At 42.5% G+C, this 288,358-nt stretch overlaps 3 protein-coding genes and 1 long non-coding RNA gene across 5 annotated transcripts; 2 read left to right on the forward strand and 2 right to left on the reverse strand.

Moving 5' to 3' along the window:
• Positions 1-24,911: 24,911 nt before the first annotated feature.
• Positions 24,912-237,892, reverse strand: LOC149126448 (uncharacterized). The gene is made up of 3 exons (XR_016233670.1): positions 237,834-237,892; positions 232,252-232,356; positions 24,912-25,023 (listed from the first exon to the last, which is right to left on the reverse strand). It is a non-coding gene; the product is annotated as an uncharacterized LOC149126448 (long non-coding RNA).
• Positions 71,454-74,109, forward strand: CITED2 (Cbp/p300 interacting transactivator with ED-rich tail 2). Its single transcript, XM_017345399.4, has 2 exons — positions 71,454-71,891; positions 72,326-74,109. Exon 2 carries the CDS (start codon positions 72,334-72,336, stop codon positions 73,159-73,161), a length of 828 nt encoding a protein of 275 aa, XP_017200888.1. The 5' UTR covers positions 71,454-71,891; positions 72,326-72,333; the 3' UTR covers positions 73,162-74,109.
• Positions 138,497-188,103, forward strand: TXLNB (taxilin beta). Its single transcript, XM_017345398.4, has 10 exons — positions 138,497-138,818; positions 141,384-141,820; positions 150,724-150,815; positions 158,411-158,581; positions 167,047-167,241; positions 168,977-169,096; positions 172,704-172,778; positions 180,189-180,281; positions 181,797-181,892; positions 184,489-188,103. The coding sequence occupies exons 2-10, from the start codon at positions 141,385-141,387 to the stop codon at positions 185,239-185,241; spliced, it is 2,031 nt and encodes a 676-aa protein (XP_017200887.2). The 5' UTR covers positions 138,497-138,818; position 141,384; the 3' UTR covers positions 185,242-188,103.
• Positions 237,893-240,999: 3,107 nt separating the features above from the next.
• HECA (HECA ribonucleoprotein granule regulator) lies at positions 241,000-286,172 on the reverse strand. 2 transcript variants are annotated; one of them, XM_070073498.1, is made up of 4 exons: positions 285,662-286,172; positions 254,962-256,002; positions 247,918-248,072; positions 241,000-244,617 (listed from the first exon to the last, which is right to left on the reverse strand). In XM_070073498.1, the coding sequence occupies exons 1-4, from the start codon at positions 285,927-285,929 to the stop codon at positions 244,453-244,455; spliced, it is 1,629 nt and encodes a 542-aa protein (XP_069929599.1). In that variant the 5' UTR covers positions 285,930-286,172; the 3' UTR covers positions 241,000-244,452. The 2 variants fall into 2 exon arrangements, with proteins under 2 accessions (XP_069929599.1, XP_089188723.1); XM_089332597.1 differs by lacking the exon at positions 285,662-286,172 and adding an exon at positions 260,258-260,277.
• Between the last annotated feature and the right edge of the window lie 2,186 nt (positions 286,173-288,358).

The following is a 288,358-nucleotide window of genomic DNA, read 5'->3' on the forward strand; positions in this document are numbered from 1 at the left end:
TCTCAGTCTCTCTCTCTCTCCACATTTACTGAACTCGCGTTTTGTGACTAGATAAAAGGGATGAAAAAGTTGAAAATGACATCATCAGGGCCCTCAAGGAGCCAACTGAAGAGCAAAAGATGAAAGCGCCTAAGTGCTTAATTATAGAGCAATTTGGAAAGTTCCAAACAGAGGTAAATAATACAAAGTGTGTTCTGACTTGGCTACTTTGTGGGCTATGCTGTTCTGAGTTATTTAAAATATTCATGCCTCAGTTTCCCTATTCATAAAATAAATACAATGCTTCCACTACTTCTTTACAACATTCTTAGCACTACACGAGATATCACACAGAAAGTCCATATACAAAGTAAGCAAATCACGAAAATGAACTACTCTTACTTAAGGAAACAACTGTAGGGCTATGACTCATCACATGGACTCTGGAGCCCAGGCTGCCAGAGTTTGAGACTTTATTGTGGGACCCTGGGCAAATTATTACGTGGAGTCTTGGGTTCTGTATCCAGAAGTGGTAGATGATAAGAACACTGTGTCAGCAACTACAGTGCAGATTAAATGAGAGCATTCCTGCTGAGGACTTAGATCAGTCACTGATCTAAGTAAGAATTTCATTTATGTAAGTCATTGTCTTTATCAAAATGCTTCAAAAGGGTAAAGGAAATAACAACAAAGAATGGGAGCAGGGAAACTGCTCCTGAGTAACGAGCAGGCATGCTTCCAGTCAGGATGGTGAAGGAGGACGCAGTAAACCAAGAAAACACACGGGCAAACACGGCAAATTTAATAATAACGATCACCATCATGCTAACGATGATAATGACGCCGCCTGTTCAGGGAAAATGAGTGAACTTGTGCTATCGGCTCTGAGAAATACCGACTGGAGTTGCGTTAAGAATTTATGAGGCAGAGAACCTCATCAATGCATACAGGATTCCCAAAGAAATCGGAGTAGAGTTAAAGTGCACAGTGTGAGCAGACCATAAATAGATCTCCTGGAAAAACAACATCAAAGGGCAGGAGGAACCAGCAAAGGAAGCCGGAGAAGAAAGCTTGGAGAGGCAGGAGCCAGTGAAATAAAAGAGGCTGAGAAAGGAAAAGAGTTTCAATCAGGAGGGGCTGGTCAACCGTGTCAAATGTTGCATAAATGTCAAGTAGGATGACAAGGGAAAGTGGAGCCATTGAGCTAGCCAGTTGGGAGGATGCTGGAGAGAGAGTGTTTTTAATTGAGTGGTGTTGGTGGAAGCCAGGCTGTAATGGGTTGAGGAATTAATGAGATGTGAAGACACTAAGTACAGACTCTTTTAAGAAGTTTAGTGACTTTTTAAAAAGTGAAAGAAACCAGTCTCAAAGAAACTAGAAGATGTTAACTTTGAAATGCCTAAATAAGCAAAATTCACATTTGATAAAAGGCTAAGCTTCTCAAGATAATCAAACACTACGGGGAGAAAATAAAGAAGAGGAATAACGAAGTAGTTTGTATAAATGGAATTAGGGGATTAGGATGGGTGGGGGGAGGCAGGCAGAAAGTTGAAACATATCAACTTTAAGTGACTTGTTTTAATACCTTAATACAATTGGAAATCAAGATTCCAAAAGGGAGGAAAGTGGAGAGGGTGAGGACAAGTCCATGGCTTTGTTGAAAGAGCCAGAAGCAAGCTTAGACTTCCAGAGAAGAAAGTGATAAAACCAAAACAGCTCTCCTCTCTGTCAGACTGAGCCAGGCATGCAGTCTTGGTTAGCACTGTGACTTTTGTGCCCAAAAGTCCTTAGCTATACATTATGGGCAAACTGCTAACCTTGAAGGCTATCTTGGCAGCCACAGTGGTTTCTCTCTTGCTTGAAGTATGCTCCCCTTTATCCAGGAGCAGACTGGTTCAAGATCCTCTCTTGAAATAGTTCCCCACCTAAGGTCATTTGCCAAAGAACAGACATGTGCTGAACAAGCCAGCATGAGAAATTATAGAGATATAGGAAAAGACTGTTGAGCAATAAACATGATTGAAGGTGAGAGAATACTGTGTTGTTGTTTTCTGGAGTATCTAGAAAATGGAATGTTTCCATCAACTCTTGGACCACAGGCCAAGTGTTTCTGGGGTATGTGCTAAGTCACTTTGCTCCGCAGGGCTGTCGGTTCCCACATCTGTAGGATATGAAAGATCAGGTTACTCCTTCCAACCTGGAGCCTCATGAAATTTACTGATTCTCCCCTTTGCATCTGCTTCATTTCCGCAGGAATACATGTCCCTTGTTCAGCACTGATGTCCTATCTTCCTAACCACATTGTAGCCTCAATTTTGTCTAGGTTTCCTTCTTTTGTATAAAAGGAGTTAGAAAATGTGTTGGAAGATAAGACAGTTTTAGAACACCCTGGGTGAGGCCAGTTCTTAGCCAACCAGAAGGATTTGATGTTGAAAACACCGCTTAACTAGGCTGAGCCTATTGATTTGAAATAAGCGTTTTGATGAAATATTCTGGGAAGAACTGTTCCTACACGAAGAAATTAATGCCTACACCCAGTGCAATAGTTAGTTCCTTCCTGAAACACTTTCATTGTTAGGTAAACATAACCTAAGTGGGCTTATTAGAGATAATTACCAATATTCTCTTAACCTAGTGACTTGGGAAAGAATAAAAGGAGATGATAATTAATAAGAGGGGATATGCAAGCAATGATGAAGGGGCTACTTTACTGTAACAATCAAATGTATCCCTTGTAGTCCAGAGACTCCTAGAAATTACTTTTATACCTGGTTTCTTGTTCTGTTTCTGTTCTGGTCAGCAAGTGGACAGATGATTTTCTCAGGGCCTCTTTGAGGACGTTCTTCGTCCTTTGTGTGACCATGTGGGTCAGAAAGCCTTTGGCATCTTGAAAGTGAACATGTACACAGATGCATTTCCCAACTGTAACAGCATTTAGATTGTGCATCTATAATTTTTAGAGAAGAGAGCACTTTCCTTTAGTATGTTTTCATCTGCTCTCACCACGTTCTATTTTGCCAATCTATTTCATACACAACCGCCTAAGGATTCTACTCCTGATCAAACTCACAGCACAGAAGTGCAAGGCCTTTTCTAGCAACTCGCAATTGGTCAAGTGGCATCTGATTTCAGTGTCTGTGCGATGGCTCAAGCATGCGTAAACCCCACACTGGGACCTGGAGTTTCAAACCTCAGGAGTACGATGAACTCCCCAGGTTTAAAAGGGTCTTGCAGGAGGACTGCCAGGTTTCTATTGCTCTTTAAATTCTCCAAGACACTCAGCAATCAAGCAATCCATGGGCAAAGTTCGATTGGAGTTCTACCAGGCAGCTCTCTTTGAAAGGAAAGGTGGCAAGGTGTGAGATGGGGCCTTTCTTTGCAAGGCTAGCCCTTTCCAAACATGTGGGCCACTCAGCTTTTCGCTGCCCCTTCAGAAAAATTTGTAATTATTAAAACACACACACACACACACACAAAGAAATCAACCTAAAAGAGGACAGTATTCTAACAAAGCCACAGAATTTTTAATTCTGGCCAAGATTCTATTGTTTATGTTGCCTCTGACTTGCTAGAGGACCTGAAGCCACCAGCACAACAGCTTGGTGACTTAGTTTACCTCTTCATGAAAAAGCATTGGCCTCCTCCTCAGGTTGAGGAATAAAACGTCCTCAGTGTGTTATGAACGTCCACATTTGCATATTTTCCCTAGCATTTAAAATTTGTTGAGCTAATCCAGATGGGGACAGGGAACAAAATCAGAATTCAAATGAACCAGGTGGAAACAAGTTAACCATCACCGCTTTATGAATAGGCCTGCCCCGAACTAAGTTGTATTAGCAAAGAACAGCAGCCTGCAGCACCTTTGTGAGATGCTACAGTTTCTGGTGGGAGCTTTTGTTTGTTATTCTTACTGAGTGAATCCTTAACACAATACATTCAAGAGGCCAGTGTGAGACAAAGCAGGTTTCGGTTTTAATTTTTCTTATAATCTGATGGGGGGAGGGGGGGACAGTTTGAATCCAAAAGGATGTCATTGAGTGCAGACAGGATCCTGGAGGAGGGCCCGCTGGGCGTGCGTCTCAGGGGCTATTAATCTACAACCTTCAATTTGTAAATATGCAGGAGACTGAGTCAGTAGAAAAAATAATTTTAAACATCTGTGGTATTCTTTCTGTTCCAGATTAATTACACTACTTGTTTGTTGATGCTGACCAGAATTTTCAATCCTCTGATGCTACACTTGGAACGTCGTTAAGTATTTTTCTATGTGTTTATCACTTATGTCCCAAGAAATTTAACTGCTATCACAGTCTGTCTTTCATATTGTATTTTAGGTCCCAGTTTGGTTCTTTCGCTCACCTGCCGTAGCATTCTTTTTCTGCCCCTCATATTGAGCAATGTGCAACTCTTTTTTTCTTGAGTATTTATTATTACTTTTGAGAGATACCTTGTTAATACACACTCCCATGCACACACACATCATTCAATCAAAATGATGATATGAATGAAAATCCAAACATGCTGTTTAATCATCTGGAGAGGCTGATAATTATTTTCAATCAGCTATGATTGCTCTGCTAGCTCAAGGAATTATTAAGGAAAGCCAAATTTGTTAATAACTCATGAGCAGCCTTCTTTTGGGAGTGTGGGTGGGTATCAGGGATATCATTCCAGAAGTTACTGTCCAGCCTTCATATCACACCCTAAAGAAGCCCATACTCTCCATCTGAAAAAGCCAGAGCCTGACTCCTAAAATCTCCATCCTAAAATCCATGAGGATACTGTGGCTTGAGCTGAATCCGTGTAGCTCTAGATAGGAAGAATCAGAAAAGTACTTTTTTTTTTCTAAAGAAGCCCAATTTGGAAATGAGAAATGGGCAGCTCTTTGTAACCTGCAATGCAGCCACAATCCCTGCCTGTCATCCTCCCTTCTCTTGGTCCTCCACCCCCACTTCTCACCAGTGATCCACCCTCTGTGGCCCCATGTGGACCAAAGAGCTCTTATTTGGGGACCCAAGCTCCCTTCTCTCACTCTCGGCCCCAAGAGCTTCCCCTCAAACACAGATACTTCCATGGTCTTCTTTTCCTCTTTGCCAAATGCTCAACAGCTCAGCCAGCTTGGATTTCTTTTTGACCTTGTACACTCCATGCCAGGGAGCTTTCTCTCAGCAGGCTGGCAGGGTGAAGCCCAGGCTACAGAGCAGTTCAGCTCCTTCCTCCTTCTCACGATGAGCTCACATGCCCTTTCTGTTCTGTGGGCTTTCCAGAGAATCACAAGAGGAAAAGAAAAACACCAACATAATTCACATGGAAGAGCTGTGACTGGACACACTTGAAATTGCCTCATTCAGCAACGAGCAGTTACTGATCATTTCTGTATGCCCATCACTACTCTTTTGGAGGCAAAAGTTATTTCTTCTGGGCTACACTTCTTGGATGATCTTAGAAAGCCACGCTGGCCACCGCTGCCTTTGTGGTAATCTCTTTGTTCCAGATTCTGGAAGAAAGTCACTCACCACTCCTCCTCTCAGCAATGAGGGCAAAGTAAAAATGGTCAGGGCTCTTTCTTGGGTTATTTGTATTTCTCTACAGGCTCCACACAGGAGGATAGCATACATTGATCCTTCAAAAATTATCTACAGAAAATGGAATTAAGAGATACATATACTTTGGTGCAAAAAAATTTTAAGAGTTATTTATTTGAGAGGTAAAGAGAGAGACAGAGAGAAAGGTCTTCCATCTGCTGGCTCACTCCCCCAAATGGCTGCAACAGCTGAAGCTGGGCTGAGCCAAAGCCAGGAGCAAGGAGCTCCTTCCAGGTTTTCCATGCAGATGCAGGGGCCCAAGCACTTGGGCCATATTCTACTGCTTTCCCAGGCCAAAGCAGAGAGCCATTTGGGAAGAGGAACAGCCAGGACATGAACTGGTGTCCATATGGGATGCCAGTGCTACAGGCAGAGGCTTAGCCTACTTCACCATAGCACCACACCCCAGGTGGAAAAAATTTGAGAGCCATGTACAGTTTTTTCATAATACATATTTTTCCATGAACTTTTTTGACAATACCTCATATATGTCAAAATTCTCCTACCTATAAATGTTAAGATAGTAACTTAAACTAAAATACACATACATACACACACACACAATCAAACTCTTATAATAGTAATGGAATTAGGTGAGTTTGAGATTAGTTTAAAAACTTCAGAATCTGCTAGGTTCCTCACACTCACTGTGCCTGAGCGTCTCCCACTATTGTGCTTTAACCAACAAGGGCGCTCTGGGGCATCCAATAATTTAACATCTATCTAGTGATGTGCTCCTAAGCCAGCTTCCTGAAAAGGACAAACAAACAAACAAAGCCCTGCTTCACAGCTTTTGCTGATTTCCAGAATGTAAATGGTTCCACCATGGTCAGTTTCATTCAGGATTATTTCGCAACCGGCTGGCAAGAGTTCTTGCAAGTCCTTCAGAGGTAGTTCTAGAACATCCCATTCCCTTCCATCTTTTGCCCCTTTCAAAACTCATTCTGTGCCTCCTCCCCAAAGGACTGCTTTAGAATTGGCTTTCATTTGGAAAAGTGGTACATAAGCAAATTCCAGCAGTGTTATTGACTGAATGAAAAACGCCTGATGTGTTAACCCTACCAAGGGCATCTGCCTGGAGGAGGCCTCCCACCCACGGATGAAATCCACTATCATAACGAGAGGGGAGCACTGAAGCTAAGGGTTCACCTCTCAGCCACAGCATAAACAGGGACAGGGAAAGCACAGGTCAAAGGTCAAAGGTCAAATGCCAGGAGGACACATTATTTGTTTGTAAAATAGAAATATTAATATTGCATTTCCAGGAATCCCAGCTATCCTCTATTGTACAATATACCATTATTTTATGATCCACTAAGAAATCTTAAAAGGCTGCCAATGAAACTATGACACATCATCAAAAGTTAGAGACATTCCAATTCCACAAATACTAAAATATGAGAGAAAAATATGTCTTTGAATTAATAAATTATGTTAGCAATCTCTGCATAGGGTTGTTGGAAAGATCTAATCAGTTGCTGTATACAAAGCACTTTAGAAGGGAGCCTGGCACATTGGGAGAGTGATGGAAAATTCTGCTATTATAGTATCATTATTACCCAAAGATTAATGAAAACAAGAAAGAAGTGCAAAATATCTGACTCACCAACTAAAGCTTCAAATTTCCTCATAAGACCTACATGTGATCGCAAGTAGTTCTAGACTCACATTGTGCAAGCTATTTTTCTGATAACAGCACAGGCTTTGGGAACCGCAGTAGTAAGTGAGTGAGGAGGAACTGAGAGGTGAAGGCCACGCCCATGACATTCTGTCACCTTATCCAAAATTCAACCAAAGCAGCTCCACTTTTATCAACTGTATGCACTAGAGTTCAACAGAAGGTCTCATTTTAATTGTGTTCTTGTGTTTAAAACATATGTAGAGTAGGTTGCACCCAGTCTGTTGTTCCAAAACACTTAGGACCACGTACCAAGGCAGCCACACAGGAGTGTTTTTTTGTTTTGTTTTGTTTTGTTTTTGTTTTTGTTTTTGACAGGCAGAGTGGACAGTGAGAGAGAGAGAGACAGAGAGAAAGGTCTTCCTTTGCTGTTGGTTCACCCTCCAATGGCTGCCGCGACGGGCACGCTGCGGCCGGCGCACCACGCTGATCCAATGGCAAGAGCCAGGTACTTATCCTGGTCTCCCATGGGGTGCAGGGCCCAAGCACTTGGGCCATCCTCCACTGCACTCCTTGGCCACAGCAGAGAGCTGGCCTGGAAGAGGGGCAACCTGGACAGAATCCGGTGCCCCGATCGGGACTAGAACCCGGTGTGCCGGCACTGCAAGGCGGAGGATTAGCCTAGTGAGCCACAGCACCGGCCAGGAGTGTTCTTTCACAAAAGTAAACCCATCCTCAGTCAAGTTCACAGATCCCCAGATGTGCTCCAACTGGTCAGCAGGCACGAGGAGCCCCTGCCCTTCCCTCCAGCCACCTGCACCGCCTTTTCAGACAATGCCTCCTGCCAGAATATGTCCATCAGCCCAAGACATTTCTGTCTTGACTGAGCCTCTTTAAATTTTCAAGGCCAAGAAGCAAGGACCACAGCAAGAAATTTAAATATGATAGCAAAGTTTTCACCCTAAACATTTCTCTAGTGGTTCCCTTAACCACAGCCTGACTTTTCATGATTCACTTGGGCTGCACCCAGGTTTAGCAATCGTTTGTCAGACTGACTTCCCAAACAGGTCAGATCTCACTCAGAACCCAACATTCTAGCAGGAGCTGAGGTCAAAAACAATACATTTTTAAACAGAAGTTTAAAATATTTTTAAAAGTAGTCACCACCTCTCTTGAGATTCAGGCCAATGGGGGGGAAAAACATGAAAATTAAGTGTGGCAAGACAGAAAATATAAAAGGCTACATGTAGCACTTTGCTTCCATCTAGATAACAAATGAATATGGATATGCAAGATAACATCTGAAAATCAAATCATTGTATTGGGGTATTAGGAAAGTGAGAGATTAAAATGTTTTATATTCTTGTTTGCTATCACTATACTTATGTTTATTAAAAACATCAAAATAATTTTCATACATTCATCCAAAAACATGGATTGCACACATGACTTGTGTGCACCTTCATTTCCTCTACCATGTCCTCATTTTCCTCATCCCTCTTATTCCCATATGCATTTGACCAGTCCTTTCATATCTGATATAGGTGCCCTCTCCAGTAGAGCTTTTTTGTAAAGATTTATTTATTTATTTTGAATGCAGAGGGACAAAGAAAGAGAGAAAAAGAAATAAAGAGGTCTGCCATCTTCTGATTCACTCCCCAAATGGCAACAACAGCCAGAGTTGAGCCAGGCCAAAAACCAAGAGTCTGGAACCCCATCCATGTCTCCCACATGGGCGGCAGGGACCTGAGTGTTTGGGCCATCATCCAGTGCCTTCCCAGACGCATTAGCAAGAAGCTGAATCAGAAGCAAAGTGGTCAGGACTCAAACTCTCACTCGGATGGGAGGTGCAGGCATCCCAAGCAGCAGCTTAACCTGCTGCACCACAATGCCTACTACCCCAGTAGAGCTCCTCGATGGCAAAGATCGCCTGGTTTTCCCCTATAAACCTTAATCACTCCCTTCCTGTGGAAAACATCCTTGAATTACAAAACACAAGGTCAAGTTTACAAGTTCAGCTAACCTACCAGACAAGTTACTGAAGAGATCCTTCTCACCTTCCTTTTCTAGGCTTGGTACCCCCAAACCAGTTTCAAGTACATCTGAACTGTAGGGCTACTGTTTGAAAAAGGGGTACTTGTATCTATTTAGGATAAGAATATGTGTATTGATCAAGGCTCAAATAGAGAAGCTGAAGCTTCATAAGTGATGTAAAGGAGGAACTGAACATGGAACTAGACCCTCCACACATGTGGGAGCCAGTGGAAAACTCTGTGAAGGACTGTAGCTTCTCTGCCCAGTGAAGGGCATGAAGTTGCTTTAGGCCTGGGCCAGCAGTCAGGAAGGAGAGTTGGACATGAAATGGGCAAGAATGGGGACAAATTGGAAACCATGCCTGCTGGTCATCACCTTCACCCTCAACGATGAGGTGAGCTGCATGGTACAGTTACCGCAGAGTTCCAAAGTGGGACCCAGTGCTTTCATTAGAAACTACGGCCTGGGTGATCCACAAGGTGCGTTGGCAGGTGAGCACTAATGTGCACGGTCCACCACTGTGCCCACTGCCCCACACTGGCCCTCGGTAGGCAAAACATAGCAGATGCTTTACTTTCACCTTCCAGATCTTGTCCAAATCTCTCTTGTGCCCAGCTACAACCCAGAGCCATACAGTGAAAGGGCTGACAAGGAAGGCAGTTCCAGTAGAGCTAAAGTAACATAGTGCAAAGCCACAGAGCAGACCTCTGCATGTCTCTCCATGGAATGGGTTCGTAGGAACAGTAGCTACAGTCATCCTAAAACCAATTTAATACTGGGTTTGCCACCAGTGCTCAAGGTTCTGAACTTCTAGGACACTTGCTTAAAAGCTTCATTATCATGCTTAAATTCAGGAAAGCAGCAGCCAGCTTAATAGCAGATCCTTGTTTAAAAAAAGAGAGAGAAAAATAAGAAACTGGAACTGGGAAATATTTGAAATTATACTAATAATCATGCTTTCTATTGAATTAAAACCAATACCAGTTATGTACTAAGAAATTTTCAAAATTCTTCAATCTACTGTGTCTCCCTTTAAAAATAAAAAAATAAATAAATAAATAAAATGAGAAGCAGAAAGGGGAAAGGAGTGGATTGCTCTTTGCATGAAGACGCCATTTGTGTATTCATTAACAAAAAGCAGCAGCCCAATATTTACAGAGTACCTAACCAGCTTCTCTCGCGAGCCAGGCACTGTGCTAATACAGTGTCCTACATGGGACTGTCTTGAGAGAGGATTCGGGGCAAGGGTCACAATCAGTTCTCAGTGTGTTTGAACAGAGTTGCTAGGCAACAACCTCACACCTAAGTAACATGCTGGCCACTGGCCCTGAGCCTAACTATGGTCAAGGACAGGTGGAGGCAACTGGAAAAGAACTATTTTCTCAGAGATAAGACAGCCCCTGGAAGCTCCACTACACAAGAGTAACTGAGAGACTTAGATTAAAAACCATGTACCAAATAACCCATCAAAAATCAGAGAGCATCCAAGTGAAAGTATTGTCGTCATCATCATCGTCACCACTAAGAGGATCGCCATCCTTGCCAGGCACCTTGCTACCTGTACAGTCTACAGACAGCAGGGCTTTTGTGTTTATTTGCACATGGAGTCCAGCCAGACAGCCTTGTGGGCTACAGCAAATGCAGATAGTGGAACTAGTCAACAGAGGTTGGTGACTGCATGACAGCCAGAAAATCCTCGTTTATTTCTTCCACTCAGTGGAATACAAACACCATGCTGCACTGGTAAAAATCACTCCTGTGTTTCCTCCCCTTCCAAAAGGCAGGCTGAACAGCATTATTTTGGAAACATGGCATTTTTTACATTCATGAGTTGGGTTGGGTTTTGTTTTGCTGGTGGTGTTCCCTGTGTAATGATTATTCACCCACACCTGACTAACCACCTGTCAAATTAAAAGTCAAAGTCCACCCATCAGGAATTTTGAGGATTTATTTTCTGTACTATAGCAGCCTCATCAGGAGTGACCTGTTAGAACCAGCCAGATAGCCACAGCCGATCGAATGCTCACAACTGCCCCCATAGACCTTTCTACCACTTCTAAGAGTCCACGGGGCTCCCTGCGAAATCTGAATCCACTGTGGAATAGTCAGTTAAAGTAAGTCGAGAAAATTGTTGTTATCTATCTCTGTCTCCCAACTGGGTGCAGAGCATCTCAATAATATCCATCCTATTAGTTGCAATAAGATTTATTTGACTGTACCTGCTTGTATTCTTTTTTTTTATTTTATTATTATTTTTTTTTTTGGACAGGCAGAATGGACAGTGAGAGAGAGAGAGAAAGGTTTTTCTTTGCCGTTGGTTCACCCTCCAATGGCCACCGTGGCCGGCGCACTGCGGCCGGCACACTGCGTTGATCCGATGGCAGGAGCCAGGTACTTATCCTGGTTTCCCATGGGGTGCAGGGCCCAAGGACTTGGGCCATCCTCCACTGCACTCCCTGGCCACAGCAGAGAGCTGGCCTGGAAGAGGGGCAACTGGGACAGAATCCGGCGCCCCGACCAGGACTAGAACCCGGTGTGCTGGCGCCGAAAGGCGGAGGATTAGCCTAGTGAGCCACGGCGCCGGCCCCTGCTTGTATTCTAACATAGCTAGAAAGAGGCTTGCCCTGCTGTGGATTGCAGACTTTCCTGTGCACATTAATTGGTAAAGATAACAATGTACCTTAGAATGGATTTTTATGAGGAACTAGAGAAATATAACCAAGTAAGAACAGCTATATTGAAACGTTCATATAAACTCTAGTCAAAGCATTGATTTTTCCGTGATCCCTTCAGAGTGACCCAACAGGTATTAAATGTGTGTGTGACAAGTTGTGACAATTCTTCAATTAAGTGAAAACTATAGTTATTTCAATATTTCACTACCCTACAAGCAGTTGATTTTCAAATTCATCTAATTTTCATTAATGATTACAATATAAAACACTATACCATCTGTACAGAATAGATTCACTTAGCTCATTAGTATTTCATACATTAATAAATTTTATAAAATATGAGTATCCACTTCACAGGATTTTCTGCCTACGGCTTACTACAGAATAAAAATTCTATTTAAAAAATTATATTTGGTTATTCTCTTCTCTCATAATTCTATGACCAAAAAACCCTCAAAATGAAGCATAAATATTCCAAATTTGAAAAACATACTCCAATGAAGTATTGATCCCATCTACATTTATTTACTATAATAAAAATTTATTATATGCCAGGCGCTATGCTAAGCACATTATGTGAGATATCTATTTTAATCTTCATAACCCTCCCATGTAAGTACTATTAGTATAAGACTAACTTCATTTGTAAATACCATAAGGTGCAGAGGGATAAAGTAAATATGCAAGACTACCCAGCTACTAACTGTCACAGTCACAGTTCTCTATGAACTCTAGAGTCTGGGCTCTTGCCTCACAAACTTGAGCTTGATCTTTAACTTGAGGGTGGAAGAAGCAGTTTATAGAACACCGGAGAATTTGGTTAAAATTGAGGAGTCTCTCCGCAGGAGAATGCCACCCACCACACACATACACTTCTGCTATGCAGTTTCACAGGGTTTCTAGATTCCCCTGAAGGCCACCTATGGTTTCCTTGGGGTCCATCAGCGCTAAATTATGGAACTCAAATTTAAATATTTCCTGAAGTATCAATGTTTGGGATCTGATTGTTGACTGCTGAAGGAGCTTTGCTATGCACAGGAAAACATTACATGAATGCGGACAAAGAGTGACCTAGGTACTGGGACACTTGAATATCCTACCAATGGCCAGAACCAGTGAGGAGATAGGGACCCTGCCCTTGGATATCTGTGTTAGGCTCTTCCAATTACTACAAGAAACAAGAAAGAAGTAGCTGTTGCGAGAATACTCACTGGAGAAGGAACCCACAGAAATAAATGAGAACAGGCACTGAGGTAGGGCCAGACCTCCCTGGGGTAGGAAATTGGGCCGGAAACTCTGCAGGTGCCAGGACCACTCTCCAGATGTGGCAGTGGGACTTAGTGGGTGTGACGCTTGCCACCCCTCAGCCCCACTGTGTCTCTGTTCCTCCTCGATGCTCTTTCTGATCCGCTACTTCTGTACTGCAGGTTGTGTATCTCAGACCTGGGACACTCCCACATGTAGGCGCAACCTCTGAATTGTTACAAACTCCAGTTCCTTCTTTGTAACTTCAGGTGACCACAACACCTCACGGTCTACGCTTACCTCAGAGCTTCTCTCTGGTGTCTTTTCAGCGACTGTTTCCACCAAGGAAATTATGGCATGAACTGCTCCACTGGCTCAGCTTTGGGGGGTGGGGGTCAAAAGGCTGGAGGAAAATGCACATTATCTGTTAATTCCACTCGTCCGCCAGCCTTTTGAAGACCCTTCATATTTCCTAGAGTCTGATTACTACAGATGTTTTGTGTGCAAGATCAGGCTGCAAGTTTTTAACCAGCCTTTAGTTTGGCCGTGCCTGAAACAGATGCTAGCCCTAACCCAATCAGTACCAGCTGGTTGACAGAGGGGGTGGGGACTCCTCTGCGGAACTGAATATGCTCCCGTGCTAGGCCAGCCTGGGTTGCTTTCCTCATTAGCAGGTATGGGTCTGGGGATTTGCTGTGGACAGGTACGGTGATAAAAGACCTAGTTCAGTTGCTCAGGATCCGCTGGCTGTAGGAGCTACCAGAGCCACCTTCTATACTTCAAAATAGTCTCATCTCCTGGTGAGTCCTCCACACCAGATGCATACTAGATAGGCATCAAATGACAATAGGAATTCTCACCACTGATGAAAGGCCAAGGCTTGGGGAAAATATCTGGAACTGAGCCCAGCCAGGTGTGTCTCTCAGTTGCATGGTGTCCGGGCCATCTGTGCAACGGGAGACACCATACTTCTCAGTACATCTCACCGGTTGCTCACTGAGCCTTTTAAGGAAGAAATAGCTTAAAGAGCCCTGTGACACATACAGTATAATATAAATTCAGAATTATATGGAACTTCAACCAGCATCTAATCTGCCCATATATATTATGGAGAGGGAGACAGGCCCTGAGAGGAACTAAGAGTTAAAAGAGAAGCTTGTGGAGAGTTAGCTTTGGGCTCCACCCATTTCTTCCTTTATCAGCCACATTTTCTCTATATTCTCTTGCCGCACTGAGTACTACCATTCTATAGTGAACTAGAAAACGGGGGCAAGGAGTAGGCATGTGGCAAAGTAGTTTAAACTGCTGTTCGAGATACCTGCATCCCCTATCAGAGTGCCTTGGATAGAGTCCCTCTTCTGCTTCTGATCCAGCTTCCTGCTAATGTGCCTTGGAGGAGCAGATGACGGCCCAAGAATTTGGGTTCCTGTCACACATGCAAGAAACCAAAATGGAGTCCCTGCTTCCTGACTTCAGCCTGGTCCAGCCCCAGCTGTTGCATGAATCTGGGGAGTGAACCGAAAGATGGAAAATCCCTGCCTCCTCTCTGTCACTCTGCCTTTCAAATGAATAACACTCAAGAAAGAAAAATGAAAAGCCTGTAAAAACATCTCATCCTATAAAGGCTCAATTCCAAAGTGCATACATCTACTGGGTCTAACTATAGATAAATGATTTATGGGTTCTAGTCCCGGTTGGGGTGCCGGTTCTGTCCTGGTTGCTCCTCTTCCAGTTCAGCTCTCTGCTGTGGCCCGGGAGTTCAGTGGAGGATGGCCCAAGTCCTCGGGCCCTGCACCCACATGGGAGAGCAGGAGAAAGCAACCTGGCTCCTGGCTTTGGATCGGCTGCGCCAGCTGCAGCAGCCATTTGGGGGGTGAACCAACAGAAAAGGAAGACCTTTCTCTCTCTCTCTCACTGTCTAACTCTGCCTGTCAAAAGAAAAAAGAAAAAAAGAAAGAAAGAAAGAAACAACCCTAGATTAGAAGACTTAAAGTGTCCCTCTTGGATACAAGAGTTAACCTCTATTTCTTCCTCTACAAAATGGAATAATTATGCACTTATCATTTATCTAACAAACATTAACTGAACACCTGCTGTGTTCTCAACTCTGTGTGTAAATTGATGTATATCAACTGTCTTGTCCCTCAGAGAGCTTTCATTCCCTGGCAGGGGGTAAGATACTGTCCCTGCTGCTTTGTGGATGTTATGGTGGCAATAAAATAGACACAAGTGACTGGGTCTGGCTGGAAAGGGTCAGGAAAGTCTTCCAGATGGATATGTGGCAGTGTGATGTGAACGTATAGGTGCAGCAAGAGTTATCCAAGCATGGACAAAGCTAGGCAGGCAGATGAGGGGGAAGAAGCGCAGCCTGACTGAGCGCAGCCTGACTGAGGCCCAGAAGTCAAAGGGAACACAGAGTGGGATTAGAGAGAGCTGAAGCTGGCAAGCAGGGGGCCTGGTAGCACAGTGAGCAACCGAGGCAGATTTTAATCTTAGTACTGTTATTCCAATGGCAACATGGAGAACATGCAGATCTTGCCAGTAGGAGAACAAAGACAAAATGAGGTGTCTGCTGCAGTGGTAGTGGGACCAGAGAGAAGTGGGCACATCCAAAGATGTTACACAGTTATCATTGTAAGGGCTTGGAGACTGGTTGGGAGCCCTGGGGAGTGAGGGATGTGGGAGGTGAGGGAGGAGTCAAGTATGCATCCATGTTCCTGGAGAGAGAGAGAGAGTGCACGAGCGAGCGAGTGAGAGAGGTGGGGGGTGGCAGGTGGAGAACTAATAAGCTTGGTTTAGGACAGCTGAGTGCACTGTAGTGGGACAGACAAGCCATGAGTTCCTGTAGAACGCTGGAGCAGTAGGGCCAGAGCTCAACAAAGAGAGTGGCTGGCAGTATAACCACCGTCACTGATGGTAAGTGGATCTCAAAAGGGAGAGGAGAGGGGGCCGCAAGAACCTCCTGGGGAGCTTCCTCCAACTACAATGCCACTCCTTAGAAACCCCCTGGTGCCTTTCCTCCCCACCCCTAACTGCACATCCCCGACCTTGTCAGCCCTCAGGAGGTGCCACATGTGCACATGGTGACAGAGTGAAGGGGAGGCGAACGGTAGGCCGTTCCTGAGGGACACTGATGTTCAAGGAGAGAGCAGAGAGGAGTGTCAACGGGTCCTGAAGAACATCTAGGAAGGTGGTGAAGTGCTGCAGTCCCCACGGGCACCTTGTAAACAACACAGAGCTGGTTCTCACAGTTCTGGGAGCTGGGAAGTCCATGATCAAAGCAGACTCAGTGTCTGGTGGTGAGCACCCACTTCCTCAAAGACAGTCATCTTCTCACCCTAACCTCACACAGAGGAAGGAGCATGCGGTCTCTCCACGGCCTCTTATAACAGCACCAATTCCATACACCAGGGCACGGCCCGCTGGCCTAGTGAGCCTCCCACCCCCACAAACCTCACCTTCTCCTGCCGTTGCCTTAGGCTCTGAGGATTTCAACACATGAATCTGGGGACACACAAACATTCAGACCACAGCAGTAAGTGAACTATTAACCTAAAGTCTCACAGAAGAGGATGTCAGACAGGAGGGGAACCCAGCACGCCAACGAGGACAGAGCAATGATGCCAAGTACACCGAGCAGGATTAGTGCTGTCCACCCCACCCCACACAGCTCCGACATGGACCATGGGAGACACCTTACCTGAAGGTGCTCCTAAAAATACAACGCAGGATACAACATGAGCAGTTACCATCACTGAAGACTCAATCCAGGGCCCACCTACTTTGCAAGATATCTGCTCCTTGTCCCCTCTGGGTCAAGTGGCACCCAAGGGCAGAGGCTTGTTTACGTGGCCTGGGCACTGCACCAAGACAGTGCCCGGCCTCTGGGAGGCAGTGACACGTGCTCGGGCAGTGAGTGGATGACGGATGACAGGGATTGTGTCACCGCACTCCACGGTTCTCTTCAACACAGAAAATACCCAGACTCAGACGGCTGCTGTTAGCTGAATCTGGTGTGCTTAGTTCCTTTTCTTGGTATACCCTTGATCCTGTTTTATTTTATGCCATCGCAGTTTAGGAAAAATTAATCGGCTCCTATAGTTATCAAATCAAGATTCATTTTTTTTTTAAAAAAAAAGGTACTTCCCATGGACAGCCTTGTCCTTCTCCTCTCTCCCTTTCAATGCCGGGCACCTTGTAGCACACCAGAGTCCATGTTTGTTGTCTGATTTCCAGCACGTTCATATCCAAATCAATCTGACCTAATTTTGCAAGTAAAATGTTTTGAGAGCTCACCCTAACAGCTTTCCCCAAATCTAAACATTTAACATCTGCTTGGCTGGACTCAGTTCCTCGTCTTGTGAATCTACTTCCATCCACCAATTTGGCTTGTCATGATTTATCATTTCAAAATCTATATTATGTATTGCCTTTGATTATATTATCACAGGTGTTCCATACTATCGACGCTTCCCTCAGTTTTTCTCAGTCTCTTGTGAAATCATCCTATCTAATTTATGAGCAGGTCATTTCTACTCACTCTCTTCCCAGCTTTTACAAACATATTCCTGAATCTCCCCCTAGCTCTGGAGTGCATTTTTAAAGATGATAAATAAATTCAGGAAGTTTACCTTACAGACTTGCAGATATTGCAGGGCATTCACATTTCAAGGACCTACTTTTATGAGCAGGCATGTTCACAAGGTGTTCCCACTAATGAGCCGCTCTTTATTCTCAGGTGCTTATGCAGTTTTGCCAGGGCTGAGATGAGCTTTTCAGCGCCCAGTATGCACTCTTTGTACACACACTCACTCCTTCACAGTACTCTGGCCTTCCTCTTCCTCCTTTCATACCCAGCAGGGAGCCAGGAGGAGAACAGCCAGCCCCACCCTGCAACCTTTGGTCCTCCTGCTTTCGGCCTCACTGCAGCTACCCACCCCTTTCAGCCCCAGGCCTGGCAGCAGCAGCAGACAGGAAGGGCTCCAGCAGTTGCTGAACAAGTGTCACAGCAACACGGACAGATGCAGAAGACCTTTCTGAACCCCTGGGCTCAGCCCACACACAGCCCTCAAAGACGGAATGGATTCCGGCCTCTTCCTGGAGACAAGGGTGTTCAAGGCAGAGGAGAGGTCAATACAGCAGAGCTGTAAGGACTCCTGCAAGGATGCCTGTTAGTGAACTCCTGGCCCAGCTAAGGATTTGGGAAATAGCAGAAGCACCAGACATCCACACAGAGAGACAGACACGTCTCAGAAGTCCCAGGAACAGCCAGTCTGGGTCCAGTCCTCTTCTGTGCTGTGAGTTCACCTGGTACCCAGGACTTCCTATTTTGTGTCTCTCAGTGCTACACTCACAGGAAAAAGAAACTCCTTTATAGGCTTGAGTCAAGAATTTCTGAATCGGTCAGCTAATAGTCCACAGCAAAGGATTAATACAGATTTGGACACTGGACAAAATTACTGTGACCGATGGAGCCATTGTGATGTGGACCTATTGCTTTCTAAAATATCAGATCTTTTTCAGAGAAAATATTTGTTGCTCACACTCCCACATCTCTGCCAAAAGGTCTGGGTCCTCCCAACTAGTAGATTTTTCTCTAGAAAAAAACTCTTAAATGCTCCTTTCCTTGGTCAAAAATAAAAAGGAAAACCATTGATCAGCTTCATCTCTTCCAATCTTTAGAAAATGAAAGGAAAAAGAACATTTTTGGAAAACAATGTTATACTTTGGTATATAACTAAGATAAGCTATGTAACTTATTTTTCATAAATTAAGGGAAATAAATTTTATTTTTAAAAAAGCATCATTTGGAGGGGCAGGCATTTGGTGCAGTGGTTAAAATGCTGCTTGGGACGTTCACAGCTCATCCCACAATGCTTGGGTTCAAGTCTCCACTCCACTTTTGATACAGATTCCAGCTTACGCACACAGTGGGAAGCAGAACAGGTTAGCTCAAGTATTTGTCTACCTGTCACCATGTAGAATTGAGTTTTGGGCTCTCCAAATGGCTGCAAGAAGTGGCACAGGACCAGCGTGAATCCAGGAGACTGGAACTCCGTCGGGGCCTCCCACATGGGAGAACTAGAGCCATCATCCACTACTCTCCCAGGTGCATTTGCAGCGAACTAGATAGGAAGAATAGCAGCTGGGACTTGAACGGGCACTCTGACAGGGGATGTAAGCATCACACGTGGTTTTCTTTTTCTGAGTGTTTATTTTTGCTTTGTTTTTATCTTGGGAATTTGCATTTTTTTTTAACAACTTCTTTAAACCTCACCGTGGTTATCTATAAAGTGGAGATAATTCCATCAATCTGTTCGGATTGCTGGAAGATGGAATGACACATTAAAACATAGGACATCTCACCTAGAGAAAGCGCAGCAAACACAGCCATAATTATTTATATATGTAAACGTCATCTTCTTTAAAGACTTACTGCTTTACTAGCAAGTACACAGCAAGGTCACCCTAACATCAGCAGATACACAGGTGGGTTAGTTTTCAGGGAAGCTACTATTTCATGTTCGGAGTTAGGTCATTTCTATTTGTAGCAACCATAAGCCCTTGTATGTTGTTGAAGTGTGTGTCTTATTGGTTGTCCTTGGCTCTCCACAGTACCCTGGGTCCCCTCTCCTCATCTGTTGCTGGTATCCAAATGTCCATAATAGATAAGCAACTTATTTGCTCTTGAGTCTTATCAGAAGGCATTCTACCAACCTGAGGGAAATTGCCCACCTGGCAGAGGTACTCCGACTGTGGAAAATTACCGATCCACACTGAACTGCATAAAAATCCATTCGTAAAAAGTCCTGAGAAGAGCAAACACTTCCCCTGGCAAGTGCTCCAGCAGGGTCTTTGGCTGGGAGGAGCAACCACCCTCACTAGGCACCAACCAGAAGCCTGGTCCTGAGCGGTGACAAATCTGGAATCCTCTGGCAGACGCCCGTCCACGGCCTCCTGCACAAAGGCAGCCCTTCTTACAAACTCAGCATTGGGTCTGAACACATTTAGAATTAGTTTTGGCTGTGAGGAAAAAGCCAATGTGGAAAATATAATCTGATGAATAGAATTTGAAATGAAGGACACAATATGGCCCAAGCTACCAGAACCTGAACTCTCGCTGGGCAAAAGCATAAACTCTTTTAGGAGCCAAGTCCAGAGCACAGTGTGATATCACAGCAAACACTCAGCAGAAGCAAGGGGTTTTGACATTAAAGGACTCACTCCAGTTTTCAAACTGCGAATCACCAGAATCTTAAGTAGAGGAAAAGGTGCATCAGCCAGCATTTACCTGGCCTCCCTGTGCTGAAAACTCTCCCAGCACCCGCAGTGTGCTCTTACAAAGATGAATAAGACAACTCCTGGCCCTGGAGGAGTTTGTACCTAGGTGGGGGAGGTTGGCCGGTAGGAAAGACAAGCCTCAGTTCAGGAAAGACCAAGTGCTGAACCAAAGCCACGGCGGTGGGAGCTGGTAGAGGAGGTTCCCAGAGGAAGGCCATCCTGTCTGAGTCTTGGAAAGACTTGGGATTTTGAGAGGAGGCTCTCAATCAGAGGGAGCAGCTCAGAGAGGCAAAGACAGAGGGTGGCAAGAAATTGGGCTCAGCTTGCCTGTGACAGCAGTTCAGCCCACAGAGACAGGGCTTGGGGAGGCCTTGAAAGTCCAAGAAGGTCGGCCTTGTCTCTCTGGGACTTTCTAATGTTTCAGATCCACTTTTCAAATGACAGGTGAGGTAAGCGTTTGGCAAGCAGTTAAGACATCACTTGGAATGCCCGCATTCCATATCAGAGTGACTGAGTGCAAGTCCCAGCTCCATTTCCAATCTACTTTCCTGTCAATGCACACCCTGAGAGGCAGCATGTGGTGGCTCAAGTACTTGAGCCACCATGACCCATGTGGGAGACTTAGATTGAAATCCAGGCCCCTGATTTCAGCCTGGCTCCGTCCCAGCTGTTGTAGGCATTTGGAGAGTGAACCACCAGATAAAAGATCTTTCTGTTAGTATGTATTTGTGTCTGTGTATGTCTGCCTTTCCAATAAAAGGCAAATAAGTAAATAAAAAATGAAAGTAAATAACTAAATAAAATGAGAGGTGACTCTGCTATGCATGTCAAGAAAGAGTTAGAATCATGGAGAGAACTGAAAGCTGTATCTTTGCATATTTTTTTTTCCTTTCTGGTACTTAAAAAATATTGATCACATATGCAGATCAACATTGGTCCTTCACTACCACAGCAAGTACTTCTTGCTGAGCACACATTGACTTTCCACAGCAGGGATGCTCAACTGTAATGAGTCCCTCCTCCCCTGCTTTGTGGGACCCTATCAGACCAGGTCAGCTTGGGTCTTAAGAGATCTTCCTGCCCATACTGGTGGTACCTTGAAGGCTAACCTGCAGTGCAATTGGGTCTTTATCAATATTGCAGGCACACATGCCTTTCAAATTATCTCGGACTTTGTCTCTGCTTGATTTTCTTTCATTTACTTGGTTTCCACAGTATATTCTTGATGCAAATAAAATTTATGAAATAATTCTAAAGGGATGTTATTAATAACACAAAAACTGACGTCTTTCTGCTAAAATCAAAACTATGTTGATGACAATTTAAACATAAAATACTCAGCAATGAGAGTCCATAATTATTTATGAAAGCCTCTATCCAGAAATGTCTGTCTTCTTCGCACAGTCCCACTGGCTTGTGAGTGAAGTCCTCAGAGTGCCTATTCACACAAAAGTAATGGGACTTCCCATGCTTCTGACAGTCCAGCAGACGAACCTGACTCCCATCCTCCTTTCTCTAATTATTTGTAGGCTTTCCTCACCTGGGCTTTATTTCTTTTGCAGAGTTGCTTTGCTTAGTTTTGTTTTGTTTTTTAAAGATTGATTTATTTATTTGAAATGCAGAGTTAGAGAGAGAGAGAATCTTCCATCTGCTGGTTTACTTTCCAATGGTTCCAACAGCCAGAGCTGAACCAGGCCAAAGCCAGAAGCCTGGAACTTTGTCTGGGTCTCCCACATGGATGGCAGGGGCCCAAGCACTTAAGCCATCTTCCGTTGCTTTTCCCAGGCCAGAGCAGGGAGCTACATGGGAAGTAGAAGAGCCAGAATTTGAACTGAAGCCCACGTGGGCTGCCGGCATCACAGGAGGCAGCTGAACCTGCTATGCCACAATGCAGGCCCCTGCAGACCCATTCTTGATTTCAGAAGGAAGGCAACATTCGAAGTGTCAGAGGTGGACTGGGAATGTTCTGACACTTGACCCCTTTTCTGGACCAGGTGCTGAGCATTCACAGAACCAGAACCAGGTGAGTAATCTGAACTCGCCACCTGGAGAAGCTCTCCTCCAGACACATCAGTGTTATCCATGTGCCCCGACGAAGAGCAAAGAGGTAAGTTCTTGCTGAGACCACGCTTCTCCTCCAAGTGGCTCCCAGTCTTCCACCCTGTGGCTTTGGCTCCTCAGTGCTGAAATCGTTGTTCCTTTCTCAGGTGTTAAGTTAGGACAGAAGCAGTTGACTATAGGTCATTTGGGGCTGGTGTGGTGGGTTAAGCTGCCACCTGCAGCGCCAACATCCCATAAGGGCACTGGTTTGAGTCCTGGTTGCTCCATTTCCAACCCTGCTTCCTGCTAATGGCATGGGAAAAGCGGTGGAAGATGGCCCAAGTGCTTGGCTTCCTGCCACCCATGTGGGAGACCTGGATGAAGCTTGTGGCTCCTGGCTTCAGCCTGGCCCGGCCATGGTTGTTGCAGCCATTTGGGGAGTGAACCAGCAAATGGAAGATTCTCTCTCTCTCTCTCTCTCTCTCTCTCTTTCTCTCACTTGTTCTCTCTTTCTCTCCCTTTCTGTGGCTCCCTCTCTCTGTAATTCTGCCTTTCAATAAATAAATCTTAAAAAAAAAAAAAAAAAAAGAACCAGTTGTTGATGGGGGACACATGCCTGTGGTGCCAGTGATGAGAAAAGTTCTGGCACTGGTGTTCCAGGTTGGAGGAGGGGTTTACGAGGGGCTAAGCCAGAAGAGTAACATTTATTTCTCCAGCACATTTGCAAATTAGATGGGCATCCCTGCCCCTCATTTCCAAGCCAATAGGTTAGAGAGGGCAAACAGTCACACAGCAGCCCGACAGAGAGCGGGCCGCAGGCCAGCCTCGGTGGTTCTCAGCTGTGGGTCTCAGTGTGTGTGTCCTGGAGTCCACACAGTGGTAAAGAGGATACATTTCAACCACAGCACACGAGGGGAGCCGACACCTCCAGGGCATACGGCAAATAGCGCAGGCTATACGAGGTTCTAATGGAGAAATAAACCTGTCCCATGAAAACTTCATTCCCAAGCAAGTTTTATTGTCAAACTAAGGGGAGACAGAGGGAGAGTGAGACAGAGGGATGGAAATGTTTTCTAGGTCAGTATATTCTATCTAAATTGCAGCCACTTACTCTGTTATCCCCTTTAAGTCACTAAAAATATTGTAAGAAAGGCACTTTTTCTTTTGTTTTACATGAAAAGAAACCAAGTTCCAGAGGAGTAACTCAACAGAATAAAGTATGTCAATGAATAAAATGTCATAGCAGGTTCCGAATCCAAGACTCCTTCTTCCCCTCAAGGAACCACACTGGCTAATTTTAACTGCTGTCATCCAGCATTAGATGTGTGTCATAAGAAAGTTAAGAGGGTGGGAAAATACCGAGAAATTCCCAGTTTTCCATGTTATTAGTAAGCATAGCATTCTAGATGATCTGGCAGAGAGTGTAAATAAAAACCCATTGGGCGTTAGAACATGTGACGTAATCCTATTTTGCAATAACAGCAGAAGTAAATTTACCTTCCTTTATAGGTCCTGGTAGTACTGGTACTGAAATTGGGCTATAGGTGCCCAGCAGAGAACAACTGATAACAAAGGTACCAAGAGCTTACATAGGCCGGCACCACGGCTCACTAGGCTAATCCTCCGCCTGCGGCACCAGCACACCGGGTTCTAGTCCCAGCTGGGGCGCTGGATTCTGTCCCGGTTGCTCCTCTTCCAGTCCAGCTCTCTGCTGTGGCCCGGGAAGGCAGTGGAGGATGGCCCAAGCGCTTGGGCCCCTGCACCCGCATGGGAGACCAGGAGGAAGCACCTGGCTCCTGGCTTCAGATCAGTGCAGCGCTGGCGATAGCGGCCGCTGGGGGGTGAACCAACGGAAGAAAGACCTTTGTCTCTGTCTCTCTCTCTCACTAACTCTGCCCCTCAAAAAAAAGAGCTAATAGAGAGAGAACACACTGATGCCTACCATAGAATAAAAGGCTCCAGCAGGCAGAGGCGTGGGACAAAGGAACTGGGAGATCAAACTTCCACCTTTATATCTGGCCAAGTAACGTCCAGTTGCCCCTCCTTGTCCTTGTGGGACAAAACCCCAGTGGATACCTGAATCCATGAATAATATCAGACCTTGGACTTATATACTATATTTTTCTGATATTTATATAACTATGGTAGTTTAATGTATCAGTTAGGCACAGCACATGCTTAGCAATAATCACTAATAATAAGATAGAGTAAGCCTAACAATATATTATAATAAAAATGACGTGAATGTGGTCTCTCTTTTCTAAAATATCTCATTGTTTCATACTCACCCTGTTTGGGGCCACAAGTGACCATGGGTAACTGAAACCTCAGAGTCGGGAGATGGTTGTACTCTGAATGTACATAGGTGACTTGCCCAGGGACTACAGGAAGCGCACGCGTGTGTGTGTGTGTGTGTGTGCATGTGTGTCACTTGTCCTCTATGGAAGCCCTACCCCGAAGCATTCAAGGATGTGGTCCGTTTCCAGAGGACGCTGATGCTGTCGGCTCCCAGAAGTAAGCAACGAGAGAATGAAGCAGCACTAATAGTCGCCAGGATCATTAGACTCTGGAGAAGAATGAAAAAAAAGATTTTCTACTTCACCAACTTTATACTTTGGGAAAAAAAATAATTCCCCCACCACTCAGAATGAGGCAGGTTGCCAGCTCTTTAAGGAAATCTTGTGGCCTCTGAGGACAGCCTGGTATCAGGAGCCACAGTGGTGACAACTGAGTGTACAGGTTGGTAAATTTCTTTTTAACCATCATCTTCCCAGAATAGAAATATATCCAGTGGTGTTTACCTACTTAAAGTAGTCACCGTATTAGAAGCCGCCAAAGAATACCAGGGTTGTTCCAAACAATTGAAGTTGATTTTTGGAATGCCTAACACTGTTCCCACAAAGAAAACGCCAAACCTATTTCCTAAGTAAGTCTGAAAAAGCATATTGAGAAGCAGTCAAGACATCCAGCTTCTCAAAGACTTTAAAGCACAGGCTCTTCATCTGTGAAATGGGTTAACGACACCCTCTCTGCCCACCTCCAAGAAGTATGAAGAAAAATTTAGAAAATGTGGGGCTGGTGCTGTGGCGTAGTGGGTAAAGCCACTGCCTGCAGTGCGGCATCCCATATGGGCGCCGGTTCTAGTCTCAGCTGTTCCTCCTCCCATCCAGCTCTCTGCTGTGGCCTGGGAAAGCAGTACAAGATGGTCCAAGTCCTTGGGTCCCTGCACCCGCATGGGAGACCCGGAAGAAGCTCCTGGCTCCTGGCTTCAGATTGGCGCAGCTCCGGCTGTTGCAGCCAATTGGGGCGTGAACCAGTGGATGGAAGACCCACTCCCCTCTCTGTGTAACTCCGACTTTCAGATAAATAAATAAATCTTAAAAAAAAAAAAACTTAGAAAATGTGCCATGGAATGGACACAAGGCATTTCAACATGACACAATTCTTTACATTGTTACCATAGAGAATGAAATTAGTCTGAAGCAATACACTAGCCTTTCCAATAATGAAAAGAAAAAACATGAAGAACAAGAAATTCTAATGAGAAAAATCCTCGGGGGTGTTCTGAATGCTAGAGCTGGAGGAAAAGTCAAGGATGACGACGCAGCAAGCGGTGGCTCTTCCTTCCCGTCTTCCCTTGGTTCCCTCGTTTCGTCACTTGCCTTCCATTTCCTGACTATCTCTCCTGTGCGCCTGTCTCCCCTGTGAGCCTGCACACCCCTCAGGGCAGAGATCGTGGTCGGTCTGTTCCCCGATATCTCCCAAGCGGTCAGCACGGTGCCTGGCACACAGTAATCAGTCAGGAACCACTTCCAGCAAGTTTATGGTGTGCTGCTGATGCAAGGCACTCGCAGCTTCTGGAAAGACCAGTGCGACCAATCTTGGGGCCGTTTCCTGAGCCAAACATTCCTAGGCGACCTGGGAGCTGCTGCCCTTCAGCTGGGATTTATAATCACAGAGGAGCTGGGGATTGCTCTGGAGATGGCTGATCTGATGACAGAGTGAGTGCATCATTGACTCTGCAACATCCGCTCTGGGCTCCACTGGTCGGGAGAATTTACAGCTCTCCCTGAGGTCTTCCTTTTTAGCCTGCTCCATCCCCCAGGCCTGTTGATACGTTTTCCTTAGCAGGGACCCACTCATTTTCCTAGAATTTGTATCAACAGACATGGAAGCTACAGGGGCAGGGAGCAGGTGGGGTGTGCAGCCCCCAGACTCCTTGGTGGAAGGTTAGGAACTCCGGCCCATCCAGTCCTCCTTTCTCTCTGGGCTGGGGACGAGAGCCAAGAGACCTGCATTTGTCCCACTCGGGGAGCCAGTTCTGCTGGTACACCAATGCCTCAGCCCCAACAAAGAAGTTTGTGTTCCAAAGCTCTATTCCTGACCAGCATTTCTGATTTAACTCACAGCACTTTCGAGCTATCAGAGACCCCAGAGAGCCAATTTCCTTTTTAGAAATAAGGAAGCTAAAGTCCAGAGAGGGGAAACTGACTTCCCCAAGGCCACAGGTCATACAACCAGCAGGTTGGAGGCAGAGAGGCCTTCGCTACCTTGGTCATACCTGTCCCTGCAACACCGGCAATGTCTGAGGAAAGCCAGACTCAGGTTCCACAGGTGGAAACACCAGAAGCAAATGAGAAGAACAGCAAAAGACGGCATGCATTTATTAGGGATGAATCAAACTACATAACTTTTGAAACGCTACATCCATATAAATCTACAATAGTTACTTGATGTATTTTTAGGTACTCTTCTTTTGCCCAAAAGATTTTCCCAGCAGGTTACTTTAAGTGACCTATTCTCTCTAATGTGTTTGAAATGCAGTTTCAGTCACACAATTAGATGCTTTATTTCAATGGATAATGTAGTCTTCTAAGGTGTGAGGACTTCAAAATTTCTTGATGCAATCGTATGACAAATGACTTGTCTTTTTCAAGGCATGCGGCTAAGTTTTCCAAATTTTCATTTATGACTTAATAAAGTTATGGTGTAGGGGAAGTGGCAGGAGGGGAGACAGAGATGAAATAAGGAAAATAAATCTACTGTAGACATTTTTACAAAAACAGGTTATAGGTCGGTGCCATTGTGGGGAGTGGAAGTTTACTTCTAAAGTCTGAATTGACAGATTAAAGAAGCCAAGAAAAATAAGAACATTCAGACCATAATATTCTAGAGCTGAAAGGAGTCATGAAGATGTATTATCTGGTCCAACTATGGCACAGTGTAGATAAGAAAACAAAAGCCCAAAGCAGAGCCTGACTCAGTCAAGGTCAGTGAAGTGCGCTGCTTCCCAGTTGGATTCTCTTTTTATCACAGCTCTTACATCGGACAGAGGGGAGGAGTGATTGGGAGAGACCAGAGAGGAGCATGGAATTTTCCGGAAATGTCATGGGCTCCTCCCAAACAACAGTGAAGCTCTCAAAGTATTCTTGTCAGCTCTAGCTCCGTCTAGCCAAAGAGAATAAGTCGATCTTTCAGAATCACCTGGCGTAACACATAAGCAAAGGCTGGTCAGCAAGCAGGCCTCTTTGGGGTCAAATTTATTTCTAAGGATCAAGACCAGTACTGTAGTGAACAGGGAAAGATTATCCATGGGATGGATTGGGGGAGGGGGAGATCTGTCAGAGCCCCTCCCAGCATCCAGTAGTATGTTCCCAACGACCTCTCCTCTAAGTCAGTGATTCCAAACCTGGAAACTTAAGAGCAATGTCTGAAGATATTTTTGTTCCTCACACCTGGGGAGGGGATGCTACTCATTTCCAGTATATTAGAAGCCAGGGATACTGCAAGACCGTCACAGCCCTCCGCTCCACCAAAAAGTTTCCCACCCCAACTGTCATTACCAAGACTGAGAAGCCTTGCTCTACTTACCTACCCACCGAGCAACACTCTGCTCGGATTCAATCTTAATTCACCTAATGCTCCCCCTGAACTCATGAACTTAGCAACAAGGCTAAGCCTTCACTTCTTTTGAGGTCTTCAGATTCTGACATTCTTCCCCTACCCACTCCCACCCCCCAAATCTAGATGAAGAGGAGGTAAGCAGGAGAACAGAAAGCAGCAATTTCAATAAAAAATACTTAGTCCTGGAAATATATGCGTAGGAGAGACTATTTTCCATGTACTTATATTTTTCTTGCTCTTTGTTGTCATTCCACCATTCTTGGTAAATTTGTTTTCATTTTAAGTGTTACAAGCAGTTATTATGTATTCCAGGCAGGGCTCCCAAGCTGTGACAATTTAAATGAGGGAGACTTTTTTGTAGGGAAAAAAATGATAAAAGTATAAATGGTTTGTTGAAACACTGAAGAAAAGCTTGCCTCAGAGAGTAAAATGCTTTTTCATGTAGTCTTAATATTAATCCAAAATGAAAATGTCCTTCACTTCAAAAGAGTAAGACTTGGCAGGTGTAAGATATGAGAGGGCAAGGATATGTACCCTTCACACTCAGAACTGCACATTTCCTGAAAAGACTTTGAAATAAAGAGTATATAAGAGGCTACGAGTAATTTTTTAAATGGCTTAAATATTTTACACATTCAACTCAAAAGAATAGAAGAGCTCACAATGGCAGCATGGATGAAGAGAAGGATTGTGGATGAAGGAACTGAAAACTTGAGTCTAGTCCAGGGTCATTAAGGCGCTCCATGACCTTGGGCAAATGATGCACCTCTCAGGTGTTTATTAGCTCTGTAATTAAATAATGTTCATAAGACTTACGGACTTCATAGAGTTGTTGTAAGTCTCAAAAGGAATGTCAACATAAACCAATACGTAGTCTCCTGTGTTAGTCAGTTCTCTGTTACCGTAAGAAAATACCTGAGGCCGGGTACCTTATAAAGAAAAGAGTTGTATTTAGCTCAGCTTTTGAAGGCTGAATGTCCAAACAGTATGGTGCCAGTTCTGGTAAGGGCCCTCCTGACTCCATCACATCATGGCCCCTGGCATCACAGCAGTGAGATCACATTAAGAGGGAGAGGGCATGTGGTGAGACAGGAAGCCAAATGAAGATTCAGGGGCCACTCCTGCTCCTCATAACGACTCACTCTGGACTAAGCAGGGTCTCACGAGAACTATCTTAGCTTTTTTCAAGACCTAACCACCTCCCACTAAACCTCACCTCCTGAACATTCTACCAGTTCGGCACCATCACAAAAAGAGCAAACCTCTAACACCTGCACCCTTGGGGATAAATCACATCCAACCACAGTAGCTATCCACTGCCTTTCTGTATATCTGCCACCCAGAGCCAACATGCTGGAAGCTCTCATCAAGATGGTGATCAGCCACTGCTGATAAACAATGTCCGTATCAAACCTGGAGCTATGACACAGGAGACCTTTTGCTACATTACTGTACACTTTAAGTTTGCTTTACTTAATTCTAACTTTACTCTTTACTTAAGGTAAAGAACCACTGGAATAGGGTGAATATGATCCAGATAATTATCTTTACATCAAAGAGTCATGTGAAGGTATCAAGTCCCCGAAACCAAAATATTGGAATGTTGATTACCAAGGAGAAAATCTGCTTCCTTGAAATTTCTGACAGGCTAGTTAATGACTAAAAGAATTAAGAGTACTTGTTCTATGGGGCACCAGTGTTGTGGCATGGCAGGTAAAGCTTCCAACTGCAATGATGGCATCCCATACAAGCACTGGTTGGCTTCACGGCTGCTCCACTTCCGATCCAGCTCCCTGCTAATGGCCTGGGAAAAGCAGCAGACGACAGCCCAAGTGTTTGGGCCCCTGCCACCTGTGTGGGAGATCTGTCTCCTGGCTTGGCCACTGCAGCCATCTGGGGAGACAATCAGCATATGGAAGATCAATCAATCTCTCTCTCTCCCCCCACCTCCTTCCTTCTCTCCTTCAATCTTGTCTCTCCCTCTTTCTCTATAACTCTGACTTTCAAATAAACAGATAAATCTTTAAGAGAATAAGAAGATAGACAACCACCTGCTCTTAAAACGCAGAAGGGATCAACCCAGCAGAATTTATTCAACTATTTAAAAAGCTCAAAATCATATTAGGCTTGTTGCTACATTTCTATGAGGCAGGAAATGTCTTTGGCTTGCAGTGGTTCAGTGACAGGCTGGGGATGACTCAAAGACAAAATTAATATGAGGGAGTGGGGCACCAAAAAGAAGGGAAGAATATTTAGAAGTTGCTATTTTCTTTATGTGCCTTTGGTACTGTCAATGAAGAATTGTATAGAGGCAACAAAATAGTGGATTAAGGAAAACAAAGGGATATATTTATTTAGACTCTCCAAGGGTTTTTGATCAAGCTCTACACAAGAGACTATTTAAAAGCTTGGTAACCACTGGGTAAGAGGTAAAGGGCTGTCAGTCATGGGTTAACAGAGGGTTGAGAGATAGAGAAGGAATGAAAGGAAAAAATGACCAGCTCTCAGCACGAAAAGGAGCTAATAGTGGGGTGTCAGCGATCAATAAAAGAGGACTGTCTTCTGTGATATTTATTAACACCCTTGAAAATCAACTAAATAATGAAGTGCTGAAATTTGCTGACTACATGAAGCTATTTTGGTTCCCTAAGTCTACACAGATGGACGTGAGAAGTACAGACTCTAAACTCAGTAATTGGGCAAAATAGTGGCAAATGAAGCTCAGAGCAGAGAAGAGCAACGTACTGCCCACTGGAAGCAACAACTTCAATTACTCATCCACTTGGGTGAGCTCTGAATTGGTGCTAACCTTACAGGGAGGAGATTGAGGCCCACGGAAGACATCTTAATGAAAATGTATGCATGAGGCTGAGGCTGAGCAGAGTCTTAAAAAAAAAAAAAAAAAAAAAAAAAAAAAAAGCAAAGCAAATACACATTCAAATTGCAATAAGAAAGACAGTACATTGCAGTGCCATTAGAGAAGTCACTTGGATCAGCCTTCTCCTATATTCCATTAAAATCACCTTTACTTCTAAAGAAGGATGATAAAAGTAGAAAAAAAAAAAAGAGCAATAACATCCAGAAAAATACTTAGAAGTAGTGGGAAGGGACAGGCAAAATTTCACTTGGGAAGTGGTTTTTTTTTTTTTCCTTGTGACTTTTAAATTTATTTTTTAAAACATTACAAAAAGTTTTGTTGACAATATTGTACACATTTATGGGGCAGAGTGTAGCATTTCAGTACATGTTTACTGTGTGTATTGATCAAATCAGGTGATTCACATTTCCCCCACTTCATCCTTACTTTACGATTGGAGTTGTGAAGCCCTTCTCTTCTCTTGCTCAGAAAATATGTAATAGATCACTGCGAAGGAAAGCCTCTTAAGTCAGCAATTAGCTAATGATTTGAACAAAGAAATGAGAAATGTAAAGGGACATCTAGATTTTCTGCCAAAGCAAAAAGCTACATTAATATTTTTGCAATTCAGATTATAGGTAGGCTAGACATCTGACTATAAATGGTATTAAAGATGAACTGGATTTTCCTCTGATACGAGAGGGGACAGGTGTCTTGGTTCTGCCTCGTGATACCTACTCTAGCTATTCCTCCATGGTGGCCATTTCTCATTTGTTCTAAAATAATAAGTAATAAAATATGCACATTATTCAGTTTCAAATATATTACTTCTGGCTGATGCCGCAGCTCACTAGGCTAATCCTTTGCCTGCGGCGCCCGCACCCTGGGTTCTGGTCCCAGTTGGGGTGCCAGTTCTGTCCCGGTTGCTCCTCTTCCAGTCCAGGCAGTGGAGGATGGCCCAAGTCCTTGGGCCCTGCACCGGCATGGGAGACCAGGAGGAAGCACCTGGCTCCTGGCGCCAGATTGGCACAGCGCGCCGGCCGCAACGCGACAGCCGTAGCGGCCACTTGGGGGGTGAACCAACGGAAAAAGGAAGACCTTTCTCTCTGTCTCTCTTTCTCACTGTCTAACTCTGCCTGTCAAAAAAAATAAAAAATAAAAAAATAAAATATATTACTTCTAACAGCATTTGCTATTTTATTATTTCTTCTTCCAAGCCCAAGAAGATACACCAAGATTTCATCTTGACGTTATGTGCCAACTCCAAAGAAACAAAGACAAACATCAGGGAAACCCAACAGGTAAGTCAATGCATGCATCTGACCCTGTGAGTTCCACAAATCATCGCACACTCTTCTTTTTCATTCTTCCACAGGAGGCAATTCATCAATGGACCTGACCACCAGGAGCAGTAAGCTCTCCCCACCTTTCTGCCCTTTCTTTCTGCCCAAATGTTTAGCTGAGATTGGCAACTGTGGTTACTGAAGTCAGGAGGTAATCAATCTCCAGGCTTCCAGAGATCAAGCATCTGCTGATGGAGGTCAAAAAGAAATGTTCTCCCACAATGCCAGAGTACTTTATAATTGACCCAGTGCTTGTTAAGAAAATGACATCCTAACACTCAAGCTGAGGGCTGCACAACTGGGCAAATACATGGATCTCGGGGGAGGATGCTAGGGGGAGAACATGGAGAGGACGCTATTGGATAATTTCCTGCCTGCAGCATTTAGACCTCACCAGAAGCTTGGAGCTGAGCTTTTAGAGTCTTGGGTGTTCCTGAGCCTGTGTTTACTTATTTACAAAGTTCAGGCAATTGTGTGGTATGGAACTTCAGAGGTACTTTTCCTTGTTTGTTTTTCTTCCTGGAATCTAATCCTTGAGCACTGTGGCAAACAAAAATAAACTAAGGATGAATAACAATAAAACCTAGGCAAGAGCAAACCAAATATTAATGTAAAAAATAGCATTAATAAAAGCTAAAAATTAAATTTCATCGCCTCAGAGTCACAGCATAGCATTAAAAAAAGCTTGCAAATGATATGTAAGTATTCTGTAAAGGATCTACTTACCCTTAAGAAATGATATATTTTTAAGACAGGTGTTTGAATGCTTAATAAAGCATTTCAAGTGATATATTTTCCTCTCCAATTATAGAGATTCTTTCTAAAAGAGGGCATCAGGTAACACTTTTATTTCAATTCACAGAAAGTATGAAAGGCAGAATATTTTGCTAGGTACAGACATCATGCAAAACTTTGTATCAAGTGGAAAGTTACTGGTATGGGTCAGTGTTTATGCAAGTATCTTCAACTCTCCACTCTGCACCAAAATATCGTACAAGCTTCTTTTCAAAATAACACACACACACACACACACACACACACACAGAGCTGTTAAAAAATTTGCTATTTTTAGACTACCTCTACTCATCATTTATCTTCAGTTCTACCAATGATGAATTGTAGATACCGAAATTGACATCTCAGCTCTTCATCCTCCCCAAGACTCAACAGAGATTGAGATTTAAGTATGTCTTGCCAACAGCAATATCACCACCGGTGTAATCCCAAATTTAAAATTTGCATGTACTCAGTCTCCTCACTATTGGTCACCAAAGGGAGAGAGGGAGAGGGAGAGGGATACAGGGAGAGAAGGGGGGAGGGAGAGGGAAAGACAGGGGGAAAGATCTTCCATCTACTGGTTCACTCCCCAAATAGCTGCAACAGCCAGGGCTGGGCTGATTCAAAGCCTGGAAGTTCTTCTGGGTCTCCCACATGGGTGCAGGGACCCAAGGGCTTGGGCCATCTTCCACTGCTTTCCCAGAAGCATTAGCAGGGAGCTGGATCAGAAGTGGAGCAACCAGGACTTGAATTGGTGCCTATATGGGAACTGGCACTGCAGGCAGAGGCTTAACCTTCTATGCCACAGCACCAGCCTGTCTTAGGTTTAGACCATGCTTGCAGTCTATGAATTAAACTAAACCTTATTTCATGATAATGTAGTATTTTAATGTCTAACAGTTTGAGATATAATTCACATAGCATATAATCTATTCATTGAAGTGCTCACTCATCACATAACATTTCATCATCTTTAAAAAAAAAAAAAAAATCCTAGGGCAGGCATTGTGGTGCAGCAGGTTAAGCTGCTGCTTGGGATGCCAGCACTTGGGAGTGCCTGGTTAGTTACAGCTACTTTTCTGACCCAGCTTCCTGCTACTGCACCTGGGAGGCAGCAGAGATGATCCAAGCACTTGGGTTCCTGCCACCTACATAGGAGACCTGGATGAAGTTCCTGGTTCCTGGCTTCAGCCTGGCCAAGCCCTGACTGTTGAATGCATTTGGTGAGTGAAGCAGTGGATGGAAGATCTCTCTTTCTCACTTCCTCTTTCTCTCATCACTCTTTCAAATAAATAAATCTTTTTTGAAAAAATAAACCCCATAATCTTAAGCTATTACTCCAGGATCTCACTATCCTCATATCTACCTCAGACCTAGGCAGTCACTAATTTACTTTCTGTCTCTAATGATTTCCTGGTTCTGAACTTTCATGTGAATGCAATCAAAGAATACACGGTCTATTTTGACTTCTTTTTTCTTTTTTAATTAATTTATCTATTTGAAAGCCAGAGTTAGAAGAGGCAGAGGCAAAGAGAGAGAAAGGTCTTCCACCTGCTGGTTCACTCCCCAAATGGCCACAACAGCCGGAGCTGGGCCAATCTAAAGCCAGGAGCCTGCAGCTTCTTCCAGGTCTCCCACACAGGTGCGGGGGCCCAAGGATTTGGGCCATCTTCTACTGCTTTCCCAGGCCACAGCAGAGAGCTGGATGGGAAGTGGAACAGCTGGGACTCGAACTGGCACCCTTATGGGATGCCAGCACTGCAGGCGGCAACTTTACCCACTATGCCACAGCAACAGCCCCCTGACTTCTTGAACTTAGAATAATGTGCTTAAGGTTTCCCATGTTGTAGCATATACTATACTTCACTCTTTTTTATGGCCATGGTATATGTGGTCCATGGTTGATGTAAGCATCATAGTGAGGTGCACGACTGTATCCCATTTTTAACTTTCCATTTGTCAGCTTATGGATGCTCAGGTTGTTTCCACTTTTTGGCTATGATGAATAATGCTGTGAATAAACAGTGTGTAGATGTAGATGTTCTGTGTGGACACAGACTTTCAGTTTTCTTGGATAGTTACTTGAGAGTAGAATTCCTGAGTCAGATATTGACTTTGTTGTTTGCTTGTTTGACTAACTGACAAGACTATTTTACAAAGGGGCTATATAGCATTTTACAGTTCCACCAACAGTGATGAAGGTTTCAATTCCTCCACCTCTTGGTCAACATTGTTATTCTTGTATTTTTTGATTGTAGCCGTGCTGGTGAGTATGAAGTAGTAGCTGACTGTAGTTTTAATTTGTATTTCCTTGATGTCAATTATCTTTCCATGTGCTGACTAGCAATTTGTTTATCTTCCTTGGAGAATTATCTACTCAGATCCTTTATCCATTTTTAAATTGAGAGACAATTACTTACATTTTACACATGACTTTAGCAAACTGATTTTTCAGCTAACACGTGATGGGAAATGACAAATAATAATTGGAGAGGCTCTGTTAGAGACATGCACACAAGTAAACGTGATATAATAAGAGAAGGAAAAAAATCATAAAAAGTAGACATAAAACTTCCAAAAGTGTTGCTTTCTCCAGTCCTATAGGATGGTGACAAGAGTTTCAATGGGCCCTGACAGTTTCTCTGTGTTACAATACAATATGGAAAGTGATTATTTTACAAGGCTAGGAAGTTTATAATATAATTTGAAGCTTAGTAAGGAAGAATAGTATTTGTTATCAGTGGTATGCTCCTAAATGTTTAACAACCAACTCTCCAAGGGGAAGCTAAGGTTTGATTGTACTCCCATCATAACTGACTTCTTTCTTTTTAAATTTCATTTACTAATTGGAGAAGCAGAGTGACAGAGACAGAAAGATAGAGAGACATCTCCTGTCCAGTGGTTCATTCCACAAATGCCCTTGATAGCCAGGACTGGCCCAGGCCAAAGCCAAGAGGTAGGAACTCAATCAAGGTCCCACATGGGTGGCAGAGACCCAACTATTTGAGCCATCACCTGTTGTCTCCAAGGGTATGCATTAGCAGTAAGCTGGAATTGAGAGCAGAGCTAGGACTAGAACTCGGGCACTCCGATATGAGATGTAGATAGTTATCTCAAGCAGTGTTGACTACTTTGCCAAACACCAGCACCCATAACTAATTTTAAGGTACCAAACTCATGTTACCCCACACAAAAACTTCCTGAAAATTTAATAATCAACTCTCAAGCTAGTAGAAGCTTGTTTGAATTTACCATAGCTCAGATGTGAGAGTGCTACAAGCTAGGTACTACATTAGTCTCTACACACACAGCTATGGTTTGAATGTTTTTTTCCCTCCTAAATTCACATTGAAACTTAATCCTCAAAGCAACAGAATTAAGAGATGCAGCCCTTGGAAGGTGATCTGGCCATGAAAGCTCTCCTCTTGCTATCGTCTGGATATCTTTGTCTCCAATAGTTCATGTATCGGCAATGTGGTTCCAAATATGCCAGCATTTGGAGGTGATGGAACCTTTAATAGGTGTGATATAGTGTAAGACAACCAGGGCCAGCGCCGCGGCTCACTAGGCTAATCCTCCGCCTTGCAGCGCCGGCACACCGGGTTCTAGTCCCGGTCGGGGCGCCGGATTCTGTCCCGGTTGCCCCTCTTCCAGGCCAGCTCTCTGCTGTGGCCCGGGAAGGCAGTGGAGGATGGCCCAAGTGCTTGGGCCCTGCACCCCATGGGAGACCAGGATAAGTACCTGGCTCCTGCCATCGGATCAGCGCGGTGCGCCGGCCACAGCGTGCCGGCCACGGCGGCCATTGGAGGGTGAACCAACGGCAAAGGAAGACCTTTCTCTCTGTCTCTCTCTCTCTCACTGTCCACTCTGCCTGTCAAAAAATAAAAAAATAAAAAGACAACCAGATCATTAGAGAAATGGACCACAGAAGGGATTAAGTAGCTCCTCTGGGACTATTGTTAGTTTCTGGAGAAGAACTTTTTATATAAGAATGAGCCACGCCTCCCTCAATTTTCTTTTCCTGCCCAACCATGAGCTCCCTCTTTCTCTTCCTCTCTCTCTCATGTGATCCCAGTATGATGCCATCTGCTGTGATACAATGCAGCTGGAGGGCCCTCATTAGAGTCAGCACCATGCTACTTGGACTTTTAACCTCAAAAAACTATAAACTTATTAAGCTTCCTTTCTTTACAAAGTACCCAGCCTTATAACCACTATGAAAGATAGTGTGATCCCTCAGAAAACTAAAAATGGGTCTACCATACGACCCAGCTATTCACTCCTGGGAATATATCCTAAAGAAATGAAAGCAACATTTTTTTAAAGATTTTATTTATTTTATTTGAGAGGTAGAATTGCAGACAGTGAGAGGGAGAGACAGAAAGAAAGGTCTACCTTCCTTTGGTTCACTCTCCAAATGGCCACAATGGCTGGAATCTGAAGCCAGGAACCAGGCACTTCCTCCCACTCTCCAATGTGGGTGCAGGGGCCCAAGGACCTGGGCCACCCTCTACCATTCTCCTAGGCCACAGTAGAGAGCCAGATTGGAAGTGGAGCAACCAGGACTAGAACCAGCGCCCATTTGGGATGCCACCGCCACAGGCAGAGGATTAACCCACTATGCCACGGCGCCAGTGCCTGAAAGCAGCCTTTGAAAGAGCTACCTTCACCCCTATGTTTATAGCAGCTCTGTTCACAATAGCTAATATATGGATTTAATTTAGATGTCCATCAAATGCTGACTAGATACAGAAATACGGTGTATATATACACAATGGAATATTACTCAGCCATACGAAAACAACAAAATCTTGACATTTGCAGCAAAATGGATGCAACTAGTCACAATTATGCTCAGTGAAATAAGCCAGACCCAAAAGAGAAAAATGTCACATGTTCTCTCTCATTTGCAATAGTTAATATACAGAAAGAAGATAAAAACTGTGTAAATGTCAAGTCATTTGGTACAATTCTTAATATTGTTTCACTGAATCATAATGTATAAATGACAATATACTTCCATTCACAAGTTAAAAAAAGAAATGGAAAGGGAGACAGTGAGGACTTCTGGGTACTAGTAATGCTTTGCTATTAATTTGCATGTTGGTTATGAGTATGTTCCAATGACAAAAAACTCACAGATCTGGACATACGTAACGATATGTGTATTTCTTGGTATGTATGCTGTATTTTAATATAACGTTTTTAAAAGTAATCAAAAGGTTTAGTTTTCTTTAAAAAAGAAAAAAAGGACTTAGCCTTAGGTATTTCACGATAGTAATGACAACAAAGTAACACAGCCCTGGTAAATGGATTCAATGGCCAGGCCTTTTTAGCTCCTTTATTCCTTCCACAGCAGTCAAGGTGCCACCCTGCAAGCCAAGAGCAGCCCTCAGAAGACACCAAATCTGCCAGTGTTTTGGTCTTGGACTTCTCAGCCTCCAGGACTGTGAGAAAATAAATTAAATTTCTGGGGCTGGCATTGTGGAGTAACACATAAAGCCATTGCCGCCAATGCCAGCATCTCATATGGGCACCGGTTTGTGTCCTGGCTGCTCTGCTTCTGATCCAGCTCCCTGCTAATGGCCTGGGAAAAGCAGCAGAAGATAGTCCGAGTGCTTGGGCCCCTGCAACCCATGTGGGAGACCCGGATAAAGCTCCAGGCTCCTGGTGCTGGCTTGGCTCAGTCCTGTGTTCAACACTTGTGGAGTTGAACCAGTGGATGGAGGATTTCTCTCTCTCTCTCTCTCTCTCTCTCCCTCTCCCTCTCCCTCTCCCTCTTCCTCTCCCTCCCTCTTTCTCTTTCTCCCTCTCTCTCCCTCCCCAACCCCCAACTCTGGCTTTCAAATAAATGAATGAATCTTTAAAAAGCAATTTTTAAATTAATGGATTAAGTTTCTGTTCATTATAAATTACTCAGTCTTGGGGATGCTGTTATTGCAGCAGGAATGGACTAAACACAACAACCTCAAACAATAAATAAGTGTATTCATCCTTTTTTTAATGTAGAAGTAAACTGAGGCACAGAAAGTTTTGTATAAACTCACTCAGGGACACAAGGCTTGGAAATGCTATGCTGATCTCTCTAAGACTATGTTCTAGTACTACATCAATTCCTCATTTTCAAAAGCATATCAAAAAATTCTTGGCCGGCACCACGGCTCACTTGGCTAATCCTCCACCTGCGGCGCCGGCATCCCGGTTCTAGTCCCAGTCGGGGTGCCGGATTCTGTCCCGGTTGTTCCTCTTCCAGTCCAGCTCTCTACTGTGGCCTGAGAAGGCAGTGGAGGATGGCCCAAGTCCTTGGGCCCTGCACCCCATGGGAGACCAGGAGGAAGCACCTGGCTCCTGGCTTCGGATCAGCGCAGTGTCGGCTGTAGCGGCCATTTGGGGGGTGAACCAACGGAAAAAGGAAGACCTTTCTCTCTGTCTTTCTCACTGTCTAACTCTGCCTGTCAAAAAAAAAAAAAAATTTCTTCTATTGGGTTAAACTTACTCCTGAAGGCATGTCATTCGTTATTCTGAGATCAGACACATTTAGAACATTACATGCCTGGGCCGGCACCGCAGCTCACTGGGCTAATCCTCCACCTGCGGCGCTGGCACACCGGGTTCTAGTCCCGGTTGGGGCGCCGGATTCTGTCCCGGTTGCCCCTCTTCCAGGCCAGCTCTCTGCTATGGCCAGGGAGTGCAGTGGAGGATGGCCCAGGTGCTTGGGCCCTGCACCCCATGGGAGACCAGGAAAAGCACCTGGATCCTGGCTCCTGCCATCGGATCAGTGCGGTGCGCCGGCTGCAGCGGCGGCCATTGGAGGGTGAACCAACGGCAAAGGAAGACCTTTCTCTCTCTGTCTCTCTCTCTCACTGTCCACTCTGCCTGTCAAAAATAAAATAAAAAAAAAAAAAAAAAAAAAAAAAAAAAGAACATTACATGCCTGGACATCGACAGGCAGGTGAGGTGTCAATAAAAACAGCTGACGCTTTACCGGACCAAAATGGTCAGAGGCCATCTCTTCTCTGTAATGAGGCCTAAAGTCAGGTGGGCATTTGCAAACAGAGTTTCCCAGAACACACACGCAGTGTAGAAAGTGACTCCAAGTAATCTAGAGATCGCTCCTTCCAGCTTTGCATTGAGCTGTGACCCCTACCAAGACCAGCCCCTGCCAGGGCTAGGAATGGGACTCTCACCACATCAATCCCAGTGCAACAAATCATACATTCACACTTGCAAAGTCAACACATTTACGACCCTTAACAAACAAACTTATGGCAAAATTTAAGAGATTTCATTTCAGCCTACAGTATGTGACAATTTCCTCTCTATTTGCATCATGCATTTAAGAAAAAGAGATAAAGCATCTAACCCCACTTTTGGAAGCAGAGTAAGTATATCTTTGGACAGAACATTACCAAGATTCTGTTCAAATAAAGCACAAATTCTTCACCCAGAAGCTAATGATCCCTATACTTAAAAAATTGTAATTAGACAAATTGTATGGAAGGAATCGCTTACGCAATCAGTGGCAAGTTTCAACTTCTGTTACCAGCCAGTATCAAAGAGGTGGGCTGATCTGCCACAGGATAACACGTTCCCCTTGCCCTCCCTGGCACCCACTGTGGAATATATTACTCCAATAGGGAAACTGCTATTGTGTGCTTGTTAGGTAAGTAGGATTTGTAATTCAGCAACCAAGCTTTGGTAATTATCCCTATCCCAGCCGAGGCTCAAACCTCAACACACACTAAAGTCCACAGTGTTTCAACACTCCACAAAGCCTAAGCTTGAAGAGGGGGGTCATGGCTTTGGAAGTCCTACTTTTAACTTAGGTCAAGTACACAGAATTATATTATCTCAATATCTTCAAGAAGCTAGGCCCTCTAGTATACAATACTCTTCATTGTGTTTTGCTCTGCTCTATATTAAAACCTGAATGAACTAGATTTTATAAAAACACTTTTTTTTAACCTTTCACCCAACAAAGAATACAATAAACAGTAGCTTCATTCAGAGATCTCTGATACAAAGCAGAATGCTTTGACATTCAATATTGCCCTCATTATAGGCTTAGAGTAGACAGCAGGAGAATAAGAGAAGAGATAAGAAGCAGGCATGGATGAGCAAACCTTGGGTACCTCTGGTCCCCCTTTCCATAGTTCACGCCCTTGGCATCCATGTCTGCCTGCTATGAATGGCCATGAATGCTACGGCTGCTCTCCTGGGCATCCCAGCATTAAAACTCAACCATTCTCATTCTCATGCATTAAAACCCAAGCCTTCATCCTGCCCCTCCTCCTCTTAGGCTCCACTCTACATGTTAGACATCTGGAACCACGTGTTCTCAGGGCCATGCCTGGTAGAAAATACAATAAAGTAGGACTACGAGCTAATGAGAAAGAGTAAAGTAGAGACCACCACTCATTCCACTGCCTCCTGAAGGTACAGCCAGGGTACGGCCAGGGGCCTCCTAGAGGTGATGGCCACTCTCTTATGGACTCACCCCAACAGTGATTCCAGGCTTCATCCTGGGCCCCCTGGGATGGAGATGGCTGAAAGGGGAATGGGTGAGGGGAGATGGCAAAGCTAGGGTAGCCTCACCCATTTGCGTGTTCCTTACCAGTTTTCAGGTGGCTACCAGAAATCTAGCCAGCCCTCCTGGAGGTGATCATTTCTCCTACTACCTCTGCAAAGTTTAACCACAATCAGCATTCGAGTCCCAACACCCAGCAAACATGGACTGCTTCTAGACAACAACCTTGCAGAGTCCCAGCCCCAGAGACAGCGGGTCTCTTGCAACAGCTCTTCTCACATCCAACATGTTGTGAGTTGTGCAACCAACTTGTCATGTCCAGAAGGTCCTTTTGTCTGGCAGCCAGGTAAAAGAGGGCGGACTCCTTCAATCTCCCTTCCCCTACATACCCTTCATACACAGAATTCCTTTGGAAGTCACTGAAAATCCTTTTCGCAGAACAGAGACACAAGAACAATCCGTTTGTTTTTGTGTGGATCTAGGCTCTCCCTCCAACTACTCCAGCTAGTTCCCTTTTCTTTTTCAGTCCCCTTCTCAAAACTCCCACATTGCACATTCCCAGGAAGGCTTCTTCTACAATGGGTCGCCTCTAAATCAAAATGGCTGTGGTCCAAAGGTTGTGCCAAAGAAAAATCCCGCCGGCTGCCAGCGGAGGCTGAGCAGCAGCCCAGCAGCACAAGTGACCTTTCCTTCCTCCGTGTTTTTTATTTCTTAATAGTCATGTCTACCCGAGTTAAGTGACAAACATGAGGGAGGCATTGCTTTTATCCTCGTGTTTTCACGGGGCTTCAGAGATGACTCCACTCAATAAATTGAAAATCATTATTATATACAAATGCATATGCTAATGCATGACCTGTAAGCTCAGATGGCAGAATGAATAAACAATTACTGGCAAACACCAGGGTATGGCATTTCAATGAAGTCATCACAGAATCACTAGCAATTATCTCTGCACACTTAAGGTGAGGTGTCTGGGAACTCAAAGGGAAAAGCACAGTTGTGTTTTAAAAGAGAAAAAGGAAAACTCAGGAAATTAGATTCAACTCTTTAGCATTCAGATCCAGATATATATTGTAATCTTATAAACACTCACTCTCTCACACACATATACACACACACAGCAACATGCTGGGAAAAAAAATCAAGAAAGTTTTGTTTAAGAAATAAATCCTATCACATTAGTCAAATGCTATTCCTCAGAAGCGTGACAAGTTGGATAAAAACAAGGAGAAGGCAAAGATATAAAACAGTTTCCACTGTTGTTCAGTTTTAAGCTTTGTCCTGCTTGCCGTTGGGCAATTAAAGATTTGCATCCTGAAGTCTTCCTCTCATCAGGTAGATACTTAAGTGATTAGAAGGCCTTTACTAGGAAGTAATTTTTAATGGCCCAGTGTCAGCCCAGAGATGCATACCTCATGGGATTCCAAAGAGGTTGGTCTTAACCTAATGCTATTTTTAGTAGTGACTTAGATGATGGGAGAGAATGTGGTTATTAAGTACAGTGATGACATCAAACCGGGTGTGGTGCATTCCACTTTGGAAAACTGGATAGAAGTGCAAATGATCCTGATAAGTTCGAGAAGTAGGTGGACATAAACAGATTGAGGTTCTGTAGTGCAATTCACATGGGAAGAAAAACAAACCATACAATTGCAGGATTCATTCAGTGATGTCATAAAGAAAACGATCTGGAAGTCACAGTCAACACAAACTATCGGTGTCCTTGTTTTAGCTTCACATGCATGCTCGATTTAGTAAAAGGAAAATAAGTGGTCTTTCCTTGATGCTCAGTATGGCTAAAGGCTATTCTAGAATATGCCATTTTTAAGCTCACATTTTAAAGTGGAATTTAGAGAACATTGGATATTTAAGAAAAAAAATTTTTTTAATGAATTACATGTTTGAGAAACAGCCCTTAGAGAAACAACTAAATTCATAAAACTATTTGTCCTAGAAAGAGTACAGGGAAGGACTTAACCATTATAAAGCCTAGAAATGAAAGACGGAAGGCACTGGATTGAATGATATTTTAAAAGCTTCCTAACAAACAAAGCTGTAGAAAACCACAGTGCATTACAACTGGAGTCAGATACACTTCACAGAAAACATCAAAACATGGGTTGGATTTGGGAGAAGTTTTTATTTATAGGCAGAAGAGCAGACTATACATGTGAGAGTAAAATCAAAAGCAAAATCTCAGTGCTTCCTGTTTATCTGGTTTTTCCCGTTTTTATCCAAAAAGGAAAGCAGTGGCAAGGATGGAAGAGGGAGAAGTGTCCTCAATGTTTCAGGACCTTCGCTACCCTAACGTGACCCAGTCACCACTGAAGCCCAGTGCCTACGCAACCTTCCTACTTTCCTGAGGCTGCAATGATAGCTTGGATTCTTTACTCTGCTGTTTCAGGAACGTCCTGTGCAGGAACACTGAGTTCTGAAGAAACGACAAAGCCCACACTTTGCCGCCTCTAAGGTGGGATGCAGTCCGGTTCGCTAAAATTTCACTTTGCTTGTTCCCATCCCTGGGCTTTTGCTCAAACCCCATGACCAGGTCTGGAACGCACAATATGTCCTTTCATCAGCCTCCTAAGAACCTCCCACCTTTCGAGGCCTGATGCAGGGCCACCTCTCTGGAGCCTGTCAAACCTCTCCTGCTCACAGCAAGTTCTCCTTCTTAGGAACTGAGAGCATTTGTTTACTATCAATGGCATTCCCTTGATGCATAGTCACAACCGCCTTGTGACAGCTCAGGTCCTGTTGAGTCACCAATTAACATGCACTGTGCATCTGCACTTAGACTCCCACCTAGGCCAGAAGCTCTTCGTGGGTGAGGATTATGTGTTAACCATTTTGTATCCTACAGTGCCTGGTTCAACATTGTAGGGACTAAGTTAATATTTGTTGAATGAATGAATGAGAATATTTAAAGTAAATTCAATCTCCTCCTAGAAAAGTTGCTTTTTTCTTTGGAAAATTCTTTCTTTTTGAAGATTCATTTGAAAGGCTAAGTTACAGAGAGAGAATCTTCCATCCACGGGCTCCCTCCCCCGAATGACCACAACAGCCAGGGCAGGGACAGGCCAAAGCCAGGAGGCAGGAGTTTCATCCAGGTTTCCCACATGGGTGGAGGAACCCAAGCACTTGGACCATCTTCTGCTGCTTTCCCAGGCACATTAGCAGGGAGCTGGATCGGCCGGGACCTGAACCAGCGCTCATGTTGGAAGTCAGCATTTTAGGCGATAGCTTAAGCCATTATGCCACAATGCTAGTCCTGGAAAATTATTTCTTATAAGAAAGTAGAAATTAATTAGGGTGGAAATGTAGTATTTTATAAATTCTTAGAGGGAAAAGTAGATGTGAATATTATAAAGCCCAGTAAAACAACCACAATACCTCTTTACATACAAAAATATGAAACTATAGAGTCCCAAAAGTGGTAGATTAAAAAATTATGCAATTGTTGATTTTAAAAATCCTTTTTCTCTGCCTCTCAAGCAAATAAAAATTTTTAAAAGGAATATTTCATATCAGCGCATGCAATTATAAAAGAAATCACCATGTGAGTATTTAATTTAAGATGATTTGGCCTAATGAAATTTGAACACTTTTAGTATTTTAAGGTTACTATTTCATGTTCATTCTGCCTTCAGCTCACTATGACTGGTCTTTCTGCTAATACTATCGATAAAATGTCAGTGGAAGTGGCCATATTTAAATATTGCCTAGGGACCCGGCGTTGTTGAAGCCTCCTCCTCTCCCATTTCAAATCTGGAGTGCCTGAGACCCAATCTCACCTGTGCTTCTGTTCAAGCTTCCTGCTAATGCGCACTCCAGAAGGCAGCAGATGGTAACTCCAGACCTCGGGCCCCTGCACCCGTGCAGAAGACCAAGATGGAGTTCCTGGCTTCTGGCTTTGGCCTGGCCCAACCTGGCTGTTGCAGTAATTAGGGGAATGAACCAGTAGACAGTAGATTGCTCCCTCTCTCTCTCTCTCAATTCCCACCCCATGTGAGTGAGTGAGTGTGTGTGTGTGTGTGTGTGTGTCTGCTCTCCCTGTTACTTTGCCTTTCAAATAAATAAATGAATGAAACTTTAAAAAATAAAGTCTATCTATATTTTATCTTAGATTTTGAGTAAGAACATTGGTTCAGGGGCCGGTGCTACAGCACAGCAGGTTAAAGCCCTGGCCTGAGGTGTCAGCATCCCATATGGGCACTAGTCTCGGCTGCTCCTCTTCTGATGAAGCTCTCTGCTATGGCCTGGGATAGCAGCGGAGGATGGTCCAAGTCCTTGGGCCGCTGCACCCACGTGGGAGACGTGGAAGAAGCTCCTGGCTCTTGGCTTTGGATCGGCACAGCTCCGGCCGTTGCAGCCATCTGGGGAGTGAACTAGTGGATGGAAGACCTCTCTCTGTGTCTCTGCCTCTCTCTGTAACTGTCTTTCAAATAAATAAAATAAACCTTAAAAAAAAAGAACGTTGGTTCAGTATACAGAGAAAAATATCCCATCATAAACAGTAGTCTGGGAAGCATTTGAGCCTATGACCTGGACCTAAAAGCGCCTTTTCAAAAATCTCCAAGTATGGCGCTGCTGTTGTAAACACCATTGAGTCATTTCTTATCTAAATGCTGTAGGTAGATGTTCAGATCTTTGACAAACACTAAGGAGACACCATGATGTGAATTTCTTGAGGAGGGCTTCTGCCATCCTAAGAAAACTTGTTCCTTGCTTAAACTATAACTGGAGTAATTTCCCAGGAACTTGTCTCCCACTAGTAACACAAAACATCCTCCAAATTTCTAAAACAATTCAGAATGTCCCAAGTTTTTGTTAAAGCAACTGGAGTAGGTTAGGGGTTGGGAAATGAATTTTGGCATTAACTGTGGATTTTAGTATCTGTCAAAAAAATTTTCCTGCAAAAATCGATATTACCTCGTTTTGGTCTTTAAAATCTCTGACTATATAATAGAAATCTATATACAAAATTTTAGGTGATTTCCTTTGAAGGTGGCTACCACCACCCACAGTGCACTGACACCTTTGTTCAGATACCATGAGTGGCGGGAGGCACGTTTTTATCTCTATTTAGGATAAGGAGCAGGGCGGTTTAGTGCTGTAATGAAACATCTGCGTCAAGACAGGCATAAGCTGGACAGCAGGAAGAAGTACATAGGGGTCCCAAAAAAGAGGCCTATGGCTACAGCCATTCTCAAAGCCTTTTGCTTACTGGCACATCACCTACTTGGAATGCTCAGAAAACAAGTCTTAATTTTCATGAATCTTTATCTGAGATTTTAAATAAGGGACAGGTTTTAAGTTTAGAAGTGGGGTAGAATGCCGAAGTTTTTGAAATATTTGCTATCATGCAGAGGCAAGTGAAGAGACTGGGATAGAGTAATGACCATGAACCCGGCTTCAAATCCCAGCTCTGATATCAGCCCCTTTAGAGTGTAATTGTCTGGGGGCCAGCATTGTGGTGCAGCGAGTTAAGCTGCTGCTTGCAGTGCAGGCATCCAATATGGGCACCGATTTGAGTCCCAGCTGCTCCGTTTCCAATCTGGGAGAGCAACAGAAGATGGCCCAAGTGGCCCTGCACCCACGTGGGAGATCTGGAAGAAGCTTCTAGCTCCTGGCTTCTGCCTGGCCCAGACAGTGCCATTGCAGCCATTTGGGGAAGTGAAAGAGCAGGTGGAAAATCTACCTCACCACTTGATCTCTAACACTGCCTTTCAATTATACAAATAAATCTTTAAATTAAAAAAATTAAATTAAAAAAAAGAATGTGAGCCTCTCTCACAGTTTTCATTTCTTCATCTAAAATTAACCTTTCCCTTAGGGTGGCATGAAGATGAAATGAAAGAGTACTTGTACAGTGTTTGACAGAGCTCCCAGGACACACTAACTTCTCAGGTGACTGGGCCTGTGAGTTGATCATTCCTGTTTGGGATAAAGGAGCCCAGGGAGCATCCAGGGCAGCCAGGACTAAGTGCGCTGGAACCATCTGCACAGAAGCAAGGTGTGCCATGGAGAATGTCACTAACCAGGGGGCTGGATAGACAGAACACGAGTCTGTCCATCTGTCTTCTTGGTGCCTCTGGCAAGGGCCAAACACAGTGAGTGCTTCCCAAATACTGACTGAATCACCGAACAACAGAATAAGGCGAGGAGTGCATTGGTCTAGGAATTCAGACACTGGTTGAGATGCCCACATCCCATATCAGAGTGTCCGGGTTTGATACCTGCCTCCGGCTCCTGACTCTAGCTTTCTGCTAATGTGTACCTCCCGGCAGGCAGCAGCAATGCCTTAAGTGCTTGGGTCTCTGCCACCCACGTGAGATATCTGGATTGAGTTCCCTGCACCCAGCTTCAACACGGCCTAGCCCCAACCTTTGCACGTATTTGGGGAGTGAACCAGTGGATGGGAGTGCACATACTCTCTCTCTCTCCGTTTCTCTCTTTCCCTCTCCCCTTAACCCAGTAATATTTTAAAACAATATTTTATAAGAAATAATATTTTAAAAGGACTAAGGCAGTTAGTTCATGGGGCAGGAGCAGAGACAAACTCTTAAAGAATCTAAGGCATTGTCATTAAATCACTTATAAAGTTCTGGAATTTTCTTTGAAAGCCAAATTCATTTTCTATGAGCACATAATCCTGACATGTTTTGTTTTTGTTTTTGTTTTTCCTCCTTCTTCTACTCTCTTCATCTGTTGGCCAAGGTCTGTGAATGCGAGAGACCGAAACCAGATGTCACTCATTACAAAAACTGCTAAATACTCTTTTAGTCTTTCTTCATCCAGCATTTGTGAGCGGGCTGGAGTTGGCACCCATAGTGCTAGGTGCTCACAGTTGGAGCTGGGTCTCAGGAGTTCTCCTACCTCATCCTATGGGAATGGAAAAGAAAAACCACAGGTCTAGGGAAGCACGGGGCCACACCAGTACTGCTCTCTAGATTCCCTTCCTCTAGGTCTGGCACACATCAGACTTGTTTCTCTTTCTCTGTGCCAAGAGTGTCATTTCCTGGATGTAGGTTGAAGTGAGAGAAGAGGAGGAAGTGGATGATGAGGGTGTATTTTCCTGAAAAAAAAATCAGCGAATGAATGTGATTCATGATTTCTCATTTGACTTCCATGGTGGTAAAAAAAGATTATAGAGTATTCCGTGCCCTTTTGATGGGAAACAAGTCACTCCTCGTTTCAGTCCTTCCAAGTTCTCTTTCTCAAGTGCTCAGGATTAGGAAGGCTAGTTGAAAGTAAGCCAAGAGGAAATTCAGGACAATTATGATGTAGGAAGAAATTTCATTTTGTTTTTAATTGGATCACACACACATAGAATTGACACCCCCAAAAAAACATTTGGTCCTAGACATCTCCTTGAAATTGTTTCAAAGCCAGAACACTAGTGGGAGAATTATAAGAAGTCCAGGGACTAAAAAATTATGTCAGAGTCCTAAACACCAGTTATATTTCAAGTAAAATCAGACTTGGATATTTAGCATGAGATGTATTTATTTTAATAAACAGCAATTTACTAGTTGTTAAAATCTAAAAACAGTCCTACTCTCAGAAATTTGTTAAATAATAAAGGAGAGTGTTGCCACCACCAGAAGGAATGAATTGCCACGTATAAGCTATGGCAGAGTGGGCAACAGGCAACAGTGGGTTGCCTGCATCCCATAGCAGAGTGCCTGGTCTGAGTCCTGGTTCTTCTGCTTCTGATCCAGCTTCCAGCTCATGCATACCCTGGGAGGCAGCTGTAATGGTTCAAGTACATGGGTCCTGCTGCTCATGTGGCAGACTCAAATGGGATTCCTAGCTCCTGGCTTCAGCCTGGCCCAGTCCTGCCTGTTATAGGAATTGGGGAGTAAACCCACAGACACAAGATTTCTCTGTGTCTGTCTCTCTCTCTCAAATATAATGATAATAAAAAAATTTTTTTTAAATTTAAAGCTATGACAATTCCAAAGCTATACTTAATTCAGTTGGTATTTATTAAAGTAGTACAAGGTAATGAATGCAAAATCAGAGACGAATAGGAAGCCACTGCCCCACAGAGCTCCAGCCTGCTGCAGCTGAGCTAGGCAGAGAAGGCAGTAGATGGGTGTGATGGGAAGTACTGCTGGTACTCCAGAAAGAGCCTAATCCAACCTTGGAAGAATCGGGAATGAGGCACAGGAGAATCCTGAGAGGGGAGGTGGGACAGTCTTAGGGAAGACTAGGTGAAGCTTCCAGTTTGCACAAGTGTCCCACATGGACTGAGACATTCATGGTCTTCCTGTCATTGGACATCATTGGCCTAAGGGATATAAATATAATGTAAACCTCACCCCTGATCTCAAAAAGCTCATTAGAATGGAAGAGGCAACACTGAAATAGCCCATGATAACACAGATCAAAAGATGATATATGCTATAAGAACGAGTAAACGTTCCCAGAGGTGATGATGCCGAAGGACCCTGCAGAACAGGTGAGAACTGAACAGGGACGCAGAACCAGGCCAGGCGTGAAGGCCACACCATCTTGGAGAAAGTGAGTGTCCAAGGTGGTGGGACGGGTTCTGGTGCAGTTGAGGGTAAAAAGTTACTTCTGAAGACAAACTGCCAAGGACCTTGAATGTTGCATCAAGGAATTGGCAGTTGCTAATGCCAGCACTGTGGATGCCCTCAAAGACTTCTGATCAGGGGACCCACTTCGGTTTTTGGCTTCTCTGTGGAGGATGAACTAGAGCAAGCAGATAATAGCTAATACTTCAGAAGGAATGGAATTCCACACTGCAGCTCTCAGGGCCTGATTGCTATCTTCTCTGAAGCTGGTGACTAGGACATTGCAGACTCTGAAAGTAGAGAAAAGAGCCGTCTTATCTATGAATGGCGACAAGCAAGAAATGGACAGATGTTTACGATCCTAGGAAGACGTGTCAGCCAAACAGCCCTGGGACTCAGGAGGTATTACAAAAGGTTTGATGAGTTTACTACCCCAAAGGTTATGACAATGTTTACACACTATAAATTTTATAATAAATCATGAGAGCAAATGAACCCAAGGAAAGGTTTGTGGCAGAACAAGAACTGCTAACGAAGGACCTTTTGTTTTCACTGATGGGGATGAAATCATTTATGCTAGTGGTAGATACCAAACCAAGTCTGTGAGAGATCTGACAAATTGAGACTTTGGAATTTATTTCAATAAAGTAGCCTGCTGGCAGTTTTCATAATCAAAATATGCAACATGCTGGCCAGAAGCCAGGAGAAGAACAGAGAAAAAAAATCACTTGTCTCCTTTGCTCTCTTTTTTCTTTCCTTATTTCTTTCCTTTTCTCTCTCTCTCTCTTTCCCTTCCTTCCTTCCTTGTCTCCTTCCTTCCTTTCTTTTTTTTAAAGATTTATGTATTTATCTAAAAGAATTACAGAGAAAGAGGGAGAGACAGAGAAATCTTCCATCCACTGGTCCACTTCCCAAATTGCCACAGTGGCTGAGCTTCACCCCGGCCCTACCTCTTGAGCCACCCTCTGCTGCCATCTCAGGCACGTCAGCAGAGATGCTGTGCCAGAAGTGGAGCAGCCAGGAACTGAACCAGCTCTCATGCAAGATGCCAGGGTCGCAGGCAGCAGCTTAATCCACTGCACTACAATGCCGTCCTCCCTCCGTCCCTCCCTCCCTCCCTCCCTCTCTTTCTCTCCCCCCCCCCCCCTTCTCTCCTTCTCTCCTTCTCCTTCTCTTTCTCTCCATTGTGGGGGAAGAAAAGAAAGTAACTGGTATTCTTTTTTTTTTTTCCTATTTATTTATTTATTTTTTGACAGGCAGAGTGGACAGTGAGAGAGAGAGAGACAGAGAGAAAGGTCTTTCTTTTGCCGTTGGTTCACCCTCCAATGGCTGCCGCAGCCAGCGCACTGTGCTAATCCGAAGGCAGGAGCCAGGTACTTCTCCTGGTCTCCCAAAGGGTGCAGGGCCCAAGCACTTGGGCCATCCTCCACTGCGCTCCCGGGCCACAGCAGAGAGCTGGCCTGGAAGAGGGGCAACCAGGACAGAATCCGACGCCCCAACCAGGACTAGAACCCGGTGTGCTGTGCTGGCGCCGCAAGGCGGAGGATTAGCCTATTGAGCCAAGGTGCCGGCTGTAACTGATATTCTTAAGAAAACCATTGATTCAATTCAACATAAATTTGACAGTCAATGGATAACAGATAAAGAAAACAGATCACACTCACCCCTAATTGTCAATGGAGAGATTTTGTTTAAAAATAATAATTTAAAAAACCCTATTTGTCCAATGATAAGATAATTTCCTCAGCTTTCTAGAAGGGGAACCCATGCAGATGGGAAGGCTGAGGGCTGCAGGATTCATTAGGGAACAGACTTTCCCTTATCTGTACATGACAGATCACTTCTGTGAGGAGTTTTTTTCCCCTATTATTTCAATCATTGCGAAATTTCTTCCACTAAACAATAGCATATAAGTAACAGATCATTTATTTTCTTACTGCTTTATTAATCACAGAAAGCCCATCCTGCCAGTCAGCATTTCTTGATCCTTAGAAGAGAATCTCTTTTACCACACCAAACTGATATGATTTTAGCCAAAAGCAAAGAAACTTGACATTTTATTTAGCCTGTGGGGACTTATCTCAGATAAATTTAATGGTTTCTGTTAGCTGTTTTGAAATATTGAAAATAGCTCAAGGAGTCCATTACAATCTTCAAGGACCCCAAGGGATGTAGAAACCTTACACAGGGAACTTTTGCACTAGAGAATAAACAGGATACTATTAAGAACAGCAAACCCTGTGCACGTCACACTCCCCCAACTCCTGCTCAGTCGTGTTTACATTCATCCCCATTGATGAGCTCACCTAGCACCAACTAATAATGTGTTTAGCACTGAAACTGACATGGGGAACACAAACACGAGATGTTTTAACCTCAAAAAGCCCAGTCTAGTCAGGGAAACAGAGATACACAACATACCCAGCACAGTCCAATCAGGACTTGATTGTATACACGAATTTAGCTGCAAGGAGCAGAGGCGCTATTTCCTAACTCTGCCATGGGAACCTAGGGAAGTTTCTGGAAAAATTAACGACTGAAGTAAAAGGATATTAGGGTCGGCAAGGAGCCAGTCCAGTTGAACAAATGGGATAGACCTTTCCAGGAAATGAGGACAGTATGTTAGCAAGGCCTAAGTCATGCGAGACAACGGGCTGTTCAGAAACAAGGGACCCCTCAGCAGGAGCGCTTGGGAGAAGGGCTAAACACAGACCAGGTGGGAGGGTCTCATCTCGCAAGTCAGCCAGTGGAGCAAAGCACACTGTGGACGCAGCACTTGGTACTTGGTAACCAGTGCATATAAATGGTGGTCCTCTGCTGCTCCTAGGAGATGTACTCACTGTGGGAGAGAAAAGCTGGACAGGTTGGCAGCGGCCAGGGCACGAGGGATTTCTCCTCGGTGCTCACAGTGCCACTGCCTTCTGTGGATCCTTGAAGAGCCCGCATCTGGGGAGTGGGGAGGCCATGATGTCTTGGCTGTAACGTGTAGGTGGAGTGGAGGCACAGGACTAGCGAGCAAACTATCAGCACGGCACCAGACAAGCTTAGTGTCACTCAATGATACGAGTTAAAGTGATGACGGCCAATCCACTAAGGGAAGAAAAATACTAGTTTCAACCACACACACCAGGCTGAGAGTATCCTGGGAAAATGTGCCTGCTTGAAGGGTTTGTTGTTCTGCTCAGAACAACAAAGCACCTTTTGAATTAGCACAGCAGCCAGTGCGGGACTCTGTGGTCAGCTCCACACAGCAGAACATATGGAAAAGGCTTTGTAAAGAGTTCCACACCTGTACAAAGCCTCTTTGCCCTAAACATGCTGACTTCACTAATGGGATAAATAAACCTGCTCTGAAATGCAGAAACGGCTTAAAAGGAGCCTCCTGCTTGATATGCACACGCATCCTGAAAAGTAGTTTCCTTTTCCCAGCGGCCCCCTGGGCAGCAGTGGAAGACAATTCCCTCCCCCACCAACCGAGTGGTGCCTGCCCAGCTCCTCTCCACCCCTAGCGGCTGGGGCTTTCAAAAGAGTCACCTTTTGTCAGAATTCTTCCATGCAGGGGCTAACACCAGGCTGCCAAGGGCGGTGGGGAGCCCAAGGGCTGTTAAGTCCTCCTACCCTTGCCAAAAAAAAAATTTTTTTTAAGAGAGAGACCCGAAAGGTCAGGAAATGTGGAAGAAGTGATAAATATATATATATATATTATATAATTTTACTAGGAAGATGATTTTACCTAAGTCCTCCACCACCTCTAAAAGGAAGGACTATTAAGAACTAATTGTCCTGGATAGACCCTTAAAGAAAGCCCAACAGCTCTGCACAAAAGTTCTGAGCAAGGGGCTGGAGAAGTGAGAGTGTATTTAGAGAGGAGAGGTCCCTTATTTCAAGGGAGTACGCTTTGCCCAAATGGTTTCTCCATGGCCTGTTAGCAGCTGGGGTCTTTCCCATGCTGAAGACCACCCAGATGTGATCACTTGGTGCTAGACTCATCTTACTGGCATTTTTGCAGCCAGCTGCCTGCAGCCTGGGGAGGTAGAAGCAACCTCAGAGCAATTCTAACCAAATTCAAGTTCAAGGTACATGACTTTGCAAGCAATGCTGCTGTAGGGAATTACATATTTCACACCCCCACCCCACTGCCACCCCCTACACCATCTTTCAAGTCCTCCTGGGGTCCTTGGAAAGTCCTCCTGAAAAATACTGTAAGGAAAAAATTGCCAAATCTAAGAAAACTGGTAAGTTTTTGTTTTCTTTTTAAAATATCTTTTTGTATTTTCCATTAAAGTTAGTTTTCTATAAAGGACCAAATCTCAGTCCTCTATCATGTGTCTGCATCAGTTACTTTCATCACAACTACACAAAATTTATTAGAAATCAGCTGTAAACTTATTTGTCTTGGAAACGTTAGTAAAATTTACTGTACATGCAAAAAAAAAAAAAAAGTTACACATCTGTATAATGCTAGAGCTATACAAAATCGATAGATGCGGGATCTCCCTTAAAGAAACCATGCATAGAAAAGCAACTGAAGAACTTCTATAACTGGGAGAAATTTGGGAAAACAACCAAAACTAGTTTTATGACTCTAACAAGTGTGGGAAGGCAGAAATGGAACATTCAAGTTGCAAAGAAAGTCCTCTGCAGCACGCTTTGATTTCTGACGCTGCAGCAGGAAACAAAGGGCAAGCGAAACCCTCATGAGTGATTCAGTCTGGGAGTATAAACAGGCGCCTTAGCAGGGAGAGAAACAAACACCTCCCTGGATCGGAGGTCAGATGTGCGAGATGTTTCAGGGGAGGACACTAAGATCACCTGCATGATTGCTGTTTCCCAACGGACACTTTCAGTGGAAAACAGTACGAAGAACCCAACTGGAAGAACCTGGATGTGCTCCGTGTGGTGCATATGTGTGCCGTGCGAGTGTGTATTTTACACGAAGCGTGAGGAGCCAGCATGTAACCTCTTCCCATCTAAAATGTGGCAGGACCAGAATAAACAGACAACACTAAAAAATATAGCCTGAGTTACAGTACGGAAAGAGGCGACTGAAGTCTTTCAAGGAAATACTTTCTTTGATCAGCATATCAAAAGTTACTGTGTCACATTAGATAAGCAACTAAAATGTAAAAATTCACCTCTCTGACAGAGTTGTCTGTCAACGAGGCATCTAGAATTGAGCCCCCAAAACAATCTTTTTCTTTAACATTCAATTTTTTTCTAGTATTTTTTTCACTTATGTCACTCAATACCCTTTTAGGATAACTCATGTTCTCTCAGAGCTAAGGGTATATCTTTCCTAATGCTTTCCTTATTTGACAATGAAAGTCAGGTTACACAACATATTTCTCCCTTTGCCTTGGCTACCAGGAAGCTCTGAAAAAATCTGCATCCCCCAGGGTTTTTCTGAAAACATTATCCCTTGTTCCTCCTCTTTTGTGGTTTATCTTTTGCTGTTTTATTGTGTCTTTTGAAAAGCTGGTTGCTCCATTCAAAGTTGGAAGGCAGAGAGAGAGCAGGGGGAAGGAGGGGAATGGGTGTTTTCCTCCTTTCTGGCTAGGAGAATGCTGGTTACTATGCCCTTTCCTTAAAACAGAAGGGAAAAAAGGGAGGACAGGCTAAACAATTAGGGAGCAGATTTTCTGGATTTGAAAAAAAACAATAAAACACAACCCTTGCTTTGCAAAACGTAACAAAATTTAACAAAACTTAGCTTTCGCAGTCTACCCATCCCCCCCTATCTTTTAAAGGCATAGTAATAGAAAGCCTTTCAACTTTGAGGTCAAATATCATCCGAAACCCCAGTTCTGCCACTTGGCAGCTGAGTGAGTTCAGTCAACTCACTCAACCTCTCTGGGCCTCTGATAGTAAAACTTGTCCAATTTAAGAGCTGGTGTTGAGATTCTCTAAAGCAGAGTGTCTGAAAGCCAGTGGCATGCTACACAGCATGTGACAGAAAGACAGACATTCAGGAAACAGAGACTCTCCTGTTTCTCTCTTTCACACCCCTAAGAATACACTGGTTTCTACTTCTAAATCATCAGACACAGCATCGTCCAAGTAGAAGAATTAAACGTGATAGCTGATGACTACCAAAAGCCATCACTGAAGTCCTCCTATTTTTTTTCCTATGTTGAGGAATTCCTATGTTGGGGAGGATAGGGGGAATCCCTAGCCAATTGAGTTAATTAATAATTAACTTTGCTTTTCTTATTACATAAAATAATATAGAATTGTCAATCTGAGTTCCTAATCAACTTGAGGTTGCCATTCTTAACAAAAATCAGTTGAACTAATTTGAGTTAAAAGAAAAACAACTTAACATTGGAAAAGCCCAGACAGCCTTAGGGCCTATGGGCTTAGCAAGTATCCAAAGGATCTAAAAAGTTTTGCTGATGTCTTGAACTCAGAGAAATCTGGGAGTTTACACTGGGGCACTGCTAGTATTGTAGCTGAGGTGGAGGCCATTTCTAATGAATTAATCTACCTAGCTTGAGGTAAACTAATACTGATGGCATCAGAGGCAAAGTGTATAGTTTCCACCAAGAATGAGCCCTAGAGAGAACCCCACTGGTCATCAGACGGCCAACACATTGCAGAAGATGATTCTCAGCACTCAGGACCAGAGACTGAATTGTGAAAGGGCTTGGCTGACTTTATAGCCTGATGCACACTAACCAAAATTAAGACAAAACATACAGGGGTTGGCACTATGGCGTAGCAGGTAAAGACGCCACCTGCAGTGCCAGCATCCCATGTGGGTGCCGGTTCGACACCCAGCTGCTCCACTTCCGATGTAGCTCTCTGCTGTGGCCTGAGAGGGCAGTGGAAGATGGCCCAAGTCCTTGGGACCCTGTACCTGCGTGGGTGACCCAGGGGAGGCTCCTGGTTCCTGGCTTCAGATCAGCTCAGCTCTGGTCACTGCGGTCGATTGGGGAGTGAACCAGCGGATGGAAGACCTTTCTCTCTGCCTCTCCCTCTCTGTCTGTATAACTCTTTCTGGTAAATGGATAAATCTGAAAAAAAGATAAGACATATATTCATTTCTAGCTTTATTAATTTTTGTCAGCAAGGGGACATGATGTTTCAGTGACTGAAATACTGGTCATTCAAGTTGATCAGGAACTGAAATTGGCAATTACATGCTATTTTACTTAGTAAGAACAGGAACGTTAATGGAATGTCTCTTTGCTTTTCTCACCATATTCTGATTCCTACAAGTAGAATTATTTAACAGAAACTTCCTAGGTGGACAAGGAATCAGAGAAGAATGGTAGTGGAATGGAATTGACAGAGGCCAAGGAGAAGCATTGAATAATGCTCCCACACAGAGAAGACACTTCTCAAGGGACCCATACTGAGGTCTTTTGTGGCCAGAGCAAACAAACACATTCTTGCCCTTTAGATTCCATTTCATCTAGATTCTGGGCTGATCACCTGCCTTAGGTTAACACATTTTTCTTCAGACAACTCATTGGATTTCAACTCACATAGTTAAGATTCTAATCATTTACTGTTGCTTTGTGGCTTTTCAAAAGTAGTTGCACTGCCCTGTTGCCATGAGGCTACCTCTTTGAAGTTCCCAGCCTGGTCACCTTGATTAGATGTGTGTGCTCCTATTCTCCCAGCCACATGTGTGGAGATAGTCTCTTGAGTTCTTTTGCTAGATTACTAAACTCTTGTTTAGTGTGTGTGTTCTTCCCAAGTTTCACTCACTTTCAGAGGGTGAACCCTATGTCTATTTACACTTCAAAATTCCAGTGATGCCTTGCCTCACCTGTGTGTTCAGAAAATTACAAGAATCTTGTAAATAGGGGAGTTTGAAATGAAAGGGATCAAGTGATCTCTCTAGCACTGATAAAGGAACACAATTAGGTTCAGAGAAATGCCTGGTTGATTGGTCATTATAATCCATATTAGCCACTTTCCTTTTTTGGACGGTGTTGGTCCACTGAGCAGTTTTCCGGCAGAAGTCATTATAACAGGGCCTCCCGGCATTCCAGGCTCCTGCCTGAGGACTGGGATCTCTACCTGCTAGAGTGCTTTCGCGATAGACCACGCCCCTGGATTCGTCAAGCTGATGCTTCTGTTTATCATAAATGGTCTCCATGAAAACATCTGAAAGCAACACATCAACACCTTGGTAATGAATGGGGTCTTGGCTGGGCAAGGGTCCCTGACCTTACATCTGGCCTCAGAGTGCACTGACATGCACCAGCTTGACCTACACACAGAGCCCAGTTCAAGTTCTGATGTAGAGTCGGCTGTCTACAGAGTCCAGAGAGCTAAGAACAACACTGGCCATTGTCCTAACCACAAGCCCTCCTCGTGACGACAACCGTGGTCTGCACTGTGAGCGAAGTCTTTGGCTCCATGTAGATTTTCTCCAGTGGCAGCTGGTGGACGGTTGATCCCCCAGGCTTGTCAGCAAGACATAAACAACAGGGCATGAACTCTGCACACGGTCATATAATCTTCTGCAGCTCTTTCAGGCTTGGCTCTTGATTCCCTCTGTGTCCTTTTGGCCAAGTCACTTCACCTCCCTTAGCCTGCATTCCTATAAACTCCAAATGAAGGGGGTTGGGCTAGCTGATTTTTGTGGGCTTTCCCATCTGATGCTTGACCTATCACTGATTCTCATGAATGTACCTCAAAAATTCTATCATCAGCATTCAAGGTATAGCCAGTACATTCTTGCATGTGCTTGTGAAATCTTTTTCACAAGCTCTTGGTTGATAAAATTCTTTTAAAGTCACTCTTTGTGAATTGCGAGATGAACTCCTCAAAGAGTTCTGATGGTGTTTGTGACTTGATGAGTTTAAAGAAAATGGAAAACATTCTAGCTCTAGCGCCCTAGGCCTTTCGCTTTGAGCAGCACAACAACATCAAACAGCCTGAATCACTACCATTGTCCTGCACTCTTAGAGGTAAGGAAGGGGTCCAATGTTCAGAATCACAGAATAAGAGATCAGGGCACAGGTGAATATCTGAGCACACTTAGGAACCACAAGAGTCTACACACACACACACCCCTACTAAGCGTTTATGAAAATCAGTTTGTTGCTTGCCAAATGGATATACATCAGAACATAATTTCTGTCTTGTATTTAATTATAAGCCTATATTTAGAGACTTAAAATGATTTCTATTATTAAACTGTTATTTATTTCTGGGGGATAATTTTATTTATCTAAAATCTGTTCTTCCTGAATTAATGTCCCATTATCAACCAAGAGCAGTGAAAAGAGAGTGGGCTGGAGGTTCACACAGACTGTTACTAATTCACGCTGTGCTAGCCATGAGGACGCAAGGAATAGTAAGTTACAGTCCGCAGCCCGGAGGGGCTTGTGGTGGTGGCAGTTTTGGGCAAGGGGTGATGCGGACCTGTAGGAAAATTACTCTGCTTGAGTGAGCTGAATGCGCTAGGCTCCACGGGTTTTGATCCTGTGCCTTTTATCTAATCGCCTGAGATCTCAGATAGCAGGGCTCATCCAACCTCATGAACTCTGGACTTTCCTCTTTATGCGTGAGTTTATTCTACCGCCTTTTCAAGGAGTTCTCCCTGGTAAGCAACAAGGACTATGAAAAGATCTGCCTGTTGGTGTAATGATGCTCTAGCACTTGTATTTAGATTTATATTTCATAAAAAGTGTTTTATGCTCCACTGTGGCACCAAATGATTTGGGAACACATGAACACACTGGGATCAAGAGTGCTCTCCTGCCGGGCCAGTTTCTATGATATTCTCTTAAATGTGCAAAGAGATGCTGGGAGTCCCCCTTTACCTCCAAGCCAAGAACTGATTCTTTTTCAGAATTCTCTTCCTTCTGATGCTGCATTAGGAAAGCTCCACAAAGCTAGGGGAAACTACAAGGAGCAGAGGCCTAGATGGGAGCCCAAACTACTGGGGAGAACTTGGGAGTCTCGAGAAAGTGGTGAAGGAAAGAAAACTAAAAAAAGACAGAGACAAATATAAATAAAAGTTAATGTTATAAAAGGTCCTCCTAAATTATTTAGCACAGGTTAGTACTTATGGAGAAAACCTGGAGACTTTGCAAAGTGGCAACCGAGAAGGCTAGAATACATATTTTTTTTTAAAAGAGAGGCTTACAATTATCTCTCAACTGCTTAACCACAGGGCTTAAAAAATCAAAATTTTTAGCTGCACGATCACCTACTCTGAGTCAGGTACGCTTCTGCACTGGGATATGATGCTGTGACACGCTAGTGAGAAGACAGAAGCCTGGTGCTTGCCAGCAGGGGGACAGTAATCAAGCAGTCCCAATAAATACATAACCCAACGTGTGAGAGAGACCATGCAGAAAAGTCACAAGGCACTATTTGGAGAATATTTCAAAAAGTTCATGGAGCATAGAGTTAAAAGATAACTTTTATTTTGGTGCATTTTTTTTAAATCCATGCATAGTTTTTTTCATAAAGTACATTTTCCTCAAAATTTTGAAAATCCCTCCTATAATAGGGGACCGTATTGGAGGACCTGACCTGTCTGGAGCAAAATCACAGTAACTTCTCACAGCATGACAAAGCACGGTGAAAGATCAGCACATAGGATTCTACTAATTCAGAAGTTCAAAGTATCCAGCAGATCTACGGGTGGGGCACAGCGATAACGGGAAGGGAGGCCCAAGGACCAGTCACTGTCCCCTTGCCTTCCCTTAGGATGCCACTGCAGACCAAGGCCCAGCCTTCAGCTCAGAAGGCCCACCCACCAAGAGCTCTCCCACCTATCAGATTCATGAAAGACTGACAAAGAGCAGTTAATCCATTCCAAATAGGAGCCATGCTCTTCTCCGGGAATTCCGGTGGCTACTAAGCCCCAGGGAATCCAGGAGACCAGGAAGCTGGGACTTTCCTGCTGTGGATGCTGAGTTTATCACATACATGTTCATGCCCTTTTAATTCATTCACAGAGAATGATCTTATCTCAAGGTTCCAAGGTGTTTCCCTAGTACTCCCACATACTGGTTCCAGCATTGACATTAGCCTACAATACTTTCCTCACCTCAAATTAATGTGAATGTAAACAAAACTGCTTGGAATATTTTAAAGTGGGGGCCAATGTTGTAGTACAGGGGATACCAGCATCCTGTATGGGAGTGCCAGTTTGAGTCCCAGCTGCTCTGCTTCTGATCCACCTCCATGCTAATGTGCCTGGGAAGGGAGCAGAAGATGTCCCAAGTGCTTGGGCCCTTGCCACCCCACCATGGGAGGCCAGGATGGAGATCTTGGCTCCCGGCTTTGGGCTGGCTCAGCCCTGGCTGTTGCTGTCATTTAGTGAGTGAATCAGCTGATGGAAGATTCTCACCCCCCCCTTCTCTGTCTCTCTCTCTCTGCCTTTCAAATAAACATATAAATATTAAAAAAAATACTTAAAAGAACTGAAGTACCAACAAGCACTCTAGAAAAATACCATTTAAAAGGCAAATAGTTGGCAAACAAATGCAAACCACTCTTATCCAGTTATTACCTAGGTCTCCTAAGCATTTCTATATAACTGGTATTTGAGTCATTGGAAAGAACCAAGGAACAAATGTCTAAAAACAGACTGAATTCACAAACAACTTTGGGGTCATATTTTTTTGATATAGAAAAAAAAAACCTTCATTTTAAAAAGGAATTGGCTAACATTCAGACTTTCCAATAGTTTCTATTTCCTGCCCTGTATCAGCCTTTGATCAAATTATTTATTGTAATATGTAGCTATATGATCCAAAATACTTTTAATAATAAAAAATGGTTATCATCATCCAAACCACTGTTTATTTAATTGGAGCTCGTGGACCCTTTACAGTCCTTAAAGTATTCTTTTCAGTTCTCTTTTTCCTTCAAGAATTCTTTATAAATACAAAATCCGTGTTTTCATTATTGGTAGCATATTATGTGTTATCCAAAATGACCACCTTGCAATGTTTGGATTTGTGATTGTCATTGTGATGGTGCCAAGTGACCTTACTTTAAATACCAATCAAGAATAAAAGGACAGAGATAGCTTTAACACATGTGGTGGGTCACACCATGTGGAAACCAAATAAAGTTCTGGTCCACTGTATACAAATTTTCACAGTGGTACACATAAAAATCTCACTGCATGGCAGGTTATGTCTTAGCAGGCCAAACTTAACAGAAAAACATATATGCTGTAGTTCTTGTTACTAATATATATTGCAAGAGTAAATATTGATTTCAATTTTTATTTGTTCTGCAGTCTTACTTTTATTCAACATATAAATGCATTCTAGCATTATATAAGGGATTTTAAGGATGTCACATGTTTCCTGTTTTTAAGAAAAGTAGGGCTCTCCAAAAAAGTTGATGGAAAACAAATATCACAAAAACTATGCATTTCTTATCAAAATAACTTACTTTATTTCATTTTTCCATAACTTTTGAAAGTATTTTCAAATAATAAAAATAATTTAAGTAAAAATTTGACATATTAAAGTTTTTTTTTCCTTTGAAAGGGATTTATATATTATTCCTGAGAAACAGTAACTTAAGTCATCATTTTTAAAAATTCTGGGCCGGCGCCGCGGCTCACTAGGCTAATCCTCCGCCTAGCGGCGCCGGCACACCGGGTTCTAGTCCCGGTCGGGGCGCCGGATTCTGTCCCGGTTGCCCCTCTTCCAGGCCAGCTCTCTGCTGTGGCCAGGGAGTGCAGTGGAGGATGGCCCAGGTGCTTGGGCCCTGCACCCCATGGGAGACCAGGAAAAAGCACCTGGCTCCTGGCTCCTGCCATCGGATCAGCGCGGTGCGCTGGCCGCAGCGCGCCAGCCGCGGCAGCCATTGGAGGGTGAACCAACGGCAAAAGGAAGACCTTTCTCTCTGTCTCTCTCTCTCACTATCCACTCTGCCTGTCAAAAAAAATAATAATAATAAAAAAAAAATAAAAATTCTGTCCTCCATGGCCAGGTAAAGCCACAGCCTGCAGTACCAGCATCCCTTATGGGTGATGGTTCTAGTCCCAGCTGTTCCACTTCTGATCCAGCTCTCTGCTATGGCCTGGGAAAGCAGTAGAAGATGATCCAAGTCCTTGGGCCTCTGCACCCATGTGAGAGACTCGGAAGAAGCTCTTGGCTTCTGGCTTCTGTTAGATCCAGCTCTACCCATTGTGGCCATTTGGGGAGTGAACCAGAGGACGGAAGACCTGTCTTTCTGCCTCTGCCTCTCTGTAACTCTGCCTTTCAAATAAATAAATAAATCTTTTAAAAAAATTTTGTCCTCCAAGTCCTCTCTATTATTATCTTAGGAATCACTTAAGTCATTCTTTGAATTTTTGTATGGCACATAAAAAGAACAGTGTTCACATAAAATATTATATATGAGATGAACAGATTATTGAAGCTTGTTTTCTGATTTTCTCTAATCCAATTTTAGTCATTTTATTATAAAAAACATTTTAAAAATTATTTTTGTCATATAGAAGACTTGTACGATTTACTTGTAGTTAACCAAAGTATAGTATAACACTGAAAAAAATACTCTCATTGGATTTTGGACAAAATATACATTTAAATATTTTGAAATACAGCTACCTATTATGATATCAGAGATCCATACAAAAAAATTTCATTTCCTGATGTTTTTAGTTCTTGAATTTTGTGCTTAAAAATCAACTTGTTTTTTAAATTAACATTTTGCTTGGTTTGTAAATAAAATAATAAGATTAGATACCTACAGAATTATTACACATAGCAGTCAGGGATTTAGTTCTAATTGAAGAAACCAAATTGGGCATAATCAACTCTAAGTTTTCTCTAATAGCACGATTTGTGAGTTGCAGAGTTAGGTATTTGTGCTGTACAAGGACTTTCATTCTAGAAAAGCAACCTCTGGATGGGGTAAGCAACGTCATAAGTCATTTGCAAAATAATTATCATCACTACATTTCTCACTGATTTATTTTATTCAGGACCACTAATCTTCTATCTTAAGAAATCCATGTGAGAAAAATAATTAAAAACAATTTAAAGATAGAAAATGAGGAAAACCCATCACTTTGACAAGAGCATTTAGCAAAGAAAACTAAGTCAGGTGCCTGCTCACCCAGGGTCTGCAACCAGCTGGCAGGCCCACCCAGCACACTCAAACTTCCATTTTGAACTGAAAAGAAAAAAAAATCTTACTTTCCACTGTTTTAAAAGTAGAAATTGATATAGATTCTGTTACTCTCTCTACCATCTGCCTACCTGTGATATAGAACACCGGTTGGGAACTGTTGGTCCAAACCCTTCAACACATCTCCATCACATTTCACTGAACTCTTCATAAAGACTTGCTCTCCTCTGATAATCTGCACTGGTGTTTTAAAACCCTGATGTTTAGGAAGTCCTTTATGAGCAAGTCACTTAACCTCTCAGGACCCCAGATTCCTCATCTACAGAATGAAGCCATTTGGATAAGATGATTTTCACAAAGTCCCACCCAGAGCTAGAATTCTATCATCTTTATGTATTACCCAAAGCATTCGTTTTCACAACTGTTTAACATCAGAACAGTGTTTTAAAACAAAATTAAACAGAAACCCTTAATATATGAAGCATGTAAAAGTGAAGCTGAGAATACTCAAGATCTGCAGAAACACAGCGTGGAAACCACTGATGTAAAGCTCTCGTTTTAAAAATGCTTTCCTTTTTTCTTTGTCTCAGCGGAAAAGGAAAACATCTGGAAAGGATCCACCATATTAGTTTCCCTATGTGTACACCAGAACATATGTATTAAGTCACCTGTCAGCCTTTTCTTTTCCAGATTAAATAGCCATTATAAGTCCCATTTCCCATCCCTTTAAAATATATTTCCCTTCTTTTTTTTTTTAATAAACCTTCTTTGGTTTCTGTAACTCTTTATTAAAATGTAAAGTTACAAAACAACCGTGATCTCTAAGAAGAGCCAAGTGTAGCAAAAGGATTACTTCCAGTCCTATCATGTGATATTCTCACTCTTAATACACTCCAAGTTGTTTCCTTTTTAATAACAACATTCCATTACTTCTCCTGATTCAACCAATAACTCAGGATTATCTGTAATTTTTTTTTTTGGTGAGGGGAGGTTGTAGCGGGGTGAAGAGGCTGAGTTTGCTACATCTACTGAATAACTTCTCATCCAATACCCACGTAATTTTTTACTGTCCTAGTGAGGTGCCTGTATTTTACTCTTATTGAATATAATCTGATTTTTGATGAAGCATTTCTCTCATTATTTAAGGTCATTGAATTTTTTTTTTACCTTCCAACATTTCTCATCCAATTTCAAAACCAATGTGACTTTCCCTAGGTCATTAAAGCTGTAGACTCACAACAGGTCAATTTCTAAAAAAGAGCTACACATAATGTGTTATTGACCATATTATGTCCCCCTTCAAGTTTCTGTATTGAAGTGCTAGCACCCAATACTTCCAAATATAATACTTCGAAACAAGGTCACTCGGGGGCCTTTGCTGTGGCATAGTGGGTAAAGCCGCTGCCTGCAGCACTGGCATCCCATATGGATGCTGGTTCAAGTCCCAACTGCTCCACTTCTGATCCAGCTCTCTGCTATGGCCTGGGAAAGCAGTATAAGATGGTCCAAGTCCTTGGGTCCCTGTACCCACATGGGAGACCCGGAAGAAGCTCCTGGCTTCCGATTGGCCCAACTCAGGCTGTTGCGTCCATCTGAGGAGTGAACCAGTGAATGGAAGACTTCTATCTCTCTCTCTCTCTCTGCCTCTCTGTAACTCTGTCTTTCAAATAAATAAATAAATATTATAAATAAATAAATAAATAAATAAAATTTAAAAATAGAAACAAGGTCATTCAAAAGATGATTAAACTAAAATTAAGCCAATTGGGTGCATGCACATCCAATCTGACTGATGTTCTTGTAAGAGGAGGAAACTGGGGCCGGCATTGTGGTGTAGTGGGCTAAGCCACCACCTGCAATACTGGCATCTCACATGGGCGCCAGTCCTTGTCCTGGCTGCTCCACTTCTGCTCCAGCTCTCTGCTATGCCCTGGGAAAGCAGTGGAAGATGGCCCAGGTGCTTGGACCCCTGCACCTGTGTGGGAGACCCAGAAAAAACTCCTGGCTCCTGGCTTCCGATTGGCCCAGCTCTGGCTGTTGCGACCATTTAGAGAGGGAACCAGAGGATGGAAGACCTTTCTCTCTGTAGCTCTACCTCTCAAATAAATAAATAAAATCTTTGGGGGAAAAAAATAGGAGGAAATTGGGACACACAGGAGAGACACTAGAGTTTCACAGACACAGAGAAAAGTCCACATGAGGACACAGCAAGGAGACAGCCATGAACAAGCCGAGTAGAGAGGCCTCAGAAGCCACCAGACCTGCCAACACCTTAACCTTGGATTTCCAGCTCCCAGAACTGTGAACAACTTAATTTTTATTGTTTAGCACCAGCAAACGATTACAAGGTTGACTTCATTCTGTGCATGACGCTGCACAGCCACTGGAGACTCACTAGGGAACCTCTGCCATGACATAGAAGGCCACAAGAAACCACAAATACCCGTAACTCCAGCCAGAGTAGGTCATAAAGGAAGATCAGAGCAAAATGCCTTGGGAGAAGCAAGAGAGCCAGAACGCTTTCCACCTGGAGGATGGGGGAAGACGTGACAAAGGAGATGTCATTTGATCCAGACCTTCAAAAACGGGTAAAATTCACATTACTGACAGCAGGAGGTGGTGGGGGATGGGCAACAAGACATTAAGAGCATAAACTAGGTACCCACAATCCCTATGAGGATGACCCCCAGCAGTCATCCACCTGAAGACAAGGTTGGAGCTTTGCAAGCCTAACTAAACATCTAACCAACATTAGAAAGTTTTATAGATAGACAGATGGTAGATGTCCTTAGGCCTCATGCTCAACCTGCCGAGTCAGGACCTGCTGGGATGGGGTCCTGGAATCTTTATTTTGACCAACTTCTCCCGTGAAACAATATCAACTTCATCAGTTTAAAAATCTCTTTTTATTACCAACATACGAATGAGTTGCATTTTATTAGGTAGAAACAAACCCATGGTTTAGAAGTGATATCTGTAGTATCACTTTGACATATGCACAGACCAGCCTTATCCAAGTTATCCAACCTGCAGGAAACATGGCGGAGAACAGAGGGCTTCTGCCCACAATGACCGCAAATTAACAGACTCTGCCTTCTTTCTCCTTGTTCTGAGAACGTGGCCACATATTTTTCTTTTTATATTGAAGGGCTTTCCTGTTCTTAAAACTCTGTGAGGCTTGAAGTCCTCCTTATTAAAGTGATGAAAGTAACCCCTGCTTGAGATAATGTACTAAAAGTATCGAACACAATGGTAAATGCCACCCTTCCTCCTCACCCCCAACTCCCAATTCCACCACTCCAGTTTTCTTATGTATCTCTTGAAGCTGGGCCCTTCAGTGAGGCTTTGTGTCAGCTCAGATTTTGGCTAAAGGTGGAGGCCCACCTCTGGAAGCTCTGTTTCAGTCCAAAGGTCTCCCTAGGAGCCAGTGATTGATGGCCATGTGAGCCATCTTCCCAAACAGATCAACAGTTTCCTCCCAGTGAATGACAGGCCACAGTGCAGTCAGTGGTAAGGTGTATTTCTCTTCACCCACTGGGTTTTTCTACCTCAAACCTTGAGTGTAGCCTTCTCCAAAAAATCCTTGGCACCTGTGCTATTTTTTTTTTTCATTCATGCGTCCATTCACTCACTCGTTAATCTAATCAATACACATCGTATACATGCCAAGGATTGTATCCCCTTATCCTCTCTGGACTGAACAAAGAGGCTAGGCTTCTACTCTGGTGGAGTTGCCACTCCAGGGGAGAAGGAAGTAAATTTTTCTGTGCAATATGTCAAGTGGGGATGAAGAAAATTTAAGCCACGGACAGGAATCACAAGGGCTGTTGCTACTTGGGTAGAGTAGTCAGAAAGCCCTTGGTGAGGGGGCCTTTGAGCACAGACATGGAGAATGGACAGCCTGAGCCAGCAAGACATTTGGGAAGAGTTTCAGGAAGTACCTTCCTCAGTTGCAAGGAACTTGTGTTCCTCAGGTTCTTCCGCCTACCCCCCAGGGATATTATTTGGTTATAGGATAATCGAGTTTAAATGAGGTCATTAAGACAGTTTCCAATCCAAAGGAACTAGTCTCTTTTTAGAAAGGGGGAATTTGGACAGAGAGACACACATAGGGGAAATACCAAGTAAAGAGGAAGGCAGAGATCACAGCAATGCTGCGCTGACAAGCAAGGGATGCCACAGCTTGCCAGGAAACCAAAGGCTAGAACAGGGCCTCAGAACCAACCTGCCAAAACCTTGAACTTGGACTTCTGGCCTCCAGAACTGCAAGACAATAACTTTTTGCTGAGTAAGCTTGATCAGCTTAAACAAAGTCTGTGCTACTGTGTTACAACAGTGCTGGGAAACAAACAGCACCAACTAGCACTCTTAGGGGCAGAGCCAAACCATACCATTCCCTCCCCTCCCCAAGGGTGGGGGGGGGGAAGTGGGGGTTCACAGCACAAACCTCTGCAGACAGGGGTAACTGCCCCCTACCGGGACTGTTTACCACCTGACATTCTCAAACCATTTCAGATAATAATACTGGCCTGATCTCTCTGAAACCAAAATGTGATCACATCTCAGTTTCACAAGCTTTCACCTGCCTCCCACAGTGTCCAGACAGAATCCAAATTTCTCAGGGCACAAAGGCTTTTAGGATCCAGCCTCTTTAATCTGTTTTCTCTCATCTTTGCATTAATTCCTGGGCCATGAGTTCCCCATGCACCTGCACCTCCCAGTTTGGTCAAACTTCTATTCTCCCTCAGGCTTTCCCAATGCATTCCCAAGCATTGGGATGCTTTCCCAATACCCCTGAGATGGTGTTAGGTGTCCCTCCTGTGCGATCTCCAAAGTCCTTGTGTTTAATGCTGTTGTGGTGTTTATCACACAGTGTCCAAGGCCTGTTTGTCTCCTCCTTTTGACCATGAGTTCCTATCTTGTATCTCCAGGCACCAAGAAAGTGCTTGGGGAGGATTCATTGGGTGGAGGAGAATCAATGAACAAAGCATGCCATGTTCCAACCAGCTGATCCCAGAACTACTTTTTTTTTTTCTTTCCGCCTTTAAGGGGTGGGGGGATGGGAGCATGACCTTTCCAGGGATTTCTCAATAGCATGTAAAACCACTGCAGCTGGATGGACTGTACCTTTCCTTAAAGCTTGCAAGAGGAATTTAGATTAGACACTCAAAAGCTGTTCCTTGTGTCGCAAGATACTGCAGTATAAGGAAGAGAAGTAAACAATCAGCCCAGCAATTTTTTTTTTCTGAGCTTGACCAATAGTTTGGAATCTATTTTGTGATAGGAAGTGGCACCATTAGGTCTGTTCCAAGCCTCTGGTTCTGTTACTGCATGTTCATGACCCACAGGTAAAGGTGTTGGGAGCAGGGTGGAACGAAATGAGGAGTGTTGCAACTAGCGATACAACAAGTCTTGTGTCCTTGTCCCCAAACAATAAATATTTTTTTAGTTTTAAAAAATATTTGCATGCACGGTTATAAACGCTGGGGACCCTGGAAGAGGAAAAAGAGGAAGACAGAAAGTAACAACTTTTTTTTTTCAATGACTAGAGAAAGACAGAGGAAGTTAATAGATGCAAATAATCAGGACTGGGTCTCACAAATGCCTGAACAGGGAAATGTTTCCGAATTTCAAGACCTCAAGAAATAGGGCCTTAAAAAAGTCTAGTGAGAAGGGAGGGGAGGCGAGGAGAGGGGGAGGGGGCTGGCTTTCGCAGCAGGAAGTCTTCGATGGCTATTGACTTGTGGAGAAACAACTCGTACTCCAGTCCTTATTCGGAGCGCTAAACTCGATTTCACAGCGTAAAGAGCAGCACCGGCGCTGGGAGCGGCCTCACTCCGGTGCCGGGGAGACGGCTCGTCCTCCCCGTCGGGAAAGCGAGAGCGCCTGCGGCTGGGCAGGCGCCCCGACCGGCCGCGGGGGTTTTATTTGCAAGTCAGCGAGCCCAGTGGGCGATGGGGCGCGCGGTGCCGCGTTCTGGAAGCTGGGTTGTTATTCTCGCTTATTGCCCCACTGCACAATTCCGAGGGAAAGCAGGCGCGCCGGCGGTGTGCGCGCGCAGGGGGCCGTACGGGACGTGCCGCTACGCGTCCACCCCAGAACCACTTGATGTGCAAAGCCATGGCCGTAGTGGTATCTCTTCGTTTGCCTCTTCCAGCAACAGCAGTCTTACTCGGCCCTCGAATTTCTTAATTACAAACCAGTCTTCTCCTAAATCAACCCTAAACCGTCAGGCAGAGCCCGGAGGGAAGCTTGTGCGAGTTTGCACACACACACACACACACACACACCCCACCTCCCGGATCAAGGGCAACAGCAGAAGCGAGGAACTGTGTATGTGCAAAAAGGTGGATCTGGGGACTAGGATCGCTGAGTTTGTTTACAGAGCAGAGACGCCTCAGCTCGGATGCCAAAGCTACCAAGAGCTGCAAACGCAAACTTAGCAGAAGCACACGTATCCCAGGAGCGGAGAGCAGGCTCCAAAGCGCGGCCCGGACTCCCGGCGCGGGAGCTGGGACTGCCAAGCCCGCGAGCGCGCTCGCTCCACCTGCAGCCTCTGCGGCTCCCCGCCCGCGGGCCGCTCGCCCTTGAAAGGAGTTGGGGGGTGGGGAGGCGGGGGTCGTCGGGGTGGGGGATTTACCTACACGCAGATTAAAACTAACTGCCCTCTCTGAAAACAGAAAGGCGCGGCCCGGGAAAGCGCGCGCTCGGACAGGGCATTATCTGCCGGGGGCTTTAAAAGCCAAGTCGGGGAAGCACGGCCATTCTTGGGAACCCTTGGAGAAGGGCCGCTTGGGGCAGGGCGGGGGGCAGAGCAGGGGCGCGGAGCGAGCCCCCCTTCCCGTGCAGGATAGGCCGGGTCGCTTCGGTGAGCGGGGTGGGAGGCCCGGGGATGGGCAGATCCGCCCCGAGAAGGGCGATGTGTTCTCCGAGGAGGCGCTGCCTCCACTAGGGCCCGGGGAGCTAGGGAGGCTTTTTTTTTTTTTTTTTTTTTTTTCCCCTCCCCGGCCGGCGGGGCGGCGCCTGGGCCGGTAGCCTCTGCGCACGTGCGGCCGGACCCGGTCCAGGGTGCCCGGGAATCCAGCGCCCGCGTCTTCCCGCTGCCCCCCGGAGGCTCTCGCTCCGCCCTTCCTGAATCCCTTATATTAACTGTGGCCAAAGCCCGAAGAAACACAGCTCATTGTTGGCAGCTGCCGGGCGGTCCTGCCGAGCTGTGAGGGCAGCGCAGGGGGAAATAAAAGGGAAAGGCTCCGAGTCTGCCCCAGCGGCCGCGGCGGAACCTCGGCGCCCCACTCCGCGAGCAGCGAGCGCCCCGCACGCCCGGGAGCTCCCCTCTATGTGCTGCTGAGCCGGTCCTGGACCGCGCGATCCCGCCCTCGGTGTTCGGAGCAGAAATCGCAGAGACGGAAGGTGAGCGCGGCGGGCGGAGCGGGCTGGGGCTCCTGCCAGCGCCGGCCTCCGAGGGCAGGGTTTGCCCGGAGGAAGAGCGCGAGGCGGAGCTGGGGAATAACAACAGGATGTGCAACAACAGGACGGCGAGGACTGCTTTCGAGCCCGAAGTTGGCGGCAGGGCTGCGGGGCACTTCCTTTATTCGGCCACTTCGGGGGGCAGAGGGCGGTGGGGGCTCGGGGGGCCCCCCGGCCCGGCCGCAGCGGGAGGAGCCGTTTGCGCAGCGCCGGGCTCTGCCGAGGGTGGCAGGTCCGCAGAGGGCGCCGGAGCCCGGGTGCACCGATCGGCTACTCGTGGGGGCCCCGGGGGCGGCGGCTCGCAGGCGAAGCGGGGCGCGCCGTGGTGGGCGACACGTGTGGCGCAGGTCTCACCCGCCGGCCCTTTTCCCTTTCAGGACTGGACATGGCAGACCATATGATGGCCATGAACCACGGGCGCTTCCCCGACGGCACCAACGGGCTGCACCACCACCCTGCCCATCGCATGGGCATGGGGCAGTTCCCGAGCCCCCATCACCACCAGCAGCAGCAGCAGCCCCAGCACGCCTTCAACGCCCTCATGGGCGAGCACATACACTACGGCGCGGGCACCATGAACGCCACGAGCGGCATCAGGCACGCCATGGGGCCAGGGACTGTGAACGGAGGGCACCCCCCGAGCGCGCTGGCCCCGGCGGCCAGGTTTAACAACTCCCAGTTCATGGGCCCCCCGGTGGCCAGCCAGGGAGGCTCCCTGCCGGCCAGCATGCAGCTGCAGAAGCTCAACAACCAGTATTTCAACCATCACCCCTACCCGCACAACCACTACATGCCGGACTTGCACCCTGCTGCAGGCCACCAGATGAACGGGACGAACCAGCACTTCCGAGATTGCAACCCCAAGCACAGCGGCGGCAGCGCGGGCGCGGGCGGCGCGGGCGGCAGCGGCAGCGCCGGCGGCTCGGGCGGCACCTCGGGCGGCGGCGCGGGCGGCAGCGGCAGCGGCGGCAGCAGCGGCGGCGGCGGCGGCGGCAGCAACATGCCCGCCTCCGTGGCCCACGTCCCCGCGGCAATGCTGCCGCCCAATGTCATAGACACTGATTTCATCGACGAGGAAGTGCTTATGTCCTTAGTGATAGAAATGGGTTTGGACCGCATCAAGGAGCTGCCCGAACTCTGGCTGGGGCAGAACGAGTTTGATTTCATGACGGACTTCGTGTGCAAACAGCAGCCCAGCAGAGTAAGCTGTTGACTCGAGCGGGAGGGGGGGGGGCGGGGGACACCATCCCCACACACACCCCTGCGAAAGAAATCAACCCCCCAACTATCGGTGTGAATTAAAAGAAAACAAACAAAAAAAAGCAAAACAAAACAAAAAACAAACAAAAAAAACCCCATTCCCTTAGACACAGTATCTCACTTTTCAGATCTTGAAAGGTTTGAGAACCTGGAAACAAAGTAAACTATAAACTTGTACAAATTGGTTTTTTTAAAAAAAATTGCTGCCACTTTTTTTTTTCTGTTTTTGTTTCGTTTTTGTAGCCTTGACATTCAGCCTCCCTTATGTAGTTGAAATCCCTAGCTAACTTGGTCTTTTTCGTTGTTTGTTTTTACTCCTTATTTCTTCACTTTCTCCAGTGCTCAACTGTTTAGATATTAATCTTGGCAAACTGCTTAATCTTGTGGATTTTGTAGATGGTTTCAAATGACTGAACTGCATTCAGATTTCGAGTGAAAGGAAAAATTGCATTAGTTGGTTGCATGAACTTTGAAGGGCAGATGTTACTGCACAAACTCTGCCATCTCGCTTCATTTTTTTAACTATGCATTTGAGTACAGACTAATTTTTAAAATATGCTAAACTGGAAGATTAAACAGATGTGGGCCAAACCGTTCTGGATCAGGAAAAGTCATACTGTTCACTTTCAAGTTGGCTGTCCCCTCTCCCCTGTATGTACAGAAAATAATAGGGTGTGGAATGTCGTCAGTGGCAAACATTTCACAGATTTTTATTTTGTTTCTGTCTTCAACATTTTTGACACTGTGCTAATAGTTATATTCAGTACATGAAAAGATACTACTGTGTTGAAAGCTTTTTAGGAAATTTTGACAGTATTTTTGTACAAAACATTTTTTTGAAAAAATACTTGTTAATTTATTCTATTTTAATTTGCCAATGTCAATAAAAAGTTAAGAAATACTTGTTTGCTAGAAGTCATTTCGGGGGAGGGGGAGTAGTTCCCTTTGGTGGCTTTTTTTTTTTTTTTTCCTTCTTTCCTGTCTTTAAGTTGAACACTGTATTGATGAGAGTAAGCATTCCAAAGGATAAATTACAGGACACTGAAACAGGTCATGATGAGCTTAAGCGGAGAGCAGGATTTAACATAATTGGCATAATGCTTCATTGTTATCATTGAAACATGCCTCTTGGTGTGGTTTAATCAAAAGCTGCAAAGTTGTCAAAGTGCTTTTTTCCCCCTTAATTGCCATCACATCCAAGTGTACTCCAGAGTTGGAAAGGTTTGCAATACTAAACAGTCTCTCTTTCACTGGGTGGGAGGGGGAGGGGCAATCAAGTGTTTCTAGTTACACCTGATTCAACTGGAATAATACACTGAGTGATGGATGGGGGTGGCATTAAATATAAATCCACCTTTATCTCCAGTGACGAATTTTATTTCTCAGCAAAAGTGCTAAGGATAGGCACACATTTTCTAGCTTAATCTCTGAAATAGCTTCTGACTGGTTTTCAGTTCTAAGGCAAAGAGGGGGTGGAGTTCCACCTGGAGGCGGTCTATTTTGTTTTCCTATAATATTTAAAATTTGCTTAGCCAAGCTGAGGTTGATTTAAAGGTCAAATTACAATCTTCACAAGATGTTCCCTGCAAGGCATGCCCTGTTTTCCAGAATTCTGAGATTCTTGGGTTGCATGGGCTGGGTGCAAAGCACATAAGGATAAGATCATTTTAATTTTATATAGAAGAGTTCATCAAGGCGAGCAGAACCACCGTTAAGTGGGTGTCAGGTTTTGCCTTATATAATTAAGGAAAAAGTAATATTGTTAAAAATCTCAAGTTATCCCAGGTGGAAAGAGAAGGAATTTTAGTTTGTTTTCCCTTTCATGTTTCATGACAGGTTTGTAAGAGCAACACACCTACATTCAAGAAAAATACAGACTTCTGTATTTAACCTACTCAAGGGGTAAAGAAGCGTAGGGTGAGGACATAGCTACAAATAACGCTTTAAGAGAGCCTTTCATTTAGACTCAGATTCCCATCTTCAGTCCCCTTTTCATAATAAATCAGGAGAAGTGGGTATACACAAGTGTTAATTGCAGGGAGTCTGGTTAAAAGCTGATTAAGTATAATTCAGATCACCTACATTCCCTGATTCTATTTCCAAGGCAGGCCATGTGACATTAAGATGTGCACTCTACTGGGTTTTTTATATTTCTATAATTGACCCTTTCTTATTAAAAATTATGGCCTAAATAAATAACTTCTCTGAGAATGCACTCCATCATCCAAAACTCTTTCGCCCCAATATAAAAGCTGATCCAGATTTCCACATTAATAGTTAAAGCTCAAGTTTTCCTCAGCTAAGACATGTCAATACTAAATCTGCAATCAGCAGTAAATCTTCCCTGCTAAGCATTTTCACAGTAAGTTTTTCTTTCCTTTTTTCTTGCCCTTTCTTCCCTCCCCCCACCTCCTCTCTTGCAGAGGCTCAAGTGGAAAAGTATGTTTGCATACATATTAATACAGCAACTCCAGTTCTTTTTCACTTGTGCCAGGAAAAAAAAGGAAAGCTATTGGAGGCATTGTTTTTCTGTATAAAGAAAGAAACCTAAGAATCGTCTTGCCACCAATCCTTTACCATTTATTCGGCCAGGAAATAAGCCATGACACCTGCTCTGTCACCAAATTCCTCCTGCTGCGCAAACGCAGGGACACGTATGTGGAGATGCAGAGCCCAGGGAGCTATTATTAGATCTGGGGCCCATCCCTGCCAGAACAGAGGGCTCAGAGGAGCTGGACGAAAAGCACAATTTGCCTTCAGTACAAATACAAATACCACCCCCCTTTCCCATTCACTTGAATCATCTCTATTTCAGTAAAACTCTTCTCTTGATCAACAACCAAGTAGATTCTATGTGATATCTGCAGGTCTCTCAAGCAGAGAAAAATAACTCCTTGTTTGAACAACCTGATTAATGAAACCTGTACAGTGACCTAGATCACCCGGCTACTGGCAGACATTTGCAAAACCTTTTGTGATCTTGCTTCCTACTAAGTTGCTTATAGCATATGGGGAAATTTGACCTCTGTACCTTGGCTGTTTGTCAAAAAGTTCTAATATGGCACAAGAGCGCGTCTGTTCTTTAAGCTTTGCCCACAAATAGACACTCCATGCTTGATTTTCCAGAAGAGATCAATGATAAGCGACAGACAGCACAATCTCATAGATACATGTCAGAAAAAATAAGTCCACATTCATAAAAACGTGTCCCTCTGCCTTGTGCCTGATAAAATCTTGGTGGCAGAGTGGTATCTTTGCTGGAGCTGATAAAGACGTTAGTGCTATGGATGGGGCTTTGAAGAACAGTTACCTAATCACCGCTGTTTATGGGGTGCTAGGCTAGAGCACTCGTAGCAGAAGGCTGACATCTATTGTGAAGTTTATGGTCTCCGTGACTTTTACTACTGTAAACGCCCGGGATGGCTATAAATTGATGTCAACATTAAAGGCCAGATCCTTTAGAGCAAAATATTAATCCACTAATCTATTATGGGTGGCTGGCTTTGAAATATAAACTTTGCACTTCTGGACCATTAGGTGTTTTCGCCCCCTTGTGGAATATATTTAGAAGGTCAAAGGAAAGCAGTTTCCTCAAGAGGTTTTTGTTGTTGTATTGTTTGTTTTTTCCCATTTCTGAAGATTTCCATTTTTTCCCCCTTGAAGTAAACAACATATACTTCAGCAAAAAAGTATTTTATCAAAGATTCCAGAATAAACACCCTTTGTGAAAATAAGAGTTATTTTACTTACCAAAGATCTTAGCCTATGATTAAGCATGCATAATTGAGATTTGCCTCATATTTGAAAATATGCATTGGCTAAGGGGTTTTCTTTTTGAAAGTATAACCAGCAGTGGTTTGGGCCAATGCTTTAGCCTGTCAACCACATGGGGCTCGCCAACACTTGTACCCCACAACAGGACTGCTGATTTGTAGTAAGTCTGAATAACAATGCACGTGGTGATATGAGGTTGGAAAGGTGAGGAAAATATCCAGGAATGCAGAACGTAATTATCCACGTTGGAATGTGACCAAGCCACCAGCTCTAATCTTGGGAAAAGGACCACAGGATGTTTAATGAGCAGGAGTGCTCTGCTGTCTAATGAAGTCAGTAAAATCGACTTTAAAATAAACCTGGCAGATAACATCGCCCCCAACCCCACAATAAATACATTTAGATTTCAAGGAATTTAGGACCCAAGCCATTGGCTAGTCTTCCCCTTTCCAATGGTATTGTTTTGCTGGCACAAAGGAGGTGTGTGGCAGAGCTTGAGGGATGGTGTTTGTCATCTTGGGCTGCATCACTATCACCAGAATCAGAGCGCCCAGGCAGGTGGAGGCTAAGCCTTTGCCAGAGAACAATAGGAACACATCAAATGCCTCAGCCAATGAACCCCTGGTACCACGGGCTCTCTTGTCATTTCCCCCCAGAACAGAGGGAACAATGGCGATGTCAGAATTATAATTGCAATGGACTGGCTTAAATTACTTGACCTATTTCTATGCAGCAAAGAGAGAAATGATTCTTTTTCCCCCCAGCAGCAATATTTATAATTTAAACTGCAAAAAAAGAAAAGGGGGGGGATATAAGGATATTTTCTATCAAATTACACTTGATAGTTTTCGTTTGCCTTGTATTTAATAAGACCCACCTATATTTTTGAAAAAATATTAAGACATCAGAAATGAAGAACTTTTTCTGGTCATAGGAGTGAAGTGAATTTGTAAGTCACACTAAGTAATGAATTTAAAATAGTCCAAGAACTGCTGGTGCAAATTTCTATCACGTTTTGCCATTTATAAACACAACAAAAGAAAAGCTAAGAGAAATAGGAGTCTGCTGTGTTGAGGAACTGAATCCATGGTACTCGGAAGGGAAAATATCAGACCAACTCTTTCCATACTTTCTATGAGCAAATAAAGGCTTCTTAGTGACTAGATCTTTATCAATTACTTCCTTCCGCAAGAGGAGCATTAAAAGTTGGAAGTGGCCGCAGGAGGCAGCTGCTGGTGCTTTCTGAGAATTCTGCTGGGTTACACCAGGACTTGCAGAGTGAACGAAAGCTGATGAGAGATGGACGATGAGTATCAGTTTTGCTTTATATGTTGTTGGCTTTCATTAGGCTGAACCAATCTGAAAGATTAGTGCAATGGGGGCACAAGTCGGGGTGAGGGCTGCCAAGGCTCACAGGGTTCCTGGAATTTTCCCATGGCATCACCATTGTGCTCTGTCCTGAAATCCTTCCCTTTCTTCCCTCTACAGTAGAGTGGTTACTTGATTACACTTGGGGTTGCTGAACAAAGCAGACAAGGGATTCTGTCTCCTAAGGAGCCTGCAGCAAAGCAAGGTTATAGTGGGGAGCATTGCAGGAGATATGCAAATAGGTCAGTCGCTTTTGAAAAGTTCATAGTGCTCAAAGAATCCTGCCAGTCCATTCTTGAAAGCTGGGTGGGGAGCAAAATTGAGGCTTGAGTAAAAGTCAAACTAGCATAAAATGAGAAAAAGTCTGCCAACTCCAGGTCGTCAATATTGCTTTACAAACAGTTGAAGGGGACAGCATGCTAGAGTGAAGGAAATGTGATGAGAGGTTCTTAGAGTCCTTTCTCTTTATGCTTCCCTAGGGACTGGTAGAAAATTTGTCCTTTTGATTTCCTCTAGTGACTTGGCCACAGAGCTTTTTTTAAAAATTATTATTTCTTGCAACCCACTGTTTTTGCCTTCAAGATAGTTGATATCCCCATGCTGACAAACACATAGTTCTTAGACTATGCAGACAAATCCTTAGATCACTTTGTAAATAATGTCCCATTACATTTACTTGGGCTCACTGTTTGGAGGAAGATAAGCAAGATGATGGCCATGGATGGAGCCACCCTTCTAAGAGGCACAACAGAATAGGGAGAAAGGAAAAGAAAAGTAGTAACTTGAAAAATATATTCCATGTTACATTTGGAAAAAGTGTTTAAATACATATTATCTTACTACAACAAAAGGTAGAAAAGTTTTTTTTTTTTTTCAAAATTTGCAGGACTGAGGGGGCATGGATTTTAAGATGGTGAAAAATTCTATTTATAATACATAATAACAAATCAGAGAAATTAATCCATTGGTCAATTTTTTTTATTTTTAAAGATTTATTTATTTGAGAGGTAGAGTTACAGACAGAAAGTGAGAGAGACAGAAAATGGTCTTTCAACTGCTGGTTCACTCCTCAAGTGGCCATAATAGCTGGAGATGGGCCAACCCAAAGCCAGAAACCAGGAGCTTCATCCAGGTCTTCCACAGGTGCACAGGGGCCCAAGTGCCATCTTCCACTGCTTTCCCAGGCCATAGCAGAGAGATGAATCAGAAGAGGAGCAGCCAGGGACTCAAACCGGTGCCAATATTGGATGATGGCACCACAGGCAGAAAGTTTAGCTTACTAAGCCACAGCGCCAGCCCCAGTTAACATTTCTTAACAAATCACTTTTATGGAGCCTAAGTTTCTTGTGGCTGACTTGGTTAAGCACCTCCTACATGGCAGGTATTATGATATACATACATAATCTTATCTAATGCTCACAGTATTCCTGCAACATACATAACCAATTGTAGAGAAGGTAACTGATACCTAGAGAAGAAGTGCATTGCTCAATGGCAGCCCCACTAGTTGGAAGGAAAAGAGGAGTGTGACTTCCCAGCCCACCACCCAAGGGGGCAGTGTTCTGATGCACAATTCTGTGCCTCTAAGCCAAAGGATTCCAGGTCTTGACACCACTGATTGTAAAGTGATAAACTTAATGAGAGTGCTTTATAAAAAACTCACTACATTACGTGTACATAAACTATAAAATATGCCAGCCCAGTGGTGACACACACCTCTTCCTTTTGGTGTTCCCAAGATGTGGGTCTAAGCTTTTTTAAACCCCGTCTACATACTCTGTTCCAATTAAGTTTGGCCCCTGGTAGCACCTGAGTGGCACTATGGGGAGTTATCCTTGTTTAACATCTTGATCTCTTTAGCACTTTAAGTCAAAAGAATGACTATCAGTGACTGAAATTGTAATTTTGTTGTTTTTCCTTAATAGAATTCCATATTGCTAGAGAGTAAATAGTTTCTTTCAGAAATTAAGCCAATGCCTTTGCTCTGCCAATTCTATAATCGACTAAATGAGAATGTCAATGACTAAGATCTCACATGGAAAGATGATCACTTCACAGCTTGCCCACTGCCAGCCAGCAATTACGTTTTAACATTGATTATAAAATCCAGGCTGATTTCAGAGTGTTAATAGGTGAAACAAAACCCACATCTTGACATAAAGGAAATATAGTGTTTAGTTACTTTACACTTCAATAATCTTCCTCAGTCTAACTAAACGTTCTTGATGCAGGTGTGAGGCTGCTTCCTCTTGCTTTGATCTTCTGTGGAAACACAGGGCTCCTCCATTAATCATTGTGCTGAACAGAATAGTAGATCAGGAATAAAAAACATGGGTTGTTGTCTTAGCTCTGCAACCAAATAGCTGTGTAATTTAACCACTGTTAGCTCAAGTTTCTCCATCAGTAAAATGAAGATGTTTAATTAATACATTGTGTATTCAAATTGCCATGAAGGAAACATAAACTCATTCCTATCATTTCTCTTCCTCTGCAAAGATGGAGTACAACATTCTAAGATCCTTCAAAACCTGTTCCATCATTTTTTGCCATTCCTTATCCAAGCTAATTGTGAGCCTGTCAATGTGCCACAGATCTGACCCAGCAGGGCCAACCTCCAAGGGCTGGAATCCTCTCTGTTAGGATTCCACGTTACTGCCATATTGACCACAAGTGCTGGCTCCTCAGGTGCAGCAACCAGAAAGCTACCACCCATGAAATACTTCTAGTACATGACACCTGAAAGGACAGGCAGAACTGATGTGGACAGTCCTGCTGATAACAGTAGTTTAAATTATTGCCATTTTTCTTACTGACAATAATTTGGTCAATTCCTTGTTTCATGTTCTGTCATATTTCATTACAGATTATTTTCATCTTTCCAATCATGGAAATACACACTCAATAAATACGTGAGCTCTCTTTCCTTCAAACGACTCTTCCTGGGCTGCCATCACGATCACCATGATGACCATTTCGAGTTACTTCCTCAGGGGACAGTTCAGTATGCCATGCTAATGTCGCCACCAGACACTACACGCTGCTTCTTACAAGTTTTCAAGCAGTCAAGAGGCACACTTCGTGTCCCCTTACCTATTTCCTTTCCTCAACTTCCCAATACCACATTCCTCCAGTGTGGGAAATCAACTATTTAGCTAGATTAAAAACTTACAGGTTAGTTTAAAATAGGTATACAAAGGTGATCGTGTGTCATAATTCATAACTACTCAAGAAATGATTCTTGACCGACCTGTAAAAGCAAAGTAGCTAAGAACCTTGATGAAATATTACTAGTGCATTTCACTGATTGGCCACTAGGTGGAGCTGAAGGCCTGTAAGTTCATACTGGCACTTTTCTCCAACACTAGACTGTCACTTGCCTAAAGAACTGTCCCCCCACCTTCTGTTTGTTCTATTGAAACATGAAATGCCCCATATGACCTATTATAACACTAAAAATCAAAGGTATGTCAAGGTGCCCAAAACCATGCTGCCCAGGCACCAATTCTCACTGCGGTCTAATGAAAACTAGAACTTGACAAAGGGTATCTTCAAGCAGCCATCCACTTCTCTCCCCCTCTCTCCCCTTCCTTTGTTGAAGAGCACTCCTCCCACCACCTTCCACACACTCAGGTGCCAATAGCTCAATTTTCTGCCCTTGAGGAACTTTCAAAAAAGAACATTTAAACCAAGGGGAAAAGTTTTCAATGTAGGATTTTATCAATCAGGAAGACTTCTTTTTAATTGTTTATTTTCATTTTTATTTGACAGGCAGAGAGACAGTAGAGATCTTCCATCTGCTCGTTCATTCCCCCAGATACCTACTATAGGTATGGCTGGGCCAGGCCGAAGCCAGGAGCCTGGAACTCCATCCAGGTCTCCCATGTGGGTGGTCCACTTGAGCCATCATCTGCTGCCTTCAGGATTCACATCAGTAGGAAGCTGGGTTGGAAGCAGAATAGCCAGGACTGAAACCAGGCACTTCTACATGGGATGTAGGAGTCCCAAGTAGTGACTCCAGCCTCTGTGCCAAAAGCCAAGCACAGTCAGGAAACCATATGAAGATCTGTATGTTTTTCTTTACCTTTGTCTGACCCTGAAATCATTCCCAATCTCATTTCTCTTCCCACCTCTCAAACCAGGCCTATTTGACATCTTACACTAGGCCCTTGGTCCTACCTTAAAGATTAGTGTTCACTTGACTCCTTAATCTTTCCTCATTGGCCAATTCCGTTCCTTCCTGAAGGAATCAGATACCATCAAGTCACTGAGGATTTCAAGATCCTGATCTCCAGTCCCACTCTTCCTCCACAGACAGGCCCGCTACTGAATGAACACACACACACACACACACACACACACACACACACAGTTTATCCAAGATCGTACTCAGTCCTCTCTCATCTGCCTCCTATGTTCCCATTCCTAGTTATCAGAACTACTATCCATCCAGATACTCAAGCCAGAAATCTGGAAATTTCCTCAATTTTTTCACTACCAGCCCCCACCAAGCTAACTGGCCATTGCACTCATTCTTTGCATTTGCCATCTCTCAACCTAAACTGTGTCCTCCTTGGTAAACCTCCCTTAGGTTGCTGTCAGAATTTGCTTCATAAACAGCCATGCCAATTAACATAGGAAGCCAGATCTCTAGCTTGTCTGCATGGTGCTCCCTCTCCCTTTAATCTTGCTCAATTTTCTCCAGAGTACTCATGTTCTTTTTTAAAGCATGTAAATTCTTTGACATTCTTCTCATCAAAGGAGTCTCCTCCAAACCTGGGGTTCACTTTCTGACTCACTTGTTATTGAACTTCTGAGTCAAAAAAGATCACATGGCTTCCTCCTGGTTTACTTGGGACACAATTTTGGAGCACTGCGCCACAAAATAAGAAGTCCACCCTGAAGCCGCCATGCTGAGAGGAATCCAGGTCACCTGGGCGTTGACCACACAGGCTGAGGTTTTAAGATGAGAGCAGTATCAACATCCAGTTTGATAGAACATGTCAAAACTTATGGAATACAGCAAAAGCAGTGTTAAGAGGAAAGTTTATGGGGCCAGTGCTGTGGCAAAGCAAGTAAAGCCGCCAGCTGTGGTGTCGGCATCCCATATAGCCGCTGGTTCAAGTCCTGGTTGCTCCACTTCCAATCCAGCTTTTTGTTGTGGCCTGGGAAAGCAGTAGAAGACAGCCCAAGTCCTTGAACCACTGCACCCATGTGAGAAGACCTGCAGGAAGCTCCTGGCTCCTGGCTTCGGATCTGCACAGCTCTGACCGTTGCAGCTAGCTGGGGCGTGAAACAGCAGATGGAAGACTTCTCTCTCTGTGTGTAACTCTGAATTTCAAATAAATAAATAATTTTTTTTAAAAAAGAGGAACATTTATAGCAATTGGTGCCTATATCTAGAAATTGGAAAGGCACCAATTAAATGAGCTATCGATGCATCTCAAGGATCTAAAAAACAACAGCAAACCAAACCCAAAACTAGTAGGGGAAAAGAAATAATTAAAATTATAGAGGAAATTAAAAAATTGAAACCAAAAAAATACAAAAGCTCAGCAAAATGAAAAGCTAATTTTTTGAAAAAATAAACAAAATTGACACACCAGGCCCAAGCAACAAAAAATAAATAAATTAATTAAAAGAGGGAGAAGACCCAAATCAATAAAATTAGAGATGAAAAAGGAAATTTAACAACAGACACCACAGAAATAAAAAGAATCATCAGAAATTACTACAAAGAGCTGTATGACAACAAACTGGGAAACCTAGAAGAAATGGATAGATTCCTGGACACATGCAACCTACCCAAATTGAGCCATGAAGACACAGAAAACCTAAACAGACCCATTATCAAGATAGAAATTGAATCAGTAATAAAGACCTTCCCAACAAAGAAAAGCCCAGGACCAGATGGCTTCACTATTCAGCAGAACTAACTCCATTTCTTCTCAAATTATTCAAAATAATTGAAAGAGAGGGAATCCTCCCAAATTCTTTGTATGACGCCAGCATCACCTTAATTCCTAAACCTGGAAAAGACGCAAAAGAGCAGGAGAACTACAGACCAATTAACCTGATGAACATAGATGCAAAAATCCTCAACAAAATTCTGGCCAATCAAATCCACAGCACATCAGAAAGATCATTCACCCAGACCAAGTGGGATTTATCCCTGTTATGCAGGGATGGTTCAACATTCACAAATCAATCAATGTGATACATCACATTAACAAACTGAAGAACAAAAACCAAAGGATTATCTCAATAGATGCAGAGAAAGTATCTGATAAAATACAACACCCTTTCATAATGAAAACTCTAAAAACTGGGTACAGAAGGAACATTAATTAACACAATCAAGGCAATTTATGACAAACCCATGAATGGGGAGAAATTGGAAGCATTTCCACTGAGATCTGGAACCAGACAAGGATGCCCACTCTCACCACTGCTATTCAATAAAGTCCTGAAAGTTTTAGCTAGAGCCATTAGGCAAGAAAAAGAAATCAAAGGGATACAAATTGGGAAACAGAGAGTCAAACTATCCCTCTTTGCAGATAACATGATTCTACCTATAGGGGATCCAAAAGACTCCACTAAGAGACTATTAGAACTCATTGAAGAGTTTGGTAAAATAGCAGGATATAAAATCAATACACAAAAATCAACAGCTTTTTTTTACACAGATAATGCCATGGCTGAGAAAGAACTTCAAAGATCAATCCCATTCACAATACAAAACAACATCAAATACCTTGGAATAAATTTAACCAAGGATGTCAAAGACCTCTACAATGAGAATTACAAAACATTAAAGAAATAGAACAAGACACAAAGAAAGGGAAAAATCTTCCCTGTTCTTAGATTGAAGGATCAACATCTCCATTCTTCCAAAAGCAATTTGCAGATTCAATGGGATACCAACCAAAATACCAAAGACATTCTTCTCAGATATAGAAAAAATGATGCTGAAATTCACATGGAAATGCAGAAGACCTTGAATAGCTGAATAGCTAAAGCAATCTTATACAACAAAAACAAAGCCAGAGACACCACAATATTAGATTTTAAGGCATACTACAAGGTAGTTATAATCACAACAGCCTTGCACTTGTACAAAACCAGATCAATAGATCAATGGAACAGAACAGAATTGCCAGAAATCAATCCAAGCATCTACAACCAACTTATATTTGACCAAGGAGCTAAAATCAATTCCTGGAGCAAGGGCAGTCTCTTCAATAAATGGTGCTAGAAAAATTGGATTTCCACATGCAGAAGTATGAAGCAGGGCCCCTACTTTCCACCTTACATAAAAATCCACTCAAAATGGATAAAGACCTAAATCTATAACCTGATATCATCAAATTATTAGAGAACACTGGGGAAACCACGCAAGACATTGGCAACAGGCAAAGAGTTCTTGGAAAAGATCCCAAAGGCACAGGTAATCAAAGCAAAATTAATGAACAGGATCACATCAAATTGAGAAGCTTCTGTATGGCAAAAGAAACACTCAGGAAAGTGAAGACGCAACTGACAGAATGGGAGAAAGTATTTGCAAACTATGGAACTGATAAAAGATTAATAACCATAAATATAAAGAAATCAAGAAAATCCACAACAAAACAAACAACCCAGTTAAGAAATGGGCAAAGGACTTAAACAGACATTTTTCAAAACAGGAAATCAAAATGGGCAACAGACACATGAAAAAATGCTCAGGATCACTAGCCATCAGGGAAATGCAAATCAAAACCACAGTGAGGTTTCACCTCACCCCAGTTAGAACGGCTTTCATACAAAATCAACAAACAACAAATGCTGGTGAGGATGTGGGGAAAAAGGTTCTCTAATCCATTGTTGCTGGGAATGTAAACTGGTAAAACCACTATGGAAAACAGTTTGGAGGTACCTCAGAAATCTCAATATAGACCTACCATATGATCCTGGGAATTTACCCAAGGGAAGTGAAATCAGCAAATAAGAGTTATCTGCACCCCCATGTTTATTGCAGCTCAATTCACAATAGCTAAGACATGTAATCAACTTAAATGCCCATCAACTGAAGACTGGATAAAGAAATTATGGGATATGTACTCTATGGAGTACTACACAATGGTTAAAAAAATGAAATCCGGTCATTTGCAACAAAATGTATAAATCTGAAAAACATCATACTTAATGAAATAAGCCAGTCCCAAAGGGACAAATACCATATGTTCTCCTTGATCTTTGAGAACTAATAGAGCACCTAAAAGGAAATCTATAAATGTGAAATTGACACTTCGAGAAGCAGAGACTTGAACAGCCCTTGTCTGACTGTTGAACAGATTTTTTTTCTTTCTTCTTCATACTACTTGTTGAACTGTTTACTTAACATACTGTTCATCATATGTGTATAAAGTCAACTGAAAATAATCTCAGTAAAAAATAAGAGTGAGAATAAAAAAAGAAACAAAAAGTAGTAGAGTAGCCAAGACTCAATCAGGCACTCTGATATGTGATGTGGCAGTCCCGAGCAGTGGCTTAACCTGCTGCATCACAAAACCCGCCTCTATATACTCACATGATAGAGCAGACAGACTAACTTGTAGAAGTCAGGAGGAGACTGGACCACTTGATCTGAACGAAGCAAGACTAAGGGACCATCTAACCCCAAATAAAGACAGAGGGAGACAGAAAACATGTGTGTCTTCGGTAACTTTCTACTTTTCCTGATTCAGTACCCATAGACCTGTCATTCTTCTGAGACCTTTCTTAATTTGCTGACTTGAGTGATTTTGAGAACAACTATACAATTCCTCTCTGCATTTACATTTGTTGTTCTGTCCACCTGAAAGTCTCTCCTCATCCTCATACCCTTGTTGAAGTGCCCTTCAATACCTACCCCAAAGGGCTGGCATTGTAGTAAACCACTGCTTGCAACACAGGCATCCCATATCCGAGTGCCTGTTCGAGTCCCAGCTATTCTGCTTCCAATCCAGCTCCCTGTTAATATGCCTGACAAAGCAGCAGAAGATGGTCCAAGCACTTGTGTCTTGCCACACATGTAGGAAACTCAGATGGTGTCCCAGGCTCCTGGCTTTGACCTGGTCCAGTCCTAACTATTCTGGACATTTAGGGAATGGATGGAAGATCAAGCTCATTCATGTTCTCTCTCTCTCTCCTTCTTTTATTCTGTCTTTTGAATAAAATCTTTTTAAAAATATCTACTTCAAGTATCATCTTTCAGAAATCTTCTCATTTTGTCTCCTTACTTTATGGCACCCTGGTGACACTACAAATACCTTTATTTATATTGATTACATAGTACTGCAGCTACTTGGTAATAAACTTCTCTCTACTACTTTGCAATTATGTCTACAAAGAAATTTTCAGATGTGAGTACCAGATCCCGATTCTGGCTTAAGCCATGAGGAGATATCTTGTCAGTTATAAGGCAATGGAAGGCAGGTGCCAAGGTTAATTCACTGACTCAATGTGACAACAGGGACTCAAGCTCTTTTCACCTCATTCTCAGTGATAGCCACACCATGGACTGAAGACAGATGCCATTGGCAGAGCTCACGCAACATGTAGGGAAAACTATAGACGCATCCCTTTCTTTATAATCATGGTATACACCAATTCTGAACCAACCATGCACTGGGGTTGATTTTTACCAAGGGAAGGAATTACAACAACTGACTTAAACTGATCACCTGGGGGTGGAGTGCATAAGAGAATGGCAACCTCATCACAAAAAAATTAACAGCCTAGGTAAACCCTTTCTGAAATTTTTGCCTCAAAGAATATATTTTTAGCTGGAGCTAAAAGGGATTATTTTTAAAGTTCTTATATTTTCATCTCTTCTTCACATAATAAAGATGTATAGCCTACAATATTATATTATCAATCACTAAAAATGGGTTTATCTGATAAAAGTTGAAAAGTCTTCTACAACATGACATTTGTTAATATAAATGAATGTCCTCTTAAAGAGAAGTATACAGTCATTATGTCTTCATTTCTATCCCTTCGAAAATTCCCTTGTTAATATGATTAATAAATAATTTCTCTGAACCAAGAAAATCAAGCACATGTTGGCAGGTGATTAATCTCAGTGCAAAATGAACAGAACCTAATACTTATGAACAAATTCCTGATAGCTGCATGGTCTATTTCCACGATAAAATGTACTGGTCCATGTGCCAAGGCCAAAAGGAATAAAAAATCAGTCTGGCAATATTCAAACAAAGGAGATAAGAGAAACCTAATACATTGCATTGGGCATCTTTTGTTCTGTCCACAAACTGCTTGCCACATTTTCCTACAAGATCTCCCCCTTTTGCTACTTCTATGATGTTGGTCCATGTGACCACCCCCACAATTTTACATGACCCTGTTTCCCAAGCTACAGTGATAAATGAGGGGTGCCCAGACAGACCTCATTGAGGCAACTGTCACAGTTTCTCTTCATGGCTGCAGCTGAGTGGTCCTTGGATAACACCTGACCCAATAAAAACCTTTCTCTAGGAATTTCTAACTTAACAACAGAGAGACCAACTTCTAGTCCCTCTGTGATGTTTCCAGCTGTGTGGAAGAAGCTAGTGTGGGAGGAAAAAGACAATACAAAACAGAAGCAGAGACAACCAAGTTATCCGTTACGATCTGAGTCCCTGAGGTCCAGTAGCAACCTGACCTTTCCCCAGGTTTGGTCACGTGAAACAATAAAATCTGTTCCCAGACTAATTTGAGTTGGGCTCAATCAGATGAAACAAAACCATTTTGGCTAATGCAAGCACATACTAAAACTAACACTAATGCAAGCACATACTAAAACTAACACAAATTTCTTCTGCACAGTTCTTTGCTTGATAATTTTTCACTATTCTACCAAAATATTAGTTTAGGGAAAATTTATACTTACACTTATAAACAACTTTAAAAATGACCTTTTCAGTAAACAATATAATGTGTCAGTATTACAATTCACAGTTTTCCGCCTAAGAGAAGGCTCCTGGCATCCTCTCACTCAGGTATTAGCACATAACAAATGTCTAGGCACCCCTTCAGGACTGAAGAACCTGCTCCCTCCCTGCTGGGAATTCTACCCCCTGAAGGCCTTCAGCTGATGCTTTCCTCATCCCTGTGCGGAAAACACACCCTTTCCCAAGTCAGCCTGCCTCCAGGGGCTGGTCAGGGTCTGCATTAAGGTGCGGCTCCCTTGGAAAGGCAACCCAGCCTCAGAACTCCCCAAGAGGTGGTCCGAGGACTTCATTGAGACTGTGTTGCAGTCCATCTTCTTCTGCCCGGTCTTTTCCCACCCTCTTGATTCCACAGACATTGCTGCCAAGACCCTGTTCCAGTCAACTCCCAGTGTTCTAATCTCCATATCTGGAGCCGCTCCCACAGGAATCTGACCCGCAATAGAATTGTTTTTTCAAATCATGCTATGGTTTGGATGTGATTTGGCTCCTCAGTTTGTGCAGGACTTTAAAACCAAAAGTCACAAGTTAGTAGTGTGAAGAGCGTAGAAACTTAATTCAATTACGGTGTTTAGGGGGTGGGCCTAATGGGAGGTGTTTAGATCACTAGGGGCCTGCCCTAGGAAAGTCATTCTTGGGAGTTACAAAAGCCAAGCTAGGCCAAGCCACGTTCTCTGCTACCAAGCTTGTGGTGGGATCTATCCCTAGCATACATTCTGCCATCACCATCACTGCCCTTATCAGAGGCCAAACCAAGGGGGCTGCCTGTTCTCAGACTTGAATTTCCAAAACTCTAGGCTAAATTAACTTTTTATAAAGTTAATTCAAACACATAAAAACTAACACAAATTTCATCTCCATTGTTTTTTACTGTTCTACCAAAATTTAGTTGCTATTTCTTTGTAGTAATGAAAAACTGACTAATATAAATCATTAAGCTGTAAAAATACAGTATGGTTCTTAAAGAAAAACTCAGTAAATACTTAATGACCCCTCAAATTTTTCTAGCTCTCTGTTAAACATAACAGAGGGCAGAAAAGAATAAAATAGATCTAATTCCAGGTGTGGGAATTTGGTGCAGTGGTTAAAATGTCACTTGGGATGCCTGCATCCCATATCAGAGGGCCTGGGTTCAAGTCCTGGCTCTGCTCCTTATTCCAGATTCCCACTAATGCACACCCAGGGAGGCAGGCAGCAGGTGATGACTTCAGTAGTTGGGGCTCTGCCACCATGTAGAAGACCCAGATGGAGTTCTGGATCCTGGCTTCACCCCGGCCCAAGCTGGCTGTTGTGGACATTTGAGGACTGAACCAGCAAAAAGGAAATCCCTCTGTCTGCTTTTCTTTTTTTTCTTTTTCTTTTTTCTTTTTTTTTTCTTTCTTTTTTCTTTTTTTTTTTTTTTGAGAGGCAGAGTGGACAGTGAGAGAGAAAGAGAGACAGGGAGAAAGGTCTTCCTTTTCCGTTGGTTCACCCCCCAATGGCTGCTGCAGCCAGCGCGCTGCGGCCAGCGTACTGCACTGATCCGAAGCCAGGAGCCAGGTACTTATCCTGGTCTCCCATGAGGGTGGGTGCAGGGCTCAAGCACTTGGGCCATCCTCCACTGCACTCCCGGGCTACAGCAGAGAGCTGGCCTGGAAGAGGAGCAACCGGGACAGAATCCAGCGCCCTGACCGGGACTAGAACCCGGTGTGCCAGCACTGCAGGCGGAGGATTAGCCTAGAGAGCCGCGGCGCCGGCCTCTGTCTGCCTTTCAAATAAACTGAATAAATAATTAATTTTCAGTTATATCTCTAGCTCTAAGGAATGCACAACCTCACTGGAGACAAACAACAACAACAACAAAAGGCATCCTCATACAGCTCAGCAGTGCTGTCGGACAAGGAAGACTGAAAGGAAAGCAAAACTGGTACACAGTAGGTGTTAATAAATATTGAATGAATGAATGAATACATCCGTTAACTAACAGGAAGAGGTGCATGTGAGTTGAGAGAGATGATAACATTTATTTGAGGCCAAGTCATATTTCCTACGTCCACCTTTCTTTTATTCATTAATTTATGGCAGGTCAGTCCTCTCAGGGGCCCTGCATCAACCCCGCTGTCTCTACTCTCTCACATTCGATTCTCAAAAACAACTAGAGTGCACTTGGAGTGCACCATGAAGTAGGAATTGGCTGAACTAACAAGCCAGGCTCTCTTCCCTCTCCCCTCCTTGAAACGGGCTGCTCTTCAATGTGCTGGCCCAGCAAATCAGGCACCCTGAGATATAATTCTCAAGGCAGGCTGCTTTCCCAGGTTCCTCAGCTGTAGCGCAAGTGGGATACATGCAGAGAAGTCCCATCCACCCTGGACAGCCTTCCTGAACCTTGAGGGGCTGGCATGCCCTGAATCCTAGGCTGCTGTTGTCTGCTCCAGACTCTGTAAGGAATGTACTTATTGCATGTAATTTGTATGTGTGGCTGTTCTGTTTCCCCAGACTCAGCCCAGTGGTAAAGCATTCTTCAAGACACAGTGAGGAGGGAGTGTTGTGATGCAGTGTGTTAAGTCGCCTTTTGAGACACCTGCATTCCATATAACAAAGTGCCGGTTTGCATCCCAGCGACTCTGCTTTTGATCCAGCTTCCTGCTAAAGTGCATCCTGGAAGGCAGCAGATGATGGCCTGAGTGCTTGGGCCCCTGCCACCCACATGGGAGACCTGAATGGAGTTCCTGGATCCTGGCTTCAGCCTGGCCCAGCGTTGGCCACTGTGGGCATTTAAGAAGTGAAACCACATGTGGAACATTCCTTTTTTTCTGTCTTCCCTCCACCCCTGACCCCACTCAGCCAATCTGCGTTTCAAAAATAAAATAATAGGGGGTCTCTCTACAAAGAAAATTACAAAACAGTAAAGAAAGAAATAGAACAAGACACAAGATATGGAAAAATCTTTCATGTTCATGGATTGGAAGAATCAATATTATAAAAATGTCCATACTACAGAAAGCAATTTACAGATTCAATGTGATCCCAATCAAAATACCAAGGACATTCCTCTCAGATCTAGAAATGCTGCAATTCATATGGAAACACAAGAGATCTGGAATAGTTAAAGCAATCTTATACAACAAAAACAAAGCTGGAGGCATCACAATACCAGATTTCAAGACATACTACAAGGTAATTATAATTACAACAGCCTGGTACTAGTAAATAGATGTATAGACAATGGAACAGAATACAAACTCCAGAAATCAATCCACATATCTACAACCAATGCTCTTTGACAAGGGAGCTAAAATCAATTCCTGAATTAAGGACAGTTTCTTTTACAAATAGTGTTGGGAAAACTCGATCTTCACAGCAAAAGTATGAAAAAAGACCCTTACATTACACCTTACACAAAAATCCACTCAAAATGGATCAAAGACTAAAATCTACGAACCAATACCATCAAATTACTAGAGAACACTGGGGAAACCCTACAAGACATGTGCATAGGCAAAGATTTCTTAGAAAATCCAGAAGCATAGACAATCAAAGCCAAAACTGACAAATGGAATCACATCAAGCTGAGAAGCTTCTGTATGGTAAAAGAAACACTCAGCAAAGTGAAGAGGCAACTGACAGAATGGGAGAAAATATTTGCAAACTATACAACTGATAAAGGATTAATATCCAAAATCTATAAAAAGCTCAAGAAACTCAACAACAACAAAACAAACAATCTGGTTAAGAAATGGGCAAAGTATTTGAATAGACATTTTTCAAGAGAGGATATTCAAACAGGCAACAGATACATGACAAAAAGCTTAAGATCACTAGCAATCAGGGAAATGTAAATCAAAACCACAATGAGGTTTCACCCTACCCATTAGAATGGCTTTCACACAGCAATCAACAAACAACAAATGCTGGTGAGGATGTGGGGAAAAAGGTACCCTAATCCACTGTTGGTGGGAATGTAAACTGGTGCAGCCACTGTGGAAGATAGTATGGAAATACCTCAGATATCTGAGTATAGACCTACCAATGTGACCCAGCCATCCCACTCCTGGGACTTTACCAAACAACAAGAAATCAGCATCTGAAATAGTGACCTGTACCCCCATGTTTATTGCAGCTCTATTCACAATAGCTAACATATGAAATCAACCCAGATGTCCATCAACTGAAGACTGGATAAAGAAATTATGGTATATGTACACTATGGAATACTACACAGTGGTAAAATAAATGAAATTCTGACATTTGCAACAACTATACTTAGTGAAATAAGCCAGTAACCAAAAGACAAAGAATATATGTTCTCCCTGATCTGTGGTGATTAACAGTGTACCTAAAAGATAATCAATTGAAGCAAAATTGACACTTTGAGATGTAATGATTTTGAACAGCCCTTGTCTTGACTACTGAGGAACAGCAGTCTTTTTCTTTTCTTCATACTATTTGTTGAACTCTTTACTTGGTGTAGGGTTAATCTTATCAGTATAAAGTTAACTGAAAATAGATCTTTGTAAAAAATAAAAATAGGAATAGGAGAGAGAAGAGGAAGAGTAGGAGTGTGGATGTGAGGGAGGGTAAGGTGGGAAGAATCACTATGGTCCTAAATTTGTACGTATGAAATGCATGAAGTTTGTATATCTTAAATAAAAGTTTCTAAGTAAAATAAAATAATAAAAAATAATAACGGGATCTGCGTTGTGATGTAGCAATACCAGAGTCCCATATGGGTGCCTGTTCATGTCTTTGCTGCTCCACTTCCAGTCAAGCTCCCTGTTCATGGCCTGGGAAAAGCAGCAAAGGATGACCCAAATGTTTGGGAGACTGCCACCCATATGGGAAACCCAGATGAAGCTTCTGGCTACTGACTTCAGCCTGGCCCTGCCCTGGCCATATCAGCCATCTGAGGAGTTTATCAGAAAATGGAAGATCTCTCTTTGTTTCTCCTTCTCTCTGTAACTCTGACTTTCAAATAAATAAATAAATAAATCTTTAAAATAAATAAATAGTGATTATATCTTGAAAAATAAAGTCATTAGGAATTCTGGCTTGCTTTGGGGCAGTTCTCAGGAAAAGAGTCTACCCTTTTTCCCTGCGCCAGAATCTAACCATTCATACATTCTCTTAATGGTCAAAGTAGACTAAACACATTCTTATGCCTCAAGCAGACTGAAGAGAAAGAGGGCTATCCTATAGCCATTAATAACTGGGACAATATTTGTACAGTATCTCACATCCGTATTCCCTGAACATTACCTTACTCGATCTTCATATCATTCTAGAGAAAGGAACAAAAGATTTCATTGTATACCCCTTTCACAGATGGAGAAACAGAGGTTCAGAGGCTCATTGTTGGAGAGAAAGGATTAAAATTAAAGTCTTCTTACTCCAAATTTAATCCTACAAACTCTTAGTTTTTAGAAAGACTCCTCATGGGATGCTATTTCATATACCTAAAAATTAAAAGTTTTGGTTAATGTAATGTCAGTAATAAAGGAATTCATATTTTAGGTCTAGGAACACAATTAGTTTTGGGCTCAAGAATCAAACTGAATAGAACAAAATTTGCATTACTGTATATATCACTCAGAAGTCATGCATTTGAGGGGCTGGCACTTAGCACATACTTGCAGTCGCAGCATCCCATCAGGGTACTGGTTCAGGTTCTAGATGCTCTACTTCAGATCCAGCTCCCTGCTAAAGCAAATAGGAAGGCAGCAGACGGTGGCCCATGTCCTTGGCGCCCTGTCACGAATGTGGGAAACCAAGATGGGGCTCATGGCTCCTGGCTTTGGCCAGGTCCATCCCTGGTTGTTGTTGCATTTGAAGCAAGAGCCAGCAGATGGACGATCTCAATATTTCTCTCACTCTCTGTCCCCAACTTTACCTTCTAAATAAATAAAAACTTTTAAAAACAGAAAAGATGCATTTGAATATAAACCTTGAATTAGAAAATGCAGAAGTTTGTCTAATTATAACATTCATATTTGATCAGACATATGTGTATTACATTCTAAACAATAAATATCTTTAACTCCTACCTGGCATACTATTTACAATTTTACAATTCTACAAGTGATAGAAACTAGATTCTAGCAGAAACCTCTTTCCTTGGGACCAGCTCAGTGGTATAGTGGGTAAAGTTGCCACCTACCATGCCGGCATCCCATATGGGTGCCAGTTCAATACATGACTGCTCCATTTCCAATCCAGCTCTCTGCAGTGGCCTGGGAAAGCAGTAGAAGATGGCCCAAGTGCTTGGGCCCCTGCACCTGTGTGGGAGACCAGGAAGAAGCTCTTGGCTTCAGATCGGCCCAGCTCTGGCTGTTGGGCCATACAAGGAGTGACCCAGCAAATGAAAGATCTTTCTCCTTCTCTCTCTGCCTCTGCTTCTCTGTAACTCTGCATTTCAAATAAATAAATAAATCTTAAAAAAATAAAGAAATCTCTTTCCCTTTGTACACCACTGTTGAGTGTAATATTCTGTTGTTAACTATGACAGACATATTTAAGCTATCTACATACCATGTCCCTTGTACAGAGGAGGTGAGGGCAGGAGTGAGAATTGATGGGGACATAAATTGTGCTGTCAGTTCCTGCAACACATTTGCAACTTGAACTGGCTCACTATTTCCTCCATGTGTCTTCAGGCCAGCATACGGCAAAAATTTTCTCTCTCTTCATGAGCGAATTGAGGTCATCTCTTGTGCAGTCATTATTCTGTAAGGATTGTTCTGTATGATAATTTTATTTTCTATTCTCTTGTCTACTCTTGTTTCCACCTATATTTACATCTCATTGTCTCAGAAATAATGTCTTACCCAGCTCCATTCCATCTGCTCATGTATGTAATGAAGATTCTGTTTGTAATGTGTTCTATTCTTGAATCTGAAACTCATTGCAGCAGCACGACATATGGAAAATATGACCTTGGCCAAGGCACTCACCTACTTACCGGCTTTCTCTTCCTTCTCTAAACAAAAGAGATAATTACAGCTGTCCCGCTTATCAATGTGCTTTGAAAAAAATCACAGCAGGTCCTTGGAATGTGTAGACTTAATGTTCATGGTTACACATTTACACATAATCACTGGAAGTCCTTGACATGTACAGTAGATTGTCATTTTGGATTAGTAACTATTTGAGGATGGTCCCTGAGACAGTCATTCAGCTGGTGTCTGATCTCTTGTCCAATAGTTACATCTTGTACAGGATTTCTGGTTCCTTTCTCATCAGTGAAAATTCACATTGAGTAAAAAGAAAACAAAAAACAAAAAATTTTGCTTATTTATTGAACATGGATCCCCAAAGCAAGCCAGCTACAAGTGTTGTTGGAAAAAGTGAAAAAAAAAAAAAAAACAAAGTGATCATTAAAGCTATCAATAAAGTAAGAAGGTGATCATTATTAGAAAAAAAGTTGTGAATAAATGAAAGAGTGGAATGTTTAATTGAACAGTGACTAGATACATATAGATACAGAGATATTATTTGAGTTATTAGGCAAGAAAGAGTGATAAAAAAAAAAAAGGCTTCAGTAAGTGTTTTATTCCAATGCAAATAAGGGAACTTATGGCGGAGACTGTATGTTAAAGTTGCTTTGCAACTTGAAGGATTCCAGATGGGTTCGGATCTTTCTCTCTTGAATGGTAAGAATCTGCTGTACAGGACAGCGGAAATGCTGAGCATATTATTACTGTCCCATCTGATAAGATACTACTGATCATATAGGAATTACTTTTTAATATTTTTTGATGTTACAGAAAAAGATCAAGAATTGAATGCCCCTCAAACTCACACACCATAATTCTGACTGCGAAGACAGCAAGCAGATTGGATGATTCCTAAGCTTTTGTTTCAAACTTTTGACTAATTAAGTGTCCCTCTGACCACATGAAGGTACTTCAAAAAGTTAGTGAAGACAGAATGAAAAGGTAAGTTTATTTTGGTGAAAAATAGTTAGAAATCTGGAGTTTGGCAATGTTACATTAAGACACCACTTGAGATACCCATATCCCAAACTGGGTGCCTGGGGTTCAAGTCCCAGCTCTACTTAAAATGCCAGCTTCTTGCTAATACACACCCTGGAAGGCAGGTGATAATGCCTCTAGTACTTGGGTACCTGCCACCTATGTAGAAGACTCTTGACTTCAGCCTGGCCTTGCTCTGGCTGTTACAGATGTTTGGGGAGTGAACCAGCAGATGGAGGAACCATGTGCATGTGTGTGTTTCTGCCTTTAACATCCAGTGAAAATAAATAAACTATCTTACAAAAATTTTTGAAACCTATTCATAATGTACATTTCCATGAAATTTTTGAAGATCCCTTATGGAAATGCTCAAACATACTGATTATGTTTTCCTTCTATGAGTCTATCCTAAGAAAATAGTCCAAAATACAGAAAAATATTTATGCATAACAGTATTTTAGCAACTTTTTAGATAGTCAAAGCTTTTGGAAATAGTCTAAAAGTCCACTATTAAAGACTTATGGTTTAAACATAGAAAGGAGGAGCCGGTATTGTGGTGTAGTGGGTTAAGCTGCCGCCTACAAGGCTGGTATCCCATACGGGCACTGGTTTGAGTCCCAGATGCTCCATTTCCAATCCAGCTCCTGGCTAATACACCTAGGAAAGCAGTGGAAGATGGCCCAAGTGCTTGGGCCCCTGCATCCACATGGGAGACCTGGATAAAGCTTCTGACTCCTGGCTTTGGCCTGGCTCAGCACTGGCCATTATAGCTATCTGGGAAGTGAACCAGCAGATGTAAGATCTCTCTCACTCTCTCTGTACCTTCCTCTCTCTGTTTAACTCTGCCTTTCAAATAACTGAATAAATCTTTAATAAATAAATATAGAAAGGAAAGTTATGTACCATTTAAAATGCTATTTTAAAAAACTTTCATGAAAAGTGAAATTGGAAAATACTGAGAAATGAAAGCTAATACTCTGTTTTGCTCTTTGAGTTCCACTATTTAACGATATGTCTCTTGATACAAGTTTGACCACAAATCCAGAAGAAGATATGCCAAAAGGTTACATAATAGTTTTTGAACATTGGCATTAATACTTCTGCATATTTAATGTGTTTTCTTAATTTTTATGATATATACATATTACATTCAGAGTCAGGAAGAAGCTGAAGAAAATTTTAAATAATTTTTTCACATTTATATTTTTAATGTTTTAAGTAAACTTTTTAATTCCAGAAGTTTCAAATTTACAAAACTTGTGAACAAAGAGTTCCCATATACTTCATTCAGCTTCCTCTATTAACATTTCATACTAGTGTGAGATGTCACAATTAATCATCATAGCCAGTTTCTCCTATTTTTCTTTATATCCAAACTCCCTTCACCCCACCCTCACCCCCACCCTGCTTCAGTTTCCAGTAATCACCATTCAGTGTTCAGATTCAGGTTGGTTGGTTGGTTGGTTTTTGCTCCCACATATGAGGGAGAACGTGCAGCATTTGTTTTTCTGTCTGGCTTATCTCACTTAACAAGATGTCTTTCAGTTCTGTCTACTTTACTCAAATGGCAGGATATCATTCTTTTTTATGGCTGAATACTCTAATAATTAACAATATTATTGGGTGGAATGATACGCCATGAACAAATGATACAATAACCAAATCCCAGACACTGGAATAGCTGCTGGCATGCAATAGCACTGAGCTCTATAGACATGCACATATCTTCCAGCTTATTTGCCACCTGTGAAAGCAGGCTGTGCATAACTTTTGAATGCTCCTCAGCCAGCAAGATAGAAATCATTGACAAGATGGAAAAGGAAAATTTCTAGAAGCTTTTTGTTATTATCCAAAAGAACTGTTTATTACTCATATCTGCCCAATTAGATACCAGGCTCTCTATGTGTTAGGGACACAAGAAAGAAAAAGTAACATAGATTTTATAGTTTAATGAAAGAGGTAAACATGAAGTAAATAATTATTTAATCTGAAACCAAAAAGGTCACTGGGTGTTAGCCAGGTCAATCTGAGGGTGAGGCAGGCATGGGACTGTTTGTGTAACAACTCTGAAGGAAGCAGTCAGCTCCCAGTGCTCTCCAACAGCAAGTTCCCCTTCCCTTGTCTGCTCACAGAGGATGCTACTTCTTAGCTCCCTTGCAGCTGGGCAGTGATGTAACTATTCCTGTCCACTAAAATGTGAGCAGGGGCTAACAAGCAGCACTTCCAGGCTAAGGCAGTCTCTGAAGGGGTCCATGTATTCCGGAACACACAGATCTGTGCCTTGGTCACTTAGTCACCATGTGGTTAGAAGTTCCCCAGGACAATCAGTGTGTACCTTCCATAAGCACTCAAGAAATAAATCTTCATTATGTTCAACTGCAGAGAATTTGGGGTAATTTATTTCTACTGTAATCCAGACTTTTTTTTTTTTTGGACAGGCAGAATTAGTGAGAGAGAGAGAGACAGACAGAAAGGTCTTCCTTTTCCGTTGGTTCACCCCCCAAGTGTCCACTTCAGCCGGTGCATTGCGGCCAGCGTACTGCACTGATCCGAAGCCAGGAGCCAGGTGCTTCCTCCTGGTCTCCTATGTGGGTGCAGGGCCCAAGGACCTGGGCCATCCTCCACTGCACTCCTGGGCCACAGCAGAGAGCTGGACTGGAAGAGGAGTGACCGGGACAGAATCTGGCGCCCCGACCGGGACTAGAACCCGAGGTGCCAGCGCCGCAGGTGGAGGATTAGCCTAGTGAGCCACAGCACTGGCCAGCCATTTTTGTCTTAAGCAGGAGTTTAGGGATCAAAATAACTGATTGAATCACATGGGTATGTCGGTTTCATAGACAGTCTATGCATTTAGAAATGCCAGTGTTAACTGTATTAGCTATGGCCAGCATCAGTGAAACAGTCTCTGTCGAGACGCATCCTCAGTATTGTAAGTTGGTACTCCCTCTCTTTTTCTCAAATAACCACATGACATGACTAAGGAACATGTTTTTCCCAGCCCCATTTGTTAAATTTCCAGTCATTCTCCCCAGGCTGCAGTTGTGAGTAGAGTGTACTTCAAAGTAGATGGCCACCAGTCCCCAACTGCCTCTTTTTACAACTCTTTCTTTGAAGACTCCCCTAGTTAATATAAAAATCGCATTTTAATGCCCAGCATGAGATTTCTTTACTTCTCCTGAACCCTGTCATCAAATCTATTTGCCAAGCAGAAAATAAACAACATAAAGAAAAGCTTCTGAAAAGAAAAGTACCATGTTGCAACACGTAGTCAACGAAACTCAGAATAGTACAGTAAGGAACATTTGGGGCAAGCTACAAAAAATGTACATTGCCATGAGTGCACAGATTACAGTCTAGTGAACTAGTTTTTGCTGTCTGTGTATATAATGATAGCTGACATTACGTAAGCCTTACCACATATTAACCAGTTAGGACCAGAGCAACCACCTCCATCAATCACACAAAACTGAAAGCTAGAAGAACAACTTCCAGCTTCAACCGAGAATGTCACAGGACTCATATCATACTTTCTTCTTCATTCAGAAACTCACAGCACTTGTATCCCCACCCCACCCCCCCACTTTAAGAAACCAACAAATCCAAAGGCTATTCCCACTTCTGATATCTTAAGAACAACCGATGAATAATAAAAATCGTGCAATCATTTTGCCTAAGGAGATGCTATTTAAGAATTGAAATATTTTCTCTTGCCTCTGTATGCTTCTAAAGTTGGCTTGCTTTTATCTTAGAAGTTCCCTTATATAAGGAGGAAGGTTTCCACAGGTTGGAGAATCCAGATCATCAGGATTCTGCTGTGATCCTCCTGCAATGGGGCAGGACCCTGGAACCAGACACCTTCTGTATAGACTCCTCAAGGCCCTCTGTGTGACTCTTCCTTGTTTTTTTTTAAGACTTATTTATTTATTTGAAAGTCAGAGTTACACACAGAGAGAAGGAGAGGCAGAGAGAGAGAGAGAGGTCTTCCATCTGCTGGTTTACTCCCCCTGTTGGCCGCAACAGTCAAGCTGAGCCAATCTGAAGCCAAGAGCCAGGAGCTTCTTCTGGGACTCCCACATGGGTGCAGGGCCAAAGAATTTGAGCCATCTGCTACTGCTTTCCCAGGCCATAGCAGAGAGCTAAATCGGAAGTGGAGCAGCTGAGTCTCAAGCCGGCACCCGTATGGGATGCCGGCACTGCAGGTGGCAGCTTTACCTGCTATGCCACAGTGCTGGCCCCTGTGTGTCTCTTCTGCTACAGGTTCCTGGCCTGTGGTTATACCGTTGGGCTGACATAGGATATCATTGAAGCCCAAGTCCTGAATTTGCTTTGCGTCCTGAGAAAACTGTATTTTGCTCATTTATATCTTGTATTTCTTCATTTAACTTTTGTCACCAGAAATTCTTGGTGATATTCTCCACATTTGACCTCAATGTTACACCATTACAACTGTTTTCTTCTCATAGATACCATTTATAAGAACACAATACACAATACAGGGCTGGCGCCGCGGCTCACTAAGCTAATCCTCCACCTTGCGGCGCCGGCACACCAGGTTCTAGTTCCGGTTGGGGCGCCGGATTCTGTCCCGGTTGCCCCTCTTCCAGGCCAGCTCTCTGCTGTGGCCAGGGAGTGCAGTGGAGGGTGACCCAAGTGCTTGGGCCCTGCACCCCATGGGAGACCAGGGTAAGTACCTGGCTCCTGCCATCGGATCAGCGCGGTACGCCGGCCACAGCATGCAGGCCACGGCGGCCATTGGAGGGAGGGTGAACCAACGGCAAAGGAAGACCTTTCTCTCTATCTCTTTCTCGGTCCACTCTGCCTGTCAAAAAAAAAAAAAATACACAATACAGTGTCCCAACAACTCTAAGCTCATAACAAAAACTCCTGCTTATGGTCAAAAACTCCTGCTTACGGTCAAGATGGAGTAACAGGCACAAATTTACTCTTGCCTGAAATAATCAAAACAATTGAACAAAATAATGAAATAACAGATTTCAAATTTCCGAGTATCAGGCAATAAAGAACACTGAACACAGAAAGATAGTTACCAAACGAGGTGAGCCCTATGAGTACCTCAGTCACAGCCTTTTACACAGAGAGTTTCCAGGCCACAGGATAGCAAAAAGGAAACAAGGATAGTGTGGGGCACCTCCTGAGGAGAGCAAGCAAAATTAGGACTCCGGGGAAAGCAACAAGGCTTGAGTTCACAGGACAGCATACTTAAGATTGCTGCTGGGAAAGACCCACCCAGTTGATGCTCACACGGACTAAGAATACTGGGTGTTCCCAGTGCGACTGGAAAACCTAATTCATAAAGCATTTGGTAGAGTGTCTTGTCTCAGCAGTGAGAAATACTTAATCCTAGCCTAAAAAATGCTCTAGGATGGCTGAACACTTTTGAAAAATAAAACATGAAAGAATAAAACTATTTCCAAGTAACTTAACAACATTTCAGAAGGACGTTCAAGAATATTTTTAGAAATAGAAATACATTCAGCACCAAACAAGAACATTTATAATACCCACATCCAATCAAAGATTACCAAACACGTAAAAAGGCAAATACGCTTAATGAAGCAGAAAGTCAATCAACTGGAAAGAACCTCGAAGTTAAGAATTAGCAGCCATAAATATTAAAAACACTTATTATAACTGTTCTCTATACCATGAAGACACAGATGATATGAATAAAAATGTAAATCAAGCTTCTAGTGATGAAAACTTTAATGATGAGATGAAAAATACACTGAATTAAAAGTAGTTTCACAACAATATGAATATACTTAACTCCACTGAACTATACAATTAAAATGATTAAGTTGATACAAACTGTATATGTTTTTATACCACAATAAAAAGATTTTATGGTAGATTAGAAATTGCAGAAGATGAGTATATTTGAAGACAGCAATGGAAATCATCCAAAATAAAGCAGAGAAAAAGAAAAGAATAAAAATAAAAGCATAGTATATCAGAGAGCTGTGACAACTTCAAGCCACTTCCTCTACATATAAGCCACTGAAAGAGAGGAAGAGAGTGAAAGATATAGATTTGAAGAGATAATGGCATATAATTTTCCAATGATTTTGCACAAGGGTCCACCAGTGTATATATACATATCTAAACTTATCATCAAATTTTATACTTTAATTTTATGCATTCCATTATGGAAGTTAACCTCAATAACAAGAATAATTACTACTCATTTTGTCAAGGGGTGAGCGTTTGTCCTACCAGTTAAGCCACTCCTTGGAATGCCCACATCCCATACTGGAGTGCCTACATTCAAGTCCCAGCTCTGTCCCTGATTCTAGCTTCCTGCTAGTATACACCCTAGGAAATATCAGGTGATAGGTCAGGTACTTGGGTCCCTGCCCCCCAGATAAGAGACTGGGATTGCATTACCAGCTCCTGGCTTCAGCCTCACCCAGCCCAAGTTATTGTAGGCATTTGAGGAGTTAGCCAGCAGATGGGAGGTCTAGCTTTCTGGCTCTTTGTATCTTTTCTCTGCCTTTCAAAAAAAAAAAAAAAAAAAAAAAAAACTACCATATTTCTAACAAGCTGATATTGCCCATTCTGAAATTTACTTTGATTCATCAACCAAAAGCCTTTCCAGGTCTATTTTTTTGTTCTGTCCTTTGTTTATCAGCCTGAGAATTAAATATGGTAGACAGAACACCCAAAAATTCTATCTGCTAAGGACCAAAAGTGATCAAATCTACTGTCAAAGATAGTTGACAATAAAGTCACAAAACATAAGATGTAGAAATAACACAGTATACTGACAATAATTCTCTCTCTAGAGATAGGCTCAGTTTAAGTTTGCACTCCTGCCACTCTACACACCTGCTTTAATATTACTCAAATTGCTGCAAAGATCTCACAAAATGGCAAATTTCATCAAAAAAAATTTAGTTACAGTGGAAACTTTGGTAAAACTCTAGATACTTCTCAAAGTGTCCAAGTCATAGAGCAGAGAAGCAGTAAACTCTTAATCTACTAACTTTGTAAATTGCCATAAAAAGCTTCCAAACAAAATTCATGTTCTATAATAGCTTTAGTTACGGAGAAAATACCAATAATTCATAGCTTATTACAGTCTCTCTTTTGATCTAATGGCAAAGACCTACTGTGCATCAAGACTATAGCAGCCACTGACAACATGGCAGTTTCTGGCAGCACAGTTTTTAGGGTCTTCCGTGGAGCTACTTCTTTAGAATTTTGGCATTTAATTGAAAATACACATTCCCAGAAAACTGGCTTACATCCTGCAAAGTAGTCTTTCTTATACTTTTACAAATTACTCACTATTGTTGTAATGCTATATACCTCATCAAATACCTATAATTTGGGGTAACCTAGTCTATGACACCTTCCTAAAGCTAGATGCCACTTGGGCAAAACCTGAAATTCAAGAGAAGAAACTAAAATTGAATTAATTCACTCTGAAATAATGTTACTTTTTTTAAATACTAATTTGACTAGGTTTATTCTGATTTGGAAAAATTAAATTTTCCCTTACCAGATAGAAATTAACAATTACAATTGAAATTAAATATGGTTATAGAAAGAAATCTTAAAGCTCCATTTCATGTACAGTTATGTCACGGACTGATACATTCATTTTCACTCAAAAAGCATGACTTTTTTTTTTTTTTTTTTTTGACAGGCAGAATGGACAGTGAGAGAGAGAGAGAGAGAAAGGTTTTCCTTTGCCATTGGTTCACCCTCCAGTGGCCACCCTGGCCGGTGCACCGCACCACACTGATCCAAAGCCAGAAGCCAGGTGCTTCTCCTGGTCTCCCATGGGGTGCAGGGCCCAAGGACTTGGGCTATCCTCCACTGCACTCCCTGGCCACAGCAGAGAGCTGGCCTGGAAGAGGGGCAACCGGGACAGAATCCAGCACCCCGACGGGGACTAGAACCCGGTGTGCTGGCGCCGCAACGCGGAGGATAAGCCTAGTGAGCCGCGGTGCCAGCCCAAAATGCATGAATTTCTACTAGAAGGAGGAATTGGGCTCTCGGATTTTCTGATGGATAATGATGAAATTAATCACACACACTCCCAGAGAAGGGTACAAAATCAGAATTTAAAATATTTCTACACAAGGATAAAGAAGGTCATGGGATAGACTTGGCAAAGGGTCCTGGGCAGAAACAGAAAATCTAAACCAGAATTCAGACTCAACTTTATTTGGACCTAAACTCATGTTCTCCTATTCTGATGAGCTATCTCAGAGTTTGAATTCCAGTTCAATACTTGGGTGTCTGGGCATCACTGCCATTTATGTAAAAGAGGGATTATGATCTTGAAGCATGAAAAAGCATCTGTAAATGCTTAACACATTTTATTTAAAATTATAACTATTTTATAGCAGAATGCCAAGTGATATGTAGAGAACGTGTGAAATCAACAACAACAAAGAGAGGCTTCTATACTGAATGCTCCGTTTTCTGGCCAAGGAGAATTTGTATTCAAACTGGCAAGAAAGAGGTAGCAGGATTCCTGAACTGCCTGGACATGATGAGGTGCAGGTGAGAGGGAGCCAGATGGACAGAACTGCTTTCTCAGCTTCTCCCCACAGAAAGCTGGGAGGGGCTTCGTTCAGACCAGTTCTGACTGCCTGCAGAGGTAACACACGCCTTTTGGAGACTATTACTTCATCTACCTCCATTGGGAGACAAGCTAACAGAACTTCCCATTAAGAGCTCTTCTGGATACAAAATTTACTCATTTCCTTCTCTAGTCTGATATCACTTCTTTTTATAGTCACCAGTGTTCCATGATTTTCATTTGGATTCAACTTTGCTTTTTATCTTGAAGCAATTCTTTTCACCATTCTATTCACCAACCAGCTTTCCCATGCCCTTCCTCTCACCCCCCACCCCCAATAGATTTTTTGAGGATCATGTTTCTAAGTAAGAGCCTTACCTGCATGCTACAGCCTCTAAGATTATAAAATCAATACAAATATTTTTTTTTTGAGACAGATTTCATCATTGCAGCAGTGAAAGAAATAAGATGATTTTTGGTGCTGAGTTTTTTGAAGCTGAAGATGCCTAGAGAGAGGTCTGTTTGATGGAAGATGAGTCACATTTGGCAAAGGTTTAAATGAAACACTGAGTTTGATAAATCTGTCTGAGGTGTAAGAATATTCAGACACCTTTTCTTCCTAAGAAAATCCCTATGGATCTCTTCAGGAACAAAGGCTTCTCTACAATGGCTCCAAATGATTCAGACATAACTTCCTCCACATGCACCAAAGGGATATCTTTACTTCTAGTAAGAACATTAGCCGGCTTGCCAAATTCTTCAGCATAACAAAATTATAGGCCGTTTCTCTCTTGGGCCTGCTGAAATGGTGAAAATTGCCTTGAGAAAATTGAAACCCTGATAATTGATTTTCTTGCTGTTTTCAAAAGACCCAAGCCTTTCTCTAACTAAATTGAAACTTTCAGGACTAACACAATCAAAACCATGGGGAATTCCTCCACATTCTTAGAACAGTTTCCCAGCTAAAACTCATATATGACATTTCTTCAGACACAGATTTAAATTATTCTTCTGAAACAGAACTCTTCCCTTCGAGCTTATGCAGCGTCAGCTCATTTGACTGCGTAACTCACTCTGTCTTGTTACCTGGGGTCCAAGATGGGAAAAACAAAACAGAGAAATACTGGCTGTGAAACAAATGCTTGTGTCATGAACTTGATACTAAAAAATCAATCTCTCTCCTCATTAGTAAATAGCTTGAGATTTTGTTGACATAATAGATAGAATATAGGACCTCTAACTTCCTTAGAAAATACATTTCTCAATGATCGGTTAACATTTTTAATGTGGAAATCAGACGTATATATTTCCAAATCAAGATGCTTTGTGCTTGCCCATAAGATACAGATGAGATTGTATATTAAGTACCATTGCTAGATAGATACGTGAGAAAGCATATTAAACAGTTATAGGAAACTTTACATATGAGAGTTCTTTCCACAGTGACTTTTTAAAGAATAATTCCCCAATAATATTTAGGAAATTGAGACTAATACTTTGGATTAATTTCCTGAATATGATTATATTGGCCTGTTCAAATTGCTATAATAAAAAACTACAGGCTGGGTGGTTTAAATGGCAGATGTTCATTTCTCACAGTTCTGGAAGTTGGGAAATCCAAGACCAGGGTGATGGTGGATTTGGTGTCTGTTGAGGGTCCACTTCCTGGCTTGTGGTCAGCTCCCTGATCCCGGTGTTCTGAGGGACCTGGAGAGTACTCTTCTTCTTATAGGATGCTCTCAAGAACCCATCCAACTCTAATTACCTCCCCAAATCTCCATCCCCAAATTCTATCATACTAGAATACTGAAGATGTATACATATTAATTTGGGGTCAGAGGTACAATTTAGTCTACAACAATGACATAATATATTAACATCTTAACTAATAATATGTCATTCATTTGGAAAGTTAAAAATCAAAAGGAAGGATTTCATGAAGAGGCCTACAAAGTCGTTGATCTCAAGCTCTTAGCCAAATCTGCCACTATAATACCTCTGTTCTTAGAGTACATAGTTTTACTTTTTGTCAAGAGAATCCACTTCCCCTTATGATAGTAAAAGTACCCCAGTTTTGCTTTGGGCGAACAAACTCACCCCTACTCCATGTGTTCAGGGAAAAGTGACCCACTTTGTTTTGGGGTGGAACCTAATCCAAGGAGCTCATTTCCATCCTTATCCCCTAATCTCCCAGCCACAGTGATTGGTTTAAAGATGGGACTGGCACACATACAGGCCAGAGGAGAGAATGTGTGTGTGAATTCCCAGAATTATACAGGCACTTGCAGAAAGTGATTTTTTTCCCTCTGTAGAACTTGAAAGTACAATAATATAAATCTGAGCCTGTGTGGGTCAGAGTGCAGAGCTTAGAAACAGGCCCTGGTGACACTGAGCACAGAATCAAGCAGTGCCTAAAATTAGCTCTATTCCTGGATGACTTCACTTCATCAAAAGAAACACCAAGTGCGGGTTCAGCTTCCAAAGTTATTTGCAATAAATAATTCCCTAATTTGCACTTGAGCTTCTCCACTATTCAAGAAACAGCAAGTTCATTTTATATCTTAATTATATCATTATTAGTAACAAATGTTCAAAAGAAACTGATATTAATCTAAGTGGAAAAAAGTAAAAACATAGATGGCTATGTTTGTGATTTATATACATGGCTATCAATTTTACAGTTAAATTGAAATGCATTAAATTTAAATATTTAATCCTTAGAATGAATGTCTTGGCTTTTATACAGTCAATAAGATAAAAAAATAAGTACAGATTTAGGAACATAGTTGCTCAAGCTATGGCTTTGACAAGAATACCATAAAAGTACAAATTCCAAGTCTTCATGGGCTTATACAATCTCTCTTTACTTTATAGCTCCAAAGCTCCTCCCATTCAATAATGAATTTAATCCAATGTTTCAATCTGAATGATAGTATCTATTCAGTCATCTATGGAGCAGTAGAGACCTCAAGACAGAATCTTTAGCTTACACAATCCTTTAGCAATTATCCTGAGTGGTAGGTCTCAGTCTTGTCAACAGTTTACTTTCAAAACTTTAGGTAGTTTCTTCTAGTTGGACTCTGTGGGGCATCAATCTTCTATGTAAAAGGTAACTCCGTTCTCATTCCAAGGTACAAAGACATTAGTCTGTTCTCTCTTCTTTTGAAACTGTAGAATAGATTTCAGACTTTAAGCCTTCATTTTGCAGTCTTTTGCAAGGAGAAAACCCACAAAATACAATCATCTGACCATTGACCACTGTTTTATTTTCCTTTCAATACTGTGAAAATTATAAAGCCACCACCTGCAACATCAGCATTCCATAAGGGTGCCAGTTCAAGTCTCAATGGCTACATTTCTCATCCAGCTCCCTGTAAATGACCTGGGAAAACTAGTGGAAGATGGCCCAAGCATTTGGGCCCCTTCTACCCACATGGGAGACCTGGATGGAGCTCCTGGCTCCTGGCTTCAGCCTGGTCCAGTGCTGCCTGTTGTTGTCTATCTCTTCCTCTCTCTCTGTAACTCTGGCTTTCAGAATCAGTAAATAAATATTTTTAAAAAGGAAAAGAAAAATATATATTAGAATTACATTGTCATTCATTAAATAATTTTACTATTTTTCTTTCCATGTATATTATCTTGGTATAGAAAACTCTGAATTCTTTTCTGGCCAATAACTACCATTTTGGAGGGTGAAAATCAATAAAGTGACATGCTGACACAGAGTTTTAATTTTAATATTTCAGAAGTTGAGTACATATTAGTCCTTCTTTGAGTGTGTATATATAAAAGATATTATTTAGTTCTTAAATATAAGTATCACCAAATGGAAGATGCTTATAGTTACATATTTTCTGTCAAATACAATAGAAAAATTATTCCAAATCAACCTAAACAAATAGGATATTTCTCCAAACCTCATTAGATTCAAGGCTCAAAAGCTGTCATCAAGCTATCTTCTACTCAACTTTACACTGTGTAGCTGATCGTCTTTGGCTCTTCATAGTAGCAAGATAAGGGCAATAACTCTGTGACTTCCATCCCATGGGGCTTCTTGTCCAGCTGGGAGGAAGATCCTCTTTCCCAGAAACCAGCAAATGTCAATATAAGCCCTAGGCTCAGCCTGGGAGACTGAACATCTCTGAACCGATCAGGGAACACAATGTGTACAAAGTCATGTTATCAAAATGGTGAACAGACAAAAGGTAGCCGAATAGCAATTACCTTTGATGAAAAAATCCACTACTGAAGATCAGAATGATCTTTCATCTTTAAAATATTTGCATAAAAATATATGAGGACCATAGGAAAGCAGCTGAACTCACTATCAGATTATGATCAGAAGAGTCAGCTTAGTATAAATTATATTAGAGTGGAACATATTGCTTTTTTTAAGATTATATTTATCTATTTGAGAGTCAGAGTTACAAACAGAGAGAGGGAGAGACAGAGAGAAAGACCTTCCATCCACTGGTTTACTCTCCAAATGGCTGCAAGGGCCAAAACTGGGCGGGTGGGAAGCCAGGAGTCTCTTCTGGGTCTCCCATGTGGGTGCAGGGGCCCAAGGACTTGGACCATCTTCTACTGCTTTCCCAGGCCATAGCAGAGAGCTGGATCGGAAGAGGAGCAGCTGCGACATGAACTGGCACTCACATGGGATGCTGGTGCTGCAGACAGAGGGTTAGCCTACTTCGCCATGGCACCAGTCCCAAGAATAGAACATATTTCAAATCTACAAGAACAACTTTAAAAGATTATACTTAACAGTTTAGTTTATCTCATAGGTAATTGCAAATAATCTTCCTGTATGTATTATAATCAAAATTAGATTTAGAATAATGCCCTACTTAACCAAGGAGCTCAGGGTGGAAACTTATGTAGGAAATATGGAAGGAAATAATATTTTCTGATTTATTTTGGAGTTCTTTCATTACACATGATATACGAGAAGAACATGTTGACCTCTATTTGTCTCTTTTCTTAACAAATTTTGCCTTTCTCTTATACTGGTTCATCTAAAAGTAACACACATAAAATATTTTAGCTGCTCAAGGAAATGCCTTAACAAAAGTTAAATACTATCCTCTCAGAGTCTATCCAAGGATAACTTAAGGAATGGTCATTTCTAGACCTTTTCATTTCTTCAGACTATTCACTGCTTTATCAACTGCTCCTCTATATGAGTCTATGCAAGGAAATCCTACAGGAATCTTCTTTCTGCTCAGAATATAATGTTAGGAACAATGATTTTTTTTTTCTGACTGATACATATGTTTATTTTATAATATCTTAAGAGACCATCTGGGCCATTTTTTTACTTTTGGTATTATATACCAAAAAGTTTAAAAACATATATTATATATGCATAATTATTATCTATGGCATATATCATATATAATATGTAAAAATTATATATAGCTAAATTTATATTAAGATAGATGATATATTAAGTCACATTAATCATACATTAGATTTATATAGCAACCAATTTTCTTCCAGGAAAAATTTATTTCATATTTATATTAACTATTTTAGTAGTATGAAAATAGTCTTACATTTTATTTGGAAATAAAGATATAATCATCAATTTTTGAATTATTTTTGAATTTTTATTTGAAAGGCAGGGCCACAGAGAGGTAGAGGCAGAGAAATGGCCACAAGGGCCAGGGCTGGGCCAGGCCAAAGCCAGGAGTCAGGAACTTCTGGGTCTCCTACCTGGGTGCAAGAGCCCAAGCACTAGAGCCATCCTCTGCTGCTTTCCCAGGCACGTTATCAGGGAGCTGGACTGAAGTGCAGCAGCTGGAATTCAAACCCCTACCCAGATGGGATACCAGCACTGCAGGTGGTGGCTTTACCCACTAAGCCACAGCACTGGCCCCAAATTTTAAATGTACGTCAAATTCCTAAGTTATATATAGTTAAATTAAAATGGAAAGAATTACTTACAAGAATTCCTTAATAGCAAAGCTGAAAGCATTGGGCAAGTGGAGAGAACTTGTGAGGTTCACAAACAAAGAACTGGTTTAAGCTTTTTCCTAAAAACAGATAAGGGGCCGGCGCCACGGCTCAATAGACTAATCCTCCACCTAGCAGCGCCGGCACACCGGGTTCTAGTCCCGGTCGGGGCACCAGATTCTGTCCCAGTTGCCCCTCTTCCAGGCCAGCTCTCTGCTGTGGCCAGGGAGTGCAGTGGAGGATGGCCCAAGTGCTTGGGCCCTGCACCCCATGGGAGACCAGGAGAAGCACCTGGCTCCTGCCTTAGGATCAGCGTGGTGCGCAGGCCGCGGTGCGCCAGCCGCGGCGGCCATTGGAGGGTAAACCAACGGCAAAAGGAAGACCTTTCTCTCTGTCTCTCTCTCTCTCACTATCCACTCTGCCTGTCAAAAAAAAAAAAAAAAAAAAAAAGATAAGGAACACCACTTCCAGTTAAGTGGTGATTAATAACCTGAAATGCTGCATTCTCTCTTAATACTGGTGTTTTAAGTTTTGCTCTAATCTATTCATTACTTGATTTCTATTGTATGCATACTGCCATCTGGGGGAAAAAATGGTTTCTTTCTCTCAGAGAAGTTCCACCCTTTAATACATATGGCATTATGAGGGAAGAAGGGCTACTCTGCTCATTCAAGCCACTTATCCATTCTTTCAGCAAATATTTACTGAGCACCCACTAACTAGGTACTCAGCACTAAGTTAGCCTCACTCATCCTTACAGAACTAACAGCTGAATGCAGGAGACAGGCATTAAATAGACAAAACCAAAAAGGCAGACAAACATATCATAATGAAATGCTAGGCTCTATGAAAAAGCAAAACACAGTGTTAAGAACATATGGGCACTGTGCACTTGCTCCCCATTTAGGACCTCCATCCCTAGTGAGTTTACTATGAGAATCGACTGCAAATTTTGTTCCCAAACTGTGCTCTATATGTTGTATGTGTGCATGCACGCAAATTGTTGAAGTCTGCTTAGCATGGAGTTGGTCCTCTGTATATAAAGTCAAACTAAAAATGAACCATAATGAAGAAGGAGATGGGAGAGGGAGAGGGAGGTGGGATGGGAATTGGAGGGGCGGGAGGGTGGGTATGGGGAAAGAACCAGTGTATTCCTAAAGTTGTATCTATGAAAAAATGCATTCATTAAATTAAAAAAAAAACTGGAAAAAAAAAAAAAAGAACATATGGGAGGGGCCCACTGTGGTGTGGCGGGTAAAGCCGCCGCCAGCAGTGCCAGCATCCCATATGGGCACCAGTTCAAGTTCCGGCTGCTCCACTTTCAATCCAGCTCTCTGCTATGGCCTGGGTGCTTGGGCCCCTGCATCTGTGTGGGAGACCGAGAAGAGGCTCCCGAATCCTGGCTTCGGATTGGTGCAGCTTGGGCCATTGTGGCCAACTGGGGAGTGAACCAGGGAGACCCAGAAGTAGTTCCTGGATCCTGGCTTCGGATCGGCATAGTTGGGGAATGAACCAGCAGATGGAAGACCTCTCTCTCTCCCTGACTCACCTTCTCTCTCTATGTAACTCTGACTTTCAAATAAATAAATAAATCTAAAAAATAAAAAAGAATAGCATATGGGAGACCGTTTATACGAGGGGAATCACAGAAGGGAACCTTGAGGAAATGATATTTGTACTGACTCAGAAAAGATGGCCTAAGTTAGCCATGTCCAGGAGAGCAAGAGAGGAGACCATGCTAAGATATGGAAAACAGAGCCAGAAAGATCAGAGGCAAGCAGCAGTCTGAACTGAAAAACTAGGATGGCTGCAATGAGAGGAGTGAGGGGAAAATGACAGGACAGGGGAGAAAGGTGATTCATGAGTGAACACCTATTTAAACCACCAGATCAGGCAAATAAAGTTAGCAGTGTGCAGAGAGCAATGGACATGTTGGCTGGATTTCTCTTAGGCTCTCATTGTTGCGCTACTGATTTAAATTAATATATGTGTTTATGGCACTGATTTTTAATCAAGTGAAATTTTTCCCCAAACAGGGACATACATAGCTTCTGGTAGCTGACTGATATGGAGTTACACTCTCAATCAGTCAACAAATATTTGTTGTGCCTGCATTGTGCTAGGGCTGGGTATATACAAAAGAAGACAGAGGTCCCTCCTGCCTTCATACAACCTGCATGCCACGGGAAGATAAAGACAAACAAGCAAGCAAACACCTGGGCCTGATTCACAGCTCAGCAGTGCTGGAGGTGGTCATTCTGTGCAGGAAGGGGAACAGAAAGCAATGGTGGACCATGGCCACAAGTGTGGGGAAAGCAGCTATGAAGGTAAGGCAGGGCCCACAAGTCTGCTGGCAAAGGAAATATTCTCCAGCCAAAAACTTCTCTGTATGGGCCAGGAGCAGGGGAGATGCTGGCCGGGTGCCACCATTTCTGCATGGCCCAGAGCAATCTGTCCTAGTCCCTAACCATCCGGGGAGTTTTTATTTCCCTCACAGGATGAAGGCATGGCTGACTTGGAGACTCATGCAATTTAGAGTTGGATGTTTGGTTTTCCTTTTGTTTATTTAAGAAAACAATTTGTGTCTTATAAGTATAATGTAAAATATGACAATTAAATGTGAAATTATTTGCCTCCATGTGCTTGAGGGAAACTGTGGTTATAAGCAAGCACAAAATAAGCACCTCTTGAAGAATGAGGAAGTAACCCTTGCAGTTAGTGAATTGTTTTTCTCTCTGACCACAAAAGCAGAGGCTAGCAACAAATTTGCTTTACAAAGTAAATATAATTTCTACAGTTGGGCTCAGCCTGCTGCTTTCTTAAAGGAAATGTATTTTTGTTTTCACTGTGAAAAACAAGAGATTAGCATTTTTCAGAACATTAGGTATCAAACACAGTATCACAATAGCATAGAAAAAAGGAACTAATTTTATCTCCTAGTCACAGATGATTTTCAGAATCAAAATGGCATATGAGTAATATTCATAGATCAAATTCAAAGGACTTTTCTTTTTTCCACATATCAATCCATATCTGTTTCTTTATGGTAGTGGAAGACAAGACTCCAGTGTAGGGAATGAAAGGGGTGACATATTTCTTCATTCATGATAAGGGTCATCTCCAGCACCCCATTACAAAAGACAGAGCAAGGGGTAACATTTATTTAATCAAAATTTTATGTGACACAAGAGGTGAAGACCCCAAAGACACAGGGAAAACTCTTTTTTTTTTTTTTTTCTGACAGGCAGAGTAGACAGTGAGAGAAAGAGGCAGAGAGAAAGGTCTTCCTTTGCCTTTGGTTCACCCTCCAATGGCCGCCGCGGCTGGCGCACTGCGCCCGGCGCACCACGCTGATCCGATGGCAGGAGCCAGGTACTTATCCTGGTCTCCCATGGGGTGCAGGGCCCAAGCACTTGGGCCATCCTCCACTGCACTCCCTGGCCACAGCAGAGAGCTGGCCTGGAAGAGGGGTAACTGGGACAGAATCCGGTGCCCCGACCAGGACTAGAACCCGGCGTGCAGGCGCCACTAGGCGGAGGATTAGCCTATTGAGCCGCAGCGCCGGCCTCTCCATTCTTATAATAGACAATCATGTAGGAAGCGAATGGACAGAAAGACTATAACCTAGTGTGGCACACTGAAGCAGGGGAATTTGGCAAGGCCTCTTTGGATACTTCTTGGCCTGTGTGGCTTTCCCTCCTCCCAGGTATACGTCAGATCCCTCTGGAACAAGGGTCTTGTGAGCTGCTATTAGGCAAGGTGGGACAGAGATGTCTTTAGAGCCAGCTCCTACACTGAAATACAGGGACGGTTAGGCAGACATTGAGGAAATGGAGTTCTAGTTTCTACGACCAGCACTGGGGAACAGGAATTCTCATGTCTACTTTGCAACTCAGAGAAGAATAAGGAATGAGACACGGAAAAGCAGAAGGGCAGAGATTTTGGATCTGGGGAAGCTTCTGAGGCCTTCTAATGTCCTTTCACACAAAGCACTCACATGCCAAAGGGCCACACTCTGAGGTATCAATTTCTGAGCTCCAACCCAGTAATGGCTCAGCTGTGCCATGGAATTTTCACTATGCCATCTAATAAAAAAAATACCAGTCTCTTACTATTACCCGATTCTGGAAATATTGGCATACATCTGAACTAAGGAGTTCTTCAAAATAAACTCTAATCTTTACAAAAAAAATCTACATTCAAATTAAAACTTTTTAAATAACACTTTTCAGAAATAACACACAAAGTAAGATATTTTCTAAAATATGGCCCTGCACTATTAAAAAATAAATACACACTGAATATGCTTCTCAAGCTACTGGCTACTCTCTGTCCCTCCAGCTTGGAAGGAAGCTGGAAGACAACTTGCTTGAAACTTCAGGCAGGGACATCCAACTCCAAAGCTAAGCTCAAGTGTCAGGCTGCATCTGATGTAGGATAAGGCAATCAATGATAGGAATCATAATTAATGTCCAAGTCTTAAAGCAGGCTTGCAAGTCAAAAGTGTAGTCACAAGAGTTAAACAATAGTAATCTGAATAAACAGGAAGTCATCTGTAGGGAGAGGACAATGGGTGTAGGTAGGGTGGTAGTGACTCCCATATCCCTTCCCTGTTCAAAACTTCTGGGGACATCTTTTGGTTGATCAGACCCCTTCCATACCCTAACCAAACCAGATCTCAATCAATGGGCTGTACTCTATTGGAAATCAGAGCTGGTCCAAATTCGGGAACCAGTCAGAAGTGGGAGTTGACTCAAACAGAAGCTCTGAGAGAGACTACAGCCCCTGCAAACTGAAGAGGAAGCAGAAATTATGAGTAAGCAGCGGAAGTTGACAAGTAAGCCCGAGAGGAAAATGGAACAGATGTGCAGAGAGAAGATGCTGAGGAGCAAACTAGGTGCCTCATGATTGTCGGTGGCTCCTGCTCATCCCCAGCTAAGTCCACAAGGGCCCTTGTGATTAGATGAGTATGCATGGATTTCAATTTTTTTTTTGCACCAAAATAAACTTGTCTCTTAATTTGATTTTCCACATTTTGAAGTATTCTCACATAAGTAAATAAAAAAGTAAATAACACTTTTTCTTCAGCTCACTATAATAAATCTCCAGGGATTTTTTTTTTTTTTTTTTAACAAACAAAGGGGCCTTAACCACTCACCGACCAACATTCCTACTCTATCTTGTCCATATCTGGACCAGATACCTCACCAGTGAGAAAAGGATTTTCTGTGTCTTAGTCACTGGTCCAAAATGAAGCTTCTTACTAAACAGACGAGCAATTATTCCTAGTCTCTCACAGAAATCTTGGTTTAGCACTTGAAAATGAGGGAGTTCCCTGAGGAGACAGATAAAGAAAGTCAAGAATTTGTAGAAATGGACAATAAAAAAGTGGTTACCCCAAGGGCCCTGTCCTTTGATGGTCACTAGTCAGTAAATGTTTATGGAGAATTCAGTAGGAGAAAAATTGATAAATACTCCTGTTCTCATTGAAAATAATAACTTGATGAAAAGAGAGTAGACAAAGCAAGTAACTATAATGTGCAATAAGTTTACAGTATGTTTTTTTCTAAGGAGAAAAGCCAAACAAGCAATGGGGACATCCAACGAGGCTGGAGAGCATTAATATTTCAGAGGGTAGCCAAGGAAGCAATTGCTTCTAAGGTAACTTTTATGTGGAGAACTGAGGAAAGTGAGAGAACTCTCCTCACACTCATCTGAGAAAAGAACTTTCAAGACAGAGCACACAGCACATGCAAAAGCCCTGAGGCAGAACTCCACTTGCAGCCTTGGTGGAAAAGCGAAGAGTGGAGTATGGCTGCAACAGAGTGAACTAGGGCAAGAATAGAGCACGGTCAGAAGGCCCAGTTATGGGGAGACTTACAGGTCACTGTAGGAGCTTTTACTGTAAGTAGATAGGAAGACACAGGTTGGTTTTCAGCATAGGAGTGATGTGAACAGGGGTACTATCTTTTAAAAAGACATACTGCTCCGTTAAAAGTACAGGAATAACTCTGGTGGACATAATGGCAGTAGACAAAGATGGTATGAAGATAATAAAAAAGTGGTGAATTCTGCACATGTATCAAAGACAGAACAAAGGGGACTCTGAGTTGGATCAGATGGGAAAGAAACAGAGGAGTCAGGAGTGAGATTTGGGTTTCTAAAAGATGAGGTGCCCTTTTTCAGAATAAATAAGACCAGAAGAGGAACTTCCTTGGAAGGGAATATATTATAGGCACACATTTTGGACATTTTACATTTTTTTTATGCACAGAGATGTCAATAGGCAGTTTGACTATATGAATTGGAAGTTCAAGTGAACAGTCTAAAGACATACATGGAGTCTATGCAGCTGAAAAAGGAAAGAGGTCTGCTTCAGTACACTTGGGCTTCTGTAATAAGACACCATAGACTGAGTAAACAGAAATTTACTCCTCTCAGATCTGCACATCAGGGAGGCCATGATTGAGGTGCTGGCAGACTCTGGTAAGGGCCTATTTCCTGATTTATAAATTACACTTCTCACTGTGACCTCTCATGGTAGAAGATACAAGGCCGCTTTCTTGGCCTCTTACATGTGCACTAACCCCATTCATAAGGATTCTGCCTTCATGACGCAATCGCTTCCCCAAATGCCTCATCTCCTAATGCCATCACCTTGGTGGTGAGCATTTGAATATATGAATTTGAGGGTGAGAGACACAAACATTCAGACCATACAAATACCCAACACCAACCCTGAGACACCAACAGTTTGTGTGTCAGGTAGGATTCAACTCACTGGATAAGACAGAATACCCAAATAACAGTGTCTTCTATAACATAAAAAGTCTGGAAGTAAACATTCAGGGATAGCAGGCAGGCACATGACACCAACAGGGAATTAGGTTCCTTTACGGTTCTGCCATCCTGAGCCCATAGCTTCTGCTTTCAAAGTTAGCCAACAGGTAAAAATGGCCACTACAGCTTCAATCAATACATAGACTTCAGGTAGGAAGATAAAGAAAGTGGGAAAGAACTGAAGAGCTTTCCTGGAAGTGCCACCAAATCACTTCTGCTAACACAGCATGGAGAAGAGAGATAGAGACTCTGAAGCTGAATTGCCGGGTGAGAATCATGCCTCTACCAACTAATAGCTATGTGACCTCATGGAACTTGCCTGTGCCACAGACCTGCCTTCTGGAAATGAGAACACTACTACATATGTCCAGATTGATATAAAAACAAATGGCATAATAAACTTAGATTTTTTTGTCTATGCCCAATAGAGATGTCAACAGGCAGTTTGAATATATTAATTGGAAGTTCAAGTGAATAAAAAATGGAGTTGTAAGAGTTATATAAACAATAACCTGAATGAATCGGAATCCATTTGATTCATTTTCAACCCAATTCCAAGAATTTGGATTTTAGGTGACAGTAGCATTTTAGGAAAGGAAACTGAGTTTACTCAACTTTTCTAGGATGAAAACTGGCAGGTTACAACCAGCCAGCAATGAAGTGATTATTTCATTCATGGCACAGTCTTTGTGCAGAAATTATTTGGGAACCAAAATCTAAAAAAAGAAGATTAGTGCTAAAAGTTCATGATATTAACAAGTATATGATCTAAAGCTACACTCCCAAAGTGATGAAATTACACAATACTTTAGAAAAACAAATAGACTTAATCATCAGTTAAAAATGTGTTACTTAGATAACTTTGAACCAGCAGATGAAAGATTCTCATTCTCATTCTCATTCTTTCTTTCTCTCTCTCCTTCTCTTTCTCTGTAACTCTTTCAAATAAATAAATAAATCCTAAAAAATACTTTCACTGGTAACAGACTTTTAAATTGGTGGGTTTTTTCTTACACTGCTAAAAATATCATTCCATTGTCAGCTAGCTTTCAGCGCTTTGTTTGTTTCTCTGTGGAAATAATGTGTTTTGTTGCCTAGATACTTAAGATTTTCTCTTTGTCTTTGAATACAAGCAATTTTACTATGATGTGACGTGACCATACATGCTTGCATTTTAGAGAGGTTCTTGAAACTTTCCTTGCTGTTATGCATCAATTTTGGAAACTTCCAAGCCAGTATTTCTCCGATTATTGCTTATCCTCTATTCTCTCCTTCTTCTCCTTTTGGAGCTCCAAATAAACATATGCAAGAACTTTTACCATCTGTCATATATCTCTTGTTCTCTTTTAGTTTTCATCTTTCTTATTTCATACTTCCTACTCAGCAGTTCAACAATCTTCTTTTCTGTCTAATGTGGTCAAACATATCTGATGAGATCTTAATTTTGCTTATTTGTATCTATCAACTATAATTTCTGTTGGATTGTTTTTATAGAGTTTAGTTTTCTGGTATAATTCTGTATTTTAATACCTATTTTCTTAAACACTGTTATTTAAAAGCCTCTGTATGTTAACTATAATATATAGATCATCTATTGTTTTTTCTTTTGTTTTTGATCATTTCCCTGTCTCCTGGGTAAGTTTTTATTCCATGTCAGTCACCATGCATACTAACTTATAAGAGCCCTGGATGATAATTCCTTTAGAGAGGTTTTTGTTTTGTTTCATTTTGTTTTCTGAAAGAGAAGCTGCAATCATTTTTATCCAATCAGGTGTTGCAATCATTAAAATCCAAGAGGTGCAAAAGTTGTCAAAATCAAGATGGAGTCATATGTCAATTTTAGCAAAAATAAACAGGAGCTTCGAGATAGCCAAAATGAAGTGTCCAGTATTCATCCCTCTACCACAGAACAGAAACTTTAATATCAGACTCACAGAAAGGGAGACTGATAACATGCCTGAGAATTATTTCAGGAGAATTACTATAAGGATACACAAAGAAATAGAAGAGAATACAGACAGAAATCAATGTATGATATGCATGAGAAATTTAGCATTGAGATAGAGATCCTGTAAAAGAATTAAAGAGAGATGCTGGCACTGTGGCATAGCTGATTAAGCCTACTATGACAGCTCTTTCTCTTTCTCTTCCTCTTCCTCTTTTTCTTTCTCTTTTTCTCTGCTTCTCCAACTTAAAAAATGGGTTTATTTTTATGAAGAAACTGCACGTATTTCAACAATTTTTCTGTACTTGGGCTAGTACTATAGCAAACCGGGTAAAGCCTCTGCCTGTGGCCCTGGCATCACATATGGGTGCCAGCTGAGTCCCGGCTGCTCCACTTCTGATCTAACTCCCTGACAATATGCCTGGGAAACCAATGGGAAAACACATGGGCCCCTGCACCCATATGGAAGACTCAGAAGAAGTTCCTCACTCCTGGCTTTGGATAGGCCCAGCTCCATCCATTGTGGCCATCTGAGGAGAGAACTAGCAGATGGAAGATCTCTCTAATTCTGCCTTTCCAATAAATTAAAATTTTTTCTGTACCTAAAAAAACCTCATACTTTTTTTTAACTTTTATTTAATAAATATAAATTTCCAAAGTACAGCTTATGGATTACAATGGCTTTTCCCCCCCATAACTTCCTTCCTACCCGCAACCCTCCTATCTCCCGCTCCCTCTCCAATTCCATTCACATCAAGATTCATTTTCAATTCTCTTTATATACAAAAGATCAATTTAGTATTCTATTCCAGTTTTTCATGAAGTACTCTCATGTTTTAATGTTCTCTTTGTGAAAGCATCTACCTTTAAAAATAAGATTGTCTTTGCCCTGCTGTGGAATTTGGAAGAAAAGTTAAGTTTCACCTCAAGGCTCTACTTCATTACATCTCCAGAATTACTTTCCATAGTTATTTTGTATGTCTGACTAGCAAGTGCACCCTTTGGCCTTGATAAATCAAGTTAAAAGTTTCCAATTGCTGCCTCATTGAGGTTTTGTTATTTAAGTCTTTTATGTCTACCTTATGGGGGTGGTGGTTTAAAGACAAAGTAATTATATTTTAAATTATTTCAATAAAATTTAATTCTATATAAGAAAAGAACTCTTTGAAACAAATGAACATGGAAACACAACATACCAAAGCTTAAGGGATATACAAAAAGAAGTATTTTTTTCAAGATTTATTTATTTATTTGAAAGAGTTACAGAGAGGAGGAGAGCCAGAGAGAGAGAGAGAGAGAGAGAGAGAGAGAGAGAAGGGGGGAGGGAGGGAGGGGTCTTCCATCCAATGGTTCACTCCCCAGTTGACTACAATGCCAGAGCTGGGCCGATCCAAAGCCAGGAGCCAGGAGGTTCCTCCAGGTCTCCCCCATGGGTGCAGGGGCCCAAGGACTTAGGCCATATTCTACTGCTTTCCCAGGCCATAGCAGAGAGCTGGATTGGAGGTGGAGCAGCTGGGTCTTGAACCGGCGCCCATATGGGATGCCAGTGCTTCAGGCCAGGGCATTAACCCGCTGCACCACAGCACTGGCCCCCAAAAAGCAGTATTAAGAGGAAAGTTTATAATAAGTGTCAACATCAGAAAAATAGAAATATAGCAAACAAAGACTTAATCATGCATCTCAAGGACCTACAAAAACAAGAACAAACCAAACCCCAAATCAGCAGAAAAAAATACTTAGGATCAAAGCAGAAATGATGAAATAGAAACCAAAAATAAAATAAAATGAAAAAAATCAATGAGATGAAAAGCTAACTCTGAAAAATAAGGTTGACAAGCCTTTAGTTATACTAAGACAAAGAGAAGACTCAATAAATAAAGTCAGAGATGAAAAGGGGGATATTACAATTGATATCACAGAAATACAAAGGATCATTAGTAACTACTACAAACAACTACACATCAACAAATTGGGAAACCTAGAAGAAATGTATACATTTCTGAATACATATAATTTCCCAAGTTTGAAACATGAAGACACAGAAAACCAGAACAGACCAATAATGAGTAATAAGATTTAATCAATAATAAAAAGTCTCCTAGCAAAGAAAAGTTCAGGACCAGATGGCTTCCCTCATAAATTCTACCAAACTTTAAGGAACAAGTAATACCACTTTTTAATGCCTTTCAAGAAACTGAATGGAAAAGAACACTTCTAAACCCATTCTACAAGGCCAGCATTATTTTTATTCCAAAACAAAAAACACAATGAAAAATAAAAACTACTCACAAATCTTTCTGCTGAATATTGATGTAAAATACTCAAAAAGATACTAGTATATCAAATCTAACAACACATCAGAAAGATTATACATCATCATCAAGTGGGATTTTCTCCCATGGATTTAAGGATGGTGAGACATTTGAGAATCAATAAACATAATAAATCACTTCAACAGAATGAAGGATAAAAATCACACAATCATCTCAATCGTTGCATTAAAAGCATTCAGTAAAATCCAACATCTATTCATGATAAAAATCTTGAATGAAACAGGTATAGAAGAACAGCCAACCTCATACTGAATGGTACAAAGTTAAAAGCATTTCTTCTAAGATTTGGAACCAGACAATGATGTCCACTCTTACTTAACATACTACTGGCAGTTTTAGCCAGAGCCATTAGGCAGGAAAAAGAAATAAAAGGCAAACAAACAGGAAAGGAGGCAGTCAAATTATCTGATCTGTGGATGACACCTAAAGCTTCCACCAAGAGACTACTAGAACTGACAAATTTATTCAGTATAGTTGTAGGAACAAAATCAACACACAAAATGTTAGTGTAGGCAATGGGTATAGCAGTGGGGACACTGTTTGAGACACTACACATCCCATGTCGAAGTGCCTGGGTTAGAGTCCTGCTCTATTACTAATTCCATCTTCCTGTTGGTGTGCACCCTGGGCGGCAGCTGATGATGGCCCATGTACTTAGGTCCCTGCCACCCATGTGGGAAATGTGTCCTGAGATCCCGGCTCCTGGCTTTGGCCAGGCCCAGCCCCAGCTGTTTGGGTTGTAAACCATTGAACCAGCAAATGGGAGATCTTTCTCTGTCTTTCTGCTTTTCAAATAGTAAAAATAATTAAACACTCTAAGAGTAGCAAAGCAGATTAATTTTTAAAATAGTTATTGGTTAAACCCTCTACTCTACAGTACGTTGTCACCACCACACCAACTGAGACAGGATACACACAGTCCAGTACAGGTGGACCTTCAAAAAATAACATGTAATTCAATACATATATAATATATAATGATAAATATATATAATTCAATACATATATAATTCAATTATATATTATAATTCAATACATATATAAATATATAATGATAAAATCAGGGTAATTAGCATTTCCACCCTCTTCAAATATTATCATTTCTGTGTTGGAAGCCTTCAAATTCTTCTCCTCTGGTTATGTTAAAACATATAATTAATTGCTGTAGACTATAGTTACCCCAACTGTGGTTTAGAACAATAGAAATACTTCCCCTCCAATAGTATTTTAGTACCAATTATCCACCCACTATCCATTTTTTTAAATAATGACTCCAAATTCCTAATTCTACGCACACACACACATACCCAGAAGAAAAATTCACAAAGGAAAGTTTCAGAGACAGGGCTTGGGCTTGAGGACACATCACAGTTTGCATCACCAAACAGAGCATTCTGCATCAGTGTCTTACAGGCAGATCCACCCACAGATTCTTGATTTACATTTGTATAACTACAGCAACAATTCAAGAGGTTTTGCACAAAATAAGAAGAATGGTATGGCCCAGAGATCAGCGGAAGTCCCTGTTTTAGCAAGCAGAATTGCTTGCCACTTTGAAAGTTCCTCCAGTGTCTATTAATCAGGATTTCAAGGATGTGGTCCTGAGACTGGCTTTGCGAAATGGGACATCAGCAAAAGACTTGATTTGTGCTTGCACATAGGTTTTCTCCTACTGAAACATGGCCACTGCTATGTAAAAATTCCCAAATTAGCCTACTGGAAGATGAAACTACATGGAAAAGGACACCCAGCATCCAAGTTGTCCTAGCTGGGCCCAGCACCCGAATAACCCGTCAGCTGCATAAAAGCATGAGTGAGACCAGCAGAACTGACTAGCATACCATCTGAATCATGATAAACGGTCACTGTGTTAAGACTCCTAGATTTCAGGGTGGTTACCTACACAGCATTAGATATCTGGTATCACTAATATATAGATATTAGAGTATATTATAAAATCCTGTGTTACTAATTTGAATATTGTTGCACAAGAATGAATGGAAGAGAAAAATGAATAGGAACAATAATGTTGTCCTGGAAACCTCTAGAAAGGCAAAAAAAACTATCCCTTGAAGAAAAAATGTTACACTGTCTTATGAGGATAATTGAAAGAGCGCAAGTTCACCTGCGTATAGTATTAACAAATATTATCATCTACTCCTTTTCTGTGAAATAAAAGATTTAATTAATAAATAATTGTTGAGTACTAATGGTGTGCTTCAGACTCTCCCTAAACTTTCTTGGTTGGCCCGGCACTGTGGTATAGCAGATGAAGATGCTGCCTGCGGCACCAGCATCCCTTATGGGTGCCAGTTCAAGTCCCAGATGCTCCTCTTCTGATCCAGCTCTCTGCTATGGCCTGTGAAAGCAGTAGAAGATGGCCCCAAGTGCTTGGGCCCCTGCACCTGCATGGGAGACCTGGAATAAGCTCCTGGCTCCTAGCTTTGGATGGGTCCAACTCCAGCCATTGTGGCCATCTGGGAAGTGAACCAGTGGATGGAAGACCGTTCTCTATTTCTTCCGCTGTCTGTAACTCTACCTCTCAAATAAATGAATATTTTACAAAACTTTCTTGGTCAGTAGTTCATTTTTTTTTTTTAATTAATTTATTTGAGAGAGAAAGATATACACAAAGAAAGTTCCCATCTATTGGTTCACTTCCCAAATGCCTGCAACAGCTATGGCTGAACCTGCGGCTGGGTACTCCATCCAGGCCGGCCACGTGGGTGACAAGACTCCATGTATTTGAAGCGCTGCTTTGCTGCTTCCCAGGGTCTGCAATAGCAGGAAAGTGAAATAAAGAGCCAGAACTGGGGATCAAATCGAGGTATTCCCATGTGGGACACAAGAATAATAACTAGAGGCCAGCACCGCAGCTCACTAGGCTAATTCTCCACCTTGCGGTGCCGGCACACGGGGTTCTAGTCCCAGTCGGGGCACCAGATTCTGTCCCGGTTGCCCCTCTTCCAGGCCAGCTCTCTGCTATGGCCAGGGAGTGCAGTGGAGGATGGCCCAAGTCCTTGGGCCCTGCATGCGCATGGGAGACCAGGAGAAGCACCTGGCTCCTGGCTTCGGATCAGCGCGGCGTACCGGCTGCAGCGGCCATTGGAGGGTGAACCAACGGAAAAGGAAGACCTTTCTCTCTGTCTCTCTCTCTCACTGTCTACTCTGCCTGTCAAAAAAAAAAAAAGAATAATAGCTAGAGTCTTAACCACTAGGCAATGCCTGCCTTTTCATCAATACTTTTATCAGTGACTTAGATGAAAATGTGGAAGTAGGCTGATCAGACATATGGATGACAACAGCTTGGGATTTAAGAGATTTACTGGTAGAATCATGGTTCCAAGATGTCATAATAAGTTGGAATAATAAACCAAAACCATCAGTCTATAGAGATACAAGTTAGATCCTTGTTAAGGAATCAGTCTTGTGGGGACATAGGCAAATAGAACATTGAAACAAAACTTGAAGAAATCCTACCATCAGGGCTAACTTCCTAGGCAGATCTTAACAGTTCCCTTCTTGTCACAAATACCAATACATTGTTTTTTATTCTTTTTAAATGTTTCTATGCTTAATTCCAAATATTTGACGGATTAAAATATGCATATTTGGAGCTGGCACTGTGGTGCAGTGGGTAAAGTCACTGCCTATGATGCTGGCATCCCATATGGGTGTGGTTCAAGCCCCAGCTGCTCCATTTCTGATCCAGCTCCCTGCTAATGCACCTGGGAAAAGCAGAAGATGGTCCAAGTGGTTGGGCCCCCACACCCACATTGGAGACCGGGATGAAGCTGCTGGATCCTGGCTTCAGCCTGGCTGAGCATTGGCCATTGTGGCCATCTGGGAAGTAAACTAACATAGTGAAGACCTATCTCTCTGTCTCTCATTTGCTCTCTGACTTCCAAATAAATACATACATTTTTTAAAAAGATGCATACTTATTAAGGAAGATGAAACTGTTTCTGGTTAATTGAGATTATATGCCATCTGGATCTTTTCCCAAGACCTGATGATACATGCAAACCTCTACTCAGAGTAATTCTGTTAATTCCATGAGATGCTACCATTCAGACTACTTTCTGGTATTTACTTTATGAATAATGACTAAATCTTCCTTTTCCCACAGAAATCTACAACCTCTGTCCAGGATGATTCATTCCATGTGTTTGGAATTCTTGAGATATGTAAATTATCTTTTTTGACTCTAAAGATTTATAAACTGGCAATATCATTGAGTATATTATATAGCTACCCTCCCATTTAATTATTGTTTATAATTGAGATTTTTTATGATTAGTCTATAGGTAGTATACAATTATATAAAAAATTTTTGACGCAAAAAATTTTACATTAAAAATTTGTAAATGCATGTAGTTATAATCCTTAAACTTTGTAGGCAAACTGTGCTTGAACAGAGGGCTGCAAACAGCAATAATTTTAAATATTGGTCAACTATTAGATCAAACTTTATAGGGAGAATCATTCTATTTAATAGTAAGAGGAAAAGGTAATAAGCAATTTAAAATAGATGAATCATATTAAATACATGATGATTTCAGATTGCCATTCAGTTATACTTAACATTGTTGTAGGCTATTAAAACTATCCTGCAGCCTATGGAATGTCAAGTTGACAAAGGGAAATCATTCATCTCTTTTAAAAACAAATTAAAGTATTTGTAATAAAAAAAAAGAGAAGCACCCATTTAAATGTGATTAAGAAAAAAGAAATGAGGTGAATTTTTTCTTCTTTAAACTCTCTAGAGCTGCCAAAAATTTACACTTTTAAAAGCACGGATACAAATACCTCTGGATTAACAGGGAGAGACAAACGAGGACCTCTGGTGAGACGTGGTGTATGATGCTAACTGGACTCGGCTTTCTTTTTACTGCCACTGGTTTCTGCAGAGAAGCCTTATTACTTTCTTAGGTAGCCACATCTGCCTGTTTTTCTTTTGTTTCCCTCTGCTTTTGTCTGCCCTTTTGTCTAAGATTTGTCCTGTCCTGCTGGCTTTTGTGACCATTTCAGATCAACAGCCATGCTGTCCTCACCTCTTGAACTCTTCTTTTACTGCTCTTTCATTTGAAAGGGCCTTTCTTGTGTAAGGCGGTGGTGTTTGCCTTTTCCATTTACCTTTACAGAGGCTTGTATGGGATACATTCTTTCCCATTCTTTGCATCACTGAAAAATGACACAATTGAATTCTGAGTACTTCCCATGGCTTTTGTGTGACTTACAGTCAGGAGTTTTGCAGTCTTTCTACTAAAATTCCCACCTGGTGTCAGAGACCCTTCCAAGGAATATATTTAGCATTACCTAATTTCCGTATTCTTCATAGGTAGAATAAATGAGCCAATAATGCCAAACAAATAACAAGACTCAGCAGTAATACATTTTAGATCCTTCACCTTCTTTTCAAAACACTTCATGTATTTCCTTCTTTTCCTTCATTGTTACATAATCATCATTTTTAATAGAGCAAAAAACATCTCAGTTGACTGGAGGATTTATTATAATTTTTAATGTTACAGCTTTAGCTAGTGATGGTTATTTTAAACATGTTCCTGTGTCTTTTTGATACAAGTTTGTAAATTTTTGAAAAGTTTCTTGCTTTCTGACACAAAGTGATCCAAGTTATCTTGTATATTTTTTGTACATTCTGAGAAGCTTCTCCTAAGTTCCTTAGTCTTTTTTAGTGGAAAAAAAAGGAAAGAGAAACCAAGAATCAGGTGCAACACAGGGTAATACAATAGGCTATTCCAGTGTAAACTTACGAATTTTTAAATCTTTTAAATTTTATATTGATACTTCTCACTTTGTTCTAAAATTACAATTTGCTTCTTAATTTAAGGAATTACATAATTGTAGAACATTTTCCCTTTACAAGTAAGAATAAGTAATTATTTTCTTTGACTAAGAGTTCCAAATACCCACACCAATATCAATACGAATAATAAAGTACTGAATGAAGCCCAGCATTTTCTGGGAGGTCACTTTTGGCTTTAGATGGAATCCCAGAACACATGAATTCTAACCACTTGATTCTGGAGTTCATTCTTCAGCCTTCTGTGTGGCTATGCACAGGCAAAGCACACCATCTGGAAATGGTTTGTTTCACTTGTTTCAATAGGTTTTGAGTCTGCGATCTTTGGCAGCCTCACAGCTCCCAGTTTTGCAATCTCACAAAGTAGAGGCATTGAGCTACCATCACCCCCTTGCTTAGGCGAGAAGTCAGCTATCGGAGGTAACTGCAAGAGAATGCAAAGAGTTTGCTTGTGGTCCACAATGACCTACTGCATAATAAAAGTACAAACTCATTTATACAAGGTGATGGTGGGCAAACTGATTCTTCCCATTTCTCTTTAATTTCTAGTAATTTCTAATCCACACATTCAATTAAATGACACTTTTCCTAAATTTTGCCCTAACTTAAAAAAAATTTTAAATATATCTAGCACCCTTTCCTGAGCCATAAACACTTTCTTTATGTATACCATGCAACACTTCTTCACTCCCTTAGCAATGTAATACGTCATGGAATATTTTGTTTTCATTGTAGGAAGCCAAGTGATTTTTCTGATTAACTCACTCTACTTCCATCCAGGGCTTGGTCAGTTCAGAGTATTTATTTTCTGTAGGAAGATCAATGAAAGACTTTATATGCAAATAACATTACATATAAACTCATGTAATCAAGAGATTTAAACTGGAAGTCTCTTCTTTTATCCATGATCCAAAATTCATATATCTTGAATATTTCATCTGATGAATATTCACTCATAAAAACATATATATTACTAATTTAATTACAGATGCCATGAGTATTGAACTCGAATTTCTAAGAAGCCTTTGGATAAATAAAAATATCTACTACTTTAATATTTTATGAATTCAGATTCCCCAAACCCACTTTAGAATATCAGAAAATAAGCAGAATATATCATACTAAGACAACTTAATAGAAATATTATGTACATTTATACAAGGTAATTGCACATTTCCACATCAGTTTTTATACTGCAATCTAAATTTATGTCACTTATACTTATTGAGGAAAAATGCAAAATCACATTAAATTTTTCAGTTTTATGTAATATGGATGTGGTTGCCCTCTGAAATTTAACACATTTTTAATATAAAATCAGCCAATTTTGGAATGAATATTATTGAATATTATTGAAAACTCACTAGATTAAATTTTGTTGTTCAGCCCGTTTCTCCAGAACTTGGGCTTTGGCTGCTGGCACAGTTTGAATACAACCACAACCACATTTTCCCCAGCTGGGCCTCAAACCGGCGCCCATATGGGATGCCGGAACTGCAGGCGGTGGCTTTACCGCTACACTGCAGCACCAGCCCCATCACACTCCGGTTTTCTACACATCAAAATATCAGATTCCCCTTTCACCTCAGAACCTTAGACCTCCTCTGAGAATCGATTTGTGATCTGCAGGGGAAGAGTGACTTCATGACACTCAGGTGAGGGAGAGAAGGAGTCATGATGCTTAAAGAGGAAAATCAAAAGGACAGACAACAGTAAACAGAAAACAGAATGATGAACATTGAAATCCTTAGTTAGAAAATCTGAAAAAGGCTTTTTGAAAGGGACACCTTTACCACTCCTTTGAAAAGCATCATAGTGCTTTTCCCACTTTTCCCATGGATCTGTCGTTATGGAGTCTACATTTTTTCTTTATTATCAAGTAATGATGTCTTAGTAGGAAGAGTGGAGTTCTTTCATTAAATGTCAGGGTGGCTCTGAACAGGACCTCTGAACCTGACAGCCATGGGAAAGATGGACTCTGAAGTGCCTTACCGTGACAAGACTCCACAGACCCACAGTATCCATCAAACCCCAGGACCAGGAGGAATGAAAAGCAGGGGAGGAGGAGAAGTATCCTTGACACAAGGTCCTGGTTCAAAACCATGACTGACGTCGCAGTCTCAAAATTGGGCCCATCAGCAGTTGGCATTTCAGTCTGCATCATTACTTTCTTCCTGTCCTGTTAATGAACTAGGTTCATTTTCGTGTTTTGAGGCCAGAGTTCCTTCCAGTGGACATACTTCCAATCTTATAGGGAATAAGAGCTGGAGAAGCAGGGTCGCACAGAGAAGCTGATTGTGCTCCCTGTCCTCAGCAACGGCTCCCTTCATGGCTGTGTTAAAAGTTCTCAAAGATCAGCAGGATTTCTCTGCCCATCTGTAGGCACAAGCAGATCCCTGTCCAAAGAGGAAGCCTAGAACATGGCTGGGCCACCTACTGATGATATGCTCTGAACAGGATTCAAAGAGAAACATTTCCACGTTCCCTCCACGCGGCCTTCCGGCCCTCTCGCTGCCATGCTGTTGCTGGAATGCAGCATCCTGTTCCATGGGACGTCATCGCAACCCACAACAGCCAAGAAAATCCAGGTCTAGAAGCCAGTGTTTGGTCAGGTGATTAAGAGGCCCACATCCCATATCAGAGTACTTGTATTTGATGCATAGGCACAGCTTCCTGATAATATGGACCCTTGGAGACAGCAGGTGATGGCTGACATAGCCGAGTTCCTGATACCCACGTAGGACACCTGGATTGAGTTCCTGGCTCCCTGCTTTGGCATGGCCCAGCCCTGGCTGTTGCGGCATTTGGGGAGTGAACCAGTAGTTAAGAACTCTCTGGGGCCTGCACTGTGGTGTAGTAGGTAAAGCCGATGCCTGTAGTGCCAGCACCCCATATGGGCACCAGTTCGAGTCCCAGCTGCTGCTCCACTTCTGATCCAGCTCTCTGCTATGGCCTGGGAAAGCAGTAAAAGATAGCCCAAGTCCTTGGGCCCCTGCACCAGCGTGGGAGACCGAGAAGAAGCTCTAGCTCCTGGCTTTAGATCAGTGCAGCTCCAGCCGCTGCAGCCAGTTGGGGAGTGAATCAGTAGATGGAAGGCCTCTCTCTCTCTGCCTCTCCTTCTCTCTAACTCTTTCAAATAAATAAATAAATCTAAAAAAAAAAAAAACTATCTGCATCTCCCCACGTTCCAGTCTCCCTTCCTCCCGAATAACATATAAATAATTAAACAACACATAATTAAATAAATAAATCACAGCTCAGGCTTCAATGGACACACTCTGGATGACAAGTTAACACAGAGTCCTGTGCTCCTGAATCTCAATTATACCCTCTATTACATGGAGTAAGATTGGTCCCTCCAAAAACAGGGAGGTGCATTATTAATCAGTGTGACAGGCTTTATTCTGATCTTCCTTGGAGAAAATACTGGCATGAGCCAAATCTCCCCTGTAGAATGCATGCAGCAGAATCTTCTTAATGCAGAGTAAACAGATATACAGTATAAAGGATCTTAGCTTAAAATGTATCTGCATTATTTATAAGAAGTTAATGATTAAATTGCTAATGGAAAAAATTAAGTGTAATTTAATTAGGTTACTTAAGAAGTAGAGTTCTTTCCAAGTATGTACATGTATAGCACCTAATATTTATGTAAATCCCAAACTATGAAAGCTAGCCCACTATACCCTTTATTAGGAACAACTTTGCCCAATTCTTGCTTTAAAGTGATAAAATAAATTCTTTTTACTGAGTATGAATCATACTTTTCACTTCAGGAAATCAACTATCTACTACTAGAACAAATTAGACAGTTGCCTCCATAAGAATCAAATATTGAAATTTATTGCATGGATTTTGTATTTAGACTGATAAAAATAATCTGTTTCACCATAAGCCAACTTTTACCACATTTTAGAAAGATGGAAATGATGTCTGTGGAGTAAGAATAGAGTGTACAAAAATTTGCCCACTGGCTGGCGCCGCTGGCGCCGCGGCTCACTTGGCTAACCCTCCGCCTGCGGCACCGGCACCCCAGGTACTAGTCCCGGTTAGGGCGCCGGATTCTGTCCTAGTTGCTCCTCTTCCAGTCCAGCTCTCTGCTGTGGCCCGGGAAGGCAGTGGAGGATGGCCCAAGTGCTTGGGCCCTGCACCCGCATAGGAGACCAGGGGGAAGCACCTGGCTCCTGGCTTTGGATCAGCGCAGCCATAGCAGCCATAGCAGCCATAGCAGCCATTTGGGGGGTGAACCAATGGAAAAGGAAGACCTTTCTCTCTCTCTCTCTCTCTCTCTCTCTCTCACTGTCTAACTCTGCCTGTCAAAAAAAAAAAAAATTTTTGCCCACTGACTCCAAGTCAGATCTAACCTAGATCAAATATACATGCACACACACACACACACAGCATGACAAAGAAATGACACAATAGGTCACCACACTTCAACCTGGTTCTAGGCAACACCAATCTTTAAAAGCCTTTTTGGAATTAATTACAATAGATCATGTGTTTATATTAGACCATATTTATTGTGTTAGACTTCTATCATCTATATAAAATAGGTATTTCCCATTTTACACAGCAGGAAATTAAAGCTGAGTTAACAGATTACAAAGGCATTTTATTTACAAATAAGAACAAAAATTCTGGAAGAAATATCTACAATAGCTTAAGATCATTATCTCTACATGACAAAGTTGGCAGAAGGTTGAAAGAAAAGGGATTAATTATAATTAAAAATTATAAACTATATATATTTTTTTTATTTGACAGAAAGAATTAGACAGTGAGAGAGAGAGAGAGAGACAAAGAGAGAGAAAGGTCTTCTTTCCATTGGTTCACCCCTCAAATGGCTGCTATGGGAGGAGTTACGCCAATCTGAAGCCAGAAGCCAGGTGCTTCTCCTGGTCTCCCATGCAGGTGCAGGGCCCAAGCACCTGGGCCATCCTCCACTGCACTCCCGGGCCACAGCAGAGAGCTGGACAGGAAGAGGAGCAACCGGGACTAGAACCCAGGACCCATATGGGATGTCGGGGCCACAGGCAGAGGATTAACCAAGTAAGCCACAGCATCGGCCCCTATAAACTATATATTAAAAGAGACAAACTTAAAAGGTCCTAGAGAAGAAAAAAAAAACAGAACATAAAAAAGGTCAGGCATCAGAATGATCTTGCACTAGTAGTAGGGAGGGTGTGGTAGAAAGTATCACTGTGCTCCTGGGTCTGTATACATGAAATACATGAAGTCTGTTCACCTTATATAAATAAAAAAAATTATTTTAAAAAAAAACAATGACCTTGCACTTTCAATAGAAAAACTGAAAACTAAAAGACAGGGGAATGCCATAAAATTTTTTTGTAGAAAAGATTTTAAACCTAAAAGTTTACACTTAAACTATCAATCAAGTAAGTATATGGTAGCAAAGACATTTCAGACACAGTTTCCCATAAGTTTCAGGAAGCCAGTAGAGGATATGCCGTACTAAAAGAGGAAGTAAACCAAGAAAGAGGAAGGACGGCAACTGGAAACAGGGAATTCCCAGGATGACAACAGGCAGCAGCAGAACCACAGTTATGCAGCAGACCTACAAAGTCACCAGTCCACCCTCAGGAAGGAGTCATGGTTCTGAGGGTGTCTGCCTGTGGGGAATGACATCTCTAAGAAAATTCCAGAACATACAAATTATGTGATATTTATAATCTTGGGGAAAATTCTATTTTGTAGGAATATTTTGCAGATTTCCCGTATACCTTGGAAATGCAGTATTCTCAATATTAGGCAAATGAGAAGGAAAGAAAATGATTAGGAAAACAAAGTTTATAAGACTATAACTAATCACAGTGCTCTACCTGGTTCAGTAGAGAACACTGTTTCAATAATGAAGACATAGAATGTGTATTAAAAATTGAAATGCAATTTTATTAGGAAAATGAGCAAAGTGGGCATAAATAATGAAAATCTTTATCTATCATATAGAAATACAATAGCTGGCCAGCACCATGGCTCACTTGGCTAATCCTCTGCCTTCGGAGCCGGCACCCCGGGTTTTAGTCCCGGTTGGGGTGCCAGGTACTAGTCCCAGTTGCTCCTCTTCCAGTCCAGCTCTCTGCTGTGACCTGGGAGGGCAGTGGAGGATGGCCCAGGTCCTTGGGCCCTGCACCCACATGGGAGACCGGGAGGAAGCACTTGGCTCCTGGCTTCGGCCGGCCGTAGCGGCCATTAGGGGAGTGAACCAACGGAAGGAAGACCTTTCTTTCTGTCTCTCTCTCTCTCACTGTCTAACTCTGCCTGTCAAAAAAAAAAAAAAAATACAATAGCTAATATCTAAAACTGATGAGTTAACAGACAACATAGGCATTTTATTTACAAAGGAAAACAAATTTTAGAAGGAAAATCTACAGTAGTTTAAGGTTAGAACCTCTAGAGAGCATGACAAAGTTGGAGGAAAGCTGGAGGACAACAGATTGTTTCTTGTGATATGCATTTTTGTACTGTTTGATTTTTAAAAATTATTTTCCTATAACGTTGCATAAAAATCTAAACACTACTTTGAAAAAATGAGTTTATTCCTTAACAGCCCAAAGGCTTAAAAGTATAATGTGTAACTTCACAATAAAACATTAAATCTACTAATTTGCCTTCTTTATTAGCCTACCCTAGTTTTGGAGGGTCTGTATCAGACCACACATGGATTCTTAGGAGCCACAATTTTGTGTTTTCATTTCAACTATAATTGCAAATGTAGAATCCTCTTCCAAATCACGCAGACAGCCACGACGTAACTGCCATTGTGGTGTGCTTGCTATCACAACTTAGGGCCAAGAAGTACTACTGTATTTAGTGCCAGAAAATGAAAAAAACAGTGTCTCAGTCTGTTTAGGCTGCAGTAACAAACTAGATGGCTTACAACCAGCAGAAGCTTAGTTCTCACAGTCCTGGAAGTTCAAGAAAAGGTGCAGCCAGATTCTGTTTCTAGCGAGGGCCCATTTCCTCACAGCCATCGTCTCACTATAATCGCATACAGCACAAGGCCAGGGAGTTTCTCCAAGAGCTCTTTTTTTTTTTTTAACTTTTATTTAGTAAATATAAATTTCCAAAGTACAGTTTATGGATTACAATGGCTCCCGCCCCATAACTTCCCTCCAACTCGCACCCCTCCCATCTCCCGCTCCCTCTCCCATTCCATTCACATCAAGATTCATTTTCAATTATCTTTATATACAGAAGATCGATTCAGCATATATTAAGTAAAGATTTCATCAGTTTGCACCCACACAGAAACACAGAGTATAAAAATACTGTTTCAGTACTAGTTATAGCATTACTTCACATTGGACAACACATTAAGGACAGATCCCACATGAGGAATAAGTACACAGTGACTCCTGTTGTTGACTTAACGATTTGACACTCTTGTTTATGGCGTCAGTAATCTCCCTAGGCTCTAGTCTTGAGTTGCCAAGGCTATGGAAGCCTTTTGAGTTCGCTGACTTTGATCTTATTCAGACAGGGTCTTAGTCAAAGTGGAAGTTCCCTCCTCCCTTCAGAGAAAGGTACCTCCTTCTTCCCCAAGAGCTCTTATAAGGGCCATAATCCCATTCATGAGGGCGCTACTCTCATAGCCTAATCATGATCTCTCAAAGACCCGCACTCGCTTCTGTCATCACTGGGGAGTTCGGATGTCAGTGTATGAACTCGGGGGCATACAAACATCCAGCTCATAGCAAGCAATAAAGGATGTGTCAGTATCAAATTAAATCATAGCAGGTGACACAAGTGAAACATCTGTAATAATCTGAATGGGCCAAGTCTTGAAGAAACTGTATCACTTTTTAAAGCTTTATTTTATTTTATTTGAAAGACAGAGTATCAAAAAGAGAGGGAAAGACAGAGAAAGAAAAATCTTCTATATGCTGGTTCACTCCTCAAATGGCTATAACAGTTGTGGCTTGGCCAGGCTAGAGCCAGGAGCCTGGGACTTCATTCAGGTCTTCCACATGGCAGGGGCCCCAGTACTTGGGCCATCTTCTGCTGCTTTCCCAGGCACATTATCAGGGATCTGGGCTCAATATGGCACCACAGGCAGTATTTTAACCAACTGTGCCTCAAGACCAGCACCTTGAGTCACTTCTTATAGAAAAACACCATGAACTCAAAAGGACCAACAGTCAGCACCAATATTCATGTTGCAAGTTGCACCTTGGACTCTGCACAACATTATTGCCAGAAAAAAAGTAATATTGGTAATTTAATTGCATTTATTGGTTTTATACTATATAATTACTGTAAGGATAAGAAACATCTATTTTCATATTAGTATATATTAGTCCAAATAATAATTTAGTTCAATCATAGAATGAATTTTTCCCTTTAAATTAAATTCAACATTATTTAAACTATTCTGTTAAAAAAATGTGCATAAATTTGAGAAGCACTGACTCATTTACTGACAAATCTCATTAGGTCAATTTTCTACAATCAGGTTGTAGCATTCACTAAGTGCTCATTAACGTTAGAAGGAAATACCTTTTTCTTTCATCGATTTTAGTTCACTAACTTTATTACCATGATGCAGTAAACGGCTTCATTGTTGAAATCACCCAGATTTCTTTTCCCTGACCTCTATTTATTAGTTATGCTCACCTATATATAATTTATGCCTCCCCTGACCTCAGAGAAAGGAGTAGGAAAACGCTTGAGAGGGTGCAATGTTTTGGGTTTCCTATTGCTGCCATAACAATTTACTATAAATTTAGCAGCTTAAAAAAAAAACTTACTATCTTATGCTTCTGTAAGAAACCCAAAAGGAGCTAAATGGGGCTAAAATCCACATGCCAGCAGTACTGCATTTTTCTGGAGGCTGCAGAGGAGAATCCATTTCCCTGCCTTTTCCAGTGTCTAGAACCTCCCGCATTCCTTGGTTCACTGCCACACATCACGCTGATCTTTACTGGTCATCAATCTTCTTTTCTAAGTCTGATCCTCTCACCTTCCTCTTACAATTATGAGAACCCTGTGGTTCATAATCCAGAACCATCTCCCCACGCCAAGACCTTAATCTAAGGCAAAATTGTTTTTGCCTTGTCAAGTTACGTGCACAGAACAGGGATTAGGATATGGACATCTTTTGGATGGCATTATTTGGTCTACCACAAGGAGTGCCACTTGGTCCATCCTGTCCCCAAAGCAGAAAGTCTCATAGAAGGATCTGCTTTGGAAAAGTAGGAACACATTCCCTGGGAACTGAAAGAAAAGGGCAGTAAATGTAAGACAGCATTTTACAGTGTGTGGGAATGAGGTTCTTTTTCTGAGGAAGATTGAGGAGCACACAGGGGCTTTGAAAGGGGTGGACACGCTGCTCTGCGAGGTGAGAAAACCCCACTAAGAAGATAAAGCAGACTGCTTTCCTAAGGGCCCGAGATGTGGTAGTCTCCTGGGAAGGACTCTCTGAGGACATGCCAGTCACCATGCACATGAAGATTACTCCCAGCTCCAAAACGCTCACTTCACTGCTATTGCACATTTGCAAACAGCGCAACTGTAGCGTCAGAATTAACGTGGCTCTACCACCTTTTCGGTATGCCCTTGTTTTCTGCTTTGCAGGATTCCTCCAGCATGAAACCTGACACTAATTAGGCTAGCCCCAAGTAGGAAAATAAAGATGATGAACCACAACCCACTCTGGAGATAAACCAAGGAAAACGGATCTCTGCCCAAAAGAACAACAGTGAAAAATCGTATTTGCCAAGGGGCTATCTACTAAGAGTTTAAATTTTTAGAAGAACAAAACGTGGAGAGTCTGATAAGATCTGCCAGCTACTGCTGTTTTCTCAGATATTTGCCAGGGCCACAGCCACTGAAGCTTGGGTGGATTTCTCTCTTGCTGTGTCATAAGATGTTCCTCTCCCCACCCCCACCTCCTCCCTCCTGCTGCCTCCACCAGTGCCTGTGTGTGTGTGTGTGCGCGCGCACGAGTGTGTATTTGGTTTCTCTCTCCCCTGTAAGAACACAGTCCGCCCGCCTTCTCCTGCTGTTGCTGCCGCTCTGACTTGCTCTTTGCTGCTGCTTTCCTCTCTTTCTCTTCCTGCTTAAGCTCCCTGCCTTCTGGTAAGTATGACAAACACTCCCCCAAGCCCTGTGAGATGTAGGGAGTGGTTTGTGGTGCTCGAAACTTGCAACTTTGAGACTGCCAGTGAACTGTTGAAGAACTTTCCATTGTTGCATTTATAATTAAAATGTGTGGCTCAGGAAGGGATGTGTGAGTGCTGGGACTGCCAGCACAAGTGAAATATGCTCTCAGAGGAGGGGAGGAAAGGGCAACACAGTTCACATAGATGAAAGTGAAAATTAAATTCTTTGACATAAAAATAATTTATATAAAAGGGTCCTTTAAAACTAACAATGTTTTTTCCTCTTGTTGATTTGTCTTGAGTCTACTTTTAGAAATTGAGTTGTCCTGTGGTTAATGACTCAGTTATTCTGCCTTAAAGTAAATGTGGAAAAGGAGTTTAAAGAATATTTGTGGAATTAAAGACATCAATGATAATGACATCTGAAGAATGAAGAATAAATCAAATACAAACAAAACATGTGCATGTAGACTAACCACAGTAAAACTCCATACACAGTCGGTTTTAAATTCTTGATTGAAATTCGCTTTCATTTTGATTTGATTTGATTTGATTCTAATATGGGTTCCCAACATTTTAAAACTCACATATGGTCTTAAGTCACTAAATACATACTGTTTTAATTTGATTTAAAAATTATTCTCTTGAATGCCCAAGGATGACGTGCTAAATGCCATGACTCATTTTAGAATAGCTTAAAATAACTTCTGACTGGACAGCAGGTGCCATGTGTCTTTGAGTTTAGAGGAAGCATAAGTTATATATAGATGAGTGTGCCTAACAAGTGGAGATCAAGATCAAGAGATTCCAATGAGGAAAACAAAGAAGCTGTCTACTACATACATTATCTGATCATCAAATTGGTGAATTAAAATTGGTGAAAGAAAAAAAGAACTTCCTTCTAACTTAATGAGTACTTGGTGAGAGCAACAAGTAGGTGGCAATGTCTAAGCTCTGGCTTTTCCTTTCTCGCTGGTGTCCAAACATCTGACACCCACTGCCCTGAGAATGAGGGAAGGGGGCTGTGCCGTTGATACAAGAGTATGTTTTTGTTCTCACTTTCACATGACCATAGCAGCAAAACCTATGAATGATGAGGATCGTGCCATATTTTATGGTCATAAGTAGCATCATCAGCATTAAATATTATTTACAGATAAAATGTTCCATCACTTAATGAACTAACACAAACTGATTGCAAATCTAGAAATGGTAGTAGCCAGACACCCTACAGTAATCTTCCACACAACTTTGTTCCTCACTCCTCATTTCTTAAGAACTTGTGTTATACTTACATTATTTTCCTAGTTCATTCCTTCCCTGCTTTTTTACTTGATATATAATAAAAATGATTGGCCGACGCCATGGCTCACTAGGGTAATCCTACGCCTAGCGGCGCCGGCACACCAGGTTCTAGTCCCGGTCGGGGAGCCGGATTCTGTCCCGGTTGCCCCTCTTCCAGGCCAGCTCTCTGCTGTGGCCAGGGAGTGCAGTGGAGGATGGCCCAAGTGCTTGGGCCCTGCACCCCATGGGAGACCAGGAGAAGTACCTGGCTCCTGCCATCGGATCAGCGCGGTGCGCCGGCCGCAGCGCCAGTCGCAGCGGCCACTGGAGGGTGAACCAAAGGCAAAGGAAGACCTTTCTCTCTGTCTCTCTCTCTCTCTCACTGTCCACGCTGCCTGTAAAAAAAAAAAAAAAAAAAAAAAAAAAAAATTATTAAGTTTCCCTAGAGTTACTTGCCTTGGAATAGAAAGTGATAATCTGCTTTCTTCTAAAAGAAAGCCGATTTTTATAGAGGAATAAAAAGTTATTGTAGAAATTTAAGAAATTGCTATTATTATAAGCATTACCATGTTTCCATATTGGTTGGTTTATTTACACCTTCCCTTATTCCACGTCTTATTACAAAAATGATGCTAGAATGAATTTCAGGAAAAATATTTTTGCTGATTGACAATTAATAACATGTTGCTCATCTGGGAAAAAGAAAATACTAGAAAGGCAAGAATATCTCCTGAATCACTAGAATAATTCATTTACATCCAACCATCTGTACTAATCAACTCTTTACTTACAGGTCAATATAAAGTTAGGGGCATTATTGTTATGAATCATTTAAAGTTAATTGGCTATTGTATTAAGTAATTTAACTTTGAATGAAAACTAATACCACTTAAAATTAAACATATGAAATGTATATACCTGTGTACTTCCAATGATTGTGAATCTACACATATTCATAAAAGAAAATGGTAACATTGGATCTTCTAAGCAAATGACAAATATGTCACGAAAAACAATACTTTGGTAATGTTAATAATAAGGTATACTGAAAACTAAAACCATAAATATGCTAGTAGTATGACTCCATCTGGAAAAATGGCTTCCCACTGTTTCTACCTAACTAATTGTAACAGCAATGATTTGTAAAAGTACATTCACTCTATGTTAGAAACCATAATTAGTTGATGCTCAATTTGCTCACATAACTTAGTGAACTACACAAAACCTAACTATGCTTACCACTTGATACTACACACAGTATGGAGATTAATCACGCTGAACAGCTCTCAGCAGAACAGTCCACACCTCCAGAGGACAGTTCTTCATCACCTAGGCAGAATGGCCTTGAGAAGCAAGATGGTCAGAATTCCCCAACCCTACTCCAAGCACCACAGCAAGAGGCAAGTGTGCACCCTGAAAAGGGGACTCACGACATCTCTGAAGAGTTAAACCGTCAACTGGAAGACATCATCAACACATACGGGTCTGCTGCCAGTACAGTGGGCAAAGAGGGAGCTCCCAAGGCCAAGGAGCAGCCTGCAAATGCAGAAGCAGCCGACCATGAGGATGGAGACTGTGAGGAGAACGCTGGAGAGGCTGACAGAGAACCTGCTGCTTCTGGAGACCCAGCCACAGTTAAAGAGCCAATCAGCAATAAAGAGCAAAAATTGGAAAAGAAAATCCTAAAAGGATTAGGCAAGTAGTTATGTTCTAACATGACTTTTCTTTGAATTATTCCTAAGAGGGGCACTTTCTCCAAACTCCACTAAAACCCACATCTAATATTTGCATCTCCTTCAGATCTTCCCACAGGCTCTCTTGTTCCCAGCCCCTTTCCCACAATAGAGTTTAAGTGAACTTTTTAACATATTACCCATCTTCCCTCTGTCCCAATGGTTTCCCATTGCCTTAGGGTAAAGACTAACATTCTTTTTTTTGGGGGGGGGGCCTCAATTTTTTCTTTTTTTAACTTATTTTTTAAGGAATATAAATTTCATAAGTACAACTTTAGGAACATAGTTATTCTTCCCACCATACCTTCCCTCCCACCCACACTCCCACACCTCCTCTTCCTCCTCCTTCACTTGCCAGTCCCATTCTCCATTAAGATCCATTTTCAATTAACTTTGAACACGAAGACCAACTCTATACTAACTGAAGATTTCAACAATTTGCACACACACACACATACACAAAAAAACTGTTTGAAAACAGTTAACTCTCATAATACAATTCATTGAGGACAGAGGTCCTACGTGGGGAGTTAGTGCGCAGTGACTCCTGTTGTTAATTTAAGAATTAACACTCTTATGTACAACATCAGTGACCACCCAAGGGAAGACTAACATTCTTAATATGTTCTTTAAGGAACTAATGGTCTAATCCTAATCAGTTCCAGATTTATCTCAAATCACTCTACCCCTTCCTAAACACTGTCCCTATTACCACAACCTCTACTACTACCACCTAATAGCTAGTCATCATTATCTTCTCTTTCACTTCTTTGAATATGCCATGCTCCACCCCTCACAAAGCCTGTGTACATCCTAGTGTTTTTAACCTAGAAATCCCTGCTCGTTTCATAATGCCACTCCCAATTCAGCTCTTTGAGTACTTGACTTCTATTCATCATTTAGCTTACAATTCAACTGACATCACAGCCCCAATGTTTTATTGTATCTTACATATTTTCTTTATAGAATTTATCAATGTTTGAAATTATACATATTATGTATACATAGCATATAGTTATTTGGTTAATATACATCTTCTCCACTAGATCTTTTATTTCATGAAAACAAATTGTGTATGTATTCAATGTACTAGATAGATGCCTATTGCCTAGGATAGTTAATGGCATATTCAAGATGCTTAGTGAATATTTATTTTAAGGATGAATGAATAAATCAATGGAAAAGTTATTTGAGGCAATGTAAAGAAGTTTAAATTTAGACAAAATATAAAAGGGAATAATTTGCATATACAAGATTGTCAGTTAGATCAGTTGTTTGTTCTATAACTATATTAAATATTTTTGATCAAGCATATCTCATCAGAAATGTATCAATTATAGAATGTTAATAATCAACTGCTGCAGCCACCTGGGGAGTGAAGTAGTCGATGGATGATTTCTGTCTCTCCATCTCCCTCTCTGTAGTTGTGACCTTCAAATAAATACATAACTCTCTAAAAAAAAAAAAGGAATGTCAATAGTCACATAAAATACATATTTGTTCCATCATTAATTTATTGGTTCAACGAATATGTATTAATGGTAGGTGAACAAGATAAATAAGAAAAGGTCATTTGGCCATGGAGCTTTAGGTATGGAGAGAAAAGTAGATTCCTAAACTAACTGTTAGATAGGATGAGCACAAAAACAGAAACAAGAAAATTTCTCAGGGCATGTGGAGGATTGGTAACACCAGCAATAACTACAAAAGAAGAAAAATAATGTTTCTATTGCTGTGAGTAAAAGCATATTACACATAGAGAAGTCCTTCTGCTTCTCTTTCCTGTTGAATTTCACTGAAACACTCACTACAAAGACCACCTCCAATTTGATACTTTTCCTGGCATGCCCAAGTGGAGTAGCAGCACCTTCCTTGGTTCTCTATTAAATCTTCCACAGCAATCATTTGTTTAAATTGCCTCCATGCTAGAAAGAGACTCTATAAGAGGCAGTGACCATATCTTACTCATTTCTGGGAGGCAGTGAAGTAAAGTAAACGATGATGGAGATTAACTGGGTTCAGACTCCAGCAACAAATTACCTATAAACCCCAAAGCATGTCTGTACCATAGTAGGCTCTCACTGTGATGCCTAAAAGTCATTGCTGCAACACTTTCAGGGACTCAAACGACATACTTTTTTTTTTTTTTTTTAAGATTTACTTATTTGAAAGGTGGAGTTAAAAAAAAAAAACAAAAAAAAGGAAGAAAGAGAGAGAGTGCGCGAGTGAGCTGGTTCCCTCCCCAAATGGCCACAATGGCCAGAGCAGGGCTGACCCAAAGCCAGGAGCTTCTTCCAGGTCTCCCAGATCTGTGTAGAGTCCCATGTACTTGGGCCATCTTCTGTTTTCCCAGGCCATTGCAGGGAGCTGGATCAGAAATGGAGGAACCAGGACTTGAACCGGTGCCCATATGGGATGCCAGCACTGCAGGCGGCGGCTTTTACCTGCTGTGCCACAGCACTGGCCCCTTCAATGACATACTCTAGTAACATCTGATCAATATAAGAAAGGATTAAAATAACCCAGATAATACTTTAAAATATTTTCAAGTTCCACAGTACAAAGGTGAAATCACTCTAGTATTTCTGAAACACTGGGAAACATGATGAAGTTGCTCTGTGTTACAGAGCTGTTCTTTTCCTTCTCTAATGGAAACACCTCAGATGTACCCCCTTTGCATTAGACATTGTTAAGGTTTTCATTAAGACGCTACACAAAATCTCACCCCAGAGGTGAACAGTTTCAAGTGTTCTTAACCAAAAGTTATTTTGCTTTATTACCCTAAAATTTCTACATAGCCATTTGTATTGAGGGGGAAAAATAAAGCAAGCAGAAGTTAACCAATTTGTTTCCACTTGGTCTTCCATAAATTATTTCATAACTCACATTAATATTCCCATTACTAAGGCCGGCGCCGCGGCTCACTAGGCTAATCCTCCGCCTAGCGGCACCGGCACACCGGGTTCTAGTCCCGGTTGGGGCGCCGGATTCTGTCCCGGTTGCCCCTCTTCCAGGCCAGCTCTCTGCTGTGGCCAGGGAGTGCAGTGGAGGATGGCCCAGGTGCTTGGGCCCTGCACCCCATGGGAGACCAGGAAAAGCACCTGGCTCCTGGCTCCTGCCATCGGATCAGCGCAGTGCGCCGGCCGCGGCGGCCATTGGAGGGTGAACCAATGGCAAAGGAAGACCTTTCTCTCTGTCTCTCTCTCTCACTGTCCACTCTGCCTGTCAAAAAAAAAAAAAATATTCCCATTACTAAATAATCCAAATGATTATTTTAGAGTAAGAAAAAAATTCTACTTCTCTAATTCTGCAACTATCTAAGAGTTACCAAACTCCAACTGAATGTATTTGAACAGAATTAATGGTTATGAATCAGAGTGCCTGGTGGGCCCACTCTAATTATGTGTGTGTGGGCTGATGACCTTTCTGTGCCATCCCACTCAACATCATTAGCATATTCTTCTGAACAGGGCACTATTTCAGATACATTATGAGTTAAAACAATATTTTTAGGCTAACATAAACATGTAACCAACTTTATTTCAGTTATCCACAAGGGGCATTATAAGATTTCTTGGCTACGTATCAGTTAAATGGCACTGCACTATTGTGAAGATCAGAGGTTTTCAAAGTTAACTGTGTATTAGAATACAATTCAGAATTTGTCAAAAAAATTCTATTCCCGAGCCCCTGCAGAGATTCAGAATTGGCAGGTCTGGAGTGGGGCCAAGGTACCCCAGGTAATTTTGACGCAGGCAGACTGTAGAAGGAATGGAGCTGAAGCTTCAGAAAGTGTTTCCTCCACCCTCATGGAGAAAAGATAAATTCTGTCTGTGGTCTGCTTTTAGAACCTATATGGGCCCTTAATAGAATTTTAATAAGTCATTCAGCCTATTCCTGAAGATATATCCACAGACTTTACTGAATCAAAGATGAATATTTGATTATTATATTTATCAGATACTATTTGTTGTATTGCTATTTTTGAGATGATGAATTGTTCTGAATCTCTAATGAAAAAGTTTCCTGAGTTTATACCTTTGGGACACTGAAATTTCAGACAAAATTAAACAGTTTCTCTACTGATAGTATTCAATTTTAATATAAATACACCAAAAATCTCAAATATCATGAGCAGAGTTTCTATCATTTCCTAAACTTATTGGACCAGAACATCTTGAATATCTGGGAAATGTCTCTGCAACCCAAGCACACAGGACTTGTTTTTCCTTTAAAGGATGTACGTTCTCCCACAGTCAACGCTCTATCTACCAGACCAGCCAGGGAAGAATTTTCAACTGCAGTTGGCTGAAAAAATCACTTTCCCATTAGCATCTCAACCAAAAAAAAAAAAAAGCAAGTAACAACAACAACAAAAAACCAAATTCTACTTATGCAGTGCCTTGACATGTCTTGGTAACATCTGAAGTAACCCCCGTGTTTCTCCACCCCAATTCTACAGCCTCACAAGTGCCTTATTAACCATTTCTTTGACAAAATTATGTGGGCTGTACAAACACCACATAATAATAAACACAACAAAATAAGTTAAATTATAAAATATAATATACCTTCTGATATTTATGTTGTAACTGATGGAACAGGAAATTATAGGTTTGAAGCGTAAACATACAAGAAAAGCCAAGCTGATCCACAGGTCCATTCTGAGCTCACCATCTATCTAAACAACCCTCTAATTTTATAGACAGGGAAACTAAAGCATAGGGAGTTTAAGAGTCTGCTAAAAAAGGCATGAAGTGTTTGTAAGATTAGTCATAAGGAAAGCTTGGAGCAGACCTGAAGTCACTCATATGAAAGACCAAAGGTTTACAGACCCTATTAGCATATTAGCTGAGGTGCATTTACAACAGCCCAGCTAACGGATTTTGTCTTTCTAGTTACAGGTGACATTTAGCTCCACCTTCAGGGAGGCCCTTGAGTAGGACTTTGGTATTCAAATGTCTTCACACACCCACCTATACTTGGTCTTCCTCTGAACTGCCACCTATTTCCGTTTGATTTCTAGTTATTCTAATAGGATAATAATCTGTTACTTTGATAAAAGGTGCTAACTTTTCTGAAGGAGTTGGTAGGACATCAGAGAACTTCAACAGAAATAGGAATCACAAGAGGCTTAAAGATTCATGGGTAGATTTGCCCAGAAGCTAGAACTTAGGCCAGATTCAGAATAGAATGGAAGGATTAGAGAGGCAAATGGAAGAGGAAATAAAAATGTCTTGGGCAAAAATGATCAGTACTCACTTCTGCTCAGGCTAGGTAATGTGCACATGAATACTGCACTGCCCTTTCTCCTATTTTTTTCCAATCGCTAATAGTTTAAAACCATCATTGGTTGATCAAGTAAGAAGTCCAGGTCCACTCCAAAACTGAATAAGAGGCCAAAGTTCTAATTACAAATATAACAAGGTCACTAAAACACAAGAGGTAAAATGCCAGCCAAATGGAAAACAATACGACTAGAAAACACAGGCAGGGTAGCATTTTCAAAACTGTAGTGACATTAGAACCAAGTGAAAAGAACAAAAGCTGTGACTTAAGAGATGATACTGAGGGGGAAGATATGCTTCATAAACTACAAAGTGGACCAAAAACACACTCCAGACGACAAATTTACCATCCAAATGATGTTGCTTTTGTGTCTCTGTTGCTATCTAAATCAAGCTAAAAATGATTAAAGCTATTTCAGTTATAACATCACCAGATATTAAAGTCTGAACTCAGAATCAATTTAGTCAATTCACTTATTTCATAGACAAGGAAACTGAGGTCAAAGAACTAAAAAGTCTGCAAAACAACATTATTTAACTAGTCAAGGTACATCAGTTCTAGAACCTAGGCCTCCTATCCTTAGTCTAATGTGAATGTAACTACATAATTCTTTTATTCTCCACATACATGAATCTTACTTTCCTTAGACAATATCTATATACGCTCAAGGATCACTTTCCTCACAATCTCTATCTTTAAGTTACATTTCAAAAAAAAGAAATAAAATTAACACTGAAATATTAATCTAGGCCTAACGTCAGAAAAGGGACATTCACAGTCTTTACTGCTTTAGCACCTATTACAGCTCATGGAAATCTATAATGCGGTTGAGAGGCATAAAAGTGTACATTTAAGACCCAATTTTAGCCCTTAAGTCTTAAAAAATAATCTTGGGAGAGTGTAAAAAGCATAGTTTTAAACCTGTAAAATCTGCATAAATTGTTACCCTAAACTTAGAATAAACAATCATTACTATGCTGAAAGTTTAATAAAAATCCTAGTCCACATTTCTATAGCTAGTTTAGTTGTCTTAATTTAAGACTTTTAATTTCATTGATATAAAGATAATTCATTCATATTCCAATATAACTGTGCCAGTGAGCACAGTCATATGTTCTTGCTGCATAGGTGGTTTGATTTTCTAGTAGACTTCCTACCAAACTGAGCATTTTGCAGTGTGGTGACCATATGCCCACAACATGTCTTCCCCAGATTTTAATGGGGAAGAATTGAAGCTTGGAATGACACATTAGGGAAAATGAAAGTGATTTATTCCAACAAAATGTCCCTGGATTAAGTTTGCTTGTTCCTCTTGGGTCTGACATTGTCACCAAATAACCCCATTTCCATGGAGACTTAATCATAGCCTTTTTTAGAAGATGAGCCAGTCTCTTGTCTATACTCCTCTGTGATTATCCCACACAGTCCCCTAGGCGAAGAAAACCAGTGAAATTTAAAAACTCAAGATTCTGATGTCAATTATTTAGAAATTCTGCACATGCTTGACTCTAATTTCTTAGATTTTTTTGTTGAAGGAAGAAACAATTTTTTAAAATACATTGATGCATATGAGTGTTAATCTTCAATACTAAATCACAGAATAGTAGAGTAGAAAGAGATCTCAGAAAACGTGATGATGAAAAAACAAAACCCTTTACTCACAGTTGCAGAAAACAAAAGTGTGAATATTCTTAAGTGGGAAGAAAGCAAGAACCACTGGACTCAATTCAACTGCTTCTATCGCCCCTAAATAAAACAAGCCATGATTTTCTTTTAATGCTGAAAGTGTCCTGCATTACATGTCACAGGTGAGAGTAAGTCTGACTTTCCTCTAGGTGATCATAAACTTGTTTCTAGGTAAGCATTCACTTGATTCACATAATACCAGTTTGTGCCATCTGGCTTTATTTTATTCTATTAGTATGGACATTCACTGAGCACCTGCCACGGGCAAAGCACACTTGCTGAGTCCTGGGCCAAAACCAAACAACAGTATGACTGGTCTCTTGCCTTTAATAGGTGGCACTCTTACTCAGGACAATTGTCTTTACGTGGTCACCTTCCTTGGACAGAAGACAAGAGTTAAAGGATGGCCTGACCAACATAAATCCAACCCTGCTGCTAACGGAATAACCTGAAGCACAAGCCTGGCAGCGCTGGGGCAGCAGTGATTATCAACTGCACAGGGCAGCCCTTCAAGCCACAGGAGATAATGAGTGAACCTGGAGGGTCCCCACCCATACCCATCTTCTCCCATGTCTTAGACCATGTCTCTGCTCTGAACTGACTCACTGCACAAAAACAGACAAAACTAACTGGGGAATGAGGTCTTTTTTTTTTTTTTTTTTTCAAAAAAGTTTCCTTCTATTTCTCTAGATTTCCCTGGCATCAATTAGTGATTTAAAACAAACAGACTAACCTTGGAGTCAAGTCTTGGCTCGGCCAACACTAATTATGTAATTTGAGGTTTTTCCGGGACCTTGGCTAATTAATCTATAAAATCATTCTGTTAGTCTTGATACTCTTTGACAGTTCCTTGATTCCATGTAGTTGCCAAATTTGGCAAATAAAGATAGAGGATGTCTAGTAAAACTCAAATTTCAGGTTAAAAATGAATAATATTTCAGTACAAGTATCTCTCCATGCCCTCTTTCATCCAGCAGCCCTGATTTCATGAAATATCTGCCTCTCCAGTATAAAAGCAAATATTCTGGCCAAGGGGAAATGTCTGTTCTTGGGGAGGGGGGAGTTGTCAAAGTTGGAAGTACTCTGCAGCAGATTTGTATCAGGAAACATGGATGCTGTTGCATGGCTCTTGACCTTCCAAATGTAGTTAGACAGAGTGGTTGTCACAGATAGTTGAGGGTAGGGAAAATGATCTACCTTAATTGAACTGTTTGGAAAGGTATTTAGTGATAAATGTAAGCCTCAGATGTTCTCCTAGGGCTCAACATAAGGGTTGCTGGAGGACTAGACTTCCGGCAACTCAGAAAGGCCAATTGGTCCTTTTGATCTGAAGAAAACAAATGGAAGAAAAATGGGGGGTGGGGGTGGGGGCGGGACTTGAGGCTTCCCATTGAACAGTTATGAACAGATGGGATTTAAGATGTAGCAGAAGAGTGGGCATTTCACTCAGTCATTAAAACGTAAGTTAGGATAACTGCATGTCACATCGGAGTGCCTTGGTTTGATTCCTGGCTCTGGTACCTGACTCCAAGTTCCTTTTAATGCACACTCTGGGAATCAGCAGTACTGACTCAAGCAGTTGAGATCTTGTCACCCACATGGAAGACCTGGATTGAAGTCCAGGCTCCTGGCTTTAGCCTGGCTCAGCCCTAGCCACCATGGACATTCAGAGGCTGAAATAGTGGATCTCAGCTCTCTTTTGCTCATTCCTTCTGTCTGCCAAATAAATATGATTCCAAAAAATCATATCTGAGGCTCAAATCGGTTAGTCTCTTGGCTAAGGCTGGTAGTAGCTAAGAAGTGGTCTAATCTCAGATTCTAGCCCATATCAACTGATTGCAAGTTCAACACTTACTCTTTTTGTAATGTCTTTCTTTTTCTTTTTTTAAGGCAAAGAAGCCAACCTGCTAATGCAACATCTGAACAAGTTGCAAACACCTGAAGAAAAGCTTGAGTTTTTATTTAAGAAGTATGCTGAATTGGTAAGCTCTTTGATTAGCTCTTTTTGTCAGAAAGAACCAGGTTCTGGTCAGAGCTGAAGAAAGGAGGCTGGTAGTTTTTCATGTGCATCATTATGGACCATAGTTGGTTAGTTCAAACAAGCCAAAGCTAGAATTCATGAAAGGAGACATTTTTAAGAAAAATAAAAGCTGGGCTGGTGCCTGTGGTGTAGTAGGATAGGCCTCTGCCTGCAGCACCGGCATCCCATATGGGTGCCAACTCATGTCCTGGCTGCTACTCTTCTAATCCAGCTCCGTGCTAGTGGCCTGGAAAGGTTGTGAAAGACGGCTTGAGTACTTGAGCCCCTGCACCCATGTGGGAGACCCCAAAGAAGCTCCTGGCTCCTCAGGTTTGAATCGGCCCAGCTCCAGCCGTTATAGCCACTGAGAAGTGAACCAGCAGATCAAACACCTCTCTTTCTGTCTCTCCCTCTCTCTGTTTGTAACTCTGCCTCTCAAATAAATAAATCTTAAGGGGAAAAAAAAAAAACAGCAAAAGAAATAAACAGGGTAGAATTGTAGTCTACACCACTTTCAACTATCTGTATAGTTTTGGGAATGGTAGAAAAAGCTATAGATAATGGAAAATTATGGATATTTTTCTTTTCAGCTTTGCAATAAAACAGAAATATGTTGGAAAAAACAAATCTTGAAACTTCCCTTCAGTTCTTGTGTTGTGAAGGGTACACAGAGCAGGCAGCAGGGGAGTGAATTAATGCCACTCCTCAGCTGATGGCCCATTCTCCTCTGGTCTGGCCTATTTCTGTTTTTATTGTCTTTGATCTACAATCTTCTCTCTTCCCAAATGGACTGTGTTGTGCCAGGTTCTAGGTTCTCTGTAGCCCTTTCCTAAGTTAGGTCCATGGGGATCAAGAAAGCTACTCCCAGTCATCAAAGTATTTGAAGGGGATTTTCCCTCCACCAGCACTCTAGAATTGGCCAGTTGCAGAAAGGAGAGGCTATAGTGAGGCCCGTGTCTCACTAACTTTCAATTTACCTTCAAAAACACAGCAAATGATAAGATGAAGTGAAAACAGCAACCTCTAAGGTCTGTGCACTACCTCTACAGATTACGGGACCCACAGCAGAGATGTGGCATCCTCTCTAGTAAAGCTAGACAGTGTGCTTCTCTTTTTATTTCTGCTTCTTTGTGTTTTTTTTTTTTTAATTAAGATTTTATTTATTTATCTGAGAGGCAGAGTAGAGTAACAGAGAGAGGGAGAGACAGAAAGGTCTTCCATCCACTGGTTCACTCCCCAAATTACCGCCAATGATGGTAGCTGGGCCAATCTGAAGCCAGGAGCTTCTTCCAAGTCTCCCACGTGGGTGCAGGGGCCCAAGCACTTGGGCCATCCTGTGCTGCTTTCTCAGGCAGCATTAGAGGAGCTGGATTGGAAGTGGAGCAGCCGGGACATGAACTGGCACCCACTTGGGATGCTGGTGCCACAAGCAGAGGCTTAGCCCACTGTGCCACAGCATTGATCCTTCTGCTTCTTTCTTTTCTTTTTTTAAAAGATTTATTTGTTTGAAGGCAGAGTTACAGAGAGGCAGAGAGAGAGAGAGAGAGAGAGAGAGGGAGGGAGGGAGGGAGGTCGGTCTTCCATCCACTGGTTTACTTCCCAACTGGCCGCAGTGACCAGAGCTGGGCCGATTTGAAGCCAGGAGCCACAAGCTTCTTCCAGGTCTCCCACATGGGTGCAGGCACCCAAGGACTTGGGCCATCATTCACTGCTTTCCCAGGCCACAGCAGAGAGTTGGATCAGAAGTAGAACAGCTGGGACTCGAACCGGCACCCATATGGGATGCCGGCACAGCAGGCGGCTGCTTTACCCACTACACCACAGAGCCAGCCCCTACTTCTTTCTTTAAAAACATTTTTTCTCCAGGTATAGGCATTTAGCCTAGTGCTTAAGATGCCGAGCAGGACACCAGCATCCCACACTGGAGTGACTGAATCCATTCCCAGCTCTGCCTCCTGAGTTTAGCTTCCTGCTAATGCAAACACTGGAAGCAGAAGTGATGTCTACAGTACTTGGGTTCCTGCCATTCACATGACAGACACAGACTGAGTTCCAACCTCCCAACCCTGGACTGGCCCAGCCCTGGTTGTTGCAGGCATTTGGGTAATGAATCAGCAGATGGGAGCTTACTGGCTCTCACTCACTCTTGGTCTCCTCTCTCTCTTCCTTCCTGCCCCTCCTCCCAACAAAAGAAGTAAGTAAATCAATAAACGTATCTTTTAAATTTTCACGTATTTCCTTTGGAGAAGCAGTGACTGAAGAATTAAACTGAATACCATACACAACCGAAGAACACCTCCAGGTAGTAGGTTAAACAGTGCCAGTGCCAGTGCCACCACCACCACAGATTTACCTCTCAGCTAAAGAAGTTTAAACTTCAGGCCTCCCTGAGTCTTTGGACCCAATTCTCTTGACTTTTGAAAAGAGCCTCTACAACCACAAACCCCTCATCCCTACTGAGGGAGTAGAGTTTAGTGAGTGACTTGCTCTCTTTGTTTTTCACTCTGACTTGGTCCTGTAATTCCTTTTTGTTCTTTCCTGCATTCAACCCTGACATCCTGTCATACTGAATGGTCACGCAACAGACACAAATTCAGAAATCCTGACTGGCTGATTGCTTAACCCTTCCAACAATACTTCTTAATCACACAAAACACATCATGATGATACAAGAATGCTGAATGCACAAAACAAACAAAAATATCTCTAACACCAGCATCTAAAACACAAACTTTGTTTTATGGGTGCTCCTTTCCAGTTCTGCTATGCATACAGAGATCTGTTTTACTATAATCACCATCAGAGGGTACTTATAAGTTGATATCTGGTTTTCTTGGCTCATGTGACAGGCACTTTCCCATGTGTTTTATAGTCTTCATGGCTATATTTTGTAAAACTTGTGTCATTTTCCATTAAATGACTCTATTGATTCACTAATTTGAGAACATTTAGATTCTGCCCACTGTTTTGCTTTACTAAATACGCCGCATTGAACATTATCACATGTCAGAATTGTTTCTTCTTGTTTTTCACGATTTTAAGAAAAGGGTTCAGATGTAAGATTACTAAATCAAACAGGATGAGTGCTTTTTGGCTTTTAAACTCTATGGCCATACTGTTTTACAAAAGAATGGTAGAAATGCGGCCGGCGCCGCGGCTCACTAGGCTAATCCTCCGCCTAGCGGCGCCGGCACACTGGGTTCTAGTCCCGGTCGGGGCGCCGGATTCTGTCCCGGTTGCCCCTCTTCCAGGCCAGCCCTCTGCTGTGGCCAGGGAGTGCAGTGGAGGATGGCCCAAGTACTTGGGCCCTGCACCCCATGGGAGACCAGGAAAAGCACCTGGCTCCTGGCTCCTGCCATCGGATCAGCGCGGTGCGCCGGCCGCAACGCGCCGGCCGCGGCGGCCATTGGAGGGTGAACCAATGGCAAAGGAAGACCTTTCTCTCTGTCTCTCTCTCTCACTGTCCACTCTGCCTGTCAAAAAAAAAAAAAAAAAAAAAAAAAAAAAAAAGAAACAAAAGAATGGTAGAAATGCACAAAGCAAATAACCACGTATAAATTTTATTGCAATTTGTTTAGCATTGACTATTAAAAATTCAATACAATAAGTTGGGTGCCAAAAATAATATCTCCCTCCCACTCTAATCTATTCTCACCTATCCATCTTTGCCCTTTTTTGGTGTTTTCCACATCATTTTTCCTTTGACCCTTCAATTTGCCTCCTTATATCAAGGCCATTCATGTTCCATACTTTGCTGTACTAGGCAACATTCTAGGGTAACACAGGAAGTCATGTAGGATACAGCAATAGCACAGCAGCACATTGGAGAAGGAGCTCTTCTCCAGTTTGGCCAAGATTCTCTCCTGGAACCAGGACTGTTTATCTGGTCTCAGGCAACTCCCTGGACCTGCTCACCCCCTAGCCAACCAGTGATCTCACAAAGGGTATTTTTCCAAAAATCCTATCAATTCAAGCCTTCCTTATTATAATTTTAGCATTTGTATCATCTCCTTTAATAAACTTGAAAACACAGATCATTCTAAGGAAAAATGAATAGTAAAAGGACTAGCTACCCCCTCCCCCAGAAAACTGATACATTTCCTTTTCAGAAAGGAAAAATTATGAGGAGTTTCAATGTTTTACTTACAAACCTAAGCCTATTTCTTTGCTTAAATGTATGGATATTAAAATAGGAAATGTCTGAAATATAAGTGTTAACTGGAATAAGTCATCAAATTCAAAGCTGTGAATGAAACTGCCACTCCAGCAGATTCATCCTGTAATATTATCTGCCATTGTATTCATTAATAAATGAAGATAAGTTCATCAATAAATAAGGCTTGTTCATGATTAAATTAAAAATGGCCTAGGAGAGATACTTTTTGAAAATTTGCTCAATTTTTATGTAGTTAAAACAACATCACTAAAGGGATTCTAATTTAATACTTGGTATTACTTTTATTTTTAACTTGGTGGGGGTAGAAGGAACAAAAGAAATAGCAGATAAAAATCCTGTCATGGCTGTATAGAAGAACTTAGCCTAAGTACATTGTTAAGTCACAATCAATTTTTAAAGATTTTTCTCTTTTTTATGTATGTATTTGAGAGACAGACACACACACACACACACTCACAGAGAGAGGGAGAGAGCATGCTTCCATCCACTGGTTCACTTGCCAAATGCCTGCAATGGCTGGAGCTGGACAGAAAGTCTAGAATTATATCCAGGTCTCCTGTTACAGACTGTTACAGTTCAACAACTTGGGCCATCACCACTGACCCCCATGGTGCACATTAGCAGAAAGCTAGAATTGTAAACATAGCTGGGACTTGAACCCAGGCACTCGGTGATGGAATATGAGTGTCTTAACTGCTAAGACAAACACCAGCCCGACAAAAGCCAGAGTTTCACTGAATTTGATTCAGTTGCAATATATTTGCTGTCGTTCATTAAGAAGCCCCATGCATGTGTATTCATATAAGTCTGATATATTTGAGCAAAATTATCCACCCACTCAAAATAAAGGCAGAAAGCTCTTATTTTTTTATTTTAGAGCAAAGCAAGATAAACCTAGCCAAATTTTAAATCTGCATGATCTTGTACTAAATCAACAACACTAAGTGTTCAGTGAGCAAGCAGAAATCAGTTCTTTTCCAACTTTTAAAACACATGTGGGGAATCTCCTTCCTGGCACTCAGATAAGGCCACATGCAGGGGTAGTTTTGCCCACCATGAGACAACAGACATGTCTGCGTGGAGATTCTGTGGATGTTATGATTGAGCAGTATTGCTGGCATATAGTGAGTAGGGGTCAGAAATGGTGCTAAACAGCCTACAATACATAGGACAGCCCCACAAAAAAAAAATGATCCCTCCCAATGTGTCAACAGCAACACAGTTGAGAAAACTTCATAGATGGCTTAATCTTCAAAGGAGAAAATCTAAACCATAATGGCAAAAAGTTTATTTATTTATTTAAAGAAAGGATAATAAGTCATTTAAAACCCAAATAGAAGCATAAAAAATTTCACCCCTACCTAATAAGTATGGTTCAAAATGGAAGGATCACATCTATCCTAAGAACAGAAGTTTTGTTTGAGAAATATATTACAAATGCCATTGCTTTTCCAAGAAACATCAATTTCGGGGAGTACTTTTACTAACATGGGTCTTATTTTTTTCTTATGCTAATTCCCACTAATGAGTAGAAACTTCACATAAATATGATGACAGAATATCACACATACATGACCTTAGCTTAATCTGAGAAGCACTTTTGGTTATTTCCGTGTGGCACAAGGGAGGAAGGAATAAAACAAGAACTGAAGAAAGTCTTCGATCCTGCTCACCTAGCTCAGGGAGAACAAATGCTTTTTGAAAACAGGAAAACTAAGACAGGGGTCATGACTCAGGTGGCCTGTGTATGCACTTGCATCAGGCTCCTGAGGCATCAGGAACACCTGGAGCTCCCCAGGGCTTTTTCTTTCCATTAGGCAACAAGGTAATTATCAGGACTAGTCCCCCCCTGGCTTGGGCATCGTTCAGGCACCAAGGGAGCAGAGGCCAGCCTGGGAAATGGCTCCAGATAAAGCCCTGTCACTTGAATGTGGCCACACTCACGGTTGGCCTGAGATCAGCACTCCCGGGCTTCGCCAGTCCCTCTTGTGGCTCTGCAGGTTGATCTTCACACTGCCCCCATCAGCAAGAATGCCATAATAATGTGGCCAGATTTAGCAACTAAAAATATGCCGTATGTTCAGTTAAATTTACATTTCACATAAAACAACTTTTTTTGTAAAATTATGTCCTATACAGTACTTAAGACTATACTTATACTAAAAAAATTATTCCTTATTTTTCTGAAATCAACATGTACCTAGCTGTCATGTACTTGGCAGGCAAGGCTGTCCCAGAACATTAGCATCCCGAGAAGGAAGGGCAGGGGTGAACGGTCCCGTTTTACACATCCTCCCTGACACTTTAGTTCTGGCTGCTGGAGTGGTGGGGAAACAGCACCACAGAACTCACCCTGTTTAATTCGCCATGAACTCAGAGGGCGTGGGGTGGGTCGTGAGTGGGGAATGTTACAGATATTTGCCATTCACGCTGCTGCGTTGGGCAGTATGTTTCTGATGCCTTGGTGAAAAATGCTTAGGTAATTGAGGAGCACTCTCTTCTCCTTTCCCACACACAACTAATAACCGAAAATACAAAATTTTAAAGAGGACTTCATCTTCTGATTACCAGGACACTGATTTTCCTCTTCAATTTTTCAAATTAGCACAACATGTCTGCTGTGAGAAAGCATTATGAAAACTGTATGTAACCCAAGCAATTGACCACTGCCTCAATCCATGTAGGGCATTATAAATTCCGGCAGTTTGCAAATTCCATGACATGCCTTTTTACACTGGCTGCATATATTTCTAGATAGCCTCAAGAAAAAATATTTCTAGACCACCCCCCAAAAAAAAGATCAAAATAAGAAGAGATTAATAATAACGATGATGAAAAGCCTATAAACGTTACACTTTAAAAACTGTTCATGGGCCAGCACTGTGGCCCAGCAGGTTAAAGTCCTAGCCTGCAGCACCAGCAACCCATGTGGGCACCAGTCCAAGTCCCGGCTGCTCCACTTCTGATCCCACTCCCTGCTAATGCACCTGAGAAAGCATCGGAAGATGGCCCAGGTCCTTGGGCCCCTGAACACACGTGGGAGACCCCGAGGAAGCTCCTGGCTCCTGGCTTCGGATCAGCTTAGCTCCGGCCATTGCAGCCATTTGAGGTGAAAACCTGCAGATAGAGGACTTCTCTCTGTCTCTTACTTGCTCTGTAACTCTTTCAAATAAATAAAATAAATCTTAAAGATAAAAAGAAAAGTGTTCTACACATAGGGCAAAGGTGACATCTGTAAAGTTCATTTGCTTCCAGAGGGGCAGATAATAGCAAAAACCAATACCAAATGACCATAGAGTGATGTTTAGGTTTTGCTCCTTTTCTATCAAACCCGAAGAGATTCCTGACATTTTCTTTCACATTCACACCCTTGTGTGTAGCTGGATGAACATCGCACTGAGCAAAAGAAGTTGAAGCTCCTACAAAAGAAACAGGCACAGATCCAGAAAGAAAAGGACCAGCTACAGAGTGAACACAGCAAAGCTATCCTTGCTCGAAGCAAACTAGAGAGTCTGTGCCGGGAGCTGCAGAGACACAACAAGACACTGAAGGTATGTATCACCATGGCTCAGGGTAACAATTTTTTCGCAGGAAGCGTAGCCACAAGCCTCTGCTACTTGTGGAAAGAATGTGAGTTGCAGAATCAGAGTCAAGTTCACTTACTGGCCCTGCCAACCTGTTTGCTTGTGACCTTCACTAAGTTGTTTTGCCCCCTGGAGCTTGCTTCCTCACCCATAAAATGGGATTTATATCAGCTTCACTGTGTGGTGGAGGAAAATTTCAATGAGGTCCTACATGTAAGGTGCTCCCCTGACCTTTTAATTATGTTGGGTTTTCTTAAAGGTAAGTCTTGGTTCTACCCTTTTGTAAAATACTTGCAAAACGTCAGTGTTTTCCTGTTACGAAGTGTGCTGCATGAGATGAGATACACACAAAGCTAATTGACATGATAAAGTGAGATTGAGGGCCAAAATGTCAATAGTCATTTGAAAAAAGAAGCCACTTGAAAAAACACTGAAGCTCTTCAGACTTAATTATTTAATCTAAAAATAATAGACTGATCACTTCATTTAGTCTGCATGAGTTTCATTAATTACAGCCTAGGCCCCTAGCAGTGTGGCTGATTCGATTACACAGAGACACTAGCTCCATTCAATAACACAAGAAGCAAGGATTTCCAAGATAATAATATACACATCCTTGGTTTCCTTTCCAAGTTAATATTCTAAAGGTTTTGACACCAATATTCCTGTGAAGTAGCTATTTATTACATGTGTTTAAAAGGAGATATTGCAGGAAACAGAGGAATTAAAAGCATAGTGTTATGAACACTAACTCTCACAAATTTCAGAAGAAGGGGATCTACATCTTCCCAACTATTGCACCGGGGGCCGGCACTATGGCATAGGTTAAGCCACTGCCTGCAGTGCAGGCCTCCCATATGGACACTAGTTCAAGTCCTGGCTGCTCCACTTCTGATCCAGCTCCCTGGTAATGTGCCTGAGAAAGCAGTGGAGGATCGCCCAAGTGTTTGGGCCCCTGCACCCATGAGGGAGATCCGGATGAAGCTCCTGGCTCCTGGCTCCAGCATGGCCCAGCCCCAGCCTTTGCAACCATTTGGAGCATGAGCCAGTGGATGGAAGACCCTCTCTCTCTATCTCTGTAACTCTGACTTTCAAATAAATAAAATAAATTTTTTTTAGAAAAAGAAAAAAATAATTGCACAAAAGACCATCAAAAACCCAGGAGAGTTGTGCCTGGAGATGGAGACATTATTTTTATTTCAAGATCCATATTCTAGTGATAATTTTGGTATGAACATACACCTCACAGTTTTCAGTAATGTTTCAGAGAGAAGAGAAGAAAGTAGAATTAAACAGGGTAAGAAAATGCAGCAACGAGATTTAAACGGAATGACATGAGTTGGTCTCTGAGCAACAGTCAAAGACAGAATGATAGAAGTGGCAATAAACCCTGTAGGTACACCCATGCACCCTCATTGTGGCCTACAGCTGGGGACAATGAAATTAAGTATTATTATTAGGCCAGGAGTTCAGTGCTTTGGTTATTATGCCAGGAAATAAATGCTAAGTGCTTTACATGTTATTTCATTTCATCTTAAAAAATAACCTTATAAGGCTGATATCCCCACTTAATTGGTGAAGAAACAGAAACCGGGCAATCCAAATCAATTTCCATGGTCAGGCATATTTTAAATATCAAACTCAGGATTCAAATTCAAAATATTTACTAATTTCCCTTTGGAAATTTTCTTTGACCCATAGATTAAAGTGTTATTTCACTTTTTATAGCCCATTTTATATGGTCTATTTTGATAAACAGACTAAGTTTACTTGTGAAAAATTTGTTCAGATGTTGCGTGTACTGTACTATAAGTAACAATTACCTTTCGATCATTTATGTCTTTCCTGAATTACTGTCTGTCAATTGGTGAGGAATGTGTGTCTAAAACCTCCTAGTATAACTGCAGAATCATCTACTTTTAATTCTATCAATTTTTGCTTCATGTATTTTGTTGCATTGATATTATATGTATACACATCTAGTATTGCTGTTTCCTTGATGAATCAACAATTTCATCATTATAAAACGGTTTTCATTTTTTTTTGTGATGTCAACATGATCTAATACATGTCCACTCCAGTTTTCTCATTGTTAGTTTGTACAGCATAATATTCAATCTGAGTCTTTAAATTACCATTTTTTAAATTAATTTATCTGAAAGTCAGAATTACAGAAAGAGGGAGAGACAGACAGAGATCTTTCATCCACTAGTTCACTCCCCAGATGGCCACAATGGCTGGGGTAGGCCAGGCCAAAGCCAGGAGCCAGAAGCTTCTTCCAGGTCTCCCATATGGGTAGCAGCAGCACAAGCATTTGGGCCATCTTCCACTTCTTTTCCCAAGCCAATAGCAGAAAACTGGATCAGAAGTGGAACAGCCAGAACATGAACTGGAGCCCATATGGGATGCTGGCATTGCAGGTTATAGCTTTACCCACTACAAAAAATGCTGGCCCTAAATTACTATTCTTATAGATAGCATCTAGTTGGACCTTGCTTCATTTCATTCTTATAATATCTGCCTTTTAACTGGAGTACTAGCCCATTAACATATAATGTAACTATTGACGTGGTCCAACACTTTGTTATTATTTGTCACCTGTTTTCTGTTCCACTGCTCTTCTCCTTCCTTCCTTTAGATGATTTGAATATTTTTAAAAGTACATGTTAACTTATCTACTAGACATTTAAATTATACCTCTTTGCATTATCTTTACTGTGCCTATAATACACACACTAAACTTTCCATAGTATACCTGAAGTTAATACTGTATCATTTCACATACTGCAAATAAATGCCTGTTTCCTGACCTCTAAGCTATGATCATTGCATATATTACACTTCTATACATGTATAAAGTCCATGATACCATGTGACAATTTTCATTTGAAGAAACCATATACTTGTATGTTCCTTTAAAAATTAAAGGTCAAGGCAGGCTTTGTGGTACAGCAAGTTTTTCAGCTGCTAGTGACCCTACATCCCATATCAGAGTGCCAATTCACACCCTGCTACTACACAATTTGATGCAGCTTCCTGCTAATGCAGCTAAGAGGCAGTGGAGGATGGCCCAAGTATTTGAGTTCCTGCCACCTACGTGGGAGACCCAGATGGAGTTGCTGGCTCCTGCCTTCAACTTGGTCTAACCCTCACTATTGCAAGCATTTGGGAGTAAACCAGTGGATGAAAGACCAATTCTCTCTCTCTCTCTCTCTCTCTCTCTCTCTCTCTCTCTCTGTCTCCCCCTGCCACCCAACCCCTGTCACTCTGCCTTTCAAATAAATAAATAAATCATTTTCAAAATTAAGGGAGGGCTAGCATTGTGGCATAATGTGTTAAGTTGCTGCCCAGGACATCAAATCCCACATCAGAGTGCTGGTTCGAGTCCTGCTACTCTGCTTTCAATCCAGCTCCCTGTTAATGCACCTGAAAGGCAGTGGAACATGGCCCAAGTGCTTGGGCCCCTTACCCATGTGGGAGACCCAGATGGAGTTCCTGGCCCAGTTCCAACCATCAATGGCTATCTGGGGAGTGAATTAATGGATGCAAGATCTCTTTTTCTCTATTTCTCCCTCTCTGTTACTGTGGCTTTCAAATAAATGTATTTAAAAATAAAAATTAAAAAATTAAAGGAAAAAGCTGTCTTTTTTGTTTATCTAGATATTTACCATCCCTGATGACTTTTATTTATCCTAAAGCTTCAAATTTCTCTATCGTGTCATTTCCCTTCAGCCTGAAGAACTTCCTTTAGCATTTCTTTTTTATTTTTTTAAGATTTTATTTTATTTGCAAGGCACTGTTAGAGAGAGAGAGAGAGAGAGAGAGAGAGTGTGTGTGTGTGACCATTCACTGGTTCACTCCCCAAATGGCCACAATGGCCAGGCCAAAATCAGGAGCCAGGAGCTTCTTCTAGGTCTCCCACAGGGGTATTAGGAGCCCAAATGCTTGGGCCATCTTCCACTGCTTTCCCAGGCATATTAGCAGGGAGTTGGATCAGAAGTGGAGCAGCCGTGGCTCAAACCCAGAGCCCATATGGAATGCCGGCATCACAGGCAGCAGCTTTACCCACTATATCACAATGCCCATCCCTTTCCTTTATTATTTTTTACAGTACAGTTCTGTGGGCTATCAATTCTTTTAGTTGTCATCTATCTTTAAAATCTCTTTTTTTTGCTTTTATTATTGGAAGATATATTCACTGGATATAAAATTCTACATGGACAATGTTGTTTGTGGTTATTTTCTTTGAGCCTCATATAAATGTTTCACTATATTCTGGCCTCTGTATTTCTGATGAAAATCAACAATAGCTTCAACTATTGCTCCCTGTATATACTGTATCACTTTTCTTCAGCTACTTTCAAGGTCTTTCCACTGATCTTTGGTTTTCAGAACTTTGCCTACCTTATACCCAGCAGTGATTTTCTTCATATGTATCTTACTTAGTATTTGCTGAGGTTTTTTTTTCATCAATAACTATGTTTGTCTTCTATATGGGGAATTTTCAGTCATTATTTGCCCTCTTTGTCCTCACTCACTCTCCCTTCTTTCTGTCCAAGATTCCAAATCCATGTATGTTAGAATTTTTAATAGTGACTCACATACCTTTGAGTCTTAACATTCCTTGGCAATCCCGTTCTTCCTTTTTAAAATTTTTATTTAAATTATTCAAGTTTCATGTATTTCAAATATACAAATTTAGCAAGAGAGTGACACTTTCCCTCCACCTTCCCTCTCCTCTCTGCTCCAACCCCTCCTCCTCCTCCCTCTCACATTCCCACTCTCAATTTTTACAAAGATCTATTCAGTTTAGAGCATTTCTATGACTTTTAATTTTTAAGTTTCATGATTTTTTAAGACATTTTAAATTTATATAGAGAGAAAGAGAGACAGAAAGATAAAGATGTCTCATCTGCTGGTTCACTCCACAAATGCCCACAACAGCCAGGGCTGGGCCTGGCCAAAGACAAAAGCCAGGAACTTAGTCCACATTTCCCACAATACTGCCAGGGACTCAACTGCAGAGTCAGCACATGATGCCTCCCAGGACAGGCAGAGCAGGGAGCTGGAACCGGAGCACTGCTGGAACCCGGCATTCCAATATGGGATGTGGGTGTCCCAGGCAGCATCTTAACTGCCGTGACAAATGCACCACCCAGATTTCATAATTTTTAATTCTAGAATATCCATTTGGTCCTCTATTTTTCTCTTCTGAGATTTCCTATATTTTCAGTCACTGAGATGGTATTTTCCTTTATAAAATTCAGCACAGATAAAATACCCACTTTCAAATTCTTGCCTGCTAATTCCTCATCTGAATCACTGTGCCACAGACTTCCCCTGATTGTCTTTTCTTTGGAAAATGGTTCCATTTTTCTAATATTTTAATATGGCAAATCATCATTAATTATATCCTAGATGTTGTGAATGTTATGCTGTGGAGAATCTGGATCCTACTATATTCCCCTGAAGAATTTTTTTTAAGCAAGCAATTAATTTGGTTAGATTTAAACCACAAAATTTGTCTCTTAAACAGCAGCTCAAATCTTAGTTCAGTTCTTTTTTCCTGAGCTGGTCTGCTTCAAGTCTAAGCTACATGCGTGTGGTTCTGGGTCAGTCGAAGATTTTGGCAGAATTTAATTCACAGAATTTGATTCTCTCCTTTTCTGACCCTCTGTTTTCTGTACTTGCCCCCTCCCATGGTTATGGTGACCCAGAGCTCTGTACTCTCATTCTTCAGACTAGGAAGATAGGTTACCTCTGAAAGCTTCACCCATCCCTTTCTGCCTCCAGCTGCAGTCTGCTCTCAAAGCAAAGGCTGTACAAACAACTGGGACATCAGACTTTTATACAAAAACATCAGCGTCCCTCCAGAATCTGTCTGGAAAGTAAATAAAATAAGGTGAATCAAACAAAATCCATAAATACAAGGTATCTTCAAAAAGTTCATGGCAAATGCTTACTATAAAAAACTGTGTATGGATTTTAAACTTTTTTTTACACCAAAATAAATTCATCTTTTCATTCCATTTTCCACACACTTTGTGAAGTAATCCCATATCTGAAGCAGTAAATCTGAGCCTCAAACTATATTGAAAAAAAAGTGTCTAATAAGAGATAGGTTTGTGTTTCAGGCAACACAACTTTAATAAAGAAATAAGTAGCATCTGTTATCGGAATATCACAGAATTTTAATGTGGAAAGGACCATAGGAATCACTTGGTCCAAGCTACTCATATATCTGTACATAAATTAATAATTCATTGTTTCATTAAACATTTACTGAATACTGTGGCTTATGTGCCAAGCACAACACCAGTTCTAACATGGACAATGATGCATGCAAAGTTTGTTTTCTTAGTTATTTCAGACATTGTCCCTCAATCTTCTTTTCACTATTGATTTTCATTTTGAATAATATATTTGATATAAAGAAAAGAAATTGCAAATTCTTTATCAGTGGACTCAAATTTTATAAAATTTTGCTGGGCTTATTTTTGACTCACTGGAAAACAACATAATGTAAAATGTAAGATGTCATTCTGTGAGCCAGGGTTGGGTGTAGGATAGTTTGACATGTGTTTAATGTCACCGTAATCTAGCCAGCTTCCAATGAAAAAGTCACACTTGCTAAGTAGCATGGAATAGTTTCGGCAATTGCTCATGTATTCATGGATGGAATATTTGTTAATGCCAACAGAAGTCCAGTTCATCATAGTCTCTAGTTCTATTGAGAACTTAATGACTTCTAAGCAAATCAGGGGCAAGGAGGAGGCAACAACCATCATATTGTTATTCCAGGAACCATAATCATCTTAGTGAAACTCACATATAGGGTTATTATTCAAGGCTACTTCAAAGCATTCTTTGAAAATGGAGTCAAAAGGTAAGTTTATTTTGATCAAAAAAGTTTTTGGAATTCATGCAAATGAAGGTCTTGAAAGAGTTCATGGAAAATGTGTATGATGAAACACTGTTGCACAGGTTTTAATTTTTTCTACCAAAATAAACTTATCTTTGAACTTCATTTTCACAAATGTTTTCAGGTACTCTCATACAAAGTTCAAAGAAATAAAATTTTGGAGAGTTAATTCCTTCAGATTAGGAAGTTCAGATATCTAAAATGTTCCTGAGAAGTTGTTGTTCAATAAAGATTCATAACATGAATAAATTATGGTTCTGACGTCAGGAGTCATCTTAGAGTGTGGGACTGTTAATTCTGTAGTGCAAAGAAGATAATGATAAATTATTTCCATAGAATATATTTCTAGGATCAGATTTCTTTTTGACTATGTTGTTCTATTATAATAAGAACTGCTCATATTAAAATTATTATTTCCTTAAAAAAATCATGTTACATAATTTGAATTTGGTGGAAAACTCAATGAAGTATGATTTTACTTGCTAACAATGAAGGAAGCTTTCATATTAATTAATCAGGACTGAAAGGAAGCCTAAAATGTTACACTTGTCAGCAATGTGTCTCTGTCATGGTATGATGTAACAAAATTAAACCCTTTTATTCTAAAGTGAGAGGAACAATCACAAAGCAAACAATTCTCAAAATAGATGTGGAGGGAATTTGAGCACATTTTTAGTAGCTGCAATGAATGGAGAGTTTTGATTTAAAAGAAAAAGAACAGAAATGGTATAAAACTTCCAATTCTTCAATTTTAACAAAGGAGCAGAGTAAATTAGATGTTTCATTTTTTCATTGAAGAAGATTTGAAACTTAATATTGCTTTCACAACCAAGATTTACACTGAACATTTCAATTACTACATGTGACATGTGGGATGATTATTCTTTCAGAAATAAAATATCACACATGTTTGGGAAGACTTCCTTTTATATGTTTGAATAGCTTCAATTGCTCTTTATAAATTAGTTTCCTTTTTTAAGCCTTTTGATTGAAGTTTTTTCTTACTAAGAAAGTTTATACTGTGGTCATTCATATTTGTGAAACTTGGGTAATACATTTATGTGGTTAATAAGCCACAGTTTTTACAGAGAAATATAAGATCTATTGTTCTTTTTCCTGTACCAAACCAAAAGAACACAGGATCTGGCCCATCAATCATGAAAACTGAGTGGCCTTTTTTCCAGGCCACAGCCAAGAGATCAAACCCCTGTGACTGCCTGTTTGTTAGAAATCGTGGCAGTTCATTCACTCAGCAGGAGATCTATCATTCTTAAAACAACCCTATTCAGCACCAGCTATCAGCACCTGCTCTGAGTGACTGCCTCCTCACAGCTGAAACCCTTGCTCACACATTCACTTGGGATTGAGCATGGTTAGTTCTAAAGAACTGAGAAAAAATATCCACTTACCCTACCCGCTAATCCCCTTTTCGTGTGGGCTAATCCTGGGTTCTGTAAACTCAGAGCACATTTGAACCATCATCATAAAATATTTTGTTTTTTATTCACAGGAGGAAACCCTTCAGCGAGCACGTGAGGAAGAAGAGAAAAGGAAAGAGATCACAAGTCATTTCCAGAGTACCCTGACAGACATCCAGGCTCAGATCGAGCAGCAGAGTGAGCGAAACATGAAGCTCTGTCAGGAGAACACAGAGCTGGCAGAGAAACTGAAAAGCATCATCGATCAGTACGAGCTCCGGGAGGAGGTGAGAAGCACACGCATCCACTTAGAACTCTATGGATCTGAATCTGGGGCGTGAAGGTTGCGAAGCTGGTCAATAAGAAAGTTATGGCCAATCCTCACTTCTCAACTGATTAATATTTAGGGCTGGATTTCTTTTACCCGCCAAAATAGAGAGAGATGGTACTATGGAATACCTGGCTGAAAGTCCTATGGGATTTCTTCAAAACTGGAATCACTGCTAAGCAAATGCAATAGGCTGGAGGCACAGCCACCCTTGAAAACAGCATTTCTCAGCCTCTGAAAAATCCCCTCCATAGAGCCAAAAAGTGATTCACATATACTCTCTTAGGAATCACCATGTCATCTAAATAAAGAATCCCTCATTCATTCTATATACCCCACAAGCCACTAAAACACGATCAATAATGTCATAATTATAGTGTCACTTACTCTGTGCTTCCGTCATGTCAGACAATGTGCTAAATACCACCTTTTACATATAATATGTCACTGAACTGTCTCAACAATCCCATGCACTAGACAATAATATACTATCCACATTTTGTAGATTGGAAGCAGAAGCTGTGACATTAAATCACCATCCCACAGTCACAAAAGCCAGAGACTTGTGCTTTCGATACTCTAACATTAGGAGCATGATAGGGTCTCCTGTGATCCCAAAGTTATATTTTAATATTGAATATTTTTAAGATTCCAGATAACCTCTCAGGATTTTGAATATATTACATTCCTCTCCCTACCCCACCCAGATTTTACTTACCTGCCTTAAAATATAACATAACATAGTCAAAGCAACTCTGTTGGAAGATGCTAAGATTTTATCAAGAGAAAAACTGAGCCAATGGTGTGTGTTCACAGTAGTTAGGTAACTCAACTCACAGTATGCCAACTCACTCCTCAACTCCTCACAGTAAGCAATGCTACCATTTCATCTGGTCACAGGGATCAACCCCACTCCAGAAAGGAGGCTCAGGCTAAATAAGAAGCAAAAGGAAAATGCCCATGCTCTTCAGAGAAATTTTGGACGGGAATGGCCTGGTATACAGGTTATAAATTCCTCTAGGATTGTTCTGGCTAAGTCCCAAGGACAGAATTCTACCTGCCCTCTTTCTGATGACAAAATTGGGCTTAATGATAGAAACTTTTTATATTAAGGTAGGGTGGGAGCTTCTCTTTGCCTGGTTAAGTCCAGAGGTCAAAAGGTGTGGAAGACTCTGCACACTTGTATATCAATTCATCCCACTGGCTTTGCCATCCCCACCAGAGCAACACAGAATTTAGGAGGTGGGGGGCCACACTCCTAGAACCATTGGCTGGCACCCCAAGGCTTTCTCACAACCCTTGAAGCAAGAATGTGAATTCAACATGATAAACTGCATAAATATTATGATCAAAAGTGGATTTATATTCATAGAAAGAGCCAAATGCTATAGTCTTTGAAGTATAAATCATTGTGTGTGCTGTAGCTAAATAAATAAATAAAGACCATATCTACTCATTACCAAATTTTTAAAAATGCTGTTGAACTCTAACTTTTGCAGCTACCTTTGTTTACTGTGAAGGGTTAGGGACTTCACCAATTGATGTCTTTAATGTAAAGTGATAGCCATGCGATTTCCCCTTTTAAAAAAATCTTAAAATCTGGAGAATGGAAGTTTATGTTACTTTTTTTAATTTAAAATGTCTAAGCCTCAACAGTAAACCAAGTTTCATGCGTATACTTTATTTTTCCTTAGCATCTGGACAAGATATTTAAACACAGAGAACTGCAGCAGAAGCTGGTGGATGCAAAACTTGAACAGGCACAAGAAATGATGAAGGATGCGGAGGAGCGACACAAGCGGGAAAAGGAATATGTACTTATCATTCCAGTAGGATGCACATCTGGCCTACCTCAGCATCAGACACTCCCTGGGGAAGCTGTTTTGATAATGGTCAAAGGGCACTAGACTGAGAGAGAAAAGGCTGGAGATTCTATGAGAACTAAATTGGCCAGCCTAGCACTAGGGATGGTACCCATGTGACTTTTTACACAAAATGGGCAATCATCCATTTAACAAATATGTCTATGTGTCTTTAATCTGATAAGCACCACAGTGGGTGCTAGGAAATAGTTGTGAACAAGACAGAGATGGGCCATCTCCCACCACGGAAGAGATAGGCAACACACAAGCAAAGAAGGAAGGGTGACTGTAGATTTAAAATGTGCTACTAGACTGAGAAGGAGCCAAGGAGGGGGCCTACCTAGCTGGTGACCAGGAAGGCCTCCCAGAGGGGTGGATGCTTGGGCCAAGCCTTGCTCAATGAGGAGTCATCTCTAGCACCCGTGTCTGCAGCAGTGACAAAGGTCCTGATGCTGGAACCAGCTTGGTGTGCCCCAGGAAAGAAAAGGTTAGGGAGGCAAGAGCATGTGGACCAAGTGGGAGAAGGGTTCAAAATGAAGTTGGAGAGGTAAGGAGGGGCCAGATTGTGTAGCTTCGCAGGGCTTGGAAGGTAGTTTGGATTTCATTCTAAATACAGTGGGAACATACTTGGTAGTTTTAGCAAAGAAAGTGACATGATCTGCTCTACATCTGTAAGATTACTTGGCTCCTGGGTGGGAAGTGGATTCCAGAGGGACAAGAGAGCAAGACAGTCAGGAGGCTGCTGTAGCCATCCAGATGAGATAAGAGGATGACTTAGCCAAGGGAGGCGGAGCGGATAAAAAGTGTTTTCCGTGTAAAACTAACAGGCCATGCTCTGACCTGCAGAATGGGATAGTGAGGGAAGGGTGCCTCCTGGGCTGTAGACTGAAGAAACTGAATGGTGGTGTTTACTAATATCTCACTGACCCCAAGCACCCCTACAAAGCTATGGGGCATTCCACAGAACTGAGGCTTAAAGAGGATATACAACTTTTTTTAAAGGTCACATACTGCTAAGAGACTACAATGTGTTTAAAACCCACATGTGTCTGTCCCCAAAGTCCAGGCTCTCTGTGACAGTTCATCACACTTGGAGGTATATTTCAGAGGTATGAATTGAAGCATGTATCAGTTGCTGAGAGACAGGAGAGGTTTAAGACATAGTTAATGGGCCAGTTATTCAAATTTGGCCATTTAACATTGGACCACAAGCTTTTCATTTACCTGAAATTATTTCAATTTGTTAGAATAGTAATTTTTAAATAACTTCAGTTTTCCAACTTGGCAACAAAAAGATGAATTTTGGAGACTATAACCTGGTGACACTGGATAATTTCAAATCAGTAGTCCATGTTCTTTTAAGAAAAAGATGAATTTGTTAAATCCATTAACAACCTATCTCTCAAGTAAGAAAAAAAACCACTTTATTATTAGGCAAAATCCAAGGAAATAAATTCACCCCTGTGGACCTTACCCAATTAGGTAAAATATTCTTCCTACAAAATATCAGTGCTCTAGGATATAATATGAGACATGTCAGAGAAAGAATTAGGCAAGATGCACATGAGAGATATTACAGAGCAGATTCATAGTGACTCATACTTAGCAAGAAACTAGCACACTGTCCAATTTCCCTACACTTGTTTGGCAAAACAGCAGATTGGAGTCACAGAAAAGTAGTCCCTCTCACTTCTTCAAAGCGGCCACCTATCATGCTGCAGCTCTGGCAGTTCCTTTTGGGAATGAAGACGGTCTTCACCCACACAGGACAGGCAGCCACTGTCTCCCCTGAGATCACCTGGCACAGCAGCTGCCAAGCGTGGGCCTGCTTGATGCCCACACACCCGCTGGATGGCCAGAGCGGGTAACGTAGGTCTTTGACGCCATAGCTGCCCCAGCTCTCACCTGGGACTGGTCGGATGCTCTTCTGTGATAATCAATCCTCACTATGGCTGGGAGGCAGAAGAGAACAAATATGACCTACCTTATAAATGGAAAGTTTGAGCCGCACGAAAAAGACAAACTAGGATATGGGACAAAAATGCCTCTGAGCTTTTAAAATCCATGATTTCTTTGTTGTTGTTACTGTTGTTTTGTCCTGTCTACAAAGGACATAAATAGATTTCATGGACTTTTTTTAACCATAGGGATACACAGAAGAAAATGTAAACCGGCCTATCCTCGAATTCAAGGGAAACAACTGAGCACCAGCAGATTAATCTGTGACATTCATGATTCTCTTTGTAAAATGCACAGACAGGTGCTCACATATCACTATGCTGATACCTGTGACTAGTGAGCTACTCTCTGGAACACTAACACATACCTGCCCCATTCAGTAAGAAGGAAATTACTAAGGCAGAGTTACAGCGAGGGGGAGAGAGACAGGGAGAGATCTTCCATCTATTGGTAAATTCCCTAAATGACTACAACAGCCAGGCCTGGGCCAGCCTGAAGCCAGGAGCCTAGAACTCCACCTGAGTCTCCCACATGGGTGGAAGGGGTCCAAATACTTCAGCTATCCTCCGCTGCTTTCTCAGGTGAATTAGCAGGGTACTGCATTGGAAATGAAGCAGTCGAGACTCAAATCTGTACTCATATGGGATGCCAGGCATCTCACAGGCAGTGGCTTAATCAGCTGCACCACAATGATGACCTTCATTTTTATGTTTAAATCAACTTTTTCAACTTAACCCATGAACTTCAAGTTCTGATCATGTTGGTTATGAGAGTTTTGAATGTACAAGGGTACTTTTTAAAAAGTGAGATTAAAAGAAAAGTCTGAAAAAAATTGAAATTTATGCATAGTTTTGTCATAGTAAGCATTTCTCCACAAACTTTTGAAGTCTCCTCATATCTGCAGGGCTTTCTTGTGGAATAAGGATGAGACCTATTTTATAAACCTCCACAGGACAGGATTTAGAAAAATACGTCAAATCTCTCAATATGTATTCCATAGACCACCAATATCCAAACCATCTTGGGTACTTCTATACACACAGATTTCAATCACAGCTCTCCTTCCTAAATCATATTTTTTGGGAGGCTCCCGCATTTTAACATGTTGTCTAGGAGATACTGATGTATGTTAGAAGTTCCATGTCAGGAGCCAGGGATAAAAACCAAATATATGTTTCTTATTGTATCACATCTGCTATGGTGGAGAGCAATGGTCTAGAATAACCCAGGGTTAACATAAAGTAACAGCTGCTGGCAACAAAGCACCAGTTGGGGAGATCCTGGAGATATTCAAGCAGATACTTGGTCAGATAATTGGTCAGGATTGCTAGAGAAGGCTCCAGAATTTGCTAGGAGGTTGAATGTTGTGTAGCTCATGCAAGAGTTGGGGATTTTTTCTTTTTTCCATTACAACCACTAGCTATGGTTGAGAATCCAAATTTTTAGACCAACTGCTTTCTTAGTTTACATAGATTACAAACTTCTAAAATATTATGTAAGAGGGCTAATGAACAATGAGCAAGTTATTAGGTTCTACACACAAATTAGAGTAATTTCCCAAACAATCTGACCATCTTTCATGCATTCTGTCTTCTCTCAGTTGCTGAACCAGGCAGCAGAGTGGAAACTTCAGGCCAAAGTGCTGAAGGAACAAGAGACAGTGCTGCAGGCTCAGGTGAACTGGGGAGTGGGAGAGGCACGGGGTGCTGTCCTCACTGGTCTCAGGGGACTAGAGACAAAATGTTGTCTATAGAAGGCCTCACACATCACAGGGAATGAGGAAAGATGGGCTGGAAATGAAGAACAACATCACACTTATTTCTAAGTAAAAACAAAAGCACAAATTATGTCTATAAAAAAATGTTCCCAGCCAGCAATATCCAGTCAAAGGTTTGTTGATGGACAAACAATGGCACCAAAATGGCCAGTCAGAGGAAGCCAACGTCCGAGTTCCCAACTGTCCATAATTCCTCTCTCTCTCTCCTCCCCTAATATCCTACTCAGGTAAGAAAAAAATGTAGATTGTTCACATGTACCTTCCCTAGCTCTCAATTCTTAAAATGGCCTAATATTTTGATATTTCTAATACAAAGAAAATGAGAAACAGTCATTATCCAGGGTTCTGTGCTGTCAGAAAACAGTGTGCTTTGTTAGTGGGGCACGGCTGGAAAGGTGGGCAAATCAAGAACCATTTTTAGTTGACTTTGTGATGCCATTCATGTGTGTGTGTGTTTGTTTTTGTTAATTTTTATTTTATTTTTTTGACAGGCAGAGTTAGACAGTGAGAGAGAGAGAGACAAAGGTCTTCCTTTTTCCGTTGGTTCATCCCCCCACCCAAGTGGCCGCTACGGCCAGGGCATTGCGCCAATCCAAAGCCAGGAGCCAGGTGCTTCTTCCTTGTCTCCCATGCGGGTGCAGGGCCAAGGACCTGGGCCATCCTCCACTGCACTCCCAGGCCACAGCAGAGAGCTGGACTGGAAGAGGGGTAACCGGGACAGAATCCGGTGCCCAGACCGGACTAGAACCCCAGGGTGCCGGCGCCGCAGGTGGAGGATTAGTCTAGTGAGCCGTGGTGCCGGCCCCGTGTGTTTGTTTTAATTATATAATTAAGAGGCAGAGTCACGTGGAGAGAAAGAACTCCCTCTTGCTGGTTCACTCCCCAAATGCCAGCAACGGTGATGTGTGGCCAGGCTAAAAATGAGAATCAGGAACTCAAGCCAGATCTCCCACATGAGTGGCAAGGACCTAACTACTTGAGCCTTCACCTGCTGCTTCCCAGGGTCTGCATTAGCAATAACTACAGTCAGAAGCAGAGCTGGGTAGCAAACTCAGGTGCTCCAATATGGGACATGTGTCGTATAAGTGCTAGGCCAAACGCCCACTCCAGTGTGTTTTGAATAGACTACAAGAATTCCTATTGTGGACTCAAAAGTAAATCCTCATGCTACAGCAGCCTCTGGGGTAAAAGCCAGACCTCAGCATCTTTCCCATGCCCTGAGGCTCTGTTCTACCTGGCAAGCCTTCCTTGTTAGGCCCCAGAAGAATCACCCTGCCACCGGCAAGAGGGGAAAAGAGAAAGGCCCAAATGCTAACGGGTCTAAGAGGTCACAAAGAGAAATCACAGGTGAGGAAATCAGAAGCCTTGCAAGTTGGGCAGAATTCATTTAAGGTCTGAAAACATTTATATGCATGCTACTGAATATTTGTGCATTGTAAAAAATGCTTATTCATTGTATAAATGAACTTGTTCATTATAAAAGAAAAAATAAGAAACCTAAAATCACAAATTATACCACTGCCTAGTCAAAAACAGACAGCATTTTCATACCTATTTTCTTAAAGCATACTTTTGTGATGAGCTATAAAATGCAATGATGAACTGTTTCCCCCAGCATGATCTATAATCTACTCTCTGATACAAATAGTTTTAAAATACTACTTACATGGAGGCTGGAAACAATGTTTCTGACTCCAACAGATTCAAAGAGCCCAGTTACAAACTCAAGATATCCTTGATACAATCAGGGGACCTGTCATGCCATGGTGTTGGGTGGGTGGCAGGCAGTGGCAGCTCTCCAACCTGGAGAAGAGGGGTGACCTCACTGTATGGGGGTTGCAGTGGGAGCTCAGAGAATCCAGCCAGGGCTCTTGATTCTGTCACTTCCTCTTTGACAGCACAGAGCCATGAAGGAAACCAGGGACAATACTTGAAGCTATGCATTGTTCACATCATTTATAATATACAATCTCTACTCTTCTATGCTAAATGAAGGTCACGAACTTGAGAAGAGTATGTCAGTATTATTGTACTCTAGGCTACAGAACAGTTCATTCAGTTGTCATCAGAATCTCGATTTGAATTCATTTGTGAAATATGGAGTCTTCAAAAAGTTTGTGGAAAAATGCATATTATGAAAAACTATGCATGAATTCCAATTTTGTACTAAAGTAAATTTATCTTTTAATTCTGTTTTCCACAAACTTCTTGAAGTATCTCAGCAAAAATAGAAAGCTTTCCCACCTATTTCCTCATTCACATTTAAAAAGCATCTTCTAGATAGTCTAGAGTTTCTACCATTCCTCATTTATCCTTCAGTTCTGGACTGAATCCAACACCAGCTTCAGAGTCCTGATTCTTCTATTAAGAAGTTGTGTGACACTGTGCAACTCACCTAAACCTCTCTGGACCTAATTTTCCTATCTGTAAAATGAAGATACAGTCATGAATCAGGAACCTCACGTTGGAGTCCTCTGATCTCTGAGTGGCCCATTCCTTCTCAGAATTTCCAAAACTACAGCATATGCAGCAGCAGCTACTCTCTAAAATGTAGTTGTGTCTTATATTACTGCTTGCGCACCAGTGAGGGATGGAAATTATTCATATGTGTTAGTTTTTAAAAAGGAAAATTAGTTAATGAATATGTGCTATACACAGGCTGTTATCAAATTATGGATGCAAAACACTTAGCTCAGTGCCTGATCCATCAGAAGCACAAATAATTCAACCAATCTTTACTGAGTACCTACTACATACCAGGTATGGTTCCAGGTGTGGGAGACATAGTAATCAGCGAGACAATGGAAATCCCTGCCTAACTGAATACAGTTATAACAACCATAAAATATAAATATAAAAAATGCTAACAATCAATTAGTGCATGAGCTAGTGTCAGTATTATTTCATAGGTAAGGATCTATATAGGAAAATACAATATAATGGCAGGCTTCAGCTGCAATAAACTTAGTCACTGGAAAGATGATCTCAAGACCCTGTTCAGCTCATAAACAGAGAGAGCTTTGAGACTGAAAACTATGGCCCTAAGCTAAATTAACCCTGCCTTCTCCATCACCTTCGCTCGCCAAACAGGCAGCCTTGCTAGTTGCAGGGATCCTTTGTCTTTCTCTTTTGTCTCCGAGGTACTTTCTAAAATTCAGTAATTAATCATCAAGAAGAAAACCGAAATCCCAAATCCTCACATATAATAACATTTAAACGAGTTTCTCTTGAAAAGTGTCAACATTATCTTTTCAAAACTTATAAACCCTGAAAAATACTCTACTGAAAATGATTTTGCATAGCATTCAAATACTTCTTTTTGTTTTTACACAATCCTTAGAGCAGTGGGAGTGGCAGGAGGCATTTCTAAGCCCTGAGCAAGAAAAATAACAAGGATGGATTATGTTGTTTTTCTAGACTGAAGTCACTTTTCAGTCAAAAGGCAACAGCTTGCCGGTTGGGAGCATGTTTCTCACTTAGGAAAGAGATGTTGGCTTTCAATTATACAAACCAAATGAATAAAGTAAATGTCAGGGATGATCAATGGGATACAATTATCACTGCAAATAGAGTGGTCATCACATCAGTAAGGTTGAAAACAGAGCCAGGTATGGAAAGTCAGCAGTATCTGACAACATGGACACAAAACACTACCCAAGGGGAAAGATGAGTAAGTAAATTGTTAAAAATGTGTCATCTTCATCTTTAAAATCAGAAGCGCTCGCTTACTTATATTGGGCAGCAAGAGCCTTCCTCAACTACTCTTACAATCGGACTTGCTCCCAAACCAAAGCTCACAGGGTCTGCTAAGACAATTACAGGATAAGTTCTGTTGCCAATACTGCATGAATGTTTGTAATTAAAATTCGGTGCTCAGTTAAAAGATTGTGTTTGTCACATGGTCCATGTAAAAGTGAAATATTGACACAATTATTATTTCTAACCACAGAATAGTTTTCTATGTCTGCCTCTAGCAAACAAAATACTGCCCATGACCTCTGATGTCCCTTCCATGTCTCTCTGAAACAAAAAGTGAGAATGGGATCCGACACATCAAAACAAATATACATCATATCAGCATAACAAAGCGAAAATACTGGCGGCTCACTAGGCTAATCCTCCACCTAGCGGTGCACCGGGTTCTAGTCCCGGTCGGGGCGCCGGATTCTGTCCCGGTTGCCCCTCTTCCAGGCCAGCTCTCTGCTGTGGCCCGGGAAGGCAGTGGAGGATGGCCCAAGCGCTTGGGCCCTGCACCCCATGGGAGACCAGGCCTGGCTCCTGGCTTCGGATCAGCGTGGTGAGCCGGCCGCAGCAGCCATTGGAGGGTGAACCAACGGCAAAGGAAGACCTTTCTCTCTGTCTCTCTCTCTCTCACTATCCACTCTGCCTGTCAAAAAAAAAAAAAGTGAAAATACTGAGTAAATATCCACTAAGCAAACAGGAAGCACATATATTCAGTTAGTATAATGTCAGAATTCGATGAAAAATGTTTAACCCACACAGGTTTTGCCACCAATGACAAGTGGATCAGATGGGAAGAAAGGTAGAATGTTAGACTGGCCAGTAGAAGGAAGAAATGGTGAGTGGTGTTGAATGGGTATGGAGTGTTCATTTTGAAAGGTGGCGAAGTTCTGATATTATATGACAATGTGAACGTACTTAAAAATACCTAACTGCAGAAATAAAAACGATTAGGATGACAAATTTTAATGTCATGTGTATTTTACCACAATTTAAAAAAACAATTTTGAGAGGAAACAAGAAGTGTTACTAGAGAAAGTCCAGAAGAGGTGGTGATGCAGCAAGACACCACATCTTGGCATTGTATGTATGTCTTCTATGTGCCACAAACCAGCAATGAAACACAGGAAAGACAAACTTTGCCTAATTAATATACCAAAAAGAACATTCTGTTTTTTTCTTCAAGTCCTGATTTGGAGACAAGTACACATGGAAAAGTAAGACTGATCATAGTTGATTGAAAACAATCTAGAAAGCTTCAATGCCCATCAGCTAATCTTGGTTCTGCCAAGACAGATGGGCCATATGTGTGCTCACTCCTGCTCTGGTATCTCTACAGCCTGCAACTACAGGCCTGCAAGAGAGGGGTTAGAGGACCAGATCTGGAGACCCCCATGCAACTATGCTGGAATTACTGAGAAATTGGGGGGGGGGGGGAGGAACTAATGAAAAGAAGTTAACAAAAGGGGTTTGGCCAAGAATGCAAATGAACAGATTTTTGCAATAGAAAGTGACCAGGATCGGCTGGTGGTAATTGTTCCCACCCTAGGCCAAGGTTGAGTGTAGGTAGCCAGTGCTCCAAGACCTTACCATAGGCTCGAAAGTCTCAGAACAAAAGGCCCTGAAATCAACTTACTGGATCCAAGTCAGTACTTTTTAAAAAAGGAACAATTAAATACAATATATTAGAGTGCACTGCACATAAATGTTGTCTTATTCACCATGTGTGTGTGTAAAACCCTGGGGGACCTTCTTAGCCATGAATCCCTGATGTCCCTTAACTCAGTCCTCTTTATCTATTTGCCAAGGAATCACAGGAAATAAATACTAACTCTATCATGCACAGTGCTAATGGCTGATGAAGGTCAGCTCTTGTTTTGAGTTTTCTTTGGATAATCTGTATTCTATGAAAAGGATTTGTTATCATTTTTATTGTTTGCTGCAGTAAAACTTACGTTCTGAATTTTTGGGGGAAAACAACATTCTAGAGAAGTAACTACCTAGAGTGGCTCCAGGGACTGTTTGACTCACACACACTCCCTCTGGCCCCTTCCACAAGCCTGGAAACTCTCCAATCTGCTGGCTTTGTCAATGTGCTCTTCTCTACTTATAAAAGCTATTTGTAACCCCATGTTTATAGTTCAATTCACAATAGTTAAGAAACGAAATCAACCCAGATATATATCAACTGCTGACTGGACAAAGAAAATGTGGTATATATACATGATGGAATCCTATTCAGCCATAAAAAGAATGAAATCTCATCTTTTACAACAAAATGGATGCAACTGGAGACCATTACATTTAGTGAAACAGTCCAGTCCCCAAAAGACATGTTTTCTCTGATATGTAGTAGTCAATACAGAATACAAAAAAATCCCCAATGTATAAGAATGACACTGACACCTTATAGTTTGATTATCATTTATAGCCCTTGCCTGTAGTCCAGTGAAACAGTGGTCTTTTGACTTTTTTATTTGTTGAGCATTATAGCTAGTGGTGCAGTAAGCCTAAGATTATAAATTAAATTGAAAGTATGCTTTTACAAAAATTAAAGGAAAAAATAGGAAGGAAGGAAGGAGGAGGAATTGAGGGAGGGAGTGGGGAAGTATGGTTATCTTCTTAGATTTGTATCTATGAAATACATGAAATCAAAGCAGTCATGGATTCTTGTTTGTTGCTGGATGCTACAAATTTGCTTCTTCACACAAATGAGATTTTTTATGCCCATCCGAGGACTTGGAACTTTTCTGGAAACTCAAAAGTACTAAAGTCTCATTTGAAAAGGGCAGTTTTACTAAGTTGAATCATCCATATTAAATCTCTACTCACACAAAACAATCTATACTGATTTGATTTTCAAAAACAAGAATTTGTTACTATCATTAACAATCACACATTTACACACTTCCCTTCTAGTTTCTATGCCATTCCCACCCCAAATTCAAGCCTTGGAATTAAGATGTGACAACACAAATGTGTTTCCATTTCTACAGTGAGCCACATACTTGGCCATCTTAACCCTTACAATGTCTTTATGTAAATTAGAAGACTCACTACTTCCACCTGTAGAAAACTGGTATAATAAATTAATTCTGCTGAACCAACATCTGGCTCACATGCTCTCCGGCCAAGTTCACCTTCTTTGATCATCCACTGTCCCTGACAGACTTGGAACCTTGTATTCAGTGTCCCGAGGTCAAGTCATCCTTGAGATTGTCTTCCTGTTTAGAGTTCAGGCCATCCAAAGGCAAGAGCCACCTGTGAAATACTTTTGGGCAGAAAAATCACGTACATGTTCAGTGCTCTGTAACTGTCAGCTGGTAAAAGTTAAGATATATAATGAAATGGTAATGACACTTTTTATGACTTCATTTTTCTTTAAAGAAGCACTTCAGTCATGTTTACTGACCTAGGTTGATATAGTAAATTAAACAACTGAACATTGTATTGAAAATTCCTTTAAATTGTTTTTCTTCTCAAATAGTTAATAATGATGTGTTATCTTGTTCTGGAAGCCCTTTGAAAGCAGCCCTCAAGTAGATACACTCTCTCTCCTGTTTACAGCTTACTCTCTACTCAGGAAGGTTTGAAGAGTTCCAGAGCACACTGACAAAAAGCAATGAGGTGTTTGCCTCTTTCAAACAGGAAATGGATAAAGTGAGTATTGCTTATCACCCATGAAATACTGGAATTTTCTATTTTGACAGGAAATTCTCCTTCGGGCTCATTTTTCTAAGATATTTCAATGCATTTCATGAAGTAATGAAACATTTATAGGTACAAATGATTTTTGGACTGTATTTTTTATCGGTAAGTATCTGGTGAATTATTCTTGGCAAGAGCCAAAAAATGCTAGGATATACTTTCACTCTGAGAATGAATATTTCCTTTCCCACTCCAGGATGGATTTATCCATTTTTAAAACCTCTCTCAAATTTCTAGAATTTAAGGCTGAATAAATACAAAAGCAGAAAACACTTTAAAGTTCAAAATTACATAGCTTTGACATTGTAGTAAATATTAGATCAAGAAGGGAATTCTTAATCTGAGCTCTGCTTATAACCTGTAGTAGCTGACCTGAGAATTCTCTGGAAATTAGCAAAAACAAAACTGATCCACATCTTTGCATTTTCCTAAGGTGTGATCCCATAGATTTCATAAAATTCTTAAAGGGTGATGACCTTAAAAAGTTTATAAAGTACTGATTTTGTTACTATGTGGTCAGAAGTAAAAAAAAAAAAAAAAAAAAATCATTCAGGGCTCACCTCACTTCTCTATGTGCCAGGGGCTGACAGTCAGCCTAGCCTCAGGCAGCTTGGCTTGAAGCAGCAAGTGCCCAGCTATGGTTCATCCAGGGAAACCATAACTAACTGTATCCTTTGTTCTTCACTTTACTCAAGCAGAGAGGAAATCCTACAACTGGGAATGTGAGCTGCCTCAATTTCAAAAAGAGATGACATCTTATTAACTTCTGTATGCCCCATGCCCAGCCCAGGGCCTGGTGACCAGCAGACACCGCACATGTTGCACAAAACGGAATGGAGTAACTCCAGTCCCTCTTCTGTTAACTAACCTGAATATTACTCCACTGCTCTGAGTCTCAGCTTCCCTATCTCTAAAGCAGGGGTGAAAACAGAACCATACCTATGAGACTGCCTCAAGGATGAGAGGAATGATGTGTCTAATTACATTCTGTGAACTCTCCCTCAAACTACAAATGTAAAAACAAAAAACTGCTTTTATGTGCCTACTTCTCAAATGTGCCCAAACAGTGTCAGCATTTTAATGACTAAGAAACCATGCCAGCCTTCTCACCACTGTGGAGTCTCCTATTCAATAAAGCAAATAATCTAAATTGCAAGCTTATTCATGGGACTCAGTAAAGATATTTTTGTTTTAAATGAAAGAAAAAAAAACAATGAAAAAAAAGTGTGTTCCTAAGCAGTTTCCTTTTTCCTGAACTGACTCTGGTGCAAACGTGTATGTACCAGTGACTAGAGGATGCAGAAATAAATCACAATTCTTCTGCAATCTTCATTCTTGACATCGAACAGCTGTTTGCTTCAGTAGCTGGTAACAAAAGGACTACTCTTGATGTCCAAGAGAGAACTCACAGCTTCCTCGATGCATTCATTCTTCAGGGTTAACACTAGAACATTCTATTTTCTGTAGATGACTAAGAAAATGAAGAAGCTGGAAAAGGACACCGCCACATGGAAATCCCGGTTTGAAAATTGTAACAAAGCTCTGTTGGATATGATTGAAGAGGTGAGAAAGTTTGTCTCTTAGCTTTTACCTCCCCACCCCCAGTCTAGTCAAAACATTCACACTTAGAATGTAATTAAAATTTGATAGTACAAATAATTATATTTGAAAAAGAGATAAATGGGATGCAAGGAAGGAATGTGATATATTAAATTGAAATAAAAATAATCAGAGCAAAAGCCATTTAGAATCTGATTCTAAATTAGATTCATAAAGAGCTTTGTGACCCTAACTCATATGCTTACTTGTTGATTCAACAGTTGAACAGCAGCACTCCACCTGCTAAACTGAATTGCTATTTTTTTTTAAGATTTATATATTTATTTGAAAGGGCAGAGTTCAGAGAGGCAGAGGCAGAAGCAGAGAGAGAGAGAGAGAGAGGTCTTCCATCTGCTGGTTCACTCCCCAAATGGCCGCAACGGCCGGAGCTGAGCCGATCTGAAGCCAGGAGCTAGGAGCTTCTTCCAGGTCTCCCACGCTGGCGCAGGGGCCCAAGGACTGGGACCATCTTCTGCTTTCCCAGGCCATTAGCAGAAAGCTACATCAGAAGGGGAGCAGCTGGGACTTGAACCAGTGCCCACATGGGATGCCAGCACTGCAGGCAGCGGCTTTACCCACTACACCACAGCATCGGCCCCTACACTGAATTTCTTAAAGGTAGAATGAGTCTCATTTGGCACTGAATTTCCCCAGTGCCTAGCATATCACAGGTGCAGAATAAATTAATAACTTGATTTGAATATATTGAAAGACACCAGCTGGCCGGCGCCGTGGCTCACTAGGCTAATCCTCCGCCTAGCGGCGCCGGCACACCGGGTTCTAGTCCCGGTCGGGGCGCCGGATTCTGTCCCGGTTGCCCCTCTTCCAGGCCAGCTCTCTGCTGTGGCCAGGGAGTGCGGTGGAGGATGGCCCAGGTGCTTGGGCCCTGCACCCCATGGGAGACCAGGAAAAGCACCTGGCTCCTGGCTCCTGCCACAGGATCAGCGCGGTGCGCCGGCCGCAGCGCGCCTCCGCAGCGGCCATTGGAGGGTGAACCAACGGCAAAGGAAGACCTTTCTCTCTGTCTCTCTCTCTCACTGTCCACTCTGCCTGTCAAAAAAAAAAAAAAAAAAAAAAAAAAAAGACACCAGCCAAAGCACCCAGAATAGGTGCTACTTTATTTTTATTTATTTGGAAGGCAGTTGAGGAGAGGGTGAAGAGAAGAGGGAGAGAAAGAGAGACTGATCTTCCATCTGCTGGTTCACTCCCTAAATATTGACAACAGCTGCCAGGAACTCCATCATGGTCTCCCACAAGGCGGCAGGACCCAAGCACTTGGGCCATAATTTGCTGCCTCCCAGCTGTGTTAATAGGAAGCTGGATTAGAAGCAGAAGTGGGCCCGCGCCGCAGCTCACTAGGCTAATCCTCCGCCTTGCGGCGCCGGCACACCGGGTTCTAGTCCTGGTCAGGGCGCCGGATTCTGTCCCGGTTGCCCCTCTTCCAGGCCAGCTCTCTGCTGTGGCCAGGGAGTGCAGTGGAGGATGGCCCAAGCGCTTGGGCCCTGCACCCCATGGGAGACCAGGAGAAGCACCTGGCTCCTGGCTTCAGATCAGTGCGGTGCGGTGCGCTGGCCAGGGCAGCCATTGGAGGGTGAACCAACGGCAAAGGAAGACCTTTCTCTCTGTCTCTCTCACTGTCCACTCTGCCTGTCAAAAAAAAAAAAAGAAGCAGAAGTGGCAATCAATCCCAGGCACTCCCACATGAAATGCGGACACTTCATGTTGCAGCTTAAATCTGCTGTATCACAGCACCCACCCCAGGTATATGCTACCTTACAGATAGACATGGGGATACATTTTTCATTACATCCCTACAATAGGCATTTAAATACTAATTTTATGTAAGGGTCTGAATAGGTCTTAAGACTCTAAAGGCAAACACACATGATCCCTGACCTGAGAAACAGGGCTTTCACATATAGTTCTCTCCATGTATACAAGGGGAAAAAGTCTTAAAGGTACAAAGTAGCTCATAGGTGGAGGTAAACAGTGAGATTATTAGGAATATTTTCATGCACAAACACATCAACATTTCTACAGAAAAGAACTGAATAGTTTGAGCAGCCAGCATCATGAATGAGTGTGGTGAGTTTACATGCTTATAATTACTTTTCTAAAACTGCATCCCAAATTGCAACCAATTCCAAAGACACTTATTACTTGTCAGCATAAATCAAACAGTTGTTGGGATTATCACATAGCAGTTTATCTAGAACAGACACAGCGTTGCTGAGGGCCGAATCCTGGTCCATTTCATTCGGTTTGCTATAAGCTTTTGCTTACAGTTAGTCTTAGCAGCAAAAAGTTTCTCTATTTGTAAGATTTGAGAGTAAGCCTTGCCATCTTTCCTTCCTCAACAACAGGATATGGTGACTAAATTCTATCAGAATCTAGCACAGAATGCAAAAAATACAGAAGTGACTAGCTCTGATTAAGCGTCCATCCACCATTCTGTGCCCAAGTCCCAAAGCCTTCAAGGCAAATATTGGTTCTCTCCAGAGAGCATTCTGGGAGTTTTGCTTTTCGTGTCGTTTCATGTGTCTCTGTTTTCAAATCCCAGAAAGCACTGAGAGCTAAAGAATATGAATGCTTCGTGATGAAAATTGGGAGGCTAGAGAACCTCTGTCGAGCTTTACAAGAAGAGAGAAATGAACTCTACAAAAAAATCAGAGAGGCAAAAACACCTGAGAAAGATGACCAAAGTCAGCATACCTCGGATGAAGAGCCGAGTGTCTCCGCGGAGAAGGAGATGGATGCAGAGGAGGCCAACAGAGTTCAAAACGCCGTGGAAAGGCTGGCCACGGCCTTCAGGGTAATTCATGGTCCAGAGTCCACCCCTGCCCAGTCCACAGAAATCCCGCCAGAACCCGGCAGGCCTCAGGAGGGCGGAGCCTCCGGCCCCAAGGAGCCGGAACAACCTCCCCTGACCCCTTCAGGGGATTCAGAAAGGCCTTCGCCTTCCCCAAGCCCTCAAGCCGCAGCTGAAGGTCAGGCAGAGGCCAAGACCACCCCTGCAGGGCCGGCATCAGAACCCAGAGCCTCAGGGCTCACGGCGGAGCAGCAGCCCCGGAAGCTGGAGGCAGAAGCTTCCGGTCAGGCCCCTCAGGCCCCAGCGGAAGCTCCTTTAGCCCGGGTGGAGACCGATGGTTCCGGTTCGCTGCCCCCAACACCGGAGCAGGTTCCAGCACCGGTGATGGGAGGTGAGCCCACGAGACAGCTCGCACCCGCAGCCACAGAGGAGCTGACCCCAGGGGCTGGAGCTGGGTCCCAGCTGTCCGAAGTGGCCGACGCCAACCTGGAAGGAGTAGACTAAGTCCCATCAGCCTTCAGGGGCTGGGCTGTCTGATGTCTCAGCTCCGTCCTAACAGCCGGGCTTGTGAGACAGACATCGAGGGCTAGGATGTCAAATGGAAGAGTTATGATCAAGATGTTTTTTCAGTGTTAGGCAGGGCACATTCAGCCTTTTCTCATTGTTCTTGATTTATAACTGATTTGGAGCTTTTCTGTTTAACACTGCGTGATAGAATCATTTTCTCAAATGGCCACAAAGTATACCGAAAGCAAATATGCATTGCTGCCATTAAGATAGTACTTAATTCAGTTTCTTAATAACAGTAAGATTTGATGTTTAGACTTCTACTATATACAAATTCTGAAAATGTGTTCTACTTATTGCCACATACAGTTTAATAAGTTCCATTGTATTCAATGGATGCTCAGGTTCCTTTTAAAGGTATATTCACACAATATATGCATATGTGTTTATGTATACAGGGGTGCTTCAAAAAGTGCATGCAGAATGAAATTAAAAGATGTTTATTTTGGTGCAGAAAAAAATGGAAATCAGTGCCAGGGGGGTCTTCAAACGTTCATGGAAATGTGTATTATGAAGAAACTATGCATGGATTTCAAAATTTTTCTGCAAAAAATATGAGTAAACTTATCTTTTGAAAACATGTTCATTTGAGAAAGAGTTCCCATCCATTGATTCACCTCCCAAATACCCGAAAAGAGGCAGGAATTAGGAATTCAATCCGGGCCTCCTATGTGGGTGGCAAGAACCAGGTGCTTGAGTCATCATTGCTGCCTGCCTTAGTAGGAAGCTGGAGTCAGGAACAAGTGCAAGCTATCAAACCCAGACACTTAGTGAGGGACATGGTGCCTTGGCCAGTTCCTCAGCCGCTAAGATAAACACCCATCCCTAAATCTACCTTTTAATTCCATTTCCGTGAACTTGTTGAAGTATTCACAAATGTATGTATATGTGTACCTATTTATGTGGGTATATATACATATATGTGTATACATATATACATGTGTATTTTATGTAAATGTATATTACACATACGTTCCTCTCATACCTTTATGAATATTTTTCTATGCAAAATATGAGATGCTAATCAAAAAAATTGTCTCATACTTGCACCCAGGACTATGGTAGACTAATGCTTTATGAATCAGAAGTAGGTTCCAAACACAAGTATTTAGACCATTGCAATGTGCAAAATTAAGTAGTCCAATGTTAGATCAATAAATTCAGCCAAATGACAGAACAGCACTTGGATTAGACTGCAAGTCTGGGCAGCAAGTGTGGACACAAATATGACCACAAGAGTTCCCAAACAGAAAAACAGAAGCACTTGCAGCTATGGACTGCTCACCTCTTCCAGTTTCTCCTCCTATGCTCCTCATCCCACTGCTTGCAACCCTCTCATGGGGTCAAACAGCCTATTTGTGGCTGCCTACAAGACAAAGACTGAGAGTGGGAAAGGAAGTGAAGGACAGGACGGAGGAGGAGAAGGACCTCAAACGGAGAGGCCCCCTGCCTCTTTGCTGCAAATATCTCAAGAGAGAACACTCACCTCTTGTGACTGTTTCTGTCTATATCCTCAAAGCACCTGCTCCTTCCTTCCTTCAAAATTCCCTTCTTTGCAGCAGGAAGTCATACCCAGCCCTCATCTCAGTTAATGTTAAATAAAACTATTACTTTTCCAAAACAGAAATCCACACAGGGTCTCAATGTGAATGATGAGGCTTACAAACCATTTTTCTTTGAAGATTTCTCTAAAGGCTAAAATACAAAACAAAAACAAATGGGCCCCTACTCAAAATGATTTGAAAAATAGGTGAGGATTCAGGAGAAGGGAAGAGCTAGAAACACCTAGGGTTGTTTACATGAGTATTAAGAATCTCTAATAACACTGGCAGCATAGATTACCTAGGGTAAAGGAAGACTGCAACAAAAAAATATGAAGAAAGAGAGGGAAAGGGGACGAAAGGGAGAAAAAACTATCTAACCCAACCCAATGGGAAAGCTGAACTCCAATGGGAAAATGGATAAAACAAGATTCTGTGCTACTTATCCGGGAAATCATCTGTCAATGTTGAATGTGGCTGTTTGCCAAAGCACACAAAGCACTTTTAGGTAGCAGCTATATGCTGTAAGAATTTTAAACTGCATAAAATCTGTTTAAAGTGAACAGGGAGGGTAATAACACAAACACTAGTCAAGGAAAAGATCAGGAGAAAAGCATGTCACTGTATCAGAACCCATATATTTTTGAAGGCTTAAAATATTAAAACTACAGAGTATCCAGCCAAATTCAACATTACTGGAAATCTTTGAGATTTAAATGTTCATTTAATTCAGAGCCAAATCTTCACTATAACAATCGAGGAAGGTCTTCTTTCCTACTACTTACAGACACTGACCTACCCCACATGGGGTCGGATTAGACAACCATTGTAAAGTCTCATTCTGAATGTTTAGCAAGAGAAACAGGCAGGCGAGGAGCCAAATTCAGTAAATTAAATATTCTAGCACCCAGAGTTCTTTATTTTCATCCAAACGGCTTTTATCGCAACACATTACTCACTACTATCTCGGGTAGAATTTCAGATACAATAACTTGCTTGAAATTTGTAAAGCTTAACATAGGCATTGTTAGAATTATTTTAATATTCCAAGACTGTTTTATTATAGTCCTTTGTATTAGAACTTGGCCTTACTAATTACAAAATTCATATAATCTGAATGCAGAAGGATTTTCTGTTCTTTATTAAATAGCTAATGTAACTATTTTCAGAGATGTTACGGATGTTTTCTAAACATCTATATAACTATTCTAAATAACTATAATTTAAATATCTATTAAACTGGTACTTTTCTTCCGAAGTTTTGTAGTAGCAGTTTTATTTATTTTTAGTTTTAACTTTAATTTTGGTTACTTATATCTTTCAAAAATGACTTACAAACGTATGGTTTCCTTCTATTGTTGGTTGAGTTTTTAGTGTCTGAGTAATGTGGATGTGCAGTTGACACCTTTAAAAAATATTTTGCAAAGAGAGAGAGAGAGAGAGAGAGAGTGTGTGTGTGTGTGTGTGTGTGTGTGTGGAGAGGAAGGAAGGAAAGAGAACAATGAGGTTAGAGTCAAAAGTGACTGACGCCTACAGGAGAGGAACTTGAACCAGAATGCTCATGTGCTGGGGTTTCACTGTCTCGACCAAAAGTTCATGTGTCAGCAACTTAATCCCTCGGGGCTGGCACTGTGTGGGGCAGCAGGTAAAGCTGCTGCCTGCAGCACCGGCATCCCGTATGGACACCAGTTCTAGTGTCCGCTGCTCCACTTCTGATCCAGCTCCCGCTAATGTGCCCAGGAAAGCAGCAAAGGATGGCCCAAGGGTTTGAGCCCCTTCCACCCACCTGGGAGATCCAGATGGAAGCTCTTGGCTTCAGCCTGGCCCAGAGCTGGACATTGTGGCTATCTGGGGTGTAAACCAGCAGATGGAAGATTCTCTGTCTCTGTGACTCTGACTTTCAAAATAAATAAATCTATATTTAAAAAAAAAAAAAGAAAAGAAAAGAAACAATCCCCAAATCTGAGTCAGTGGCATTTAGGGACAGGGCCTGCAGGAGGTAATTTGGAACAGATGGGGCCTTGAGAGTGGGACCCCCACGTGGCTTTGTAGGAAGTGGAAAGGAGACCCAATCTAGCCTGCTTGCTGGCTCACCATGGGATGTCTCACCATGTTATGATGCAACAGAAAAGCTGTCACTGGTTGCCAGCACCACACTCCTGGGCTTCACAACCGAAGAATCCTCTATTCTTTATAAATGGCCAGTCTCAGGTATCTTACTGTATTAACAGAAAATGGATCAAGACACCAGGGTTAAAAGCAAAACCTAGACTCCTCTCTTCAGGACCCGGGGGACAGCTATCTTCTGGCCAATATATTTCTCTTCAGAACCACTCTCCAATGAGACCATGTTTCACAGGTTTTTCTGCCAAGTATTCTCTCAGAAATACTCTGGAGGCAAGTGTCTGGCATACAGGTTAAGATGCTGCTTGATAGGGCCAGCACCATGGCTCACTTGGCTAATCCTCCACCTGTGGCGCTGGCATCCCATATGGGCACCAGGTTCTAGTCCCGGTTGCTCCTCTTCCAGTCCAGCTCTGCTGTGGCCTGGAAGTGCAGTGGAGGATGGCCCAAGTGCTTGGGCCCTGCACCCACATGGGAGACCAGGAGGAAGCTCCTGGCTCCTGGCTTCGGATCGGCGCAGCATCGGCTGTGGTGGCCATTAGGGGGGTGAACCAACGGAAGGAAGACCTTTCTCTCTGTCTCTCGCTGTCTATAACTCTACCTGTCAAATTAAAAAAAAAAAAAAAAAGATGCTGCTTGAGATACCCACATCCCATATTCACCCTCTGGCTCCGGCTTCCTGCTAATGTGCACCTTGGGAGGCAGCAGTGCTGACTCAAGTGGGTAACACATGTGGATAACGAAGATTGAGTTTCTAGTTCCTGGCTTTGGCCTAGCCTAGCCCTGGCTGTTGTGAGCATGTGGGGAGTGAACCAGCAGAAGGGAGCACTCTCACTGTCTATCTCTATGCCTCTTTAAAAAATATTTTAAAAAGCCAATTCAGTCATTAAAACTAAATTTGTAAAAGAAAAAATGATAAGTCTGACTTCTGAAGTTTGTTCCCATCATAGACTGTCAAGACAGGTTCAGAAGCTAATATGGTACAACTCAAGACTGAATTTTCACAAGATTTAAATAATGTTCATTTCTGTTCCTTTGGGACCTGTAAATTAGTTATCATTGGATCACCCTTGAAGGTAGCCCAATAGAATGGAAGCTTTCCCGTTATTGTAATGAAGATATTTCTTGATCCTACAAAGTTGTATCCTCAATTTGTGAGGTTAAGTCTCCCTAGTAGTACCACCTGGTAGATGTTGTACCAATGCTAGCTGCTATTGTATGTGTGTGAGTGTATACACAAACACACATGTACATAAATACATAGGAATAAAGTTTGACCTAGACTTAATTGTGTTCCTGTAAAGTGCGACTTTGTACCAGTGTTTTCAAATGCTTGGTATTATATTTTCTGACATGTACCAAGTAAAAAAGAATTGCTTTCTGTGTGAATAAAGATATTTTATGTAAACATTCAACAAATTATACCTAGAAATTCATGAATTCATAGCACAAAACTTATCCACAGAAGCTGTTCCATTTTACCAGGAGATAACAAAAGGGACCCATCATTTCAACAGCACAGTCAAGCTTGGCTGAATCCAAGTGCAAGTCTTTCTTCCTGCTGGATTTTTTTTTTTTTTTTTTTTTGACAGGCAGAGTGGACAGTGAGAGAGAGAGACAGAGAGAAAGGTCTTCCTTTGCCGTTGGTTCACCCTCCAATGGCCGCCGCTGCAGCCGGCGCACCGCGCTGATCCTGGCAGGAGCCAGGAGCCAGGTGCTTTTCCTGGTCTCCCATGGGGTGCAGGGCCCAAGCACCTGGGCCATCCTCCACTGCACTCCCTGGCCATAGCAGAGAGCTGGCCTGGAAGAGGGGCAACCGGGACAGAATCCAGCGCCCCAACCGGGACTAGAACCCGGTGTGCCGGCGCCGCAAGGTGGAGGATTAGCCTATTGAGCCACGGCGCCGGCTCCTGCTGGATTTTATGATCCAAGATTTCAGTTAATGCCAATTTCTATCCCACTTTAATGCTGAATATTTTTAAGTCATATGTTATAATGTTTAATTACCCCATGTCATAACTAAAACATACCTACATGTAAAATTCATTATTTCTGAACTGACAGTCAATTGATGACATGCAATGTCAAGACACAAAAACCACCATATTTTTTACAAGATGTATTTTATTTCATATTTTATTTGAAAACAGAGTGATAGAAAGAGAGCAACACACATGAGAGAGAGAGAGAGAGAGAGAGAGAGAGAGAGAAAGAGATCTTCCATCTGCTGGATCACCTCCCAAATGGCCACAGCCAGGTCTGAGTCAGGTAGAAGCCAAAAGACAGGAATTCCATCCTGGGTTCCCATGTGGGTGCAGGGACCCAAGCACTTGGACTATCTTCTACTGCTTTCTCAGGCACACCAGTAGGAAGCTGGATCAGAAATGGAGCCGCTGAAACTTGCACTGGTGCTCCAGTAAGCAGCAGCTTAACCCATTGTACCTCAACACCAGCTCCAAACCACCATATTTTAGGTCAAATAAAACACATATGAGCTGAACAAGAAGACATGGTATAAAGAGAAGGAAAGGAAGATAGGAAAACAGAATTCTAATCTGATACTGTCATATAAAAGGAAAAATTTAAAATTGAACGTTAAAACCATTAAGAACATTAAAAAAAGAAGGCACATAAATTAGTGGACCCTTCTGTGGAAACATATGGCCATTTAGGGCAAAAGCCACAAAGACATCCGTACACTTCAGCAGTTTCACTCCAACCCAGGAGTGTTTGTAAGCATGGTTTTCAATGTGGCATCTTTACTGTCTTTCTTTTTACTTTGCTTTAAAATAATTAACCCCAGGGCCAGCACTGTGGTGCAGTGGGTTAACGCCCTGGCCTGAAGCGCCGGCATCCCAGATGCGTGCCAGTTCAAAACCTGGCTGTTCCACTTCCGATCCAGCTCTCTGCTATGGCCTGGGAAATATGGCCCAAGTAGGAGACCCAGAAGAGGCTCCTGGCTCCTGGCTTTGGCTCGGCACAGCTCCAGCCATTGCAGCCAGTTGGGGAGTGAACCATTGGATGGAAGACCTCTCTCTCTCTCTCTCTCTCTCTCTCTGCCTCTCCTCTCTCTGTGTAACTCTGACTTTCAAATAAATAAATAAATCTTAAAAAAAAAAAAAAAGAATGACTGGATCAAGAACTGGTAGTTCTTGAATATTTTTAAAAAACAATAAAAAAATTACCATTGTTTTCTGTATTAAACAATAAAATTACATCATAAAACACTTAGAAAATAGAGAAAAGAGAAAAGTTACCCATAATTCCATCATCCTAATGTGACCACTGTCAGTTTTCATTATATCATCATGTATTTTGAATTGTCTAAATGTCTGATTATGTGAGTTGGATTTTTGGGAAGAGCCCAGTAGTTCAAGTGAGAATAAGAGCTGTTATTAACTGTAAGATTCAGGTATTTATCTTGTATGTTCAAATTTGATTTGCTTTACCATGTAAACATGGAAGCATATGCCATTCTTATGGACTAAACACAATTATAAAGCAAATATATGTTCTTTAAAAAAGGTTATAGTAGGCACTTCACTGCTCCACCACATATATACAAAAGTACTTCAAAAAAGTTCATGGAAAAATGGAATTAAAAGATAAGTTTGTTTTAATGCAAAAACACTTAGGAAAAACATGCATACAAGGAGTCTTCAGAATGTTTAAAAAGACAACATACATTATGAAAATATGTTTGAATTTCAAATCATTTTTTAAAAAGATTTGTGTATTTATTTTGAAAGAGTTACAGAGAAAGAGAGAGAGAGATCTTCCATCTGCTGTTTTATTTCCCTGGATGGCCACAATGGCCAGGGCTGGGCCAGGCCAAAGCCAGGAGCCAGGAACTTCATCTAGGTCTGCCACGTGGGTGGCAGGGGCCCAAACACTTGGGCCATCTTCTGCTGCTTTTTCCTAAGCCATTAGCATGGAGCTGGATTGGTAGTGGAGCATCCAGAACACAAACCCTCGCTCACATGGGATGCCATTGTCACAGGTGGTAGCTCTACCCACTATGCCACAACGCTGGACCCAGAATTTCAAAAACATTTTGCACCAAAACAAATTTGTTTTAATTCCATTTTTCCACAATCTTATAAACTACCCTTGTACAGTTTTCCTTATGAATTTACTAGACATGGGATAGAGTGAGATGTTTAAACACTGTACAGCTCAAATTTAAAAAAAAAAAAAAAGGCAACTCCAGAGAAATACAAATGCAAATAACAAAGCAAGAGAAAAGGCCAAACTCACATTTATGAATCAACATGAAAGACCTGGTACTGTTGTGCCAGAAATCACAGCATGCGCTACATAAAAGTCAAAGTTCTAAAACAAATCTAAAGTTTTCAAAATTGATGAGACATGGTTTTGTTAGTGGTTTTGTGATTCTAGCAAAGTGGTGATCACCAGCAGTAATTAAATGCTACCTGTTAAGTAAGGCACGGCTAAGAATAATTCTGAAACTAAGATTCCTCTAACAGATCTAGGAGGCAGGTGTCACAAGCACAGAGTATTCAGAGATCCCATATACCAAGAAAATTTGAAAGTCAGAATTCAACTTACAGAAATAATGCAAGAATACTTTTCATTATCCCTTAAGTCCTAAGGTACTATATACCCTATTGTACTGCGAACTACCTGGATGACTTTGGAGAAATGACTTAACATCTCTGGGTGTCAGTTGACTCACTGATCAAATAAGAACATTAAACCAGACCCTGTCCAAGGATGTTGGTGTCTCTTGACTACACCCTCCACAGTATGAAGTTCCACAGAGTCCGAGTTTTCACTGTCTGGGTTTTATTCTAACAGATCTGCATGCCTAGTAAACATCAAGTAAGGGAATGGAGACATGACATTACTCAAAAATACTTTTTAAAAATCAAATGGAGAAAGGATTAAGAATGTATGCAATACATATTGAAGGACTTCTAAGTGTGAGAGTCTGCGCCAGCCCCCGGGGTGACGGTGATGTGGTTTACATGGCTAAACGAAGCGTTTCTGAACCTCCCGGCCATTGACTCTTTCTCCTCAGGCAGGATCAGAGCACCCTGTGTCATTCAACTCCGGCTGAGGGCTCCTCCTGCAGCCGGCACTGGGAATGCGTGCCAAGGGAAGGGCTGGAAGTGACTCAGCTGTCCATTCTCCCCAACACGTTCAATTAGAACTAAACTGAGGGGCCAGTGCTGCGGCACAGCGGGTTAACACCCTGGCCTGAAGCGCCGGCATCCCGTATGGGTGCAGGTTCAAGACCCGGCTGCTCCACTTCCAATCCAGCTCTCTGCTGTGGCCTGGGAAAGCAGTAGAAGATGGCCCAAGTCCTTCAGTCCCTGCACCCACGTGGGAGACCCGGAAGAAGCTCCTGGCTCCTTGGCTATGGATCAGCTCAACTCTGGCCCTTGCAGCCATTTTGGGGGTGACCCAGCAGATGGAAGATCTCTCTCTCTCTCTCTCTCTGCCTCTCCTCTCTCTGTGTAACTCTTTCAAATAAATAAATAAATCTTAAAAAAAAATAGGAAGTATTCCTCTAGGACCATTTTTGTTACAAATGGAACCCAGATCTCCAAGTGGAAAAGTTTTGGTTCCTGAGCAAGAATGACAGCTTTATAAACTGTGTGTGCGTGTGGTTATTTGTGTGTGGCTGAAGGTATGTCTTGAGTATTTGTGTGTAACGTGTGCCAGTGTATGTGTGTAGTTGTATGAAAGTGTGTTACCTGGATGCAGTTCTATGTGAATGCTTATCATTGCATGTGGCTGTATTTGTGCATATCTATTATGAGCCCATGTGAGTGTGTATAGTTGTGAGGTGAGAGAGAGAGAGAGTGTGTGTGTGTGTGTGTGTGTGTGTTGGGGCTGGGAATTGAAAAGCTGAAACTGCAGATGTGATGTAGCTGTAGACTTCTATTTTCTCAGCTAATCTGTTGCTTACGGTGTCTCAGGGCTTCCTGTCCTGCGCTGACAATCTGCTGAACAAACAGGCAGGTGGGTGAGACTGCAAGTATAGTGGCAGCTACATTCATGCAATCACACACTAGCTCAGGAGCACAGCCACCATTGCCTCATAGCTCTCAACCCCAGAGGGGCACTGGTCCAAGCCATTCGTCGCAGAGGACAGGGAGCCTAAGAAGCCACGGCAAACAGGCTGACGTGAGGCTAGTTTTCCCAGGTGAGAGAGGAGCTCTGCAGGTCACCGTCTCTAACCAGGTGACACCTCTGGAGGCAGAGTGAGTCTCCCTTATCTCTGTTGCACGGTCATCCAGCTGAAGCCCAGCCCTTGAAGATCAAGACCATTTCCCTGAAGTAAAAGCTAAACGGACGAGCCTGCTGGCTGCTCCACTTCTGATCCAGCTTCCTGCTAATGTGCCTGGGAAAGCAGCGCAAGATAGCCCAACTACTTGGACCTTGCATGCATATGGGAGATTGGGAAGAAGCTCCTGGCTCCTGGCTTCAGCCTGGCCTAGCCCTGGCTGTTGCTACCATTTGGTGAGTGAACCAGCGGATGGCATCCCTTTGTTTGTGGCTCTCCTTTTCTCTGTAACTCTGCCTTTCAAATAAATACCCACATCTAAAAAAAAAAAAAAAAAAAAAAAAAAAAAAGCTAAATCCATTGATGTTCTAATCAGTGAGTCAGACAGAAGGTGGCACACCAGAGTTGACTGTGGATTCTACCAGCCAATCACTTATATCCATGACTCATTCTTTGAGCCGAGACATTTTTTTGCTGTGCCACATTCATCTCCCCAGGAGACCTAGTATCAACTAGCTGTACTGCCATAGCTGGACCATCTGCTGCTCCCCTGCCCATTATTAGAAAACTGAGCCAGAATTCCTCTGACTCAGTCTGGCAGTCATGTAAAGCAATCCCCAAAAGAAGGAAAGGGAGAGCTTTTTGATAACAAAGTAATTGCCTGCCTCACAAGTTATCTTACGGTCTTAGGAAATTAAAGGGAGCAAAACAAGTAAATAGAAATAACAGTAAAAGGCAAAAACAGAATGGGAGAAAATAATTATAATACATACAGTAAAGAGTCAATGTCCAGAGCACAAACAGAAATGGCACAAAGCCATAAAGAGAGGCAGACAACTCAGGGGAAAGTGGCCACGGCAGTGAGAAGCACACAGCCAGGCGCTGTGATGGGACCGAGAAGCAGTGGCTGCATTGTCTATAAACACCTGATTCCAGTAATAAAACCAACTACCAGCCAGTCTTCTTTTATTATCACCAATCCTAAAGAAGGTTGGTGATAAACTGTGCCCAGCCCTGGCCTCTGTGCCAGAAATGATCACTCCTGCTGTGTGCCCTCACCCCCATTTTGTAAGCTACTGACACAGGGTCTGATGGACAGTTCATAGAAGAAACACAAATGGCCAAAACACATCAGGCAAATGAAAAACTGAAACAATGGGATACTGTCCTTTTTGTTCATTAGGCTGACAAACCTTTAAATATTAATAACATCCAGTATTTTTTTTTTGACAGGCAGAGTTAGACAGAGAGAGAGAGAGAGACAGAGAGAAAGGTCTTCCTTTTCCTTTGGTTCACCCCCGAAATGGCTGCTACGGCCAGCGTGCTGTGCCGATCCGAAGCCAGGAGTCAGATGCCTCATCCTGGTCTCCCATGCGGGTGCAGGGCCCAAGCACTTGGGCCATCCTCCACTGCCTTCCCGGGCCACAGCAGAGAGCTGGACTGGAAGAGGAGCAACCGGGACTAGAACCTGGCACCCATATGGGATGCCAGCGCCGCAGGCAGAGGATTAACCAAGTGAGCCATGGTGCCAGCCCAGCAATATTTATTGTATTTTTCTAATTTCAAAAATAAAAAAAATACTTTAGTCAAAAGAAGACATATGGCTCTTTCCTCCCCATATCTACACCTTGGTTGAAGCACTTTGCCGTGGATGGAGTCTAGATTTGGGCTGTCAATCACACAGCTAGCTCTAGGCCTCTCACCCGGTTCCAGCCACAAGTGTGGGCCTACATTAGCAAAACACTCGGGTAAGTATTTAGTTCAGAGACCAGGGCAGTTCCAGAATTTCTACCGCAGAGGGCTCCTGAGCTTCTATCTACGTGAAGGAGGCCGGGAGGCCACTTGACTTGTCATAAGGTTGCGTTGGCTTCATGACAGCTACACTATTTTTATATTGTTTGAGAGGGAGGGTGTAGACGGAACCCATCCACAGGTTCATTCTTCAAAGCCTTCGATGGATGGGGGAGTGGGAGCCAGGAGCTAGAACTCGATCAGGTATCCAGGGCTTCCACCTGGTGGCAGGAAACTGACTACTCGAGTCATCACACAGCTGCCTTTCAAGGGTACGCATTAGCAAGAAGCTGGATCAGGAGCTCAAGCCAGGCTTCTGAGCCAGGTGTTCCTATATGGGATGTGGGAGTCATAGTCACTACTCCAAACACTGGCCCCTACACTATTTGTATTCTTTTTTTTTTTTTAAGATTTATTTATTTATTTGAAAGGGAGAGTTACAGAGAGGCAGAGGCAGAGAGAGAGAGAGCTGGCTGCAACCATGGGAGCTATGCTGACCTGAAGCCAGGAGCCAGGAGCTTCCACCAGGTCTCCTGAACATGGGTGGAGGGACCCAAGCACTTGGGCCATCTTCCACTGCTTTCCCAGGTCATAGCAGAGAACTGGACTGGAAGTAGAGCAGCTGGGACTCGAACTGGCGCCCATATGGGATACCGGCACTGCAGGCGGTGGCTTTACCCACTGTGCTACAGCACCGGCCCCTATTTATAGTCTTCTATTACCTTAGGATTTGCAGGTACTGAAGCCCCTTTGATCGCTGTGCCCATGTTTACCAAGAAGGATCTAGTCTAGTCTTTTCCTGGAATCCTGCCTGCCACAAGGAGAAAGCCCACATGTAGAACAGCAGGCGAATGGAGTTGCAAGAGCAGGGGTAAACAAGCTCCTAATAACCATATTTGAAACCCTGGATCCAGCTGCTCTTTGCACATGGCACAGTTGCTCTTTTTCAGGGGGTAGGAGTGAGGTGGCTATCATTTGCATCCAAAAAGCCCTGAGTAACTGAGGTGAGAAGTTTGAATAGCTGAAGTGTGGTGGCACAAGGAGAAGAGTTCAAAATTCTAATAATTGATTCATATCAAAATGTTTTAAAATCTCATTTCTCATGTTAATTTTTCAACTTGTCTTTAAAGACTCTTTACTGTGAAAATGATGAATTTTTACCGAGAGAATTCTTCCATATAACCCACCACTTGGGTCAAGAAGTGGAACACAGCCTAACGTTCCCCAGTCCTTCCTCTGCAGAGGAAACCACCTTCCTGACTGGGAATTTGTTTTGTGGTGTGTGTATGTGCATGCTTGCATTTACGCATTGTGTGGACGGGTCGTTGTTATTTTATAAAACTATTCCTCTGTGTCTAATTCCTTTTGCTGAAAACTATACGTGTGAGATTCATCCACATTAAGTCTTGTAGGAATGGTTCATCCATTTTAATTGTCATATAGTAATCTATAGTATGAGTTCATCACTATTTATCCATTCCAATGCTAGTTGATGTTTAAACTGTTTAACTATTGGCTATAATGTTGCTATGACATTTACTAAGCATATACTCAGCAAAGGAATCAGTGTGTTAGATGACACACATCTACTAAGCTATGGAAGATCCTACCAAAGAGTTTTCCAAATAGTTTGTATCAGTTACTTCAGCTATCAGTGTCTGGTAGGATGGGTAGCTTCCCGGCTTCCTCAACACATGATGTCATCACTTATATTGATTTAGACCACTTGAAGGGGAATATCTCCCTGCAGTTTTAATTTGCCTTTCCCTGGTCATCAATGACATTGGACATGGTTTTATAGTTATTTGCCAAATGTATACCTCTTTCATAAGATACACATTCATGATTTCCCCCTTCTTTTCCTAGTTATCTGTTTTATTCTTGCTCATTTGTAGGAGTACTTTATATTTCTGGAAATGAGTACTTAATTAATAAAACTACAAATCAAGCTGGTTCTGTGGCTTGCTTCTGATTCTCTTAATAATATATTTGGATACAAACAGAACTTCTCATTTTTAATGGGGTCTAATTCATTAATTTTTTACCCCTTTTGACAAATATGTGGTTTTTTTTTAAACATTATTTATTTGAAAGAGTGAGAGGGAGCGAGATCTTCCATCTGCTGATTCTCTCCTCAAATTGCCACAACTGCCAGGTGGGGGCCAAGCCAAAACCAGGAATCAGGAACTCCATCCAGGTCTCTCCTATGGGTGTTAGGAGAAGCCCAGGCACTTGGGCCTTCCTCTGCTGTCCCCCACCCTCGCTTCAGCACGCTAGCAACAAGCAGAGCAGCTGGGACTTAAATCAACATGCCATTATGGGATGCAAATGTCACAAGCTGCATCTTTCTTATTTTTTATTTTTGGACAGGCAGAGTTAGACAGTGAGAGAGACAGAGAGAAAGGTCTTCCTTCCGTTGGTTCACCCCCGAAATGGCCGCTACGGCCGGCTCACTGCGCTGATTCGAAGCCAGGAGCCAGGTGTTTCCTCCTGGTCTCCCATGCGGGTGCAGGGTCCAAGCGCTTGGGCCATCCTCCACTGCCTTCCCGGACCACAGCAGAGAGCTGGACTGAAGAGGAGCAACCAGGACTAGAACCCGGTATGCCGGCGCCACAGGATTAGCCTAGTGAGCCGCAGCGCCGGCCACAAGCTGCATCTTTTAAAGAAATAGATTTATTTGACTGAGAGAAGCAGAGAAAGAGAAAGAGGTCTTCCATCCGCTGGTTCACTCTCCAAATGGTCAGGGCTGGGCCAGACCAAAGCCAGGAGCCAGGAGTTTCTTCCAGGTCTCCCACATGGGTGCAGGGGCCCAAGCATTTAGGCCATCTTCTGCTGGTTTCTCAGGTACATTATCAGGGAGCTGGATCGGAGGTAGAGCAGCAGGCATTCAAACAGGCACCCATATGGGATGCTGGCATTGCAGACAGCAGTTTAACTTGCTACACCACAAAGACGGCCCCAACACAAAGCACACCTTATTAACCCATTGCACCACAACAGCAGTCCCCATTTGTTCCTGTTTAAGAAATATTTATCAATTCCAAAATTATAAAGATATTCTCTCAGATTATCTTCTGGAATCTGTATTGTTTTACATTTAGATATGCAATCTACTCAGAATCGATTTTTGAAGAATATGACACAGGTGATTAGATTAAAATTTTTCTATATAGATAGGCAAGTGGTCAAGCACTATTGATTTAAACCAGACCATTTTCTTCTGTTGCTTTTTAAATCTATCTTAGTCATAAATGGAAGGTCCAGGCCAATGCTGTGGCACAGTAGGTTAATCCTCTGCCTGTGGCGCTGGCATCCCATATGGGTGCTGGTTCTAGTCCCGGCTGCTCCACTTCCAATACAGCTCTCTGTTATGGCCTGAGAAAGCAGTATAAGATGGTCCAAGTCCTTGGGCCCCTAAACCCACGTAGGAGACTGGGAAGAAGCACCTGGCTCCTGGCTTCAGATTGACGTAGTTCCAGCCATTGCGGCCATTTGGGGAGTGAACCAACGGACAGAAGACCTTTCTCTCTGTCTTTCCCTCTCACTGTAACTCTACCTCTCAAATAAATAAATAAATAAATAAAATCTTTTTAAAAAAATGGTAGGTCCATACGTTGATGGGACTTTTTCTAAACTCTTCTGTTCAATTGATTTATTTGTCCATGTTCCAATACCACATAGGTGTAGTTACTGAATTTTATATTTTTTTACAAAAAACCCTCAGAGCTGATAATGTAAGTCTTCCTGCTTTGTTTTTCTTCAATATAGTATTAAATATTCTAGACCCTTTTTTTTCCATATACAAAAATCATATTATCAGTTTATATACACACACTCATACAGTTTTCACGGGGATTGGATTTAACTTACAAATCAACTTGGGAAGAACTGATGTTTACAATATTGAGTTTTCTAATCTATGAATGTGGAAAATATATCCATTTATTTAGGTACTCTTTATTCTTCAATAACATTTATAGTTTGCTGGGTGTCTATTTATATTTCATTAGGTTTAATTTTAAGTATCTGGTATTTTGTGATTATACTGAAAAGTGATAATTAAATTCTAATTTTTGCCAGTATAGAGAAATAAAAATACTTCCAATCCAGCTCCCCGCTAACGTACTTGGGAAAGCAGTGGAAGTCCCTAGGGCCCCTAAACCCATGTGGGAGACCCAGAAGAAGCTCCTGGCTCCTGGCTTTGGACTGGCCCATCTTCAACTGAACTAGCAGATGCAGCAGATGGAAGCTCTCTCTCTCTGTCTCTACTCCTCCCTCTCTGTAACTCCACCCTTCAAATAAATAATAAAGATAAATCTTTAAAAAAATCATTGATTTTCTGCCTTTATTCTTTTCTAGCATAGGCATTTAAGACTCCCTAAGAATGACTTTAACCTTGAATTTTGATCTATTACTTTTCTATCGTTCAATTCAAATGTTTTTTATTTTCATTGTGACTTCTTCTTTGTCACATATGTATATTAATTTCTAAACATTTGAAAATTTTGCTTATCTTTTAACAACTATCAATTGATAGTTTAATTCTGCTATAGTCATAGACCATACTTTGTATGATTTAAAAGATTTTTAAGTGTATTTATTTTTCATTTTACTTGTAAGAGTCTCTTTCATAAAAGCACGGCACCCATTCATGAGAGTTCTTGCTTTATGAAGCAATCACCTACCGAATGCCCCTATCTCCTAACACTATCACTTTAGTGGTAGAATTTCAAAATATGAATTTGGGAGAACACATAAACTCAGTCTATAATGTTGGTTAATACTCAGCACCTCTACTTTGGGTTTAGAAAATATGATCACCACAATTTCCCATCTTTTCCTATCAGCTGTCTAACAAGGCCTAACATTCTTATATCAGCAGGAAAACAGAACATTAGGAGTCAATGACCAAGAAGAGTCAGCACACAGCTATAACAAATACAATTCTAGATATTCTAGATTCTTGCTAACTTGTTTCCAAGATAGGGCTGTGAGGGCTGATCATTTTGATGAGATTTCGCAGACCAGTGGCAAGAGGGAAGGCCTGCTTGCTGTGTCAGCCTCCAAGCTGCTGCAGGACATGTCTGCAAGGAACCAGATAACTGGTTCCTAACCTGCTTATTTTAGACCAGTGACGTCTCCAGTCTCACAGATTCCGAAGGCCTTTCCTTTGAACCTGCCTGCAAGCAGGGACAGACAGCAGCAGCTGCCACCACACTGATCATGGGTTTGTGCTGCTGCTGGCCCCAAAAGGCTGCTTGGAGTTGCTGATTTGCATTCCTCCAAGAGCTGCCCGTGTCTGCTCCAAGAGAGAACAGCAGTGCCACCTACTGAGCTGCCAGAGCCTTAGCCAGCACTGCAGCCAGCCCAGGCCTGCTTGTCATAAATGACAGGACTGCCTGAGCCAGCAAACAGGACTAAAAAGCACACTTGGACAGCGATTCCATAGGCCTCCTCTTCTGCCCACTTGAGTGATCGCTTACCACTGCAAGACTGAAAATGCCTCAAGGAAGTCTACTCTGCTCTGAACAAATGCAACTCAAGTACACCTGGGACCCAGGCTGTATTCTCCTTAAGTGATAAACCAGCAAGCCAGCAAATGCAGAGTTAAGCACTGAACACACTTAAGTACTTATCCTGTGCTAGACCCTGGGCAAGGGCAAAAGCACAAAGAAACCACACTAGAGAAGCAGTAGATGGACAACAGACGTAACACCTGCCTTCCACAAGCGATCACGTACACTCAAGGAACTCAGGTGCAATTTACTTCACGTGGAACGTAACCCAAAGGATGGAACTTTCCGTTTCTCCCTAGGTGCTACTGCTCCTGTCACCGGCTTCAGATTAAGAAGGCATGATGACTTCTTCAGTGGTTGGCATTGGTTTTGTTTTGAATCACCAATCAACAAGTAATATATTTGGAATTTTGTTCTCAAAAATAGCTGCTTTGCACATGTCCTAAGCATCTACCTGACCCACCTCTTGGAAAACCTTGCCAGGAGAAGTTTCAAAGTGCTAAATCTATTCCCTGTGCTCATACACTTCTCAAATATGTACACATTGTCATATACAACTTACACATGTTACTAAGTAAGCACCTATTAAGCCAAGAACCCAACACACATTGATCTTTTAGGTATACACTCTGCAGTGGGATTGCTGGATCATATGGCAAGTTGTTTCTAGTTTTTAAAGAAATCTCCATACTGTTATCTACAGTGGCTGCACTAACTTACATTCTCCCCAACAGTGTCTAAGAGTTCTTCTTCCACAACCTTGCCAGCATTTGTTACTCTGTTTTTGATAATAATCATTCCAGCAGAGGTGAAGTGATACCTCATTTTGTTTTTAATTTGCATTTCCCTGATAGCTAGTGATATTGAGCATTTTTTCATATATTTGTTGTCCATTTGTATCGAGAATTATCTATGAAGGTCCTTTGCCTATTTCTTAACTGGATTGTTTTGTTGTTGTTCAGACTTTCGAGTTGATGAAATATTCTGGATATTAATTCTTTGTCTCATAAGTAGCTTACAAACATTTTCTCCCATTCTGTCTCTTCACTCCATTGATTGTTTCCTTTTCTGGTCAAGAAGCCTCTGAGTTTGATAAAATCCTTTTTGTCTAGGTTTGCTTTTGTTGCCTGTGTCTTTGGAGTCTTATTCAAGAATTTATCACCGATAAATGTCTTGAAGTGTTTCCTCTGTTTTCGTTTAGCAGTTGCATAGTTTCAGGTCTTACATTTAAGTCTTTGATCTGTCTTGAGTTGATTTTAGTGTATGGGGAGAGGGAGAGATCCAATTTCATCTTTGCCAGCACCATTTACCAAAAGGACTATCCTTTCTCCAGTGTAAGTTCTTGGCACCTTTGTCAAAGAATCAACTGGCTGTACGTAAATGGATTAATGTCCAGGTTCTTCCTTCTGTTCCATTGATCCATATGCTGGTATTGATTCCAGTATCATGCCATTTGCATTACTATAGCTTTATAGTAGGCTCTGAAATCAGGAATTGTGATACCTCTAGCTTGACTCCTGGCCGCTCAGGGTCACCTTGGCTATTTTGGGTCTTTTTTGATTCCATATGAATTTTAGAATTTTTTTCTAACTCTGTTAAGAACATCATTGGTGTTTTGATGGGGATTGCATTAAATCTATTGATTGCTTTAGGTAGTATAGACATTTTAACTATATTAATTTTTCCAATCTATAAGCAAGGAATATATTTTCATTGTTGTGTGTCCTTGATATGTTCTTTCATCAATGTTTTATAGTCGTCATTGTGGAGAACTTTCACCTATTTGATCAAATATTTTCCTAAATATTTTTGGTAGCTATTGTGAATACAAATTCTTTCTTGATTTCTCTTGCAGAAAGATCATTATTGGTGTATAAAAATGTTAGTTTTTGCATATTGATTTTGTATCCTGTGACTTCACCAAATTGGTTTATCAGTTCTAACAGCTTTTTGGTAGAGTGTTTAGGTTTTTCCATGTACAACACCATGTCATCTGCAAACATAGATATTTTTATTTCCTCCTTTACAATTTCTGTGCCCTTTATTTCCTTTTCCTCCTTAATTGCTCTTTATTTATTTATTTACTTATTTATTTTTATTTTTGACAGGCAGAGTGGACAGTGAGAGAGAGAGAGAGACAGAGAGAAAGGTCTTCCTTTTGCCATTGGTTCACCCTCCAGTGGCTGCCGCGGCCAGCGCATCACGCTGATCCGAAGCCAGGAGCCAGGTGCTTCTCCTGGTCTCCCATGCGGGTGCAGGGCCCAAGCACTTGGGCCATCCTCCACTGCACTCCTGGGCCATAGCAGAGGGCTGGCCTGGAAGAGGGGCAACCAGGACAGAATCCGGCACCCCGATCGGGAATAGAACCCGGTGTGCCAGCGCCACAAGGTGAAGGATTAGCCTAGTGAGCCGCGGCGCCAGCCCTTAATTGCTCTTGCTAATACTTCAATAGCATATTGAATAAGAGTGGTAAAAGTGGACACACCTGTCTTGTTCCACATCTGGGGGAAATGTTTTCAGCTTTTCCCTATTCAATGTGACATTGGCTATTTGTTTTCACATATAGGCTCTAAAATTTTGAGCTATGTTCTTTCTATACCTAATTTGTTGGAGGGTTTTTTTTAATCATGAAGAGATACTGAATCTTATCAAATTCTTTCTGTGCATGTATCGAGATGACCTTAAGTTTTTATTTTTCATTCTGTTGATGTTTATTGATTTTTAAATATTGAACCACCCTTGTTTGAGATAAATCCTACTTGATCATGATATGTGATCTTTTTGATGTAGTGTTGGATTCTATTTGCTAATATTTTCTTGAGAATTCTTGCATCTATGTTCATCAAGGATAATGGGCTATACCTTTCTTCTTTTGTGTTGTGCCCTTGGTTTTGGTATCAGAGTGATGCTGTCCTCATAAAGAGCTTGGCAGAGTTCCAACATTTTCAGTGCTTTGGAATAGTTTGAATATAACTAGTTCCTCTTTAAATGTTTTGAAGAATTCAGTAGTAAAGGGACTGGCGCTGTAGCATAGTAGATTAAAGCATCCACCTGCAGCACCAGCATCCCAAATGGGCACTGATTCGAGTCCCGGCTGCTCCACTTCTGATCCAGCTCTCTGTTATGGCCTGGGAAAGCAGCAGAAGATGGCCCAAATGCTTGGGCCCCTGCATCATGTGGGAGACTGGGGGAAGCTCTTGGCTTCTGGCTCCAGAACATCCCAGTTCCAGCCTCCAGCCATTGCAGCCATTTGGGGAGCAAACCAGCAGTTGGAAGACCTCACTCTCCCCCTCTGTCTGTCTGTAACTCTGCCTCTCAAGAAAATAAAAAAATCTTTAAAAAATGAAGAAGAGGATGAAGAATGGCTTCAGTAGTGAAACCATCAGGTCCTGAGCTTTTCTTTTGTGGGAGACTTTTACTTATTGCTGCAATCTCGTTGCTTGTTATGGGCCTGTTTAGTTCTTCTACATCTTCTTGATTTAACCTTGATAGGTTATATGTATCCAGGTATTTATGCATTTCTTTGAATTTTTCCCAATTTGCTAGCACATAGGTGTTCATAGTAGTTTTGACAGAGACAGGAGAGAGCTGAGGCTGAAGCAGAGTCAGGGACACGGAGGACCTAAGAGACTCAAGCCTGGTGTGCAAGCCTGACATGCAGAGGCACACACCTGGAGCAAAACGCACCGACTACTCAAAAACAAGATAGAGAAACTGAAAACAAAACAGGATGCGGTTACAGCTGAACCCGTCCAGCTCCCAGTACTAACTCCCCAGCGAAGAGAAGGTCATTGGTGACTGACTGACAGGTCTGCAAAACCCTGTTACAAATGTCCTCACGGCATGGAAGGTATAAACCCCCAGACGACTCCTTCTCAGTGGCCACCTCATCCGGGATCCCTCTCAGCACTGCCGGCAGCTTTTCCTTTTGCTTTTCGCTCAGCAAACATTCCTTTCTGCTCACCCTCCATTGTCCATATGGCTTGTTCTTCCTCTCTGGGAGACAAAAACCCAGCAGACCAAAAGCCTTGCAATGCAAAAGACCTATAACATTTCTATAAAGAAAAAACTGCAACAGTATCTTACCATCCTTTGTAACTCCTGTGTTAGTTGTAATGTCTCCTTTTTCATCACTAATGCTACTTACTTTTTTCTCCTTTTCTTCTTTGTCTGGCTAAAGGGTTGTCTCTTTTGTTTATCTTCTCAAAAAAAAAAAAATAAAAATAAAAGGCAGCTTTTTGTTTTGTTGGCTTTTGTTTTTTCAGCTTCAATTTCATTTATTTCTGCTCTGATTCTCATTATTTCCCACTGCCTGCTAATTTGGGATTTGATTTGTCCTTGTAGTTTTAAAATCTATTTATTTGAAAGAGTGACAGAGAAGGAAGGAAGGGAGAGAGGGAGAGAGGGAGAGAGGGAAGGAGGAAGGGAGGGAGGGAGGAAATTGATCAAACTTGTATTTGCTGGTATATTCCCCAGATGGCCAGGACAGCCATGGCTGGGCCAGCCTGAAGCCAGGGGACTGGAACTTAATCCAAGTCTTCCACTTGGGTGGCAGGGTCCCAAGCACTTGAGCCACCATTTGCTACCTTCCCAGGCACATTAACAGGGAGCTAGCGTGGAGCAGCCAGAGCTGGAACCAGCACTCCAATATGGGATGCCAGAGTCTCAAGTGGTGGCTTAACCCTCTGCACACAACACCTGTTCCTGTTTTTCTAAGTCCTTGAGATGCATCATTGGCTTGTTTACTTGAGTTGTCTATTTTTTTATGTAATCACTTACAGCTATAAACATCCCTCTTAATACTGTTTTTTTTTTTTTTTTGCTGTATCCCATTGGTTTTGATATGTTTTCATTTGCATTCGTTTTGAGAAATTTTTTAAATTTCTGCTTCAATTTCTTGGATGATTCATTGATAAAATTTAGGAGCATGTTGCTTAATTTCCACCTATTTGTAAATTTTCTATTGTTCTTGTTGATTTCTAGTTTTATTCCTTTGTGGTCAGAGAAGATACATGGTATAATTTCAGTCTTTTAAAATTTACTGAGACTTGGGGCCGGCATTGTGGCACAGCATGTTTAGCTGCGGCCTTTGATATCAGCATCTCATTGAATGTGGGTTAGAGTTCCAGCTGCTCCACTTCTGACGCAGCTCCCTGCTAATGTGCCTGCAGAAAGCATCAAAAGATGGACTGAGAGGGGGAGGGGGAGAGGGAGGGAGAAGGGTAGTGGGAGGGGGAGGGGAAGAGAGAGGGAGAGGGGATACCCAGATGGAGTTCCAGGCTCCTGGCTTCATCTTGGCCTAACCCCAGCTGCTGTTGGCTTTTGAGGAGGAAACCAGTGGATGCATATCTCTCTCAGTCTCTCTCTCTCTTTCAAAATAAATGTCTTTAAAAATAAAATAAAATTTACTGATATTAATTTGTGGCCCAATATATGGTCTACCCTAGAAAATGTTTCATGTGCTGATGAGAAGGATATGTATTCTGTAGCTGTTGGGTGAAATTGTCCTGTAAATGTCCATTAGGTGCATTTGCTCAATAGAATGCTTCAATTCTGATGTATCCTTGTTGACTTTCCTTCTGGATGCTATGTCCACTGTGACAGTGGAGTATTGAAGTCCCCCACTATTATTGTATTGGAGTGTTGTCTCTCTCTTTAGGAACAATATTTCCTGTATGTATCTGGATGGTCTTGGATGTCATTTATTATTTATTTATTTGACAGGTAGAGTTATAGACAGTGAGAGAGAGACAGAGAGAAAGGTCTTCCTTCCGTTGGTTCACTCCCCCAAATGGCCTCAATGGGCAGAGCTGCACTGAGCCGAAGCCAGGAGCCAGGTGCTTCCTCCCAGTTTCCCATGTGGGTGCAGGGGCCCAAGCACTTGGGCCATCCTCCACTGCCCTCCCAGGCCACAGCAGAGAGCTGGAGTGGAGGAGGGGCAACCAGGATTAGAACCTGGCGCCCATATGGGATGCCAGCACTGCAGGCAGAGGACTAACCAAGTGAGCCACGGTGCCGGCACCACACATATATTTATGATTGTTATATCTTCTTGCTGAACTGATCCTTTTATCAATATATAATATCCTTCTTTGGCTCCTTTTACAGTTTTTTATTTAAATTCTGTTTTATCTTATATGAGTATAGCTACTCCTACTCATTTTTGGTTTCTTCACTTTCAGTCTTTGTGTAACTTTACCTGTGAGGTGAGTTTCTTGGAGGCAGCATATAATTGAGTGTTGTTGTTTCTGTTTTCTTACGTGCCTCATTCCTTAGTTCCCATAATTCAGTTAAAAGGATGGATTTCAAGCAATTAATGTCTAGGCACTGGGCTGCTGTCAGCTGCTACAAGTCCACATGTAGCCATGAGGTACCCCGCTAGGAGAACAGACACACACCACCTTGGACATCTCTCAGAACCTTCCACAAAACTGAGGCCATACCAGCTCTCCTGACACAATATTCGTGCTCTCCTTAGGATAGGCTTCATAGGCAACTCACTCTCTTTTCTGAGGAACACAGAAGTAATAATGGACACTAGGCAGAGACTGAGTCTCGATCTTGGCAACTGGACCACATCAAAAATTCTCACAGCTTAGAGATAGACTATGTGAAAAAAAAATACGAAATGAAACAAAATAACTGTAGACCTTTACATCAGAAGGAGGCTCAAAACTCCAAGTCAATCTATCACTCAGCATTGCAGGGGTCTCTATACTCCTTGCCAAATGTCTTAGACCCCTCTGGCAATGGGAACTTACCAACTCCAAAGCAGCTCATTTAGTTTAGATGCTTTTTCCTTATATCAGCAGACTTACACAATAATGAACATTTGTTAAATATATCATATTTTAAAATTATTATTAGTTTATTTTCCATGACAATGCTGCCAGATATTATTACAGAGGTTAATTAGCCTGCCCAAGCTCACCCAACAGAAAAAGAGACAGTGAGGGGCTAGCATATGGCACTACAGGTTAAGCTGCCATTTGCAATTTTGGCATCCCATAACAGAGAGCTCGTCTGATTCCTGGCTGCTCTGCTTCTGATTCAGCTTCCTGCTAATTCTCCAGGGAAAGCAGCAGATGACAGCTCAAGTACTTAGGTCCCTGCCACCATGTGAAAGACCAGGACGGAGTTCTGGCTCCTAGCTTCAGGCTGGCCCAGACCTAGCTGCTGTATCCATTTGGGGAGTGAACCAGAAGATAGAAGATCTCTCCCTCTGCATTTTCCTCTTTTTCTGTCACTCTGCCTTTCAAATAAGTAAGCCTTTAAAAAAAAAAAAAAAAAAAAAAAAGAGACAGTGAGAGTTGAACACATGCCATCTGACTCCAGAACCCCTCAAAACTGTAGCATGATTTCCTGTAACTTCCACTAGTTTGTCCTTGACCTACCCCTTCTGCTACAGGGCACAGGATTCCTCTTCCTCATAATACCCTTGCTATTTAGTGTACAGGTTTTGTCTGTTATCCCAGTCACACAGTTCCTTCAAAACATGACTTGGCTTTCATGTCCCCTGTGTCGGGGCCTCTATCTGACATGCTTATGTCCCTTCAAAATGTGTTCCTCAGATTCTAACACGACCATTCCCTGGACATGGTCTGAGCAGGGCAGTGTAGGGAGGCATGATCATCAGCTACATTCCTGACCAGCACTGTCCAATGCAACCCTCTGTGATGAAGGAAATTGTCTCTGTCTGTGCCTTCCTACCGAGTAGCCACCAACCACACTTGGCTATTTGAGTGTTTGAAATGTGATTACCACAACTGAGGAACTACATTTTTGATCTTGTTTTCTGTAATAAATTTTACTTTACATAGGCACACATGGTAAGTGGCTGCACATTGGAGAGTGTAGCCCTACATTCTGTTTTTGTAGCACATCGTGATCCATGGTCTCAATGGTTATGGTACCCCCGCCTCCTATAGCACATGATTGACTTCTGAGACCCTGAGAATGTTTTCCATTGATCTCATGATCATTCCAAGCTGTCGAGGTCATTCTCAAAATAACTCTTTGACTCAAGAGTATTTAGGATCTCTGATGCTATGTCACCTCCAAATTGTATTTGCCACATCTTCACAGAATAACACAACTAATGATATAATAGTAATAAATAAACCTACATCTATTAAGGGCTTACTAAAGTTCTAGGAACTGCACCATGTACACTATATACTTCTCATCTACACCCAGGGCTGTCTTCACAACCCATACTGACCTATTGCCACACTATATTCTACCTCAGGGAAATATGGACACATGGGTATATACATGGAACAACACTTGAAATTTTCTTCCACTTATGGCATTCATTTACATTTTGCATACCATAATTCTGTCACAATTGTCCTTGTACCCAAGGTCATACTGATTCTGTGTTTACAAGAATTTCATGAGCATCACTGCCAAATCTCTTGTGGAGCACATATCACAATGTCTGTTAACACTGCCTTGAACTCCCTAACAACCTTTGAAGAAATCGAATGAGATCAATCTACCATAATTTCTTCCTGAACTCATCCTGACTTTTGGGAATATTTAATGCCCACTGGCTTCTCAGTTTTTCACTCAGGGGAGCATACCTTCCCATCTTCATCTGGGAGAATGGAAAAACTAGGACCTCCATGGAAACTTTGCTTCAGCAGAATGGCCACCATTTTGCCAAGCAGGGTAGTCAGATGCATTTAAAGTTTAGAGCAGAGGATTATTTGGAATAAAAAGAAAGACTTAGAATAAAAATGTTAGGGGCTGGTGCTGTGGCACAGCAGGTCAAAGCCCTGGCCTGCAGTGCTGGCATCCCATATGGGTGCCAATTCAAGTCCTGGCTGCTCTACTTATGATCCAGCTCTCTGCATAACCTGGGAAAGCAGTGGGAGATGGCCCAAGTCCTTGGGCCCCTGCACCTGTGTGGGAGACCAGAAGCAGCTCCTGGCTCCTGGCTTTGGATCAGCTTAGCTCTGGCCATTGTGCTCATTTGGGGAGTGAACCAGCAGATGGAAGATGGAAGACCTCTCTCTCTCTTTCTCTCTGGCTCTACCTCTCTCTGTAACTTTCAAATAAATAGAATAAATCTTTTTTTAAAGAAAAAGAATAAAAATGTTAGATTTATGTGTATAACAGGACAACAAATGAAATTTTTTCTGTTGTCTCAATTTCAAAGCCCCAAGTATAAGAAGCATGAAAGAGCCCAACATGGTTAAAGATGGGAACCAGACTGCCTTGAAAGAACTTTCTGAGAAGGTGACCCCTAGGCCGGCGCCGCGGCTCACTAGGCTAATCCTCCGCCTAGCGGCGCCGGCACACCAGGTTCTAGTCCCGGTAGGGGCGCCGGATTCTGTCCCGGTTGCCCCTCTTCCAGGCCAGCCCTCTGCTGTGGCCAGGGAGTGCAGTGGAGGATGGCCCAGGTGCTTGGGCCCTGCACCCTATGGGAGACCAGGAAAAGCACCTGGCTCCTGGCTCCTGCCATCGGATCAGCGCGGTGCGCCGGCCGCAGCGCGCCAACCGCGGCGCCATTGGAGGGTGAACCAACGGCAAAGGAAGACCTTTCTCTCTCTCTCTCTCACTGTCCACTCTGCCTGTCAAAAAAAAAAAAAAAAAAAAAAAAAAAAGAAGGTGACCCCTAACCCTACTGGGAGGCTATCGGGCACAATCAGTTAGCCTGTATTTAAGACAATGTGAATGATGTAGAGAGGAAACCTTGGTGGCTGTGATGCCTTTGAGAGAGCTGTTAGATTGCTGTGCAATTGCTCTCTTCTCTCCATGACAGAGTGCAGAGTACGAGAAGGCTTAAGAGATGGGTAGAGAAAGACTGAAAAGCATCCTTAAAGGTAGAAAAAAAAATGCAGGAGAGGAGATTGTCATGGAAACCAAGGGAAGAAAGTGTTTTAAGAAAAAGAGAGTGGGCAGCTTCCTAGAAGTGCTGCTGAGAGGTTGAGCTAAGGAATGAAAAGCGTTTATTGTATTTAGCAATAATGGGACACTGGCTTCCTTGATTAGCACAATTTCCCCAGCATGGTAAAGGCAGAAGTGAGACTGCGGTAGGTGAAGTGCTAATGACAGAAAATCGGACAACCCTTTGAATTAGGTTGTAAAGGGGGAGAGAAAGGCTTACAACTGAATGAATATGTAAATTCCAGGGGAGAATTATAAGATTTAAAATTAAGAGAATAAAGCACTCAAGGAAAATTAACCTGCAGTAGATATGTACAACATGGAAATCATTACCTTGTGGTGTAAAAGCTACAGGCCTTGAAGGGCTACATCTGCATACTCAACATTTTTAATAATCTTCAAGATAAAGGTCAAAGTTCATTTGTTTAAGTTCCATTGTTTAAATGAAAATAAAAACAAAATAGAAAAGAAACCAAATGATCATTAGGTTTGAAATTTCTGAAATGGCCAACTTGTACCCTCATGGACTTGAATGTTTCTGAGAAGGGCAGAGCTGACTCAGCTAAACCAGATAGCACTTGATTTGCTTCACTGAAATGGCCCTGGGTCATCCCACATGGTAAGAATGTACATGTGGACATGACCTTGGCTAGGTAGATTCCTGATATAGTCAGTCTCGAGCAGGTTTCTAAACTGCTGGGTAACTACATACAATTGAGAAGCTTTCAGATGGAAATCTAATAGACTGGAGTGTCATTTCACTCCAAAGAAGACGATGAAACCAAGAATATGTCTGTTCGAAGAGAAAGCAGGGGTGATGGTCTGGGTCCTGCAGTAGGTGGAGAGCCATGGCATGCACTGAGTACTTGATGATCTCTGATGTGTTCAGCTTTGAGGCCAACCTCAGGCCTCTCTCCAGCGTGACTGTCTGCTGTTCGTCCTCAGGCGTTTGAATCATCCTGGGGAAGCAGGGGTCATGAGCTCTCTAACTTCTGTGTCTTCATTCACACAGGCAAATAAGCACACAAACCAACTAAGCACTGAGTCAGGAGACAGGGAGCTATGGAAGAAATCAGGGCTGAAAGAATCTCTGATACAGCAGAAGGAAATAGTAATAGGTATTAATATTAGAGAACCATCTAAAGAAAAATTTCAAGAACTTTGGTTAAATAATCAATAATCGAGTTTTTATCTTTGACTCACAACTCAGAGAGCATCTCAAACAGAAGTGCTGGGGGCTGGCATTGTGGTGTAGCAAATAAAGCAGCCACCTGAGACACTGGCATCTCATATGGGTGCCACTTTAAGTTCTGGTGGTTCCACTTCCTACCTAGTTCCCGGCTAAAGGCCTAGGAAAAGCAGCAGAAGATGGCCCAAGTGCTTGGGCCCCTGCACTCAGGTAGAAGACTTGGATGAAGCTCCTGGCTCCTGGTTTTGGCTAGGCCCAGCCCTAGCTGTTGTGGCAATCTAGGGAGTGAACCAGCTGATGGAAGATCTCTCTGTGTGTCTCTATCTCTCCCTCCTTCTCTCTCTCTCTCTCTAACTCTGATTTTCAAATAAACAAACAAATCTAAAAAAACAACAACCAAAAGCAGAGAAGTGCTGGCCACAGCAGAACAGTCAGTCTTTATCAGGTAGTGTGAGCAGGAACAAGGACATAGCACAATACAAGAAGTGGATTGGCCAATGACAGGTTAATTCAGGTTACTTTCCTTGTAAGGGTTAAAGCAAGGGACTCCCTTATCACTGAAATTGGCCTATTTGGGGATCTGGCCATCTCTCAGAAGGCCCGACGAACATCTTAGTTTGGTGACAGGAGCCTTAGTGTGAGACTCCATTTTGGTTTGGTCTCCTTCTGTGAGGGCCCAGTACAGCAGCACAGTCCAAAACAAAGGCCTCCAAGAATTCAATTAACAGAGGAAAATGGACAACTAACTCATTAAAGATGAAAAAAGACAGACTGAAGATCCAGATACTGTGAAGTGTGGTAGTTTGGTGGTGAAAAGTTGAAGGATGTGTCACGTGCTGACTTTAACTTCAATGTGAAGTCAAAGGCAAAGTTATTTCCCGTGAAGGAGGAGAGGTTTGGTGGATAAAGTTTGAAGAGCACACAGAGTAAATTAAAAAACAAAAACAAAGTGGTTGGGGGAAAAGATGATCTGCAGCAAAGAATGGGAAAGAGAACCAATTATAAGAGCAGAAGATGGGCCAGAGCTGTGGTTTGTGGTAGGTTAAGCGTCCTCCTGTGGTGCTGGCATCCTATATGGGCACCAGTTCAAGTCCAGCTGCTTCTCTTCTGCTCCAGCTCTCTGCTATGGCCTGGGATAGCAGTAGAAGATGGCCCAAGTCCTTGGGCCCCTGCACCCGTGTGGGAGACCCAGAAGAAGCTCCTGGCTCCTGGCTTCAGATCAGCCGAGCTCTGGTTGGTGTAGCCATGTGGGGAGTGAACCAATGGATGCATGACCTCTCTCTATCTCTCCCTATCTCTGTCTGTAGCTCTACTTCTCAAATAAATAAATAAAACATTAAAAATACATTTCAAATTATTGGCCAGCGCCGTGGCTCACTAGGCTAATCCTCCGCCTAGCGGCGCTGGCACACCGGGTTCTAGTCCCGGTCGGGGAGCCGGATTCTGTCCCGGTTGCCCCTCTTCCAGGCCAGCCCTCTGCTGTGGCCCGGGAGTGCAGTGGAGGATGGCCCAGGTGCTTGGGCCCTGCACCCCATGGGAGACCAGGAAAAGCACCTGGCTCCTGGCTCCTGCCATGGGATCAGCACGGTGCGCCGGTCGCATCGCGCTGGCCGCGGCGGCCATTGGAGGGTGAACCAACGGCAAAGGAAGACCTTTCTCTCTGTCTCTCTCTCTCTCACTGTCCACTCTGCCTGTCAAAAAAAAAAAAAATACATTTCAAATTATTAAAAAAATAAAGCAGGCAATGGAAGACCAGTTGAAGTTGGATGGAGACCAGGAAGGGAACATGGGCCAAAATGATGTGAGGTTTTCTCTAGCAGCTGTCTGGACCTGTGTTGGCACAGAGAAAGTGATCTAGCATTGGCATTTTGCCACTTTTGTTACAAGGAGTAACAAGGAGATTATTGGAAAGATAGGAGTTAAAGAAATAAGCCATGAGGTCTAGTCTGAATATGGGTTCTGTCACTCGATAAATCTTTGTTAACAGAGAAATTAAAAGCAAATTAGGAACTAGAAACCAATAGAAACTTCCCACTAAATCTAATCACTAATCCCCATTGACCTGACATCCTGAATCTCTCCATGCTCTCCACACCTGCTCTCAGCACATGGTCACCGGCATCCCTTACTTCCTACCTGAACTCAAAGAAACCTGAAATTCCTTCTTCAGTATCTAAATCCTTCTTATTTTGCCGGCTCATAATCCCTCCATGGCACTAGTCAGGATCTGATGACGTGGGTTTTTCTCTTACTCCAGGCCCTCCGCTGTTACACACTCCAGTTACCAAATGACTATTACATTGTATTGCCCAGATCCCAGATGCCAAGACAGGATTAAATGTGCCAGCACTTTATGAGGGAAAATGCCTGTGAGAGAAAACTGGAGGGAGATAGAGGAGGCTGGGTGGACTGTCAGACCACGAAACAAGTCTGATCCCGAAGGAAGGAAGAGAGAAGGGGGTGGTGGAAAGTCCCTGGGCTTCCATGGAGTCTACAGGAAATATGGTGAGGCTGCAGGGAGTCCCTGAGCTAATGATGGCCTTCAAAGGAAACCTGCGTCCCCCAGGAACTGGCCTGCCTTCATGACCCTGCCATGGCCAAGCACTGGCTGGAGTTTCTGTGTAAGCCTTGGAGCTCATGCATAGGTGGATTTCGCTACTTGTCGTTGGAGACCTGAGAGGCCACCATAAGTGGTTTCCCAACACCTTTTGGCTAAAGTCTTCAATTTTTTTTTTCAAAGATTTATTTTATTTAATTTTTACAAAAATTTTTTTGACAGTCAGAGTTAGACAGTGAGAGAGAGAAAGGTCCTCCCTCCGTTGGCTCACCCCCCAAATGGCCGCCATGGCCGGCACGCTGCGCTGATCCGAAGCCAGGAGCCAGGTGCTTGCTCCTGGTCTCCCACGCAGGTGCAGGGCCCAAGCACTTGGGGCATCCTCCACTGCACTCCCGGGCCACAGCAGAGAGCTGGCCTGGAAGAGGGGCAACCGGGACAGAATCCGGCGCCCCAACTGGGACTAGAACCCTGGGTGCCAGTGCCGCAGGCGGAGGATTAGCCTAGTGAGCCACGGCGCTGGCCACCCTATAAGCTCTTGTCTCCACTCACCACCCCAGCCTGACCCCTTACCCTATCTTGCTTTTTGCTGCTCGAGAGCCCTCTGTTGCAGAAACACACCATGCTGTCTCTGCCTTCAAGGCCTCTCACTCACGTTGCCTCCACTGCCAGGAACGCTCACCCAGATATTGTCTGCTCGGCCTTCGCTCATGTCTTCACCCGAGTGTGCTTCCTCACCCTGCTGGGTGTTCCTATGGGAGCCAAGCCATCTCCCTTGCAGAAGACGCCACCACGGAAGGATCTAACGTGTGTCTGACGTTCCTGCAGGACGCAGTAGCCGTGTGACAGCAGAGCCCACTTGTCTGGCTCACCAGTGCACCCCAGGGCTCTCCACAGGGTGACACCCAGGGCATGTGCCTATTCTGACTGGCAGGTAGGAAGACGGCATCGAGCAGAAGGCAGCTGCTGTCAAGAAACAACGGCAGTTGTGGGCCTACCGTGCTGGGTAATACAGAAGTTTAGGAGGAAAATCTTAGAAAACTGGAACAAGAGGGTCAGAAAGGAAAATTTTAACATTCGGTTATTTTCAATGAACATTAAGGCAAAGATCATAAAATGTGATTATTTTGCTGAACTGAGCAAGAATCTAGGATCCGAATATAGATATCATCAAACAGCATGGCCCCTGTAGGCTGTATCAACCCAGATTAAATTTAGCTGCATACAGCAGGGGGCCTACCAAGGAAGCTGTAATGGTTGGGGATCCCAGCATGAAACAGATGAGACATCCAAAAGTGTCTAACTGAAACAAGGTTTAAAGAAGTCACTATTTATAGAGGTGTGGATAAAGATATGAACATGGGGTGGTGAACCTTTCTGGGGTTAGCAGCAATGCCAGGCCAAAAACACCCCCAAGCCGTAGGGACGTGGTGGGGGTGGGGAGGACAGTGATGCTGGAGGTCTCAGAGTCTAAACTTTCAAGAAGTCACTGGGCAGGTGCAGTGGCCATAAAGCAACAGAGCCTTTGCTGAACATAAGGCAACGAACACAGGGAGGGAAAGTAATTCTTTTCTTCTCTGGCACTGCTCTCCTGTCAAGTGCCCCAAACAACCAAACCCAAGTGCAAGCCAGAGGGCAAGGGAAACTCCTAGGGCACAGATGCTGGAAGAGGGAGTGGGGCACAGGTCTTGGGGAGAAAGCTGCCAAGGGAAAATAAACACCAAAGGCCCTTATTTACCTCACATTCTAGCAAGTCTGAAAGGTGGTAGCCCAGGAACGAGATGCTGGCTCCACGGCCCCCAGCCACCCAGGCTCCTTTGGTCTTTCAGCTCTATCATCTTTAACACTTAGCTCCCTTCCTTACAATCACTTCCCATTCCAAGCTGACTTTATATTTTTATTCCAAGGAAGTAGAAGCAAAAAAGGTAGAAAGCCAAAAGGGCACCTTGCAATTCACATGTCTTTGATTAGCCACACACAGCTACCTGCAGCTGCAAGGGAGACTAGAAAACACATGGAGTATTTTAGCTGGGCATATTGCTTCTCTGGGTAAAACCATGCAGGGTTGGGTGGTTTTTTTTTTTTTTTAAGATTTTTTATTTATTTGAGAGGTAGAGTTACAGATAGAGGAAGAGACAGAGAGAAAGGTCTTCCATCTGCTGGTTTACTCCCCAAATGGCCACAACAGCTGGAGCCGCGCCGATCCAAAGCCAGGAGCCAGGAGCTTCTTCAGGGACTCCCACAAGGGTGCAGGGGCCCAAGCACTTGGGCCACCTTCTACTGCTTTCCCAGGCCCTAGCAGAGAGCTGGATCGGAAGAGGAGCAGCTGGGACTAGAACCGGTGCTCACATGGGATGCTGGCACCGCAGGTGGAGGATTAACCTACTGCGCCACAGCATCGGCCCTGGGTGGTTGGTGTTTGTACAGAAAGGGTAGAATGGATAATGAGTAGGCCCTCCTGAAACAATGCTTGAGGAGACACTGCCAGAGGCAGATTACTGAGAGATGGTGAGTTTTCTCAAGGAAATCTTTCCTCATGTACTGACTGCAGAGGTTTCAAGGTTTGTTCCCTCCCAATGCATGTTGCCATTTACTTGCCATTGTAACAGGATAAGAGGTGGGACCTTTAAGAGGTGATTGGGCATGGGAGCTTTTCCCTAAAGGGCGGCATCAACGCCAGTACAGAAGGGCAAGTTCTGCCCCTTTTCCCCTCGTGGTCCTTCCACCCTCTAGCACGTGAGGCTCTAGCCTTCCTCCCCTCCAGAGGACACAGCTTGCGAGGTGCCATCTCAGAAGAGAGTGATCTTGTTCTCACCTTGTCAGTCTTGCCAGCCTCCAGAACTGTGAAACAATACATGTCTGTTCATCACAAAGTTCACATCTCAGACACCTGTTATAGTAGCACAGACAGACTAAGACACCAACATTATAACCTAACATCTGTTTAGGTTCCACAGGTTCCTGTGATTCCTCTGTATAACTTTCCCAGACCGTAGATATCATTTTCTTCTCTTTGTCTTGTGCTTCTTAAGCAATATTTGTCAATGATTAATTGGTTTCCCTAGTTGATTATAATATGTCATTCCTCCAATTGATGAAAGACGAAAAAAGTCTTCCTTCATTCATTCACTCAACAAATATTTCTACTGAGTGCTCATTTTATGCCAGGTATTGTTCTGGATGCTGGGGACACAACAGTGAACAGGGGAAAACCTCTGTCCACAGAAAGCTTGAATTCTTGTGTAAAAGGATGATAAATATGACCTATAAGTACAATATGTAGTATGATTATTGTTCATAAGTGCCTTGGGCAAAAATAACCCAGAAAGGGACAAGGCAGGTTAGGAAGGAATTGTGATTTTCTACAGTTGGAGAAGAACTAACTGAGAAGACAGCACCATCAGGAGGTAAGGAGGGAATGGGGAAGAGCAGCCAGCAAACAGAACAGCAACGGCAGTTTCCCGGAGGGGCCTAATAGGCAGACTAACGGTCCCTCCTCCCCCGAGGCATCCATTCCCTAAGTCTAAGAACCTACGAATGTTAGGGTATAGAGCAAACGTGAGTGAAGATTGTTCATCCACTGACCTTAAAATAGAGGAATTGTTCTGGATTATCAGGTTGACCCAATGTACCCACAAAGGTCCTTAAAAGTGAATGAGGGGGGCTGGAGCTGCGGTGTAGAGTGAAAAGCTGCCACCTGTGATGCCAGCATCACGTTTGGGTGCTGGTTCATGCCTGGTTGCTCCACTTCTGATCCAGCTCCCTGCTAATGGCTTGTGAAAAGCAGCAGAAGATGGCCCAAGTACTTGGGCCCCTGCCACCCATGGGCCTTTGCCACCCAATTAGAAGACCTTCTTCCTGGCTTCTGGTTTTAGTCTGGCCCAGCCCTAGCCACTGTGGCCATTTGGGGGATGAACCAGCAGATGGAAGATCTCTGTCTCTTCCTCTCTATATATAACTCTTTCAAATAAATAAATCTTAAAAATTTTTGAGGAAAAAAATGTGGACAAGAGAGGAAGAAAATGAAGTTAGAATGATACACTGTAAGGACTCAACTCACCTATGCTGGTTTTCAAGATGAAGGGAAACCACTAGCCAAGAAACATGGGTGGGCCCTAGAAGCTGGAAAAGGCAAAAAAAAAAAAAAAAAAAAAAAAAAAAAACACAACAACAACAAAAAACAGATTCTCCTAACTCCCTTGGAAAGGAAGAAAGCCCAGAAAGCACTGTAACACTGGCCCAGAAAGACTTCTGACTACATACTGTAGGTAACAAACTATGTTATTTTAAACCACCAAGTTCATGGTAATCTGTTCCAACAGTGTTAGAAACTAATGCAAGTGAGAGCACGTCTCACATGTTAGATGAAAAGCAAGCAAACGTCACTCAGCAGAATGAGCAAGGGAAAGTGTAGTAATACATAAGCTTAGAAGAGTAATTGGAGGCCAGATCATGTAGTTTCTTGTTGGCCATTTTAAGGAATTTGACTTTCACTGTGAGATAGAGAGTAAAATATCACGTGATTTCAACCAGGACTACAGTGTTAAAATACACAGAGAGGGCAAGCAGAAGCAGATCAACTGGAAGCTTATGGCAGTGCACAACACAACAGATAATAACTTGTCATTGGTTTATGTGAAGTGGTTCCATTCTAAATGTATTTTGAAGTCCAAATTGACTGGATTTTCTAAAATGTTGGATATAGAATATGAAAATGAACAGTCCAGAACAATTACAAGGAATTTGGTGTAGAGTTGTCAGTGACTGAAATGGAGAGGAACACAGGAGAGGCAAGTTTGGAGGGAAAAATCAGGAACTTGCTGTTGAACATGCTAGGTCTGAAATGTCTAGAAGATATTATGTTAGACTGCACTGTTATTCTAACTCATTCATTCTATGGGCCAGAAGCCCATATCCCATATCAGAGCACCTGGGTTCAAGCATCTGCTCTCTCTTGACTCCATATTCCAGCTAATGCAGACCCAGGGAGGTGATGGCACGAGGAACCGAGTCTCAGCCACTCACATGGGTGACCTCAATTCCTGGCCATTGCAAGAATCTGTGGAGTGAACCAGCAGATAAGAGCACTCTCTCTATGTATATGTTTTTCTGTTTCTTCAATAATTTTTAAATCAATCACCCCCTGTGCAGTTGATGGCATATATTTTTTGTAAGAATTATTTATTTGAGAGGGAGAGATGGAAACAGGGAAAGAGTGACCCAGAGAGAGAGAGAGAGAGACAGAGTTCCTATTTGCTGCTTTACTCCCAAATGCCTGCCAATGGCTGGGGTATGGCCAAGGCCAAAGATAGGAACTGGAAATTCAATTCAGGTTTCCCACGTGGGTAACAGGAATCCAATTACTTGAGCCATCACCACTACTCACACTGGATGCAGGAAATGGGAGTCCATTGCCAAAAATCAGTCTAAAGCTCAGACACTCAGATGAGGGCCATAAGCACATTAACCCATGCTATAACTGCTAGGTCAAACACCTGCCTCATGATGGCCCCCAGACTTTGGTCTTGGTCATGTGACATACTTTGGCCACCATAATGTGAGCAGATGTGACATACGCCACACTTAGAGGCATCAAAACATTTGCCTGCCCTCTTGTTCCTGCTTTCTGCTGTAAGAGCAGAGCACATATAAGACACAGTGTCTATAGCAGAGGGTCCCAGAAGGAGAATATAGGCAAAGATCTACTTTTGGAATAAGGAGAAAATCTGAACCCATTCAGAGTCTGGAATTGAGATACAGCCAAGATGCAGACCTATGGGTAAGAAATCAGTTTGTCAGTTTAAGCCACTGAAATTTGGATACTGTTTTCCAACTACTGTGATTTAGGAGAGAAGAGCTGGCTAGAGACATAAACTTAGTTGACATTTAAGCTATAAGACAAGCCGAGGTCACCAAGACATGAGAATAGTTGAAAGAGAAGAGGATTGAAGAAAGCAATGGGGCATTCCATTGGTAACAGACTGGGGAGAGAAAGAAGGACCAGCTAAGGAGGAATCGAGAAGCTGGCCAGTATGAAAAGACAAAAAACCAGAACATGCAATGTCTTAGAAGAATGAGTAATCATTGTATTAATGCTTATTAATGGGTAAAGCCACCACTTGCAATGCCAGCATCCCTTATGGGCGCCAATTTGAGTCCTGGCTGCTCCGTTTCCAATCCACTCCCCACTAATGTGTCTGGGAAAGCAGTGGAGCATGGCTGAAGTACTTGTGCCCCTGAACCCACAAGGGAGACCTGGATGGAGCTCTTGACTTTGGCCTGACCTAGCCCCAGGCATTGCGGTCATCTGAGGAGTGAACCAGCAGAGGGAAGATTTCTGTCTCTCTCTCGCTCTCTGTAACAGTGCCTTTCAAATAAGTAAATAAATATTAAATTTTTAAAAAATCGAACCTGGCTGGCACCGTGGCTCACTTTGCTAATCCTCTGCCTGCAGTGCTGGCACCCCGGGCTCTAGTCCCGGTTGGGGCGCTGGATTCTGTCCCTGTTGCTCCCCTTCCAGTCCAGCTCTCTGCTGTGGCCCGCGAAGGCAGTAGAAGATGGCCCAAGTGCTTGGGTCCTACACCCGCATGGGAGACCAAGAGGAAGCCCCTGGCTCCTGGCTTCGGATTGGCGCAGCGTGCCGGCCATAGTGGCCATTTGGGGTGTGAACCAACGGAAAAGGAAGACCTTTCTCTCTGTCTCTCTCTCTCTCACTGTCTAACTCTGCCTGTCAAAAACAAAACAAAACAAAACAAAACAAAACAAAACAAAAAACTATGAATAATTTCAGTACAATAAGGACTGAGAAATGATCACTGGTTTTTACCATATTGATATCACCAGTGACCTTCCTAACAGTGGTTTTGATGTACTGATCAAATTAAAATAATGATTCTTTGTAATCATATTCACTTAATAATTCATATATTCAATAATGTTTGAGCATCTACTATGTGACAAGCACTATTCTAGACACCTGTTACATACCAGTGGTATAGATGCACTCACCCAAACAAAACAAAAACCCATGTCCTTGACAAGTTTAGACTTTAGTGGGGATAAAGAATAAACAGTAATCATCATAAAGTGAATTCAATTTAACTAGCACAGTCAGGGGCAGGTGTTTGGTGATGCCCACAGCCGACACTGGGATGCCTGTTTTCAGTGCCTGCTGCTGGCTCCTGACACCAGTTCCTACCAATGCAGACTCGGAGACAGCAATGATGGCTTCAGTAACCGAGTTCCTGCTACCCCTGTGGAAGACCTAGATTGGGTTCCCAGATCTTGGCTTCAGCACAACTCAGTCTTGGCCGTTGTGGGCATTTGGGGAGTTAACCCGTAGATGGGAGAATGCTATCTCTCTCTCTCTTAAATAGATAATAAAACAAATAGCATGGTCAGAGCAGGCTTTGTAAAAAAAGATAACTATTTTATGTGTGTGTGTGTGTGGGGGGGTAATCAGAGAATGACAGAAAAGAGACAGAGTTCTTATTCTTTAGTTTATGCCCCAAATGTCCACACTGACTAGGGCTGCGCCAGGCTGAAGCTAGGCTGGGAACCCAACCCAGGTCTTTCACATAGACGGCAGGGTCTCAACTGCTTTAGCCACCACTGCTACCTCCCAGGATGTGCACTAGCAGGAAACTGGAGTCAGGAGCCACAGCTGAGTATCAAACTCAGGTACCGCAATGTGAGACACAGACACCCTAAACAGTGTCTTAACTGCCAGGCCAAATGCCTGCCTCAGAAGATTACACCTGCTTCATAGTTGTACACAGCTGACACCTTGAGCCCAGACTATACGTCCAGGATTTCGCTTTCCTCATGGCCAGTTTACAGCCCTCTGCTGGCAGCAAGCTATCAAGTATACATGGAAGACCTGTGACTCCTGAGATTTCTCAAACTGTTATTCAGTTAAATAAACAAATCAGGAGCCAACAAGCCAAGATTCAGCCTCTACTTCACTGTTAAATTTCAAGTAATCCAATTAGTACTGTGATCTATCAGAACCAGTCAACAAAGAAAACTCATCTTGGATTAAGTGTGATGAAGGTTCATAAGGGCTTGTCAACTCAAAAAAAGCCATTAATAATGGGTTATTAAAAACTGAATTAACTGTATGCTTAACTGCTCAGAGAAGTGGATAAATTGAGCAGGGATTTTAAGAAGTGCAGTGTTAGCAGGTTACTTTCACTTGACACTGACATGAAATTAATCTTACCTTTCATGTGAGGCAAAGGCCAAATAAACCCTTTTCCACTGTTTCAGGAATATGACCCTGTCATTGCTCACTTTAGGTTGATGATGTCTGAATGACACACACACACACACACACACACCATGAGTCTTCTGGGTACACTTCTCTCCTAAGGTAACAAAAATGAGCAAGAAAAACATTTTATATATTGTTTTAAATTTTATTTATCTTTAAAATATTTATTTTCATGTACTTGAAAGGCACAAGACAGAGGGGTACAGATCTTTCAATCATTGGTTCATCCCCTGAAATGCTCACAACAACTAGCGCTGGGCCAGGCCGGAGCCAGGAGCCAGGAACTCCATCCTGGTCTCCCAGTTGGGTAGCAGGGGCCCAAGCGCTTGAGCCATCAACTGCTCATCCCAGGATGCATTAGAAGGAAGTCGGATGGCAAGTGGAGGAGCCAGGACTCAAATTGCCACTTGGATATGGGATGCAAGTATCGCAAGCACTGGCTTAACCAGGTGTACCATAATGCCCACCTGCCTCCAATTTTAAACCATTCGTTGAAATATGTGATATGATGGTCTGATGGCTAGCCATCAGGAACCCACTCATTAGGATTTTCATTGTGGAAAAAGCTTTAGAAAAAAAATAGGTCTATTTCATCAATCTCCAATAGAACTTTCTCCACTGATTGAAATGTTTTATAATTGACACCAACCAGTAGGGCAGCTACCAGCCAGCAGTGACTATGAAGACCTTGAACTATGGCTAATGCAACTGATGAACAAGACTTTTAATTGAAATATTTTTAATGTAATATGAATGGCTCTATGTGGCTACTCTAATGGGTGGCACAGCTCTAAGGGCCTTGCTTCTCATCAAACCCTGGATCTGCTTCCCTTTTTAAACATAACAGATTACCATTAGGGTCCCAACATTTCTGCCCCTTCTCCTCCCCTCCATAGATTATATGCCAAAACTTAACCCTCCTGACAATGGTACTCAGAAGGAGGGCCTTTGGGATAAGTAATTAGATCTCGCAAATGGATTAATACTTTTCTGGAAGTGGCCCAAGGGAATCTGTTGCCCTCCTTCCACCTGCAGACATATCCAGGGGGTGCCATCTATATGGAAGGAGCCCTCACTAGGCACCCAGTGGCTGGCATTTTCTTCTTAGACTTCCCAGCTCTAGAACTGAAGCAGTAAACTTGTTGTATATAAATTACCCACCCTAAGGTACTTTGTTATAGCTGCCTGAGCAGACTAAAACAATCACCTTTATTCTAAACATGGGAGAAATGATGTTTTTATCTCTTTTTACATATCTTTTCATTGACACACAGTGATTGTATTTATTTATGGAGTAGATTGTGCCATTCCAATACATGTACGCCATGAGTAATGACAAGATCTAGGCAACTGGCATATCTGTAACCTCAGACATCTATCATTTCTTTGCGTGAGGAACATTCGGAAAAGTCTCTACTGGGGCCAGCACTGCGGCACAGCAGGTGAAGCTGCCACTTGCAATGCTGGCATCTCATACTGGAGTGCCAGTTTGAGTCCAGCTGTTCTGATTCTGATCCAGCTCCCTGCTAATGCACATGGGAAAGCAGCAGACATGGTTCAAGTACTTGGGCCCCTGCCACCCATGTGGGAGACCAAATGCCATTCTGAGCCCTTTGCTTTGGCCTGGCCCAACCCTGGTCATTGCAGCCATTTGGGAAGTGAATCAGCAGATGAGAGCTTTCTTTCTTCTCTCTCTACAACTTTACCTCTCAAACTAATCTTTAAAAAGTCTCTACTGGGGCCAGCGCTGTGGCGCAGTGGGTTAGAGTCCAAGCCTGCAGCGCCAGCATCCCTTATGAGCACTGGTTTGAGTCCTAGCTGTTCCTCTTCTGATCCAGCTCTCTGCGATGGCCTGGCAAAGCAGTGGAAAATGGTGTAAGTCCTTGGGTCCCTGCATCCACATGGGAGACACGGAAAAAGCTGCTGGCTCCTGACTTCGGATCAGCTCAGTTCTGGACGTAGTTCTGGCAAGTAGTGAAGCAGCAGAATCGAAGACCTCTCTCTTTCTCTGGCTCTACCTCTCTGCCTCTACCTCTAAATAAAATAAAAATATAAAAAAAGTACTAGCTATTTGGAAATATTCAATTAATTCTTGCCAACCAGTTACCCTATCATGCTGAAGTGACACCGCTGTATCTGTTAAACAACCTCTGTTCCCTCCCCCACTGCCCTCCCAGGCTCCGGTAACAACTATTCTATTTTCTGCTTCTATGAGATCAACTTTTTAGTTGAAGAGAACATGTAGTTTTTGTCTTCCTGCGCCTGACTTATTTCACTTAACCCAAAGATCTCCAATTCCACCCATATTGATACAAATGATATAATACTATTCTGTCTTATGATTAATATTCTGTTGCATATATATACACCATGACTTCTCTTCCATTCTTCTGCTGATGGACACCCATGTTGATTCCCTATCTTCACTACTGTGAATCATGCTGCAATAAATACATCAGTGCCAATGTCAGTTCACCATACTGATTTCAATTCCTTTGTTATAGCCAGTAGTGGGATTGCTAGGTTATATGGTAGTTCTATTTCTAGGTTTTTGAGGAATCTTCATGCTGTTTTTCATAAGTGCTGTACTAATTTACAATCCCACCAACAGTGTATGAGATCTCCTTTTACCTCCTCCTCAACAGTATGTGTTCTTTGGAGGGAGGATAGGAGCCATTGTAACTAGGATGATATCTAACTATGGTTTTAATTTGTATTTCCATGAAGACTACATTTTTTTATACTTGTTGGCCATTTGTGCATCCTCCAGTGAGAAATGTCTATTTAGGTTCTTTGCCCATTTAAAAATCGGATTATTTGATTTGTTGTTGTGGAGTTGTTTAAGTTCCTTATTTATTCTGGACAACAATCCCTTGTCAGTTGAGTCGTTTGCGAATGTTTCCTCCTATTCTGTAGTTTCCCTCTTTGCTGCATTAATTGTTTCCTTTGCAGTGCTAGTGTTTTCCAGTGGATGAAATCCCATTGGTCAATTTTTGCTTCTGCAGCCGCTTGTGCTTTGGGAGTCCTATCAAAAAACAAAAAACTTTCTATACCTAAGTCCAAAAGCACTTCCCCTATGTTTACTTCTTGTAGTTTCACGGTTTCAGGTCTTATGCTTAAGTCCTTGACGTATTATGAGATGATCTTTGTGTACGGAGAGACAGCTGTCTTGCTTCTTCATTCTGCATATGGATGCTCCCCTGGTACCATTACTAGAGCACTTGTCCTTTCTCCAATATGTGTTCTTGCTGCCTTTGTCAAAAATTAGTTGGCTGTAACTATGTGGATTCATTTCTGGGTTCTCAATTTTGTTCATTGGTCTGTGTCCACTTTTCTGCCAGGACTATGCTGTTTTGGTTGCTATCACTTTAAGGGATGTTTTGAAATGACTCCCACTTTGTTCTTTTTGCTTGTATTGGCTTTGGCTATTTGGGATCTTCTGTGGTTTTGCACAAATGTTAGGAGTTCTTCATTTTTGTGAACAACGTTATTGGCATTTTGATATGAACTATCTTGAGTTTGGACATTTTAATCATATTAATTCCTACAACCCAGGAATGCACATCTTTCTATTCTGGTGTGTCCTCTTCAATTGCTTCCATTGGTGTTTCCCAATTTTCATTGCAGAGGTCATTTACTCTTTGGTTAAATTTATTCCTAGGAATTCTTTTTTAGCTACTGTGAAGATGAAGTGACGTTTACCAATGGCCTAGAAATTAATTCTTATGATTCAGCTGTTTTCTTTGCTGTTAGCTAATTTTTGACATTTGGTTTTCTAAAAAGAATCCAAGGGTTGTTATCAAACTTGCAAAATCAGGAGTAGGAATTGTCATAGAGGAATACTTGGATTCATGTCCTGACTCCACTCCCAATTTCAGCTTTCTGATGGTGGGCATCCTGGGAGGCAGCAGGTGACCACTCAAGTGGTTAGGCCCCTGCCACCCATGTGGGAGACTGAAATTGAATTCCTGGCTCCTGGCTTTGGCCTAGCCCAGTCCTGGTTGCTGCAAGCATTTAGAGAATGAACCAGAAGGCATGTGATATCTCTTTCAGATACATATTTTTAAAAATACAAAATAATGAAAGAGAAATTGTCGGAATTCTGCCACAAGTAACTCAAGTGTGTCCTGGCATACAGAGCTACCAGCACTTTCACTTATTCATTTAACAGACAACATAATAGTGTGGGAAGTATTATGAATATGAGAAGTCAAATTCATGGTCCCTGCCCTCCAGGAGAGCCAGCATCACATGGTTCCCAGAGCACAACATCTTAGAACTCCTCTGCACCCACACCTGAGTGACTTCACGCCCAACAAGGTCTTCCTTGCTAAGAGCTGACTGCAATCCTACAAAGATCTGGCTTTAATCCGGCTCTACTCTCCCCACACCCCCACAACCTGTAGAACCACACAGAAGAGTGTTGCCTTTGATGAGCAGAAAGCTTACTTCCTTAGCTCAAACCAGAATTCTGACCTGGAAATCTATATTTTCAAAAACAGCACATTTCTTCAAGCTGAGAATTCATGTATTTCAAGATCTGATATCCTTTCCTTTGAATTTAACAAATAAATTCTGAAACCTTCAAATAATTAGTATCTTATTAATCAAAATTATATGTAAACCAAGAAAATGAAGTGTCAAAATACTTGGGTCAGACTTCAAAATAGAGGCAGTTTTAATAAGAAGAAAAAAATCAATTTGACTATTTTAATATTATTCTTAGAAAAAATCATCACCTTGAATTTTAATGCTTAGCAGTTTTGAATAAGCTTTCTCGCATAGCTTCAATGACTGGCAGTTATTTCCTTAAAACTTTCAACTAATGAAAATCTAAATATGCTACATAAAAAGCAGAGTTTTAAGAGAAATCATGAAGTTTTTAGCAACAGAATGTGCCTGTCACCTCCTCTGCAATGTTTTTACCCTGAAAGCTATAATAAAGCATTAGTACTGCTTACACTGAGAGTCCTAAGAATACTTAATATTAGAACCCCAATTTCAGAAGAATATTCCTATATTCTTTACAATCCATAGCCCACTTACATAGAACACCAGATGAAAGACATCTGGAAAATGACTGAGATTCCAACACAATTCTTCAAAAAGCTCTGGCTTCCATGCACAGAGTTCTACATACGCATGAATAAACATGACAAAAATGTAAACGAGACATGCCAGGACTGAAATTTCTTTCAGAATTTTTCCAGTCCAACAAAATTCTTGCTAATCTAAAAGTGCAAATTTTGTAAGACAAATGTTATGTTTGAATTTCAATTAACTTTTTTTTAAAAAAAAGGTAGAATCTGTGCTTAAATTCATGTCTGTTAGGGTAGAACACAGATGAACACAGCAATTCTCAAGAACTGTTTTATGTACGTACACCTTCAGGAGTCGTGTCAGCTCTCATAGGATGTAGCCCTTCAAAACCAGAATTTAATACAAATGTTTTTAAAAGATGTTCACAGTGGCTGGCGCCACGGCTCACTAGGCTAATCCTCTGCCTGCGGCACCAGCACCCTGGGTTCTAGTCCTGGTTGGGGTGCCGGATTCTGTCCCAGTTGCTCCTCTTCCAGTCCAGCTCTCTGCTGTGGCCCAGGAAGGCAGTGGAGGATGGCCCAGGTCCTTGGGCCCTGTACCCGCATGGGAGCCCAGGAGGAAGCACCTGGCTCCTGGCTTCGGATCAGCGCAGCGCGCTGGCTGTAGCGGCCATTTGGGAGATGAACCAATGGAAGGAAGACCTTTTTTTTCTCTCTCTTTCACTGTCTAACTCTGCCTGTCAAAAAGAAAGAAATGTTCACAGCTACTAAAAATACCCAGTTTTCTGAAAAAGAAAAAAATCATGGCTCCTTTTAGAGCCTACCAATGCATGCAGTATGCAATGGAGATGCTGAGTTGAACAGCATTTAGGATGTCAAGCATGACACATAAAAGACAAATTCTGGTGAGACAGCCACAGCTACTTAACACTAAATATCAAAGGTATTTGACATAGCTGCTGATTTTTCAAAGTAGAAATAAATGAAATTACCAATAATTGCTTACTTTAGTAATTCCTCATGCCTTTATCCTCAGTGAAGAGGTTATAAATTTTTTCAGCATATTTTTTAAGGATTTATTTATTTATTTTGAAGAGTTACAGAGAGAGAGAGAGAGAGAGAGGTCTTCCGTCCACTGGTTCACCCCCCAAATGGCCACAACGGTCTGAGCTGGGTCTGTTCGAAGCCAGGAGCCAGGAGCTTCCTGCAGGTCTCCCATGCGGGTGCAGGGGCCCAAGGACTTGAACCACTTTCAAGTGCTTTCCCAGGTGCATTAGCAGGGAGCTGGATCAGAAGTGGACATGGGATGCTGGCACTGCAGGTGGTGGCTGTACCACAGCACTGGCCCCTCTTTCAGCCTATTAATTCATTAACTCTCACCAGAATATACACAAATTGGTCTGTGTGCTTTCATGATCTGAGAAGTTAAAAGCGATTTGCTTGAGTGTGTGAAAGCCACAACCTAGACTTCTTGAGCCGGAGGCTAGCACTGCTGCCAAGTGGCACACTGGCCTTGGCGGCTGCGTGAGTTCAGAACCTGATCAGGGGTGGCAGTCCCGCAGCATGTCAGCGGATGTACCAGCACTACCTTAGTTCACTTAGGCTGCTACACCGAATTATCAAAATGCCATCAAGTGAGTGGCTTACAAACAACAGACACTTACTTCTAACAGTTCTCCTAGAAGTCTAAGCTCAACTCAAGTTGCTGGCAAGATTTGATGTCTTGTTAGGACCTCTTCCTCCTAGATGGCGCCATCTAGCTGTGACCTCCCCAGGTAGCAGTGAAGCAGGTGTTTTTGGTTTTGTCTTTAGTTTATAAATTCCACTGTCTATGGTTTCCCCTCTGCTCTCACACCACAGTCAAACAGAAGACAGCCGTGATTTCCGAAGGTGTCTGGATTTCTGACCAGCAAGCAATGAACTCTGCAGCAGCAGACAGCAGCTGAGTGTCCTCCCATCCCCTTCAGTCCTGACACCCTACCTGGGACAGCGTGGGATCCTCCAGTGCAGGCTCAGACTCGGACACTGCTCCAACCTTCCACGCAGCATTGCAAACCAGTTGTTTTTTCCTGTGCATCTCACCAAACGACTATCAACTAGAGTTTCCATACAGCCCTTCTAGGGTTTCATTCTGAGCAGCTCACAGAAACACATTTACCTGCTTACCATAACAGGACGTTACAAATGAAGACATGCACAGAACCAGGTGTGGCAAAAGGGGTGCAAAAATTCCATGCCCTAGCTGGGTGTACCCACCCTCCAGGAGTCTCCAGAAACCTATCCAGAAGCTCTCAGAACCTTGGTCTTTGGGTTTTTTATGGAAGCTTCTTTACATATATCTGACTCATTAAATCCTTAGCCACAGGTGATTAACTCAACCTTCAATTCCTCTACCCTCCCTACAGCTCAGGATAGATGGAACTCAAACTCCCAACCCTCTAACCCTGCCTCCACCAGAACCAGCCACCATCCTCACGCCAGTCATAAGCCAGCTCCATAGCATACCAAGACACTTATTACTTTGAAGATTCCAAGGATTTTAGGAGTTGTGTACCAGGAGACGAACAAAAACTTGTATTTCACAGTATCAGAGGCACTAATCTCATTGAGGGCTCTATCCTTGCAATATAATATTCTTCCCAAAGGCCTCACCTCTTCATACCACCTTGAGGGTTAGGATTTCCCCAAATCTTGGGAGGATAAACATCCAGACCAAAGCACTCCCCAGGCCAGATAAGACCTCTAACGGGAACACCACCCCCAAAGAGCCTTACCCGGCCAGCACACGTGAAGCCACTTCCATCACATTCCAAGCATTTCCTGCAAGTGACCTTCGCTGCCGTGATTCAGGAGGATGGATGCTACTCCTACTGGGCAGACTGGAGAGAAGAAACGCATTATGACACTCAACTGGTGGGCAGCTGTCTGTACTCGCAACCAGGAGAAGAAGTGGACTCTTTTCCACTCCAAGAAACAGATTTTTGAGCTAGTGTCTTAGCTTGAAACAAAACGTCTAACCCACCTTACAACCATGGATTAATAGTAAGTCCATTTTCCTCATATGTAAAACAAAGGTTTGAGTGACATGGACTCTAATGTCCTTCATGGTCTAGGATTTTATAGATTATTCCAGAAAGAATATAAGACGTCATATGAAACGTTTTTAGCACCTATCACATGCCAAGGACTGCACTAAACACTATATTTACTAAACTACTTCATTTCACTTCAAAAAATTTTATCAACATAAAGAAAACAGATGTCATGTATTTCATAGGTACAATTCTAAGATAACTGTATTTCCCTCCCTCCCTCAATCCCCCTCCTTCCTTCCCTTTGTAAATTTCTGCAAAAACATAATTTTAATGCACTCTATAATTACAGCCTGAATGCACCATTAACCATAACATTTCAATGTTAATAATACTCTACCCATATACAGGGACTCTTAATATTTACAGATGAGGAAAGTAAAGATTAAAGAGCCTGAGCAGTAGGATCTCTCAACCAACTTTTGTTTTGTAAAATTTGTTTGAAAGCCAGAGTTAGAGAGAGGGAAAGACAGAGAGAGAGAGAGAATCTTCCATCTGCTGGTTTACTATCCAGATGGCCACAAAAGGCAGCACCGAAGCCAGGTCTCCCATGTGGAAGCAGGGCCTGAGCACTTGAGCCATTTTCCACTGCTTTACCAAGTGCATTAGCAGGGAGCTGGATCAGAAGTGGAGCAGCCTGGACACAAATCAGCACCCATATAGGATGCCAGTTCATAGCTGGTGGCTTTACCTGCTAAGCTACAATGCCAGCCTCTCAACCAACATTTTCTTAACCAATTCATCAAATTGATTCTTTTTTTTAAAAAAAAAAAAGAAAGCTTTTACTTAATGAATATAATTTTCACAGATACAGCTTTAGGAATATAGTGGTTCTTCCCTCCATACCTGCCCTCCCACCCCAAGTCCCGTCCCACCTCCTACTCCCTCTCCCATCCCATTTTTCATTAAGATTAGTTTTTAATTAACTTTATATATAGAAACCAATTCTATACTAAGTAAAGATTTCAACAATTTGCAAATTGAGTCAATCATTTGGTAAAATTTTACCATGATGATCGATCTCATGTGGGTGAGTAGCCTCCTCTCTTGAAGAATACTCCAAAAAGTTCATGAAGAATAGAATCAAAAGATTATTTGTGGGAAAAACTGAAATTCATGCATAGGATTTTGGCAATAATCATTTTCCATGAACTTTCTGAAGAATCCTCATATTGGGCACAGCTTCCTCCTGTTTGTTACCAAGCTTGTTCATTCCAGTTATAAATGTTGCAACGAACCTCATAAAAGGTGCATATGCCAATGAAATATAACTGTAAAAAACACTATCAATAACTCAATAGGATGCTTTAGACAGAAAGGAAAATCATAGAGAAAATAGATTATTGAATTAAACATGGGACAGAAAACAGCAATAGGGAATAGGAATCCTAGAAGTCTAAAGCATGTCTGTATTTATACTGATTTCCATTGTTTCCAAGTTCTTGTTTCATTTTAAAGAGAAGCAAATGGGAAGTATTATTAAAGAATGCCTCACAAATGAGATTTTATAGAAGCCAGTGTGATGTCACAAGTAGACGGGTTACACCTTAAAGAAAAAAGCAAATAAACCCAACCTGTCAAATGAATGTATAAATAAAATGTTTATAGTATGAAAGTTATCTCCCACAGGGATGTGGAGTGTTTTCTCTGCTTTATGGCGGCATAACTGACATACATTCAATATTTTTAATGTATACAATTTAACAGGTTTTGGCAGTTTTATGTATTTGTGAAACCATTCCTATAATCAGAAGCTTCCTCCTGCTTTTGTTAATTTCTGTTCTGTCCCTTAATGTGCTTCCACTAATGCCCAGGTAACCAGATTTATCACCATAGATTCATTGGCATCTCCTAGAACAGGAGTGGAGAACCGGCCCATCGGCCATATAAGGCCTGTGAAATCATTTGGTCTGGCCTTGCCAAGGCAACCACAGGCATGACTCAGAATTCAAAAGATCTACAGCAGACTTTTGATAATTTTGAAGGACCCACGAATGATGTTGGAAATATCCAAAAGATCTGTGGCAGACGTTTCCCTACCTGTCTAGGAGATTACATCAATGCTCACACAGCATGTACGTATTTTTCCTCTGGTGTCTTTCTCTGCCGTGTAATTACCCCAAGACCAGCTAAGTTGTTGCATGCTTTTTATTGCTGAGTGTTCTCTACCACTTTGCTTCATCCATTCTGCTGTTAATAGACTTTTTGGTTGTCCAGGGTTACTACAAATAAAGTTGCTATAGACATTCACAAACAAGTCTTCAGAGAGACGTAGGATTTCATTTCCCTTGAGTAAATACACAGAAGTGGACTAGCCAGGACGCAGGTGCTGGAAATGGTGAAACGCTCCACTGGCAGAGTACTGAGTTCCAGTCACTTCACATCTTGGCCAGCAATTAGTATTCTGTTTAGTTTTGGTCATTCCTATGGGTATGAGGTATTATCTCAGTGTGATTTTAATTTGCATTTCCCTAACACCTTCTTATATAGAAAATCTTAAGTGTTTGTCATTCCTTTATTTTGACAAAGTGCTTAAATATTTGTCCCCCTCACATGGGTCATTTTGTTATTCAAACAAGAAGGTTTTTTTAGTATATTTTGGATACAAATTTTTTTCTTCTAGTTTGTGGTTTGTCTTTTTATTCTTTGAACAATGTCTTTTGAGAAATTATTAATTAAAAAATTCAAATGTATTTTTGATTTTACATTTCTGTAAACCACTTTTTAAAAATACATACAATAGGGGCCGGCGCTGTGGCCCAGTGGGTTAATGCCCTGGCCTGAAGTGCCAGCATCCCATATGGGCGCTGGTTCTAGTCCCAGCTGCTCGTCTTCCAATCCAGCTTTCTGCCATGGCCTCGGAAAGCAGTAGAAGATGGCCCAAGTGCTTGGGCCCCTGCACCTGCATGGGAGACTGGGAAGAAGCTCCTGGCTCCTGGCTTTGGATCAGTGCAGCTCTGGCCATTGTGGCCATCTGGGGAGTGACCCATCGGATGGAAGACCTCTCTCTCTGCCTCTTCTCTCTCTGTGTAACTCTTTCAAATAAATAAATCTTTAAAAAATACATGCCATAAATGGATACAGATTCAGTTGTTTTTTAAAATGTTTTGCATATATCAAATAACTAGGCCCATTTGTTACATTATGCTTAATTCATTGAATATTCTTTATACTTTGATAGAAAATCAACTGACCATATATACATACATGGGAAGGTATGTTTCTGGCCTGTTGTTCATCAATTTGACTATCTACAAATTTAAGGTACCTAATTTCTTAACCAATTATTAAAATTTGTTGACCAACTCATATCTGTGTTATCAGAGGGCTTTTACTGTATCCTGATGGTCAAGAGCCTTGAAGCAATAGAAAGGGCAGAAGGAACAGGGTTAGGAGAGAGACTGGCGGTAGCAGAAAGATAAGGCAAAAGTATCACAAAAGGTGAAAGTAGAAAAAGGGGAGGGCGTTTTGTAAAATGTCATTTTCCCAGGATCAGAGCTGTGATGCAATTAACCCACCACTGTGACAGACACCATCACCCAAACCGTGTGCTGGCTGGAGTTTTGGCTACTCTGCTTCTGATCCAGCTTCCTGCTATTACAACTGGGTAGACAGCAGATGATGGCCAAGTGCTTGGGCTCCTGCCACCCATGTGGGAGACCCGAATGGAGTTCCTGGCTCCTGGCTTTGGCATGGCCCAGCCCTGGCTGCTGCGGTTGTCTGGGGAGTGAACCAGCAAACTGAAGATTCTCCCTTTCTCTGCTGCTCTTTGAGATAAATAAATCCTTAAAAATGGCAATTTCTCAATTTTGCCACCCTCCACCCTCATGTTTTGAAAGGTTAATGAAAAAACAGCATTTATTAAGTAATAATTTATTTGTCTGCATCTATTATTTATCAAAGGCATATGCTACTGCTGGTGTTTCCGAGCAACTTAGAAGAACGAGGGCTGCTGTAATTCTTGCCAAAAGTAAACTGACCTTTTGGATATCCTGTGCAGCCTTATGCTATCTTTATGATCTCCATGAAGCTTTTCAAAATATTCACAGTAGCCTCCAGACTCGCACATCCCACTTTCTGCCCAAGCCAATCTCCAGACCACGGGGCTCAGCTGCCTTGGAGAAACACGTTTATGGGCTTCGCCTGGCTTTCCTCTCCTCATCAGTCATTTGCTGTATCGCCAGAGCTCAGAAAAACGTGATTTGTCAATGTGATGACAATATCAAGGCAGGGTGAAAGGCTGATTGCTAACCTGTGGCTCTGCTGTAAGCTGGACTACTGCGCAGCAGCCCAAGGGATGCCCCATTAAACCAGAAGAACTTGTAATTCTGAGAGACCCAGGTAACCAGCACTTTTACCCCCTAAGGCTGTGTGAAATCAAATAAACAGTGACCAGCTTTAGCAAGCCCAAAAGTCTGAGATACCCAAATTTCAGACAAAGTTGTGAGAAACAAACTGAAACATATCCAGAGAAATTGCTTGAAAAGTTAGTCATAAAGGAAAACCCTGCCCAAACTGAACAGTTCGATGCTATCAAATTTGACAGCCTGGCATGTTTGAATCCAAAAATACCTCAACAGTCAGATCCCAAAGGGAGCAAAATGACAGTTTTCCAGTGAAGACAGTGAAAACCTCCCTTACGCCCTGACACGGCTCTCCTCAAGAAATTATCTATCCACCTTAACAAGAGATGGCCCCAAAGTAGCGCATGAAAAATGAGGTGAGACACAATTATTGATTTCGAATATTATCTTTCCCTTTAGAAAATGGTCTTTACTAAAAACAGGAGATGCTGGTTATAGTCTGAAGGTACCCCCAAAACTCAGGTGTTGGAAACCTTTACCCCCTACACAACATGTGGGGAGGAGGGACCCGGTGGGGGCTCTTGCGAGTGGACTAATGCCACTACCAAAAGGGCCTGCGAAGTGGGCTCACTCTTCGACTTGTGCCGTGTGTGCATGCAAGGCCACAAGGCCCTCAACAGACGCTGGCACCTTGACTTTGCACAGCCCAACCCCCAGAACTCTCAGAAATACATTTCCATCATACAAGTCCCCAGCCTCAGATCCTGCACTGCAGTGGTGGGAGTGGGCTAATGCTTTGCCTCCCTTCTGCAGAGGGGCTGGTGAGGCCTCTCAGAACTACTTCCATTTCCTAGCACCTTCGCTGCTGAAACAGGGATACTATCCCTTTTAAAACTCAAACTTGTCAAAACAAACCCAAATCACCCCTCAACTGAAAACCAAGTGCCCACTGGTACTTACAAGAAATCCATTTCTTAGAAATGCGACTTCCTCACCCACGGCTCCTCTCACTTCTGGGGACTCACTATTCTGTTTTAATGTTCTACCCATCTCCTCCACGCCATATCCTAAACAAATTAAATAGACCACTTCCTATTTACACATCTGGTAAGTGTGTGTGCCTGCACTTGACATGTTCTTCCATTTTACAGCAACAGCCACTCATCTAGGCACCCAGGTTACTCATTAACATTAGAAAACGAAAAAGGGAATCAGAAACACAGAATGAAGATAATGAAAGACAAGACTGACTGCAATAGGTAAAGTCAGTTCCCATCAAGAGCAGTATACACGGGCTGTGCACTCAGGCCTATGTCTGCAGATGTGTTACAGGCAGCCTGCATGCAAGTGGCAGCAAAGACAGAGGGCAACCGTGCACAGTGCTTGTGGATACTCCACCTCTGCACCACGCTCAGCTGCCTGAGGACTTTCTGAGATTTCATTTTGAGGACTAGGAGAGAAAATCCAGATTTAATTTCCAGTTAGCCATTAACAACTTGAACTTACTTGGATTTAAGTTCTCTGGGCTTCAGTTTATCTGCTAGATCACTAAACACTCAATGCAATTTAACATCTGCCATGTGAGTGTAATGGAAAGCATAGGCTTCGCTCTAACGCCGCATCTCTGAATGCTGTGACTGTTATGGTGATGACTTTCCACTTCAGGAGTAATCGAGTTTATGAGGAATGCAATCAGACAGTTCTAAACCTGACTTCCAGATATCATCTAAACTTTGACTCAAGTCTGTCAGACCACTTGACGTGGTGCCCATCACCAAGAAATGTGCTCTGGCGGCCAATTTTATTTGAGCACTAATAAATGTAACCAGTGCCCTTCTCCTCAACTTCACGAGACAATGTTTTTATTTGTGCTGTCCCTAAGGCTTAGTAATGGCATATCAAGTTTATGTAATTACCACAAATATACTTTAAATATACACTATTATTTCAAACATTACATCTGTACAGTACTTGACTGTCTCCCAGGATTGCACATTTGTTGGCTAAGGTTTATCTCAATGTGGAGCAGAGCGAACAGGAAAAGAACAAAATCCAGGACAAATTTTATTTTCTTTCCTTCCAAAATTTAACTCTTGACTAAACAGTTTACATACTAACTATCTTAATTAGTGCTGAATTTGTCAAATTTAAAGTTAAAAGATTTAAAGATGTAGAATTGTTACCAATTACTGTTTAACTTTTTTTTAACCCCTAATGTAGTAAGTAAGAAATGAATTTTCCTTAAAACTACATAGGGGCCGGCGCCGTAGCTCACTAGGCTAATCCTCCGCTTTGCGGCGCCGGCACACCGGGTTCTAGTCCCGGTCGGGGCGCCAGATTCTGTCCAGGTTGCCCCTCTTCCAGGCCAGCTCTCTGCTGTGGCCAGGGAGTGCAGTGGAGGATGGCCCAAGTGCTTGGGCCCTGCACCCCATGGGAGACCAGGAGAAATACCTGGCTCCTGCCATCGGATCAGCACGGTGCGCCGGCCGCAGCGTGCTGGCCACGGCGGCCATTGGAGGGTAAACCAACGGCAAAGGAAGACCTTTCTCTCTGTCTCTCTCTCTCACTGTCCACTCTGCCTATCAAAAAAAAAAAAAAAAAAAAAAAACAAACTACATAGGGATTTTTTTGGCATAAATTACACTACAGATGATATCAAAAGTCTCGGGGCTGGTGCTGTAGTGCACCAGGTAAAGCTGCCGCCTACAGTGCCTGCATCCCATACGGGCAATGGTTCAAGTCCCAGCTGCTCCACTTCTGATCCAGCTCTCTGCTGTGGCCTGGGAAAGCAACAGAAGATGGCCCAAGTCCTTGAGCCCCTGCACCCACGTGGGAGACTGGAAGGAAGCTCCCGGCTCCCAGCTTCGGACTGATGCAGCTCTGGCAGTTGCGGCCAATTGAGGAGTGAACCAGCAGGTGGAAGACCTCTCTCTCTGCCTCTCCTCTCCCTGTATAACTCTGACTTACAAATAAATAAATAAATCTTTTAAAAAACAAACAAACAAAACTGGGCAGACAGCACCTATCTCTGTTGAAGCACAGACACTGATAACTCAGTGCTAGGTCACGTTTATAATTAAAAAAAAAAAAAAAAGTCCTTAAGCCTTTAAACAAAATTTAAGCCTCAAACATCTGTAATAAATAAATGGCAACAGGGGATCTGAATACACTGGCAGCCCAGTGTATTTAGAGACTCCAACCCTGTCGTCCCATCTTACCTGTGTTCTAATGTTTTGTGGATTTCAACCCACTGGTCCAGAACATTTGAAACTAAGGGACGAAAAGATTTGAATACTAAAAAGTATACATAACCACAGTGCATAAAGTCAGGAAGAACTTTAACCATGAGTCAATTTTCACTTCATGATGGCTGACAATCAGATCTTTTGATTATGAGAATTGTTAGAGGCCTATGAACAAAAGAAAATATTTGTAGGATCATGTTATCAAAAACAAAATCAGACCAAATTTTAAAACTAGAATGTTACCTGCTGACAAATGAACAGCAAACTGGGAGACCTCAAACCGAAAGTGCCTGAGAAACCCTGCTCAGAGCAATCAGTCTCCTTTACACAGGAGAAAGGCGTGCTTTGCCCTCTCTTCTTATTGGCCTTTACATAAACTAATATTAATATTCGTTTTAAGTTGACCTGTCTATGGCTACTTGGTTTAATACCACTGAATCATGCAGACAAGGACATAAAGCTGACATCTTGTTGGTGATCAGCGTATTTAGGGAAATCAGGACACCTAGTTTTGGCCACACAGCTCTGGATGGTGGCCCTGGGTGGGTGAATCTAAACTGCGCCCTCCGTATTTATTTTTCTTCAGTAGAATTTATTCAATAGAGTTCCCACAACCAGAACAGTAATTCTGGATTTTTCATATGAAATCAACTTTGTTTTTTAAATGCTTATCCTGCTGCAGAGGGAGTTTATATGCAATATACATGTTGAACTCAGTACAAGAAATCTGTAGTTTTTATTAGCTTCAGCAATGACTTTGAAATGGTTACCTGAATAGAGATCAAAATATAGAATCTCTACTACTGTACTATCTTCTCACCAGACAATCCCACTGCTCAAAAATGCCAACAAAAAATAGTCAATTATATCCACATACAAAGTCAGTTTCTGAAATTTTATTCTTTTTAATACATACATTTACACAAACAGAAACCCTCCATTGCCACACACAATTCCCCATAACCAAAGGTTTCAATTTTATCAACATTCTTCAACTATTTACACTGTCTCCCCTCACTGAAAGTGCAATCCAAGACATCTTGACAAGAAATCTGACAACAATATACTTTCAAATTGGCTTTCATGATGCTCATTTGTTCTATTTTCTTTGCTACCTGGGACTGAAATAAAGTTGACAGGACATGGAGATGACTGAATTAGGCAGCATCCTACTACAGGAACCAAAACACTAAACAAGAGCATTTTCTCCTCGTTTCCTCCCCAGTCTCCAACTACAATAACTCAAGTCCTGCTACCAGGAGACTGAACAGAAAAACAAAGTGGAATTACCAACCTGGGTATGGGAGACCAGACTAGTTGGTAAGCACTGGTCTTGCAGAACTAAATAAAAGATATCAGATGACAGTTTTGATGATCTGATTAAGTTACATATCAGTCTATAAATTTTAGAGTGTAAACATCTAATAGTATTCTTAATGAGTTAATTTTTCCCAAACTGATATACAAATACTTTTTACTCAGAAAAATGAACTTCTTTTACAAAAACTAGAAGTTAAAGAGTGTTTGAGGAAAGCTCCTTTGTAATTAGAATGGGGAAATTCACCAACTCCTCAATTTCATGGCACAATATCCATCTTTTAAGGGACAAACCCAGTGTTTCAGCTGTTTCAAATACAGCCAGAAGAAAGTGGAGAACTGAGGTGGCTTGAAAACGACCAATCAAAAATTGTCTTCTCACTAAACTAAAGCAATTTTATTTGTTCAAGGCACAGAACTCTTAAAAATAAATGATAAAAAAACAAAGTTAGAGTAGACGAAAAATCACTTAGTTGCTCTCTGATTGCTTCATGTTATTGAGTGCTGGTCATCAGAAATCCAGAAACTGGTCTCTTGGGTGGCTGATATCCTTCAGTATCCTAACCACAGCCACAGGAAGAATCCCCTGGACACGTTCCAATTCTGATCAAGCGCCACAGGAATTACAGTCAGCCGATTTCTAAAATAAGATTTACCTTTACAGTGCTGCATACTTAATCATATTTATTCTCAAATCATCCAGATTTTCTCTTTGATAATGCCTTACAGGCAAACAATATTCTCAGGTATGATACTCAGATCTCTTTTACAAGTGCCTTGTACATCCATAGAATCCTAGCTTTAACATCAAATTAATTTAACATCAAATTAATTTTACCCAATTATAATGAGACCTTATCATACTTATTTTTCAGGGGCAGAAAACAATCTAAGGAGACAATATGGAATGCAGCACACACCAGGCCCACAGTGGTTTTGCTGAAATGCAATGTATAGGTCAACTTGAAGCTTCAGAACAATATAAGCAGGTTTCACTGCAAAAATTTAAGTAGGTTAGAGAACAGCACTACAAATGTTTTTGTTATTTTAAACTCAGAAATAAAAGCCAAATGGTATTCTGAAGATAAGAATAACTTACCAAATTTTATACTTGGGTAGGTAAGAGAATTAATTAATCCAACAATTAATTTACAATTGCAAATTTGTAGATGAAAGACAAATTTGCAAGGGTTATATACTCCAGTGACTTCTGGTAGCTGCATCAGACACTGTCAGATCAATGGTGATTTTCAGCTTCTCCTGGGCATTTTGAGCATTTCCCCCACTGCAAACTATTTTTCAGATTGACAAACACCAAACCAGATGCAGCAAACCAAATAACAACCATCCAAACTGAAAGATGAAGAATATTATCTGACGAACCGGTAGTTCAGTACCATGCTGTTTCGAACAAAATATTAAACATTTTGTGTAGGAGAACTGAAACTCACTTGCAGTAATGCTTAATCACTTCTCAAAAGAAAAACCACAATGAGAAAAAAAAAATGGCAGGAACCAAATGAGAAATATAAAAGGTTCACATCTATTCTAAATTTCATCCATAAAATGATTATTCTCAGAATTCTTTTAACACATATAAAGGTACTTCAAAAAGTTCACAGGAAATGGAATTAAATGTTTATTTTGGTACAAAGAAATTTTGAATTCCAAACATAAATTTTCCTAACATGTACTTCCACAAACTTTTGGAAGACCCTTGTACATATCATACTTGAAATTAGCAAATTCATTTTTGAGGAATCCTATTCCAATCCTATAAGGGTGTGGGGTACCAGTCTATTTCAATCACCAAGATCTCATGAACAGAAGCTGAATTTTAATTCATGCTCTGACTAATCAGATTCTACATAGGATCATCTTTGTAGCAACATCTGTAAAGTGTCATAGGGACCATTAGAATGCTCTGGTTTTTAAATATAGTGTTACACATTACAATCAGTGATTTTCCAAAATGAAATACACTTTTAAAAGAAGTACTGAAATTATTATCCCCTTTGGCATTTTCTCAAACAATTTTCTTCCTTTCCCTTCTAAGGTTAAACGTTGGCCCTTGGAAACTCAGTGTAAGTCAGGGTTAAATGTGGCCATGGGCAATTTGGAGGAAGAGCAGGGCAGCAGTGACTGTGTCTGTGCGGTTGTGAGATTCACCTATGAGAAGGCTCTGCCCCCCAATGGCACTCCAACAGAACAAACTGTAAATCACCACCACCCACATCATACTATTCATGGGTTCTCCTTAAAAGCTCTGTGACCAACTTCAAACACATAATTCAACCGACCGATTTCTATTTTTGTGCCCCCTTGAATCAGTGTGCCTCATTTGCAAATTCACTTCAAGTGCGTTCTGTTATAGGTCAGCTTACTCAACAACACTTGCAATACCAATAGCTTTCATGTGTCTTACAATTTGGATATTGCTTTCAGTACAGAAAATCTAATTTACAGCAGTGGAAGAGAGTGCTCGAGTGTCCACTTTGGAACCCTCTGTGGGTGGCAGTAAACTGCACCCAAGGACAGCTGCAGGACGCCCCAAGACATGCTATCACACCACAAGCTCTCTGGCATGGACTGACACTCACCTGTCACATACCGACTGCTCCCAAGACCCTGGGAAGACTTAGCAGTGGATCTTAGGAAAGTTAGCATTTTAATAATAGTTCCCTCCCCACCCCCACCACGCTTTTAGTTTAGTCACATAATCCCTTACCTAACTCTTTCCCATCTTCCCCGTCACCATAAAGCTGCATCAGAGACTCAGTGAGTGAATCCCCACCCGAACTCATAGGCTCGCCCACCTGTGCGCCGTTCACAAACACACAATAGCACTTGGAATCAAGACAGGGCAAGTGGCAGCCCCAATTTCAGGGACACACATACACAACGTTAACTCTCCCTCAAATTAGAAAAAAAACTGATGTCACAGAATGGCGCCCTAGAAAAGATATGTAATAAAGTAATAAATCAATAAAATAGCTACTACTAAAGCAAAGCTTTCATCAATAAGCTTCAAGGACTTTGAAAGAGGAAAATGGCTTCACGAAATGGTAGTCCAGGTTCCCACAGTGTGGACACTGCTGGACGTTGCTGTACTCCGAGAAGTACTGCATCCCGATCCGCACGTCGATCACGGGCTTCCCACAGTGCTTGCAGTTCAGGCGGGCCTGCGGGAAACAGAGGCACAAAGTCAGCCAAGTGAAAATGCTGGGAAAGTGATCAAGGGTTTGGTAAAGGATTCTTCTATTACCAAAAACTAGATGTGCAAAGCATAAGACATGTTCTAACATTCATCCTCAATCTGCAAGATTAATGACTGTTTCTCTCTTGACATGTAGCGCTGCTAATCCTCTCACCTACTAGCAAAAAGAAAATCCTAAACTAGTAGTCCTAAACCTCTCCACTACAGATCCCTTAACAACAAGAACCTCCTATTTCCTGGATTTAAAAAAAAAAATTATTATTTTTTTTTCATTTCCTCAAACAGCAGAGCAAGAGAGTGAGTGAGAGAACAGACAGGTATCTCCCATCCATGTGGGACACTCCAGTATGGGATGTGAGTGCCCCAAGTGGTGGCTTAACCTGCTGTGCCACCATGCTCGCCTTCGCCCTCGCCCCCTGGCTTTTCAGAGAGTGGCTAAAACTGACTTATCACTCTGCAACTGGCATGGAACTTCTTTGAAGATTCTGGGTTTATTTCAAAAATTGATATACACCCTTCAGTCTACTCAACACATTTGTGGTTTCTTTGATGTAAAGATAAATTTTTTTCTGAAATACTCAAGTAAAATTGGCATCCCAGGAATAGTGGTGTGATTATCCTGAGGCTTCTGGAACCCACCAGCACACCCGATGCATCTGTGCCGGGGCCTTGCTGACACAATCCTGGAGCCTTTCAGCAGGGGTCCAAGACTTCAGTGAACAACCAGAAAGAAAGCATAAATAAACAGCCTCTCATTCTGGACTCATTCTAAAATGTAATTTAAAAGTATAATCTCAAACCCTCCTATAAGGCAAGCAGTAGCCTGTGAATTTCAGATGATGAAATTGAGGTACGCTGGGATCAAGTACTATGTCCAGGATCGCAGGAGTGGACAGCAGAAAAGCTGGGACTGGAACCAAAGCAGCTGCCCTCCAGTAACCTTAGATTACCTTCCCTTTCCTTACTTCATCACTCGGAACATGAAACGTGAAAGTCCAAGCAAACCTCTGTAACCCGTCACTGTAACCAGTAACTAGTTACTGCTTATTTCTGGGTCAGTCGTATTGGAAGACTTATGCTGGTTCCTTAGCAAAGTCCAACCCTTGTATCCTCACAGTGAACACTGTCAACTGACAAAAAAAAAAAAAAAAAAAAAAAAGAAATCAAAAAACAAAAAGCGAAAACCCCAGTAGTCAAACATGTTTTCCATTTCAAAAAATAAAAGTCTGGCCTTATCCTTTTAAAGGACAAAATGAGCACAGTTAGTACCAGCTAGCTGGATGTGGCCGGGTGCCCTTCCGCTTTTCTCCCTGAAGATACAGAAATAATCCCACTATCATTCAGTGGCATACTAAAAGGAACACCAGAATGGGAATTACAGGTTGTGTTCACAGCTATGACACAATTTGTACTCAACTGGATAAATCATTCAAATTTCCGAGGCCTCCTTTGCAGTATGCAAATTCTGTGAGTGAATAGGCCCAAATATTATTTTCTTTCTTATTTCTTCAAGTTAACCAGATAACTCTGTGGTGTGCAAAAAAGGAGCTACTTCCTTCAATTTCTCGAGGTCTCAAGAGCTGATATTAAGGCACAATAACTGTCATAAAATGCCACAGGGAGTAACTAAAGGAGTGTAGTATCTCATTTCCAAGATAGGCTTAAACAATGGGAAGTGCAGTTGATGCATTAGAATAGCATAAAGTTGATCAAGCCTCTCCAAAAGCAAAGGACAGGCTCTGGAGAGTCATTTAAATCTCTCAACAAAACTGCTCTTCTGAGCAATACTGGTATTGACCAAAAAAAGCTGAAATACTGACTATGGCAACATTTCCATTCAACAGACATGGCCACCTTCTGAATAAGCTAATAATACAGGGAATAATCTCTTTGAAAAAAATCAAACCATAAATACTAAAGAAGAAAGACATGTAATAATAATAAAGTACATATCAGGGGCCGGTGCTGTGGCGTAGTGTAAAGCCATCTCCTGCAGTGCCGGCATCCCATATAGGCGCCAGTTTCAGTCCCGGTTGCTCCTCTTCTGATTCAGTTCTCTGCTACAGCCTGAGAAAGCAGTAGAAGATGGCCCAAGTCTTTGGGCCCCTGAACCCACATGGGAGACCCAGAAGAAGCTGCTGGCTCCTGGCTTTGGATTGGCCCAGTTCTGGCTGTTGCAGCCAACTGGGGAATGAACCAGTAGATGGAAGACCTCTCTCTCTCACTCTGCCTCTCCTTCTCTCTCTGTGTAACTCTGATTTCCAAGTAAATAAATAAATCTTTAAAAAAATAAAAATAAAGTATATATCAGTTATTTGTATTAAAAATCAGACTCAGACACTATAGAGCAAATGAAAACTTCTTCTTTACCCACAAGGATCAAAGAAATAAATTCTTTTTTTCCCTAAGCACTTGAAAATGAACCAACATATTTCCACGACTTTGTCCCTCCCATGTTCCATGGATTACGTAACATGTCTTCCTATGTGAATGCTCCCTTTTTCCCTGACAGCTAAATCTCAGATGTTCTCTTAGCTTCTAAGCAGTGCTTTAAAAACTACACATCTTTCATGCCAACTTCAAGCATCTTACAAGGCAGGCACGTCCTGGGTAACTGCACTATCCCACAGAAAGGAAGCCATAGGGAATTCCTACCTCTTAAAGGAAGTGAAAGCTTTTTATCAGAAATTCAGTACAAGCTAATTATAGGAAAGACTAAGTGAGAAAAAGAAAACTAAAGAAACCACTCAGCACGCCACTACCCAGACCATAATGTAATCACCTGGTAAGAGGTAAGCAGATCCCTTTTCATGCTTACTTATCTAAAAACAGAACCAGAGTATTATACAATTTTATAACCCGCTTTTCTGACTTCACAGGGGACTTCAAAAAGTTCACAAAAAATGTGCATTATGAAAAATCTATGCATGGACTTCAAAATTTTTTGAACTAAAATAAATTGCTTTCTGTTCCATTTTCCATAAACTCCTTGAGGTACCCTCATATATGAGAACTACTTCCCATATAATTATGTATTTGTTCTATGATATCCCTTTTAATGACTGACTGGTATTCCACCAAATGGCCACATTACAATGTAGTATAAATCAGCGGCCAGTGCTGGACTCTAAGGGAGCATCACAACTGCATTTCTTCTTTTGGAAGCATCTTCTCCGAGCCCAAGGGAAGCCTCTAACTCCACTAAGTTCACCTGAAGACAGAAGGCTACTATCACCCGCTGCTCCTGCAGAGGATCGATACCAACCTGACAGCAGGGAGAGGCCGCCAGGATGTCGTAGGTGTACATGGTGCCCAGCTGGTGCCAGCTGCCGTCCCACCGCGACTTACACTTGATGCAGATGATCTTGTGAACTCCTTCCAGGCAGTCCACACACACTGCATACAGGTGCATGAGTCTCCCTGTGCACAGAACACAAATGGCTGAGAGTGGCCATCACAGAATCACGGTCTGTCTCCAGAGGAGATTTTTTTTAAGCCTCATCTACCAATTATAAGCAAATATTTTATCATTTATATAAATATACAAAGCTGATGATGCTTCTTGTACATTCCAAAGCAGTCCTTTTAGATTAAAGATGAATCACACTACTGGCAACAAGATGTGTAGGTGCAAGCTTGCTTCAATTCACTTTTCCAAAAATTGCTGCTGGATTTACATAGCGTGTCCATCCAAATTTAAATAAAGCCCCACAAGCTCAAAACCAGGACTTCCTGCTCAGAAGCCTCTGTGTAACATACAGAGAGAGTGGCCAATAACACTGATATTATCACAGGTACCCTCCCACTGACAAGTCCCATCCGGAAAGAGTAAAACGTCTGTCTTAGCATTGATAGCCCAGAATTACACCACAGCCAAAATTACTATGATAACTGTCCTTGTCTCCAAAATTGTTCTGCTATCACCACATCTAATTTAGGAAACAGAATTACATCATACAACTTGGTTTGCTAGAAGGGAATTAACATTTTATTATTTCTTGGGCTTTACTAAGTCATCACCTCATCCCTATATTATTTATTAGCACCTTAATGCTAATAAGGCACATTGATGGCCAAAGATGTTATAACCTTGGGGGCCTCTGCCAAAAACGGGAGGGCGAAGAGAGTTTCTTGCAGGATTGGCTACCTCTGCTCCAAGACACTGACAATGAAAAGGTCTCACATACCAAGCCCACCACTGGAAAACACTTTGCTTCCAGGCTCCCTCCTAGGCCCACTCACTGCAGTTCTCAAACACTCAAAGGTACACAGGCTGCTTGGCAGGGGGAGGGAAGGAAGACAAAGAAGTCAGATGACCAAGAAAACGACCACGATGATACGGATCACATGCGACGTCAGCTACCGGGCACTGCCCGAGGATCTGCGCTGTGCTGCAAGCTCTGTGTGCTACCATTTATTTAACCCTCACAGCAATGCTATGAAGTATGGCAAAGACCGCAGGTAGCTGGCAAAGACAGCAAGTAGCCAAATCCAGACTCAAATTTAGGTCTGTCTGACACTTACCCTACAGGCAAGCTTGTGGGAGTGCTTTGCCTAAACTGAGTCCTGGGATTTGTTTTCTGTTGCCATTAAACATGTCCTAACTCCTGAGAATTTCAAATGTCTAAACCCTAGCATAGGCTTTGCTTAGTGAATACAAACAAGAAGCAGATTCCTGAGAAATCAACTGCCTGTGGTTCAAAGTGGTAAAGGAGCCCAGTAAGAACTTCCTAATTAAACCAGTTTTAATAAATTATTAAAATCAAACAAAGCGCTTTCTCATGAGAGAAAGCATCTGATTGCCAGGGCTGCAGTGGAATCAGGGGAGAGCAGGGAGGGGAGGGAGAAGGCCAGGGAATAATCCACCGGGTCCACCACTGAGGGTCAGTCTTTGAGCAGGCACGTCATCAACTGAAAACTGTGGCAACCTATGGCCCAGAAACTCTGCTGGCCCTCTGCGACGCAAGAAACGATTTTCTCAAGCATGCCGTAGGGAAGATCGCCCCGTCTTCTCCAATGTGCAGCAATAAAACACTGGCACATGATGAAGGCTCCCTTGTGGCCGACACTAATCCTGATCACACACCTCGATCTACAGATTTTATAATCGACGGTTCAGCTTCTCCGTGCCTTTGTAGGGCACACCCAACACACCCATCAGCTACTTTTGTTTACATATTTACACAACACACACACACACACTGTACTAAGGCCTAATTGTCACCAATTCCACTTCTGGAATGTCCTCAAGATTCAGCCCTGTGCTCTGTCGGAACCCTTTTCTTTTATTTCCACATGCAAGGCTCTGAACCTTTACCTTTTATCCACCACGGTTACAAAAGAAGCTTCCCAGAGGCCATCCCAACTGCTTCTTTCTAAAACGCAGTGCTTGTTAGACACCGACAAACGCCCTCATCTTCTTCCCCCTAACATCAGGTCCTTTCCCCAACCTTCTCAGCCCCTCTGGCCTAGAGCCAGTCAGCACTCTGTATCCTTATGGTCAAGGTGTCCCCAGAGCTCTAATTTTCCTCAGGATCACTTCTTGCAGAGATCCACTCCTTTCAACGCCCACTCATTCACACACCCAGCAGCCTCTCACCTTTCATCTTGCGAGACAAAGTTTCAGCTCTGTCTCTAGAACCTACCCCTTTCAAATAACTGGCCCCCTTTATGACTGTAGGCTTTTTACAACCTTGAAAGCCCAGCAGTTCAGATTCATAAAAAACACGGCCAAGCTCTCGAAGGACGCCACACTCTGTTCCCCACCTGTCCTACTCACTTCTACTCTGGAACAGCCCAGCTCCAACCAACTGGTACTCTTTTTATCTCTTGATCACAACCTCTTCTTTTTCCTTTTTTAACCACATTACTTGCTCTCCTTATCCACAAACAGCTGACACAGCCAGCCCCTCAGCTTATCAAAATCCAGCCCCCTTTTGGACTTCTGCTTTCATGCTGCCTATTTTGACCAACCAGGCCAAGGTGGTCCCTTCTTCCATGAAAATTGTAGGACACTTCATGTACACAATATTCAGTACTGCTAGTTTCATATATGGAACTACAGCCTTAGAGTCTAGGGAAGAAAGTTCCATTTTATAAAAGCATCTTCTATAATATCATACATCCATGATAAGGACTACAAGTACCCAGCACATGTGTGAAATCCTTAAGTTTGATCGATCGAGAAATGGGTTACATCAGAACAATCTGTCCATTGTGAATAGAAAAATAATGCTGCTAGGTGCTAGAATTGTGGTGCAGCAGGTTAAGCCGCTGACTGCAAGGCCAGTATCCCATATGGGGCACCAGTTCAAGTCTTGGCTGTTCCACTTCCAATCCAGCTCCCTGATAATGGCCTGGGAAAGCCTCAGAGGATGGCTCAAGTGCTTGGGTCCCTGCACTCACGTGGGAGATCTGGAAGAAGTTCCTGGCTCCTGGCTTTGACCTGGCCCAGGCCCAGCCATTGAGGCCATCTGGGAAGTGAACCAGTGGATGGAAGACTTCTCTCTCTCTCTGTCTCTCATCTCTCTCTGTAATTGCACCTTTCCAATAAACAAAATAATTCTTAAAAAAAAAATAGTACTCTTTTGTGCCCTATACTCATGTACCCACTTGCATCTTCATAAAGAAATGCTCAAGTGTTTCCACCCACTTCCTCTAAAAAAACCACAACAGGATAAAGAGCAAAACACAAAAACACAAACTCCATCTTCGATGAAACAATAAGGCACCTACAACCTGAACCAAAAATACATGAGGTCAGAAAGTGAATGGAGGAATAGCAAATGGTGTAGCTCTGGAACTGGACAACAGTAAATTACAGACCAGCACAGAGGCCATACAACTCCTGCCATCAAGAAGCAAAACATCCTCTGAACCCAGGCTGGCTGAACAACGTAGTCAATAACAAAATGTGACGGAAATGATGTGACTCAAGTCCCAGATGCAAGCCTCCAGAGCGAGACCCTGGAACTTCCACTCTCACCCTTGTGAATGCTGTCCTGAAACTGCTGTGTAGGAAAGCACAAGCCAGCCTCTGGAAGGTGAAGGACTCCATGGGACATGGACCAACCATTCCAGCTGAGTCCCCCACAGCCAAACGGTCTGCCGACCACCAGGCATGTGAGGCAGCTTGTCCTAGCCAACCAACCCACGAACTACAGCAAGTTCTCAAATCATCACTGTTCTAAACCACAACACCGTGGAGGGCTCTGCTTTACATCAAAGGCAAAACTGTCAAAACAAATGAGACTTCAGCTCTCTCTCCCTGCTCAGAAAGATAGAATAAGAAATTATACATCCATGAAATTACATCCATGAAACAAGAATGTGGACATTAAAAATATGAGAAGAGAATATTTTAAACTCAGTAAAAATGCAGATATATATATATAAATGCAGATATATATATTATATATATTTATATATATATAAAATCAACTCAACGAAATCTTCCAGAAAGCAGAAGATAAACAGATGAACAGCAGAACCAAGCATATTTTTATATAATAAAGAATTCTTCTATTCCCCCCTACAACCAACATACACAAAAAAGCAGTAACCTAAGCAGTCTAATACCTGATTAACAGAAGTCCCACTGAGCTTTTGTTTAAAAATTATCAAGGAACACAAAAGAAAATTTCTCTAAACGTTAAGACTCAAAGTTTATAAAATCAAAAGGCCAAGAGAATACACTGCACAATGAATGCAGATGGAGCAAGGGAGAAGGACTCAATCTTGGTGGGATTTCAGAGTACCAGGGATATAATATTATACTTCTCAACAGGAACATGTTAAGACAGCAGGCAGTAAAGACATAGAGGAAATACTTCTAATTTAGAAGCCTAAACCCAGCTCAGCAAGTGTAAAGATAGAATCAATCTATTTTAAGACTTTCAGAGTCTCAAATCATCTATCCCCATGCTCCTTATCTCAGAAAGCTCCTAGGAGATGTCTCCTAACAAACTGAGGGAATAAACCAAGAAAAAAGAACATACCACATCTAAGAAATGGTATTTTAAAACAGAAAAAAAAAATGTTTTCCTAGAAGGACAGTTACGAGAGTAATTTAAAAAGTTCATGGGCGGGGGGGGGGGGGGGGCTGGTGCTGTGGCACAGTAGGTTAAGCCTCTGCCTGTGGCACCAGCATCCCATATGGATGCTGTTTCTAGTCTTGGCTGCTCCTCTTCTGATCCAGCTCTCTGCTGTGGCCTGGGAAAGAAGCAGCAGATGGCCCAAGTGCTTGGGCTCCTGCAACCATCAGGGAGACCCGGAAGAAGCTCCTGGCTTTGGATCAGCCCAGCTCCAGCCACTGCAGCCGTTTAAGGAGAGAACCAGCAGATGGAAGATCTCTTTCTGTCTCTCCCTCTCTCTGAAACTGTTTTACAAATAAATAAATAAATTTTTAAAAAATTCATGGAAAATGAAATTAGAAATATGAGTATAAAACATTTTTTCACTATGTAGAAAAGGCATAGTACAAGGACATTATGTATGAATTTCAAAAAACTTTTTGTACCAAAATAAACTCATATTTTTAATTACATTTCCCACAAATATTTTTGAAGTGGCCTCATATCCAATATGGAAGGTCCTTAGTGTAACAGGACCAAAAGAAGCAGCTGAATGAAAGGCACCATGAAGAATATTTTTAGAAAAATAATTTTTAAAAAATCTGGCAGAAATGTGGAAATGGTTATCTTTATTATTTACAATTTATTTACTTGAGAGAGAGAGAAAGAGAGAGAGAGACTTGAGTCATCATTGCTTCCTCTAGCATCTGCACTTACAGGAAGCTGGATGTAAGAACCAGACCTTGGTAATGCACCCAGGTAGTTCCATACGAGACACTGGCACCCTAACCTGCATCATAACCATTAGGCCAGACACTCACTCCTGTGGAAATGTTTTAGAAAGTTGGTTTGCAAAGTGGCTGGAACTTGTCTTGATTGTGGAGGAACACTTTTTTCTCATACTATTTGTTGAACTCTTTATTTAGTATAGAATTAATCTTATGTGTATAAAGCTAACTGAAAATAGATCTTAGAAAAAAATAAGAATGGGAATAGGAAAGGGAGGAGGAAGAAGAGTGGGAGTGCGAGTGGAAAGAATCACTGTGTTTCTAAAGTTGTATTTATGAAATGCATGAAGTCTGTATACCTTAAATAAAAGGTTTCTGGGGAAAATAAACAAACAAAGTTGCTGGAGAGTGAGAAAAACTAGTCAAAATTTTTTTAAAAAAACACAAAGGAAACAAAGCAATACTCTTTAACAAAAACAAAAGGTGTCCTAGAATATACTGCATTCTGTAACTGGAATCACTTGCCTCAACACTAAATATTTATAAACAACAGTAGAAACATTGAGGATTTAATCAGGAATTGGGATATAGTATCCTGAGAAAAAGGAAAAGAGCATACCTAGTCATCCCCTTGGAAGTCAACAGATAACAGCTCAAACTGGAGAATGAAGAAGCAATCTTTAAAACTAGGACATTAAAAACTTGAAGAATCAGTTAAGATCTCAAAGTGTCTATCTCTGGGGACTGAGACAGCAGGAGCCATTGGGCAGAAGGCAGGTGGGGCTGTATCGTTTTCACTGCAGGCTTTTAAAGCTGCACCCATGTTGCATGTCATGCGTCTCCCCTTTATGGGCACATTCAGCAGTTTCACACCAACGGACAGATTTTCTCCTCGCACTCACCAGCCCTATGGTTCATTCGTGGTTGAGATGGACCCACATCCTGGTGTGTCATCCACAGGAGTGAGCTTTCCTCATCACCCCTCCCCGCCACAGCCAGGTCTCAGGTGTTCAATTCTCCTCTAGGTTCCTTTTGCTGCTGTCGAGACAGCCTTATCTTCTGTCACTTCAAAATTAACTTAATCTAAAACTGCCTTGGCCTTTTCTGACCCCTACCCTCCCTCAAAGTTATATTTACCAGGATTAAGGGAAATACACAGCTTGCTCTGCACATTAGAACAGGCTTCAAAGACAGCTATTTCACAGCAAATGACAATTACACAATTCCCTAAGCTTCCTCCCACTTATGAAAAACTAATTCTTTCTTCAAATCAGACAGAAAGAACACAGAAAATTACCCAACAAGAAAAGTCTGCTTGGTACAGTGACATCAGAGTAAAACTACCACCACTGCCTCCCGGGTGAAGCGGAAATATTCAAACGTCACCTACCACCTGACTAGAACAAAAAAACATCACCAGTTCAAACGAAGACTGAACAGCATTTCTGCCTTGTTTGCTTTTTGAATTTTAACCAACAGAAAGCAGGCAAGGTGAATGAACACCTATACCTTGAAGGTGACAAGGAACATCGTATTCTATCTCATCATGTCTCGAGGGGCTTAGGAACAGAGTCCCATCCACCAGTGGGAACTGTTCGAACACCGGGAGTGCCCGGTGGCACAGGGCACAGTTGACGACATTTCTGTGGCTGGCACTGAGGGCCGCGAGAATGAACTTCCGCAGATCCTCGCCCTGGCCTACTTGGGCATCGTCTTCCATCCGCACGTGGAAAGTGTTCAGCTTGTGCCGGGGGATGTGAGCGAGGAGCTCAGAGAGGTCCAGCCGCCGCAGGAACTGCACAGGCGTGTCGAAGTGGCCCCCTCTGTGAATCGCCAACCCAGCCGGACTGTAGTCAAAGTGTGTGTTTCTGAACACGTGTCCCCCTGCCATGGCCTTTTTGTGAGGCTCGAGATGGATGGCATTCTTTAAGAACTCCCCAAGGTATCTCGAGGAGCGGGGGCCGCTGAAGTGGGCGGGAGAGAGGATGGAATAGCCTGTGGGTGGTGACTGACCAGGGGAGCCACAAGGGGAGCGGGCACCGTAGGCCGTGGCACCCATGGCTTTCTCCTGGGAGTTCTGCCGGTCCATGGAATGCCGCCGGGGGAGGTCGTGGTTCAGGCCTTTCTGAGGCTTGTTTGGGGGCCTGCACTTTTTAGCCTCATCCCCAGCCTCCCCTGGTGGCCTCCCTGTGTTCTTCTCTGAGCCAGACTTCTTCTTCTTCTCCTCTTGCATCCTCTTCACCTGGTACCAGTCTGTGTCCTTCTTTAAGTGGCCTTGGCCACAGCGGCAGGAGCAGAAGCGGAAGGCCAGGTCATAGCCTTTCTTGGTCCACATGTTCTGGCGGCACTGCTTCTCGTTCCAGCTGCGGGCCCGGCCGATGCAGTTGAACTGCACCAGGATGCTGCTCTCCCACTCGTAGAAGCACTGCAGGTGCATCCAGGTGCTGCATGGGCAGTGCTCGCTGTTGCACACCACCTTCTGATAATCATCCTTCTCCAGGTCCACCGGCCTCCCAAAGCTGCAGATCAGGGGCGTGGCACAAGGAGCCTCTGGAGGAGGAACAGAAACGGAGATTTAATGTACACATTCAAGGGCAAAGCTGTGGATCCACGGGCTCGCTCATGCCTGGGCAACATTTCCACCACTGGAATAAATATCAGAGCCGATCAGAAAACATGTACCATTTTCTTCTGACACAATGCTGTGCCAAGGGAATTTATTTCCTGGTATTTTTTGCCTGCTGAAAAACACACCAATGAGCTTCCAAAAACTACACATCCTTCACAGTACAATTAGCTTTTTCAACACTTGAGACAGTGTGGTATGAGGTTTCCTAACACAAAGGGATAGCAACAGGCCATTCCCAGGTTCCCTTAAACACAAATCACTCCAGTGAAGCAAGGAACCACGTGAAGAAGTTACTTCAACAGGTTCTGGTGGATCTCCCAGAGGGTCCTTGAGGCCCTCAGTCATGGGCTGCAGGCTGGGCTGAATCCCAGACAGAAGCCAGCAAACAGACAAGACTCCTCCTCAATTCTCTTCTGAAATGGTCAGATACCTAACGGCAGGGACATCTGGTCAAACTCATCACTGGTCTACACAAAATCCCACTGCCAGGCTGTGAAGGCAAAAAGCCCAGAATTCTCCCAAGGCTATCAGGACAGAAAGCAGGAACAAGGAGCAAATATTTCCACCCTGTCTTACGCACATGTCCCCCCTACAGAATCCCAAAAGCCAGGAAAGTTCTCAGAAAGGAAGGAAAATTCAGTGGCACAAAGCAGAATCCATTTCTTGGGAAGTAAACGTGACTTAGAGAAAGGTCAGAACTCTGTTGATTCCTGCAATTGCTCAACGAAATCTGAGCATCTAAGCTAGAACTTAATTGTTTTAAATGTCAAAAAGACATGCGATAGAGACTTAAGAAGATCAGCAGTTGCCTGGGGTACAGTGGGATGAACAGGTGGAGCACACAAGATTTCTAGGGCAGTGAAACTATTCTATGTGACTCTGTGGCGTGGATGCATGTCACTGATTATTCCTTAGTCAAAATCCATAGAATGTGCAACACCAAGAGCTAGCCCTTAGGTAAACTCAGAACTGGGCCATAGGATATGTCAGTGTCAGGTCACTGATTGCAACAAATGTATCTCACAGTGGAGAATATTGATAATAGTGGACTATGCACATGTGGAGGCAGGGGGCATACAGGAACTCTCAATTTTGCTATGAACCTAAACTAAAAACTATTTTTTAATGAAAGAGAGAGAAAAAAATTAAAAACGCCTAATTCCGAGTTCCATGGAATACTACTGGTCACTTCATCTGTTTAGTCCTCGATTTTCTCAGCTACAAATGAGTGCAGTCAAGGCAGTTACTATCTGGAGGTTTCTGTGAGGTTAAAGAAGTCATGCTGGTAAGCAGTTTAGCAGAGTACCTGTCATGTGAGTGTTTTACACCTCTTGTTGCTGTTGTTCATGTCATTAGCTGAATCTATGATATAACTTGAGACATTTTTATTTGTAAAGAAAGCTGGGTAGTGAGGTGCCTGGGGGCCTAAGCAGAGATGGCAAAACTAACCAGTGTGGGTCACCCTGAGAACCCGAGAGCCTGGCAGTGCAGGAACGAACACGGCAGGCTCTGGGTCCGCCAGTGAAGGAGACAGAACCGGAGGCTGTTGGTGGTGCACAGAAGGGGCTGAGTGTAATTTATGCCTGGGAAGAGATGGCACCACACAGAGTAACACAACAGGCAGCCTTCCCCACTCAGTGTCTGCATATCTATGATTTTTTAATGCATGGACAATTCACCACTCCCTTTAAACTCTTCCCTATGTTTCCATGCTGTTTTATTACCATTCAATTCCTCTCTGGCTTCCTACTCCCCAAAATAAGTACTCCCTGGAACTCACAATTTGTTCCTTCACTTCTCCAGGCCAAAGCCAAAAATCCAATATGCCATCTTTTAATGAGGGCACTATTGGCATCTGGACAGTTCCTTATGGCATTGCAGGAAGTCAGCATCACCGGGCTGTGAGCACTGTTTGTGACCCTCACTCTCCATCATGATAATATAAAAACGAGGAACATGTGCAAAAGGTTGCTTTGGCGAGCAGTACTCCTCCCAGTGAGGAACCACTGGGCTTAATCGAGAAGGTTCCACAAGCCATGCTCGGCAGTTTAGCCTGTTTTTGCATTAGAAGCAGAAGAAAGACTGTTAGCCTCAAATTGTTTTAGAAACACACACACACACACACACACACAGTCCACCAGGGCAGTGTGAGGAGACTGGGGGCTGGGAGGCCAGAGAGAGAGGGCTGTAGTGATGAGTTGAGAATGACACCTGCTCCAAGAGCAATGTCAGACCGCTTGATGTGCAGTGCTCACAGCCAATGGGAGGGCAGCTGTGGCCAGAAGAAGAGTCTGGGCTGCACGGTTTTGGGCTTGTGAATTGGAAGGGCTTGTGTATGGAGCTCGAGGGAGCTGGGGCTGAGATTATAGATATGCAGTCACTTGCCCAGAGTGGGAGGTTAAATCACTGGGAACTGGGGGAGCAGGCAGAGATGAGAGGCCAGGGGAGGAATCCTAAGAAGCAGTGACTGGAATCAAGGCTGGAGGAATCTTCCACAGATTGGTAAGGAAGGAACTGCGAATTTAGTGTAAGAAAAAGTCAGGAGAGAATCATGTCAAGGCAGCCAAGGAGAGAAAAGCTCAGAGGACTGAAATGTGGCACGTGCCAGGCAAGATCAGTGCTTTTCTCAACCTCTGCACTCCTGACATTTGAGGTTGGGTAATTCCCAGTGGTAGGAGCCATCCAGAGTGCTCTACAATGTGTGGCAGCACTGCTGCCCTCAACCCTGTAGCTGCCCACAGCACCACCTCCCTCAACTGATAACCAAAATGTGTTCAGTGTTGCCAAAAACTCCGTGTTGAGAAACCATCCCTGGTTGAAAACCAGTGGGTAGGAAGCTTCAGCTTGCAAGGTCCTCACCAGAATGAGCAATGATGGAGAGAAGACTGAATGACAAGAAGGACAGATAAGCTTGGTGCATACAGACAACTAGCCAGGAAACTTTGCAGAAATAGAACTGCAGAGGGAAGGAAGGAGAAGGGGGCAGGGACAGAAAACAGCAAAGGCTGAGTCTAACCATGTCCCTGAACTGGGAGCATGAAGGCCAGAATCTCAGGAGAGCCTGAAGCACAAGACAAGGAACGAACGATGGGATTCCACTACTCAAGAAACAATCTCGTCTCTTCCTGCTGAATGACTAATATGATGTTCCACCAACTGCATCAGCACAGGTAGAGGGAATCATACAGTCTGAGCAAACGTCAGCTACCACTATCACATGTTACCAGTCCCCTTTCTAGAAGTGTGGGGTTCCAGGGCCTCAGCAACATGGCACTAAACCAACTCCATGGGCCTCACTATGGCTTCCCTATTTATCCCCTGGGAATCCACAAGCCACTCTCTTTGTCCGAGCCCCATTCAGCCTAGGATAGCAATTCACAGAACTGACTCCGCCATCAGACTGTCTGTGTACCTTTACCAGTACCATTTATAGGCTATGTGCCCTTGGACAAGGAACTTCTCGTATCATCACAACAGAACGTACCCTACATAGTTGTTCTAAGGATGGGAACACACACACGCACACATGCTCACAACAGAACCTGGTTACTGGGTACCCACCCCCCTTCCTCCTACTTAAGACCGACTGCAGACACCAATCTCCCCTTGCATCCCCAGCAGCTGGCTTCTTCACTGTCGTCCCCACCACGTGATAACTCAGGTGAAGATGCCTCTTATTCACCTTTGGGTTCTGGCACCACCAGGTCCAGGCCTTGGACAAACCTGGGCTGACAAACTTGCATTCAAGACACTGATAAAAACAGTGGAAGGAGGAGCAAGTTATAATCCTAGACAGAGAGAAAGACTTGATCCTATTGAAGCCCACTGAAAAGAAGCAGAAAAGAGCTTCTGTCACCTGGGCTGTGACCTTCAGTGTCCTTTAAAATGTTAATCAGCCAATTAAACAAGGTCCAATTGCTTTTATCTTCAATCCTTCACAAGACTGAAAAAAATGTCTCTGAAATACAATCCCAGGTCTAATAAAATCAAAGAATGGCCTACCTATATCTTCATATTCATAATACTCAAAGTATAAACTCTGAGATTGACTTGACATTTCTTTAAAAAACATTCTTCACATTAAAGAAAGGCAGACTAAGAGGGAAAAATCTTATTTATATATTTTATTAAAAGCAGAAAATATATCATTTAATCGACAGAGGACTTCCTATATACCTTATCTTTGGAGCCAGGAGGATTGGTAAATTCTGCTAGATGTGTTAATGAAAGTATATGCACAGGAGCCGGCGCTGTGGTGCAGCGGGTTAAAGCCCTGGCCTGAAGAGCCAACATCCCATATGGTTGCCGGTTCTAGTCCCAGCTGCTCCTCTTCCAATTCAGCTTTCTGCTATGGCCTGGGAAAACAGCAGAAGATGAACCAAGTCCTTGGGTCCCTGCACCCACGTGGGAGTCCCAGAAGAAGCTCCTGGCTCCTAGCTTTGGACCGGCACAGCTCTGGCCGTTGCGGCTATCTGGGGAGTGAACCAATGGATGGAAGGCCTCTCTCTGTGTCTCTACCTCTCTCTGTAACTCTTTCAAATAAATAAAATAAATCTTAAAAGAAAGTATATGCATAGAACACACATATAGCACCAAAGCTCTGCCCACGCCCTATGTAGGATCACAGCTGTTCTCACCTGCCGCCTACCCTCCCAACTCTCTGCTTGTTTACGCGTCACTTTGATATGGCCTTGCGCCTAGGACTCAAAAACAAACACAGAGCCAAGAGCTTGTTTAATGTGGAGTAACGTGCCACAGACACCTCTCGCCGTAACACATCTCCAGCCCAAGAGTGAGGCTCAGAGGCAGGCAGATGAGGAGGACAAGAGTGAGATTTGAGATAGTGGGAGACTTCCTACAGTGCTCTCATGTCTCCCACAACCCCCAGGGAAGTCATTTCACTGCTCTCTATGTATACTCACAACATACCTCCCTCCCTAATTAACTTCCCTTTCCAGGGTCCACAATGGGGCCAGTTCTGCTACCGACTCAATGTTTCACACTGAGCAGTTACCTCACCGGTAAAGTGGGCTAGTACTTCTTGCCCCACTCGCCTCACATGTGGATAGAAATACTTTATGCACTGTGAAGTTCCATAAAAATGCATATTCTTCTAAGCGACCCTATCATACCTTCATACCTATGTATTTGGCTCCCCAACTAAATGCAACCTGCTCCAATATATTTCCTGCTTCGTCTCATCTTTTGGACACACCATATGATAAGTGTTCAGAATTTAAGTAAATAAATGAATAATGCCATGTCTCTTTCAATTTCTTAACTATTATAATTAATCAAAATGCATGCCATGTCTCTTTCAATTTCCTATGTATCATAACTAATCAAAATGCATAGGAAAAGATTTTGTAACTAAGAAAAAATACCAACAGCATTCAAAATAAGGCTATTAACAAATAAGTTGTATTAAAGAAACAGCCAAAGGCTGCCTGAGGCTCTAAGTTTACAAAATGTGTGATTCTTAAAGAACAGTGATCCCACCAAGGTATAAACAGGGCATAGGTTGTTCTGATACAACTACACCTTTAATGAGACAGAAGGGAAAGGGGAATCCCACAATCAGAGAGGGCTTGCTGCACCAACGCCCCATACTGTAAACCATGACAACCTAACAAGCCATCGGAAACAGGCTCTCTTACACACAGTCAGCATGGCTTAAAAAAGTATATGCATAAATCCTCCAATGCTTGTTTTCACAGGTTCATTACCCCGCATTCAGGAGCCAGCTTCTATTTGTGCTCAAGTTAAATAAACAGAGTTCACGTCATTCTTCACAAAAATCTCCAGGAGTCCAAGACTGGACAAGGTAACCGACCAGGCCCATGTCACCTGATGGTCTGTCTCCCTGGCCTTCTAACCCTGCATTCCTGCCCCTTCACCTAAGACTACAGGAGGGTCTGATGTGCGTCATTTACACAGGCAACCCAAACACCTCAACAAACTCACTCTCACCAGCCAGGAGCCCCACAGACCAGGCACTGCTATTTTCAGCTCCCTGTGAACCTGAGATCAAGTTTCGCTCCTCTTTCCACAGCTGCAAGCATCACAAGCAGGTGCAGAGCCGGGCAGGCAAGGGTCAGGAAAGCTTCTGAAGTCATCCCCGGCTCTCCAGGAAAGCAGGGACTGGGCCACAGCCATTCTTGTAAACCCACACCTGAGAAAGTCCTATTAGGTACTTAACAAATGCTTTGCTGAAGGGAAAAATGAGATACCACCCATGTGGAGGACTGTGGTGGCACTGATGGAAGATGAACAGGAGAGGGAGAAGCAGCCCAGCTGAGGGGCGGCAGCTGGGAAGCCTTCTACACTCAGTCCAGGCTTCCTCGTCAGGGCACAGCCTGGCCCTCACCCTCACTTCCTCATCATCAGTGCTACCCACCTTCTGCACCCAGGCCCCAAATGCAAACTTAGGGCTTCTGAACAACTACTTAACTACATTGCTGACTTTTTTTCCTTGCAGTCATTCCCCTCATGTGGGAACACGTCCCCTGATTGGCAGACAGCACATCCCTCTCAAGGCAAGCAGCATCAGACCAAGGGGATGAAGACACCTAACCTGGAGCCAGTCTGTCTGAATGTGACTCTCAGCTCTGTGCCCCATTACTTGACATAAGTGTGGCAAATCACAGAGTCACCCCATGCCTGGTTTTCTCCCTGTGAAATGGTGCAAATAACAGTACTGATCTCAAAGGGCTGCTATAAGGAATAAAGGAGTCATTAAGGCAATCTGATCAGCACCTGGGCACCTAAGAATCATTTAAATAAACTATATAAAAATATATTTTAATATATAGCATAAACTATAATGGCAACTTTTTTATAAAGCTTTTATTTAATAAATACAAATTTCATAGATACAGATTTTGGAATATAGTGGTTCTTCCCTCCATACCCTCCCACCCCCACTCCCATCCCACCTCCTACTCACTACTCCCTCTCCCACCCCATTCTTCATTAAGATTCATTTTTAATTATCTTTATGTACAGAAGATCAACTCTATACTAAGTAAAGATTTTAACAGTTTGCACCACAGACACACAAAGTATAAAGTACTGTTTGAGTTTTACCATTAATTCTCATAGTACAACTCATTAAGGACAGAGGTCCTACATGGGGAACAAGTGTACAGTGACTCCTGTTGTTGATTTAACAATTGACACTCTTATTTATGATGTCAGTGATTAACCAAGGCTCTTGTCATGAGCTGCCAAGGCTATGGAAGCCTTTTGAGTCCACAAACTCCGACATTATTTATACAGGGCCATAATCAAAGTGGAAGTTCTCTCCTCCCTTCAGAGAAAGGTACCTCCTTTTTTGAATGGCCACTTCTTTAAATCAGGATCTCACTCACAGAGATCTTTCATGTAGGTCATTTTTTGCCACCATGTCTTGGCTTTCCATACCTAAAATGCTCTCATGGGCTTTTTAGCCAGATTTGAATGCCTTACGGGCTGATTCTGAGGCCAGAGTGCTGTTTAGGACATCTGCCATTCTATGAGTCTGCTGTAGTGCAATTTACATGCTAAATGGAAATCACATATATAAAATATGATTAAGGAATGTTGATTATGACCAAATTTTGAAAATTTGTGCTGACAGGAGGGCATTGGCAAGGATAATCAGAATCAGGCTTATTTTTTTAGCAAGGAGAATGCTTTAAAATTGGAATATAGTACTAAAGAATGACATGAGGCCCCTTCTGGAGTCTTTATAAGTGGTTTTTGCTTCTAGGGATTTAATACCATGGCTTTTAATAATAGTTGCTATTAGGCCACATAGAATCATGAATACCTAAACTACTGGCACTCACTTTCCAAAGCCAACCAAAGAAGGGTGCCTCCTTGGCCTCAAACCCAATGCAGTGAGTTTACCCATCTGCAGTGACACATAATTTTGAAGCTTGCCAGTCTAGCAGGTTTACTCCACCTCTGTTTCAGACAATGAAGCCAAAGTGTATGATGAGGACATAGAGAAAAACATAGACAAGTGAGTACAGGCTGAGCATTCATCTAAAAATCTGAAATCCCAAATACTTCAAGATCTGAGACTTTCTGAGCACTGACACGATGCCACAAATGGAATACTTCACATCTGACAACATGTGATGATGAACTGCAGTCAAAAGAGAGATGCATTAAAAATATTGTATAAAATTACCTGCAGTCTACATGTGTAAGGTACATAGGAAACAAATGAATTGCATATTTAGATTAGAGTCACTTCTGCCCTAAGCATTTCAGCTAAAGGATACTCTACCTGTATTTAGAAAGAAGAAACACTGCTAATAATCTGTACAGGTGAGGTGACACCAACGTTATCAGTTCCCCCTAAACATCAATACAGTATCTGACAATCCTGAATTTTTTATATTACAATTCAGTAAAAGTTAGTCACCTGAAAATATTACAGATTCAAGGTCAGATTTGTATATTTTTTTATCAGCACCTGTTGTTAAGTAAATTTAATGCCAATTTACTACATCTGACACACCGAAGTCCTCTAAGTCATCACAGCACAGAAGTCAGAAATGGATGTTTGTCACTGCAGTTGGGACACTGCTCTGGATGCCTGTATCCTGTATCAGGCTGTCTGGGTTCCAGTTCCAGCTCTATTCCAGTCTCAGTTCCTATTCCAACTTCCTGCTGATGCACACCCTGGGAGTAGTAGGTGATGGCTCAAATACTGGATCCATCCCTCCCACCCATATGGGGTCTCTGAAAATAATTTAATTCTGACCAGCTGCCAATCAATGCAAGGCAACTGTAGGAATGTTCTGAACACCTGCTATGTGACTAGAGTAGAGCTTAGTGAAGGGGATGTCAATGGGAAAAAATAAAGCATATTTTCTATTTCATAGTTTTTTGTTGAAAACCTTTAACATGGTGGCAATTCTGAATACCAGATTCCCTCTCCAAAATTTGTCCCTCATCCTGTTGTTTCTGTTGTTTGCTTAGTGACTTTCTTGGACTAAGTCTGTGAAGTCTGTATTTTTTGTCACAGTCAGTCATTGAAGTCTCTGTTCAGTTAGCTGAGTGGTCAGCTAACACCTGAACAGAGACTGTCTGAAGTGCCCTGACGGATTAATCCTCTCACCTCTGCAGAGGGTCTCCATGTGTACTGGGGTCCACTTCCTCAAGACCCAAGCAGTTGGCAGCTGTTTTAGCCATGGGCCAGCCTGAGATGAGAGTTAGAGTCTCCTTAGGTTTTTCCTGGGCACAATATACAAACATCTATTGGAGCTTCCAATGTTCCTTGCAGACATCTCTCTCTCAAGACTGTGTGTGTAAGCTTCCTGGATCACCTCTTGTTTGCTCACCTGGCATCACTGTCTCAGGCAGCTGCGAAGTTTAACAATTGCTGCTGGTTATTTTCAACACACACCTCAGAAACAGGGATTTTACCAACCCGTGAGCTCTGAGCCAGGTCAAATAAAGACAGGCCCTGGGAATGAGGCTTTCCCAGGGAGCTTCTAGGTAGGTCAAACAGTGACAGTTCTCTGGGGCTACAGCTTTTGGGGAACTCCAAACTGATTCTTTCTCTACCCTGTGACTACCAGGCTGCTGGTTTTTATGTCACCATGGAGGTAAGGAGAGACACTGGGAACAGGACATGGCTCACCATTTGTACCACGATTCAGTCATTTATCCTGAATAAACAATCCTAGAATTACTGCAAGCCTTTGCTTTATTTCCAGACTTCAGAAAAAGTTCATTTTGATAATTTCTACCAGGGTTCAAACTGCTTTTTATTTTTCCTGGAGGCTCATACTCTGCCATTCTTAAAATAAATTTAAGTTTACAGATGTTTTTTGTTACAGAAGAACAGGATTACACATAAAAGAGTTTACAGCAGGACAATACCCTGTTTTCTAGGGATCAAATTCTGAGTAAAAAGTGAAATAAAAATGTAAATTTTTTATTATTTTTAAACAGATGATACTAGTTATGAAGTTACTATGATAATCTATACTGTTTGAATACACATAAATTAAAATATTTCAAATAAACTGGAAATTGTATCCTCTGCATCTCTTCAAGCTTTAAAAACTGGCTATAGGGCCAGCGTTGTGGCGTACAGGGTAACTGCTGCCTTCAATGGAGGCATCCCATATAGGTACCAGGTTCAAGTCTTGGCTGTTCTACTTTTGATCCAGTGATCCAGCTCCCTGCTAATGGCCTGGGAAAGCAGCGGAGGACAGCCCAAGTACCTGGGCCCTTTTACCTACCTTGGAGACCTGGATGAAGCTCTAGCTCTTGGCTTCAGTCTGGCCCAGTGCTGGCTAGTATGGCCATCTGAGGAATGAACTAGCAAATGAAAGATCTCTCCCTCTCTATATAACATTGTAGCTTTCAAAAAAAAAAAAAAAACTTTAAAAAAAAAAGGAGGGGGGAGGGTAGGCACCATAGTGTAGCAGGTAAAGTCACTGCCTGCAATGCCGGCATCGCACATGGGTGCTGGTTTGAGTCTCACCTATCCCACTTCTGATCCAGCTCCCTGCTAATATGCCTGGGAAAGCAGCAGAGGATGGCCCAAGAGCTTGGGCCCCTGCACCCACATGGGAGATCCAGAAGAGGCTCCTGGCTTCAGACTGGCCCAGCTCTGACCATTGTGGCCATTTGGGGAGTGAACCAGCAGATCGAAGATCTCTCTCTCTCTGTCGCTCCCTTTCTCTCTCTCTGTAACTCTGCCTTTAAAATAAATAAATATTTTAAAAAATCGGGTGTGACGGGGCTGGCATTGTGGCATAGTGCGTAAGCTAATAACTGCTGCGATACCAGTGTCCCATACAGAGTCTGGTTCATGTCCCAGCTGCTTCACTCCCTGCTAATGACCTGGGAAAAGTAGCAGATGATGGCCCAAGTGCTTAGGTTCCTGTCACCCATGTGGGAGACATGGAAGAAGCTCTTGGCTCCTGGCCCAAAGCTGGCTGTTGTGGTCATCTGGGTAGTGAACCAACAGATGGAAGATATCTCTCTGTCTCTCCCACTGTCTGTAACTCTGACTTTCAAATAAATAACAAATCTTAAAATAAAAAAACTTGGTGTGACAAAATATGCAAGAACAATATTTTTCCTAATCCATTCAGGGGCTACAAAAGCAGAAAAGTTTAAGTACCATCTTTCTGAAAACTAGACTTCAATCCTATCAAATACACTTTCAGAAACTCAGACTCAAGCCCCAGTTCCTCAAATCATGTTCAAGGACTCCAGACTTAGATGCCAGCCTGGCTTGCCTGCTGATTGCCCTCCAAGTCACATGCAAAGCCTCTGCTTCAGCCTTGATCCCTCCCTTTGGCTGCCACAAGGAAATAGGAAAGGGGTGGACACAGAAGCTAATCACAGCCTCTGGGGCCCTACTCACACCCCAAATTCACTAGGTATCATTTCTTCACTAAACTACAAGTATTTTTTTTAAAGATTTATTTTATTTATTTGAAAGAGTTATAGGGAGAGAGAGAGGTCTTCTACCACAGTGCCAGCCCCAACCACAAGTATTCTTAAAGTGGAAACTAAAAAGGTTTTAATAAGGTTTCTCAAATATTTATTATTTTTGAGGGTTTTTCTTCCTCTACTAAAGATAAACATAAGACAGTTCTACACATAAAGGAAAGCTAGTACTTACAAAACTATTTTCTCAACTTGTTTTAATTAGTATAGGAGCTAGAGCAAGATCACTTAAGCATATCTGTCTTAACCTTTGGGCTAGTTTAATCTCCCTTAAGTTAGTGAAAGACAGCTCCAAAGTGGGTAGCAAATTGAGTACATGTGATTACATTTAGTTAAACATGTTTTTATGCTTAGAATAGGGTTTTAAAAACAAGGCTTTTATTCCAGCAAACCAGTCTATTTAAATAATAAGGAAGCATCACATACCAAAAAAAAAAAAAAAAAAAAAAATCACACACATACAAAACCAGCCAGCCTTCAACAATTTGGGCTTTAATATTTGCTTATTAAATTCAACCTACTCTCCTTGACCCACTCTTATTTCATTTTCAATTAAAACCTACAAGCCAGGCCCGGCACTATGGCGTAGTGGACTAAGCCTCCTCCTGTGGCGCCAGTATCCCATATGGGTGCCGGTTAGTATCCCAGCTGCTCCTCTTCCAATTCAGCTCCCTGCTGTGGCCTGGGAAAGCAGTAGAAGAGGGCCCAAGTACTTGGGCACCTGCACCCACATGGGAGACCAGGAAGAAACTCCTGGCTCCTGGCTTCAGATTGGCCAAGTTCGGCTATTGCAGCCACTTGGGGACTATACCAGTGGATAAAAGACCTTTCTCTCTGTCTTTCCCTAGAAAAAAACAAAAAATTCACAAGCCTACCCAGGCAGACTCAAATACAAACCAAATAGAAAACTACAGGTTTCTACTTTACATCCTTTTTATTTCTACTTTGGTTCCTATGTAAGTTTAAGCTACATTAATAATGCCCATAAAGTAAAAAATTCATGTTTTCGTAACAGAAGCCATCTCAAGACCCAAAAGGACATGGATCCAAAACATGCCTGGTTTAAATTTAATATCAGGATGAAGACAAAGATTTCACAGTGTTTCCTAAATGTGTGTTTCTTTCTTTCTTTCTTTCTTTCTTTTTTTTTTTTTTACAGGCAGAGTGGATAGTGAGAGAGACAGAGAGAAAGGTCTTCCTTTTGCCGTTGGTTCACCCTCCAATGGCTGCCATGGCCGGCGCGCAGCGGCCGGCGCACCGTGCTGATCCGAAGGCAGGAGCCAGGTGCTTCTCCTGGTCTCCCATGGGGTGCAGGGCCCAAGCACTTGGGCCATCCTCCATTGCACTCCCGGGCCACAGCAGAGAGCTGGCCTGGAAGAGGGGCAACCGGGAAAGAATCCAGCGCACCGACCGGGACTAGACCCCGGTGTGCCGGAGCCTCTAGGTGGAGGACTAGCCTATTGAGCCGCGGCGCTGGCCCCTGTTTCTTAAAAATACCAAAGTTCCACAGAATAGAAACAGGGCAATTCCCTGGTTCAGAATCTATAAACACTTCCTGAGCACATGGAAGCTCCCCTCATGATATGGCCAAGGCCCCTGAGCTATTCAGCGGCTTTCATTCCCAGGCAAACTGCACACAGAGCAACAGAGCACAGAGCAGTGATTGTGGCCACATGGGTGGCAGAAACATAATTATACTTGAGCCATTGCTGCCACCTCCCAGGGTCTACACTAGCAGGGAGCTGGAGTCATGAGCTGGAGTCAGGAATCAAACCCAGGAAACTGTAATGTGGAACATAGGCTTTTTATTCAGCGTCTTAACTACCAGGCTCCAAACACCCCTGCCCCAAGATAATTTTGAATAAGTAGTGTATTTAAATAGTGTGTTTAATAAATAAAATCTCAGCATGATGTAGCTAAATCCATTTCCTTACCCTATCCATATTCTAAAATAAACTAAATCCTTCTACTCCATTGATTTCCAGAAGCCTGTTCTGCCCTTCGTATATTCTTTCTGCTCGCCCCTCAAAATAACCCGGAAAATGCTATGGAGTAATCACCCTGGCAGTCATTCTGCTTGGATTTGGGGAGAAAAGCAAAGCTTTTGCCTGGGGCCTCACTGCACAGCCTAGTTCTAAAATGCTGCATCAGCCAACAAGCAAGTTACAGAATCTGTTGCAACAAGGAAAGGCCTGTCAAAGCAGAGGGCATATCTAGTTATTACACATACCTCAGTAAAAATGAAAACCAGACCCAAGAATTAGTCATGACTATGTGTTGGCCTAGTTGTTCACTCCACACAGAGATACGCAGAGCAGCTTACTACAAAACAATTTATTTCCCAGAGAATATTTTATTAAATTTTCTAAGGAAACTCCAAGTTACACACTCCACTGATAAATTATGCTAGTGATGTTATTATAATTAGACATTAATTCCCTTTCCAATTACCAACTTTTTTGGAATACAGATATAATTTTACACCATGGCCATTCTCAAAGGCTCAAGACAATTCATTTCAAAATTAGCAGGAAAAAAAAAACACTTTATAAAAGAATTAACAAATAAAAGAGAAAAATCCAGAAATTTCTTTTCCCCACAAAAGAATATTTACAGTAGATATAATTATATCAAAATATATACTCATACATGTGTATATATATTCTAAATGCATCATAAACAATATTTCAAATTTCATCAAGAGAAAGCACATTTCAAATTCTTTAAAAATTCTTCCAAGACATATCTCGGGGAACACTGAAAAAAAATGAGGAGGAAGACTGGTTTATTTCCAAAGTCAAAAATTTCAAATTTGACTATCCTTCAAGGATAAACCTTACAAATTGTTTATACACATAATTCTAAGAAATACTAGTCCATATATGCTTATTGATATAAATGCATATATTGACATACATAAATGTCAAATGTGTCATGATAAAAACTATTTTGATATAATCCACACTATAGTTTGGTAAAGTCACATGGCTGTAATCTAATTTAAAAGCAAAATCTAAAAGAACTGTATTTGGGAATGCTTCAAAAGGCTTTATAGGGGCCAGTGTTTTGGATGTAGCAAGTTAAGCCTCCGCCTGTGATGCTGGCATCCCATATGGGTACCAGTTCGAGTCCCAGTTGTTCCACCTCTGATCCAGCTCCCTGCTAAAGCACCCGGGCAGAAGATGTCCCAAGCACTTGGGCCCCTGCCACCCATGAGGGAGACCCAAAAGGAGTTCCAGGTTAATTGAAGCCATTTGTGGAGTAAACCAGCAGAAGGAAGATCTAACTCCACCTTTCAAATAAATAAATAAATCTTAAAAAAAAAAAAAACAATACTTTACAACAATTAAACTGCTTCATATAACCTTTCAGGCATGTAAATAGGAGAAAAAAGAAAAGACTGAAATGAATCAAGATACAATGTGAGGCATAATTACAAATCCAGGGACATACAGTAAATTATGCAGTACAACAAGCCAAGAGCAGGCTCTGTTAATCAAATGGTTAAAATCAAAGTGAATTCTGCTACTAAAAAGAAACTAGGAAAGCCTGGGAACAGGATGAGTCACAGATCACAACACAGCAATCCCAGAGTAAGCTATATTCACAGTGGTGAAAGAACCTTCCCCACAGCTTCACCTGCCACGGTTCTTCCCCATTGTATGGTCAGAAAGGAACTTCAAAAGGGCTCACTCAACTGGACTTGCCCTGAGACTAACAGGCAGAAGAACACACCTGGGAATTCCTGGGAATACTGCATAGCAAGAGCCCCAGATCCACAGAAAACCCTGCACACAAAGACAAGACCCAAAGAAGCAGAATTCAGATTTTGGAAGATCAGCATTCACTGCTAGTTCTGTGGGGAAAAGCCAACATCTGCCATGGGTTTTTCCAACAGAGCAGAGTGCTTTCAGCACAAGTTTGGAAGCAGCCAACCCCACTGCATCACAAACTGGGAGCCAAAGCCTTACCTAGAATACATGAAGACCCCCAACCATGGCATAAGCTCTACCATTTGTACAGAGTTCATCACGACAAAACTGTATTTTCCTTACTTGCTACATATAAAATTTGGGCTTATAAACATTGAAAAGCTTTGCAAAGTAACAGAATCAATTCTCCAGCTATACTAGTGTCTCCCAGATCCCACATTCTTTAGAACAAGCAATGAGTTTTTCAAAATTTCAGACATTAAAGAAGACACAAGGGCTGCCTGGATTAGCATGATGTATGATCTGTAAATAACCTCTTGCTTCAATTGAGTGCTATGGTCTCCTTTGATTAATAGGCACATGTAATTTCAATTCAAGTGCCAGAATGAGAAAAAAGTGAGAACCTTCTTCTATTTCAAGCAAGATGGACAATTTAGCCTTAAGAGGCCTCAGTGTGCAGCTTGACTCTTGAGAAGAGGTGATAACAAGTATATAATTGGCCTTTACCTACAAGTTTCAAAGTCCTACACAGCTGGAACAAAAACTTCAGGAGGAGCTAGAAATGTAGAGGGGCTGGAACTGTGGTGCAGTGGGTTAAGCCTCAGCCTAGCAACACCAGCATCCCAGATGAGCACCAGTTCAAGTCCTAGTTGCTCCACTTCTGATCCTGCTCCCGCTAATGCCACTGGGAAAGCAACTGAGGTTGGTGCCAAGTACTTGGAACCTGATACCCATGCAAGGGACCCAGATGGAGTTCCAGACGCCTGGCTTCAGCCTAGCCCATTCCTAGCTGTAGTGGTCATCTGGGAAATGAACCAGGAGATGGAAGATCTGTCTCTCCCTCTCTGTCACTGTCTCTCAAATAAATAAATTTTGTTTTTAAAAAAATGGAAAAGAACTTAGAAATGTACAAGAGAAGGTGCTCAGCGCTGGAGCTCAGCTGTCAGCTAGACAGAAGCTGCAGGGAAAGCAGGCGGTCAGTGAAGAAGGACAGAAGGGTGGCAGGAACTGCGTGGATTCTGTGGAACAGGACCTCCCAACTGGAAAAGGAAAAGGAAACAGAGGCTCACTTGTTTGTGTGCACTGGTCTCCAATGAACTAAGTCACAAGCCTGATGCCATGACCAAACTGCTCTGCCCACAGGTAATTTTACAACTTTCCTCATTCTCCCCTACCTTTATTGAGGCACTATCTCTATGTGGATATTACAAGGTCATACAAACCTGTAACATTTCTAACCAGCAAGGAGGGAGCACTTTAAACAAGGCTGAAAGACAAATAATAAACTAACATCCTAAAAGTATACTAAAAGTATCCTGACTATACAATGACTTACTATAAAACCACAAGAACACAAATACCCTAATAATAAAGTGGAGAGAAATCACTAACAACAACAAAAAATAGAAATGACTGGTATACACATAAAAAAGAAATGCAGTGACTGACAGTCCAACAAATGCAACTTCTAAGATATGAAGAAAATTCACATTAAGGAGCATAAAGAAATCAGCACTAGGGGCAGGCACTTAAAGCAGAGGTTAAGATGCTGCTTGGGACACCAGCATCCCAAGCTGGAACGCCTCGACCCAGTCCCTGCTCTCCTCCTAATCCACCCCAGTTGCCTGTTAATAGGGATACTAGGAGGAAGCAGATGATGGCTCAAGCATCAGTGATCTCACTTCTAGGACTGTACCCTAAACACAACACCACATCCTAGTTAAGAACTCTCTGGTCACTAGCAACAGGAAGTGCTAGTTCAACTGTTCACAGTCTCCGAAACACCAAGACCAGGAAGTCCTTCTGTTTTAAGGAGAAGCAATCAGAACATGTGTGTACAATGCTTGAGTAAAGTGCTTGCCTTGTGGAATGGTTTCTTGTTTACAAATAATTTCAGTTCAAATTCCACCATGATAAGCATGAGACTTTTTAAAAGTAAATGTCCATATTGCTTCCCTAATATTTTTATACTGAATCCACATCCTTTACTTGAAACACCTGCACAGTTTTTCATTATGCACATGTCGGTGGCAGGGTAGCACCAGGGGTGTCAAAACAGAAACAACATCAACAAGGATCCAATGGTGACACAACGACAAAGCACACATTTTCTGCAAAAAGGGAAGGCAGCCATCTCTGAAATTTAGCATCTTCATCTTCAAATGTAGACTGCAGATCGTGGGGTGTCACCCCTGACTGCTCCAGCGCACTCTGGAAGGGGAGCTATAGCATCTTCACGGATCCTGCTACTAGGAATGATTGTTTCTTTTTTATGTGGGTTCTATGGGTTCTGCAGCCCCAATACACAGACCACCCAGGAAACTGACCTGATTTTTTTTTTTTAAAGAAATTTATTTATTTATTTAAAAGGCAGAGTTACAGAGAGGCAGAGGCAGAGAGAGAAGTCTTTCATCCGCTGGTTCACTCCTCAAATGGTCGCAACAGCCATGGCTGGGCCGATCCAAAACCAGGAGCTTCTCCAGGTCTCCCACCTGGGTGCAGGGGCCCAAGTAATTGGGCCATCTTGCACTGCTTTCCCAGGCCATAGCAGAGCTGGATCTGAAGAGGAGCAGCTGCGACATGAACTGGCACTCACATGGGATGCTGGTGCTGCAGACGGTGGCTTCACCCGCTACGCCACAACACCGATTTGCTTTTGTACTGCGCACGTCATCTTCACTTCTAAACTAACTGCCTGATACAGGAAATTGTATTATTACAGGGCTAGTAACTGCAACGCAACATGAAAGCACTGCCACCTAAGATCAGAAAGAGGAAATGGAAACTATTTGGAAGAACTCTTCGAGCTACCCTGTGTGCTAAACATGCATGTTTCTGACTCCAGCACCGAAGGGTACTTCCTATTTCTCAATGCCAGATTCTCTCCCTGGCTTCGGGCAACACTGCTCTGTGCTCTATCTGTTCAGTAACACCCATCACCAACCACCCCAGGCTTCAAGACCTCTCAGATTACAGACTGCACCTGCTGCCAATTAAAAATAGCTACATGACTCTGGACATTTCCCACTTTCCATTTTTGTCCAGACACTAAGCTGTGTTATGCAGAAGATACATGTTACTTTAATAAGAAGGTATGTTTTAATACATTTCTACTAGCTATTATATGAAATACTCAAGCACAGACATGCTCATTTGAAAAACCAAAACAGGGGTGTGATTCAGTTTCAGTACTAGTGCAGAGGGACTCTCCTGAGATGTTTTTATAACTTAAAAGGATATGATCTGAAGTATAATCAAACTCATGCTTACCCATAGGGGAAAATAAACTTTTCAAATATGGCAAACAGCTTTCTAACTTACATAAGCAATTTGATATTGTGCTAACTTTTGCCTAAATTCATCTGTTTAAAATCAGTTTTATAAAAGCATATACCTTAAGGCGTTTCTTTCTAATGAATTTCCAAGGAAATGAAATAAGCAGAAATCCTGAATAATGACACCTGGGCCATCTTTTGCCTTTAACTGCCTGTAATTGCTCTTTTGGGGATGATATGATTTGAGTGGCAATGTATTTTGAAGGGGTCCAGCATATCCCATTGTGGCATAAAAATTATTTTGAGCTGAAGGCATCTGAGTTCCTGAAATCTCTTATCAGCCTAAATGCAGAGCCTCCCAAAAGGACTCAATTACCATAAATCCCTTCCCAGAGAGTAGCCAGGGAAGACCGCCTGTCATTGGCAGAGATGAGAAGCCTCCACACCACATATACAGACATTATCACAAAACTGTCATATCTCCCATCTAGTGTCCTAAAGGCCCGTTTATCATTCCAAAAAGTCATCTGTTTTCCCATAAGTGCTCTTCCCTCCCTCTTCTCCTATTAAAATTGTATAAGCCCCAAATTCTAAGCGGCCCTTTGAGTCAACATTTCTTCTGTGATTAAATCTGTCTTCTCTCCTGCTAATCTGCCTTTTGTCAATTTCATTTGCAGACCCTCAAAAACTGAACCCTTGAGATAAAGTTTTTTCTTCCCTTGCCAATTTAAGTCTACCAAATACACTCCATTATGAGTATGTGAGTACCACACTAACTTTCTTCTTAAATGCAGTCTAAGGAATTATATGGTTAACATTTAACACTTCCTCTTTAAATCTTCCTCTATCCCTATTTTTCTTTAATGTCTGTGTTTCTAACGTGACTTTATTCAAGTATTATCTTCATGGTATAATTCAGTAGAAATAATTTTCCTTTCCAGTTTTTACAAATTAAAACATACAGTCTTTAAGTATTAGAAATGTTACTCAACTTTTTTGCTGGTTTATAAAATGCTTCAAGTATAAACAAGCTTAAAAATCCTTAAGTTGCTATTTCTCCTACCATTAAAAATAGGAAGCTTTCCGAAATATATAAATTGAACACTGCACACACACACACACACATTTTGTAAAAAAAAAAAAAAAAAAAAAAACTCCCCTCACTCTTTGTTTCAAAACTAGGATGACTTAAAAAAAAAATGACAAACCAGGATAATGAGTCCAACCTGGCACAGAAACGTACGCTTACTACCATGGTATGAAAAACAAACCATGAAACCATGAGGACAACCTCCTGCCCCTGGAAAAAACCCTTGCTGCTCGGATAGTCCCAACCCCCCTCCCAGCATTTAGTTACCTCAATTAGCTAACCTCCCATGGCTCAAGAGACACAGGGCTGCTGGTACCCACAGTTAGAAGATTCTTCCCACCCAGCTGCAACACAGTCATCCTACAGGGCAGAAAAGCTGCATGTGCCATGTGTCCACCACACTGAAAAAATCATAATCAGGGGTGCATGGCAGCTCTGACCTCCAGTCCCAACCCAACTGTATCAAAGGACACCCTTTCTCTTAAGACATACACTAGCTTTACAAGCTTGCCAACCACCTATCAGTACCCTCTTTGCAGAATCATCTATGTCTCTGCTTCCACACGTCAGCGAATGGTTCTCCACTGACTACAAAACAGCCAGAATTGACTGGCCTCGCCCCCTTTCCAGCCCTGTGTCCTACCACCACACCTTGCACCAGCCATGTCTAATTCTTGGCAGCAAACAGAACTGAAAGCGCTTTCTCCCCTTCCTTGGCTTAGAACAGCCTTCTTCTGCTTTCAGATCTAACTGCCTCTCTCCCTGCAAGTCTCAGTTCAAATGTGCACTCCTCCACAATTCATTTGTCCCACTGGACACCCACAGTACCTGACTGTGGCTCCTGGTGTTTATGGGTCTCTCTGCCAGGTTTATGGTGTGTCTTCAGAGAGGCATGGATTCTAATGCCCCTAAGTAGAACCCAACATTTTACATCTAGTCGTAGAAGATAGGCAAATAATAAATGTTTAGCAAATGGCTGAGGATGCATGAATGAGTAAACAAATGAATAAGGAACGAATGAATATTCTCCAGTCGTCCCTGGGGAGAGGACATGGTCTTCTGTTTAACTCTCAGCAAAAATGCACACTGGCTAATTCCAGGACACCGCAGGATCCTTGACTTTTCAGTTACTCAACTCCACACAGTCACTTCACTTCTCCATCCTAAAACCCAGTCCTTATATATGTAACCCTGTATTTGATCATCTCACATGCACATGCAGCTGCCCTCGTGTGTAGTAATCTACTCACATCTCTTTCTATATAAGGAAGATGTAACCACTTCCACACTTTGCTTTTAACTTTTTTTGGGGGGGGGGGGCGTGAATCATCTGCTTTTTTGGGGTAAACTTAAGTGAGAGAGATGGGACAGAATATATCATTTAGTCAATTCAGTGCTTGAAGAGAAACCCATGAGAGCACAGTCTTTATTTACATTCATATTTACAGACCCCTCCCCACCAACACGTCTCTCAGCGTCTGTCCTATGCAGCAAGGTGCCTTTCCACGTTTTGTAACTGGGTAGGGTCTATCAAACTATAAAACTTACAGAGCTATTGGTAACAGTGCTCATCTCTGCCACGCCCTGGCCAAGATCTTTCAAATATAAGTGGATTGCTTTCCTCCAAAACACTCCCAAAAGGTGGCACTGGGAAAAGGGAGGGTGAGAAAGGGTAAAGAACTTGCCACAGAGTTGCTCTGCCCAGGTTTACATTCAAATTTGTTAAAATCTCGTATTTTGGGGGCTGGTGCTGTGGCATAGCAGGGAAAGCCACAGCCTATAGTGCCAGCATCCCATATGGGCACCAGTTCAAGACCCAGCCGCTCCACTTCGATCCAGCTCTCTCCTACGGCCTAGGAAAGCAATGGAAGATGGCCAAAGTCCTTGGGCCCTTGTATCCCACATGGAAGACCCGGAAGAGGCTCCTGGCCCCTGGCTTTGGACTGGCACAGCTCTGGTCGTTGCGGCCATCTGGGGAGTGGACCAGTGGATGGAAGACCTCTCTCTCTCTCTCTGCTTCTGTAACTCTGCCTTTCAAATAAATAAATAATAAATCTTTTAAAAAAATAAAAACATGTATTGTCACTGTCATTTACTGAACCTTAAACACTCTAGGTCTTATTTCCTAAGATTAGAATAATGATACGGACAGAATTTCAAAAGTCTACACCTCCAACTTCACTAACTCCACCATCAGCTTCTAAAATATCATTCACCATTACTGGATACTTTGCTGAATCCTTGTGAGCTACCAAATCACTAAGGACCACATAAGTTCCCACTAGAAAGAAATCCATTCTTGGAAAGTCCACCTAAGTGTGACAGCATGTGCTCCAGGCTCCAGATCCAAACGCAGCCAGCCTGTTGCTGAGAGCTGCCGGGGTATCAGCAATTCTCCAGCATGCCTTACCACAACAGGAACCACAGGCTGGCAAGACCGTGGAGGAAAAGGAACTCTGACCGCAGCAGTATCAAACAGATACAACCTTTCTACAGGGCAATACATCTGTCAGCATGTATTAAAAGCTGTAAAAACACACATAGCCTTTGACACAGCAAGTCCACAGGTCCTCTTCCATACTACAAAATGGTTATGGTTTGAATGTTTGTGATCCTCCAAAACTCAACTACAAACTTAATCTCCCAGGAGGTGGCCAGGCAGTAGGCGCTCTGCTCTCATGGATGAATCACTGCCCTTATTAAAGGGCTTAAGGGAGTGACATCCCTTCTGCCTGTTTTATCCTACGAGGAGACCACAAGAAAGCATCATAAAGCACCAGATGCTCATGAGACACTCAATCTGCTAGCGCTGTGATCCTGGACTTCTCAGCGTCAAAAACTGAGGAATAAATTTGCATCATTTATAAATTACCTAGTCTATGGTATTCTGGTACAGCAGCAGGAACAGACTAAAACAAGCAATAACTAGATAAATGCCCAGAGAAGTATGAATAAGCACCTAAAAGTTAAACAACAGCAGAATGACCAAATTGTTTGGTCATTTGCTGTAGATTTGATGGCATATTATATAATCATTAAAAATGATCCACCTATATATTTATTACTCTACTAAAATGCCAACAAAACATGTTAAGTGTAGGCCGGCACCGTGGCTCAATAGGCTAATCCTCCGCCTTGCGGCGCCGGCACACCAGGGTCTAGTCCTGGTCGGGGCGCCGGATTCTGTCCCGGTTGCCCCTCTTCCAGGCCAGCTCTCTGCTGTGGCCAGGGAGTGCAGTGGAGGATGGCCCAAGTGCTTGGGCCCTGCACCCACATGGGAGACCAGGAGAAGCACCTGGCTCCTGCCTTCGGATCAGTGTGATGCGCCGGCCACGGCGGCCATTGGAGGGTGAACCAACGGCAAAAGGAAGACCTTTCTCTCTGTCTCTCTCACTGTCCACTCTGCCTGTCAAAAAATTTAAAAAAAAAACAAACATGTTAAGTGTAAAAATCAGATTATAAAATAATCTTTTCATGAAATCTGTACATGCACTTTTTTAAAAGACTGTAAGAAAAACATTTAAAAGGATGCAGAATACACAGTCATGCATTGCTGGACACTAGGGCATGTCCTCAAATATGGTCATTAGGCAGCTGCATTGTTGTATACACCATGGGATGTACCTATACAAACCCATATACCATAGTCTGCTATTCACCTAAGCTGCACAGCATAGCCACCTGGCTCATGTGTTCTGTCACTGAAACATCATTGTGCAGCACATAACTATGTATCAAAATGTTAATGATGATGATATCTAAGTGGTGGAGTTATATATTTATGAAGCCAAAGACATATTTGTCTTTTTTCAAGATTTTTCCATGCTTATGTTATAAAATATTATTTTATTTATTATTTTATAATGCTTATATAATTTATATTACTTATATTATTTTATAAACATTTTGTTGATGTTTTAAAATATAATTTAATAAATATTAACAGTTATTAAATAATGAAATCACGCAATATTTTGAACTAAATTCCCCTAAAAATGTCAGACTTGGAAGCCAGCATCAAGGTGCAGCAGGTTAAGCCACCACATAAAATGCCGGCATCCCGCACAGTACCAGTTTGAATCCTGGCTACTCCTTTTTCAATCCAACTCCTTGCTAATGCACCTGGGAAAGCAGTGGATGATGGCCCAAATACTTGGGCCCCTGCCACCTACATTGGAGTTCCTTGCTTAGGCCTGGCAGTCTTAGCCATTCCAGCCATCAAGGGAGTGAACCAGCAAATGGAAGATCTCTTTTATTCTCTCTCTCTCTCCTCTCCCCAATCATTCTGCTTTTCAAATAAATAATACTTTTTTTAACATCAGACTTGGGTACTAACATCAGTCAGGACAGATTGTTTTTCTGCTAGTCTCCCTTCTGATAGCTATAAATTCTTTATCCAAATTGTTCAGGCTAAAAGCCTGAAGTAAACTCAAAGGAAAATTAATCTACAAGAGATATCCCAGTTTCAGCTGCCATTTTACATTCTCTGTGAAATGATCCATTCTTGAACTTACAGGAAAGCTGACATTGAAGATTTGGTTTCTAGAATCTACTCAGAGGTCTGGAACAAGGATAAGGACTGTGCAAAAAGCATCACTGGCTGGGTGCAGAATGGTCCTGCACTGCAACATACCACGGAAATGTTTTAATAAGACCTGGAAAAACTAACTTGTAGATAACACCTTAGACTCCCAACAGATATTCCTCAACTTGAAAATAAACAGCAGACACTCTTCATTTTTCTTCTGCTAGATATAGGTAACTTAAATGTAGCAGGAAATAAATATTTAAAAAGTTACTTAAAATTTACTACAAACCTGGGGTTATTAAAAAATGTGCTAAGGCACAGCCATTAGGACGCTGCCTGGGATGCCTACATTCCTTATAAGGCTACCTAGTTGAAGCCATGGCTCCACTACTGATCCAGCTTCCTGTTAACAAACACAAGAAGCAGCAAATGATGGTTCAAATAGTCGAGGTTCCTGCTACCCATATGGGCTTCAATCAAGCCAGCGCCAGCTACTGTGGGCAATTGGGGAATAAACCAAGGACAGGGAACAGGTGGTATTGCAAAAAAAAAAAAAAAAAAAAAAAAAAAAAAAAAAAAACACCTTAAAATAATATATAGAATTCAGAACACCTTTTCCCATCAAACAATGTTACAAATGGTTCATAAAGCCTATTTAATTGCTGAGTGAGAAATATTAAGAAAATGGTAATGCTAGGGGAACAAGAAAGGCTCACAGCCGGAGAGCATTTAGCCTATTCAATAAGAAGTCTGTGCCCCACATGAGAACACCTGGCTTCAGTGCCTGCTCTGACTCCTGGCTCTCACTTCCTGCTAATGCACACCCTGAGAGGCAGTGGTGATGGCTCAAGTAGCTGGGTTCCTGCCACTTAAGTGAGAGACCTGGACTGATCTGCTCACAGTGGCAGCTCAGATCACTGCGGGCATTCGGGGAGTAAAACAGGCAATGGGAACTCTCTGTCTGGGACGGACAGCGGAATTAAACTACTTCCCTGCAGAAGATAACGCCACCCTACTCACAACGTCATGCCCTCCCCCTAGGGGCAGTCCAAGTGTGGGAGAGGAGGGAATAAAGGCCCTGACCCAATGTCTCAGAGAGATAACTTTGAAGAGGCCCTCACAGCTCCAGAGCGCTCAAAGGGGAGTTCAGACGCCTGTTATCACAGTTCAAGTCCTCTTTCTGCTCAATCCTGCTTTCTTCCCTCCCCCACTTGCACTAATGCCAAGATAACCTCCCAGTAACCCCACTGCACATAAACCTCTGTCTGAGAGACTACATTCAGGACCTAAAACAACATTTCCTAGGCTCTTATTATTAAGTCAGGCACTTCTCTAAAACAGATATTGACTTTTTTACAGTATGTATAATACTGATAGATGTCTCAGTACATATATATGGGTAAAAATTATAATCTTATTTCTCATACACATGAAGCCTATGGCTCTGAAAAGTTAAATGACTTGCCCTTGGTCATTCAGCCATGTTAGTAAAATGGTGCAGTCTTATCGGTAGCACCATCTATGCCTCGGATGCCATCTTAGGCTCCGGCGGAGCCCTGGTAACCACCTTGTATAGTGGGCTTCAATCCTAAGCCCCTTGGCCAAACCACAGGTGTCAGCTCCACATCCACCCTAATGGGATTCGCTGCTCCTACTTCCCCTCCTCCCAGCAAAGATATAACAGGACCTGCTTCCAGCACACATGGCCTCTCTCCCTCCTGATTCCTCTCTCTCTCTCTCTCTCTCTTGGCCTCTCCCCCCAGCCCATCCAGCTTGCCCTACCTTACAATAACCCTTCCACTTAACTCCAGTGTTCGGTGTGTTTTGTGGCAGCCTTACAAGCAAGTAATCAGAGGAGCCAGGATTTGGATGAAGAGGCCTACCAAATATAAAGTTAATCACTAGGTAAACTAATTCCATCTCTAGACAGAGTTATTAGGGCAGGCTCTGCAGCCCAAGGCTCCTGGAAGCAGTCAGGAATGAGTGCCATCGCGAACCATGGCCCTCCGCAAGACAGAGATTTACAAAAGTATTTGAGATTCCGGCCCACTGAAAACTAGACACCAGAACCAAGATTTCATATATTTTTAGACCTAAAGGAGAAAAGCAGAGGCCTAATGAAACCAGAATCCCCGAATGAAACTACATAATTATAATCTATTGCATGATTACTAGATCCTAAAAATAATAATTGGCAAATCTCGTCCACCCACAACCAAAATGTGACAATATGCGCAGACAGATGTTTACTATGTAGGAGGATGGCACTTCCTCACGCCTCCCATTCCTGCAAAAAGCTTCATAAAATAAAACCTAAGAATGAGTATCTAATAAACCCATTAAAGGTGCAAAACCCTTCCAATTACTACTCAACCAATCCAAGACTTACAAATGCAAGTTCAACTTCTTCAACTGTAATCATACCGCAGGTCTCCAAAGCTAGCAATCTTCTTTTATAAAGTTATGTATGGCTCTTTATACCTACCGACAAACAATGAACAACTAAGAGCTAATATTACCTTGCCCTAATGGCCACATGGCCCAAGACCTACAAGGTATAAAACCATTCTCCAAACTCTAAACAACTACAAATAAAAGCTATTAACTTAGTTAAATCATTAAGTTTGTATGTGTGCAGATGCTGACAGAAACTGACTTGAACAATGAGAACAAACCATTTTAAAAGTTTAACAGAATGCATATTGACTCCTTCCTAAGAGGAACTATTATATTTGTACTATTCATAATTGCTAAACCTACTGCCACTGTTAAGTAAAAAATTGAGAAATACTAAAAATAGTTGAATTGATGCCATTTTAAAATTCAAAAATAGTTGGGTCTTTGGTTCTGAGAGCTTATATGTGTCTGCTGCCTCTTTTTTTTTTTTTTTAAAGATTTATTTTATTTATTTGAAAGACAGAGTTACAGAGAGAGATAGATACACACAGAGAGGTCTTCCATCTGCTGGTTCACTCCCCAGCTGGCTGCAATGGCCGGAGCTGCGCTGATCTGAAGCCAGGAGCCAGGAGCTTCCTCCAGGTGCAGGGGCCCAACAGCTTGGGCCATCTTCTACTGCTTTCCCAGGCCATAGCAGAGAGCTGGATCAGAAGAGGAACAGCTGCGACTAGTACTGGCGCCCACATGGGATGCCGGTGCTCCAGGCCAGGGCTCTAACCCGGCACGCCACAGTGCCGGCCCCTGCTGCCTCTTTCTTTAAAAATTCACCAGTGCCATCCTTCTCACACTCCTATGTTATAAAGCATGGCTTTAAATAGCCAAAAAACAGTAACAGAGCATTTATGATTTCCATATTCACTGATGTGCATGCCAGAGGCATGCTGAGTGATCAACTGCAGAGCTGCCATGAGGAGCTTTCAAACTAAGGTGAATCATTCACCGAGACTTGAGAAGCAAGAGTCAGCATCATAAAATTCAGCCCACCAACATTCTCACGTCTGCACTTTCTGTGACCCTGATGACAGCAATGTTCGGCCCATTTCTCTCCCCCTGCCACTCACTGAATAAAACACGTTCCAATACAGAAACACATAGCTTTACACAAATCTATACAATACTGGGACATTTTCCGAGTCTGCCCCCTCAGAGGAGAGTAACAACAGGGGAACCATACAATGTTCATGAACTAGGAAGTGCCACCTGCCAAAGAAAAAACTTCCTCACGCTCCTTTAAAGTGGTCTCCTCTTGTGGGTCAGAAAATAAAGAAGAAAAAAGAAAACAACCAACTGGAAGCTTCCATCTAAAGCAAAAAATAGCAAAGTAAACCAGAACCACCACCCCAACAGGAGTGTAAGCACCATGAGGGCCGGAAAGGCTGGACTTGACTCCTTTCCCTTAGTAACTCAGTACCTGTTATGATGGTGTTAGCAGTGGTTACTGTTTTTTGAGTGACTAAATAACGGCTGTCATTCACTGATCACCTGCTCTTGAGGAACTTCACTGAACTGTCGTCACCTTACCAGAGCCCACACTGAGCACCTGACAGGCAAGGAGCACTGGGCACGCCTCCACGGCCCTAGGAGCGGCCGGTGTCATTTTCCCTGTCAGTTTTACAGATGTGGAAATTAAGGCTCACAAAGATTGACCTTCCCAAAGCTTTAAAGGTTGAGCCAGGAGTCTGCCTTAACCAGAGTGTGGGCACCTTCCTCTCTGTCACATCTGTACCAAAGTGAGGGTTACAGCTATGGGGGGGGGGGGGGGGCAGAAAGATCGCAGAGAACACGGGCTGTCCCAAAGCTGTTTCAGCAGATATTCACAAAGCGGCTAAGTTTGCTCCTGAACACAAATAATCTTCCTATTTCAGTACCGTAGAGATACAACCAAAGGGGCCTGGGGCTCTGCTACTAATAAGCCCCATGTAATCTCTGTGTTCTGAGCACGGTGGGGTTCTTGTCCAGTGCAGGTGCCCGTTCAAAGTGACTGATCTACATTAAAAAATGGCTCCAGAAGCTGAAAGCTGTGCGTTAACATCCAGATATAAAGGTCCTCATCTCCCGTCATTAAAATATACCTACATTCTCTTTCCTGAAAAAGTGCCCGACCAGAGGAATTCAAAGACCTGCCCGCCTCAGTGGAAGTGTTCGCCCAGCACCCCACAACGAAAACCAAGTCTCCGCACTGCGACCACAAACCCTCCCCACGTCGGCTATTCCCAACGTGTTCCCCTGAAAGGCGGATTCCGGCACTCCCTACGATTACTCGGTTTCCTTCGAAAAACGCCAAGCCGTATTCTATACGGAACGATCGTGTTCACCTCCAAGCTGGGGACGGAAGTCAAGTTCAGATTCCCTGGCTTCCTCGAGCAAGAGCAATCCCCTCACCCCCCACACAAGTCACAGAGACGAACGCCCTACAGCAGAAATGGCTCCCGGCCTGTCCACCTGTGGCCCTCAGGACGGCGAGCCTGGATTTGCCGGGAATTAGGCGGAGGGGTGGGGGTGGGCGCCAGGGAGAATGCACGGGAGCCCAAGTTTTCAATAGGATCATTCTTCTCAACTCGGGCAGCTCTTTCCTTCCTTCCTTCCTTCCCCGGCCAGGGCTCTGCCCGCGCTGCCCACAGCCGGGCACCCGGACGCCCCTCGGAGCCTACGGACCCCGGGCCGGGGCCGCCGACCAGGGCTCGCAGTCAGGCGTGGGGACCGCGGCGGGGCGGAGGGGCGGGGTGCGTACTTCCTGACTCTCGCATTGTCCACGCATCGCCCGCGCCACCCCGGGGCCCGCCACCGCGCGGGGCCAAGTCGGCGAGGAACTTGGCGCCCGCCCCGGCTTACCGTTCTTGGCGTCGCCCGCGGCTGCAGCGCCCGCGGCGGCCGCAGCGTTCGCGGCGCCAGCGCCCGCGCCTCCGGTGCCCGCCGCGCCTCCGGTGCCCGGCGCTCCCGCCGCCGCCCCGCAGCCCGCCGCCGCCGCCAGGGGCCCCCCGGCCGCCGCGCCCGCCGCACCCGCGACCGCGAGGGCCCCGGCTCCATTTTCCTGCTCGTCCCCGCTGCTGTTGGCGCGTTTGTTTTTGCGGCCGCCTTTGCTGTTTTTGGGGTTGGGCATCTCGCGAGCGAGCTAGCGTCCAGGTGCCCCGCGTCAGCGCCCGGAGGCGCGCGGGGGCCGGCGGCTCCTCAGGCTGCCCCGTCTAGCCGCGCGGCCCGCGCCGCGCCATCCCGGCCGCCGGGCGGCCACCCGAGCCTCGCAGGCGCCGCGGGCTCGGGGCGCGAGCGAGACGCTCCCGAGGCGGAGGGAAAAGGCGGGTCTCCGGCTTGTTTTGATTCGGCTGCGCTGACACGCTCTGGGCCCGCCCGCCGCCCGTGACGACACTGGGGCTTCGGCCTGGCCGCGCCCACCAGGTGACCTCACGGCGGCCCGGGCGCCCGCCTGACGTCACGCCCCACGCGGAGCCGGCCCACCTCGAGTGACGTCATCTTGGCGCCCTCAGCGCCGGGGCTTGCGGGGTCCGGGAGTCTTCTCGCAGGGCAGTTCCTGAGGCTGCCCAAAGGGCCGATACCGTGGCTCTGAACTTAGGCGGTGGCTTCCTGACCTTGACATTAATGGAGACTTAGAACAATATGGCCTGGCCACAGAGGCAGGTGGCTGGATCAGGCTCCGCAAACCAAAGGATTTCGGATTGTAATGCATTCAAGGGCTCGCACACAGTGGGCGTCAACAGCAGGGTCCCGACATGGAAGCCGGCTGGGTCTGAAGAGGATGGGTCCATGCCCCACAGGGCCCACTGTTCAGGGCTGTGACTCCTTGCTGCCTGCGCCGGCGAAGCAGGCCCTTCCTAGGAGAACCCCAGTCCATGTGGGTAACACTGAGGCATCCCGTGCTGAGTTGGAGAAGATGGGAGATGCCGCCAGTGAAGGAAGCGGCGAGCTGAGAGCGGGGAACCACTGGAGAGTCTGCAGTTCTTGGATTTTCCCTTTCACCTGCCCGACCTTCAGATACCTAGAGCACTTCCTACGGGTTAGCACAGACACACCCTTCGGAAAGAGCGGTGAAGGCTGGTTATTTCCTCCCCATCTCTACATCCGCTGTGTGTGTGTGTGATTGCTTCTGTCTGGTCTGTCTCGCACTCGAGAGAAACTTCCACAGATGAGAGCTGTTACCTGGCGTGGGCCCCTCAGGGGAGTTACGTGTACGTCTTGGATATATCATTTTCCCATGAACTAGGATGGAAAGACTATTTTTAGCTGACAGTGTTACCATACCTCCCCCCACCCCCATCCCCCCATCGTATAATCTGCTTTAATTAGCCCAGTTCTCCAGTCAAGGCTCTGTGGCTGTGCCCTAAAGCTGTGAGACAAAGCAGTACAGGGTGGAGTCCCCTGCCCGAGCGCACCTGCTGGGGAGGATTCTGATGGCGAGCTGTGGCCAGCCATAGCAGAGCCCAGAGTAGCACAGAGAAGCATTCAAGAGCCGTTTTAGAAGAAAAATGAGGAAACTTTTAATTCCCCAGTGTAATATATAGCAGGCGTCTTGAAAAAGTTCATGGAAATGTGTATGAGGAAAAAAGCTATGTATGGATTTCAAGATTTTTATACCAGGGCGGTGCTGTGGCTTAGCCGGTAGAGCCACTGTCTGCGGTGCTGGCCTCCCATATGGGCGAGGTTAAGGTCCCAGCTGCTCCACTTCTGATGCAGGTCCCTGCTAATGTGCCTGGGAAAGCAGCACTCCTGGCTTCCTTGCAGGCATTTAGGGAGTGAATTAGCAGGTGGAAGATTTCTCTGTCTCTCCCTCTCTGTAATTCGGCTTTTCAAGTAAATAAATAAATTAAAAAAAAAGATTTTTACACCAAAAGTACCTCTCTTGAACTCCATTTTCCACAACTTTTTGAAATATCTTCATCTTAGAGAAAAGAGAGCCCTAGTCATAGATATTCTGTACACGTTTGTTCACATCTCTTTCTTCCCCACCTCAGTATCCCCTAAGCCACAGTGCCCCTTCAATACAATGTTGCTGAACAGAGGATACCTTAAGCACTCTTCTGGCTACATTTTCCAGAAGCTAAATGTCTCAACTAAATCATCAATTCTCTAGCAAGAGGAAGTCTCTCTGACCCCAAAGTTAGACTTGTTCTGATGGACTCCCCATACGCTCCTCACCTCCACAGTTTGCCCATAGTGTTGAAAAAGCCTTTTACTGTCTCTTGTCTGGGCTCCCACCAGACTGTAAGATCAGGAATAGCAGAAACTGTCTATGTCATTGTATGTGTGATACAATGCCTAGCACAGTGCCTGGTACACAGTATGTGCTTAATAAATGCATGATACATACATGAATAAATGAATCAGTAGATAGTTCTTTGGAGGTAGATGTATCAGGATATGGTGACCATGTATACAGGAGAGATGGAGGAGAATGTAAGAAAGTTCTGAGAACTGGAGGCAATGATATGATTCAATGAAGACTGCAGCTTGAGTGAGAACCGAAGTTATGGAGGAAGATAATGAATTCATGTTGAATTTCATTACTGATACACCTCA

The sequence above is a fragment of the Oryctolagus cuniculus genome, chromosome 5, assembly GCF_051225735.1.
Source record: "Oryctolagus cuniculus isolate XC-2025 breed Fujian yellow rabbit chromosome 5, ASM5122573v1, whole genome shotgun sequence".
NCBI lineage: Eukaryota > Metazoa > Chordata > Mammalia > Lagomorpha > Leporidae > Oryctolagus > Oryctolagus cuniculus.

What these genes read in the sequence shown, in the direction of transcription:
- CITED2 (XM_017345399.4), top strand. Translation starts at nt 72,334, where the DNA reads ATGGCAGACCATATGATGGCCATGAACCACGGGCGCTTCCCCGACGGC.
- TXLNB (XM_017345398.4), top strand. Translation starts at nt 141,385, where the DNA reads ATGGAGATTAATCACGCTGAACAGCTCTCAGCAGAACAGTCCACACCT. An exon ending in TTAAGAAGTATGCTGAATTG is followed by an intron (nt 150,816 to 158,410) that starts GTAAGCTCTTTG and finishes CCTTGTGTGTAG; the next exon opens with CTGGATGAACATCGCACTGA. An exon ending in TCAAACAGGAAATGGATAAA is followed by an intron (nt 180,282 to 181,796) that starts GTGAGTATTGCT and finishes TATTTTCTGTAG; the next exon opens with ATGACTAAGAAAATGAAGAA.
- HECA (XM_070073498.1), bottom strand. Translation starts at nt 285,929, where the DNA reads ATGCCCAACCCCAAAAACAGCAAAGGCGGCCGCAAAAACAAACGCGCC. An exon ending in TGTTCCTTGTCACCTTCAAG is followed by an intron (nt 248,073 to 254,961) that starts GTATAGGTGTTC and finishes TTCTGTGCACAG; the next exon opens with GGAGACTCATGCACCTGTAT. An exon ending in CGGCCTCTCCCTGCTGTCAG is followed by an intron (nt 244,618 to 247,917) that starts GTTGGTATCGAT and finishes TGTTTCCCGCAG; the next exon opens with GCCCGCCTGAACTGCAAGCA.